We start from the raw sequence: 279,690 nt of genomic DNA on the forward strand, positions 1-279,690 counted from the left end.
GGAAAGCTGAGGCCTGTTATAGACTTCCTGCATATTCATGCCTGGATGACCCACACTAGAATTAGTTCAAAATCTTTTCAAAACTATGTTTTACATTTGTGATTTGGGAACGGGAGTTAGGACTGCTGGGGAAGGAGCCGTTGGGAAGGCAGCTTGGGAAGCCAAGCAAAACATCTGTCTTGCAGGAAAGTCATTGATGTGGCAAAGTAAAGGAAACTTTGATCTATGCTTGGACCAGTTCTTGTACCCTTTTACTTGTTGTGAGTCGATCAGATGATGCCAATTATATTCACTGCTGCTCATGGTAAACCTCAATAAAATCATAGCATTTTAACACCCTTTTGATAGCACCTTAGGAGAAGCAATTCCTTTTGGATTCATCCAGGGGTGAAATAGGACTCAGTCAACTTACATAGGCTCTGACATTTCTTTGGAACAGCATATATTTACGGCTGAAGACTGACTAGAAAACTGTCAGTGTGTATTTCAGGTTCTTGTCTCTTGCTGGCTTATTCACTGAATGCTCCCAAAGCATGAATTCTGCAAAACTCGAATTAAAAAGGACAGAGAAGAGGTTCCAACAGTAAACTATGAAAAGATCAAAGATTTTTTTTTTTAATTTTAGTAACCTCTGCATTTCATCACATTTTAGTGACCTGAATGGGAGTGGGAAGCAGAGTTGTTAGGGAAGAGTGGACAGCTTTATCACTGTCCCAGGTGACCCATTGTAAGTAGCCATAGTGGGATGCATTAAAAAGAGCGTGGCCAGCAGGTCAAGGGAGGTGATCTTCCCCCTCTACTCTGCCCTGGTGAGGCCTCATCTGGAGTACTGTGTTCAGTTCTGGGCTCCCCAGTATAAAAAAGACAGGAATCTCTTGGAAAGAGTCCAGCAGAGGGCCACAAAGATGGTGAAAGGCCTGGAGGATCTCCCCTATGAAGAAAGGCTAAGTGAACTGGGTCTGTTCAGCCTTGAGAAAAGATGACTGAGAGGGGACCTGATCCAGGTTTATAAATATCTGAGGTGTGGGGGACAATGTGGCAAGGCCAGACTCTTTTCATCAGTGTGTGGAGACAGGACAAGGGGGAATGGCCAGAAACTGCAGCACAGGAGGTTCTGCACGAATGTGCACAAGAACTTCTTTATGGTGAGGGTGACGGAGCACTGGCACAGGCTGCACAGGGGTGTTGTGGATCTCCTTCTCAGGAGACATTCAAGACCCGCTTGGACACCTACCTCCGCGACCTGGTGTAGGGAACCTGCTTTGGCAGGGGGGTTGGACTCGATCTCTTGAGGTCCATTCCAACCCCTTTGATTCTGTGATTCTATGATAGTAAGCTTACTGATGCAAAGAGAATGGAGATAGCTTAAACTGCAGGTCCAGTCTTCACACTTGAACTGAGAACCTGACTGCAGTGGAAGGTTTCTAACTCCTTAACCTATTTGGTCTTCATCCTGAAAACAAATCTGACTACAACACTAGTTATCAATTCTTGACGAGTTGGAAAAGCAGTATTACTTGTTCTCCTCACTCACTAATTCTCACTTTACACATCCTACCGCCACTTGAGTATGAACGTACCCTATCCTTGTCTCTGCTGTGCCTGTAAGAACACACAGCAGTGACAGTGACCCTTCTCTGAAAAGAAGTAACCAGTTCTGTGTGCAGACACTATTGATTTCCAAGAAGGGGACTATTTTGAAACCATCATCCTTTGTTTAAAATAGTCATAATCATAAAGATGAGAAATATATCTTTTTACTACCTTGCTTATTAACTGCAGGGTAGTATTCAAACACCAAAATATCAATATGAACACTCTGCAATTTACAAATATTAGCACATCAACAGGGTATACTTTGAAATCAAGAACTGTAAGGTCACCCTGTAAATCTCATCAAAAGCATTTTAATACAAAAGTTGTAATCACAGAATTACTGCCTTTAAATTACTGAATTCCCTGGAGGAAGTTCCGTAGTGCAAAGCAGTGTAATCACATTTGATTTCCTTTATTGCTAACTCTGCACGGAGATATGAAAAAAAAAAATCACTATTAATCTAAGCCAGATAACATAGGCCTTAAATGAAAATGTAAAACAATGGACTTAAAATGATGTTCATGATTATTGCAGCTTCTGATTCACAGGAAAATAAAACAAAACAAACAAACAAAAATAACCCCACCCTCTGATAGAGTGTCCTTTTTCCTTACTGTGTTTTCTGCATATGCTATACACTGTTTACATGCTAAAAATAGAACACCTTTTTAAGATTAGAATTTGGTTTATCTCAAGCAAAACCTGGTGATCTTTTAGTAGAGCAGATAAAAAGGGGAAGTGGGATTTGTTTCTGGTCTTCAAAGATTTACAAATTTTGACTGCTGGTAGCTGATAAATCTATTCCACTAGAGTAAATACTGAATTATCATGAAAAAACTCAATCTTCAGAGAGCTTCACTGATAAGTATGATGTTCTGATTTCAGACTTATTTCTTATTTACAAATGCAATTGGAAAAATACGAGTGATTGTTCCTGAAGAATCATAGCTAAATTTGGAGCAAACAGTGGTATTCAGGTTCTTTTCAGTAGCATTAAAAAAAAAGATACTGAACTTGTGTCCATTTCTGGAGTTCTGGACCATGTGAATGAGCTGATTATATACTCAGAGTTTGATATTACTCATACTGGAAGCACTGGAAAATTGCAATTGATCTCCTTGAGTCTTTTCTGAATACACAACTGGCCTTGATACCCTCTGTTCCACTGAACACCATTAAGAAATCAGCATCTGATTCAACTGCAGAAATGCTGATGAAACTGGGAAGCTTTTTATTTTTTATTTATTTTTTAATAGAAAATGATAGTATAGTTTATAGAAAAGGATAATATCTGTCACTAGTCATAAGCAAGAGTTACAGCGGAACATAAAGTTATATCATTTAATAAGTCATGAACGACTCATCAATACTTTATTAATTTATGTTAATTTTTCACATTTCACATTAACACAGAATACTGTTTGTCTTAAGCTCCTAGCTATGCTGATGCTAAAACATAAGTCAGAGTTTCCACAAAACAAGGACAAATGTATTGAAAAGCTGCAATAATCCAAACAAAAAAGACACATAATTCTAGTAGGAATGACTATTAAATGGATAGAGACAACTTGGTTCTCTGTAAGTTGTTGTACTATTTTGGTCCATGATGGGCCTTTCCATATGAAATCATGAAAGACATCTCTGTAGACTCACTAGACTCTTTTGATAAGGAAGAAGTCAGATATAAAAAGAAACAGTAACTCTTGGCTGTTGGAAGAAAATTTTTGATTCATATTTTCATCATGCAAAGCAATCTCAGGCTGCTCCTGCTCATCCCATGTCTGTATTTAACAAATGTACTTCTTATACATAAAATAATCACACACAAGATTAGGAATTTACTGGTAGATGAGATCTTTCCATTACTTGGAAGGTCACTTTAAAGTTCTCTCACAAGAATCAGAGCAATTACATTAATGTGATAGAAGACCTTAGCTCAGGTAGAAGGTAACTCATCAGCTGAAATGCATTAAAATTTAAATGCAACCCTCCCCTGCTAATTTAAAAGGAAAGGGGTTAACTTAGAGCATCTTGCTTGCTGGTTAACTTGGAAGATAACTGCTAGTAGAAAGGTAATGATTTCTGTATGTTACTGCTACCTTCTTCTTAAATGAACATAACTTCAATAACAATACTGTCTCTGTTTTGTTGACTGAATGACTTAGGCTTTGAATAGGTGAGTAATAAACAAAAGAATAACAAAGAGAAAGTGATGCTTTCCACACAATAATTTAGTTGAATAATCTGTGTTTTGAAACCTTCCCTATTTTGCTTACCTTTTTTGCATGGTAATAGGGACAATCCAGGTGATTAAGTATGGGATCTCAGCTAGTGAAATAATCTGTGTCTATTTAGTGAAAAATGTCACCGTGCCTGAATTTATCAGTTATCTGGGCTTGTAGATGCTACAAGCTCTGAGCTCTCAGCCACACAACACAGGGTCTTACCCACTGTTTTCAATTGTTATCAACCTTTCCTTGAAAGGTTATGGCAGGATTATATTGAGTTCAAAGACATCCAATGTGAGTAACTAAGGCAACTGAAAAGGGTAAGTAAAGAGTCTGAAAGTTCCCTTACTGTATGTACTTTTTTTTTTAAGAGCTTTTCCAAAGTCAGCTGTTTTAAAGAAAAGGTAGTAGATACTATGGAAGAATGATAGAATCTCTTTGCCTATATATGAGTACATATACTGCCTGGGTCCTCTTCCTTCTGTCTTGTCTCCCATCTTAACAGCAGAGTAACCAAAAAATGCAATTTTCATTTGATCTTTAGTCTATGGATTTTGCCTACAGGACCTGCGCAGATTATAGCTTAATAATGCACTTTTTTTTTACCTGCTTCCCCTTGGCACAAGCTTCAAGAGAAATTATTTTTATTTCACTTCAAAAGCTGTGGATGGCAGCAGCATTCTCAGAAGAGGAGGAGGGACCCACTGCATTGTGTTAATAGCAATTCTAGAAACACCTCAGTACTTGCAATATAAGGTGTATCATTTTTACCATAATGTTTCTGGTAGTTTTCCATAACGCACTTTTGTAACGGAGTTATTTCGAGATAAATATACTGATATGTATATTGATGTACTTTTTGCTCCCGTTCTTTCTCCCACGAGGTCCTACCGGAGCCGTCCTGTCGGGGACGCGCAGGAGGCGGCTGCCGGTCGCCAGGTGGCGCTGCGGGGCCGGGCCGGGCGCCGTGGCTGTCCCCAGAGGCGCCCCCTCTCGGCCGCTCCCGGAGCGTTCTCCGCGGCGCTCCTGTCCCTGCTCCACCACTTCTGAGAGCGCACCGCTGCAGCCGCCACACCCCTGCTGCGGAGGGCTGCCCCGACGGGACCTCTCCCCAGCTCTCCGGTCCCGGAATAATGAAAAGGAAGAGGGATATTTTCTCTTTATTTTTTATTTTTTTGTCCTTTTGATGAACTCAGTGAAGTTCGGACAACTGACCATGGTCCTTCCCGCTGCTGGGGCGGGATTAGAGAGGAAGAAAAAAACCTCAGAAAACCTCAACCTAACGATGCGCTTACACCCCACAGCCCCTCAACCGCTTTGGATGTCGGTAGCCCTCAGCTGCGGGTGCCAGTCAGCTCCTCCGAGTGGCAGGGGAAGATCCGTGCCCTCGTTAGGCGTTGCCTCCGGGTCATCAGCAGGGACTCCGCGCTCCTCGGAGGAGGCAAAGCGGAGGGAGGATCCGCTAGGATCCAGGTGGATCCAGCTTTTACCGCTTACCAGAAGCCACCACCAGCAGGACCTCCGTCTCCTCCCTCCCTCCTCCCCTAACTCCCTCCCTCCCCTGCCCCTCCGCGATGAGAAACGGGCCAAGTCCGTGCGCGCCAGCAGCGCTCGGTGCCAGGGGCGGACGGATCGCTTTCATGTCACAGGGTGACTGCTAGCCCTGCGGAGGCTCCGCCGACCGGGCCGGGCTGGGCTGGGGCGGCGGGCGGGCAGCTGCCCCGAAGCCGGGGTGACTGCCGGCCTCGCGGAATGCTGGCGGCGGGGGATGCGGAGCCGGCTGTGGACTAACATGGGGGGCAGCCACTCCCACAGGGCGCCCGTGTTCGACGAGAACGAGGACGGTGAGTGTGGAGCTGTCCAAGGTACCCGCCGCGCCCGCGCGCCCCGTAATTCCCGTCGTTGGCTCAGCCCCGGGGCCGGAGGCAGCAGCTCGACCTCAGCCTGGTGTTGGCAGCTCCCTCAGTCCCGCCGGGGAGGTATTTTGGATAGATCCTCTAGCAGGCTGTGTTCTGTGGGTGTAGGATCCCTGGGAAAGGAAGAGGGCAAGCTCATCTTTGTCTAGCTGTTCACACTAATTACGTAGTTCTTTGCTTTTATCCAAGCTAAGCTGAAGTCTAGGACGCTGCCACTTGGGTTTTAAACACATGGCTGGGTAACTTCATGTGTATGTACATGAACTGGCATTATTCTGGAAATAAATGCTGCCTTTTCTCTTTTCATTTATAGCTGGCTCTTTGCCCACCAGCCCATTTTTTATGGCAGTACATCTTTCAGTCAGTGTACTTCTTTCTCCACCTTTACTTCCTGAAACTTTTTCTTAAGTTGTTCCATTAGTTTGAGATTTGTTTTTCCCCTGCCTACGTAGTATTCAGAAGAAAGCGTCTCCAGGAAAGTTTTTGGAATACAAACAGAAGTTTACATAAAAAAGTGGAAAAAAAACCCACCACATTTTTATGTATTTCCATGTATCTTTCATATAGAGATCATGTTTAACTGGAATTATATGGCACCCAATTTCAGTCATTTTGGCTTTTAAAGCAAAGCCTACATCCTACTTTTAGGAAGTAGATACTTGTATATCAGAAAATAAGTGTTGTTATTTATGGGATATATGTTGCTGCATAACTGAATAATTGATACCTCATTTTTAATATATTGCTTTCAGCATAGTTCCCAAAACATGTTGAGAAATGCTTGTAATTCAAAGACTTTGCTTTGAAATTCTGAGGTACATAACAAATCAGAAACATTTATGTTCCCTCCTGTTCATTCAGTGCACATGGAGAAATATATTAAATGCTTGTAAAGTTTTTACAGGGGTGAATATATATGTATATGCTTACACTTAAAGTGCAGTTACCATTCCATATTTCTTGAATTCCATATTTCTTGACAAAGCTTGAAGAAGTATTTGGTGTTGTCTGGTTTACAGAAGTTTATTGTTTGTGTAGAGTAAGGGACTAGAGTACTTACTATAGGTGTTCTATGATGCAATAGCTGTGATTTTTCCTGTATCTATATAAAAACACAGTCATTTGCCACAGGTAATGCTACCTAAACAAATGAGAAAGAAACGGTTCCCCATTATAGAATTATAATGGTGATCATTTACAATTAGTCATGTGAACCACAATGTAGTTCTCCAAGAGTGAAAGTATTGTGTTAATCTTGTATAGGCATGGTAAGGTAAAAAATAGCCCTGTCTTTGCCTTTCTGAGTGTTCTGACTGAGCTCTCTTGAGTTAATGCGTTATATGAATTGTTACCGTTGTTTTTTCCAGTGAGAAAAGGCTGTGGACAGTTATGAATAAAATGAACCAAGTTCAGTAACGAATTAGAACAGAGAAGACTTCATGCCATTTTACTCTTTTGCTCAGGAAAGCATTAATTAAAAAAATACAAACTATGTATTTCTACTAAGACAGTTTATTTTCTGCCTGTTTTTTTTTTAATTTTTCTTTTTTTCCCCATTCTGAATAGGAATTATTTTTTCGCTTAAGGCATTATGCTTAGCATAACTGTCTAGATCAGGAAAGCCCATTGCTTTTGAAATAGATAACCTATTTTCTATATTACAAGTTATAATTTGGGATGGATTTTTTCCCAATATAGAAAAAGATTTCCAAAGAAGCTATATCTTGGAAAATTTAATCCAAAATCAATCAATCAATTTCATTTTGCCCCTAATGTCTGCAATACTAGCTACAATACTATAGCCTGACAAACCTGTGGAGTATCTTCTCTAGGGCTACCTGTCATGGTTTCTCTCTAATGAAGATGAGTTTCCATTCACTGAGTAGACTTCATACTTAGAAAACATATGTAGACTTAAGACTCCTTACCACTGTAAGGATGGATATCACTGGCAGGATAATCAAAAATTATCCAGCCAGAAGACAAGCTGGAAACAGCGTTGTTCAATCTCCAGTAGTCACAGACACCATCACCCATCATTATAAAATGTTGATCGTTTCAAATGTTGTAATATAACTAGTTTAAAATGGCATATATTTACTTACTGTGTCCTATATTTGTTGGAAAGATCTTACAAATCCTTATTCTTTGAATGGGTAGAAGCATCTGCCTTCCTGATTAAAAGCATGCTTGACCTATATGTAAAATTTATCTTAATTTCAACATTTTTGCTAACTTAAATAGCTCTTCATCCTCCATTATAATTTCTTCAGTGCACTGATGAATACTACCAAAAATGTTCCCTCTCACTCTTCATTCTGTAAGAAAATTCCTACTTTTCTTATTTTTCCTGTTTTTTCATTCCCAGTGTGCCTTATCTGTATGTATTTGAACTCATCTTGATTATGTACGTATAATTCAAACCCATATAATTACAGGTAACTTTTCACTAGAACCTTCTACAGGAAACAATGTTTCCTGATCACTACTGGAACTAACTTGCCCAGTATGGTCTGTAACTACCTATGCCATTTTCATGTGCGTATCATACAGACAGTACACAGACATCTTGCGATGAATTGGTTCACCAATACCCTTTTCAGGAATTTCCACCGATGATTTTCAATCTACAGCAGGAATTATAAGTGCTTCCAAATGTGTGACTTCATTTTGCACTGAAAAAATTGAATTTCAAGTGATTCCTCATATTCAGACTTCTCACTGAGTCTAATCCTAATTTCTTTCCTTGTGATTCTCTTATCCTCCATTATTTTAACAATGTTGTGTATTATCACTACCCTCACTAGCTCAATGGCAGTTTTCAAGTCCACTGAATATATTGTGAATGTGTTAAATTGTTTCATTTCTGTACCTCATTCTCTTTGCTGTTATCTCTATTCAGCCTGATAATTTCCATTTTGAAATAATGTCTTGTTTAGTACTTCCTTTCATTTTGCCAGGTAATTCTCAACTTTCTCAGCTTTATATATTTTTTCTTATATATCACCCTACTGAAATTCTGAAAAACAGAATCATGGCAAGTGCATCATATACAAAATAGTTTTATAATCAAGGAAGTGTATCTAGTAATCTCTCATGCATCAGAGTTTGATGAACTCATGTGGATTTCATCTCAGTTTTTCTTTTTTAGCCTAGACTAAATCACAACAAGAGCTATGAAAATACAATGAATTGAATCCTTTGTCTACAGCTTACACTCTTCCTAAGAAAGATCGATGGGAAATATATTTCATGATTTTTATTGTTGATTTTTTTGGATAGAGGACAAGGTGTGGTGTAGCAATGCTGCTACCTCTACTTGAAGCTAAATGCTTTAATGGATTGGAATTATAAGATTTTTAAGAAAGGTTGCATTGTGATTAATGCTGCCGAAGCAAGGGAACTTTGACTTCCTCTAATAGTTTATTGTGAAGAAGACAACACAGCTATCCTCTCCCAAATATATATTTTCAGTAATAATATAGGAAAGTGAAAGGAATATATCTTTCCTGATTTTTACCTCTTGGAAAATAATTGTATGTTCACAGTAATGGCTATAGAACAGTGAGAGGAATATTAACCATCTGTAAATGTTACTTTCAAATTCCCAGTAGATATCATAAGTAATGAATACATTATAAATAGCCTGGCAATCTTAAGGAATATCTTTCATGATAAATCTATTTAACTGGGCTCTGTAAAAACAGATATTTAATTACATTGTTAAGAAAATGATATTCAACATGTGAAAAGCAAATGGTAGAAAAGAACCATTTACTACTACCAAATACTAATAACAACTATTGCCTATATGGTGTTGGAGGATACACAGGAAAGGATAAAAAACAAAAGTCTTGGTGGCTAGGAAGTACTTTTAACTGATATTTCAGTTGTATTTGGTTATTGGGGCCTAAAAAATCGCTTGTATTATGGTGGCTTGTAGAAACAAGTGCACTGAACTTCTTAAATGTTTGCTTTTATGTGTATAAAATGGCTTTACTTTTCAAACAAATACTTTCAAACAGCTTTTAGAAGTTATTTTTGAGCTTGTAGTACAGCATAGTATGAGAAAACAGGGGAATATGGTCAGAAAGAAGGGAACAGTAAGATAATGTGATCATACCAGGCAGTACTTAAGTACTAACTGTCAAATCGTTGTCAAGAGTTTGACTGTGGCAAAAAAGACAAAGAAGGGATATCATGGCATGGCAACAATCCTCAGTCATTATCTTCCTGACCTGGTCTTCTAAAATCCAACACAGGATTAGAACCATGACAATTTCAAGGAGCAGTTAAGCATTTACCCATCTTATTTAATTTTACCATCATCCAGGATTCAGCTCTGCCAGCAATGGCTTAGAGGTGAAATTGGTGAATTTTCAAGATCCTTCCTAAACATATGTCCTATGATTTTATGATCTGATTTGATGGAAATATCCATGTCAGGGTGTAAGTCTCTGTTACTGCTTTTGTAACCTTCTGGAATTTACGCAGGTTGTTGATGTGGCCCCCCATCTCTGAGAACGTTACATACAGAATTTCTCTGTGGCTTGTTATCGAAGAAGCGTGAGTGTTTTATCCATGTTGATGTGTGTGTTCTGGAACTCAGGACAGGTTTTTTGGGTAACTGCATACAAATAAGTCAAGGTTAAGCAAGCACCAAATGAGATAAGCTTAAAGAATACAAACCGAAATCAGCAAAAACTCTGAATAAAAAGAAACTGTGATAAAACAAGATTGTTATCTAAATCAACATCAGTGCTTTTACAATCATCCCTTACAAGTTCATAAATTGTCTCCCATCTCTGCTTGTAGATGGTTCTTACAAGTTCTACTCTTACACCTGAGCTGCTGTGTTGTTCTGCGCAAAAAGAATAGGAATTCAGATTGCTGGATTCTGCAGGACTGGAAAAGCTGAAAAGTGAAGGAATAAGTGCACTGAAACATTTTATGTAACTGGCTTTTAGTCTGCAGGAGACTGAGGGTTGTTACAGAGGAGAAAATCGCAGCATAAGAGACTTTGGCAGGTGTAATGTCACTGTTTTTTCTACCCTAGGTAATGTTACAGGCTTGGGGCAGAGTGGCTGGAAGACTGTGTGGAAGAAAGGGACCTTGCGGTCTTGGTTAACACTCAGTTAAACATGATCCAGCAATATGCTCAGGTAGCCAAGAGGGCTAATGGCAACTTAGCTTGTATCAGACATAGTGTAGCCAGCAGGAGCAGAGAGACGATTGTCCTCTCAAACTCTGCTCCAGTAAGGCTGTACTTCAAGTATTGTGCTCACTTTTGGGCCCTTCTATGTAAGAAAGACATTAAGGCTTCAGAGTGTGTTCAGAGAGGGTCAACAAAGCTGTGAAAGGTCTGGAGCACAAGTCTCTTATTAGTAGCTGCTGAGGAAACTGCGATTTTAAGTCTGGAAAAGGGGAAGTTCAGGGGAGACTTTGTTGCTGTCTATAACTACCCGAAAGGAGGTTGTGGTGAGGTGTTGGCCCCTTCTGTCACATGACTAGCGATAGGACTAGAAGAATGGCTTCAAGTTGCACTGGGGAGGTTCAGGTTGAATATTAGGAAAAATTCCTTTTCCAAAACAATGGTCAGGCACTAGAGTGGACTGCCCAGGGAGGTGGTTGAGTCACAGCATTCACAGGTGTTCAAGAAATGTTTAGATGTTGTATTAAGGGGTGTGGTAGTATGTGGGTGGTTGAACTAGATGATCTTGGAGGTCTTTTCTAGCTTTGGTAATTCTATGATTGTAAAAGCTTGAAGAATATCGTGAGCTGGAACTAGAAAAAATAAATCGATCTGAAATTAATATTGCAGATCAATATCTGACTATCTTTGCCAACTTCTTATGGGGAAGTTTAAGTTAGATATCAGGAAAAATTTATTTACAGAAAGGGTTGTTAAGCACTGGAATAGGCACCCCAGGGAGGTGGTTGAGTCACCATCTCTGAATGTGCTTAAAAACTTTCTGGATGTTATGCTTAGGGACATGATTTAGTGGTGGGTTAGAATTAAGGTAGTATGGTGGGTTGCAGTTGGACTAAATGATCTTGAAGATCTTCTCCAACCTGAGCAATTCTATATTCTATTCCTATAACAAATGTCTTAGATTCTCATCATGTGACGACACCTGTAGGAAAGTATTTGAAAAAACTTTATTTCCACACAGGCATGATTTTCAAGTGTACAGATGCATTGAATTGTCTCTACTCCACAGTTTTGTCTTCATGGCTAGCTGCATTCAAAAGAAGAGTCTTTCACTTCTGCCAGGGAGACCATGAGTCTAGCTGCACTCATTCCTCCTTGTCACCTTCTCATACAGGAAAGAGAAAGAGGTGCACCTCCTCCTATTAGTACCTACTGATGCTGGGCTTGACTGTGGTATTGAATGCATGATTGGGTGCAATTGACATGAAAGAGTTCCTTGATGTGAATATGTGGACATGGGTTACAAAGTCAGCAGTACTGTGATAATGCAGTCTTTTTATGAATTTTAGGAACATTCTGTCCTGTGAATGGGGGAAGTTCAGCCAGGAATAAAATGCTACACCTATATGAATTAGAAAATGACCAAAATGATCTTAGGAGAAAAACTGATGAGGAATTATGATTTTGCTCATTAATACTCAACTATACTATGTCCTGTCCAACCAGGATTATTTCAATGTTTTCTCTTCTGAATGTTAGCATGAGAATCAAGAAGGCTAGGATTTTATTGTCAGTGTACAAGACTCTTCTAGATTACTCCTGAAACAGAAAGGCTGGGAAAGCAGATGTGGAAACCTTCCTGGTGCTAAACCTCCTAGAGAGTGATATATATGGGATCAAGTACTGCAAGGCAGAAAAGAGGAAAATATTGGCAAAATTGTTTTTGAATATTTTGGTGTAGCAAGAGTGAGCTAATGCTGAGATGAAAGGAGAGAGAAAAAAGGAGAAATAATTGCTACTGAGATCAATCTATATGAAACAAAAATTTCTGAAGGGATATGCAAAAGAGAAGAAGTATCAAGATCAGCCTGGTAGTAGAACTCAACTCTATTTTATTGTGGTAAGAAAGGAGAGAGAACAAAAAGCAGGGAATTAATTACACAGAATTCAGCAGGGAAAGCTGGGATGTCTGGAGAGATAGAGCAGCAGCAGTAAGTTGACCCAGTCCCTCTTGAGCATACTTCTGCTTAATTTCATGAACTATTTGTGTTGATTACCTTAAACTGCATTCATTACTTACTGCTTAATGTAAACATAGGTTGAGCTGTTAATTTGTTGATGTATTTGTGAATACTGTACACATGAGTATGCATAAGCTTCCCTACAAAAGGAAAAAGTGGACGGAAAACATTATTTTGCAAAAAACAAAAAAAAAACAAAAACAAAAAAAACCCAAAAAACAACCAACCAATAACTTGTGCTGGAAATAAGCAGTTTATCAATTTTGTATATTCATCAGATAAGGAGTGTTTCCAAAACAGTATAGGCTAGCATCTGTGAATTTCCTTCTTTTGCTGAGAACAAAGTTACTGTCTGGCACTCAGGCTTTAATACAATAATTAATAATAATGTTCTGAAGAATTATACTGGCTTTATTTCTCTGCATCTGATGGCAATAAACTGACTGCTTTATGAGAAATACTTACTCATATCATACAGTACTTGTTGATAGGGTCCAAGGTACCTACGCTATAGAATCATTTGAAATGGAAGGGGCCTTGAAGGTTATCTAGTTCAACTCCTCTGCAATGAACAGGAACACCTACAGGTTGCTCAGAGCCCCATCCAGCCTGAACTTGAATGTCTCCAAGGATGTGCCATCCACTACATCTCTGGGCAACCTGTTCCAGTGCCTCACCATTATGACTGTAAAAAAACCTTTTTCCTTATCTCCCCTCTTTTAGTTTGAAATAATTTCTCCTTGTCCTATCACAACAGACCCTGCTGAAGAGTCTGTCCCTTTCTTTCTTACAGCCTTCATTTAGACACTAAAAGGCCACTATCAGATTTTCCCAGTGCCTTCTCTTCTCCAGGCTGAGCTGCTCTAGGTCTCCCAGCCTGTACTTATAGGAGAGGTGTACAATCCTTTGGAACACTTTCGTGGCCCTCCTCTGGATGTACTCCAACAGATCCATGTTTTTCCTGGTAACTCCATGTCTGGACACAGTACTCCAGGTGAAGTCTCACCAGTGCAGAGTACAGGGGTAGGATCACCTCCCTCACCCACTGGCCAGGCTTCTGTTGATACAGCCCAGAATACAATTGATTTTCTGGGTTGTGAGGGCACACTGCTGGTTCATGTCCATCTACTAATACTCCCAAGACCATTTCAGCAGGTCTGTTCTCTATCCTTACATCCCACAGTTTGCTCTGATAGTGGGGTTGCCATGACCCAGGTGCAAGACATTGCACTTGAATTTGTTGAACTTCGTGAGGTTCACCTGGGCCCACTGCTTGAGTGAGCCACTATCTCAGTACATAAAGAGGTTGAGTATTTATAATACAGGTATTGGGATCTAGAACTGATTATCTTAATGTAGTGTCCCATAGAAAATTCTTTAATTTCATTTTAATTTCTCAGAATTGAACATTATACTTAATGTTTATACATTCTAAAATTTTACTTCAAAATTATTTATTTTTAATATATTTTGGAGACTGTAGCAGGTGGGCTGTAATTTTACATCCTCTATGCAAAGAGTTTTTACATAGATACAAATAATTTAGCTTTATAAAACACAAATTCACAGAGAAAATAAGAAAGAGTGAAGGCACCATTTGCTTCACAGGTAAATGTTACCAGTCTTTCCCTTTCACATTGTTTGCTTCACTGACTCTTACAAATATAAGGAATGCGAAGCGTGTGGTGAGTTTTCAGGAAAATCTCAGTCAGTCATCACTCTACTGAAGTGTTAGGCAACAAGGAACTCCAAGAATATGAGTGTTAATGAGGACTCTATTTTTTCTTTCTTCTTTTTTTAATAGTATCATATTATAGAATGGTTTGGGTTGGAAGGGACCTTAAAAGTCATCTAGTTCTGGCCCCCACTACTATAGGCAAGGACACCTCTCACTAGACCAGATTGCTCAAAGCCCCATCCAGCCTGGCCTGGAACACCTCCCGGGTGCCCCCACAAGGATTCACAACCTCACTGGGTAACCTGTTCCAGTGTCTCACCACCATCACGGTAAAGAATTTCTTCCTAATATCTAGCCTAAATCTACTCTCTTTCAAATTAAAGCAGTTTCCTCTTATCCTGTCATTATGTGCTCCTACAAAAAGCCCTTCCACAGTATAAAAATTCCCTCCCCAGGGGCAAAATACATTATTGTGTACCACGGAGAAGTATTTACACTGTAATCATCTTACCCAATCATTTTGTCTTAATCTCCCATATTTCCACATTGGCTACTACAAACTGTGTCTTTGGTTAAGTAAATCAAACAATCTAGATAAACTGGCTATGATTTGTAAGGTGATTTGTCAATTTTGTTTTTAAGCTCTAGAAATTTGAACTCTGTACAAAACTTTCATGAGAATGTGATGTCTCTGCTTAAATCACCACATCTAGTGGCTGTCAACTTTAGATATTTTCCAATCTGGCTTTCTTTATCTATTGGGAAATCTAGCAGTATGCACCAAGGAAAGCTTTCTGGAGATTTCAGTTTATTGTACTTGTATGCAGCCTATCAGGGTTTCTTTTTTTTTTTTTCCTTCATTTTTGTGCTTAGCTTCCCCTCAAAGTAACAAAGATTTCTTCTATCTATAATATCTTTTTCTTCTACATCCCTTTTCTGCAATCTCTGTCACAAGCCTTGACACATAAGCATTAAATTCTATAATCTTTTTATTCTTAGAAGTCTTTTGCCCTATATTCTGACAAGCCTATTAACATCAGTATAAAAACATAAGTTACTTTCATTTATTCCATAATCATAGCAAAGGTGTTCTCTATTAAATTAAAGGAACCCTTTTTAGAATGTAATAATGAAACATTACTGGAGTTGCTACAACCTGTTGTGCTGGTTTGTAAGGCTTTAACGACAATTATATGTAGTTGATAACATTATAATTTTTTCCCAAATTTTATTGCAAATATTCTATTCACAACACCAAATCATAGAATTAAAGTCTGTATTTAATATTCCTTTAATTCTTTTCTACACTTTTCTATTTTGAAAATATTTATTTTGTATATGTTTCATTGGATCACCCATACAGTTTTGTCATCTGAATCAAACTGAAAAATATATTAGTAATGTGCTTTAGCATCCTATTTTCTTGCTTTTCACTTTATTTCCACTTTCTCATTTCCTTCTCTCTCAATTTTTTTTTTTTTTTTTTTTTTTTTTTGCAGTTCGAAAACTTTTGGATGATGCTAAAGCTGGTGTTAATTGCTTCCCTGTTGCTTTTGGCCTGGTTTGATGCCAAAGAAAACAGAGTACTAGCTGTGTCACTGAATTATTAACGTTATCCTGTGCAAGATTATTGTATTAAGTAAAAGAGATATACCTATGCAGCAATATACACCAATGGATCATATAACAAAATAATTTCCTTTTATTTACATTTAGAATGATAATGTCATTTCTTATTTAGCATTGAACAATGTGAACTGAGTTAATCCCTTCAGTGATTGTAATTTCCTTACGATATTGTTTTGCCTCTCTCACTGAGCACTGAAATCTGTTCTTAGCTTTCATTTGCTGTTCTGTGATTAGCTGTTACTCTGATAAAACAAAGAAGTAATATGTGAAATCACTATTAACCTCCTGAGTGTCCTCCACACCTCTCTCAAATCATCCTCTGCTTCCCCCTGGATTGTTTTTACACGTTACAGTGGTTGTATTTATGCCTTGTGGGGTTGTGTTCAGATAAACCTTTTATTCAAGCAGTAAAGCCTGCAAACTCTTCTGGGAAAATGCACATCTTAAGCACTGTGATTTGCTACACAGAACTTGAAGTCAAAGAACAAAAGAAAATCAAAAGATCCTTTCTGAGAAGCAGGAAAAATATATTATTTTACATCCATCTTTATATTTGACAGTTCTAGCCTATGAAAAGTACAGTGGTAGCTACACAGTCTTATGCCCAGGGCATTGTTATGAAAGTAATCAAGTTAGCCTTTTCTGAGGTTCGTCTGGATAAAACAGGAGGAAAAGTCACTAACTGCTATAAGATTTTGCTGACAAAGAGTCATAGAATAGAGAACTTTTTTTTTTCTGATAATTCTAACCTTCAGCAAGGATGTCCATATTCTGTTAGAGCTAGAGATCTCTACTGATGAACAGAAGAGAGCAGCTAAAACATAGCAGCCTTGATAGACATAGTAGACATAGTATGCTGTGGGAGGCAAGATCTGCAAAGAGCTGGTCCTGTGGACAGGCAGTCTTCCCTATAAATGGCTTTTCACAAGGCTTTTCTGGGATTTGAGAGCGGTTATGTACACTGTTCAGAAAAGATTAAGTAATACATGTCAGTGAAGAAATGAGGTTTTCAGTGCTTTTGAGCACTTACACTAGGTGCTGCCCTGATTTCAGACTTCTGCTTCTCCTAAGCTGGGAGCTATCAATCTATGTTATGGGTGCTGGAGGAAGAACAGGCACAGGAGAATTTTGAATTATTCCCTGGGAGGCTCTCATCCTCCCAAGCTTCCTCTGCTGGGTAGAACATGTACATATACACCTACAGACGTTTGTCAATCAGTGGCATCTTGATGCTTCAAGTGGCCAGATACCCTAGTTGTAGAAAAGAATCTCCTGCACTGCTATGTTCTTTGAGGGCTGCTCCAAAAGTGAAGCCTCTTATTTTACTATGTTGGCCCACAACATCGGAGGCAGATGTTAGTGGTATGACAGTAGAGGTTGAACCTTCCTGCTGATATTTTCTTACATTTTGTTGCTGTGTGACAGATGGCAGCAGAGGGTGAGTCTGACAAAATGGTGTCTGACATGGAAGTGCATATGAAGCAAGCATATGTTACTGAATTCTTCCATGTGGATAAAATGGCACTCTGACATTCATTGGTGCTTGCTGAATGTTTGTGGAGAGCAAACAGTGGAAGTGAGCACAGTGAGGTGGTGGGTGCATTTCAGCAGAGAAAACAGTGATGGGAAATACAAGCCACGTTCTGGATGGCCGTGAACAGCTGTCACAGAATGAGGTGAAGAGTGTCTCGATCAGCTCACCAGCAGGAATAGGTAAATTAAAATCAGGGAACTGGGTTCAGTGAGTTGGAAATAATGGTGGCATCATTGGAATGTCACTAAGTTTGCACCAGGTAGATCCCATGAACTTTCACATAGGAACAAAAAGAACGCTGCATTCAGTGTCAGGCCAGAGAAGAAGTCAACCTTTATCTTGCAACACAACAACTTCAGGCCTCGTAGCAGTTTGAAGATTGTGGAGTACACTGCCAATCTTGGCTGGGCTGTCCTACTACACCCACCTTATAGTCTGGATTTGGTGTCTTATGACTTCCATCTTTGGGCTGATGAAAGATGGACTGAACAGCCAACATCTTCTAAGCAGCAATGCCATTGTAGCAGCTGTGAAACAGTGAGTCCTTTCTGCTGGTGCAGATTTTTAGAAGGGTGGTATGCAGGCTCTTGTTCATTGCTCACGAAAATACATAACTAATGGTGGTTACTATGTTGAACAAGAGTTTCATAGTTGAGAATTTGCGCTATCAAATAGTGTTTTTCTGTTCTCTGTATCTGTTGCAGTTTCCATCAAAATAAGTAGGAGACATTACTTTCGAAGAGACCTATGCAATTCAGAAAAAGAAAATACAGCCCAGCAGACCACTCAGGGAAAAATGCTGGTTACTATCACGCACAACAAATTTCTTCAAGTCTCTAGTGACTTTAAGCTAATTTCCTGACTTCTAATCCATCTGTGTTTGTTGATTAACCTAGAGAAAAAACAAACCAATGAACTAAACAGAACTGTATATGCCTGGTGCTTTATTTATTTATTTATTACTATTCTGAAGGTTTTTCACTTTGAACTGTGAAGAATCAAGACTGTTCAATGTTTTTTTCATAAACAGACAGAGGAAGTTTTGATCTACTAATTCACAGTATTATTTTGGTTAAGAAAATATAGGTACATTTGTATTAATCATCTCTCTTCCTCTCCATAGAATTTTTGTATGTACCTTAGTCTAATAAAAACAGACCTGGTGTATGTGGTAGAGAACTCTAAAACAGATGACCAGTATTCACTATTTTCATGTAACATCTATAAATAAAAAGACTTGAGATTCTATTTCTGTGATTATACGGAATCGGTATGAGTGCAATTAATAGTGCCAAATATTTCAGGCATTGCAAGGGACAAAACTTCTGCTGCACTGAACAGTTTTATCCTCTGCTGTTCACTGTTTGTTTGTGCTCTGCAGCTAATAATTTCTGCTGTTAAAATTAGAAGTTATGTTATTTTGATTAATACCAGTTAGCCAAACACCCCCTAGATGAAATGAATCTTTTTATTCCTTCCTGTTGTGTGGTGATATAACATAAGTCTTTACAAATTAAGTTGTGGCTGAGAGAGTCTAGTGACCTGCTGTTAATGCCTGCCCCCAGCCAAAAATCTGGGAACTATGTTTGGTCTGAAGTTGTCTTGTCCTCGGTCACCCCAGCGCCAGCTGACATGGAGCCACAGAGTGGGGATGAGGTGGATTTGTTTTGTTTTGTGACTGTACCTAAGCTTACTTTAAATTTTTCACATTTCAGACAAAGACCCCAGTTTTCTTATTTATATTTACTGTTTTCAGCAATGCTTGGGCCTATCAGGTCTGAAGTAATTGCTTGTTGTGTGTGAATAAGCATACTTACATCAGACTGGACATATCTAAACATTATCACTGGAAGGACTCCCCAGAGGTAAGTGGTACACTGATAACAGAACAAGTAATGAGCTCCAGACCAAAAACTGCCATAGTTAGTTGGCCATTTTATGTACAGCAGCCAACCATCTCTTTCAGTTTCAGTATCAAAACTACCAATTTCATCGCAAAATATTTATCTGTAGAGTGCACTGAAATTCTGAAGGTTCTTTATGAGTTAACTATAGCTGCTAATATGACTTTTTTCTACCTATTCCATCCACCTAGAAAAAAACAGAAATACACACACACGCACACACACACACAAAGAAATGTTATATTATATATTAACTTTAACTACTATTTTAAGTTATTGCTTCAACAGTAGTTGGGAACAATTGATCATGTTGGAGCACATTCAGATTTAACAAATGTTCCACCTTGAATATGTAAGTAAAAAGCCTTTGGGAGTCCCACAAGAGCTTTTACTTCAAAATGGCTGATGAAGTGAAGTGATTTATGAAATCAAATGATTCATACAGTGAAATAGTAAGAATTCTAGCTATAATAAAATGCCAGTCTTTTCAGCTCCAAATCACATGAAATTTAAATCTGTAAAGACAAATGCATGTTACTTCTGGAATCTCAGATTTGGACTTAAGTTTCCTTTGCTAAAATTGACTTTATTTTTGTTTAGAAATATGATTTAGTTTTCAAGAACTATGACACCTATGAGTGAGATGCAACTCAGTTGCTGACTTACATAGTGAGATTCATTTCATTGCAGATGATGGGTGACTATGGGTGGTCTAAAGGATGGAGTTAATGGAGGAGATCAGCATCTTAAAAGATGATGGAAATCTGGCCGGTATGACAGGTTTCTATCTTCTTCAGGACTCCAGGCTCTTTATGCTCATTCAGTATGCACTACTTGACATTTTCTTAAACTTTGCCATATGGGAGCACTGCCACTTAATTGCACTCACTATATGTTCTAACAGTTTAAATTCTTCCCTTTTCCCTAATCAGAGGCAACTTTTCCTCTTTCCAGTCCTCATACTATCTTCAGTTACTGCTGTGCAACTTTGATATCTGCAGTCCAATCCCCTTACTGTAAAACACTTGTCCAGAGAGAACATGATGCTGTGCAGGAGCAGAGAAGGGTGATAGCCTCATCAATGCAGGTGCAGCCTACTGTTTTCTGTCCCTAAGCTAGATGAGCAGTGCAGGTCAGTGGTGGAAAGCGGGGTCCAAGAGACCAAATGGTAGTTAAGTAGCATAACCAGGCATTAACATAACTTCAGCCCAGCTAAGGTGAAGTACAGCTCAGCAAAGCCAGGACAGGTCTCAGTCAGTCTCCTCACAATTATGTTTCACGTAGTTGATTTTGCAGTGGCTGGATCCAGACTCCAGCTGCAATGGATCTCCTGGGTGATGTGGTAATGAGAGAGAGGCAGGTGAAAAGGTTATGGCCCAGTAATCTTAAATGGTGTCCTCAGAGCTCTGAGTTGTGTAAGAAATTTTTAAAGTTGATTCTTGCAAGAGCCATAAGATAACAAGTTCCTGGACATCTTCAGTAATTATCCTGAATGTTCTGTAAATTCTTGTTCTTATGACACTATTTTAAAATCCTAAAAGATATCTCATACCTGGACAGCCAAATTTACATCTGGAAGGTTTTACCACTTCTTTTGACAGGTTTTTTTTTTTTTTTTTTTTTTCCCAGAGGGAAAATCTCTGCTATGAAACTGATGAGCAGTAATCTTTCAATGGCAAGCAAATATCAAGTCTACTGCTCTATCTACACTTCAGGCTTCTGCTATGAACTAGGGCTGGCATTATTCTTTTGAAACCTGTGGGTTTGGTTTGGGCTTAAAAACACTAAATGGGAGAAAATTCCAACTGAAACTTGGACTTTCTCAACCTTTAGTGTCCTTAATTAATGCCAGGGTTCCATTTTTAATTGTAGTTTAGAAAAAATAAAAAATATAATTTTTGCAGATCCAATTTTGGAGACAGAAAGGGACCTGAATTTAGAAAAAAAAAAAAAAACATAAAAAAAAACGGACAGCAATTTCTACTTTGTCTAGATGTTTGGATAAAATCTTACTCTCATGATTTCCTAACCTCTCATTAATGTAGAACCAAAACTCATTTTCTGAAATCTTATCAGAAAGAGGAGTAGTCTTAGAGCCACCAGACAAAGAAGCCTAAAGCAAAGGATTTCTTACCCAGAGTGTTTGGCATTATAGATGCCTCCATGTGGGTAAAATGTACAGATGCCTCATTGAGGAATTTGTTCATAATTTTGTTTAAATAGCTGTCCTTCACCTGAGGATGGCTGGTGAATTTTATTGTAGGAGAAAACTGTTTGGCCCACTGAAATTTGACATTTTATTCCCATAGCAACTTCCCTTGGCCTTCCAGTTCAGTTATTAATGAGGTTGTCCTCATAGTAACTCTGTGGGAGGAGAATATTCTCATTTTCTAGTTGAAATAAGATGCTTCATACTCTGTTATGTGTTTCCTGATCTCCTGGGGAAATTTATTATTGTTAAAATGGAACTTAGACTTTCTGTATTATAGCAATGTATTTTGTTAAGAAGTACATTTACTGTTGGACATATTTGTCAACTGATTTCTTCTAGCAATGGATTACAGAGATTCTTTTGTCATCATAGCTGTAAGTCAGAAACCCACTTTTCTCATAAGAAGGGAGTTATGTATCGTTACTTTTGAAAATTCTTGAAGATATTTTGTATTTAAGCAGTTTATTAAACTTAAGACAGTTCCGACTGTTTCAGACACTGCTATTTTAAATCATAGGTACTTCTCATGGGAGGTTAACTTTGGTTGTTGGCTGAACCACTAATAGTCATAGGGATTTCTAAAGACCTTGCCTGATTTCCCCCTCAAAAAAACAAGTAAAATATATAATATTCTGTGCTAATTTTTGCTGCTCAGATCATCAATGGTGAAGTTAAACAGATGGTCTTTCTTTTCTATTTTATACTGCACTGCCTGTGAGGACAAGCTCTCAGCTTGGGCTAGAGGGTATAGCCGACTTTTTGCAAAAACAGCACACATTTGATGTCCTCTTTTTTGACTAGCTATCAGCTCTATTCAGTATTTTGTTTGTTTTGTTAATAAGAAATAATTTCAAATTCATTAGATTGAATTAGTAATTCTGTCTTCAAATAATACCAGTCATACTTTAGACTATGTGAATTCAAATCTTTCTGGTATAGTATGTTATGTTATTATTTCTATTTATTTTCAGAAGGAAGATTGGTTGTCTGCCTGAGAATGCGAACTGAGGCAGAACACCTGCTTAGCAGAATGATTTAAGTCTGTCTTCACCTCTATTGCTTTTGATTGCTTATGTCTGAGAAGAAAATAGAATGACAACCAGCATATTTTAATGGGACAGGGGTGAGAGTTCAAGCTCTTCTTCTGTATTAAAAACAAACAAACAAAAAACTGTAGAAATATAACATACAAAAAGTGAGTTTTACAGACTGGAAGTGATGATTATATGGTATGTATAAGTTGACAGAAATGATCAAGTTAGACCATCTCAGTTTTACTTTCTCTATAAAAAAAAAAATTCTTGCTGGCTCTTTTACAGTGTCTTCTATAGGTTACTGCCTCTCTGCTGAATGACACTGCCCCCACACTGGATCAGAGGTTCCTTGGCTTGCGCAGTAGCATTTGTGCTACAGTAAATTGGTTAGCTGATTTAATTTCTTTTTTTTTCCAATGAATAAATTGTTTTCCACAGAACAGAGTGAGCAGGATTCTGGTTGCATTCAAACTGCTCAGATTCAGCATTTTACTCAGTCACCTAAACAGTGATGGTGCTTGCAGCTTTTCCCTGTACCCTGTTGGGAGAGATTATCTGCTTTCATAAGGTTTCCTGCAGTAGTAAGTGCTGTGAAGTTCCCTATGAAGGAAACTATTTCAATCTACTGCCTTTGGAACTACTCTTTAAAGGGAAATTTGCTTTAATGCAATACCAAAATGCTGTTAATTTTCTCTACAAAAAATGAGACTTGTATTGAGAAAACAAAGCTGTTATTATCATCTGGAATGAAATTCAGGTTTACCTTTTCAGTATGATTTCATTTTGTGTCAGTTCAAAGTTATACTTTATTTCTGTGATAATTCATTTCTACAAAGATGCAGTGTTCACCATGAAAGTGGTAAGAGTTTACCTAACAGATGGAAGATGTAGTCCAGTAAAAGATCTATCATAGATGATAGGACATGGTCATCAACACAATTGAGTACCTCTTAGTGCTGGTCTACCATTAAAGAAACCACTGTGGGTCTATTACAAAGTCTAAATTTAAGTTTTTTCAATATCACAGAAATATTTCATTTAGATAGAGGGAAGTGAAATGCACGTTTCCTTTCGTGAGATGGACATTATTCTGAATTTCTCTGACTGGAGTTGCAGGAGGGTGGAAGTTAACTATTGTGAACTGCTTCTGATGTTTTAGAATGCAAAAATGGTTATCACTTTAAAATGAAAATTTTCTTTCAGTTGACAACAAATTTAATTTTAATGACACTTCTGCTCCATTAAAGGTAGTATTTTTTTTTCCCTGAGAGTAGACTAATGTTCATGTATCAGAATTTCCTCAGAGGCAGGAATTACTTTTTCCATATGTTTATTTTGCAGAACATGATCAGACTGAAATGTGCCTTTAAATTCAAAGCAAAATTAACTGGATTATGAATTACATTTTTCTGAAATGCAGGTAGACTCTAATTGCAAATAAATTCTGGCTAACTATAAAGAATGATTAATGTAATAATTAGTAGCAGCTTATATCGAGACTAAAACACTAAGTCTGAAGTACTGAGCCATTGTAATGCAATTTAAATGCAAAGCCCCTAAACACAATGGTAGAAAATGTGGTGCTTCATCATTAATAAGATAAAATCAGCTCTGAAACTACTTTTCTCTTGTCCTTCAGTTATGTAACTCTTTCTAATTAGTGATCCATTTTTTCGTTTAGTGAATGAAATTTCCTTCATTTTTTCATTTAGTAAAAAAATGAAAAGTCAATTAAAGCATAGGGTTGGCTCATTCCACCCATAAGCGTAATGAATCTATACAGATTTTCGATTCTTAGCTCACCTCAAGGATAGTGCTGTTTTTTCCTGTTCTGTCAACAAAAAATCATTTCTTATTTAAGCCAATACATAATTTGAATAGTATCTTTCATCATTAGTATATTTGTCATCGATAAATCATGATGAAATGCATCTCTACCCTCTACACTGACCGTCTCATGTTCCTTAATCTAATTTTCAAGCACTCTTCATGTTTCTTCTGTCTATACCCATTCAAGCTGGTGACTTCACCATGAGTACTGAATATATACAACAGCATCTGCTTGGTAATTAATCTTGTATATTTCTGTGTGGAAATACTAGAGTAATCTTAGCAAGGTTTGAAGGCTGCTGAGACCTACTGAGGTCTTGTCAACGCAGAATTGAGTCTCACTCGGGGAAAGGCTGGAGAATCTTTTTCAGATTCAGGAGGCACATGTAAAGAGGACTGCAGAACATGTTTGGAATCCTAAAAGTACTGCTGACCAGTGAGTCTATAGCAATCAAACCATACAGGCCAAATCTAGAGAGAAAATATGATTTAGTTGTTACTCTGTTTTTCTGATTCACCCAGAAGCAGGAAGCATTAAAAGTCTCTGAAACAGAACCACAACATCAAAGACTTAAAAATCAATTTCCTTGGGCTGATGGCTGTATCACATTTCCATGGTTTTATTTTCTGTTGAGATCAGTCGAGGGTAAATCCTGAAATGCAATTTGTGTTACAAATACATATTTACTCTTCACTTGCTAATGTCTTAGAAGTCATGTTTGGGTTTTGGCTTCTGCCACATAGACCAAGTAAATCAGTGAGCATCATCTAGAGAAGAAAGGCTAGATTTAGCTCTTGAGGTTTATTGAATTCTTATTTCTTTTTTATTATTATTTGTTTGTTTGTTTCCTTTCTACGATGCAAAGAATATGTATATCTGTACTCTGACCAATTAGGATTGGATATTTTTTTCCTGTAGATGCACAGTTATTCCAGGTACCGGTTATTGTCTTCGGACTAATCACATATACATGCTATAAATTTTCCTCAGTTGCAGGAAGAATAACAGATGTCAGCTCTATGTAGATTCAACCTGATATACATATTGCCTTTTAAGTAAGTCTTAATTTACACTTGAACAAATGCTGGGTAACACTAGAATGTTTTAAGTTTGTAAAACTTCAATTCAAAAGGTAAAAATATTATGCTTTTATATGGTATCATTACCATCATTCAAAATTTGTTTAGTTCAGTATTAAGCTACTGGAAAATGCTCTACAGTGAGCTAATTTGTGGTTAAAGTTTTTAACTTAAAGCTGTGTAGTGGAATTAAGTGTGACTTAAGTGAATAAAACTAAACACTTTTTAATTTATACGTATATATATCATTATATATCTTTACTGAAATTAACGAGCAGTAGTCACTCTAATATAATGAAAAAGGCACTGTAAACACCAATCTATTTTTTCATTTAGTTAACCAAATACTTCTGTTTTATTCCATAGTCCTTCTCAGTTTTTAATTTATGCTGACTTTCTCTTTTTGCTGGGACATGGAGGAGTGAGCATGTAATACCTCTTATATTTCCAAACTGATGCAAACCAATGGAACTGAAATGAAACTTTCTTACTCTGTTTTTAATATGAACTCATTCTGTGAATTTGCCTGTGTGAACTATTAGTTGAAGACAATGTAAATTAATTTTGGTTTCTGAAAAATGTCCACAATCTAAAAAGTCAAGTTCAGAGCTGATATATAAGATCCTGTAAGTATGGTATGATAGTGAAATTCAAGAAGTTCTCACTAAGTTAGAAAATAGTTTCTTCCTTTTTCAATAAAGGATGCCTAACTATTTTTAAAAGAATAATAGTCATATTACTGTTACCGAAGAAAACATCCTTGTGCAACCACAGCATTATCTCAGCTGGGTTTTATGCTAGAAAAATATCATTAGCTCCTACACCAGGCTCCACAAGGCAGTTAGACATGTCATGTTTTAGAGGACAGCAATACCATATTTGTGATATCTTTGCACAGAGGAAAACACAGTGTCTGATCTTGACAATTTTTGAATGCTGGAAATGCTAAAGGTCATAGTGAGCTGTAATTCTTCTCAGAATAAGTGGTGAAGCTATGGTGCTGAATTTTCATTGGAAGGGAAAAAAAGTACATACTCAAAAAAAAAATTATGATGAACAAAATAAGCCAGAAATTCTGACAGCTTGAGACTAAAAGCACCTGAAGAGAATGATTGGTCTAGCAATAATGTGGTAATGAATTTAGCTTGATGATTCACCTGTGTACTTGTGGTGTTAACAGGACTTCTACATGGCTGATCTGCTGTTTTGGGACTGAGACATAATACGTTTCATCTTTTCCTCAGTTGAACGTGACATTGGTCTCAATTGTAAACTTTTTTTATTATCCTTTCATAACATCCCAAGAGAAGAACTTAACCAGTTTTTGAATATATATTATGCATATGTTTGAATGATCAGAAGTGATCTAGTTGTCTCAGCTTAGAGAATTAACACTTCTCAGCAAATTGCAGTGTCTACAACTGTGGCTCACTTCAAACGCAGACTTTTTACATGCTTCCACAGTTTTTAGCATGTTCTTTCTTTTATCTTGTACAAAACAAATTGAAATCTCTTTACCTTGATTTCAGATTATGCTGATGGGACAGTGAACTACAGATAGAAAATACTCTTTTTTTCTTAATGAACAATTGAAAATCTAACATCCAACTTTCTCATAGTGCTAAACAGAAAAATTAAGAAAATTTTATCAGTCACTGTTGTTATGTTTCTTAACCACTTATTTGATTTACCAATAATCCATGTTAAATCTCATGGCTTATCTCATCATTTAATCATTTCTGTCTTTGAGAAATTCAATTTACTACTAACTCCAATAAGAAAGTAATTTGTCCTAATTTCTCAGAGCAATAAACACTGCTGCAGAACAAAGTATAGATAAATAGAATAGAGATTATATGGACAATAAAAATAGCTAAAAATAAATTCTTGATTTTAGTATTATAAAAATGAGTTTCAAAATGAAAATGGAAAAATGAAATAATTCATCAAACTGACAGATTTCAAAACCAGCCAGGTTTCAGCACAATTACATAGTCGAGTCCCAGTTAAATGTGACTTGATTTAAATTCAGACAATTATAGATTGCATGAACAGTTTTCTGGTTGAGCTTGGGAGCTGACCTCATCTGAATACCTCCAAGGTAAAGAATAAAGTCAAACTAAGCTTTCATTAATTAAAATGTTTGTTAAAAGTGGTTAAAGCAAACAGAAAATAACAGAACGTTTTAAAACAAGGGAGTAAAAGAGAACACCAGCATGCTGGAGGAAAAAGTTGCTGAATTTTACTTATCAAAGAAACAAATTGAAATGAACACATTGATTTGAATATTCTTAATGCTGTGTTGATTTCCTACTGAAACTTACTGATCAACTTACAGATCCCAGTCATTAAGCTCTCAACTCCTTCATTCTGGGGCATGTGCCTGAGAGAGATGACTTATGGGAAAAAAGATTTATGTTGATTTCTCCTTGTGTAAAGCATTTTCTTAAACTGACCATCTTGCCTATCACACTAATATTGACCAACAGAAACTACAAGGCAGCCTTCCACTGGTAAAAACAAGTGGGCATAGAACCAAAACAGCAGTCTTTGATAGAGAACCTTGCTTCCTCCAGATGCTTATGTGATTCAGTGCAAAATTTGTTTTCCACCAATAGCAGCAACATGTTAATCTATGCAAAGTTATGCATTTTCATTTTAGCATCAAAATCCTTAAATGACTATACTCACAATTAACATCTTTGTTTGCTCATGATAAGAGTCTGCTGCTTTCAGATCTGCTAGATCTGGATTTGATTTGGTCTCCAGTAATTACCAAGAAGATGTTGCTATAGCTGCACTAATGAAAGGGGCAATCATCTTTCCTTGAAGACAGTGTAAGCAAGTATAAATAATTAAAAAAAAAATCACACAGAATCACAGAATTGCAAGGGTTGCAGGGGAGCTCAAGGGATTGACATTAGTAGTTTAAATGAGATATCACCTGAACAGTGAAAAGAAGATTTTATCCCCTTTAAGTCAATTGATAAACATCAACCTGGCAACACTCTACTCACCTTTTAGCTTGAGCTGATATAAGTTTTTGAAAGATATTTAAAGTATTGTTTATTTTATAGAATTACCTTCTTCATCATAATTTGAGCCGAATTGTTTCTTATTTGTTCCTGTTGCTATACTTAACAGTGACATTCTATTTCCATAGTTATTCTGACTACTGTTATGGCAGTAACAGACACATAGTTGAAGGTGTTGAAGCCAAGAACACAGGGAAGTTTTTATTTAAATTAAATAAAAAAAATCGTATTAAGTTTCAGTTAACTTTTTCAACTCCAGTTCATTGAATTTAGATTTAAATGCAACTCTCTTATGACAAAAGACTGTAAAAATAATTAGCACATTGCTGTGTTTATGTTTAAATGACTCTGTATCAATTCTGTTAAGGATGCTACTGGATTTTTTTTAATCACCAAACTTACCAATGAATCAGAGATTTGAAGGTCGTGCTGTGTTCAGTCTCATACAACACCAACAATAATGACATTTCTGAGAAATCTTTCGCTCACCTTCACAGTGAATCCCTTCACACTGAATTGCTTCAATGGTTAAGGCAAACTCTGTTGTCCAACTTTTATAAAGTGAGAGTAAATCTATTCTACTGCCATGATAGAAAGACAATTTCCCCAACAAACTTATACTACATCTGTAAAATAGCCTGATTACATTAGCATTACGTAACAGATGTATACCAGTATTAGTATTAAGGTGGAAAAGTTATAGGGGCTGATCCTCCTAAGGTCACCATGGGATAAGCTTTCTTCACCATAGAAGAATATGGGAATCATCTCACACACAATGATTACTAGAACAATATTATCCATATATCACTACATATTCTTTTAGTAGAATTGCTTACCTGAATAATTCAATACCCTTTTAATAGATCTTAAACTTTCTTGAAAATTCTGAGCAGTTTTTGCTGATGGCTGTGTAATGCTAACATCCTGATACTACGTTAGACAGAGATATGTTTCTTTTTGGAGTCACCAAACATTGGAACGACACTGATTGATGAATAAAATTAACAAGCTTATTTTAACGCAAATCTTTTGCAAGCTATTAAATATAATTGATATTTTAAGAGAAGAAGGCAACTGCCACAAGGCCAAATTACAGTAGTTGGAAGCACTGCTGTCACTTTTGTGATCTGATTTCTGAGTCTGTCTTAGCACTTTGCAAACTGTATTCTTTCTCTTCTCTCCTTATTTTCCAGTTAACTTTGACCATTTTCAAATATTGCGGGCTATTGGGAAAGGGAGTTTTGGAAAGGTAAGAATCAATTTATTTTTAGCAATTAAAAATTTAATACAGAATTAATTTGTGTTTTTCTCTCTTTAACCAGGGAAAAGGAATGTAAGTTTGGTAGTGTTTTTCTTTTCAAGGTCATCTGACCATGATAATGAATTTCATGATAAGCCCTTCTATTACAATATATTCACTAAAGCAAAATGAGTAAAAAGGATTTAGTAATTAAGGATTTTCAGTGGGGATTAGCAAAATTTAGAAATCAGTCCCCTAATCAAGAACATGAAAAAAAGTAGAAGCAGTGTGTGTTTCTAGACTACCTACATGAGCAATCTTGTTCTGAAATCACTAGATTCATTCAAGTACTTAAAATTATTGTAATATTTTAAAGGCACTTTATATAGATTTAGTTCACTTTGGACTTTATAAAATGTATGTAATCATGATCACTGAGCAAATGTTTGTTCAATTCAATGGCTTTTGCTGAAATAGAGAAGATTCATGTTTTATTTACACATGAGTAGATGAACTTTTTTATTATAATAATACTATAACAAGATTTTAAATTTTAATGCAGGTAAAAACAAGGCCATTCAGAAAAGTATAGTATAAAAATATTAGAAGCCATTACTCGAAGGAATATATTTTGAGGTGAAATAAGACTTCAGTTACTGATCAAGCAATAATGATCTAGATCCTGATTGAAATTATTCTTGAGTATATGCCAGCTGAGTGTCACTTCTGTATTTGAACATGAAACACATAGGATTTTGTGGCTCTTAGCCTTCCATGTGGAAAAACAACTTCCAATTTACAGTAGTCTGAAATATTTTTGAGCAAAACCACATGGTCCTTATTCACCTCAACTGTTTCTAAGAGAAGTCCTCTCTGAGGTACAAAGAAGAATATGTTTATCAAGTGCAAAATGGTGACCAAGAATCCCTTAAAAGTCAGAGCAGCTGCCGATTTGTGATCACTTATTGTCACGTTACACCACTGGAATATCAAATCAAGCCAAACAGAGGTCCATTCATGGAGTGAAGTTAGGTCCAGGATGTTTATCTAAATCACGCTGTTCATTACAAAGACCACCTGCACACCTTCTTCTCTAAAGTTTCTCCATTCACACTTTTGTTGATTCTCCTTTCTTAAAGGGGCTCTCATGCTTCCATGGCATGCAGAAATAGTAATACAAGCCTACATGCTTTCTGAAGACTTGTTTGTTGATCTATTCTTCTCTATGGTATTTAGGAAACAGTTGTGAATGTTTCTATTATATTTCTGGAAACATCAAATTTTCTAACAGGTTCATATGGCTGCAGTGTTCTTGTGAACCTCCTTTGGGAATATGTATGTTTGGGAATAGTTTCACAATGCTTAGAGAATGTTATTTTGCATATGGTCCCCTTTAAACTAAAATCCTTATTTTATAGTTGTCAATGCAACAGAACAGACTTTGGCATAACAAGCTTGTTTTTCCCAAATGAATGCAAGCTTCCAGCCAATCACCTGATTTTTCTTTCCACAGACAGGGTAAGAAATAACCCATTTAAAAATGACCTATTATACCACAGCCAAAAGCACAACATAGTAAATCAGTCACCACTTGAAGTGTCTGTGAGTCAGTCTTGCCTTTGCCATTCATTTAGAAGCCTCGTTGCTGGCAGCTATTCCAATTACTGTCTTTGTGGAAGCACCTGGCAGCAGAAAATGTCAACAAATGATGCAAGAGCTCTAATCTGTATTGAATTACTGTTTGCTGTTTGATGTCTATTGTGCTTTAGCATCATGCAACATGTAAAGCCGTTTGGTATTACACTTTTCTCAAATTGCCTTTTGCGTTTATGACTGCTCTGTAGCCTCTTTTGCCTTATGAGAACAGTAGGATTTGTAAGGCATGCTCTACTTTTTTTTTTTTTTTTTTTTTTGGTAAATTGCTATTGGTACAATTGTCTTTCAATATTTCTTAAATTACTGTGGTTGCTACAGCAACATTAGGCCTCCACAGGACATCACTGCAGGAAGCATTTGCTATTGGCAGAGTCCTCTCACAGCTCAGCTGGCTTCTGTGTACTGAGCTCCAGGTAATTCTCAGCACCTTCTCTCCTCCACTGGGAATGAATGCTTTAGCATCTACACTCTGCCTCTCCCAGCTGGCTTCAGAAAGCAGTTTCCTGTCTTCTACTTTGGAATTTTCGTATAGCAGTATTAACATCTGCTGTTACCAGAATTTGCCTCATCCATTTGGTATTAAAAGCTTTGTATCTCAATAGCTTTACTTTTATGAGAAGTGGCCACCTGTTTTAAACAACTGCACCAGAACATATCCTTCTGCTAAGGACATTTAAGTCTGTAGAGTCTTCCAACCCCATATGAGGACTGCTGAGTCACCTGAAGAAAAGACCTAGTTAGCCCTGAGAGTGCAGGTGAAGGCAATTCACCAGTGCAACCAGAAGAGGTGCAGCCTGGCTCCATCCCTCTTAGACCTCATTTAAGGGCTGACTGCCACTGAGGAAGGTTCTCTTGTTGGAGATCTTTTCTTTGGATTTCTCTTCCTGTGTGTCTAGCTCCTTGGACATGGGTGAGCATTCATTTTTTTCTTCCTTTTGTTTGCACTGGACTGTTTGTCTTTACGACTCCCTATAGCAAATTTGTAGGGAAGGTAAAGATGCATCAGTTGTGTGGAGTTGAGGATAAAAGACTCTACAGAGCTTTTATTCATACATTAGATATTGTTCAGAAGTGAATAACATAAAATCCACAAAATAAAAATTTTGAACTCTGGTCTAAATGGTAGTTTCTTTATGTCATGTCATGCCTTAGCGTATTATCTCATATTTAATCTGGCTAAATTTATCTTTTTTTGCTGTTGCCATCATTATAACCAAAATATCACAAAAACTATATACTTGAAGATCGTCCACTAGCTGCAAAATTGACTAGGAGTGAAATAAAAGAATAATAGTTTTACTTCAATAGTAGCCATACAATTGCAGGCTTACTGTCACAAAATAATTTGTATTCAGGTGCTGGTGGTTTCCAGGGATATGATGATAATATTTTTCTTTGAGTTCTTTGTTCACATGAGTGGGTATACTGAACAACCTGACCTACTTAAATTAAATTCAAGTTATGATAAGAATATACAGACTCTTTCTCCTATTTCTCTAAGATGCTTAGGCATAGGTCTTAGTTCTGATTAATCTGGTTGTACAAAACAGTGATTTTCTGTGCTGGAGTAATTGAAGTTGCTGTGGTCTTAAACAAATGGCAGTCCAGAATCACATCTGCAGTGATCAAGGATACTTTAATAAATAGTATGTAAAGAATTCAGGAATAAATTTCCTGTTATTAAAGCAATATAACACACAACTGCAGAATATTAGTGTTGCTTGGCAGCATAACCACCTACTTATTCAGATTGTGTTAATGTGGAAGGAAACTGTGCAGATGCTTGGTGCCTTCTCCAGCTGTCATACTTTGCTCAGGGAATTCTAGGAATTAATCCTTCTATTTCATGGGAATTCCCTAACAGTGTGAACTTGAACTTAGGTCATCAATTCTCCAGCCTCTTAGTGTAAATCTTTCTAGGTCTGTTTGTGGGTTGAAACAATGATCATTATTTTTTAAGAGTATGCATGTAAAACAGATGTTATTTTTCTGCTTCATAGCAGATTTGCCAGTGCACTGACATTGTGTTAGTGGGATAGTCTTAACATTTTATCTACCTTCACCTTTTGGGAAAAGCTTCTTTGAATCTACCTGTAGCTGCTCCTTCACAGCAGTGTGCACCTTCAACTGTGTTCAGTAGGAAATTCCATACAGTTTCATTCTATATAACTTCTGGTGTCCTTTCTGTGGCTTTCTCCACGGGGAATTCAGTCATCCATAACAATCTTGAGGTAAGCTATTAATTTGTAGATGAGACTGGATCTGTAGGTGATCTACTTTTTTACGTGGGGGAAGTTGAGGTGGTAGTTTAGAAGTGGACTTTCTGAAGTGTAGTTTAGCCCTACAGTAATAATCTATGGGTTTTATTCTTTTGTGTAAAGAGTTAAGAGTAAACATCTCCAAGTCACAATCCTGGCTAATTGCTTTTAATCTTGTATATTTGAAAGCAATTCAGTGTTACATTCTCCTAACATAAACAGCAAAAACACAGAATATCTGCACGCAAGACTTCTAAAGTTAAGCACAATTTAACTCCAAAGAAGATTACTGAGGATTTGTACTGCCTAGCTTTTAACTTGTCTACATCCAGCTAAGCAAGTGGAGTCACTTCAGAGAGACTTCAGAAGAAGTGATATACTAGAGGTGGTTCCTTGAATGTATTTAGCCCCGTAACTTGGGCAGAGATTGATGTTCCTGTTTTCCCCCTCTTGATTCTGAAGGTATGTGGGGCTTGAAGTATTGCCACAGGGACTGCTGAAGTAGTGATATCAATTTGAGCAGGGCACGGTCTGGTCTCCAGCAAGTGATATTCACAGGAAAATAGAAAGAGAATGTTTTATTAATGTGTGACAGGCTTCCATGCTGATATGTGTAAATAAGGCAATTCTGCTCAGGCTTCCACAATAATGAGTCATCACAGAACTTGTTTGTTGAGATGGCAGAGCACCTGTTTGTCCCCACTTTAAAATTTCTCCTTAAGAAGAAAAATAACCATGAACAAAAACATCTCCCATTAGGACTGTACATATCCAGGAGAACTGGAGGGTGTTTTCATTCTTGCAGTAGAGGAGCATTTTTTGCCCATTAACAGCAGGCTCAGAACAGCACATTAGCAGTGCTCAGAAGAACTGCTGACAGCTGTCAGTTAAAAATGACATGAAGGATCTCCACTGCTGTCACAGAAATGTCAGGCATTTTTCAAAGTAACACTGATATAGTTACAGCTTGGATTTCCTGATATTTAGCAAGAGTAGTGTTTGTGAAGTAATGGAAATACCACTGGTTTTGAAAACATATTAAAAGTCATGTATAGATACAATACTGTTAACAAATGCTTGGCTATGTGTTGAACAAGCTTCTACTATCAACATGTGTGCTATCGCTTTGAATATTTCCGGCTGTGCTGTATGCTCCTGTCTCTACTGCAAGGTGAGAGAACCAGAAACCTTCTGGAGTCACATCAGTGTTTTAAATTTGGTTCTGTTTATATTACCTATTCAGATGCTGTATGTGATCCTTGTTTGGCTCATTTGTCAGACCTGTCAGTTCTCGGCTGAGTAAAGCACCGTTCTCTCAGCAGTCTTACTGATCAAGTATTTATAACGCAGAGCTTTTTCATGTGATGGAGAAGGAAAGTTCTACAAACATCACTGTCTCAGCCAAGTTTCATATGAAAATTGTGCTGCAAATTCATGCAAGAGCATGAACTTCTTCACTTTGAGAGTCCACATAATCTTAGACTAAGTTTCAGGGATTGCCACTGCAAACTCTGCTTCCACTTTTGAAGGAACCTGTGGAAGCCTCAATAACTGCTTTCTATCCCTCCATTTCAATTCAGCTCCACCTGCTGTCTCTTCTCTAAAAAGACCAACATAATTTCCTCACTGTTCCATAGCTTGGGTTCTTCCTATATCAGTTTGATCCTTTAATTATCTTCAGGACATCACAGGTGTTCTGTCTTTCCATAACATTACAAGAAACAAAAATAACTCAAAACTCTAATATTTACCATTGTACAACATTGATGCACTTGAGATGAAACACTGCATCCATGTTTTGCCCAAGTAACAGAACATTTGATATTAAGAAAGGAAATTGGAAATTGCTTAACCTATAATTACAAAGTGTGCTTAAAAGTTTTCTATTAACTCCTATGTTTAGAATAAATTTGAGCTCACAGACACAGTTCATGGAAAAGGTATTGTAGAGAAATAAATGAAGTTCAATTTCACTGTGGCAGTTCCTTGTGGAACCACTGGAAAAAGATAGGGAAAATTAAAATATACTGATTTTTTTTTTACACTCTTGATGCCTTTCCTCTGAGATTAAAACAAGAGTGAATATGTAGTACCACTCTCTACAACCCTCATCCTAGTTCTAGTGGTTCATTATCATATTGTGCGCCTACATGACGTTTTTTTAAAACACCTCAGTCCTTCCAAATCACTTATGTGTTTGGTGTATGCGAGTTCATTAAAATGCAACTTTTTTTTGCAGTGTTCTGTAATATGATCTTTGACCGCTGATTTTAGATGCATATATGTATGCATATATTATAATATGGGAGAGTGTATTTATCTGTATGTATATAAATATACAAATAAAATAACACTGCCCACACCAAATTAATCCTTCATAATTCTTGAATAATTCTTGAACTTGAGTACAACAGAAGCAGTGATATCTAAACAAGATGTTTCCAGCATATACTATTTATATTGCTGATGGTGTAAAATTCTGACTGGGGCTGATGGCTTCATCAGTAATATGGGTGTTGCATCAAAGTAAAATCTTCAGCTGATATTCTCTTGGCTGTCAAGATACACTAGTAGTGTCATTTAAAAAAGCCCTCATTAATTACTGGGAAAAACCCTTCAGAGGAAAAGTCTGCTGAAGATGTAATTTTGCTCCATGGGTGCGTGTACGGAAGTTTTAAAGATGAGATTTATACCACGTTTGGGGATGAGATGTAGATCAAGCTACTATTTTACTATTTTTGTGTTGTCAAAAGTTGTATTTAAAATAATGGCCCTTAAGCGAGCTACTGGTGACACTCTCTAGCTTCATTCACAAGGGAGACACCATGATGACAAATGAAATGAAAAAATTCTGTGTCTTAGATAGGAGATCATTAGAACAAGATTTTCATCTCACATTTATGAAAATACTTGACTGTAGTAAAAATAAATAATAATAAGGCAAAGAAATTTACTGCTGGAGTTTAAATCAGTGTAATTGTGACTTCAAAAGTAGTATTGTATAGCTCTGAAGATAAAAATATATAATTGTACAAAAATAGTTAAAGGAGAATAATTCTGATATGATGATGAAATATTAGCTTTGTGAATGGAGGCCAGGTTTATGATGCAGTAATCACAAAATGTGTATTGACTTACGTGAATGAGGACAGTGACTGCATTTTACTGGGCAGGAGGCAGTGATTTCTGTGACTAATGAAATGGCTATGATTTAATATAATTGAGTATTTTCCCTTAGATGTACTGCATAAATACTGGAAGTTCTACTGCTTTTCTGTGTTTCTCAATATGTTAGTTTACAACGTGATTACAAAGAATCCTGTTTAGCTGCAATGTGGAATTTAGGAAAGTGATTGGTTGTGTTACCCAAATTTCCTTAGATTCTTGGAGTATTGTAAAACTTTTTTCCAAGGTTGAAATTGAATTTTGTTTTGTGTTAAACTTTATCTTTTACTTTGCTGTCAATTAGGTGTGCATTGTACAGAAGAGAGACACGAAGAAAATGTACGCCATGAAATACATGAATAAGCAGAAATGTATTGAGAGAGATGAAGTTCGAAATGTTTTCCGGGAGCTACAGATAATGCAAGGCCTGGAGCACCCCTTCCTAGTAAACCTGTGGTAAGAAACCCTTTAAAATTCTGTCAAGGATGTCTTGCTTTCTCCATACTGCTGAATTGGTTGAAGCTGGAAAATATAAAAAAATAAAAAGCTGACCTTTTACATGTATTTCTGTTTTGAGGAGACTTTTATTTTTCATGAATGTTTTAAAAATACTCTTTAATATTTAAACACATTCACCTTTTCACTTCTGGTGTAGCTTCTTTCCAGACTGTGTGCTCTTGTGTTGTTCTGTCCATCTTCACTGTTTCTTTTTGATAGTACTTGGATTAGACAGCTGTTGTAAGGTTGCAAAATATCAAAAATAAGCATTTAATAAAAAATATTTAGTCGATTCAAAAACAATTAAAGATTTGACTACTATTAAAAAATGGGTGACGGACCAAGAGAAAAGAATTTTTTTATCACCTGGATTTTCTCCTTTCTTCTCTATGATAGCTAATGAATGCCTCATTCAAAGACTAGAAAATGTTTTGAGAAAATTCTGGTCAAGTAATGACTAGTTTCAGCTACACCATCAACTTAGAATTTGATGGCTTTTATTTAGTGATATTCATAATGAGATACAGACTTTTCTTCCCTTATCTAAAATTGATCTATGTAATAAGAATAAAAAGAAGGATGTATGAATCATCATTATGTGGTTTCTCTTTTTAGTTACTGAATAGCTTGATTGTCTGGTGATGGTCACAGCACAAACTGATCTTCTGTTTTGAGGTGGTTTTTTTTCTCTTTTACTGGAGACCAATGCCTACCCTACAATATTTTACTTCTCTTTTACTACACCTTTCTCCTGGATATGTGGGAGGGAAATCTTCTGTTGTCATCCTAAAAGCTTTTGTGAATTAAAAGCTAAATTATTTTCCAGCTTGAGTAAGCATAGCTTTAGTATAATCACACCCACATGTAACAGCAAAGGATTTGATCCCAAAATTCATTTGGAAAAGGTCTAATCATTATACATATGCCTCAAGTGCTCTTCTCTTGACATGGATGAGGGTATTTGAGATAACCTGAAAATGTGCCAGAAGCTTAAAGGAAAATTGCAAACATCACAACTTGTGATTTATATTCTCCAAGGTTCCAGCAAGATTTCCTACAGGGATTTCATCACCAGAGATGTGATATCTCTGATCTTAAGAGCATGTGGAATTTTCTGTTGTGTGTTTTGTATAATCTCTTTTGAACCTATGCAGGCTTTTTTTCTTTAACAAGAAGGGACAGATTTCTACTATGTAACTAGATATTGTGCAGGAACAATCATTTAATATGGTAACAAAGGTTAATATGACTGACAAGATACTTCAGTAAACATAACAATGAAGAATATTAAATATTCATTGTGAAACAGAAAGTATGCTACATTTCATTTACCCAATTATAATCAGCTAAGGAATATTCTTTGTCTTTTTCTTTTAAGCCAGTTATTGACCCTAATCCTAGGTAATACCTTAAAAAGTGATGGGTGTAAAGATTTTCTTTTGCAAATAATTTTTCTCATCTTTCTGAGACATTGTCAGATCTCAAGACTCAAATGTTATAAAACATGTATGTATGAGAAAAGTAGAAAATGAAAGACAGCTGTAATACACAAGAATTAGAAAAATGTTTCAGGCAAAAGTAGCACTGTTCAGGCTTCACCAGTGCATGTGGAACAATATTCCTCATTTAATATCTCTAGCAATGCTTAAAGCTGATTGCTCTATCTACGAGGATGGCATGAATTTTCTTTGAGTAGGTCAGGCCTGACCATCAGATCATGTAAATAAACATGGACAGAACATTTGTCAGAGATGGGGCCTGAAATTTATCACTTGCATGACAGCATGTGGCTCACCTCAACAACAAAAGTTCCTGCCTTCTTATCTCCAACTTTATTTATCTTTTCTCATACCACAAGCTTGATAATATGCAATAACTTGAAGACTTATATCCAGATTTAAAAGTAGGGGCCACATTTGGGGGTAGTCATGTCAAGCCATACAATCCATTTGTGCAATCATAGCTTCTGTTTCTGTAGCATACACAGTTCTGAGTAGCCTGAAATGCCTATGCAGGCATCCTTTGATTTTTTTGATGTGATTTCACAAAGGTGCATCTAAGCTAGAAGGGGAAACAACATCTGGGAACATTCTCAGGCACTGCTTGATACAGCTGGACCAGCCCTGGGCATAAGCCTGTCCCATGTGAGCCAGCTGCACCCAAACAGCTTCCATTATAGCTCTAGAGCCCCTGTGTCTAAGTGATGACCCTGGTGTGGCCTGTAGAGGACTTCCAAGCAGAGGTACAAACAGTTCCCTGCCAGCCTGTCTCAGTGTTCAGAAATAATTTTCAGCGTCTTTAGTCTGCTGGTATAATCAGAGAATAGCTAAGCTGTGGAATATCCTACCCTAGTGACTTCTCTACGTTCTTCCTATAAAATGGGCAACTACATGGTCAAACCCTTTATATATGCGATATTTCTGAGACTAAGGGGCTAAGACATGTACAGCTGAGCTGTAGAAAGTTAACCAAAACCAATTTCATTGGCAATACTTAGTGTTTTCAGCCTAGAGTGTTTACATCAAACATAGAATATTCCAATTTCCAGTGATTCCAAGTCCTGACTCCAACAAAAGCTACCAAACTATGATTCACCCTCAGATATCACACCAAAGGAACATCTTGAATCCAGGCCTCCCTCAAATACCTTGTTCTTTATACCAGGCCCATAAGATGTTTCTATAATTAGCCTTTCACAATCACAAATGTGTTTAAAATAGCTTCTGATATATTTCTGCGATGTCTAAACTTGCAGACACATGTGCATATTCCCAGTTTTAAATGCTTAAGGTGTCTGAATCTTGTCTTCAAATTATGGTTTCTGTTGATGAACTTCAACTGAAGCAAAACACAAAAATCACAAATGACATATTGGTCACATCAATTTTATCAACACAAAGCTGTGTGAAGCTACTAAATATAATAAAATTATTGCATTTATTTAGTTACTGAAACTACCTTTTTTAATTTGAGTGAAAAATGATACACTATTCCAGTATTCCATAAATATACTTTGTGTTCCCAGCAGTCTCTTAGAACAACAGCATTTTTCATTGATTGTTTATGAATTAGCAGCTTGTTTAATGTATTTTCACTTGCTGTCAAGATGCAATAATAATTTGAATCAAATATGGTTACGTATTAGATGATTATCAGGAATCTATAAGATTTTCTCTTAGGAGTCAATTCCCAGCATTCTAATGGAAGAAAACAATTGAAACTTCATTTCATCTGTAATAACAGCAGTTACATTTGTCATTTTCTTTTTTCTAAGTCAGCTTATTTTCCCTGGTCATCTTATTGGTTGCACTGTAAATGTACAAAGGGGGCTGTGACAGGAGCGATGCTTGTGTAACAAACTGTAATATCAATGTAAAAAGAGACAGTCATGTCACAGTGTATGAACGTGAACAGACCTGCATCTTGTGTAAATGTTGACCATGCCATTTTTGTCTACCTTGTCTTTCTGGATTCTATCACACTCGCTAAGGGTCAGTGTTTTCATATCAGTTTTCAGGAATCCTATGTAAGATGGAGTTTTGGTGAATAACTGAGAAATCCCAACAACCTCGTAAATTTAAGTGGCATCTTCCTTCATTCATAGGGCTTCTAACTTTGATTTCTAACAGTTACTCAGAAGTAGCTATTCTGAGAAGGTAAGTACCAATCTACCACCTAAAGCTTTGTTGGAAGCTCTATTTAAGTAGATAGGCAATTACACTGTTCACCTAAATAAGGAACAACTAACATTCCTATAGAAAGTCAGAAATTCAGTTGTCAGATTTCCCATTAAGATGAGTAGTGATGCACAGCTCATTTATACTGGTGGCATATGGTTACATCAGATTTTCATTGGATATAATTCTGATTTTGGTATCTCACAAATACTTTGTGGGTTTCTGGTTAAACAGCCTTGCAGTCTATGAAAAACAAGGAATTTCGCTACCCAGGCTGAGGAGAAAATATAGCCCATGCCTCCTGCTTTCCAGATGAGCTGTCTACTCATCAATTACAAAAGTGTTAATAGCTTTTTAGATATAAATCTATCTTATTCACTCACTGTAATCTCAGCAAAAAGTAACCACCTTTCTGGACCACGCTATAAAACATTATCCCTTCTCCTTGACTCAGCTCTCCATAAATCCTCACTTAAATGAAGCAATACTTAAGCCTGGATCTAGTCTGCTATTCTTTTATCTGGAAATGATGAAAAACAAACAAACAAAGAAAAAAAAAACCCAACACATGGATTTTATCATCACAGTGCTTGCTTTTTTAAAAATCATCATTTTCTGTAAGAATCATCAGGTTTTTGGGGGGTTAAAATGGCTCTTAGTTGACTAATAAAAAATCTTTTTTTCTTTTAATTTAAAATATCAAATCCCAAATCCATATTGAAAAACATATTTGGAGGAAATTTCACTTTTGGCAACTTTTCTTGAGTTTGTAGATCTGCCACTAACAAGGATTGCTGGCTTTCTAATGGTAATATCTAGCCCTTGTAGGTATACATACTAAAATTAATATAGCATTAAATCTTCCAACAGTTCCTTGAATCAAAGAGAATACTAACCAAGCACACATCTTTCTTGGAGGAGGTGCATCATCAAAGAGAAAAGTTGACAACTAGGAAACAAATATGAAAACAAGAAAGCCCTTTAGTTATATATTAACAATGCACAAAGAAGTAATGAGATAGAAGAGGAAGAAAAGAAAAAGAGGTAATCGGTTAAATCCTTCTGTGGAGAAAGAAAAGAGGAATGAAAGTTAACCTTCTGTAGTGGGAAACTCTGTTAGCATCCATCTGAAATCCCAGCATGTAAAAGAATACAGAACAGCTAATATAAAACATGGGTAGCATTTTGAGATATCAAAAGTTCTATTTAAAAAACTTTTTGAGACTCATGGATCTTCTCTGAGCTTTATGAAATTTAACTTCACCATCTGAACTTAAAAATTTTATTATTTGGAGTATGAACTGTCTTTTATAACATCTGACATGGAAAAGAATCATTCTTCGGTAAATGCCCATAATAGCTTGGAGGATAACTGTTTTTCAGGAAGGGCTTGGGAGTGATTTATAACCTTCCATTTTAGAAATAAAGTTAAATAAATGCCTAAAGATATGTGAGACTTGTAACTAGTTTTATCACTGTTAGAGTCATTTCTGGTAATAGAGATTTCCCCTTTAAATGGAGAGCAGATCTGTTTTTTATCAGACCCTTTGTGTTTCATGAGTGTTTGAAGCATGGATGAAAGAGCTGTAAGGAATGTCAGCTTCTCACACAGTCCCACCTGGGGACTACAGAGTGCTCCTCTTTATCTGTCTTTATCTTCCCCAAATAATCTGAATATCCCTGGAGTGAGAAAAGTAACGTTCTTGAAAGAATCCATAATTTAAATATCTAACACCGTGCTTTAGGAGTGAGCCAAGATCCAAGCCATTGGGTCACATCAACCAAAGTGGTTAAGTTTCTCATTACTTTCAAATGTGAGTAGATACACTGGCTGCTCTGAGAATAATAAAACTTACCACATAAGACAGAAACTTTTGCCAAAATAAAACTGGTACTAATAATTTATTTTTTCTGACAGTGTGGGTCAGAAAAACATTTTTTGGACCATTCTTCAAAACTTTTGAAGCACTGAAATGATGTCAGTTTTAATAGCATATCTTAAAGTACTTATATCCTTTTAAACTACCATAACATTTTCAAAGGCAGCAGAGGGAGATGAATGAAGATTTACTTTTGTCAGCTTACAGATTATCTTCCTAGTATAGCCAGAACAAAATATTTGATATATTTAATTACCCAGGGAGAAGCCTTAGCTAAATTCTCAGAGTGGCTCTATATTTTGATGTATTTTTATTTCTACTCATAAGTTTATGGAAAATGCATAGATTTTGTAAGACAGAATTATAGGAGTACATTACTCCTACCAGCTAAACCAGGTTTCAAGTACTGCGAATACTGGAAAAAGGACAGGTACTATAGCAGAACATATGTGGATATCTGAATTAACTTAATATCCCAATCAATCTTCAAAACAAAGTGAGAGAAACAAAACAAAAAAAAAGGAAGTGCGTGTTAGGAGGCTGGAGGGGGGTAAGAACGCTGGAAAGAAGAAATGATCTGTTCAGTCTTAAGCGCTGGATGGCTTGTTTAATAAATAAACATACACAAAGATAACTGAAAGATAACTTCTCCTTGTGAAAATTCTCTCTCTAGAATAGGTTGAGGAGAAACAGCATCCTGGAATATACCATGAAAAAGCTTTACTCCTCCAGATAGTATCAGAATTGTACTCAAACCTACAAATTCAGGGAAGTAAGAACACCTGGTGAAACACTTTGCTATTGGGTGGAGCTGGGTTTAACCAATCACAGTGCCTGAGGTACCTACCAGAGACCTGAAGTAGCAGCTGGCTCAGTTCAGTCTTTGGTGTGTTTGCTTGGTGAATGTAGTAGATCTAATCTGGAGAGAAACTGTCTTATTATGCTCGAGAAATTTCTTTTCTGAACTCTGTTGTGACCAGCTTTCTGAACTTCAAGAGTTTTGTTACCAAGAGCTGTAAGGTAAAAATAAAAAAAAAAAAAAGTAGGGATTCCTTTTAGGGTATAATTCTTTGTTGGATGTGCTGGCTTAGCTTGATAGCCTCTGCAAGGTCCTGCTGAAACTGAAAGTCAGCATGATGATGTCTGTCTTTTAAAACTATGTTGCGTGTCTTCAAATGGTTGTGAAGAAACAGATCCTGAGAACGTTCAGCCTTCCAGTAATGAAGGTGTCTGATGTTCTTAGCTTTCTTTTGGTTATACACAACTGTCCTTTGGGGGGGGGGGGCGGGGAAGAGAGAGAAATTTCAGCTTACTACTACTTTAGCATGGATTAGGGCGTGAGCCTTTTCAGAGAAACCCCAGGTGCAGGCAGCTACCAGTAGGCAGCCTGGTGATTGTCAACCTGTGCTTGAAGCTGACTTTCTAATGGTGCTGGTACGAGGGTTTCTGTGCTGTTTGGTCACAGAGATGGAGAGCAGTCACTGAGGTGTTTATTGATGTAATGTGTTTTTCTTGCTTTCGTTGTGAATTTAGCTGAGGTCCTGAATCACTGGTTGTGTAATTCTGGGTTGTTCTAGATACCTAATGGCCTCTAAGATTCAGGTCTAGGCAAAGACAGTCAAAATCAAAGGGAAAAGGTATAATTTGAGTATGTCTTTCACTGTGCTTGTATGGGTGAACTTCCCTTGTTGTGGAGGGATCAAAGTGTGAGTGCTTTCCTCCAACAGCTAGATCAGAGTGCAGCACTGAGTGAATGTATATCTAAAATAGATAGTGATTTAGAAGTCTTAGATATCAAATAGGAAAAAAAATTATTTGCTCTTTTGAGCCTTAGAAAAGGTAACAGTTGTGTAAGAAATGCAGTTGAAGGCAATGAGGCAGCAGGAAGGCTAAGTTAATTGGAAGAAGAGGATACAGGAAAGATTTGTTATGAGTTGTAAATATTCAGGATATTATTTCTGGTTCTGGAAAGTAGATTGATTCATCATTGCCAATAGTTAACATTTGAATTCTTGTTCTGAGAGTAATAGCTGTAACGTCTTTACTGAGTGATGAATGCATGACCCAAATGTTCTTTATTTCTATGCTTATTTTAATACTCTGAGATGCTAACTGCCACTATTGGAACACTGTTTTTAGTCTGCCTATTATTAGTTTTGTTCTGGTGATGAATTTTTTCCCGTGAGAAACTGCACCCCCCTTGAAATTTCTCTTTGAAATTGTTATAATTCTTTCCTTCTAAAAGAGCTAACCTTTGACATAGTTTAATTTTTTGATTTTTTTTCCACTGGAAGTGCTGAAATAGGTATATCATCTCATATATGAATCACTACACCCTGGACATTCTAAGGAGCTTGTCCTCTGCATCAGTCTTGCTGTGACAAAGACTTCACTTACTGACCCATAATGTACTTTTCTCATGCAAAGCTTTCACTGCAGGAGGATTTCATTATAAACATTTCATGTTGCTCGGGAAAATAAGCTCTTTTAAAGATATTCTATTTTTGTCAAGTTTCTCTTATGAATTTGGCATTATTGCTTTTTCAGCCTTTGTGAAGGGAGAGCTGCTAATCTAAAGCAGACCCTCATGAACTTGGTGTTAACCTTGGCTATACCCTGTGTTTTTGGTGTTAATAGTCATAATAATCAAGACCCACCTGGACACATTCCTGTGTGACACTGCAGTGGTTTGGACTTGATCTCCAGAGGTTCTTTCCAAGACTTACGATTCTGTCTGAAGCAGAGCTCCAGTGCTGTTGGGTGGATGTTCTTGGGTGACCTTGCTGCAAAGCAGGATTCCAACATTCTCAGCATAATGAAATGGGAACACAAGCCCTGAAGACATTGCTTCAGACTCCTCAACTGCCTATTTGGGAAAGCAGTGCTTTGTTTTAATTTTCTCTGCTTATGAGGTCCTTTGCTTTGGTTCATCAAAAATTTTCCAAGTTTATTTTAGAAGCTGACTCCAGATTTTTACAAAATGAGTGGTTTTAGTTCTGTTTTATTGAACAAAAATATTTATAATATTCATAGAGCACAGAGAGAAGCTGTTGCCAAGACTTCAAAAAGTGATTAATGGTTTTCTGTTTCTAAATTAATGACATCTTTGCAATGTAAAGGTCTCATTAGAGTGACTAACTCTCATGTTTCCAGGACATACCATATAAAGGAGGATTTAGGGTTCCTGATCTCCTGATGCTGTCATCTTTTACTTTTTCACCAGGAAAGTACCATGGGCTCTGAAGAAGGTCTATTTATATTCTTCCACAAAATGGTTGTGGATATGATTAAAATGACTTCTTGTCATGTTCTCTCTAACTACCTAAGCTGGAATTTATTTAAGACACAAACAGTAAATTCTTTCTTGCAAATAGTAAGGGTAGTGAGACTGAAATCTTGATGCCTAACTGAGCAAATTGCTATTAAGGGAAGTAATTCTTTTTGACTGTAATGTATACTGCCTCTTCAACACATGAGCTGGGAGAATGTTGAAAGAATCTAAGTGTACTACATGATGTTATGATGTGGATTACCTATAACAAAAATCATAAAACCATGACAATAAGGGTTAGTGCCACAAAAATGATTAAGGGCATGGAACACCTCCCTTATGAAAGGTTGAGAGACCCAGGTCTGTTCAGCATAGAGAAAAGACTCAGAGGAGATCTGATACACATCTATAAATATCTAAGGATTGGGAGGCAAAGGGATGAGGATGCAGTGTGTGGTGATAGAACGAGGGGAAATGGCCACAAACTGAAGCACAGGAAGTTCTGCACAAAAGTGCATGGGAACTTCTCCACAGTGAGGGTGATGGAGCACTGGCACAGCTGCACAGAGTGGTGGTGGAGTCTCCTTCTCTAAAGACATTCAAGACATGCTTGGATGCCTACCTGTGCAACATGGGCTAGGTAGCTGCTTTAGCAGGGGGGGTTGGACTTGATCTCTAGAAGTCCCTTCCAACCCCTACAATTCTGTGATAAGAAAGCAAACAGATGAGATTGTTTGCATCCTTCACCATGCTCACTTAGTATGAAAGTATTTTTTTCTTTTCAATCTGTACAAAATCTGGAACTTAATCACAGAATGTAGACAGTATGGATACATAAATTGTATTCTTAATGGCCTGACTTTTCTTTGCCAACATTTGAAAATAAATCTGAAATTGGTATATTTGGTGGTAAATAATTTTAGTGAGAATTAATGTCAACATAGAACTATTAAAAAAAGAAACAACAAAACTTGGTGTGTGAAAATACCATGTAAGTCATGAAAATCAATAGTTTCCATAATGATGTCATAAAAATCCTACAAACGTTTTAACAAAATGAATGTTAACCAGACACTTAATTGTAATTTGGTGTTGCCTTTTCTGATGAGGTCAATTTTCCCAGTATATGTAGATATTATTTTTTCTGAGTATACAAAGAATACCTTCTGGTTATATTCAATAGAAAAAATATTTCCTAGCTCTAAAACACGCCGAATACTAGCTACTCCATACTAGAAAACCTCTCAGGTGCTGAGTGGGTGTGCCAGTGCCTTTATGCAACTCTGCATCTTGTGTCAGCATAAAAATCTGTCGTTAGTGGATTTCAAGTGGAGAATATACATTTTCCGTTATCCTAGTGTATGGAAACTGTTGAATCATGGCCTGAACCACTGATTAGTCACCTGAGGTGAGCACTGAGTCAGCCACAGGGGCACAGGTGAAGGTGATATACCTGTGTGATTGGAAGGGATGGAGCCTGGCTCCACCTCTCCCAAACCCCATTTAAGGGCTGACCACCACCAGGGAAGGATCCCTCCTCAGAGATCTGGCCTGCATGGAGTCAACAGCAAGCCTCTATCATCATAAAGGTGAGCCACTCTTTTGCCAGTTATCTATGTAACATCTGTATAGGCCTATTAAAATGTACCATCTTCCATACTATTTTCATTGAGTACCGTTCTTGGGGGTTATTTACCCTACACCTAGCAGGCAGTAGAGTGAGCTGGGTTTTGCATCTCAGGTATCTACAGATAGACAGACCATTTATAGACCTCCGTATTCACTGTTCTGTCTGTGGAAGCCGAAAACTCTGAGAATCAAAGAATATTCAGTGTTGGAAGGGACCCTTAATGATCACTGAGTGCAATTCTACAGCAATATTTTGGTCATTTCTGAAAAATGGTTATGTATCTTGAGCTAAACATTGAAATACTACTCTGAGCAAAATCTACTTCATTTGTAGATAAAATATTTTAGAGTACGATCATAGAAAATAATTTGAAAATTATAAATGATTAAATGATTTGATTAAAAATTGAACAGCATATTCTAAAGTATATGTCTTTAAAAGGAATGTAAGGAATTCATAAGATAGTAGAAAAATATAAGTGATATAATTTACCATTTTATTCCTCTTGAATGTTAATAGTGTTTATGCTAGTCTCAAATACTGTCTCTAATACTATACCAAATACACATACCAAATAGTACTGTACTATCAGAACTACAGATGTGACTATGAGAACTATAAGCCTTGCTTCTTTACTGTCAGTAGAATTGGCTTTGTATGAATGTTAAGTAGTAGAGTTTTCACTTCTTGAAACAGCATTGTTGACTAATCTGGATTTCTTTGTGAACACCTACATATTTTTACTAGACCTTGGAAACAATATCATCTTTCCATCATGTTCCTGCATTTAAGCCACCATTGGTAGAATATAGGCTTAGAATTACTACCTACATTTGTACAATCAGTAATCTGAAAGCCTGATGGCATCAGAAGTCTAACAAGGTTCTCAAAAAAGAAGAGTGAAAATATGACTCATATCTAGGACCACAAAGTTAGAAAATGACACCAGGCTTTATTGGTATAATCCTATAAGATGTTTTTCATTAAAATAAGGTTTGTTTTTTTTTTTTCCACTTTAAAATAAAGCTGGTCTTGTAGATATAAAGATACGGAAAGATGAAAAAAGTTTTTTTTTTTAAATAAAGGTAGATGTTGAAAATGACATTGTAAGTATCTAGTACCACATATAGCAGCATATCTTTAGGAATTCTAGGATATGATGTCCTCATGGCTATGTGCTATTGAAAAATGAGCAGATCTTCTGTATCTGTAATAAAAAAAAACAAACTGACATGCTGCACCACAGTGGTGTCAGACAGCTGAGTAGTACATCATGATTCGTTCAGTAGGAGGGGAAAATACTGCATTTATAACTCTTGGACCTAACTCAATCCTGAGAAAGAAATTGAACTTTTCTGTCATTACTGTTAATTTAAGTGAGCTTGTATTTCATTTTTGTTTGGGCACCTAAACAACTCCGTACTGCTTCTGTTTCTGCTCCTGATCAATCACGTCAGGCTTTATTCTGCTCAGCTATGTACAGCAGTCACTTGTGACATGCAGAGAAACGTCTGCAGTCTCCTGGATATTTTCTTCAATTTCTCTCAGTAGTAGTAGTCTCTCTGGGAGTATGCTTCATTGTGCAGGTGCTGGTGACATCCAGTGAACTCGTTGCATTTATTTACTAAAATGCAGCTGAATAGCCTGAGTATTGTTGTTTTTTAATTTGTTTTTATGTAATTGATTCAAGAACAACTCAGAACATTTTCAGTAGTGTTTTGATTTGCCTGCTTTGGGATGCCCTGCCAACAAATAATGAGTTGCTTGTAGTTCAGCATCACGTGCTGTCAGACTTACAGACCCTCCTTCTAAGTATCAGACTAGAAGAGTAGTTCCCACCTCTTCAAACACTGAGTTTGTAGGAGAAAAATCAGATCTGCAAGTGAGATATATGGGTATAATTGCAGATGAATGAAAGAAGGTACCTGAAAAATTGTTTAGTTAGGAGAGATCCCTCTTTCTCAATTGTTTCCTTAGCATCTTCTCATCACCACCTTGATGTCTCTTTCCTCTACCAGTGCCAATACTATGATAGGTCCTCTTAAGGCAAGCTGTCAGGCTGTTGCTTCTAACCCACGTTTTTTTGTGCTCTTATGGATCAACTGCCAATCTTCAGACAATAAAGGAAAGGGCAGGTCAGGTTGCCCTTTTCTCATTTAATTCTACCCTTCCAACAAATCATGTTAGTGGGAGGGAAGGATGGAGTCTCTTATCCATCTTGTTCTTATGTCATCTTGTATAATGTATATGCATGCAATGTTTTTTCTTTGTTTTTTGTTTTTTTTTTTTTGTGAAGCAGAAGTGTTTTTAGCAAATTTGAAATGCGTGTTGTGGATGCAACCACATTATAAATACCTGCCCAGTACTTCCAAGCAAAATGTGCATGGGACATTAATTAGCTTCCTTGTTTCTTTGTCTTTCATTTAATGTGGGTTTGTGTGATAACACAGAGACAAATCAATCAAACACTAGTGGTTAGAACTGACAATTCACATTCTAGTTACTAGGCTTAAAAAATGTGGTTTACATAAAAATAATCACATGGTCTGCATGTTTAGTTATGATATACTGCTGTCTCTTCATGTACAACACACATCTGTAAAAATGTAAACTACTATGGGTTGTTTACCTGCAAATCCATATCTTTGTTGTTCTTTGAGTACATCCTGTTACAGCAATAGTAGTAATAAAGGAGATGAAGACTGTCATGCTGAAGCCCAACTATAAACTTATATGGAAGCTGTATACTAGAGTAGTCTGAAAGTGAGTTTAATAGACATTCAGTGGAAAATATCATATTGATTAAAATCTATACATTTTTTCCTAAATATCTTTCTTCTACTGCAAAAGTTTAGAATGACTGAAGGTATCTTGAGTAGGCTAATTCTGCTGCAAATTGCAGTCTGGTGCATTTCTTGCCTCTTTCAGCTAGAAAGCAAAGAAGAGGGGATTTCAGGCACATTGAACAATCTAGTTAGCATGCGTACCTGTTTCTTACTGTGTTTAGAAAAAATATCATTAATCATATCATTTCTATTGCTTTTATTAGTCACTAGTATTTCACTGTAGCATAGATATTTAAGAATGTTATAGGCTTCCCCATGTAGAACAGTAAGTAGGAGAGATCAAAGGTCAGTGTAAATTTTGTAAATGCTCTCAGAGGAAAAATTTGGGGCACTTAGAAATTTCACTGCTCTCTGCACACTGATTCAGGACTCTAAAGTATGGAAGCCTTTTCCAAAATGCTCAGTTGACTCTGTACAAGCAGTGCTTTCCAGTGCTCTTTCCATTTTGTGTGGTGGAGAGCACTGATGTATTTTGTCAAAACATGCATGTGCAAAATATCTCTTCCTATTTTCATCTCAATTTTTGTTTTTGACTATTTCTCTGTAATAACTAAAAAGGAATATCACATCAATTTCTCTGGCACTGACCAAAGAAGTTGCTGTGGTTGTTCTCTTACTCAAGAAATCTGAAGCAGTAGAATCTTCAAAGTAAATGTCCGTGATTTGAAAATCGTGGGAAATATGAGATAACAAACACCAATGATACAAGGACAGAAAAATGGGAGCTCCTAATATTTAAGTTGGTTGATAGCACCTGGACAAAAAAACAGGTATTTAGCACTGGGGAGCCCATTCAGGATGAGTGTTCAGAATTTCAGGGCTTGTTTTTTGGCTGAATTTAGAGTCAAAATTGACATTTTTGCAAGTTAATTCAAGAGCAGTTAACTGCAAACTGTTGTGGCACAAGCATATGTAAGCTGTAATTCATTTACTTAGAATAGTAAATACAATACACAAGGAACTAATTATGCCAGGAAAGCTGAGAAGCAGGAGGTGCTTATGTACTTGATGGAAGAATGAGTTTGCCCTGAAATTGCTGAAGTTTTCTGTAATTTAAGAATGGGAACAGTCCAACTTCTAATAAGGGGCACCTTCCCTGACAATAATGCTCTTTTGGCCTCTAACATAAAAGAATGTAAAAGTGTTCTAAGGATTATTTTGTCACAACTCCCTGTTTTGAAAAACCAAAACAAAAATTCTATAATGTGAAACTCTATGTGAAAAGTATCCAATGTCTTTAACTTCAGTTGCTCCTAACACTTGCAGAGGCTGCTGGCAAGGAGGTCCAGCAGTAATTTTCCTGCTCCCTCAGTGGGAAGATGGCTCAGAGGAGAGAACTTCTGGAGGAAGGAATGTGTTTCTTAATTTTGGTGAGGGGAAGAAGCAACAGGATTGAGTGAACAGGGTATAGCTAAAGTGCTGCAAAAAGAAAGGATTCTGTGCCAAAAAATGGCTACATCATGAAATAGTATTTTATTTTTAAGGGGTTGTTATATACTTTTTGCCTTTGTTTTCCTAGATATCCTACCGTGTATTTCTCATGAGATCTACCCTTCAAAGCATTGCTCAAACTGGTGGAAAAAAAAACACATTAGGTGATGACACTTATGAGTAGAGTTCAGCTGGAGTCTAATAAAGGAAAGATTTCTATTTTAGGCGTGCTTTTGAGGAAGCTGAGGCTGTAACATTTTTATTTGCTTGTTTTACTCTTTAAGATATTGCTGCAAAATATTACCTGAAGTTGCCTTCTACACCTCCATTTTTAGGCTAATGAAAATATTATCTACTCTACTGGAAAGCAAAGATTTCAATCTTAGTAATTTTGGCAATATAACTATCTTTTGCTACTGATTTAGTCATAAACATTTTTTTCATGACCTTGAGAAAATTTAGCTAGGTAGTTCTTTCCTGTCTTTTGCAGTTGTCCTCATCTAAGTTGCAGAAGGTTGTTTATCGTGATGAACTTTTCTTAAATTTCAACTGTGAATCTGTATAAGTCTTGGCATCTCTTCCACAGGAGACTGTGAAAGGAAAAAAATTCCAGTATTTGAAACTGTTGGAGCAGTATGTTTTTAGTACAGAGGCGAAAGATTCAAGGCTGTGGCTGCCTTTAGCTGCCAACTGGTCTTCCAAAACCCACAGAATAGTTTGTTCAGTTCAACTTTGATTGAGAATGAGCTGGAACAGATTGGTCTTTATTACAATAAATGTAAAGAGAGAATGAATGGTGGGTGAACTGGTAAATGAATTTAACCATGGGAGAGAAGTGCCAGTCCTTTTTGGAAAAAGAGGAAAACTTCTGTGACCAACAGTCAATAGCAGACAGATAGCTGAAACGTAGGACTACATTTTATTTTATTCTCTAAGGCTGTGTTTGCATTTCACTACACTCTCTCTCTTTTATGAATCGATTTGTAGAGTGAAGCAATTGGTGCTGAGGATCTAAGAACTCTATTATATTAATTAAAAATATTAATAATAAACATAGAGGAAAAAACTCTGCTCAACTAAGTGACAGCCCCAGATAGACATCCGGTCCAGTGTTAAGGTGTCTCCAAAAAACTGTCTGTGGGAATTATACAGCTTTCATCAGGACTCTTTGTTTTTTTCTAGCATAAGAGGCGATTAGCACTCACGGGAGCACAATTTTTTACCTGTGTGTGCCTTATGCTGTCTAACTCTGTGCATGGGTACTGTTAGATAATATTTTGGGGTATGTAAATGATTATGTATGTTGCCTACTGTTAAAATTAGAAGCTGTAAGGGGCATGTGAGGAGTATGGATTTACAGACAAAAAGTGGTAAGGCCAACCTGCGAACACAGTGCTGCAGAATCTGTCAATTCAGTGTGCTTGGGATGTTTTCACTTAGGGTGAAGTCATTGAAATAGCTCTTTTGGGAGAGCAGGTGGAAGGATACAAGTGAAGGGCGGACAACATGATTGGAGATGAAAGTTCCTCAGTGTTAAAGAACAGTACTTAAAGCACCTAGGCAACAAATATCATCTTGGTACTGGTCTCCAAGGAACTGGTTTTGAGCAGCAAAAAGCTTTAACCTTCATTAAGTGGTGAGCACCCTGTAGTTCATACTGAAGATAAATATATCTTTGTCCTTTCAGGCATGTGTTAAGCAAAGTCTCCTGCTAATTGCTAGTCTTAAACGTCTGCATTTTGCTGCTTCCAGCAACTATGTGTAAAATTATTTAATATTTTATTATGGTGGGTTCTCTAGAGGCAAAAGCATTGATTCTAATATTTTAAATAAAATATAGAGGGCTGTCATTGTTCCACAGTGGTGATTACCTCATCATAATTAGAGTTAGGTACTTAGTAACAAGTATCAATGGTGGAACACAAAGCTGATAACTGGAGGCTTTTATAATTAAAATTACTAATAACGAGTCACAAACAGTAGCAGCTGAATGGAAGCAAATGATAAATGCATCGCTGTGGTGCTTCCAGCCACCAAATATCTCTTTAAACAAGATGCCTTCTGAGTATTTGAATAATTTTCAGAGAAATAAATAGCCAGCTATGGAAGTGTGGTACCTCTCCTTCCTCCAGTGAAGCAAGTATCTTTCTGACAAATTGATTGAAGACTGAATCTGTAATATAAAAAATAAAAAAATATTTACCTCACAGATGGATAAAAGATTGGGATTTGATTGCAGAGAAAATAATGATTACTTTTCATCTAGACTTCACCCTATCTTTGAATTTCCTGAGTTTCAGGAGTCCACAGATCAGTACTGTCACATGCATACTATAAGTGTGTCAATGGCATTTGTCTTCCCTGTAGGTGTGTACCCTTTTTGGTTGACATGCAATAACTTCAGAAGGTGAACAGAAAATGACAAGGAAAGAATACCCTGAGGGTAATTTAGCCTCAACTCACTTGACATCAGAAGTATATTCCTACATAAGGAAGGTGAACTTCTCTTCCACTTTACAAAGAGGGTTCTGAGATCCAGTGAATTTACTACCAAGTTCAGTCAGTCACTTGTGATTTTTGGCTTGCACTTAAAGTTGTGAACAACACATAATTAAACATGACAAGCTTCTTTCAGCTGAAGTCTTGTCTGTTTCAAATGGTATATAAACTTCCAGAGAGAATGGGTGTGAAATGCTTTCATTCTGCAGTGACAGCACTTTTACAGCAATTAGCACTGTTCGTGTCTTCTTCGTGCTAAGGGGAAGGATTACAGCACTTCGGGGAAAAAAAGGAGATGTTAGACCTAACTACTATTATACTTTAGTTTTCAGTTTGTGTTCTAGATGTATGGACAAGGTTTATATTAAGTCTGAGTAGGATCGCCAGATTTATACTGGTGTATTTTTCTGAGTTCATAAGGCTACTCTGAATTTGCTTTCAGCTCAGAATAATCTCTCTATTCTCTTTACTCAAGATCAAAGTTAGGAAAGTATAACCGTTCACAGAAAAAGGTTTTCTATATGCTTAGAAGTCTGTGTTCTGCTTTACACTTGTTTCCATTATGCTTTTCTTTTTGGTCTCCTGGGTGTTGACTGCGAAGCAGTTAAGACTTTTGCTGTAGAAACTGAGCTTTACCTCAGAATTACATTGGAAGCTGTTACAACCCAAGCCATTTCTGTCTTCAATATGTCCTGAGACTTTTTACCTGGAGATTTATAAGGTTGAAAGTTGTGAAAAGTACAAACTTCTCTCTTGTGTGCCGTTACCTGGAGGCGGTGTTCAGAGCAGCCTCAGGTCATCCAAGCATAACTGTCTTATGCTCTAGGACTGCCAAATTTCTGTGTTCTTATCATCCCTGTTCTGTCTTATCCATGCCAGATAATTTCTCCTCTCTGCTTTCTTTATCTTTACTTGTTGCTCTTTTAGGTGTTTTCACATATTACTCTCCCTTTTAGCAAGACTTCTCTTCTATTTACTGGCATCAAATGAGCAACTGACCTTTTGATGAAAATGAAAGCAACAGAAATAATATCTTCCATTCCCACATCAATTTGCAAATACAAATTTCATACTTTCTAGAATACAGGAATTATGATTCCCATTTACCAATGATGCAAATGTTTTTCTACCCGGTTATCAGCATGTAATTTGTACTTCCTAAATAAGGCTTTATGAGTAAAATCATGCTCTATCACTACAAAGCCAGTTATTGCACATAGGTACAAGGAAAGTCATCCAGATACCTGACTGTTCATTATATCTGTTTCTAAGAATGCATCACTATTTTTTTTTCCTACAAGTTGTTTCAGCCTAGAGTAACTATGATTGGCTTCAAGGCACTGTGTATGTATGTAGGACCGTTGTGTCTGACAGTCCTTGCCTTGCAGTCACTAGATCATCTGTAATAGCTGCATTGCTCTGTGGGGTTTTTGTACATTTGCAGCAGATTTACAACCTCATAGCCTTTATCCATAGATGCACTTGGTACTAAAGTGAAGCTTAGCACTGTAACTAGAGTTTCACAGAAATCAATTTGTTTAATACATATAGGTTTTATTATAGCTAAAACTTTCTTTTTTTTTGTATAAGCCAGGACTGTGACTGCCTCAAGAATCACTGTTTATATTAGGTATATTCATGACCGAATGATAGTTTATAAGAGAAATAGTGACCAATAAGAGGAAAATCTGAAGATTCTTTCCTACATAAAAAGGATGTAAGAAAGACCTGTTTGAAAAAAGAAACAAAAAAAAAAACTGATACACTGACAAATTTAATTTCCTTTGATTTGAGATTTACTGGTATTATGATGTGTAGATGAAAGCTTTAAAGTTGTGCACTTGTTTCTGAGAGTAGAATTTTGTCCTTTGTGTGATGCTATCAGTAACACAGCTTGTGATATATATATACAGATTATCCAAATGTCCAAATGATTTGTTTCCAGCACACTACATACAGATTCAGATTTTAGAACAGATGCATCTCTGTCATTATGTATATTTCATTCTACAGTAGGATTAAAATATCTTCTAATACCTTTGTGATTAGTTGACTGTGAAGCTTTAGGTAATCTTCTCATGAGAAGAATTCATTGACAAATATTAAAATAATACACTGTTAGGTCAAAGTTAATTTGAATGTTGTGCACTGAGATGTCATTCCTTCCTTTCATAAACACTGCACAGAGGATAGAACACTGTATTAAAGCAGTATAATGATGCTGAGTTGCATCCAAAGCGTTAAAAGTGCTCTCCCATGATTCATTACATTTTTGTTTCCTGAGAGATGTTGGGAGATGAGTCTTCATCTTCCTCTACTAAGACAGTGCAGATGTTCAGTCATTTATTTCTTCTCAAACATTACAGTCCACGACTCTAAAGACATCCTTGATATACTACTATTTTTATTTTTATTTGCTTTTTTATCTTTAATGTTGAATTTACTGAAATGTTAAAAATAAATTTCCTTAATAATAATATATAATAATTAATAATTATTTCTATGTGTCTCTTGAAATCCAGTGAATTTAAAAAATATTATTGTTCTATACTGGAACGTATAATAATACAGTTTATAGCATTCCACGTATAATCTTACATAATGGAATATACAGTATTCTAAAATAATTGTATATGCGTTCAGAGAAGAAAATATTTATATTCTGAAAAATTGATTCATGTATAATAAGAGTAAATACCTGAGTTGAACAGGTTGTCAAGCTATTTTCTGAATGTGTAAGTATAAGAGAAATAGAGTTATACTGCTGTCATCACACTGTCTGGATATGGTGCTTGTTTCAAGTTTCCCACAAGAAAGCTTTGATTATCATTCTTTGTGAAATCAATCATGCAGACTGATAAATATAACACTGTCAAAGTTACAGTAGTCTAATATGCTTATCCTTTCTGCTTATTTGAGCATTTTGACACAACTTCTCCAGTAGGGACTGAATGATAAATGGACAAAGTATGCGATCTATCTCTGAGTTAAGAGTTAGCCGCATAGTGTGTGGGTCATTGACCTCAGAAAGGAAGAGACTTAATCTTAAGGTTGGCTCATTTTCAGGAAAACGTTATTGTTGTGTAGAAATCTCTTAAAAATCTCTTAACTTTAGGAACCTATAAGTCAAATGCACTTTTTTTTTTGGTACAACAGATCTTTTTTTAGTAATGTTAAAAGAATAGAACTTAAGTCTCTCCGTGAAATAAATTACTAATGCATTTGAGTATAAAATGTACTCAGAACAACATCAACAGAAAAGCAGCATACTCTGCTGGGAAAAGAAAATGCCATGTGGATGAAAAAATGTGTCAGAAGAGAAAGTAATCCATTAGCAGTGTTCATAGTTCCAATTTTATATAAAAATGTAATTTCTTTTTACCAGAGTTGAGTCAGTTTTGACACCTTCAATTTTTTTCTTACTGGAAAATTTATGCATATTCCTTACAGTATGAAATATTTCATTGTCTCTCTCAAAAAATCAAAAAATAATAAAAATACAAATATAGGTCCTTCATCAGACCCACCACAGTTCACAATATGTACAGGCTATGAAGGATGTTAATATTTTTTAAAATACTACCTGTTAAAATGATTTACTTTAGTTGATTCTTAAAGCATTTCACATAATTCAGAAATGCCAGCTTTTTCAAATTCTCTTACAAGAAAAGACTTCAAAACCTTAAGACTGCATATTAAGTGGAAAGCCTATTTTGCTCAGTTGTTCATCAGAGCACATTTATTTTTTTTATTTATTTAAAACTGTATCCCAATTGCACTGAGTTAAAACTTTATCAACATTTTTTAACTTAAAAAAATAACATTGTCACCAATCTCTCAAAATCCATTAACCTCCACATAGATATACATATTTTTCATAATGATTAAAATAAAGTTTGAAGTTGGTTATATTTGTTTAAATCTATCTTTACCTGAGCATTTTAATTCTGGTTGTCTGTGTATGTATGTCTGAGTCACACAGCTGGCCTTTTGTTTTTCTGTAGTGTTTCTTTCTTTTTAAATGCCAAGCTATTTAATTTCAAATCAAAGCAAATGGGAATGAATAGGAATCCAGGGTTATTTTGTCAATTAAATTATACCATTGAAACAAGTATCTGGGTTTAAAAGTATTGGTCATTGTATATGAGGCAAAACCCGTAAATACTCCATCACGTGTGGAGCTCTGCTATCCTGTTTCTGAGGACAAGTGCTGCACAATCTTCCCCCTGCTTGAAATACATGTAAGGGCAGTTGGAACTAGATGATCTTTGAGATGCCTTACAACTTAAACCATTTTCTGATTCGAATGGAGGCACTGTCGTAGCTGAATTTGCTTCCTGAAAGCTGCCAATACAGGGCTATCTGTGGAAAACATGGTAAATCTATAATTTCTCACTCATGAGACAGAACATTCATCCAGAAGGTGTATATAAGTTGTGTCAATGGTATTTATATTTATAGAGCAATGTGTTTGTTAGATGCTATGATAGCTTTTAACACAGTGAAGTTTGCAAGAAAAGCACTTTTGTACGCATTGTGATTTGTACTCATACTTGTCTGGTTCTGTTAACTGTGTAATTTTGTGACTAGAGAACATAACAAGCAATACTAGACTTTAAACATGTACTTTCATCCAAAAGGACTCAACCTGTGTCCTGTCAAGCTGGTCTGATGTAAGGCATGGTCACAAACCTAGTGAAGGGTAATGTAACCAGACCCTCTGCTGGAAATTTGCTATTTGTTCATTCAAATACAGAAGTAAAGACATGGGAGTGGAAGTCTCTTGTATATTAATTCTAGCTGAATGCTGAGACAGGTTTCCTTTGTAGAAATGAAAAACTAATGACCTGTGTAATAAATTATTTTATTCACTTTGCATATGATTTCTTAAAAAATGAATAATAAACAGAGAAGCTGGTTTAATCACCATCCTCTTGAAGTGGATATTTATCAGTCTCCCACATGGAATGTTTGCTGTTAAGGCTTCTACGCAAGATGTTTGTGATTTTGGCTTTTAATGGAAAGAGTTGTAACCAAATAGCCCCTTAGTGTTTTGTCACATCTCTCCTCAGGCAGTGATTGTTTGGGACTGCATAATCACTCTGCATGGTATGAGGGTGCTGCAATCATTATTATTATTATTATTTTTTTTTTTAAGGAAAATGGAGAATTTCATATTCTCACTGTGGAACTCTGTGCCCCACAGACACCACTGTCCCTTAGGGATCAACAATGATTTGAAAGATACAACTGTCTCTTTTTGTTTAATAGATACTTTGGTAAGAATAGAGAATTTTTCTTCTGATATTGTGCCTAAAATCTAGGTTGATAGTATTACTAACTCTTACTATTAGCGCCATGTCATTTTGTCAGTTTTGTAAAGATTTGTGTCCTTTGGAATTGCAATGTGAGGACTGGGATAAAGTGAAATGTATCAGACAACTCCACCAATAATGGTTTAGTCTCCAAAACTGCAGGTTGAGCATGAGCTATTACCTTGGACCTTAACACAGGAAAACAATATAACTATACTCTGTGATGTAATGCAGTCTGTTATATTCATTGTTTTTTCTGTGGGATTTTTTTTAACTAAAATATGGAAATCATCTGAATGCTCCTTGTTAGTTAATCAGTTATAGATTTAGGCAACTTGATTTCAGAGCTCAGCTTTGATCTATACCTCCTAGTGCAAACTGGTCTGATAGTAGATTTGGAGAGGGAATTTAACTTGAGCCAGATAATCTTTCTTTTGATGTCTGCTGTACGTGCTTAACACCAAGACAGACCAATGTAGTTGATATGATCTTTGCTTTTTATTTCCTTTATAAAATATATACTGACCTCAGAGTATTCTGTAATATAAACTATGGTTGCATTCTGTACTGAGTAGGAGTTTGTTTTACAGCCTTAACATCTACAAACGAAGGTTGGATAGAAAAATAATGTGTTAAAAATATCTGTTACTTTTTTCTTTATTGCAGCTATAACCCAAGAATAATCAATCACCTTCTCCATTAAAGTTTTTCTGGATGAGATTTTTTTTTATGGAAGTTCTGCGCATGAACAGGGCAGAATGAAATCCAGTTTTCACATCCATAGAAAAATTCTGATATCAGTGGTGTTATTTATTATTACTTTAAAAAAAATTAGCAATGCTTTCAATAATTAAGGACATTCCAGAAGCTTCTTACAGGAACTTCTATTTCAGTATATTAAGTTTGCTTATACATTTCTGAGAATTTTGTACACTCTTCCATGAAAACCATTTTAAGAGTGAGTTTGATTCACTAAATGCCTGAAATCTAGTTTATGCAGTCAAATGCAGATTACTCTGACATGGGTTGTGTAGTGCACTAGTGGAGATAACTCACTAGTTATTTCTAAATATAATATACATACAATCAAAAAATAGAAAATACAATGTATATGATAATTTGTCAGCAACACTAGAGAAAGTATATAGCTGGGCAGCCAGGATGTTCTGTTTTCCTCCTGTACCTCTCCTTAAATTGAAGTGAATCTTGGAAATGATTGCATGTGATCAGAATTGATTAAATTTTGAGATTTAGTTCTAAAAATGTTGTGACAATGCATCAGTTTAAGAAGACTGGTCATTTTTATTGACTGAATATTTCAGGATGTAAAGAAGCATGAATGATAGTATTGCAGATAAAATGAGATATTTTAAGGTCTCTCTCATAAAATTAAAATACTCTCATAAATGTTGTGATACACAACCCATTGCGTTTTCCTGACCAAATCTGGCCCACAAATATGAAATATTGGTCCTCTTTTAAATGCAGATCACAGCATAGCAGTATAAAGTAATCCGTACTGATTTTTGTCTTGACTGGTGCACGTATGTTTTACAGAAAGGAACAACAAATTAGTAACTTTGTGCCCTGAACAGATGTACCTATAAGAGACATACTGCACTTGTGGCCGATGTTGACTGTATCTTCTATTGATGATAGTCGAAGCTAGGAAACCCTTGATTTTCCTTGGTGTTACAATATGTAAGGATCTATCCTAAATTACTGGTAAATTTCCAGAATGTCTGGTTATACTTCAGTTTATGTCTTTGATTATTTACAAACAAACTGAGACCCTTAGAACAAGGACCAATTAATCGGTGACTGAATGGATGGCATCAGGTTGTACCAGTGTTTCCTTTTCTGCTGGAGAGCCCGGGCTGCTCCTGAAACTGATGGTTGCTTTGGCCAGTCAACTACTTGAGACAGCCACGGTATATGGGTAGAATATGGATGAAGTTTATGACCAGAATAGTGAAAGTCTTTTGATGTCTCCTACTGAATGAAATAGAACCTTGCAGCTCATCCTTTTATTTTTTTTTTTTCCTTTATCTGTAATTATGGGAAGGACAAATATCAGTAATGTCAGGAGCAGAGAGAGAGAAATTGTTGAGATTTTCTTTTCTACTCTTTTTGCCTTCACCTATGGCTCCATGCACGCTGACTAAGATGTCCTGGATCTGCTTAAAAAAAAAATACAACCAGAAAATTCAGAGCAAGTTTTGAGTAAACCTTGAAAAACCTGATGGGTGTCTTTTTCCATTCCTGTGTGTCAAGTGTAGTAGGAGGAGAGTCTTCACGAAGAGAATCTTCATCTCTCCTCTTAAGTGAATGTATAAGAGTTTTGCTATATTGAGCATTTCTTAAAACAGTAAAGAACAGTAGCAATTTCTCTGAGCTGAGGAGGAAGTACTAGTGCACACTTGCAGTATGTGATCCACAGCCTCATTGCTTGAGATGTGGTACGTAAATGCTATTTGCTGAAGATAAACTGAAATGTGTAGCGCATCTTCAAGAGACTTCTCAAGCTGTTTTTTGTCTTATTTATAACCTAAGATACTTGAAGTTCATTCAAACAGATGGAATAAGCTGCTGTTTCAACAGCCATATTGTGTTCTCCCCAAAACATTCTTGTTGTGCTTTGTTTTTTGTTTGGGAACATCATTCAATTGTTAGGAAGTAGTTGACTTGCTCTGTGTGCTGCTACCTGATTAGTTTTGACAAATAACTGAAGAATTCCCTGCTGAGATACTGTTTGTCCTCATTGCTCTCTCTCTTTATGTATTTTCATGTGTTATTTTTCTCCTTCGATGTTCTCTTCTATGTAGAAATTGAAGCAATCTTGCTTGTTGGGATTTGTTTTCCAATCTTCTATAAAAAATGAAAAGCTTGTAAATTAACTTTCCTTGAGTAGCTCAATTCTGTTGGAGAATATTAGCTTTTATCTTTATACAAATAGAAAGGCAAAATAACACAGCCATCCATAATTCAAATCCCAGAGTTGAACTTAAATTTAATTCCACCTTCTTTCTTTCCATTACGTAGAAAAATTCAGAAATAATAACACAACCACAACTCTGTTATTCTGAAATTAACTATGAAACTTTGGAGTATATCCTTTCTTTTATTCATGTGTATGCATCCTCCAAATCAAGGGCCTAAATGCTCATATCAAAGGCAGAATAGGAAGTACTTCATTATGCATTCCCTATGCTTTCATTTCAGCAAACAGTAACTAGTAAATTCGATACATTGACTGCAGAACTTATATTTCATCTTAAAATCAGCAAGTGTTTCAATCAAAAATAGTTCAGAAACAATTATGTTCTTTAAGTAATCCGTTGTGCCATGTACTCCAATGGCTTAAAATATTCTTTCTGGACAGAACATTTTTAAATAGAAGGGAATAAGTAGTAGTGAGTAGTATGAGCCCTTCAGAAGCAATTCTGAAATAAGAGTGTTCATAAAATGGGTAATTAAATACTGGAATAAAGACATATAGATCTGTGGAATTATCACAGAAATCTGAAAGGCTGCTCTTGTTTGGTTAGTTGGTTGATTTGATATGATTTCTCCACATATTTTCATTTATCAGTTCTTGGAAATGAGGAACTGTTGAAAACAAATTCACTTCTGAAGAACATCACTTTAGCACATCACTGTCATGTAGCTGTGAAGAACTTGAATACAATAATTAAAATTCTCAAAAAACAGAAGAAAAATGAAAGCCTTAAATCGCTATTTTTATTCAGTAATGGTTTGGGCAATACACGAGTGTATGTGGTTTATCAATTTTTGTATTCTCTACTGCCCAAATGCAACTGTCTCTCTGAAGACCTTATTGAGAAAAATGCTTCTGATTAATTAATAAAATGAACCTTGAAATCTTTTTATACTGAACTGTATTCCAAAAGTTAAATTCACTGACAATTTTGAAATAACGGTACTTCTGTGAGAGAAAGTGGGGAATTAATTTGTCAGTATCAACTGTCATTTCATTAATGTGAAAATGGGATCTTGCAGTCAGTACTACCACTGGAAAGTTGAGCTAATTGATTGCTCACAAACTCCTCCTCAGCGTTCTTTTGCAAGTGTACAGAACATCCACTTTTCACTTTAGCAAACTGAAGGAATTGTATGTGTGAGTATGAAATGGGTATTTTAGATCAGATGAAATATTTTTTCATCCAATTAATAGCCAACATTTGATCTGATAGTTTATTACTTTGAAAAACACACAGATTGTCCCTTGCATCCATCCCAAAAGCTTGAAATTTCCCAGAATTTTCAAATTCCATTCTGGTAGAACATCACTTTCATTCCCTAAGACTAGTAGTTAGTGGTTTCAACATCTTGTAATTCAGCTACAAAAGCAGCACACTCTTTATTTAGTAACAAATTTTCTTTATCTTTCATTGTTTAACAAGTCAATTTTTTTCCTGGGTTTCAGGTTTCCTGATTCTTGCACATCATATTTATTTTCAACAATTTGCCATAATATGCAAAATTAAAGATAATGGCACTACATTGGAAATTCAGGTAAAGTTTCTGTAATAGGTTTTCAAATTCTGCTTTTGATCATGAACTTTTCCTTTTTTTTTTTTTAATTTTGCATCACTTGAATTATTAACACCCCTCTTTTCTACCGAAGTATTTTAAGGAAAAGCTGCACCTATGACATACTAACAAAAACTTGTCTGTAATAAAAATCTGCCATTAGATAGAAATACAATTACATTCACTATTTCACATAATTAACTAGTACACACCACACCACTGAACTGCAATTTATTACATTTGGTGTTAGAGATGGGCTGAACTCTTATGCTGGAGTGTATCTACTGATAGGAATTGGGAAATCCCAACTTTTTAATATCAGGTTCCAGTATCAATGAGATGAACACTTCTCAGCAACTTCAGGTTAGTTGAGTGTTTTAAATACTTATTAGTAGAATGGGGGTGAGAATGTTGCCCATATAATGTTCAGGAATGCAATTAATAATCAATTATCAGCACTGAGGTCTATTAATTCATATGAACATGATATTCTTTTTCTTCAGTGGCATTAAAAATTTCTCCCACGATGTGAATAGGTGGAAGGAGAGGGTGGAGCGGGCAGGTTGCAAATGCACATTTTCTTGATGACTTGGTAAACTGAACTTCAACAGTCAGAGGCTTACAGAATAATCAGGATGTGGCTTGAGATAATGGATTAGTTTCTGGAATGAGAGGAAGTAAAGAGCAATAGCTTTCGTGAAAAGAAACATTTCCCCGTGCTCTTTGAGAGATGATAGCAATGATGATTTAATAAACAGAATGTTAATGAGCTGTGAGCAGTTTTATTTTTTAACCAATGGATTGGTTCTCTAAGTTGGTAGTATCCCTGACACTGATTGTACTCTATGAAAATGGAAGTTGATGGCAAAATGAGGAGTACTGCATTTTGAAATTGCTTCAGTTTTACAAAATTTGGAACTGAGAGTGAGCAGTATGCTGATTTTAAAAATGTGATTTATTAGAAATTTAATCTAGCATTTTTAAAATGGCATTTATCACTTCATGAAGTAAAGATTCAGCCAATATTATTTGTTTGTACTTCTTGCTCTTCTTCATTTTTGTGCTGATAGAAATAGTAGTTGCTGTGACCATGGAAAATGAGAAAAATAGTGGCTATTATAAAGTCTTATCATCCAGAGTTCCTTTTAGTTATAAAATTCAGATTTTGAGCAAGTGATAAAAGACAAAGGGAAAAAAATAAATAAGGGGGAGATCTCTGCTGAAAATCAAATAAACAGAGTATGATGTTAGAGGTATACATAGACAAAGTCAGAAAATAACCTGAATGGGATACTTTTTTTTTTGGTCTTAAATGTGCTGTAGTAACTTTCTTGTTTTATAATTGGAAATGCCAGAAAAGAAGTCTGAGCTACTAGTAAAGGTGAAGTTTCTAACTTGCTAAACCAGCATTTTAGCTTTCCTCCTCCAATCCCCTCCATATCCATAGACTAGAGAGGTAGAGAAGTAGAAGACTTTCTCTAGCTGAGAGGAAAATGTATACCTCAAAATATTTGAAAAATTCAAATGCACACAACAGTTAGTCTGAGAAATGTGTAAACACATCATCAATGCAAAGAAATCAGTTGTGCTGCTGATCTGAAAAAAAAATTTAGGGACTCATAGAAAGTGCAGAAGATGTAACTATCCCAGTTGTTATACTGTCAGTCTGAAAATATTCATATTTAGGTATGAACATCCAGTGTCCTTTTTCTGTGCACTCTTAAGAAACCCTGATGATTCAAAGGGCTTCCTCCCTACCTCTGAAATATTCAGTTCATACACAATTTATGCCAATGGCACATAAACCAAAATTCAGCTCTGCTGGTGCCTTGAGGGCTTCATGCTGCCATCAGCTGATGTTGCAGTTTTTACCCTTTTAACATTTCACTAATTGCTGATGTCCTTTGTTTCCCTTTCCATTCACACTGGATCATCTTTTTGAGAACTGGTGCATCAGCTGCACCAATAATGAAGCAAGCAGGTCATAACAGTGGCAAAGGAAGAAACAAATGATGCCTAACTCTTTATGGATGTTTTAAATCCGTCCTTTAAAGATATATATTTTTTTACTGCTATAGTAATTACTTTGCCTGTTTTTATAGGGTTCTGTGAAGTTTTGTGCAGTGAATGCAATGGATGATTTTACAATTTATTTTTCTCTTCTGAATTATGACAGAAGCCTTGAAGCTGTGAGATAAGGTAATTTACAGTCTAACAATTGGGAGAATGATTGTATTAGCACATGTTTAAGCTTAACGTTATTCCCTTGATGATTCATTTGAGAATTTTCTTCTCATGCTTTACCCTTATCTTTCTGAGCACAGACCTTCATTACGTATACCACATCACAAATTCAACATTACAGATGAGATCCACTTGTGTGTTCTTCTGACTGAATTCTGACTTTCTTTCATTATTTCATAAGTAACAAAACTACCAGTCCACTATGATCCAAAAATCCTGAGTTTGCATTTGAAAAATCTGTCACCCAGCAGGAGAGATGACTTGTTCTTCCAAACTGGATCAACTTTTCTAGGAAGTAATGTAAATGGTCAAGTTCTTGCTCACTGATTAAGGGAGGTTTCATGGAAAAGCAATTCTCAATAGAACAAACGGTAATGGAATTAAGTTGTGCCAGAGGAGTTTCAGGTTCTATATTAGAAACAAATTCTTAGAAAGAGTGGTGAGGCCTTGAAAAGAGGCTGTTCAGGAAGTTAGTGGAGTCACTGTGCCTGGAAGTGTTCAGGATTTGAGAGGTGTGTCACTGAGGGACATAGTGAGTGATCGGTTGATGGTTAAACTAGATGATCTTAGTGGTCTTTTTCTACCTTAATGAGTCTGTGATTCTAACTTCAGCAGACAGAATTTGATTGCAGAGCCAAAGTAGAAAGGGCATGCTTTAGCATCAAGCAGTACAGTATATATCCCCTACCTGGTGTAGGGAACATGCTTTGGCAGGGGGGTTGGACTCGATAATCTCTTGAGGTCCCTTCCAACCCCCTATGATTCTATGATAAAGCTCTGCGAGCAGAGTCCGGTGTGGGATTGTGAGACCTGTATTAGCACCTGTTGGACAAGGAAGGGAGGAGAGGATTTTGATTCTGCTGACTGTGTGTCAAAAACCCAGCTTGACAGTGGGAGCCACTACAAAAAGACTTCTATACTTCTTTGGAGTTTCTGTCTCTCTCCTAGCCAGGGCTTGAGATGTGCATTCATCCACATAGGCATCAGAGTACCTTCCTGCGTGCTGGCCATTGTACTCTTTCAGGAGCTAAATAGGTCTTCTGGTGACAGGAGAACAAGTGGCACTTGCTCCCCTCATTTTATGTGATAATCTGATGAATAAAGAAAATGAAATTTCAGATGGGTTCCCTCATAATTATCCATTTTAAACAGTTTGTTCTATCCTAAACTTGTGTTGACTGATTGCTCCATTGTTGGGAACCTGGACTGCAAGAATCTCTACATGGCTGAGGAACTGTGCTAATGTTACAGTGGGATGCTGTTGACAAAAAGCAAAGCAGTAACAGAAGACCAGTTCTCTTTGACCATGATTACAAAGATGTCTTCCTTTTCATTTCAGTTTTTCACACCAGCCACATCTGCAGTGAGCAGTAAAATTTATTTTCCAGTGGTAGAATCAGAAAACAGCACAGTAGACCAACAGTCTGCTCTGCACCCATCGTTTCCTCCTCCCTGCAAGCCTGAGAGGCTGCTGAATTTTGTGATCATTACAAAAGGGGGAAAAGACGACAGAGATTTATCCTGCTAGCCTAATACTCAGGGCTCTACTTAGGTGGCTCCATATTTACACACAGCTCAACATATAAATACAAAAACAATATGACTATGTAAATACTAAAATATTTTTATCACATAAGAACTGTAAAAGAATATGAAGAAAAAAATGTTTTGTTCTTGTTAGTCTTGAATTTAGGCTGTTATCCAGCTTCATTCTCAGAATTTCAGTTTTCTTGCGTTGCTTTCTCTATTTCATCAGTAATCAAGACCGTTTTCAGCCCATTTGTTTACAAAGGATGATTTCTTCAGATTTTTTGACTGTCAGAAGATAAATTTACTGCTTTAGCCTGTGTATCTGTGCATTAAAGTGTCTTTATCCTTTAAATTACAATAGTGTGTATACTGCCATCAGGCAATGTTAGAGGCTTTAGTTAATGTCTCATCAGATACATTGCAATTATTACTTAAATTAAGATAAATACAACTTGAAGGAAAATCTTATAACGGTTTTTTCTCAGCATTCAAGGAGATAAATTTGCTGTCACTGGGACTGGATGTGTTTTTCCAGAGGGAACTCTTTTCTATGGAAAAACTCAAAGTGAATCAAATGTTCTGACTGTATGTGCCAAATAAGAAAATGTTTTGTTGGAAACTGTCCCTCTCTTTTCTTGCCTGAACCAGTGTTTGGCCAGGCTCTAGGCTCCTCTGATAGTGGGCTGTGAAGAAGAAAAGCATCCCACTCAGGTTTTCTTTCTCATTTTCCCATATGCAGCCACCTTGGTGTCTGAACTACCCATTTCCAAAGTTGCTATATCTGCAGCCACTGGTACCTCTACAATCTCTGTAGCTGTGTCTAGGCTCAGAAGATTCTGATGCAAACTCTCTTCAGGGAAATACTTCAAAGGAGATGCTCAGGATGACTGCATCCAACTTACTCCCTATCTTATCATCCTGGCCAATAATGCAAGCTGTATCTGTCAGGCTATGCTGCCAGGGAAGTTTTCCTGAAAGACAACAGTAAATCCATTGATAGCTACTACACAGATTTAATATCCATGGTATTCTTTATAAAAAAAAATACTCAAGAAATTCTATATGTGGAAGCTGGGAAACAGCACATGCAAGGAAGAATGTGTGCATTCGGTATTACTCCTTCATATCTACTCCTTTTTGCTTCTGGGAACAGCATACTTGATAGCATAGGCTCACAGTGAAGCTCCAGAGTTAATGACCATCTTTGATAGCAATGCTGAATTAAGATGGGATCTTCTTTGCTGGCACTGGGGCCTCTCCTTCATTCCTGATAGTTTGACATTCTCCTTCTCACTGTACCTCAGTTACACCAAGCGATGTTACCACAGATAACATCACTGTTTCATGTTAAAATTAAACAAAGAACAAACAAAAAGAATTGAGTAAACCTTGAAGTTTTGGCAGACAGTCTGGCAGAATATATTCAAATCTCTAGGATGAGATAGAACAATTGTCATTGACAACTGGAATTTCTTCTTTGTGATGTCCCTGAATCAACCTGATAAACTCAACTGTAAGTTAAGATGGCAAGAGGTATCTGAGTTTTATAACAAATCTTGCTGTTTATTGTGATTATAACTGGAATTGGGTAAAAGAGATGCTGAATCTAAGAATGGCAATGAAATCTGATTATTTATCTTCTTCAATAGCACACTGACAGACCACGAATATCATTCTTGGTAAACATTACAATGAGTAAAGATCAGTGAGTCATTGTCAGCAACTCCTAGAAAAATTAAAGAAAGAGAAAACAGGCGTGATTGAAGTTCATTATTATTTTAATGTAATAAAATCATAAAATCTCATTCTTGGACAAATGTATCCAACACATGTTCTATATATACTTGTGCCAGGTGTTCTGCTTGGAGGATAGAGTAAGGCTACTGTTCCCCTGATTGTTCTAGGATCTAGGTAGCTATAGAGTGCACTGGTTTACTTGGAGCTCTGGCTGATTTATGACACTGAAGTTGGATAATGTAATGCATTAGAATTATTTTTCTTTATTTTTTCAGTGGAGGCATAGCCTTCCTGGGATCTGAGAGCCATATCAAACCTCTTGTCCTTTTGCTGGGAGGAAGAAAGTGATTTTTGATGTGGAAAGAGCTTTTTTTAACAAAGTTTTCACAACCCTGTGCAATTGTGAAGAATATAAACAAAGAAAACAAACGAACAAAAATGACACACCAAAAGCTCTGTCAAGGGACAACACTTGTAAGATCAGCATAAATCAGGAAGGCCATATTATTTTTGCTTTAACTAATCAAAAAAAGAAAGAAAAGTTTACCATCATAGAGTGGTTAAGGCTGGAAAAGACCTCTGAGATCAAGTCCAGACATCAAACTACCGACACAATTCCTACTAACCATGTGTCACATCTAATGTGTTTCTTGAACACTCTTTAGCAGGCAAAATGTAGAGTTTAATGTAATGTACTGACCCTATTAAAGACTTCCCAAAACAGAAGAGACTAGCTCTAGAGGACTTAAATTCTTTCTGGCTGACTTCAGTTATCAGATCCATCTCCTTTGACTATCTCTGAAAATAATGGAAAAAAGAAGGGCTCTGTAAAGAGCAGTTTAGTACAGTTTATACTCAGAACTGTTTCCTTACTACTTAGCGATCTTGTCATCCACTAGGGCATTCAGGTCCCTCTCCTCAAAGTTCCTCTCTGCAAGTCACCCCACAACCTGTACTGGTGCTTGTGGTTGTTCCTCCTTAGGTGTAAGACTCTACACTTGCTCTTGTTAAACCTCATCTGGTTCCTTTCTGCCCAACTCTCAGCCTGTCCAGGACTCACTGAATGGCAGCACAGCCTTCTGGCTTGTCAGCCATTCCTCCCAGTTTTGTATCATCAGCAAACTTGCTGAGGGTGGACTCTATCTCCTCATCAAGGTCATTGATGAAGTTGTTGAACAGGACCGGACCAGCACCAATCTCTGAGGAGCACGACTATGTACAGGCCTCCAAGTGGACTCTGTGCCATCAATCACAACCCTCTGATCTCTGTCATCTGGTCACATCTGATCTGAATAGAATTTGATAAGATATTTCAAATAAAAATAAACAACATATTTTTATAGAAGAATTTTTCTGTTCTCAGAAGATTTTAACATAATCTTGGAAGGTATGCTTTACATATTTATAAAGGAAGTAATCTTCTGTTGTTCTCAGCAGCATTTGGAGAGATGACTTTTGTTTTTCTGAGCTTGAAAGAAAAGTAGTTTCGTTTCTTTGCAACAGTAGGCTTCTATTAAGTATTTTGCAGGCACAAATTGCAAATTCTAATAAGCAGTGCTTACCTGTTTTCTGAAAGGACAAAAGAAATCTGCAGAAATGTAAGCAAAACAGGTGTTTTGAAGGAACATTTCAAACATTCCTTCATAATACTTGCATACTTGTGTTTATAGCATTCATAAATTTTGTGTTATTTTTCTCTTGATATTTGTCTTTGTCATGGTAGTGAACGTAAACTTGACACTTCTTTGTTTAGTTTGAATGTTTCTTTTCTTATAAAATAAGGATAAATATTTGCTTTTCCCACTCACAGTGAATATAATAGTTTTCATTTTACCTTTTCAGCACAGTCAAGTTTGTAATGATTTGAAGAATGAAGACTTTATTTTTGGCTCTCACCTTATACCCATACATATACACATCTACATTTATAGCAGTCTATACTATGCTTATATTGTACTGTTCCACACATAACAGGGTATTTTGCACCTTTGCTTTTATTCTCTCTTCAATGTAAAGTTCTTCGTCAAATGCCAAATTATTCAAGTCTTAAAGAACTCAGGTGTTCTTGACTTCAGTGTTCATTTTCAGTACAGAAAGTCTCGGGGGGGCCATATTACTGCTAAACAGTTGGTAAGGACAATTCTACAACTTGGTTACACAAGCTAGACTAGTAAAAAACAAAGCAAGGCAAATATATGAAGAAATAATGATAATATTGACAGTAATTGTCTTCTTCTCACATAGGATCTTTGCAGCAGAATCTTTTTAATCACAGAACAATACATTACTTGTACACGATGGAGATGTAATTTGCCTGTAACTTCACAAAATCATTGGCGTTATCTTTGACTTTTAAGAAGTGCTGTATACCAGTCTATACTCAAATGTCATAGAAGTTGCTTTTAGCAATCAAACCTAATATAAGGATTAATATTGTTAGCTTTTAATGTACTATCTTACTAATTATAACAAAAAGAATTACCTTAGATTTAAAGGAAAAAACAGTAAAACATTACTAATTTTGTAATTGTTCTTTATAATATGCTCAGATAAAATCTGTTATGTTTCTCTGTTAACTGAAATGTACACCTCATCTTATGTCATGCATAGACTACCAGTTGACTTTTTCTTTTGTTCAACTGTTTGACCCTTTTCAGGAATAGTAAGACTCTGTGTTTTACTTTGTAAAGGAAAGATAAAATGTTGATTTTCTATGCTTAAAATCACACACAGGACAGCATGAAGGTGCTACACTAACACTGTTTTTAGACACATCTCAGAAATTTCTACAAGATTCTACTAGGCAGACTAGATGCAGCAACATGATTTCACAGGAGACCAGCCTGACTAGTTAACAAGTTTAAACCATTGCCTGCCTTCTCTTGGACAAGTTGAACTGGCTTACACAAACTAAAGATGAGTTTTCCTTGTTGGAATTTGTGTTTGAAATGTTCCTCGAGGCTTTGCTAACCTAGGCTGATAATGAGCAGCCCTACTTCAAATACTGAGAACTCTCAGAGATTACCTCACAAGGCACTGAGACCAGTGCACTGTTGCAGTTCTCTGTTTTGCACTATTGCACTGCTCTGGGATGAAAAGAGAACTTCAGGATGTGTTATATTCTGTCTGCTTTTTCCAGCACACAAGAAAATCTGCAATCATTAAAGGCTTCATGTTGTTAAAAAAAATTACCTCCTCCTCTTAAGGCTGCCAAGGGAAAACTAGAGAATGATTCTTTCTAATTAGGAGCTGCCAACACTTAATCATTTGTCATACCCAGTAACGAGTAGAGATCTTATCTGAATACCTGAAATGTTCATGTCTTGCATTAACTGATTACCTTGGATTTATGAAGTTTGGTTTTGGCTCAATGATGCAAATTTTATAATGTGTATATTACTCTTAACTTAAAGTTGTACTCAAAATATCAATCATGATGTCCTTTCTTCTGGAAAAACTTTGGATAGTGGGTGTCTCATCTAAAAGAATTTCTACAAGAAATTACCCTGGCTAAATATGATGATGGGAATTATAAAGGGAAAAAATGATCTTAATAATACATCTGTAATTGCCTTGTGGAGAGATAGAGATACAAACAACAAATATAAATATGATATAAATTCAATAATAGATATTATTAAAACAAATATACAGATACAAATATGAAAACTGATACAACTTATTCAGAAAGTGCTCTGTTTAAATTTGTTTCCTTGGAGGATTTTGTTCAATTGTAATTTATCTTCCAGACTGAAGATAATAAAAAATCCAACTCACTGTTGCTAGGGGCATTATTATTTTATCTTAATTTGAAGAAACCTTATTCTAATGCATTAAAACTTTTCTCAAGCAAAGGGACATAGAGGCAAGCTCTGTAATTAGAATAGCTTTCCTGCAACAGGCTCATGACACTAATCTGAGAAAAAAAAACAAGGAAAATAAAAAATGAAATTACTCTAAGCCACTTACTCTTTCATTTCAGAGAGTTTTAAAATCTTGGCTTTACAGCAGAATGGTAATATATTTTACATTAACATAGTATTCAGTATCAGTCACAGAGCTGTAATTCATTCAGTATTCAGTATTTATCAGCTACCCAGTTAACATAAAAATCCTGAAAAATCTCTGATTTTACTCAAAAATCTTTTTGAATGTCATTTGTCTTTGATCAGATAAGCTTGCAGAACTAAAATTACTGTGCTTGCTCAAAAAGCTGATCTGAAGGGGGCTGATTTGCCACCAGCCCCTCTGCTGCCTGCAGCAATGGTTTCAGAGTTTCATTTTTTCAGGTGGCTAATATTTCACTTGCTATCAATTTCATTTCAATTTTCAATTCTTAGACTAATAAATCAAAACCACTTATATATTGAAATATTGAAAGGGAAGAAGCTAAAAGGGTATGATTTATTTCTTGTGTAGAGATTGGATAATACTGGATTTCTATAAGGGAGATAGACACAGGATAAAACTGCTTGTGATCCTAACAAACAATCTGACAGGTACCAAGGCAAAAGCCATCTCTTTTCATCCCAACCTGGATGCCCACATGTCAAAGTAAGATCCAGAAAGTCCTGTAGGATGTGAATGTTGTCTGAGTCCTGGAGGTAAGTGTTATGTATCTCCATTCTGTTCTTTGCTCTTTTCTGTGCACTCTCATGACTCCCAGGCTAGATGTATGTTTGCTCTGACAGAGCATCGTTTCTCTTCAGTTGTTGTGGAATGTGAGTAGAAATAACATGCACACTCCTGAACATAACTGCAAAGAGATAATAAATAGCTTTTCCTGCCAGTAATGGAATAGAATAGGGTAACAGTTCTTTCCAGTTCTATCTTTTTTTTTTTTTAACTATCTTTTAAATCCTTGATGGTTGACAGTAGCACCAAAAGTTTGCATGAGGAGATAGCACAGGGCCACTATTTCCCCACTCTCAATCACAAGAAACTTGGGATTTCTTGGATCACTCTAGTAGTGCTTTTGTCTGGACTAAACGTTTATGAATACACTTTCAAACACAGTAATTATTTTCCCAGAAGTGGCAACAGTTCTTGAATTTAAAACACCAGTACATCCTTACCCAGTCTTCATCCTCAGCCTCACAATCATTAAAGAAAATATTCAGGACATTTTAATTCTTCTGATCAGAGTAGCATCATATGTGCATTATTGGCATGTAATCATGTTATTCTAGACACCATGAGAAGTCTTTAATTTTGAAATAAATGTGGTATTTTATTTATAAATATAAATAGAATTTTCAATCACTGCCTTTTTATTTCCGTTATTTTCCTTTTTTAAAATAACTTAAGAAGGAACCAGACAAAACCTACTCTTTACTTAAGTAGTAGCTGAAAAAAATAGCATTTCTCATTACATCTGCTCAAAGTTAGAACTACTTCATTTAAAAAATAAAGCAGTAAGCAGTGTAAAAAAAAAAAGAGAGAGAGAGAGAAGAAAAAGACCATTAAACATAACAGTGTATTTAATCTTTCTTTTTGCAAATGCTCCAGGCTCAGAAATGCACAACATTCTGACTAATTTGAATATAATTGAAGCCTTTTCTTTTCAGCATTTGTGTGCTGAAATTCGGAGTCTCTAGAGGTTAGCAGATACCTTGTGCCATGTTGTTCCAACATGATTTTGACATACTGAGAAGTAAGCTTAATGCTTACTTCTTGAAATGGCTTTCACCTCCCAGCATTTGGCAGCCATACAGGAATGAAACTGGAGAGCAGAGCATCTAGAGATGCTTCTAAGATCTGTGTTCAGAAAGAATAGAATACATTTAAATTCAAAACAAACCATTTGTGACAATCCTAAACAGTTCCTCATTTTAGAAAGTGCAGGCCTATGAGGGCAAGGGAATCTGTAACTGTCAATTAAAATAATCTAATATAGACTTTTCAGGATTTTTTTTGTTGTTTGTTTTTGGTGTTTTTTTTTTTTTCCTCTGGAAAGCTACTCTTTTTTTCATTTCTTTATGTATTTTACAGTTCAGAATGACTGAATCTGTAGCAAACATATTTACTGAATATAACTTCACAACAAAATGAATACTCAAACCACTGTAAAGTTACTTCATATTACAAATAAGTTATACACTGTTCCCCATCTGGGAACTCTGAAACACTGTGTCTTAGTTGCATTCAGAAATGAAAACCAGTGAGTTCCTATCAGTTTACTTAGATTGGAAGAAAATAGAGTGATGGCAGATTATCCAAGGTAGGCAGAAACACGTGGAAAATCCTGCTTGCCTGAGCACTATGTACACTACACCTTGGCTGGCTACACTCTTGGGTTTACAGGATTTAAATCAGACCAAAATTTGGCCCTTGTAGCATTCAGTGTGCTGTTCTGGGAAAATATCCAAAAGAATTCAGTTGGTAATCGTCAAGGCTCTGCAATTTTGTAAGATATAAGTTGAAGGCTGAAAAAAATATAAACGGTTAAGCAGGAAGATTGCAGTGTTGTTTCTTGTTGAATTTGGAGTTATGTTAGAAGATGTAGAAAATATTCAGCTATGGCACTGTGTATATTTACTGAACATGGAATATACTGCTGGGACAGCAGCTCTTGATCCTGCAAAGTCATCTTCTGTAGATACTAAGCTACAGTCACATGCGCCTAATACCAAATATGTTTCAAGGCTTCCTATTTTATTGCTGCTACATAGTAAGCTATTTTGCAAACTGAGTGTCTATATGGTTATTTTGAAGTATGGAAGAATATTTTAAACATTAAGGTGTTAAGTTATGGTTAAAACACTTGAGATACTTGCGCTACAGCAACCCAAGTCCTCCTTGGACACAGAGTCTTACAACAATCAAAGAAAGCAGTCTGTGCCTTTTGAGTAAATCATGAACTTCCCATGAACACATCTTCTTCTGAGAGCTACCCTGGGGCATGCTGCACCTGCTTCTTTGACCTGAAGTCTCAACTGTGTTTCCTTCTTCCAGGTATTCCTTTCAAGATGAAGAAGACATGTTCATGGTGGTTGATCTCTTGCTTGGAGGAGACCTGCGGTACCATTTGCAGCAAAACGTCCATTTTAATGAAGGAACTGTCAAACTGTACATCTGTGAGCTGGCACTTTCCCTGGATTATTTGCAGAGATACCACATCATTCACAGGTGACAGAATTTCATTTCAGGGATGGGCTGTTTTCTATTTGCAAACCAAAGGAATTTTATCATGTATCAGATTACATCTAAATACAGCATGTAACATCCTTCTGGCTGCTTTTAATTTAATTTCAGTTCTCCAGATCCTCAGTCCTCCTGAACACAAAACAAGCCCTGAAATTGTAATTCGGGGTAACAACTTCACACAACAATGTGAGAGAAAGGTCAGAACATCAAAGGCTGGGAATTAGTAACTTTTTAGCATGTAGAATCTGCACTAAGGTCACAAGAAGGAGGAAGGGGGGAAAAATAAGAACAAGTAGAAATGGAACAGGAATAGATGTTGTGTCTTTTTTGCACTTCTTAGATTACAACAGCCTGATATTTTTAATGCTTAACTGCTGACAATCATAGTATTTATGTCAAAAATTGTGTCATGCATTGCATTGAGGCCTGTTTGTTTTCCTCCTGTTTAAATGAAACAGTTGGGTAAATTCTTATCTATGTTAGCACAGCTACTGTGAAATTATAAAATGAAGGCCTTGACCCTCTATTTTATTGTTGTAAAGGATATTTCTCCTTAACTTACACTGGCTTCAATAGAAAAATTATTAATTTTTGCATTGCCAAACCTGGATGTGAGATTTGGAGAGCAAGCTGAACTAAACTGTGCCATAGATCTTTCAGTGACAAGTACAAACATATTTTTCAAATGCTTTAATAGATATTCTTCATCCTATCTGCCTGCCAGTGCTGCCTCATGATTTTATAATAAAGAGCTAATAAAAAGCGTGATCTGACTTTTGAAGAGAGAATATCAGTATAAAATTTCTCCAGTCTGAGGTACAGTAGTTAATGTGTCATTTATAAAAAAAACTATACAAAAAAAAATCCAAGACAATATTGCATCTATTATTTTGCTTGAAATTAAAAGCCTATAAATGTTGCAAGCATTTTTTGTGCATTTCTATGCATTCTGCACACAATTTCCTTTACCAGTGAATAATTTAAAAGTTGGGCTCAGAATTTCAGTTGACCTTTGTTTCTATGACTTGAAGAATGTTCTCCGCGAAGAACAAATTGATGAGCATTTTTCTCACATTCATTTTAATGAGACATTTTATGTAGGTAGGTTGTCAAAACATTAATGAAATAATCTAGTTTGTAATTAAAACTTGTATTTTATTACATGCCTGTGACCTAAAAGTGTGTCACAGGAAAGTCCCTGAAAGTTTGTGGATGTCTTGAGAGAACGAGGGGCTGAATTTAAGTTAGTGTGTCTGTTGGTAGTTTTTTCTGACAGGACATGCATTGCTGTGGTCCAACTGTGGAACTGGGCAAGACAGTTCTGTTCTTTTCTGCGTTAATTTATCGTAGTAAACAATTCTACTGAATTTTCTGTTTTGCACTTGTTGTAGTACAGTGTAACATCATTGACTTTAAAACTAGTTGATTTGTACCCAGGCAGGTGGGAGGGTTGAGGATCCCAGCTGGAACTGGTTGTGGGCTCCATTTGGTGGCAAATTCCAGAGCTGAGTTCTTGCTTTCACTCTACACTGGCAGTTTTTCCAAAACGAGACAGAATAGAAAACCTGTTTCATAGCCTGTGGGTTTTTTTTTTTTTGCAGGCTATTTTGTTAGGTTTGGTGTGTAGGATCTGGTTATCCCATCCCCCTGTGCTACTGGGGAGAAACTGACAGACCTGAGAACCTGAGAATGTGGCTCTTGCACTTCACTGCTTGCTTCCCAAACAACCCAACTATGGCACAAGGACCATTTTGGCTTTCACTGTCCAACCAAGTCCCAGAACATCCCAGATGTTTCACTTATCATAGAAGGAATTATTTCCTCAGAAATATCCATCATGTCCTGCTTTCTCCCTGGCCTCAACTGTGGCAGGCCTTCAGCTGCTACAAACCACTCCAATAGGACAGGCACTTCTAGTTTCAGTTGTCTAAGGAGCTGAGCAAGCAGTTTTGCAGTATAAAAACATGTTGCTGTTGCTTTACTGCTGCAAATACCCCATCTCTGTCAGAGATTACACCAGTGAGCTGGCTGGTATTTATCCATAGTCTAAGAAGAAGTCAGCACTGTTATTATGACAAAGTCCTTCTAGCCAGCATTCACATGTTAACCTACAAAACTGTATTACATCTTTCACTTTTAAAGAGCATGTTGGTAGCAATAGAAAAAAAAAGTGAGTCACAGAGTCATTGAGAGAGCCTACTACTAAATTTTGTCTGTGCTATGAAGAGTGGTTGAATGATTCATCAGACTGGGTAGGTGGGTTTTCAAATCATGGCATTACAGAGAGCTGAATATATGATGTGTGAGTCAGGAACTGAATTTCTCAATATTTACAGATGTGTGTGAAATGTGTACAGGTTTCCATTATTGTTGCATCTGGAAAAGTGACAGAAGTTTTTTTAAGGATTAGCCTGCAGCCCCAGGAATTTACCTGGAAAAGAGGTAGAAGCAAGGGAAGCAGGAGCTATAAAGGCATGTTTGAATGAACGTATGAGTGCCTAAGTTGGTGCTATGCCAATTCTCATCAGAGCTAACATGCAATGCCTCTACATTTGCTGAGGCAGTTAGTTTCATATATTTTAAATGGGGCAATCATTTCAGGAATACAAATATTGTTTCTGCAGAGATAACTTTGAACATTAATTGTGCAAAAACTATTACTATTGGTTTTTTTTGTTTGTTTGTTTTTAATGAAAATAGCCTTATAATTAATTGCATATTTGTATATAAATCCATATTTGCATCCTGCAAATATGGTTTTACTTGTTATGTCACAATAGAGAATGCTGCACTGTGTGTCTCTCACTTGCAGCTTGGTAGTAAATATTTGCAGTTTCATAGATGTTCAGCCAGAATTATAAGCACTTTTAAAGAAAGAATGTGACAAGTTTCAAGTTATGATCTGAAGATTATTCTGGGTACATTTTTCACTTAAACAGCAGCTAAATTAATACTAAGATAGCTCCTTTAGTCACTGGCAAAAGCTAAATCACAAACTTTTATTTCTCTACAATCTTGCTAGAATGATGTTTTTTTCCAAACTTCTAAAATTTAAAACCAGTTATTTAAAATCTGAACAAGCTGTGTTTCTCATGGACCCTTGGATCCAGTGCACACAGAATAGCTTCTGACAGTTCATGTAGTCTCACATGCTCTCAAATGTTGGTTTGAATCTGGCACACTGCATGAGCTGACAGGTTTCAGGACTGTATGTCTGAATGCATTCTTTCCCATGCTGTCTGTATAATGTCAGTGAATAATATATTTGACAGAAGTTTTCCCATCAAAGGCTCAGTGAACTTATTTCATACTTGAGTAACTCAACCTCCTCCTTTCACAAATGTTTCTGTTTATATATTTCAATAAAACCACCTACTTCCTCACTGAAGTTGGATACACATTTTCATTCAGTTATTTCTTCCACCAGCAGCAGTTGTGTCTCCCAGGATGCTCTTGCAGCCAGAGCTTTGGCTCAGAGCAGCACAGTGCCTGCTGCCCAAGTAATGTACTCATACTGATCACATCAGGTTTTCTCTTTCCAAGTGGGCAAGTGTTAACTCTGTTGCCCTTTCAACTTTCCATCACTGTTTGGTTCCCTTAGTTTCATCTGGTCAGAAAGGAGGCTGGCTGTGGCAAATGTCTGGAAAGGAAATTGTAGTAACTTTCCAGCACAAGTTTTAACGTACTGGAGTCTATGTTTGATCTGCATATCCAGTTATTATTATTTATTTATTTATTTATTTTTAAATGTATAATAATTTGTGTGCGTGTACTTATGTAACTGTCTAAATAAATCTTCGGTTGAAGCACAGAATTAGTTCAGGATGTGGTATGTGCTCTGCAGTTCCTGTGGTTACCTCTGCATCTCCACAAGTTCTACCCTCAGAAGCCATTAGCAGCAGCTAAGTGAGGGCAGAAAATAATGGAGCATTATGTGCCACTCTACCAAGTATCCCACTGCAGAGTTAGGGGATTTTGCTGCTAAAGGCTAGGTCAGACGTGCTGCCTGTGCAACACTACTAGGCTGTGTTATAGCACAGGAGACTGACATTCATCACCAATGAGTCCTTCAAGGTGCCCAGCGATATGGTGAAATAAGGTAATACATCCAAGTGATGAAAGTCTCTCTCTTTAATAGTATAATCTTTCACTTAGAAGACTACTCTTCGAAAGAACGAAGTCTTATTTTAAATGTTCCTTTCATAACACTGTCCATTTGGCATGTAAGTAGTAAATAAGCTTTGGAAATTATTTGAAAACAGAGACTCACTTAGGTGGTTTCTGCAGACATCATCAGAACGGTGCCAATCTGGGGTTTACTAGGACAAGTAAAGTGGTCTCAGTTTCTTACAAATTTCATCTCATATTTGTACTCATACTTGCTTGTTTGTTTGTTTTTGCTGTTAAGAATGTGCAGATTAAGAGGAATAGGCAATAAATTCTGAAGCAGACAAATTGGAGAAAAAAAAAAGCAATCATACAGTGGCTACTATTCATACATACTCCCAAGGATCATGACTAGCGGACTGTTCATTGAATTTTCTTAATGTGTTTCCCCAAGTCTCTTCGATTTCCTTGTATTATGTTCTTTAAATAAGTGCAATCCCACATTTTTTTCAAGGACAAATTGCAAAATAAGTTATATAAGAGAAGCAAATTAGAAGATATATCAAAAACAGCTTAAAAAGTGCCATGTGAATACGAAGTGCAGAAAATCTGCTGAATGCTTACAAACTAGCACTGATCGAAAAGAATGATATTTACCAGTTCTGTGCACAAAAGATTTTTGAATTTTAGTTGAGTCATTAAAAAAAGAATTACATATCACCAGATATGAATAAGCAAAGTACAAGCCTTTCAACTTTAGAATGGAGTTCTTTACCTATGAGAACAAATTACTGTTACTTGTTTGGCAAGAGTAAAAGAAAAAAAAGAAAAACTATTGGATAGATGAGGCAGTATAATGCAAACAAATGAAGCTGATTTGAAAACACACAGAGATCCCAATATTCTAGAGACGAGATGAGTAATGAAGTAAAAGCACTTGTGTACAACTGCCACTGGGACTGATATCATGGACCTTGTGTACTCTACATTTATCACTCAGGGAAAACACCGAAGGGTGCCCCCTATGTCTTCTCTCTTTTAACAACCCATATCTAGGACATCCACCCTGCAGTCAACAGAAGGCTGTTCAGTTCCTTGCAGACTTGAAATGATTAAACGAAGCTGATTCTTGGTCCTTTCTATCATCCTTCTTATAACGAGAAGCTGTAACAATGTGCTAACATGAAATACTTCGTTTAGTCAAGGAAAACTTCCCACCAGTCTCACATCATTTAAAATTTAGGTGTCTGATCAAAGTTAGGAGAGAGTATATCTGAATCACAGACTAAACCTGGCCAGTTTTCATTAGGTAAGAAATTTCCAGCAGGAAAAACAATCTATACTAACCTCATCCTCCTTTTTTGTGCTGTAGAGAGCTTGACAGAATAAGTGTTCTTCATTAAAAAAACTGATATTTTGTCACTACTATTGTTTTTTACTTGTTTATCTTTTTAGACAAAAACAAAAATAAGCATAGATATGATTTAGAACTTGATCTGGAGGAAGAAGTTATGTAACAGGGCTGATATGAAAGTAATGCCTGTTATTTTATTATATTGGCACACAATGTCAGAAGCAGATGTTGGAGTTATGGCAGTAGAATTTGAATTTTCCCACTAACATTCTTTTATATTTTGTTGCTGCATGACAGATGGCAGCAGAGGGACAATCTGACAAAATGGTGTCTAACATGGTAATACAAATGAAAAAAGGTGTGTCATTAATTCTTTGTGTGAGTAAAATGGGACTCCTTGACATTCGTCAGTGCTTGCTGAATGTCTATGGAGATCTAACAGTGAATTTGAGTACAGTGAGATGGTGGGTACTGTTCATAGATTCATAGATTCATAGATTCGTAGATACATTAAGTTGGAAAGGACCTACAAGATCATCTAGTCCAACCATCTTCCTATCACCATCCCTACTCACTAAGCTACTAAACCAAATCCCTTAACACCTCACCTAAACGCTTCTTGAACAGCGCTAGGGATGGTGCCTCAACCACCTCCCTAGGCAGGCCATTCCCGTGCCTGACCACTCTTTCAGAGAAAATTTTTTTCCTCAAATCTAATCTAAATCTTCCCCAGCACAACTTGTAGCCATTCCCTCTTGTCCTGTCATTAGTTATCTGAAACACAGTAAACTGTGTTTTAGCAGGGGTGATAGCAACAGAGGTTTACCTCCAATGGTGCAGATTTTTATGAGCACAGCTTGCAGGCTCTTGTCCATTGCTGTCTAAAATACACAGCTAACAAGGGTGACTATGCTGAAAAATAGTGTTTTGTAGCCATGAATTTGCTCTATCAAATAGTGTTGTTGTGCTCTTTACATCTGTTGATGTTTCCATGGAAATAAATTGGAGGCATTATTTTCAGATAAATCTACATGTTAATGCTCAGTATCATTCTTACTAATTCTTCTTACTAATTCTTAATAATTTCCTCGAGTACTGTGTTCAGTTTTGGGCCCCTCACTACAAGAAGGACATTGAGGCCCTGGAGCGTGTTCAGAGAAGGGCAACAAAACTGGTGAGGGGCCTGGAGCACAAGTCTTATGAGGAGCGGCTGAGGGAGCTGGGATTGTTTAGTCTGGAGAAGAGGAGGCTCAGAGGAGACCTTATAGCACTCTACCACTTCCTGAAGGGGGGTTGTGGTGAGGAGGGGGTAGGCCTCTTCTCCCTGATAAGTAATGACAGGACGAGAGGGAATGGCCACAAGTTGCGCCAGGGAAGATTTAGATTAGACCTCAGGAAGCATTTCTTTTCTGAAAGAGTGGTCAGGCACTGGAATGGCCTGCCTAGGGAGGTGGTTGAGGCACCATCCCTAGCGCTGTTCAAGAAGCGTTTAGATGAGGTGCTTAAGGACTTAATTTAGTAGTTGGGTAGAGATAGTGATAGGAGGATGGTTGGACTAGATGATCTTATAGGTCCTTTCCAACCTTATGAACTTATGAACTTATGAACTTCTATAAATTAGTTAAAATAATTTCAAATATTCAAATCTAAAGTCCCAATAGTGTCACACAAATATTGTGAACTCCTGCATGTCTGATTTGCTCCAATTAGTTATAACTTCATTCTCACTGAGGTAATCAGCCCTTTATGTTGCTCATAGCTAAGTATGATGGAAAACTGTTAGGTTCACAGGACAGCAATAAGTGAATGAAAGAGAACCACTAAATGGTTTTTGGGGTGACTCAAAAGAGTAAAAGATCATTTACAATTCTGAAGCAACTTGGGAACCAGAAACCACTGGAAAGAAGTAGAACCATAAGTAGTAACAAGTGATGATCAGGCAGTTACAGACAGCAATGAAAAGCTTTTAAACCAGCAGAATTCAGTGCCACTAATTTTTTCATTCTCAAGTAGTTTCGCTTCTAAGGGAGTAGAGAAACAGAGGGCCAGGCAAATTCAGATTCTCTGTCATGTCAGCAGGTACAAATACAAATGGATAATAAAAAGCTGACGGGGAGTTTCCTTGCCATAAATCTTTCTGCTGTAGTTAAGTGTGATAGACAGCATCCTGGAGATGTCAGCAGGTTCACTTCTGCCCTGGGCCCAGCACAAACTTTTCTGTAGAGTGTATTTGAAGGGAATCTGTAAAGTCCATGTAGACGTCAACCAGAAGTTAGGCAATTCCATGCTCTGCATTTCCCATTTGTCAGTCACTGTGCCAGTGAGCATATTGTGTTGGCTTTTTCATATATGTCTGTCTGCTAGAGACTTTCACAAAACCTACCTGCATGTCAGCTCTGGGTATATGACTTTCATATGAGTTGTTCCTAGTTCTGAAGAGACCACACTCTTATAAACAAGCTGCCATCCCCTGCTTGTGTTACTGTTTTTCCTTTCCTTCTGGGTTTCTTTAACAGTTGTTTCATATTAAACTAACTTTAAGTAAGAGAAGTTTTTTACTAAGTATTCAGCAGGACACATGGTACGTATTAAAATACTGTACATGTTCTCCAAATCCACAGTTTATCACCCCATTCATGGCTAATTAAGTTAAATGGTTTCCTTCCTTCTTTCCCTCCCCCTCTCCCTCGCCTCCCTCTTCAGTATTACAATTTTGAGCATGACTTAATTTCATAGATCCAAATTCTGAAGTAAGAGACGCTGACAGAATTGAAGCAGAGCTCTATATTCAAGATTATCTCAGATTTCCATCCACAAATATTACTAGGCTTATGCTAGTTTTCCACTTTAAGAAATCACTATTTTCTGAAGTGATTTTAGCACAGGCATCTACTTGCTACCCCTGTGTGCTAGCAAGGGTCACTGTGTTGATAGCATATCAGTGTTTGCTAATAGTGTCTTGTAAATTCCATTACATCACTGCTGTACACAGTTATGTTCTGTCCACAAAAACAGCAAATTTGTATGCACTGTGCTCAAGGTTTTTTTTATCTGTAACTAGTGAACAAATATAAAATCTCTGATGAAAGTATTTAGATGGAAAGTAAGAATATGGAGAAAGAAGATTTCAGGGTGAGCAAAGTACAAACCAACAGAAACAGGTGGATGATTGCTTCTTTCTGCTATTCTGACTTTAATGGCTGCATCATTTCTTCAGCTTGGATGAGCAATATATACACAGAGTGCTCTTGCATTCCCTTGGAGATTTCTTTACAGTGTAATCTACATTTTAATGTATTGCAAAATGATAAAAGATGCAAATGACATAAAATGCAGATTTACATTAATTCTTCATGACAGCAGTATTCTGATGTCTCAGAAACTGAGAAGATTGTTTGTGATGCAACAGGAGACATTTCCTTAGAAGATATTGCCAATTTAGGCTTCCTTATTCCCTTAGAAATTCATTCAGCATCTTTCAGCACACCTCTGATATTCCAGCTGAATTGTACATTTTTTACTTCACAGCTACACAGAAGAATATGAAATATAATTTATAACACTACTCACTAATATAGTCACATTATGAAACAACTAGTGGGAACAGCCTGTAATTAATCTACAGATTGCCAAGTGTTTAGTTCTGTTTCCCTTCTTTACTTTTTTGCTTTGCATTTTAACATACTTTATGGGTGCTCCTCAAGACAACACTCTAGAAGCTATTTTCAAATTTCTCTGTATCCCCTTTGTTCACTCATTAATTTCTTCATCTTGGTATGCACATGAAACGTTGGCACAGTTCTGGATGCAGGATAAGGACTTGCTCTCTAGTCTAATGATAAAAATAACAGAAACTATCAGCTTCTCCTTTTCTCTGTTCACAGTGACTATTTTATATTTCATCACATTACACTCTCTAAGCTTATTTCAGTTATTCTGTGTATTTCATTTTTTTAATATTATTTATTTATTTATTTATTTATTTTGTCTTGGAGGCATAAATCTGAATGCAGGCACTTTAGAAGGTAAGTATTTGTTTCTTATAATAGAACTATGTCTTTTCTTCCTATACATAGATACTGTCTCTATTCCAATCCCAGGTTTAGCTCATATTATAAGTATTTTGTGATTTAAAGAAAAATTTTCTCTGGTTTTATTCAGATCTCTAACCCTGTTAATTTTTAGTAAAAACCAGCAGTGCTCAAAATCTCATATCTTTATGTAGTTGTTATCATTCAATGTCAAATGATATGCCATGCAATTGGAATGATAAAAGGCCTCATAAATGATAAAAAATAATCCACTACAAGAAAAATAACAGAGCAGGGCATATCAATTTTTAAACAGTGTAAGAAAAGGAAACTGATGAGACAGTCTTGTTTTAAGCTCTGGATGTATGGCTCCTGAGTTCACAGAAAAATGGATGAGGTTTCAACTAGCTACACCACAGGAGACAGTAGCAAGCTAAAACAAAATTGAAGGTAATAGATAGACCTGTGTGTACCAAGAAGAAAAAAGATATAATGTCCCTGTTCAAGAACTTGGAGAAGTTGCTGGGGAATGTCCAGGGAAGGGATAAGAGGAGCAGGTTTCTCTGCAGATTTGCAGGAGGAAAAAAAGCAATCTGGGACTGTTTCCAGGGAGTAGATAAAAGAAGGATATATTGATAGCAATTCCTTCATTAAATGTGGAAATGGACAGAAAGGGTCTGAGAGGGCTGAAGAAGGCACTGGGGAATGCAGAACATGGAGTAGTGTGTGGGAAGGGTAAACATGACAGGAAGAGTGATTGTCCCTTGATGTCCGGCTAAGGAGTGAGAGGAGAAAGTAGAGAATTTGAGAGAGGCACTATGAAATGTGGGGGAATGGTTAACAGGTAAAATAAGGAATACACATTGCTCTCTCAAGTTGCTATAAGAATTAAAAGATGGTCTTTAAAGCATTAAGACCATTATGTCTACTCCATTTGTTTTAGAGTTTCACTTTGAATTCATATTGATAGACAGCAATTTACTTACTGTTAATAATCAATAACAATTAGTAATATAGTCTCTTAGTAAGACATGCTGAGTTGAAAATCTATTGCCTGAAAGCTGTGTTTCTCAGCTTTCATGCTAATTAAATTTATTAATTATCTAGAGTTCTGCCTTTAAACTTTACAGGGACTTAAGATTTGGCAGAATTTTCCCTTGGTGGTGATTCTTCAACTCTCATCTGCAAACCAACACAGCCACAGAAATTCTCTACAGTCAGACACTCATGCATACACATGCGCTTACACATGTATATAGAGCTGAACACTAATTAAAGTACCTGCTTATTTCCCTGATTCCCAGAGTACCTCCACTGCTGAAATTACAAACTATGAGCACGTAGGCAAGGACGTCGATTTCCAGTCAATAGTCCTTCATCCAATCTTTATTATTTAACATTTGCTTTTAAAAGAAACTGTCAAAAAGATATAGCATAGGAGATCTAAAACTGGGAGATTGCCTTAGTTGCCTAGATTTTTGAACACCTGCATCAAGCTGTTGTAACTCTGAAGTTATTAAGAAGAATGGTAGTGTTCAGTCATTGCCTGCTCTTCCCTCCAAAGGAATTCTGTATTATCAGTTTCTTTCTATCAACAAGATTTTATCTCCTGGAGATAGAATATGTCTCCAGCTGTTTAAAAGCAGTTCTGTGTGGCAGTGCCAGGTCCCCCAGATGCCACACATAGCTGGGCTTGTGATGGACACTGATCTGGAAGGGAGCAAGGATCCAGCAGGCTCTTTCCTCAGAATTCCCTCTATTACCACATCTTAAGAGGAGACCGTGCAGAGCCTCAGACGCTTTCATCCTGAAAATGGTGAGGATGTTTTATTAGATGGCCTTGGGTAAGAAAAATTCTTAATGATACATACTATTTTAACTATGGCTCAATTCATCATGCGTGAAGGATTGCACTCTTCATGGTGTGCGATGACGTCAAATGAGACAATGAGTGCAAGAAGCGTGACTCCTGCAAGAGGCTTAAGTACCTGCCTGTGCTTCTGTGATAACATGTTACAGTAATTTGACTCGAGAACATCCCTAGTTGTTTCCATAATCCTGTGCTGCATGCTAGATGTTTCTAAAAACTTATTCCACAGTTCATCAAGATCTGAACGCAGGAATCTATATTTAAATTAGTTGTCTGAGCAAGTGGATACCTATTCAACACAGCCAAGAGAACCTAAAAAAAATATTCAGCTCATCCAAAAATAGTTATTTAGTCTTCTGAATCTTTATACTCACTTCAGTGATTGTACTGTTCATTCACTAAACATGGAAATGTAGCCACCTAATTCATAATAGTAGTTAATGCAAATATCTTGAGTTGCACCCAGTTTTAGTTTTCTGTTGAATAAGTGGCAATAATAACCCCTATAATAATTTCACTACCAAGCATTACTGTAACAGCAGTTTATCTGTGGAGTCCTGTATAAAACCAGCTTCACATCAGTGTTCTCACACAGTGGTCTTAACTATTTCCTCTGAATTCAAGTAATATTGCAGATCTTTTGTTCCTTATCCAGATCAATCATGAAGTCTTGGAATAATCAGCTGTTGGATTCCAAGCAACACGTAGTTGACTTCTTTTAGAACAGAAAGGCTTTTTAAAACGGTGGTGTGTTTTGTCATCTCTATCCTGCCTAGTTCCATCTACTCTCAACAGTCTTCAAGAATATGAATATTTATTGTTGTCAGAGTTTCTTTATAAGTTTTCATTCTTAGAAGCATCAAAAGCCATTCTCAGAAGTAATTTATTATATAAACACCTTAGATAGGTTATGTTAGAGGTAGAAAAGTGTCATGAAACTTGTGTTTGAAATGTTAGATTTGTTGGAGGAAGAAAATGCAGCAAAAATTCAGGTATTTATCTTTTTGCTTCATAGAATTAATATATTCATTGGTGTATTTCACAAAATGACCTGCAAGTCCAGGTAGCAGATGCTCAGGTATTTTAATCTTTTACTGAATAAGATTTTCTTTTCAGGAACTTTTCAGCCTGTGCTATTGCAGCTCACTTTTATGTACATTAAATCTGTAAAACCACTTTGGGAATACAAAGGATGTCAAAGCTCACTTGAGTGTGGAATGTATTCAGAATCTTCTCTGTGTATCTCCTTGTTGCATGTATCACAGAGTCTGAGATGGTCAATTTGATAAATAAAGGATGAAATATTTAAGTCACTGGCACAGCCCAGCTGGAAATGATTATAACAGTGAGGGTGATGGGGAACCTGACATTCAGCATTAGGTGTTTCAGGTTAGAAAGAACAAAACAGAAGCACTTGCATATATATGGTTGGTTTTTGCTTGCCATTTTACATCCCTTCTCTTTTCCCTGCTATGCTGTACTGCTGAAACTCAGCAGCAGAAAATGTGCTTGATAGGATGTTCCACTGCTGCATTAAAGAGACGACTGCCCAGGCACTCACTGGCAACCTGAAGCCTTAGGATTTTCCTTGTCCCACACATGAAGTCCACTGTGATATGCCTTAATTTCCAGCCATGATGTCTGTAATCTGTGTAGTCCGCATTGCACTTTTGTATGCATGAAGGAAACAGTTAAACAATGTGGTATTATTTTTGTGCCTAATGTTGTTCCAAGAAGTTTCTGATGAACTTTTACATATTCTTATGTATTTTTGTAATGTTTATTGAGGTTTTCTGCTTGTGTAAATTTGAAGAGGGCTTGGGCTTTTTTACTGCAAGGAGGCTGATATTTGTGCTACTGTTGGCAGAGTGCAAGCTGAGCACATTCTCCTCCCTACTTCTGGTCAAAAGCTCTTGTACAAAATCTCTGAAGAAAGAAGAATGCCCATTGCAATCTACATATTTTTCTGCTGGACCAGATAATTCTTTCCGAGCACTACTCTCCGTTAGTATCTAATGAGTCATACACTTTCCTTAGTTATGAGAGATGTCACCTGCTCTTGAAAGCTGATTCACATTTAGATGTATAAGCCTTGTACACTTATGCACGGGATGCCTCTATGATACTTGAAGCTATAATACAGAAAATAGCCATTTTTGGTGAACATATAAACTTACTGCTATACAGTTATCTGTCACAACTTCTCCATGTTCACTGGAGAAGCATTTGACTGAAAAGGTTTTTTATTTGAACCATGGTGATGTTTTGGCATCATTACAGTGTTGAATATTGTTCATGGTTCCTCTCAGAGACACCCAAAAGTACAAGTGCTCTAGACACAAGGTACATCCAGCGTTAGCTCTAGAATGTGTCTGTAGTAAAGGAAGGGGCACATTTGTCATTGCTTTGAGTCCTTCAGGGAAAATGAAAGCTAAACACAGAACTGCCTGCAAGTCATTTGGGCTGAGTAATGCTCGCTTAGAAAAGAACCTCTGTATCCACAAGAGAAATCCTGGGTATCACAGTGTATGTTGTATAATGCAAAAGCTCAGTTTATACAGCCACTGTGGTCAGTTCTAAAATATTATACAATGAAACATATACCACTGTAAGTTCAGGTTCATATATTTCTTTGGTCAAGTCTTTATAATGTTTATAGAATATAAGAACCTTCATCTATTATTCTTGTAACTGCAGATAAAATCATGTTGGATATTCAGGAAGTATAGAATAACAAAATGTTCTATATTAAATATTTCTATTTTAATTTGGTGTCTATGTAAGTTCAAGAGCCACATCTGACCAAAGATGACTTATGTACCTGTATGTACTCAGAAATATGAAAGGCTCAGTATACAATTTCTGTTCATTGGCCTGTTATCTTCAACCATGATAACAATATGCATCGCAAGTATTTCTCTGCTCCATACTTGAAACTGTTACCAAAGACCACTGGCTACACAGACAGATGGAGATTTCATTACTGCCACCTATTGTTACAAGTAGAGAATTGAACATATTTTCATAATTGTATTTTCCAAATGGAAATGTAATTGGAAAATAATGAGATAGTTCCAGTTGAAGCATTTGTAAAATAGCATGTTTGGGTTGCTTCCTTACTAGCTTCATTTTCAGAGCTACAAAAAAAAAAAAAAAGAAGACTATTATGAGTGATAAGAAAATTTAAGTTCTTCATGGACATCTGCTAAAATGGACCATTAAGCCAAAAAGGAATTATTGGTACCAGAACACTTGGCATCAGAGTAACTTGTTTTCATAGATACAACAAGCCAAAATCTGGAGCTGGGTGTCCATGCTCTCTTTAGAGGTACATTGAGAAAGGTAAAGCCCTTGGAGACCTTCACTAGAAAGTTTTTACTGTTATCATATGATTACAGCAGCAATTATACCTCATATATGCAACAGAAAATGATCTTGTTTCCAAATAGAAGGAAAAAGCTCTAGAGTGTGATAATAGGAAATGGTGACTGAATTCTGATTAGTATCATATGAATGGATGCTATCAGATAAATAGTTGGAAGCAGGTATGGATTTTTATTTATTTATTTATTTGTTCATTTATTTTCTCCATTAAAGTCTTGGGAACTTGAATTGCAGAGAAAATGAAAGATTTAAAATAACACAGGAATTTAAATAGTAAAGTCCAACTAAAAAAATGGTTTATTTTTTCATGTCCTATCAAATTTGAGGCACTTAAATCACACCAGTCATGTGTTACAGTGTGTATGATAGCAAACTTACATACTTCTGCTTAGTGTTAAATATATATTATTTGAGGCTGAAAGTATAGAATCTTGGCAATTTTTTTTTCAGTTTTATTGAATGCTTTTCAAGCCTTGAAATTTTTACTGATTTTTTACGCAGATTTCTGTATGGTTGCATGGATTTTTAAATCTAGAAGTTGCCTTACTGAGTACCACGGACATGCACGAAAATGTCTTAGAGGAATTAAAATACACTGATAATGTAATAGTTTCTTTCAAGTTGTAATGTTTGTTAGTCTTTCAGCAGGGAAAAGAGTTAATATTTTTAAGACATCTGATATCTATCTGTGCATAGTATTCATATTTTTAAAAAAGGCAGTCAGTAGGAACTTCTGATATATGTTGATTCTGAACTTATTTCTAGTAAATCACTGCAGAGCTAAACATTTATCTCCATCTCTTACTTGGAGTCTGAAATGCAAATTTCTTAGATTTTTCATTTCCTAGATGGATATAAGACTGTAAAAGTAAGTTCCAATGGATAGAGTATAAATCAATTAATACTTAAAGTTTTTTTGACATTTTGGACTAGAACAGCACACTGTGAGCAATATCCTTTGACACTGCAGCTTCTCTGTGTGCAACGATCTTCAGAAATCTTCATATGAAATGGCAGAGTTGACTGAGTGAATTATGTCACCCTTTGCATCTCATAAGATAAATTAATGTACCCACATCCTGGCGCTAAATAGCAATTTATTTTGCTTTCAAGGAGAAATAGCGAATCTCAACTATGCAAGAGTTTTCTCCCTATCCAAGAGAGAAACAGCTAAAAATGGTGCATTCTTCCTTACAAATAGCTCAGCTCAGAAGAAGTCATGCAACATGAAATAATGTGTTTCTGTAACTTGCCTTTAGCTGTCAGTGAATTAGTCCAGCTCCAAATAGTTAAAGTTCAAGACTTTGAGATCTCAGCATCTCAGTTGCTTGTTTCTGGATTTCCTTTCTGCACCTATAAGGAGTGGAATTTTTTAAATAGGAAGTTCTTCTTTGTTCCTGCATCATGGCTTCTAGATATCAAGACCCGTGAGAGTCTACTTCTGAACCAAATATTCTGGTAGCATTGGTGCCATTTGTGGCACCTTGTGGAAACACATCCAGATTCACACAGCTACATCCAGATTCAAACAAACACCTACAGGATGCTTTTTTCTTCCCTGATCTATCATGATCTAATACCACATGTTCTCAGCTAATTTCTGATTCTACTGAAATCTCCAAATTTCAAAATTACAGTGATTCACGGAGTTGTGTCATGGCATGGCATTCATTAGAGCAGGAACAGATGGTTCTGAAGGTCTTTTAGCAGATAAAATTCTTTAACTCCCATCCCACTGATAAGAAGTAATAGCATTGTTTTAAAACCAGTATTTTAATACCATTGAGCATTTCTCGAAACAATGAAAGATTTTTGTCAGAAGCAAAAAACAGTAAATTCAAATGCATACTTCTGCATAAAGAGAAAAAAATATTAATATAAGAAATAAGCTATTTAATTAAGAGAATAAAAGAACTCACCTAAACATTTATATTTATTTTTTTTTTACAAGATTTATCCTATAAAACAGACTGTTAGATTGTCAGCACTAAGGAGAAATAGAGCACAAGAAAAACTGTTAGGGATTAAACAGCATCTACTGAAGACAGTGTTGTCCTTCCATTGACTTCAGGGGCCATTGGATCTTGCAGGAATTAACATTTTAAACGACAGAAATAAAGCCAGTATTTATTGTTTGCTGGCTGCATCTTCAAAGGCAGAATAAAATAGATGGGCAATATTAGTTTTTCAATCTCACAGGTTTAAGAACAAGCATAGACCTTGCATTTGGCATAATTATTGATGTATTTCAAAAAGATGAAGAGAAGCTTGCATCTGCATTTGCTGTAGAAGGGCTTTCCTGAATCAATTAGATAAATCTTAGCTGGAGGACCTCAAGCTGGTGGTTCTGTTACTGACATCGATGGCATTTTTATGCAAATATGTCTTGCATAAAATGTCAACTTGAGTTTAATCTCGGTTGTACAAATGAAACTTTGTTTACTTAGTTCATTTCATTTATACAAAATTCTAACATTTCTTTCACATTCCAGAAGCAAATAGAAAGGCTCAATTGACCATCTACATACTATTTCTATTTGATATGCCTGTTGTGTCACATCTAACAGGTCTCTTTTGTTAACTGAACAACTCTGATCTATTTCTTGTTTCCTCTCAGCCATTCTATTTCAATTTGTTTTTTGCTGTTGTTCAGCCTTCAAGAACTTTTCTTTTTTGTCTATTTTCTTTCAAACATTATGAAATCGGGTAACTTGAAGAACCTAACATTGTTTTATGTCACAATATATTTTTCAATATTTCCTTAGGTAAACTGGGTAAAGCATGGTTGATTTTATCAGCCACAAGCCTTTCCTCCTAGATTAGTATTTGAAGTCCAAGAGATTTAAAGGGATCAAAAGAGGCAATGTCCTGGTTGCTACTTTGTAGCCGTATACATGGAACTTTTTTTGGAGATGGCTCTGGTTTTCAAGTGTTAAAGTAAATAGTATCACCATATGCTGCCCAGCATTCTTTTATAATCTATTATTATAGATTAATCTATTATTAACTATTATTAATAACTATTTGAACTATATAAGGAACACAAAAGTGTAGCTTCTGGTTTTTAGGGCAACTAAGATCATTCCCTCACAGTGTGTCTACTCTTCATTTTATCTAGCACTAGCAGTGTAAGCACCTAATTTTCTCACTCTTATTGAGATTTCTCACATTCATTTTCAGCTGAAATATTTTTTTTTCTTTTTTCCCTATGTCATATAGATAATATTATGTTACAACTGGAATGAACTGCAGAGAATTTGAAACTTAACCTCCTTTCATGCTGGAGATAGGCTATTTATTCCTACTATTCTGTTAACACTTCATTCTACTCTTTATTCCATTCATGGCCAAACTAGGCAAAATCTGTTAGTGAAGTCTAAATGTGTGTAAGTACATATTTCAGTTAGGACAAGATTTATAGAAAAATGTTTAAATCAGAATTATCAAGCCATTCTTTGGCTGAATTAAAATACACAGATCTTCAGAATATATTTTGCAATGCCTTCTCTTTTGAGAACTCTGAAGAGTTTAGCTCAAGGGGTAAATATTTTGCTCAAGGTAGATCAATGCATCTCCTCAGTTAATGCAATAGTGCTTCAAAATTGCATAAGGTGCAAGCTGCCAGTGCTAAGGCAGTGTCCAGGAGTGGTGAGGAAAAGTTGTCTCCATGTTCTTGACAGCAAAGTAAAGGTCAACTTAAAAGGCTAAGCATGTCTCTCTAAGGAGTGCCTTTTCCTTGTGCCAAGAACATCAGAGTTGAGCTGATGTTCGGGTACATTACAATCCCCACCTATCCTTGGCACACCCCCATTCCCCAGCCTGCTACCTACCATAATAAGTAGCCAAGGGTAGTAGATTCAAGGCCTGAAAGTGGAGCTGCTAGACCTAGCTGGGTAGTTAAATATCTAGTAGGACTCTACAATATATGAGCGATTGTGCACATGGGCATGGCAGATTAGTGGGTCTGACAGAAAGAGTAGATCAGTGATTTTTCTAATTAACTGATTTCTTGTGTTTGACAAATGTAGACTCCCTTAGGCAATCAGGTACCTCCAAGATGCAAATCTTCCATTTTTTTGTTCCCACTGCTTTAAAGAATAAAATACATCTTTAAAACTCAATATCTGTCAATGCTAACCATATGAAAACAAAAACATATGAGATAGAAATCTAGAAAACCTATTTAGTATGCTTGTTTTCAAGGCAGTAAATAGATGTAGATAAAAATCATTTACTTTTGTATATTGTATGGTTTTCATAGTGTTTATTTAAGTGGCCCCTGTAACCAAGTGGAAAAAAATTAAATACAGATCTTCTTTTGCTATTAATTATAATGTATGCATTTACTTATTTTACAGGGATATCAAACCTGACAACATATTACTGGATGAGCATGGTGAGTAAATACTGACTGCTTCTCCCAGATATCTCTAATTTTTGAGCTGTCTGTGACATGGTGGTTCGTGGTTTTTGAGTCAGCCTGAGCTTCTGGATTCCAATCTATATCTGGACATTCTGCACATTCCTCTGCCCATTTGGAGATTTTGTAGTATTCATTCCTATTGAAAAGAAAAAATGTTGATCTGACACTTGAAAGAGTTGAACATAAAGGATTTTAATAAGTATGGAGATCACTAGGGACACTAGTCAAAAATAAGTTATTATTTTAATAACATGATTAATGTAAGACACTATAATTGTTATTTAGGGATCTTCCAATAGAACAGTACCAAACATCTATTTTCTGCTCTGAAATCCTGAAGGACTAGGAAGTTCCAAATAGCAAACTATTTCTCATGTAGGTATCTGAAATTATTTTCCTACATTTTGATAAGAAATTTAAATAAGAAACTGAAATTCACCTCTAAAATGCCTGTAAAATTTTCATGATTCTATATTAAAGTGCTGGTTCAAAGGGCAGTTAAAATAATAATCAGATATGAATTTTATATGATATGATAATCGGATATGAATTTTCAAGACTACTTCCATGATCTCAAGCAAAAACGGTCTGTAGTGAATAAAAATTCTGATTTTTTTTAAAAAGAAAACCATACAGATGCAGAGAATATATGAAGTATTTTACTAAAATTAAATGGATCTTTTTGCAACTACTTACAGCAAGGATATGAGAAAATACAATGAACGAAAGTTTTGACCTTTTATTAACTAGAACAATAGTATGAGATAAAGGCAAAATGGAAAATAATATGTATTTGCTGCTGTAGGAAAGACCTATTTTGCTTTATACTTTTCAGAAATTGATTAAGAGTGGTTAATCTCTGAAAAACAATACAGACTTGAAATGATGCCAAAGATATAATTATTTTTCAAAATCTATTGCAGAGTTGCTGGATCAGCAAGTTAAAGTTGATTAAAGTAGTAACATTTAGAACAGCTGGAATTTGCCCCTGGGAATACCAAAGCCAATAAAGCTTATTAATATTTGAGTCTTAAACCATCTAGGACTTCAGGAATTTAGTGTTTCAGACTCTTATGTGTTAATTTTCCCTAGACATTAATATCAGCAAATATGCATGAAATAGAAAAATAGAAATATCTTGTCTTTACGTCCTGTGTGAATTAAAGATGGGCGGTAGACCCATTTGGAGCATCTGATTCAATTTGGATTTCTGCACTTAACCATTAATATCTATCTCTTTTCACTGAATGACACTGAGGAGATTTCGTTTAAAGATATAAAAATCCAGCTCATAGATTTTGCATTTAGCCACAGGAATCCTATCAAAAAGCCCAAAAAAGCTTCAATAAGGCTGCAACGCTTCACAGTAACATCATTTTTTAGGGAACTATCAACATTCATTTAAGAACAACAAAATCTACTCAGTGTATTATGTGTAGCAGAAATGTTAAAAGTCATTGAGCCAGTGATTGAGCACCTGGTGGGGGGGGGGGGGGGGGGCAGGACCAACCCAGGAGAGCTCAGGTGTATGCAGTGTATCTGAGTAACTGGAAGGGGTGGAGCCAGGATCCACTCTTTCCCAGACCTCATTTAAGGGTTGGCTGTGAAGGCAAGGGTGTTTCTCTGAAGACTTCTTTGTACCCAAGGCCTTCTAAAGGTAAACAGATTCTTTCCTTTGTTTCTCTGCTTATGGCTATTGTGTTTGAGAAAGTCTTTGTTGCAGCGTAGGACCTTGCTGCTCTGCTGTTATTGCTGCACTTTCCATGGTGTTACACCATGATATATGGCAGGCTGTAGCAGGAGCATTGTGAATTCATCTTATATGAGTCTAACTGAAGCGTGCAGGAGGTTTGTTCTAGCTGATGATCTCTAAGATGTTGCAACAACTTCTTATATGCTCTTAGCTCTCTCTTACCGTGTATTAAAATACAAACACAAAAAAAAACCTTATTCTTATATAAAGCATGAAAAACATAAAGTGGGGCTAAAGCTGTCCCAGTAAGTCAAATTTCTTTGACCTTGCTGAGGAAACCTATTTTGACTGAAGTTGAAGAGTTACCTCTTCATGCTGCCTTACTCTTTGTATATGTAATAGTTTATATATGCAGTTCATATATTAGGATGTTAGTATGGCTTGGTATATTTCCATTAAAGTCTGGATGGGCCTTTAAGATTTAATCTACTACCTCTTTGAAGCTGCTGCTGAAACTGGCTTCTACAACCACATGAAGAAACAAGTTCTACAAGTTCAGTATCTTCTGTAAAAGTGTTTTCTTTCGTCAAGTTTGAAATCTGCTGCTTTCAAAAATAAAAAATAAAGAATAAAAATTCCTCAGTCTAAAATAACAGAAGTTGGTGAATAACGGCTTATATTCACTTTATTCTTCATCTTTGCTAGTCAAAAACTTCTTTGTTTTTTTAATTGACTGGATTATTACTTCTATATCAATGATAATTTTACTCTGTAATCATCCCTCTTATGAGGGAGAAAGGCAGATTCAAGTTGGTGTATTTATGTGCATTTTTATTTATGACTATATTATTTTATGATCATCAAATCATTCCTTAAAACTTTATTTCCTTGTTTATATGAGAATCTCAAATCTCATTTGAAAATAAACAGCAAATTTGAAAAAAAGCAGACTATGAGCAATCTTGGCCTTAAAACTAAAAATAGTATGAATAGAAATCACTGCCTGTAAATTTAATAGTTTGAGCCCTGATGGCTGACTCCTGAACACACCCTCAGAACTACCATGAAGGCCCTTGCAATCTCCTGATGATGAGTGTCTGTATACAAGATGACACCCTTGTACTTAATATAGATGAATGGCAGAGAGCTGTTGTTTTTTTTAAATAGTTAGTGGACTTTGACCTTCTGGGCAAACCAAATCTGTATTTGTTCCAAAATATTACTGTGCTGAGATTTCTTATCAGCTCTGATGCATGCTGAGCTGAACCTCTGCACTTCACTTTCATACCCTATGATATGAGAGCTCATTGAATTTCTTTAATGTTTAGCAGAGTAAAAAATGTCAACCTGCTTCTTCAGTCACCTAACAAATTTGTTTTTAATTATAATTATGATCTAGTCTCATTTACAAATTCAGTAATAGTCAAACAAAGGGAATCTGTTTTATGCCTCAGATATTGGGTTTATGAGTCATGTGGTAAAGTGATGTATACAAGTCCCGTATTTGTATCCCTGATACATCACTTCCTAGATGCACACGTAAAGCTTTGGCTGATCATACACTGCCTGTAGAAACTAACTTAGAGGCTTTCCTTCTTAAGTGACAGCAGACTAGAGGATTGCGGTTCTTGAAGCAATTGTCACTGAGACCCTTTCTGCTTAAAATAAAGGGTAGATGTAGCACTGAAGGATATGGTCTAGTGGGTATGGTAGTGATGGATTGATGGTTGAACCAGCTTATCTAGGGGTCTTTTTCCAACCCTTATGATGCTATGAAATATGTAGATGTAGTTGAAACCTGTTCAATCAGACTTGAAAAAGCCATTTTGCAGAGAGCCAGACAAATCAATTTATCAAATCTATCATTTACCTTCTCTTCTTCACTATACACCATCATCTTATTATCAGATGTAGTCACGAAGCCAGGGCATTAAGCAATGAGCCTCTTCCCTTGTGATACTTGAATTTATTTAGTTTCTGCTGAACCTATTAGTCATTTCCCTTAACACCCAAACCCTGGGGGTGATGACATAGTTCAATCCAGTATTGTACCTGAGAAGGAAGCCAGGATGCTAGGCTTGGGCTTGATGATCAGTTGTTTAAGATAAAATCTGGAAAGGGAGATCAAGTACAAGGTGTGAAGCTCAGATCAAAAATGTTCTCATGAACTGAAACTTTTTTAGTTTAAAATAGCCAGAATTGTATTATTTTTACTGCAGAAATAATTCTTTAATCTTTCTACATGCAAGGGATGCCATAAAAGTTTCATATAGATTGATTAGAAAAATTCTTATAGGGATTTGGTTTATTTGCAGTTGCTGAAGCAGCACAGTCACTCACCTGCCCAGAGGACACCTTTCTTGTCCTCCTTAGCAAGCTACCAACCCTCTAAACATCAAAAAAAAGCTGTCTTCAGGCAGCCCGGAGGCTGTGGAAAAACAAAGGTTGTGGTGTGTTGTTTCTTTTTTCCCTAGAGATACAGATGTAGTTACAGCAGCACACAACAAACCCACAGGAGTAAAGCATTACTGCTTTAGCAGAAACAGAACGTGTAGAAGCTCTCAGAACCTGTCTTCTCCTTCTACAGAAAGCCATTTTTAACAGAACACATCAACCAACATATGTAACCCTTCGCATGTGCTGTTCTCATTTTCTTAAATGAAATCTAATAAAAGGGAGACAAAGCAGTGTGCTGCAGGAGAGGCAATTTTCATTGCAAATCAACTGTTTGGATCAGTCTGAATGGATATTATGGGATAGGTGTTTTGCAACAGACTATCATGCTGGCACTCTAATAGGGAGAATCATTTACAGTAGTGCCATTTAAATGACACAACTTTATATTTATCTGTCAAAAAAGAGAAGGCATTAGTCTCCAAGATCCTTGCAGCTTTTCATTCTACCGAGCACATAGAATTAAGGAATCATTGCCATTAACTGGCTGTGTGTGGTTCAATTATCTTTCTCAAAAAGCATTCTGCCGTCATGTTCTATTGCAGAAATGAACTGCAGAAGTGCTCCTTGCCAGCCATGATCTGCAACCAGCAGGAAGGAGGAATGCTGTCTTGGAACCTGATGACAAACCAGGCTGGGATCTGATTGCTTTTATGGGAAGCAACACTCTTCAAGAAAAAATTACTTGCCTCTGCTTACTGTTTTTGTTTACTTTTTGCCCATTTTTTTAGGTAGGGCATCTTAGAAGGAAAGCATCACCAAAAAAGAAGAAATTTTTGAGAAACCTGAAAAATGTGTAAAGCACTTCATTAAAAACTTCTGCTGTATATCCCATTTGAAAAAAAATATGCTTAAGTTTGGAAATGAGATGTCTTTTTCCCTTTTACATTCAAAAACAGCTTAGGTCTGGCCAAATGAGGGGGACTCTGAGAATTTCAGTGCACATAGTGGTGCAGACAGCTTGGAGGCTGGCAGGTATGTTTACTGGAGACTTTGAGTAGGATCTAGGTCAGATTGTAAAACAGTTGTAACTGCTGAGAATGCCATTCCTCAGTTTGGCAGTGGGGAAATGTTCAGTGTCAGGACCACAGGCAAGCCAATGGGTATGCTCTTTTCATCTTTGGCAGCTAACATGGTAACAGTTTCCTTCACTCAGTAACTGCTTCATGCCCAAAGCCTGCTCGACACTGTGAACTGAATGAGTCTGAGATTCTGAGTTTAAAAAAAAAAAGGGGGGGGGGAGTTTCAGAGGAACTCAACATTCAGGACTTCATCTGAAGGCAAGATGTCTTAATGATGATTTAGGAGTGTGGCTAAGTTGGGGAAGGGAGCACCTTTCCATGTTCTCCACAATGGCATTGCCAGGTGGAATCATGGTGGAGCAGTATCTGCGTTGCTCCACAGCAGGGGCTAGTCCTCAGGTAGAATGTGCAAAACATACCAGCAGATTTATCTGGCTAAAATTGTGCAGATAAATACATTTTCATTCTGGATTTGCATTCAGTTTACTTGCCAAAGGCAAATGAGGATTAGCAACTCTTGCCTTGCAATGCTGGAGCAATTTACCCTATGCTTGTCATAAATCACCCTAGGGAAAAAGTGGTGATGGCAGGTTTGGACCATCCAACCTGATTAGCTGAGTTTAAATCAGCTGTCTTGGTCAGTCAGCAAGTCCATGGGCTGTCTTGTGTCACATATATTTCATCTTGTAATCTGCTGTCAAATGAGAATCATCTGGGACCTGCTGCTGTTACACAAATGCTCCTCTGCTACCATGAATCTAATTTTGCACTTATTGTACTTTTAAAATACTTTTTCTTCTCAGCTCCCTTTTTGCCCCAAGGACACTGTGAAAAAGCCAGGCTGATTGCAACATGAAGTGGATGTGATGGCAGACAGGTGACATGAGTGTAGGAGATTGTGACGGATGGCTCTAGTTAGAGAAAAGGTGAGGTAGAGTTCACACATCGCTCCAAGAAATTCAGCACTGTTCCTATGTGTTACTGCTCTGCAAAGAGAATTTCTATCCTTGGTTCTCACAAAGGTAGAAGGTTCAGTGGTGGTCAGAAGTGGGGTTCAGTGTGCAAGCAAATAATAGATATAAATGTATTGAGAGATAAAGCATGATAACATTTTGCTGTCATTGTTTTTGGCTTTCACTATGAGCATGCTTAATAGTAAATCGTAAGGCGTTAAGTTTCTAAGGTTGGTCTGTTAAACATTGAATAAAGAGAGGAATATTTGTAGTATGTACTATTTTGATTTCTGTTTCTCCTTTGTGTATTTGCAGGACATGTTCATATCACTGACTTTAACATTGCAACCATAGTGAAAGGCTCAGAAAAGGCTTCTTCTATGGCTGGCACAAAGCCTTATATGGGTAAGTTTGCAAGACTGTGAATTTTCTTGTTTTTTAACTCATTAATGTTGACTAATACATTAAAAGGATTAATTGTAAATTATTATTTACATTATATACATTTAAATTGTAAAAGGATATGGCAAATGCGACTGGCTTTTTTTTGTGTGTTTTCAGTAGAAAATATCAGATTAAGGACTGGGCAGGAACTTGGTCTTTGCGCTTTTGATCAGGGCCTACTTTTTTTGTGTGAAGCAAATTCAGGCAAGGCTCAGCTATAATTTCCCCACAGCTGGAGATGAGAGTAAATGATTGCTTGCACTGCTGTGGTTATGATCTAGCAGAGAACATGTCAGTTAAAAAGTATCCAGGCACAATCTTAATTGCTCTGCTGTGTTGAATATGTCAAAAACTTGTCTGTTGAACTAACAACTTAAGTACTTGCCCTATGGTGCTAAAGGGTGTTTTATACCTTTTAATCATGTATTTAAAATGCATATCATGAAGGCTGGGAGAGTAAAATGTGATTTTATTTTACTGTCTTCATGTGTCTAGAAGTTAAGCATCTTGGATATGATAATTCAAATTTCCCCTGTAGCTGAAGGACAAGAAGGCATCTACTGGAGAATATTTGTCCCATGAAATTGTCCACTTGCATCTCCTCTTAGTTGAGGAAGCAATTTGTTCCACCTGTGGCTTTCTACTCATCTGTTATTTTAATTGTCTGTACGCAGAACTATAGTAGCATGAGCAGATGACTAGCTAAAGGCAAAATATATCCAGGGTCTGGAAAGCTAAAGAGATGTGTCTACAAGAGGGTCTAGCAGGCACACTCAAAGTACATGCAGAGGCCATTGTTTCTCTCACTTCTGCAAAATGGCATGGAATAAGAGTGTTTGCCCAAGGACTGGGAATTACCACATTTTTCTTAGCACGAAGAGCACTGTGCCAATCTGCTATTAATGGACCAGGCAAACATCTTCATGACATCTCTGTACCAGCAGTGAACCTGTCAGAACAGTAATAGGCACATAAGCAGAGTTGTGTTTTTCAGAAACAGCTCTCCTACTTTGGGTGCAAATAGGATAGTTGAGTTCATACCAACCTGATGCTCTGTAGTTGACTTCTCTATATGTACTCCAAAGAGACCAAGAATCATTTTACACAGATCTGACTCAAGCATTTAAGCCACACAGAGGAATGAGGCTTTGGAATTATTTTTTTTCACAGTATTTTGCACTGGTGAGCTTTTGTCAAGTGTCTGATTCCATGCCTGTACCTGGACAAGATGTCCAATGCAACACAGGCATAGAGCACTAAGAGAGCAAGCCTGAGTATTGAGCTTCCCCTTGGAGCCAGGATCCAAGCAGTTGCCGTTGCATCACAGGTTTCTTACTGGGAAAGGGAAGAGGGGAAGAAATACTGCCACCACACATGCATCAAAAGCTTTAGTTTTAAAAGATCATTTAGCCAGTGTGTTTTAGTTTTGTTTATGAAAACAGGACAAAGTCAGAAAAATTTCTCCAGAAGTAATTTAACCTCATCCCAGGTAAACAACTGTACAATTCACTTTTTAAATAGATTAAACTGCTGAAATGTACTTAACAACAGGAATATTAAAAAATGCCAAAGCTTTCAGGACAGCAGTCTTGCATTTCAGGGATCACAGGTTCTGCTTAAACAGCTGCCTGCAATCTTCTAGGAGCCATAAGCCATTAGATGTGCAAAATCTGTTATATAGATTTTTTCAGAAGTACCCTTGGAGAGTAGATATTTTGCAGAGATTCAAATTCAGAATAGACCTTTTCCATATTTAAGTATGATGACAACAGGCATACAGTTGAGTATTTTCTGATATTTAATTTAGCAGTGGATTAAATGACCATTTTGATGGCATTACGTTTTTAACCTCGAAGTACCTGCACAGTTTTATATTAGAAAGCATAATTATTATGAAAGCAGAAGAAAGCCGTGTACTTACTTAGGGATCAGTTAACATTTTAGCATCTGTCTATCATCTGAACATGTGTAATGAAAGGATCATCTGGCTGCTAATGATCAGGAAGCAGATTAAAGTATCTATACAAAAAAAAAAATTGAGTATTATTCAAATATTCTACTGAAAATTAACATGAAATTACATCTTTTGGAAATTTCTGCCCAATTGCATATATGTGGACACTTATTTCATTAGTAGTCTATGTTTGCAGACTTTTCTCATGAGGAAAAAAAGGCTAACATCTGAAAGCTCAAAAATCTGTAGAATTGCTAAGCAGTAGTCTGTTATTTTAAGGATGCAATTAGAGAGGAAAAAAGCCACTATCCTTCTGGAATTCCTTGATTCCACCCTCACCCCAAGGAGGAGTTGCTTGTTCTCTGTTCACCTAGCACTTGCCAAGAGTTGATACATTTAATGCAGAGATCCTTGAGTTCATCCTGCCTAGACTCCACTTACATCCCACTCCATGGTATTGTCCACTTACTAGAAAACTGGGACTTCTTATACCCAGGTATGTCCTCATAGGTTTGTTTTGTAATCACCTCCTCAGCATAAGAATTAGTTTATTTGACCTATGCCTGGATTGCCATAGACAGCTGAGCCGAGGTTACTGCTCTCTCCTGCAACCTCTCATTCACCCTTACTCAACTCTCTTTTCCTCACTGCCTTGTCTTCTATCCCTTTCTTGACAGAGTATATTAAATCCTTTACTGAGTCAGTGCAAATCCCAGTTATGACAGAGAACACCCTCTTTTTTTTTTTCTAGCACTACTAGTGGTAGTCTTCTGCCTTTCTTGGGAGCTAAATGAACTACAGGAGGGTTTCTATGAGAGCCCAGGCTTCCTTCAGAAAGCAGGTGCAATAGAAAGCTGGAGAGAGTGGAAGATGATCTATGGAAGCACCTGGTTTCACCTCAGCTTACAAAACCATTATGTCCTTGAACCCACCTTTCTCCAGACAACAGCCTCGCAACAGGAAAACAAAAAACACCACAAAACAATAAAAGATAAAGTCAATGAAAGAAAAATGCTGTTTTTCCCTTTACGAAGAGCATCATCCACTGGCTTATTTTCTTTCCAGTGAGCCTTCCTCAACTCTTGGAAATGCAAAAATACTGCAGGAGTCACAAGCGTGGCCTTTTTTACTCTGAAAGATTCAGCAGAGTAATCTCTGCATTTATTTGGTGTTGTGAGAAGGCAGGAAGTCTTTTAGAGCTGTTAAAATTCTGTTTCATGTGAAAAATAAATTGGTGAGGATTTTCTGTTGAACTTATTAGTTATTAAAGCTTCAGCAAAACTCAGGCATGAAGAGTTTAATAGAGGCCAGACACTCATTGGTGCTGCTTTTTCCTCTAAATGTATTCTTTTCCTCCTTCAATTTTGTGACTAATTGTCAAATGTTAGGAGTACTTTTCAGCTGCAGCACTCAGAAAAGTGTGTTTTTCTTTTTTTTTTAACTACTGATGGTTAAGTCCATATGGTTTCTGGCTTTAAGGTTCTACTCCACTTTCAATGGGGAGCTATGTGAGCTATCTAGACAATGGCTGAAACAGTGAAAAAATAAGTGGGGAATACGGCACCATGCTCAGTGATGAGTTTTCATTATAGAGCCATAAAATTATAGAGTTTGGAAAAGACTTTCAGGATGTTCATATTAAGCCTGATTATTAAAATATTAAGTCTGACCTACCACGTTCATGGAACTATATCCATATATCTCCCAGATACCTCTAGCAATGGGGGAACTCTACTATTCCATGGGCAGCCCATCCCAATGCTTGACCACTCTATCCATGAAGAAATCTTTCCTAATGTTCCGTCTAAACCTTCCCTGATGTAACTTGAAGCTTTATCCTCTCATGTTACAACTTGACACTTGGGAAAAGATCACCAGGAGTTTAAATCACAATTTAACCTCTGTATAACAAGACCTTCAGTTACTGGCTGAACACTGAAATTATGGAGACTTAGTGGCTGCTGTAAGATGTGTTATGCTGTCCTGGTTTTCATGATGGTGAAGGTATGAGTTGTGATGAAAGCTGCTTCCCCCTCTGGGTTATATAGAAAGGCTCACTACCGTGTGTATGTTGTTACATTTAATCAGATATAAGGGCACACAGTCCTCTCTTTAGGAGTGGTGCTTAGATTTCTTACTTCTTATGGTCAATTAAGGAAATGTATCTTTTAAAAAAGTTATCTTTAATGCTTCTTTTGAAGTCTCATTGGAACAGGTGGAGATATTCCTAGGAGCAATTATCTTGCATGTAGCATGGCTGCATAAAACGGATATTCAGAAAAAAAAAATGCAGTGAATCAATATCGTAAAACTATACTGCCTGTTCTGATTAAGATACAGATCTTGCAATTCTATGCATGGCTTTCCCACTCCTGCCTATTCCCTACTTACTGAATGGTTACACTAAACATTATATATCTTAACCTGAATGTTTCTTCAGAAACCTCTGTGGTTTCTCTACCTTCCCCCTTCCTGACTGATTCATTTAGAGATATGAAGCACTTGCTGTACATAGACAACAAAAACTTGGAAAATGTTGAATATTCAAGGAGAAAGACCAATGGCCTGGTGAGATATTTCTGTTTCTGCAGTTTTCCTTCTCAAAGCTGCTTTCTTGAAATGCTGAAGTGCATTAAGCATCTTAACTTCTAAGGATCTTTATGATGTCTGATGAGATGACTGCAGTTATGAAATATAATGTGAACTTTAATCTGATTTAGAAAACTTTAGTGCATCACTCATGCCTTATATTATCATTATAAACTATAAACTTGCTGCTCAGATCTACCAGTGACTGTGAGGGTTGCCAAAGGTTTTGTTGTGTCACAGAGCACTGAGTGCTGGTTTGAGTACTGTCCCTCCAGCAGGCTGCTTGACTACAAAGCAAAATATTAAGCATTAAAATACATCTTAAAAACATTATAGATAATTCCTTTTGTTTATGTCCCATTCTTGGCTTATTTATGAAGTATTTGAGTCCTACAGCACATGATTTTTCCTCACTGAAATGTTTCCTTTTGAATGATGGAATTTCCATACATCTGGATGTTATTCATGAGTGTTGCAGCAGTTTTCCACGTACAATATTTTTCTGCTCTTTATTGTTTCTGCTGGTAGGGGCATTAGGTAGAGGCACTGGGGCTTTCTTCACCAGAGATAGAAGTTATACAAATAACACCCTATGCCTTAACTTTAAATCAATCAAATAAAAAAATATTTGGTGATATAAATATGCCTGAAAAAGAAATTCAGAGCCAAAATAATAGCAGTAAATTGCTTGAAAAAATACACCTACCCTTTCCTGCCTTGTGCGCTTGTTTTTGATTTTCATGGCTGCTGTCATGGTGAACAATAGCTGTGTGTCTGAGATTACCAGAGAAGTGTGGATTTATGGAGAGACCCACCAAACTTTTAAAACGTTTGAGTCACCCTTCTATTATTTAATAATGTGTGGAAGTACTATTTTAGTCACAGGAGAGCTGGTGAATGTGCTGATATCGACCTTATGGGTAAAGTTGAAATTTTCTCCAGGGCTACGTTTGTTCCTGAGGCAGTTACTATGTATCAGGCACAAATTTGGAGTTACTTTTTTGTAAGCACTTAAACATGGCTTTATTCGTGTTTGCAGTAAGCAGTGCTCTAAAATGAAACAGCTCTTTGCAGGTAGTTGCTATTTGAGTGCATTTAAGGCAGTGTTTTCTGAAACTCCTACTCTTCCTACAGTGTTTGACTGCCTATTCATAGAGTTCTGCTGGTGCTGTCTCTACTGTCCTTTTGATCTCAAGTAAATATTGTGAGTTCTGCTTCTTCTGATAAGCAAGAATTGAGAGGAGATGTGGAGCTGGGAGGTACTCAGATAAATGATCCCCTGTGTTGGTGAGATTCCAGCTTGTTCTGGGAGCACCATGGATGAGGGGATTAACCACTGAGCCTCAAGTAAGGTATTCAGGTTCAGACTCTGCTCTGATATTGAAGAGTAGAAGTACAAATAGCTGAAAACGCTCAGCAGATCAGGAAATACTTTTTTTCCCCCCTTTTTTTCTTTTTTTAAACCTGCCTGAAAAAGACCTTATGCAATATGGAGCTTTGAAGGCAGCTGTGACAAGAAAGACAAATCCAGCAGAGGTAGGAGAAGGGACAATGTGCAGGGACTTTTTGCAACACAATTGGGAATTTCTGCCCTCTGAGTAACTTCTGTCCTTGGGTCAAAAACGTGACTTGTACAGGTTTTTGCATGCATAAACTAGTGGCAGGAATACATGATACCAATTGCTGAATATACACAGGGCTAATATTCCAAATAGTAAGAGAATGTTTTTGGGCACAATCTTTAAAGCAGCTTGTTGTAGAAACAGTGACACTGCAGCCACTGTGAGCATTTTGATGGAGTAAGTAAGGTGTTTTAAAAGAGGGGAAATTTAGGTTAGATATTGGGAAAATATTCTTTCTTCAGAGGAGGGTGAGGCACTGGTGCAGGATGCTCAGAGATGCTGTGGGTGCCCCATCCTTGGAGGTGTTCAAGGCCAGGTTGAATGGACCCCTGGGCAGCCTGAGCTGGTGCGCAGCAGCCCATGGCAGGGTGGTTGGAGCTCAGTGATCTTTAAGATCCCTTCCAACCTGTCATTCTATGATTCTGTATGATTTCATATTCAGGAAGAGACCATGACACATTCATTACTGTTGAACTTCCTTTCAATAGAACTAGCAATGTTAGGCTGCGTGCCCATAGTTCAGCTGGACTTTCAATGGGAAAGAGTTTCTTTATGCAAACAGACAAGACCTGAGTTCTTCTTCTCAGAAGGTTTTATGAGGGCAGGCAGGGTTGCTTGGCCTTAGGACAAACTAATAAGGCATTCTAAATGCAGTGTCTGTATTCAGGGAATGGTATATGAAGTATTGGCTTTGATTTAATAATGGCATTAAATATGAGTATTAAAACTATTGAGGTGTATTATGTGAATAAAGGTACAAAATCAGCTATGCTGCTGTAACACATCTAGATCTCGCACTATAAAAGTGCCAGCCCAGCATGGTCAGGCTTTAAGCAGTATTCTGCACTAAACAATAGAAGCTACCACTTTGTTAGACTGAAGTTCTAAGTCAGAAAGCTATCCATTTTAATTTAGACATTAACAGCACATGAAAAAGTAAACTCTAGGAGGAAAATTGATAGTTTGTTAAAGTCCTTGTTTATATTCAGTGTGAAATATGCTGTTTTCTTAAAAAAAATAATTCTATAAATAGAATATCACTTGTCATCACTATGGCCTGACTTCTGTTTTCTGTTTAAATCATGACCCAGAAGAATTACTGTACCTCTCCATCTTTGTTTTTAGGAGAAAACTGAAAATTATTCTTTTCTCATCACAATGCTGAGAAAGTAGTTAATATTTCACCAGACACTGTCAGTCCAGGGCTTTCAGAATACTATTTTAAAAGTCAAATTAACTTTTTACTCCTCTGCCTGTCATACATTATATCTTAGTGAGCAAAGTGCATGCATGTGACAAAATTATAAACATACTATATACACCTAGTCATCCACACATTTTAAAACTAGAAAATTTTGGGTTTGCAACATTTTTATACTGCTGAATACATTGTATGTATGTGTATGTATGTTACATACATTCCCAGGGACTAATGTGTGGAAACAGAATGTTACTCAACTGTGGTATCACTCTGAAAGTCAGTTAATAACTCTGAAATTTCAGTTTATAAAACCTTGGAAACTTCAATAAAACCCATCCTTGAGGTATGATTTGTTACATGATTAGCAAAGTGAATTGCTTTGCAACCTCTGAAGTATACCACAGACCTCCACTTCCCCTTACTGACATAGAGGGTCTCTGCTAAGATGCAAATTGACTGCAGAGAGCTCTAACCAGCCAACTGGATGGCTAATGCCTGGGTCTTCATTCCTAATAAATGATTTGGACACGTCCATCCTGGTCATCACCAAGCACTGAGGCCTAAGCACTATGGCTTTATTTTAAATTTTACTTTCATTTTGTTATGTTAATAACAGTGGTGTTTTGTAGGCATTATTGCCCAGTTCTCATTGGCAGTGTTTACCTATGCGTGGACAATTATCTACAGATAATCAGTCTTCAGGACTCACCAGTAAGTTATTGTTTAAATACACTGTGAACGTGGAGATTTGTTAGTGAGTGGGACGTGCCTCTTGGAGGCAGGTCTAGTGCATTCATTTCCCTGCACTTTTCCTCTCTCTATTTTAACAAAGTTTCAAGACAGACCATGGAAGTTGCTGATGGGTTGGAGTAAGTAGCTGCTCTGTAAGCTCCTTAATCAACACTCTACGGCCTCCTGCTTAGTGCCAGGCAAGTACACTAGGCACTTTTTGATTAGGTTCAAGCTAAAGAAGTGAGCCTTAAATCAGCTCATCAGACAAGAAACTTCACTTTTTGCTATTTGGGATTTGTATTATATCCATTAAAAGCCTTTCATTTTAAGATTTAGTCTGATGAATTTTTGTTATGATTAAGCCAGAAAGCTGTGCTTTAAAAAAGAAGTTATTATTTGATGCAACCATTGTGATTGACCTCTAATTGACTATTTTTTTACCATGATAGCCTTTTCATACTTGCTATTGGGCACCAAATTAAAATGGCCTGAATTTCAGACACACGGAGAACTTACAGTTCAGCCATGGAATTAAATGGCAACTATGAATGTTCTGCTGACTTTTAGAAATTCTAATTAAAAGCTTTTTTATTCTATGTACAAAATGCTCTTTCGAAGCAAGAAAAAATAGCGAAGAGCAGGGTTTTTGGGTTTTTTTGGGGGGGGGGGTTCTTTTTTTTTTTTTTTTTTTTTTTTTTTTTTTTTTGCAATTGCACTGATATTCTCTTTTATTTCAAATTTATGAATTGTATCAGTACTAATAATCTTCCACAAATAGGGTACAGCATTACCAGCCAGTCCTCAGCATCATTTACAATGAAAATAATCTGACAATTACAGTGAAGAGTTGTATCTATGAATTGATTTCTCAGAAATTGTTCTCTATTTCACAAAACTATTTGAATCTACAAGTAGAGCAAAGCAGACAGATCAATAGTATGGATATTACAGGAAGTCACTGGTTCCAAGATTGATATAGGTCCACTAGGTTTTCTCTTTGCTGTTTACCAGTACTGTTTTATTTTAAACTGTAATAACTATTTGTTTTCTTCCTTGGGATCTCTCTTGGTACAGAGAGAGTCTACAGTGATGTGGTTAAGAAGATACAGTGCAAAAACATCAAATGACAGTTCTGGAAAGGATTTTGTTTTATTATTTGAAAAAATATGTATTAGGGACAGCCATGGAATGCATTGGGATACATTTAATGGGGGAAAAAATGAGCTCATTTCACGACATATTTTCAAGAAAGCAAAGCAGATAAACAGTGAAAATAAAGAAGTATACTAATAAGATAAAAAAACTGAGGGAGTGGAGATCTAAAGGGAAAAATGAATCTGGATTTTTAGCTGAGTTGCTGAAGTTAAATGCGTGCCTTTGTTCATTTTCATACAAGCCAAAGACACATTTCTGATTTTGTTACACAGATGTCCACACTAGTTCTGAAGTGCTTTCTGTCTGTACTTACTGAAGCCTGGTTTGGAAGGTGCTTGGTCATACTCTTCTGCCTTACATGAAGAGTGGTTTTCTGCTTTAAAAAGCAGGAGCCCAACTGTTCATTTTCCAATCTTGAGGTTCCTGTCATCAGCTCAAGGTAGGAAAATGGCTTCAAAACACCAGCGCCGGTGAGCGTAAGAAAGCATTCTCTTCTCATCTGCTTAATGTGGAATCAGTTGATGCTGAAGCTTTTGGAGTAAGCACATAAAATGGAGGTAGATAACTTGATAGGCTGAGTGAGCAAAATAGCCACTTTGGTGCATCCTTATTCATTCTAAAAATTCATATATTAATTATACATAGGATAACACTAACACAATGTTTTTTGTTTGATTTTCTTTTTAATTTTAGCTCCAGAAGTGTTCCAGGCATTTATGGATGGAGGCCCAGGATACTCATACCCTGTTGACTGGTGGTCTCTAGGAATTACAGCATATGAATTGCTGAGGGGTTGGGTAAGAATAATACATTTAGTTGTTATTTAATATATTGCCTGAAAGAAGTCCAAACGTTTGCAGTGCCCCTTAATCAAAACATTTGAGTGACCAAGGCTGAGGCTATGGTCAGGAATGCAGTTCTGGGCCCTCCCCAGCTGACGTCATTCTTGGTAAATTTCACCTCATTTATATCATAAATTTTGCATAAAATGTACATAAGCTTTTCGTATGTTCTAAGGTTAAAGCCTAATACTTTAATGGCTGCTCAAAAAACTGGAAACAGTGGATTTTTTTCCAAATAGAAGTTAAATTACCTCAGGCTTTATTATATTTTTGATTCTCTTATATAGATTCTCTTACATAATGCCTTAAAGGAGCAAATGTAATATCCTTAGATTAGTTGCCCAAGTACAGACAATGTTTATCTACCAGTTCACTCATTAGTTATCTAATCAATTTTGGGAATAGATATAAAGAAAAATCTTCCTGAGCATGATCAAATATCACAGAACATAACAAAAAATTCATTTCCATTTTGGTTCAAAGACTTGTAGTTAATTGTTCAAATATTTACTATTCCCCATGGGAAACAGTAATATACATAGAATCTCAGGATAATGGCATGTAGTTAACAGCAGTTTGGTGGTTTCATTTTAAGTCTTAATTTCTACTTTGAAAAGAGGATTGCATTGCAATGCATTACATTGTATGCTGTCCTTAAGAGAGGACTATTAACTAGTATGGCACTAGCATAGTACTGTTATCTGTTCTGTGAAGCACTTTGCAATGTAAGACAGTCTTTACCAAACTATTTCACAAGGAATGGCAGAAGTCACACTTCTGATAACAAAGATCTCTCTCCTGTTCCAATCGTCAGTACGTGCTCTCAAAGCAATGGTGTTTTAAAAACATATATATATTTAAAAAAAATAAAGTACTTGCAATTTTTCTCTGTCATGATTCTTAAAAATCACTCATGTCCTTCTTAGGATGGAATTTTTTTATCTGAATAGTGGAATGGGTGAAATTCCCATGACGTATCACAGAAGTTACTCAGTCACTTTAAGAAATGAAACATGATATAGATGGGTATCTATTTGCCCAGATCAGTACAGTTGTCTCTGAATAAGTCTGTCTGGCTAGACACAAGGCAAAGCTGAGCCTGAATCAAAATGTTTTTTTCTAGATGCAAACATTGCCATCTGTCCATGCTCCAGTCAACCAAGCCAGCTGCTTGTTTTCTCCCAAAGAGCAGCCCTTTCCTGTGGAGCAAGGCAGAGGGTGCCTTTGAGCCCACACTTCTGCATGTATTTTTTCCCAAATTGTATTTCTAAGTGTTTTTTGTCTTGTTAAGGCCTAAACTGACAGGAGTAGAGACAAGGGAAGTATTGGTAGCCTGAGGCATAGTGCTTCACTCAAGGCGTGTCTGCAACAGCCTCAAGCTCCAAAGCTCCATCTGCTGCAGCAGCTCTGTGCAGATGGCTGCCGAGGGGCAGTTGATGAATACAGGGCTGCATAGTAAAGCAGAGGGTAAGCAGCCCCTTCTCTACTGTGCAGCCCACCCAGCCTCAGAGGAGGTTGAAGGAACTACAACATTTCTCGTGCCTTGTGTTCCACCACAAGGCATCCAGGACAGCATGCTGCTGGTGACAGTGCTGGATTTTCCAGCTACTGGAGTAACAGATTTGCACATTGCTGCTCTGATAGCATTTGGCTCTGGATCTCATATCATCTATCGCACATTCGTTACCCTCAAGGTAGAGCCTAATTCACAACAAGCCATGCTTTATTCCAGTTTCAATATATACCTCAACATAGAGCAATATTCTGACAATTTCCTTCAGAAATACACACCTTTAAAAATGCTTTTTTAATAAGTAAGAAAAATAGATTTATGGATAGTACTTTTATTTCCAAAGTTGGCATTTGACAAAAGATAAATCATAACAAACTTCAAGAACAAAGCACTGTGAAGCTTAGGCACTGCAAGTCCATATAATACATACATCCACACAGTGAGTTAATTTTAGATTTCAAAAAAAAAGGAATGAAGGAGGATTGGATTTTAGAAAGTCTGAATTCTTACTGTGACTCTCACAGATTTTTGTGTACTTGATGTCTTTTTCTGCTACTCAGTAATGTCAGGATAACAAAGCTTCCTTTAGACAGTAATATTGCATTTGGTTACTTTATTTCTTTTAGTGCTACAAGATAAAAAAATTAAATCAGTAAATTCTATTCTATATAGATTGCCACAGGAACAAAATTATTCACCAGCTAATTTGAATGGACTCATAGCATGAGGGAAAAATTACAGATGAATGCATCTATGAGTAATTATATTCATTATAATCAAAGAAAAGTGTGTGCAATGAACAACTAGCTTAAAATTGTTACAAGATATTTTGACATTTCATTATTTCCAGTACAAACAATACTTCAGGTCAGGGAAACATGAATTGTGTACATTTTTTATCCATTTTTGCTGAATTGATATTGGTTTAATTAAATTCCAGAGGCCATATGAAATTCATTCAGCCACCCCCATTGATGAGATACTCAACATGTTCAAGATAGAAAGAGTTCACTACTCATCTACTTGGTGCAAGGGCATGATAGCATTACTAAAAAAGGTAAGAATGCACCAACATCTTCCATCCTCTCTGCTCTCCTTGCACAGAAACCCCTCCAACAATTCAGAGTATCAAGACACACTTTAGTTAACCAGCATTTCAAGGATGAGGAAGTAGTGCTTATTCCTGGCATTTTCCAAATGTTGCTGATGCTGTATTTTCTCTTGAGTAATTTGATTATTCTCATTCCTAAACAATTTTAATAGCCTGAAAGAAATAGAAACCTGATATTTTTATTTTAAAAATGACTCACTAATGATTGCAAACCTTTAGGAAAGAGTAATACCCAATACGTTCCCTGAATTTCTGCTGCTGTTTGTAGCCAGGGAGCTTAGAAATGAAAAGCATTCTATTTCTTGTTGTCCCATGTTGCTAGAGATGCAACAATAGAAGTCAAGCCATTTTACTGGAAATGTCACTAAACTACAAGGTGAGGTTCTTTCTCAGTGTGGTATGACCCTGCTAAGCATGTTCTTCTCAAAACCTCAGTTTATTTTAATTTTTGTTTGTGCTGTAAGATTCAACTGCTTTTTTTTAGGTATTTCATATCATCAGTACTGATAATTCTATGAATATGTGAATAGAGAAACAGAAGAAGCTTGCCTTATGCAGCAATGAGAAATCTATTTTTGATAAATGGAGCAATGAAGTGGTCAATTTTAATTGCTGCCAAGATGCTCAGTGTAACTGCACCTTCCAATAAATATAAAATAAATACAATTTGTTGGGTGACACTGAACTTTTATCTGTTTGTTAACAGACTTTTGTTACTAATTCATTTATGTATCTCATGTTCACAGCAGCCATCTGGTAACAATTAAACTATATATAAATATATACTATGAGTTGTTACATCTGTTTTTCTGTTTTGTACCTTCTAGAAGCTCTTAAGAGAATTCCCAAGCCATACTCTCACCCTATACTGTGTAGCATTACAAGTAATATCTGATAAATTTACTCTTTTATATTACATACAGTCCCTTAGAAAATGTTTTGTGCTTGATCACAGCTCCTCACCAAGGACCCAGAGTGCCGTCTTTCAAGTCTTGCAGACATCCAAAGCTCTCCATACCTAGCTGATGTCAATTGGGATGCAGTTCTGGAGAAAGCAGTGACCCCAGGCTTTGTTCCTAATGTAAGTTGGTGTGCCAGATGAACAGTGTTTGCAAATTCCAACCTTTTAGCTTGTTTACACTTGCATTTACCACTCTTTGGTGATTCATCTATCTCATAACCTTTATTTTGGATTCTGTTTTAATGTACTCAGTTACAGCTCAGAACATTTGGCCCACTTCGTTAGACCGTGAGAAAAAACTAATTAACCTTTCTTCACTTTTAGTCCTTTTCTATATGAAAAAAAAACCAAAACAAAACATTTTTCTGACTGCCTTTTAGCTGTTAGAGAAAATGATTGTCAGTGTCAACTGTGAGCCAAAAACCACGGAGAATATTGTCTCTGTTCTGAAATTTAGGCATCCGACATAGCATTTACAAAGCTTTTAGTATCCCGGTATGCCAATCCTTTTTCACCCAAAAGAACAGTTCCAAAAGACTGACCTATTTCCTTTTTGGCAGTTTTCTTTCTTAAAACATTCAGATTTTGTGAGGGAATTCGGTGGGAATACCATTTTGTTTTTATGTTATTTTGGTTTGGTCATTTGCAAGTCGAATGAATTCAAATATTGTGAATAAAAAGAAGTAACTGCAGTGTTACCATGTTTCTTAATATTCTTCAGTCACTGAAGCTATATTACACCATAACTCTTCTCCAAATAGTGTGTACGTAGCATGATAAGGATGACTTATTTTATTTTTAACTGAAACTGTGCTGCTAAGAAATGGATACAAGCCAGCTTTTGTCTGGAAGTGTGCAGCCAAGTAATGTGTGTCACTCTACTATCCCTAACTGCTGAGTAGGGAGATATGGTAGCTTGGCTGTACTAATGGAAACTAATAATGGGACTACAGCTTCTCCACATTCAGCTGTCTTATGTCCAACCATTTCAGAGTCTGGGCATAACAAATATGGTGTGGTCTCCAACTGGCCACAGATAAGTATCTTTAACTTCTTACCTCATAGTTCTCATGTGGACGTTTGGTTCTTTTCACTTGGATTCGGATATTTTTGAAGGTACCCGAGAGAATGTAGGTAAGTATCCTGAGGAGAGTGAAAAAAAATTATCTTTGACATAATTTCAAAAGAAATCATGAAACGTATGTGTTGGCTCTCTTGGCCAAGTGGCTTTCCTCTGAGACTGATGCCAACAATGGTCAACATAATGGAGACTGAAACAATGCAATACTTTTAACTGTTACCTTTAAATATATTTCCAAAGACACATATTTTTGTCACTTTGTCAGTCACCACAGTTGTTTTTGGAGGGAGTCAAACTTTAGGAGACATTATAATAGTAGTAAGAGTTGAGAAAGATATTTTGCTTAAAAAATTACTATGGTGTTAAAGAAAAATAGAAAAGGATTCCAATCCTATGATTTCTTCACTTCCTCACTTTCATTTCCCACATTTTAAAACTGAGGAATTGCAAGAGGGAAACCCATAATAAGGGTAAAAATGAATAGCCAGAATAGTTCAGAAACATGAATATTAAGTTTGAATTGCAAGACTCTGGTCCTTACTCGATGCTGGGAAAATAACATTCTATCATTAAAAGTAGCAAAATACTGTTTTTTGCCTACAGATATTAATTTGAAATTACTATTAAAAGCTCTACTGGACACTTCAGGATTTATATTGTACCTGGTCAATTAAATATACTAGGAAAAACAGTGAGAGTCAAAGTGACACATCTTTATGCAGTCCGCTTTGCTATTTCAGAAGACCAGGTTTGGACAGCCATTTCCCAAGAACATTACTTTCTGTAGACCAAGGAAAAGCTTCCCTGAATAACTGGGACCAGAGAACAAAATATTTCTTGGCTCTCAGGTTTTAAGTGAGAGCTGAAGTCACTGGGTGCTGTTATCTGGGTGGAGATTTATTATTTTAGCAGTTTGGTGTTTCATTCAGAAGCTTGTCTTTCCTTCCCAAGGTATGTAGGAGACATGCAATAAAAAATTTCCAGTTTTTTTCTCCTTCTGTAGCCTGATCCACAGATATATTTTATACTTCTCATCTGTGTTTCTGTATAATTTACCTAATTTCTTTATATTCAGTTTAATCATAAGCAATGTATAGCTTTTTGAAATATTAAATATTTAATAGAGGAAGCAAGATATTATTTAAATGTAATTTGCTTTCATTTATTAAACTTAATACTATTATCACTGACCAAGTAAACTGAAAAATGCAATGACACTTCAAAGAGTAACTTTGAATCCTTTTGTACCAGAAAGGAAGACTGAACTGTGATCCAACATTTGAACTTGAAGAAATGATATTAGAGTCCAAGCCCCTCCACAAGAAGAAAAAGCGACTTGCCAAAAACAAATCCAAGGATGGAGCTAAGGAAAGCTGCCCCCTGGTAAGCTGAAGACCATAATTTCAGCCAGTGGCATATAACATATATTCTTTAATGAGTGTAGTAACTGAAGTTCAGTTTTCCCATCAGTGAAAAAAGACTTGGCCTCTATGTTTCTCATATCTACTCATAGTTGCAAAATCCATGTCCAAAGATGAAAATCAACTATTTATCTCGGTGAAATAGTAAAAGTGTGTTTTAGCTATAATCATTTTTAAGTTTATCACAAATTCCAATTTAAAGTATAAAAAAAATGTTGCTAGTTGCAAATACACTTCCCACACATGGCCAGATATTTAGGAGTATTTATTCACTGCTAGAACCAAAAATGAAATGTGTGCAGTGGAAAGTTTATTATTTATAAATGTTTAAAAGCTGTTTCTCGTGGCCTTGATTAATGTGTTCCACATAGAAAGACATACTGAATAAACTGTCTAAACATTTGAGGAGATAAAAACATAATGATTTTTCTGATTTGATTTTTCATTTCGATGCAGTCTTTTTAATGAGTTCTGTTGCTGCTCCTAATAATTTTGAATGCTTGCAAAAACCATTCTTCTTAGAATCTTCAGACTTAAAAATCCCCAGGAATTCTTTGTGAGAAACGTCTCCCAAAAGAGTGAAGGAATGATTGTGCTTTCAGGGCCCCTTTATGAAGAATCTTCAAAATACCTTTTGGCAGTATTCACTCATAAGCTGTTTTGTTTGGTATCGTTTCTGTTGTTGTGATCTTGTCTATGATTTTCTGTCACTTTTAATCAACGTATTCGTGCTGTTTTTTAAAGAACGTACACCTGCAGCAGTGCTTGGAAACCGTTAGGAAAGAATTCATCATATTCAACAGAGAGAAGTAAGTGCATTTCTTAATGCCTCTTTAGCATTTGCTACTGAAATTAATTTGAGAGTGACATTTTTCACCCAGTCTAAAGAAGAGTGATTAATGATCACAGCAGCAGAGCTAAAAGGCTGGGTTTCCACTCATTTTATCCTTTTAGACTCCGATGTGACAGTTTTGGAGTTCTATTTCTGAAAGCAAGTACAGGAGCCTATGGCAAAAATGGGTTAGAGATAAGGTCAGTGTCCCTAACACTTCTCCAGAGAAGCCATTAACAGTTAAGGAAAGGGAATACAATGCAAGGGGATGTTTTTTCTCAACTCAGGCAAAAATGAGGATATTGATACCCCATGTAATTTTAATGATATAAGTGGCAGGGTTCTGACTTGGAAATCCTGTTCATACTTTACCCCCATAAAACAGGTTGTTTAATCACAGTCTTTTTCAGCAGAACTAGATATTTAAGGTATATCATAAATAGAGAGATTGCTTCACATGTACACAACAGATAGAATCAGTAAAAATGCAAGTACGAATATCAGTAATGTTCCTGGCCCTTTCAATATACTGCATTTCAGATACCTTACTGTGTTAGAGTCTGTGCCACTGTGGAAGTTTGTATTGTGGATATAACTCATAATAGGAGAGTTGTTCATGTTTTTAGTCAATTTTTCAATTTCATTCAAGTATGTTCAGAAGTTTCATTTCATCTGACCATGTTTTTACCTGGATTTCTAAAGTCACATGACTGATAGGGCTCTTAGGAACGGCTGCACAAGTTGAAAGATATGAGCTGTTCCCACAAAGACAATATCCAATAAATAATCAAATCAATCTTATGGGTGTTAATACCAAGCACAGTTTTATATTAGTTTCAAATTAACACAGCCAGATGCTTTGATATTCCTCCATGGTCCTCTACACAGAGCAGAATCAATTTTATAGTCTAGCTGTTTAATAATATCCTAAGTAATCATAAAAAATATAGCCACTCTTTCAAGGGATAAAAATGTGAATCCCCAAACTAGAAATATTCTAGGAAAAAATACAGGTTGAGCTTGTAGAGTCATGTAGTAATGCTCTGCTACAGTGCAGAATTAACCATTCCAGTTCTAAGTCTTGCAATTCATTACCTGTAAAATATTTGCTAGGAAAAGCAGACAATTTTTATAGAATATCTTGCTAATACTGTAAGGCTGTGTATCTTTTTCAATATATATCTTTAATCTTGCAACAGATGTTGTAAATCTTGAAATAGGTCATATTTATTTTCATTCAGAGAAGCTCAGGAGATTAGCAGGAACTTGTGGAGTGCAATTAGAGGGGGATAAATTGAACGTTTGGATTAAAGATAACGCTCACTATCCTGAAAAAATGCGGTAAAATTTAAGAGTGACTGAACTAAGCAGTTTAAGTGGGCATGGTGATGATGGGTCAATGGTTGGCTAGATGATCTTAGAGGTCTTTTCCAACATGAATGATTCTATGGTTCTCAATTATTGCTGGCAAGTACAGAAAGTGAAAGTCAATGCTGGCAAATACAGAGTGTACAAATTTTTGTTTTCCTATTGCATTCTGAAGTTCAGTATATAGTCATGGTTGTTCACAGGTATCATTTAAGGAAGATGAGCAGAAGCAAGGCAAAGTATATACCTTTAATACATGATTGCGTGCTGTCCCAGTACAATGTAAAATAGCATAAGAACAGCTTTTTGCAAGCCAAGTTTGAAAGTGGTTGAGCAAGTGTTTTGTATTCTTCTGTAAGAGTGGCAGTAAAGTCTCTTTCTTAGCTTTGAATTCATAAACTAAATTGACTATGGTCTAGAATGCCCTGGATCTCGGTTGGAGATAATGATCTAAAGTTGATTTCAGGGTCTTGTTTGTCTCTTTCTTCTGACAAATGGCGTTTTTCCATTTTAAAATTTATTTCTACAGATAGATGCTTTATTATATCTAGAAATACAGTACCAAATATTCTGCAGTATCTGAAGGCATCTTGCAAGCAATTTTTCAAGAAGCTGATCTTATTTAGAAGCTGTAGGCTATATTTTCTTCCGGGAATAAAAAAAAAAGAAAAATACTGTACAGATAAAGTCATGATGTTTCGTCCTAGCTTCATTAAAAAACAGAGCATGGATTATCTTGCTATTTTAGTGCTGTAATCACTAAATTAATCTTCATGTACGTCTATGTTTGCTTATGAATGTTCAAAACCTGAAATAGCACAAAATGAAGAAGCAGAAGCAGAACTTTCTTGTAGAGGAATCTCATTTCTTATCCTTTTTGGTTCCTGAGTCTTTTCCTCTCCCTGAAAGATGTCTTTAAGATTAAAGAGGTGAGCAAATAGAGAACAACAGAGAAAACACTGGAAATATCTGCACCTCAGGCAGAATAATCCTTCAGCTGAATGCTTCACAAACTTGTCATCAAAATTATCAGTCTAGTAATAAAATTAAAATCATATAGCCACATATTACTAAATAGAACATGTATTATATATACATGCAATGTGTGTATATATATATATATATAAATGGATTCACATTCTGAATGCCTACTGGAAAATTTCCATCATTTAAGCAATCCAAATGTATTGTTTCAAAAATTTACTAATGATTTTAAATTCTGAGTTTTCTTCACTTTGATGCTAGTATCCATAGCATTGCTGTGATCTTCAGCTGTCTTGTCTCGATTGATTGAACCGGTTTGACTCTTTCCTAAGCCACTGGTACCCTGTTGGTTGTTCAAAAGAACTACATGAAAAATTTAGACCACAAATTGAAAAAGTTGGATGTCAGCTGTGTACAACCCCTCTCTTTTCTTGCTATACTACTTAATGTTTGTCCATACCTAGTGCTTTCCTAATAGGTACTGAGCAGTTCTAGTCATAGAGGGCAATCCACTTCCAGAATAAAGAGTAAAAGCTGAGTGACCATGATTTAGATATATTAAGATGCTTAAAATCATATTTTCTGATTTTGTCCATGTCATATGCAAAAAACTTAATATTCTCTGCATTAAATTAATGTGGTTTTTTTTTTTAGTTCCTCTTCTTTCCTTTCAGATTAGAATTCTGAGTCCCCAAATGCTCCCTTTCCTTGCAGTTTGATTGCAATTGAATATTCATAATGATTTGCAATATATCTCATTGAATGTACTTTTCTTAACAGGTATTTTGTCATTCAGTTTCTTTGGATATATTTATAGTTTTATAATCCCCATAATATCTGAAAGATTTTTGGCTGAGGCTATAGCACAACTTCTCTTCCCACTTCTAACCTTGATTCAACTAAAATCTTTCCCTGTATGAGCACTTCAAGTGTTTGTGCTGCTCTTCAGTGATCTCCTATCCGTTTTTGATAGGATATGTCTGCTTTTGGAGATTGCTCCTGGAATCTCATATAATTGAAAACATGCCTTTCAGCATGATTGAACCTAGCTTATCTTTTTGTGCTAATAATCACTGTGTGGTCATGGACTCTTTCACTTCTTCCTTTGTTTACCACTCATTATTTCTAGCTTAGAATTACCAGTCCAAATGTTCCTACTTTCTTGGGAAACCAAGCTGCCTGAAGATTTAAGCACTACCAAGCTTTAGCTGGTCATTTTTCTACAGACATACCTTCAAATTCAGTTTTGAGGAAAAAGAGTTCAAACTAAATCTTTCAATAATGTGTACTCTTCACAGTTTCATGGAAGAAAAAAAAATAAAAAAGAGTATTTGAAATCTCATTTTCAAAGCCTTCCAGGAAAAAATGGCTGAAGTTTTCCCAAACAAGTAGACACGTGACTGTGGTTGCTACACTTCACCAAATGAACATCCATCTTCTAAAATAAACATCTGTGGGGTAATGATGCCTGTATCAGAGCATTCTCCTTGTCAAAGCAGTGGAGAGGACCAGAGGTTCAGGATAATCAATGTAGAGCCTCAGCAATGCAGACAAACACAAATAAACCTCATGAAACAAATCAAAAATCAATTCACAGGCAGAGGAAAGGCAAAACCATCTACATTTATACACACCAGAATTCAAAAATGAAACTGAATTTTATGATTCTAAGCAAAATATATTACATTTTTTTCCTAAGTTCTATTGAAAAAAAAATCATATATATGATAAATGATGGCCTCACAACACATCACAATTATTCAGTGACTGTAAGGGACAAGTTTCATGATTTCTCTTTGTCTGACTTCATGTCCATAAATGTCCATGAAACTTCAGACCCTCAATATGCTCATTGGTTTGGGAAGTCTGGAAATGTCAGCAGAGAGTAAGATATGCCACTGCAGACTTTTATCTCCATTTGCCTTGTTTTTTGGTGTCTACTCTCATTTGAAATGGTCCACTCTGAGATGGGATTCTGCGTTAGATGGTCTGTTTGTGTGTGCTTTTATGTTCTCTCACTGTTTATAAAGTGTCCATCTTCATATAGAGTTTGTACTGTAAAATTTACATATGTATGCATATATTTTTAGAAATAGGGGAATTAAAGCAAATTTAGGACAGTAAGAGACTTAGGTGAGACTCAATTTGCCTCTTGCTTTTTGCAGATATGTCAGGCACCCAGTTTCTGGGAAGAGCTCCAGGTTGTGAAATCCACCTGGAGATCATTTTCCTATGTTTTGTCTGTAGTGGTTGCACCTCAGTGACTAAACCAGACAGCTCTGTTTCAATTCAGTGACTTCCATAGATCCCTGTGTTAGGCAACAACCTTCCCCAGACATTTTGTAGGGAGATTAAGTGATTGATTAATTGATGGCTGAAATGATGCTATGTTATCAGAAGTGAGCTACCAGCTAGGTCTCATTTAGGTGATAGTATTTCTTCTTCAGGTAATAAAAAGGCTGCAGAAGAGCTAGACTTTTTGTGACTCTAAGTTTTGGACTTTGGCAGAGAAATCTTTGTGAAGAAAAAGTGAAGAGAGATGAGACAGCAGGGAGGTCACTGTGGGCTGTGTTTGCTCCCTGGAAACTCATAGACTGATTCCTGGAAACCTGTTTTCACAAGAGCGGGAGAAAGGTACAGCTGAATTAGCCACCTCCAAGGCACTTATTCTAGTCTGAGAGCTTTTACTGAGCCAGAGTAGCTTCCCACCTTATAAACTGTCATTAATTAATCCTTAAATTATTGACTGTGTGGCTATCACAGACCTGCAGATGGTTAGAAAATTGGTGCTGCTGGGCAACTAAGTAATCACGATTATGATGTTCCCCCCTCATCTCTGTTCCAGGATCCTTTCCTCAGCAGTAGGGATAGGGATGAAAGAGAAGTCAGATGTGATTGAATGGTAACATCTTAGTGATGGATGGCTGCCCTTCTGTCCAGTCCTGCTTAGTGGTGACAATCTGCCATGCAGTCACTGACAGAGCTGCAGGTGTGCATGATCATCACAGCAAAGGAACAGGCATTTTACAGGCACCATGCTATTATTTGCTTTTAAGTTCTCAGTTTTTTAGAATTGCTCTCAATGGTGTTATCTGCTATTTCATTTTCTTAAATGGCTGTCCATTGCTTGCTTTTTTCACACATTTACTTAATATTTTATTTTACTTTATTAAATACCAGGATAAACCTGAGATCTCAAGACATCATAGGTGAACATGATTCAGCACCCGTTATGATTTGTCACTTGACTTCCACACACCAGTATTTCACGTCACTCACTTTGTATGTGCACCCGAACCCGTTATACTTAATAAAAAACTGCTGATTGGTAAAAAAAATTATATTCACAAGCATCTACTGAGAATAATTAGTCAACAGGAGCCATTAGTTACCCACAGTATAAGCATATTTCCTTAAGGATTCTGGGAGAAGGTGGAAGTAAATGCCAGGAGTGTCAATGGTACCAGAACATATCTGTGCTACATGGGAACACTTTCTCCAAAACTCTATTTTTCACATTCATCTATAATGAACCACAACTTCTTGTCTTTGCCTCAGTCATTTAAATTTAAACAGAATTAAAACAGTTATTTTAATGTTTACATGGTAACTGACTGTGCTGTCAAAGCACATATATCACAGAGTATGTAAAAACCATCTGAGATTGTGGTTGTTTCTACTGAGGCAGTCAGTGCCAAGAGGACACGTTTAGAGACAAAGCCAGACAGAGTTAAATACTGGTTAGATGCAGATCTCCTACTCCAAAGGGTGTGTGCAAGATTTTCAAAATAATCTGAAATAAATTGGAATTTGATGGCACATCTGCATGGATGAACAGGTAATTGCACCCCTGTCCTTATGGGTGACTTCCTCACAAGCTCTTGTCGGTATTTATCGGCTTGTGGACTATTCAGTTTCTGCATGTCTGAATAGTGTGGGTGTAAATTAGTTCCTATCCAGAAGCAAATTGGCTCAGCTAAATAGTGCAGTGTGTGCTGAGTTTATGCAGCTGGGAAACCAGAAGAGCCCTGAGTTTGTGTATCTTTGTTTTTCTGGAGATGCAGCGAGACAGTATTCCCCTTTACTAATCAATTTTAAACCATTTATTTAGTTCTAGCTCCGTTAGTAGTCACTGCGGAGAAATGTATCTCTCGAGGTTCATCTGTGACAGACACATCAGATAACTTATACTGGAACTCATTATTCCATGTCAGTTCCTCTATCTTGTTTTGAGAGCCTGAGCTAATCTTTTGGCTGTCTACAGTTAGCTGGCATGAAATCCATTCCACAGTTCTGGGCTCGCTTCATTTGGGTGAAAATAAATGCCTAGCTGCCAGTCCAAGAGGCACAGACTTTCTGTGGTAATCGAGTCATCTCGTATGTCACTGAGCACTGCTATGGTAGCAATGACGTTTGAGCCTTACGTATGTAGTTCTGAAGGCAGAAGGTGAAAAACAAGCAACACTGACATTGCTGCATGATGAATATCAAGTCTTGCTCCTGTCTATCCTGAAGTCAGCCACGCTCTGTTCCAGGCTGCCTCTGGTACTGGAAGAGGCCTTCAGTTTTATTGGAAAATCCTTCTAAATTCAAGAGCTTTTCTGAGATTTCTGTTTTCATGAGAACATTACCGAGATCATTCTGTACACACAACGAAGACAAGCCCAATATTAAATCTGTTATGATATACTGCTCCTCTGCAACATGTAAAAACTTTTTAAATAAAAATGCACATTAACTATATACAACCTTCTCATGGAACAGTTTCAATTAGCTGTATAATTATTTAATTAATTACATCTCCAAATTTGATGTCATTTAAAATAGTTTCTCATTTTTTTTCAGATGTGTATTTCTCCTTCCACTTCTACTGTCCTTTTTTTTCCTTATTCTTAATTTCTACCCTTCATTACTGTTTTTTTTGTTGAATTGCACTTCTTTCTTTTATGTTTCTATTTTTTCCCCTTTGTTTTTATGTATTTCATGTCTACACATCTCCTCCAAATGAGTAGCACGATTATTGAGTTTAAAATTCCAGCAGTCTTCCATACTGCCTAGTTGTCAGCATGATCCCTGGCATACGTTTTTCCTAGGGTGCAATCATTCTCTAAAGAAATGTCCTTCATATTTCAGAGGTTAGCATAGGCCAAAGACTGTCCAAGCAGTAGTTGAAGCACAACAGACTTCTTTGGAGGATTAGCGAGTTTATCCATAAGGGTGCTACCTAGCCTGCATTGCTTAGATTCTGGGTGCCTATTCCTCCGCTATTTTGTCTTCTGGTATGAGTGCAGCCAATGCCTAAACATGGAGAATTCTAATTGTTTTCTCTAATGAAAACCTTCTTAGATACCTCTAGCTCTAGTGGAATGGAGCATAAATGTTTGGCAGATACTTTGTTTACCAGGTAAATCAATCCTATGAAGAATTATCAGTTGTTTCTGATACATATTGGTATGGAATCAAAAGTCTTCTTTTCAGAATGGGAAATTGCTAAAAATTTCATAAGACCAGGACTTACCTCTATTTGCCCATCCAAGTCATATGCCAGCTCCTCCCCCTACAAACCTGGGCATTATACATGAGCATTAACGGTCAAAATTGGATCTGTGACTTGGACAAATAAGATCTCCTGTGAGGATAATCCAGAAGTGTCATATTTTCTCTTTTTGTTTGCCAGCTTCTGTAATATTTACATAGAACAAAATTAATTCTTTCCTCTTTATGGATGTAAGTGTAAAATAAGCAAAATTCCTGAGTTTCTAGTCAACTCACAAGCTTGTTTTAATTAGCATTTTAAAAAAGAAAACAAATACGTGAATTTCCACTTCCTTCTGATATAGTTAGTGGTTATTTTGTTTAGGAAAGTAAAAATACTCCTCCCCAATATATTCATTCAGTTGAAAAAAATCATTAACTGAGCTTTGCTTGCTTATTTCTTGTTCTTTATTTTACTTTTTCAATTAAAAAACAAACAAACAAACAAACACCAGAAAACAAAGTAGTTGAATGGAAAGCCTGGCAGATAAGAACTAGTAAGCAAAATAATGGAAATACAAGAGAAAGAGTAACACTCATTTATAATTGCAAAATACTGTCAGCTTCTTCAACTTCATGAAAAATAGAATGTGACAAGAGAGAATTCATTAAAAAAAAAAAAGCATTCAAAAATGCAGGCAGAAAATTAAGAGTTCATGTATCAAACTCAGTTCTTATTCTCCACAGTGGCAACCAGATGAGACGTCGAGCTGCTCAGTTATCGATAGTTCTATGATCACTGCCTGCAATTGATGTTAAAACGATGGCACAAAAATATTGGGAAAAGCTCTCAAAGAGAAGTATAAGATGCACATGTGCAAAACTCATTATTTTTGAAATGATGTGTGGGCACTGCAGGGCCTACATATTACTCTCAAATAAGCTCCCTGATTCTGTAGTGTAGGCACTTTTACTTCAGGGCATGACCCCCTATAAAACTTAAGAGATTAAATAAGAGATTTTTACAAATAAAAAAGCTTTGCATGTATTTTGGGAAGTCAATCTGTTCTGGTTAGAGCATGAGGAATTGTGGGTGCCATGAACAATTCCAGCCAGCATCAAAACAATGCAACAGAGCCTTCTGGGGACTGCTGGGAGAGATGTCACTGAAAATGAGCTACAGTTACAAATACTGTTAGTTTTCACCTGTCTACCTCCCATTTGTCACTGAAAATCCATTATCTAGACTGAAAATATAAACTAAAATATATCCCTTCTCTTAATATTCACACCGAAGTATAATGTTCAAGTAACCCAACAGCTTTCCATTTATACTTTCTATCACACTCCAAGTTAGCAATACCAGGGGTGATGTTAGACTTTAGGTGATAATATGAGTTTATTATCTGGGACTATTTCATAGTCCCAATCCTTCTGATGTTTCTCAGAGCAGGTTTTCGTTTCATAAAACAGCTTCAAAATTTAAGGAACACAGGTTATACTCTGAACTTTTTTCACAGGGAAGGAATACACAAGTTTTAGTGCCAATTTTATAATGCTTCTTTTTTGACACCTTTTGACTGGGAACAGTATCAAGAAGTCCCAGTTCAGCTTTGGCTATCCACAGCTAGCTTATATCATGGTTAGAGACACTGTATTCCCAAATCTGTTAGTGTCCCTGTGAGATACTGGTGCAGTAGGGTTCCTCATGCTTCATGGACTCCACCTTCATAGTGTTATTCCACACTGTAAAAATGAATATCTATTTGGCTAGGATTTTTGCAATATTGCTGGATATTTTCCAGAATGCCCAGCAGTTTTGCTGTGTAGCATAACCTCCAAATTTCTGTTTCTGTGATCATGATATAGCAAAACAATACCTATGTATGTAACTGGCATCTTCAAACTGCATTATGAAGTTTCATTGATAGATTTTTTATGTCAAGAATAGAAATACTTAGTGTAATATTTTGGAAGGATGCTACTACAAAAAATCTATATTTGCTAACTGATATTCTAAAAATATTGAATGTGAACGAAGTGTCTTTATCATTGCACTAACTTCACCCTTACAATTTCTGTACCTGTGGTCTAGTAGACACATCAACGATATGCACAATGATACACTGTTGAAACAGTGTCTTAGCACTGGGTGGGTTTTTTTGTTGGCCTTTTTCCCCCTCTTGATTTCATGATTAGTCTCCCAGCAAGAAAATCTGCAGAAAAGTGCAATAGTACTGAAGTGGATCTGATAAATCATAGAACTGAGGAGTGTTTCTAACTATTAAGCAATCTGTCCCCCAGGATACATTAATCTAAAGACTGTATAGAATCTAAAGTTGTATAGAAACACTTGCTCATTTTAGACCACAAACCTCTCTGTGAAGAATAACTGGGATAAAATTTTCTACAGGTTTATCTACTTTCAGGGGTTTATTTCAAGACATGTAAAAGCTTCCCTTAGTTGAACACTTTATCCTGCAATAAAGCTACAGTTTCTAAAATTTGGTTCATAATGCCCACCTTGTCCCCAGACCAAAACCAAATCCACTTGTTTTCATTGGAAAGGGGGTTGAAATATTAATAGGCTAAGATAAGATACTAAATCTAGAAATGATATAGCAAATTCCACAATCTACTCTCAGTGTTTTCTTTCTTGCAAATTCAGGATAGTAGTTAGAATAGTCACTTGCAAATTAAATATAGTGAAAAGAATGTTCTGTAGAACCTGGTACACATGTAGTGGTACTTCTGTCTTCCTTGAAATCTCTCTGCTGGCAGAATTTGTAACCTTGATGGCTGCTGAGTTTACTCCCACTGTTTCAAACATTTCTGAGGCTTCTTTTCTTCTACTGGAGAATATGTTGCTCAGTTTTCAGTGCCGCACAGTATTGAAAATGCATGGATCAATGGTGAAGGCAAGGATATCTGTGCTTAACTATTCTTTGGCTCAGCAGGACCACTCTTAATTCCCAGCATAAATATATTTGAGCCTACTTATTTATCTGTACAGAATTGCTGCCAAAAAAAAAAGATAGACATTTTGCAAACTCATTTTCAGCCTCTTTTACCTGCAGGTTTTTTTTCAGGTATGACTATCCACTATGTACTATCCATTTGTTCACTCTTTTCATCCACAGCTGGCCATTTCACTATTTACCCTCTGTTCATGGCATTCAGCAAAGTAATAACTGTATGGTTCAAAACCACAACAACTATGTTCCCTATAAGCCATTCATTCTTCCTGGGTCTTTATCAAGTTATCACAGTCTGTGGCTGTGTCAGCTAGAGGGCGAGATAAGGCATTCACTGGAAAGCAGTTTCAGATAAATGATTTATTGCACTAGTGCTTTTTTTAAACAGAATGGTCCAGAGTGCATTTGTTTAGCCAGAATCACAGGGATTGTGTTGACCTACACATGTTTTTGTAAAGCTAAGAGTGTATGATGGAAAAGTGCCCCAGCTCTGGCATCAAGTGATCAAGAATGCATGAACAAAGGGTGAATTTCACTTCCAAAATTGCCCAACATTTAATTGCAGAGACTACTTTTTCACACACTGCTGCCTTGGTGAGATTTGTTTAGGTCCTGACCTGAAGCTCTATGCATTCTGGAGTTATACTGAAATGCAGACCTTATTGTATTTGTTTCTCAAATTGCAGAGATTTAGAGGAAGAGAAAATACTGCTAGTAATTACTCCAAGACCAGCTATATGATTATGTTTGGGTTTTCCTGTTCCTTAGTCTCTTACAAATCTGAAATCATGACAGTTGAATCTGTAACTTCTCTTTCTTTTACACTGAGCATATTGTATTAGACAGTCCAAAGACAAAATTTCAAATATTTCCTTCAGCTGGTGAATAGAGCTGAGCCTTAAAGTGTTACCTGGTGGTTCTCAAGTTTGCTACCAGGTTTCATTAGGTACTTGCTGTAGTTTTAGAAGTCTCCATTTCCTTTTTCATATCTTCTATACCGGTACTTCACCACTATCTCCAAACTTTGCCTTTGTATTTTTAGAAATGTTCTTTTTGCTGCTAGTTCTTAGCCACCACTTATCCAACCCTAATTATGACTAACTCCAATCCACATGAGATTTCTGGACAAACACTATTCCATCACAGTTTCAACCCCTTACACTTTTTCCACTTCTTGGGGGAGAGGTTGAGAAACAGAAAAAGGCTGTAATTTTCCCAGAGGGTGAGAGGGTTATAACAGAATCAACATCTCCTGATTCTTAATATATTTTCACATCCCCAGGACATACTGGCAGGTAGTTGTTAGAATACCCATAATAACTCCTTACAATGAAGTCTTTAACATAATATTCAACACTCAGTATAGTGATTTATAAATTATTAAATAGGTAAATAAGAGTTAAATTGTTTGCATCATTAGAATAATAATCTGTTGCTTACTTTGATATTTTTTACATACGAGTAGTGCATCTAGATATAGACCTAGACAATTTCCATTCAGAGAACTCAATGAAAAACTGCTAAAACAACGTACTTTTTCCACTTCCAAAACCCCATAATTTAAATATGCTTTAATAACAGCCCTTGTGAATAAAAGAAAATAAATTTAAACAAATTGGAAACAGAAATCAGTTCTATGGAGTGTGAAGTTTCAGGCTAGCCAGTTGTGTCTTTTGAACCCTTACCTGCTACCTTTATGCTCATCTTAGCAGTTTGCATTAAAAAAAAAGATGTTTTTCTACTTTCTGCTGTTACTGAAAGGCTTACTTTTTCCATTAATTTTGAGGGCATGGTGAATGCTCTCCTTTTCAGAATTTTATGGACAAAATAAATATTAAAGGAATTCAGAGAAAAACAATTGTGTTTTAGAAAACAATGCAATGATTCCTCAGGTCTCCAAAAATTGCCTTATCCCACTATTTAGGAGTCTGCACAGATCTGTAACCTATAATTTTCAACAAGAGTTTCCAAGCACTGTGGCCTTTTGTTCTGATGTGTACAAGTACCTTATTCTTGCAAGAACCAGTAGCTCAAACCCTGAAGTGGTTCAAGGCTTTGTCTGATTCAATTACTTCCTTGGTAGTTCTCCAGATCTCCTTTAAAGCCATTGTAGAACAAAATAAAAATCATTCCATCACATTAGTTATGTTCCAGCCTTTGCTGCCAAGACAGTTTCAACTGTAAGTTTTGTCAGGAGTTATATATTTCTATTTTCTTAGAACCCTTGGATGAAAATCCTGTCTCAGTGATTTGTCAAAGTTTATTTGAAAGTCCAGTTTTATTTAATCTGACATATATGTATACATATATACATATTTATTTTATTTAAATGTGACAGTGTTTGTACTCTTGTAAACCATCTCTATTTGAAAAGTGTTTTGATTAACATTAAACTTTCTTCCTCATACCTGTTTAGATAAAACAGAATTTCATGCCTTTTTACATTGTCTTCTGAGCTGTCAGTTGATGTCTTTATAGCTTTTATTTCATCCTTTTTAAACTCACCCTTTATATTTTGTTTTTACATGTTTTGTCATTATTGAATAATTGTTATGTATTCAGTGTTACTTGCAAAGGTATTTTTGGAGTATATCATACTACTTATGGCTGCTGTTACAAATTGCTTCTTCCATGTTTTCTGTAGTGCCAGCTCTTAGTGCCTTTTCTGGGGGAATACATCACCAGCTGGATATGTAAAAAATAAACAGAAAAGATTCCTCAAAAAACCCAGTAGTTTACCTTTTCAAAAGAAAAATAAAAATTGATCTCTACCATAGCTTCCCCATGAATTTTCCACCCCCTTATGGATGTGCTTATATCTTTGTATTCAGAAAACTACATGAAGTATCAAAAGAATCCCTGCAAAATCACAGAAGTTGATACCAGCACTGAACATAAATGCTGAGCAGTTTGATGACAAAATAATTGGTGAGGATTGGTGGTGTCACCAGGTCTACAGCTGTTTTCTAGAAAATAGTGCATAGAGAAGATGACTTTAAACAATGCAGGATTTTTGTAGTCCCTTAAAACCACCAATGAGGCCACATATAAATATATATTCACCTCATGTGTTTTCTTGCGCTGGCAGAGGCTTTGTCATGCCACATTTAGGAAGAGGTGACAAAGCCAGAGAAGGCATAATCCTCTGCTAGATATTTGCATTAATAGGAGCATTATTAAACCAAGAGCCAATTGCACATATTTAGGAGAAAGAATTCACAGGCATTTAAGACAAGAAAAGCTAGGGAAATAAATAGAGATTGAATAGTGAAGAAGTCTATTATATACACAGGTGATCCATAAGACTGTCAACAATGGTTATGCTGATTCAGTTACCTGCAGATCAGAGCTATAAACTTGTCGATGTTTTTAACCTTTGGCAGACTAAGAAGGCAGCAGGATCAAAGTGGACAGACTTCCAGCACAGAAAGCAGAGCATCCTTGCAGAGCCATGGGAAGATTCAAGATGGACGTAACAACAACTTGCTTGGACATGGCTGCACAAGAGGCTGCAGCAGCTAGTGAGCTACAGCTCCACACAGGCTTTCATCTGAGGATAAGGAGGGGTCCTGTCTCACATGCCTCCACCCGTGCCCCTTGGATCCCAGGCAATCAATCCTTCTGCAGGATCCCCAGCTGAGGGCAAGCCCACTGAGAAACCGGCTGAGAACTTCCATCTAAAACTATGTTCATCTGACTCTCACACTGGAAAAAAGTGACCATCACCGCAAAATACAGTTTTATAACTTTGACTATCCTTTTCAAAATCCTGGAAGAAAACTTGAAACAATTCACTAGGCAGCCTCACAAATATTGCCATGTTTCTGGCTACTTGCAAGAGACAAGTTGCACTGGGGCCAGGTTTATCTTGAAGTCTTTATGCTATCCTCTCTGCCTCCATTAATTAAAATGATCCAATATTGAATTACATGAAAATGCTAGACACAGCTGTTTCCAAACATCTGCTGTTGAGTTTATAACAGATGTACATGATGTAAATACATGATTGTAGTGTCAAAGAGGATAAACACTGAATAATTTCATTTAACTACCTGAAGGCCATTGGCAATGTAGCACCGTGACCGTCTTCATTCTGTTCTTCAACTTCATGCATTCTGCTTTGTAGTAAGAGATGTGACCCAGGCCAAGTCGAAGTATTGCTAGTGACTTTTGTGGATGCAGCATCAGACACATCAGCAGTGTATAAATATGACAAAGAGAGACCCTTATAGGCTGAGCCAGAGCAGAAAAGCAGCCTAGAAAAGACAGCTAAAAACATGAACTTGCTCAGATCCATAGTTAGGTGTTATAAAATGTGAAGAAATCTGTTTCCCTGGATCTATTCTGGATAAGAACTGTCTTGAATAGAAAGAAGCATACTTTATCCTTTGGTATTGATTACACGAAATCTCTTTTTTTTTATTTAAAAACAAAACAAAAAAAAAAGCATCCAGAATTCTGAACATTCAATACATTTATGGTATTTTACAACTTGTACATCCACATTTTGATAATAAATGCATGCTCATTCTTGCACAATCCAATTGTGTTCTTTTTTTGGACATTATGTAAGCAAACTTTGTGTCAAATTTTTAAAACAAATCAGTTAAACATTTGCAAGTGATAGGCGTTTTATTTGTAATAACCTATTTTTACTCTATTGCTTCAATTTTATCTTTTACAAAACAAAATTCTTCATAATTGAATAGATTTTAAAATTTGGTTTCAGATTATATGTAATTTTTGTCAAAATTTTTTCATAAAATACAGATTTTTTATTGCGCCATAAAATGATGCTATCAACAACAGAGCAGTTTTCTAAAGCAGTAAGGTAAAGATTTTTCATATGTTATACGCCTAGTGTGGATTTACTTGCTTAATTTTGGCACAGACTGAAATCATAGGATCAAGCAAAGGGGTAGAGATTCTTTGGTCTTGAGAGGACAGTTTTCATTGCCTGGAATAAACTGCTTCATGCTCTTCACCTCTTTTAATGATTTTATTATTATTATTACTATTATTTATTTCACTTCAGAAGTTCCAAAGTGGGTAACATTTTATGTAACAACTGGAAAAACCTATTTCTCTCTTTCAATTAAAATGTATTACGATCTTTGATCTCAATCCTAGAAAGAAATGAAAGATTTTATGTGAGTAATCCTGAACAAATTCATGGCACTTCTCATATGTAGGATCCATGCTGTAACAGATATTATAGATTAAAGGCAAGAAGCTTTTGGAAGTGAGGTCAGTAATACATGAAGCATGAAATGTTCCTGAGATGTCACTCATGAGGATGTCAGTCTGCATCTGCACTGTGGAACTCTTGTTGGACTGCAGTGCCTGCGAACAGACACCCAGCCACCAAGCAGCCTGGTTATAGAACAATTCCTGATCCACAGCCGTTATAATACAAGAATTTCATCAATGACACATTAAAATCTGAGGGCTTTTCCTGCAGGTAGAACTCAAATAGCAACAGGAGTCTTTTGAACATTTGCAGTTTGATCTGACTGGCTGCAGGAGACCTGTGCCAATGCTTCACTAAGCTGTTTTTGAGATGAGCCTGGTTATTTGATAGATGACATCTCCTTGAATGTGTTTGTAGAGTATTATGCATGAATGCAAGCCCTCTCAAACACTCTAATTTCATGGCTGTCATCACATAGTCATTTCTCAAACAACTTATTAGAAAAAAGTTATGGCACTGGTGCTCAGGTGCATCCAGAGTCCATGGCACTTCCATTGACTGCAAGCTGAACCTCACACTGCATATAATTGCCTTCATCTACTTTCTGAACAGATCAGCAAATGCTCTTGGCTACACTGGGGATCCAATGCACTTTTCATCTTTCCATTCCAACACAGCTATAAGAAATTGGCCTATCATGAGAACCACTGATAAAGATGCAGAAGAAGAAAAAGAGCTTATTCTTTACAGCACAAGCCTTGTGGGAATCAAACAACAACTAGAAGGAAAGTCACACAACCTGGGAATAATCCTGGGAAGTTCTGGGATGGGATGTGTCTCCTCTAACTTTAGACTTGAACAAAATGCACACGCTTGCAGCTCAGTTAGCCAGACATAGGCTCAAAGAAATAAAGAATAATAAAATAAGATTCTTGTAGGGTGCCTGGACTGTCTCCTTCAGCAGTTGGATCTCCCTGTAGCTCTGTCTCCATGGAGCCTAAAGTCAATGTACACAGGCTGTTCATATACAGATAGATACATATGCACTGACAGATTGATCGTGTTTGTTATGGCATAGGCATTCTGTGGAGATGCAGACTAATCCTTATGAGAGAATACAAATGACTGTGGTCATTTCAGCAGCAGGAAGAATGAGGCATTTAAACAGTTTCCATCCCTACATGGAAAAGTAATTTTTATTTTATACCAAAACAGACACATGCAATGGAGTGCTGCCTTGCTTTTCCATCAGAAATGTAAGCAGAGAAGGCAACCCAAATAAATGAAGGTTTTTAACAAAATACTTTGTGAGATAGAAGGGAAAAATGAAGTGTGGAAACCAAAAGGAACTCCTTGGGACTCATTTATTCTCTATGGCTTTATTGCTTTGCAAAAAGAGACAGTGATCTTTACTCCCAAAGTCTCTTTTTGTTTTCTTCCTTCATTTTAAGGGTAAAATATTTTTTTCTCATTTCACTTCCAAGGAAGAGAGAGGGAAGTCTAACACAACTGGAAAAGTGACTTGCTGCTATATTTTATTGCCATGCTGCTTGGTCTGCAGCGTCACAGTTCTGCTCACACACACACACATTCCCACAGCAACACTTTACCTCACACTCTGCCAGATTTACCTTCTGTTCAGTTTGCTCCTTCTACACTGCGAATTAAATATTGGCATAACACTGTAAATGTTTAATTACCAACCTCCATAAATAGAAATAGCTCTTTTTTATCTGTAGTCTTGACAAAATGATTAATGAAATATATACAAAAAAATCTTAATGTAGGCTTTTGGAGGTGGCAGGGATGGTGATAGATCTTGGTACACTATTAAAAATTACATGAAAATAACGGAGGAAATACTAGACTGCCATCCACCCATTCCATCAATTTAGATGTTTTCTGCTTGCAGGAATAGATGAGCACAATTCATAACTAATTTCTGACAGCTTCAGCTAAACCTAAATACTAGTGTACTGCTGAACGAGACCCAAGAGTTGTTCTGCTTTCCAGTTGGGTAGTTATGCCAACACTTGCATATGAAAAAGTATTGAACAGCACAGGAAAAGCTTGAAGGCTTTGGAGAGGTTCATTTACAGCTGTGATGGGTGCTAGAAAGCAAGCGGATATTCCTAGTGCTTTCATGTAGAAAGCAGACAAACAAAAACAGCAGCAACAACAACAAAAAGCAGGTATACACTTGAGCATCTTGTGTTAATATCTGCCTTGAGAGCAGACCTGGAACAAATCACTGCCCTGCACATAATCACCATGATTTGTGTATCTGGCTCAGACTTCACCCATAGCTCAGCAGGCTCCAGACTACAAGAAAGAGAGGCAAGGCTCCACCTGCTTGCAGAGCTGGGCTGCCCAGACTCTGGCTTCTAATGTAGAAAGAGGAAAAACAACTTGTAGCAGCTGCTGGAGCCAAAAGCACCACCCTTGCTTGAGAAAACAGACATCATTATTTCCTATGCAGCCACTGTAGCTCAGTCCCTCGGCACATGCTGCCAACAGGCTCTGAAGTAAATTCAGAATGAGGAATAGTGTAAAGCTTGTTTAAATCCTTCTGGTAGCACACAAAAGCCTCCATGCTAGATTGGTGTGATATTTGAAAGTTTTGCAGTTCTTCCGAAGAGCAAATTCTTAGATAAATAACTATTTTCTTATGCAGATTGTGCTTAATCATCTTAGCATCCATCAGAGTAGTCCTGTTTATTTATTTTAATGACTGGATCAACTACCCTCTAGCCAGCAGGGAGAAATGTTTTGATACTTTTAGCATTCATTTAGCAATGTAAATTAGCTTGCTATAATCAAGTTTGCAAGAAAACACACAGTATCATCAGGACCATAATGTGGCTGATATTAGCTGTGCTCGGTACATCAATGAACTTGGCTCAGACACACAAACCCTAATTTTTTTAAATATTTTTTAATTGGGGAGGATGAATCTATCTAATAAATTAGAATAGCTTTTAACAAAAGAGCCAAATGGTTCTCTCAGACAATCAGAATCATAATGTAGGACAGAAAATTTTGTTGTTCAGTCTCGGGGACTTTTTTTTTTTTTTTTAAGTCAGTTATAAACAATAAATTGAGGATATCAAAACCTTTGCAGCATTCAATACCCATTAAGAGAAGCAAGACTAAAACGAATCCTAAAATAAAAGTCCTCCTAAAATGTATGCCCGTTATTATAGAACTAGGTAAAAATCAGTGTTATCTGAAACTAATTACCTGAATAGATTTATTCATAGCCACTTCCATAGGCAAAAATATTTTGGAACTTGAGCTCTAAGAGAATGTCTTGCATCTTACTTTTTCCATGATTCAGTATGTGCTATATTGCTTTCTGAAAAATTTCCCACAGTGATTATTCTGTACTTGAAAAATCCCTTTTGGAAGAGCACTATATAAATTAATTAGTAGTTATAACTTTGCTATGCAATTCTGTAGCAAGGATAGTATTGTGTAGTCAAAGAGCTAAGATACTGAAACAATTTCTGATGATTAATTACTAATGTGGGAACAATTTAAGTCCTGTGTCCTATCACGATGAATGCTATCTCCATACATTAAGGTGGGTCAGACAGTACTGCAAGGAATTTAGATTTGGAGCTGGATTTATAAGATATAACTTGAAGACAGAGACAAAGTGGAGAATTCATTGCTCAGGGAAGGAGGTAACAGTAAAATCAGCCTATTAAATATAATGAGCAGCCCTGTAATGTAGATTTATGGGTTTTTTCTTCCATTAAATTATATGCACAATCTCCTTTAAGGCCGTAAGTTTCCCATTTAATTTGAAAACTGAACTATAACATCTTGCACAGAAGGGAAAGGGCTGGGGGAGCAGAGAGACAGTCAGTGCCAGTGACACTGGCAGAGCTGCCATTTGCCCAGCTTAGGTCAACAGGAGAACAAAACATTGGTTTCAGCATGCAGAAAATCTCTGCAACTGCAGAATCAAACTAAAGAGACCTGTGAAAATGTGAACTGATGAACTACATGAAGAGGGTGTGATCCACCCTCAGAGATGGAGCACATTAGCTATATGGATGCATAGAACAGCTACTGACTGTCAGCAGGCACATACTCCTTAGGAGAGGTCATTCACTGCCTTTTAAATTTCCTTCCCACCACAGAGATGCTCCCTCACAGAAACTCAGCAGCAGATGTGGTACATATAAGGAGGGAAGCAAGTCTGTCTGCAGGATGCCAGATGCTACTGGCATCAGGACTAAGCAAGCCCTGCAATTCTGTACTGTCTTACCTCGCTTCTCTCACTTGTCCTCTTCCTCTACCTTTTCCTCACTCAGTGCAACTCACTTGGTTCCTTCCTCTCCTCAGAATCACCCATCAATGTCCAAACTTCCCCAGTACTCTATCCTTCCCAGCAGGCTGGCTTTAACAAACTTCCCCCGCTATATACTTGGATGAGACTTCTGAAAGAGCATTCATAGGCAGGAGCATAGTTACCTAAATTCATTCTCCATATCAGTTGAGGCATTGATGCTGATGTGCTCTCATTCTGCTCCTCACATGCTCACCCTTTCCTCTCACAAGCATTTTTTGTTGGAAGAACTTAAAAGTTTACAAGCCCTGCCTTTCCTAGGGTCTGCCAGGGGTATTCACTCCACAGATGTTCCTTTGGTGACATCCACATGCAAACACTGCAGCACAAAAGTCAGTCACTGCTGAGCACGGTTCTGACTGGCACAGATCAGGCCTGATCCTCCTGCAGTCCTGCCAAACTCTGCTCCAAGACATACATCCCACCTCCTGCTCCCAGCCAGGGGCCAGTCAGACAAAAGACCCAGATTGTAACAGAGCTACGCTGTTACTGTTTAGATGAGTCACATACTCCTGGAATTAAAGTTCCTGGAAATACTGACCAGAGTACACTGGTCAGAATGTTTCAGACACTTCTCTCAACCTTCTGACTTCAGTACAGGGTTTTATTTCCTATTTTTCAGAGATGCACACATTGAAATCAAACACCTAATAAAACAAACAAAAAACTGAGTAGACTGAGACAACCTGCAAAGCAACATTTATTTTGAAGAGATTACTAAAATATGTTTTGGACATTTCGTCAACACAGCAACCATTTGAATAACCAAAGTAATTTTCTTGCAAATAAGAAATACATAGTTACTCAATCTGGACAGAAAAAGGTACATAACTGATAGTGTGCTCTCTTTACTACATTACTAACTTACTTCCATAAAATGGCTTAGATTAGAAGGGACCTTAAAGCCCATCCAGTTCCATTCTACTGCTGTAGGCAGGGTTGCCCCTCCACCACATCAAGCTGGCCAGGGCCCCATCCAATTCAGGATTGAATGCCTCTAGGGACAGAGCATCCACAACCTCTCTGGGCAACCTGTGCCAAGGCCTCACTACACTCTGAGTAAAGAATTTCTTTCTAACATCAAACCTTAATCTCCTCCTTTCATAGTTTTAAGCCATCCCCCCTTGTCCTATTATTTCCCATGTAAAAAGTTGATTTCCCTTACAAACTGTCCTTAGTGAGGGGCAAGCATCATTCTGAAGGCAATAGCATCTGTTGCCCTCAGCCAGAAAGGGAGTTGGGTTCAGACCCTTGGAACCAGAGTGGAGAAGGCGGGCACTATGAGGTGCCCCAGTATGGTAACATGAAGAGTTCTAGAGACACTGGCACCTTATATTATTTTCCTCAAGGTCAAGTACCTGTTAAAGCCTGTATCAGGGACACTGAATCCTATGTGAACTATATTGAAAAACAAAAATACCACTTTTTTTTTTTATTTATTTTATTTTTTGAAACTAGATAGGAGCACACAACCAGCCTTCTCTGGATCCTTCATTGCTTCACATTATCTTCACTTATATTTACTTCCTAGTAAATATACTTCCTAGGTTTTTTCAAGGAGTTAAGAATGTAATTACTTGTTCATTAGCACTGATATGCATTGAGGGACTATTTGCATAGCTAAGCCATGAGATATTCTGTTGCGTGGTTTTAGCTCATTTATCCTGCAGTGATACATATTATTCCCCCATCTCGCTTCTTTCAATGTATCAGTACTTACTTTCCCCTTCTACTTTAGCATACAATCATCTTTCATTAGCAGGACCAAAATCACTGGTTTATTGAGCCTTGGTATCTGTACCAAGCGTACATCTGTACTTTTCTTAAAGAGCATACATACATATGAACATATTAATTGACTGTATTTTTCACCTTGAAGAAAAAGGAGAATTTATGGTGCTAAGAATAATAGAATAAACTTTTCCAATTAGCATACTTCATACAAAACTTTTCACATTTCTCATCAACTGCTCATCAGTTCATTGAAGACGTTATGAGATTTAAAATATTTTATCTGATGAAAATGTTTCTATATTTGCTGAAGATATTTTCTAAAACCCCTCCTCTAGAAACAGTGCACCAATCCCCAGAATCATTTACGAAGTAAGATACTCATTTGTGCTGCACATACATAATAATGCATAGTGAAAAGGGTCGACAGCGAGAGATGCATCTTACTTAATCTGCCTCATGCTCACTAACAGGTCTAGAGAGTCTATCCCTTTGCAAGTGACAAGTCAGAATTCATAGGTTTCTAGAAAACGTTTGCAGCATAAAGGACAGATTTTTCCTGTCAATGGGTGTCAGGAAACTCCATCTCCCAAGCTAAATAGTACACCTAAATATGATGAGACATAATGTAAACATCTGTAAGTGTGTTAGGAAAAAAAACAAAAAAACACCTTCCTCACTCTCTCCAGGGATTTGAGATTTGTGCATTTTCTGCTGGAAAAGATAGAAAATGTATTTGGAGTGGGTTGGAGAAGAAGGAGTGATTCTAGGAGACAGAAAGTACACACTGACCCAGCATTTGGAATGTATTCCTCCTTAAAAGTTAAGTCCTCTATCTTCTTGAAAAACAGTGCTTTCCTTGATGTAACAAGGCAAGAACAGGTATAGCAAACATTTAAATGTATTTATGTTGCTCCAGCCCTAACTTAATTTTACTGGACATTTTGTAACAAGAGGGAAAGATTTTTTTTTTTTTTTGGCAACAAACTTCTGCACGATGTGTATTTTCTCATGATATCAGGAGCAACTGCAGGCAGATACATTTCTGTGCATATTAGAATTTGCTGAAGCTTTTAGGACTTCTCTTCAGCATTGCTCCATTGCTGGCTAACTTCCACATTGATGTGACCAGCTCCTTTTTCTCTCAATAACTTCAACTCAACTCTGAACTTCATACCATATATTACCTTCAAGTAGAATGATCTTTAAATTATATTTCCTTCAAATAAAGGTTTTATTTAACAATAATGGACTTAGGAAATCTCCATTTCTTTAACAATCCTTCCTAGACCCATGTTTAGCCACATCTTCTGTATCTTATGATCTAGAAAGAATTACATAGCAGCTCCAAATAGTACTTTGGGGGGTAACATAGAAAAGTGCAGTAAATTTAAATGCCTGATCCTCAAAACTCAGAGAAATTTGCACTTAGAGTCTACTTTTTTCTTCTGTTTCATAGAGTGACTAAGGCATCTCAAGGCCCCAGAGCACATGAAATATCATAAGTACTGAGTGTCATGGTTTTATGATTTTTGGTACTGGTATTCCACATCATACCAGTACCAAAAATCATAAAACCATGACACTGAGGTATGTCCTCCCTTTCTTGAGCCTCCATTTAACTTGGATCTAACAGCTGTCCTAAAGATATTTTACTCCCAGACCAGCAGTATCTATGGCAGCTAAACAGCAAGAAAATTCACCCAGAAAAATGAAACCTTAAATTTCAAACTTACCACAGCCTAAGGAGCTTAAAATAGTTCCTTCCAGGAGGCTCTTTTTTCCCCCCCATTCTCTGAAACAAAAATAGAATGCAAAATTAACAGAAAAGTCTGACAGCCTTCAACTGGGGGGAGGAAGGGGAGGAAAGCTATTAAAAATAGGAAACTGTTACACAGAAGGTTGTAGAGAGGTCAATTCAAACAAGACTAAATATATGCTATACAAATTTTGCATTTATGTTACTTGCCCTCAAGCTACAGAACCAAAAGTAATTGCTATTTAATCTACAGTCATATGAAAGTGTTCATACTCCAACCCCTGAGAGACTGGAAACCTTCTCAATCCACCTTTAATGAAATAAGAATTAATTACATTTCAAACATTAGCTTCATTGTATTCCAGATACTTTTCTTTCTCATTGTCTAAAAGAAATTTATTTTCCTCAACTAATCTTAGTGTCTGTATGTTTTGATTTTTCTATTTCACTAGAAAATTCAGAAACATTTTTTAGGAAATTAAGACCATATTTTTTTTTCCTAAGTAAATTTAAAAACATCTATATCCTTCTTTTAATAATACTAGAAATTAGGCTTTTTAACATATGCAGAATGCAACTTCTTTGAATAACCTGTTGTTGCATGAAAAAATGTCTTATAGTTGAGAGGGAATTATTTTAAACAGAAAATACAAAGAGTTGTTCACTAACACTCATATATAACTTTATTTTGCCAAAAGGACAGATGTTCATAGCACAAGGGAAGACAAGGGACGGGGTTAAGAAAATTCATTCAATTTGCTGTGAAGACAAATTAGTAAGCCTGTAAAAGCAAAGTTATGAACATGCGGTGGGTCTACAGTAAGGAGCACTACATCTCTTGGACTTTTATCAAGAAAACATGTTTCCTGAAAAGGTGCCTCAGTGTATGTAAGGGAAGATCCTAGCATCGTTACATCCATCCCCATAGGATGATAAAAGCAGCAATGCAAAAATCAGCTGAAGAATTTTCTTTTAGTTTCATAGTGAAAGGTAAAAGCAGCCAAATGTAAACCTATCAAAACATTTTCTTCTGATGTGTTCTTTGTAACATTCATGACTGATATCCACCCCATTAAATAGCCATCAGTCTGCTAGGAAAGAGGTAAATAGAGTCCCTTCTCAGAATCATTGTAAATATAAACATCTGTAAGAAAGATTAAAGGTAACAAAAAACTCCTTTCCTTACTAAACACACACAAGTGGAGAGACAAACTTCATTCATACTATAAGTTTTGCTTACCTCTTCAAACTTTCATTCTCTTCTTTCTTTCTCCAAATGTAATCTTGTAGTGATTGCCTAGAGTAGAGTATATCAGTTTTACCAGATTTTTCTGTTCCGTCCTTGCTTAGAATTCTTTTCTTAGAATAAAAACCAAACTTCATGGTGCTTTACTTACCTTTAAAATAGCTGTCTTCATCTCTAACATTGCTCTCACCTGCTGCCCTCACTGCACAGCTGCAAGCAGTCAGAAATATTCACATAGCCCAAAGATCAGACTTCTCAGTAAAGATATGCTCCAAACACACGTATAGCCTAATTCCAAATATATGCTGCCTATAGAACTGGGTGAAAACAAGGCTACGTGTTTGACAGCAGCAGCAGCAGCTGCTATAAGCAGTTCTTTGGATGTTGCCTTACCCTACATCTTATAATAGCTCTTTTGTACTCAATAAAAGCCAAGTTACTGCTAACAACCTGGGTGGAAGCTGGAGGTCACAGAATGTCTCAGTGATGACATGATTCACTGTTGTGTAGCGCTTGATTTAGTAAAATACCATCAAGCCTGAAAACGAAATGGTGTATGATATCAAAGCACTCTTTGCTATGAGGTTCACTAAATATGAATATTGTGTTGGTGAACAGAGAGATGTGCTGGTACCCGTGGAGGACAAGGAACAACACTGGGGAGTGGTTTGAAGCTGAAGAAGAGCTGAAGATATCCCAGAAAAAAGATAAATCTTGGAACAAAGGAAGGGAAAACCATTGAAAGAGATTATAAGGTGAGTCTACACAAGGAGACTGGGATTGAAATCAGGGTTGGGCCACAGTCAGCTAAAAGACATGCAAAACTTGGGACAGCTGACAGAGCTCAGGAAGGGAGAGGCAGCGTGAATGCAGTAACTCGGGGTGAGTAAGTGAGAAGGAGAGGAGGAGCATGAGGAACAAATGCAGGGAGAGACGTGGGATGAAGATGAATTTGACAGGATGGAACAAAGTAGGCTTCTGAGGAGTGGATGGAAGAGCTGGAGCCCAGTGTGTTGTACTCCCTTCCAGAGATGGGAAATAAGGGAAAACACAGCTACTGGGGCCAGAGGACTAAGTAAAAAAGCCAACAGCCACAGCCTTGCTGAGGAAACATGAGTGCAAATATGATAATTTATGATTAGAGCTCCTATGTTGTTTAAAAAACAACGTTGATTTCTTTTCTGGGACCAGTAGGTGTATTTGTTCAATTCAAAACAACCAAAGCTTTCTCACAGCAGGAACTTCTTGGTTCCTCCAAAACTGCAGAGCTGGAAATCTGATACCCCACAGGCTGCCAGGAAGCAGGGAGGCAGGGAAGGGGCTGTCTGGAAGGATCCTTTGGACCTTTTGTGGAATCAAAGCTATTCCTTGAAACTACTGGATTTCTGCAAATATTTTCTTGTAACACAAAACTGTCTTGAAAATTTCCTACCAGTTCAAAACAAGAAGGAAATCCTGTTTTTTCTGGCTTTTTTTTTTTTTTTTTTTTGAACAGAACTTGTGATTTACACACAGAATTAATATTACAAGATGGGTATGGTAAAAAAAGCCAGAAGTTACAGAATACCAGAAGATGTGCTGGCACAAAATCTTGCAAAAAACAGATGGAAAACCCAACGGCAATTTAGCAGAGTCAGTGTAAAAGTTCTGAATTTCTTTATTTTTTAAACAGCGACAATTATTTTCAGATTGATTTTGTGTCTTCTACAGGGGATTGCTTAATGGCCAGCAATTACTTAAGTATGTTATGCAAGCAATTGCTTATATTACCCAAATAATGAGAAAAGCAGCATTTCAGACTTACAGTAACAAAGGTTTTCCATTCCTCAGAAGGATTTAAAGGAAAGCAGGGTGTAGTAATGTTCCTTTCCACTTTCAGCATCCCTCTCTCTTCTCATGTGCTTGTCAGTGGTGGGGCTTCAAGTAACAGACATGGCAATTGCACCCATAGAGAAAACCTTCCTCTGCATGTGGTTAATGACCTTCCCTAAAACATGGATAAGAACTGCCCACAGGCAGAGGAGAGAAGTGAATGAGTATTTCTCCCTGACTGCTTGAAAAAGAACCACTTTCACACTGGAAGTGAGATTTTAAAAGGCAATATCTCATGTGAGGTGTAGAAGGAAGTAGTCTCACTGCCCTGCAGGTCTGTGCTACAGCATCTGACTGAGAAATGCATTTTCTTTGAATACCGAGGTTCTGGGAGCCTTCCAGAAGTCTGACAAAGGTTCTCAGCCCAGGTTGAGCACTGTGAATGGTTTGCATTTGAAATCTCCTGGGTACACATTACATCTAAGTACAAAAAGCAGAAAAGTAATTGAATTTGCTTGCCATTGTGGAAACTAGATGTTCCCAGTTTTTCTTTTACATATTTATTTGTATGCATTACTTCAGCAATCAGTATCTGGTCACAAAAAGCCCAGCAGAAGTCACTCAGGAGAGCCAGCAATTCCCAGACAGCAAATGCCATGGGACATGAACATTGGTGCTCTGTAGCAGACAAACATTCCACTTTGTTAAACTGCGTCCATGGGAAAGGGAAACCAAAGCAAGAGCAGAGACCTGGGTCCCTCTTAGGACAGCAAGTGCAAAAAAAAACAAAACTACAACTGCAAATTCCCACAAACATAATGTACAATAAAGTACAAAATTTCTGTAGAAAAGAATGGTTAATTGAGAGCAATTTGAAATTATTTTCCTCTGAGCAATCAGCAGCCACCAAACAATACAGATGGGCTGTTCAGTGCCTCCTGCTCTGTGTTCCGTGGCCTCACCTCAGCAGCTGTGTGGATGGTGCCCCATTTTAGCCCTTCCAGCAGTATGGTGGTTAGACCTGGCTCTCCTCAGACAAAAAACATGGGTTTGTATCTGCCTGAACCTAGGGGAGATGTTGAGCTCTCTGAGTGACTTGTGTAACAAAAGATGAACTGTCTTCAGAACTACGCTTTGAAAGGAAAATATAAATAAATAGAGCTGATGCTTCGTAAGGAATTACAGTGCAGGGACAGCAGTCCAGGAGGGCTAGGGAGGCAGAGCTCAGGAGCTAGGCAATGTGTCCGTGCCCCTCCTCTCCCATGCAGGATGATGATGGTTCTGTCTACATGAGCTGGGCTCGGCTGGGGGAGCCCGCTTTCCTATCCTTGCTCCCCGTTCTGTGCAGAGATGCAAGGACAAATGCATCTCTTTGCTGAATCCAGATATGCTAGACCTGACCACGTAATCCTGATAACCTGATAATGTATCGCTCTGATTTCCAAAGATGCTGAGCATTCACTGTTATCTTCTGTTCAGGTACATTAAGTGACACATTGATATGCAGCCACAAAGGATCATTGTAGCTCTTAGGAAGAGGCCACTGAGTGTGCTGTGGGGTGTTATTCCTGATATTTTGCTAGGATTGGCTTCTAAAGTAGCATGGATTTCTAACACATTAATTCTTGAGTTATAGCAGATAAAGAGGATAAATTTATTCCTTGACTCCTTCCAAATAATGCAGCCATGATGCTGTCGATTTCTCCTAGCATTTCAGAGTCAATGGAAATTTCAAATATTATCTAACATATTCGACTGATTATGTCCTCTTTCAATTAAAATTCAGTGATCACTGAAAATCTTTTGATATTCACAGCAAAATAATGTATCATAAAGCTATAAGAAGACCAGAATTTCACCCTCTTTATTCTATTAAAATATTGCCTAGGAGATTATGATCCAGCGTCTAATGACTAGTTGGAAATAGGTAAGGAGAGAATACTTCTTGAAACAGTAGGTGTCAAGTTACCACACTTCTTGAAATTTAAAATAAATGTGCCACATTCTAATAATATTCATACTTATAGAGGTCTCACTGGAATTAATTATGTATTAACTTTTTATTTAATAGAAAATAAATTCACAATCTCTATCTTTTTTTTTTTTCTATTAAAAAAATTTGTTTCAGTGGAAATTCTAAGAAACTTCTAGTGACTATAAACACAGCTCTCTCAGGAAGTAAGTTAGTTAATACTTATTTAAAAAAAATACTGATTCATATCTCGTTGGTTAAAGAAAAACTGTTTTTTGTCTTTTTCAACAAGGAAAATAAAACTGAGGCAAAGTTCAATGTTGTTTGCAGGGCATTTCAAAATACAAGACAAAAAATAATTGAAATAGAAAAATATCTCATAGACTGCAAATAATGGCTAAATAATTTTATAGGTAGTTCCAGTACATAGTATCTATAGTTCCTAAGCTTCATTTCTTTTAAAAGTATTTTACATATTTAGCCTGCTGAGCTTCATCAACCTGTTTTATTTTTAGAAATAGCAGCAATGGTTGAGAGGTTCCCCAAGCATCTATGTATTTGAAAAAATAGGCTCAGTTTCTGCAACCCTCTCCTTCAAGTTCTTTCTGAACTAGCTCATTACTGTAACAGCTTGGCCTTGTGTTACGACAAATTTGCCCTCAGGTCAGCACTATTAAATTATGATTTCAGAAGCTGTGTTACACAAAAGTTTACAACAAACATGAGGAAAGGTCTAGTATTAGATTGAGTCATCAACCAAACAATTTATTTGAAATGTGCACAGGAGAAGCCCTTTATGGCCTTTGGGATTTTATTTTATTTTATTTTTAATCTAATCTGCCAAACACCATTAGAACGTAATAAAGGAATGTCAGAAATAGTATTCTTATCCCCCCAAACCTTTTCTGCTCTGTATGTATCAACAGCTGGTATTTTTGTGGTTTGTAACATTTTGTTAAGGTATCTGCTAGAGGAGCTACCCAAATCTGCAGCACTGTTTTGCCCTGACCTGTGGAGTCAGATAATAGAACCTTAGCCCAAGATGACTGACAGTGAGAGGAACTGCTTTTTTCTACATCTTAATTGGTAATACATATTTATGCCTATGCCAGCATTTGCATTTTGCAATTTATTGTTATTCACATGTGATCTTTCAAGAATGGCTTGCTTGCTGTTATATGCCACACCATTTCATCCATAACTTATTTTTTGAGGACTTTAGAACATGAGAACAAATTAGTTTTCAGTTGTATTGTCAATCAAAAAACCTCTTTCTTGTTCATCTCAAGAATATATATATGGAGAGAATAGAAAAATAATGTGCTATGCAAATGGTATTTGAAGACCTGGAAGAAAGAAAGAATGGCACAAATAAAAACAAGGACCTGCATATTCAGTCTTCATCTGATCCCACAGTAACCATTAACAGCAAGAACTGCTCCACTGGGAGTTATCATCTCTCCTTCCATGAGTGATATTGCTCCTAGCAATTTCTGAGTATATCTTGTGACTGTTTTAGGAATATTTATCAAGCAACACCTCATGTTTTCCCATATCGTACATTGTTTGCCTCCCTCTGGAACCCTAACCAGTTTTTGAAAGATGGAACTCAGAAGAACATTTGTATTAGTAAAAACTTTTTTTATGAGTACAGTAATGCAGTCATTCAGTTGAACTAGGAAAAAATAAATAAATTCACAGTAATGTTATGGGTTATTTCCTGGGAATGTTATGATGCTTTATAAGTGACATCTCATTCAATATCCTAGGGGAAAAAAAAGATAGTTCAATGCTCTGCAAACAAAATAAACAAAAAGAAAAATGTTGAGAATTTACCTTTCTCTGTGACCTGTAAAAACAAATAGTTAAAATAAGAATGAGGGCACAGCTACTATATGACATTTCTTATTCACATACAAAACTCAATTTACATGGTGTGTTGCCCCAGAAAATGAATTATTAGAGAATTATTTGTCATGGGAGGAAATCTTAACAACATTAGGATGCATAAGCAATAGCAAAATACAGTAGCCTGCCCACTTCAAGAAAGGAATATTAACGGTCTGACATTGCCAATACTTTTAGAACCCTGGAGAAAATAAAATTATATTAATGCTCCTTCACCCACTGCTCTATCATTTTGTAAGCTAAGCGGCACTTTCTAATTAATTGCAAACATTAAGCAGAATAGACATGACAGATGTCAAAATATTTTCATATTTTATGTATTAGAGGTGAAGATGAATGGATGAATTCTGACAAGTAAAAACACCCCAGATTCTGGAAAGATACATGTATATGCATATATATGCATTTAAAATAAATAAAAAAGAGGGAAAAGTGGTCAACGCCTTAAAGCACTGGGCTGTTACTTTGTCCTCAACTCTACCAGGAGATCCTTGTTTGACCTTTAGTAAAACCTTTAGTTTACTGGGTGCTAGACCAGACCTTTAACGCCTCAGCTCTCCCTCCATAGAAGAAGAATACTTCCCTGGAGAGCAATTGTGAGGATGAATGGAGAGAGGCTTAAACATTGTGGTGCTTAGTGCCTTACAAAAATAAACTACTGCAAGATAAAACTTGTGCTCACTCAGCAAAATGTTGGGAGGTATTTTTCAAAGTGGTATTTTCATTATTTATTAGAAAGAAGAGAAAATTTTGCTTCTGCTTTCAATTAGCAATAGAGAAGCTTACTGTGAGTGGTGCCATGCCATACCAGGACTTGTTCACACCTCTCCCTTTGGCAGCCCATGTACAGTTCCAAGAACACAAAGCAGGAGTTGTTGATGGATGGACTGCAGAAAAGATTTTCTTTGAAGGGACTTGGCAGGATATTATTCATGTCCTAAGACAACTCTTTATTCTACAAAATAAATGAAATGATGTGCTTCTTAACAACCAGATCTGTGGAACTCATTGTCAAACCATGCTGCAAATGCTTAAAGTAAACTGGTCTAAGAGTGGGAAAATAGATGGAAAGGAAAAGTGGTCAAAATATAAAAAAATCTATATGTCATAGGGAGAAAAATTTGCAAGTTGGGAAAGGATGAAACCTTTTTGCCCAGCTGCTGTTTTTCACTTAGCACTAACTTATGGTACTGCTGAGGACAGGACCCTTGGAGGAACCAGCTCGAGTCGTAAGGCATTTCAGAATAAACATGCCAGTATACACACTTCCTTGTTGCCAAGAATTAAACCACATCTGGCTGTAAGGAGAGCACTTGAAGTGACACGGTTCTATGCTCCATATGCTGAGGCTATGTTAGGAGCAGCACTGCCAGGCCAGGAACTTCACCAGAGACCTTCCTCCCCCAATCGGTGCTCTTCTCTCTCCTCTAAAGCAAGCAGTCCACAGTTCTGAAGTTGTCCTTTCCCTGGAAATAAGGGTCTAGAGAGTCTTTTTTTTTTTTTTAACATCAGTGGGAAACTGTATTTTTATTTTGGAACAAATATGATTATCAGCAGAGGAACATTTCCTTTTCATGGAGGAAAATGCTGCCACGGTAAATCAGAACTCCACATCTCATGCTGTGCCTCTTGACTTGTATTTCTCCAGGGTATCAGATTTACCTCAGGAGCGAGGATAACAAATGTGTGACCTAAAACCACTCTTGGTACTTACTAACCAAATTGACTGATGCTGCTGTCAGCTCACAAACAGAGGATTAGTAGAAAACTAGGAAAAAGATTGATAACTATCAGAAACTCAGGCTCTTGTAGCTCCCCGTGTGTGTTCACTCATCCCTTAGCAGTGTTCAGAGTGTCCTTTATATGAGACTCCACTCACAGAAAAAGCAGTGCCTTTGGATTGAAACGTGCTTCAGCTCCAAGCCAAACACTTTATTGGAAGGTTTTTGCTACAGGTGAAAGAGACAGACAGTAGTTTAATTACACACATTTCAAAGTGTATTTTCCTCTTTTAATTCTGTTAAGAGTACAATAATTCCATTCACTCTCTGACCTGATGATGTCTTCAGAAAGGCTTTTGGTCTTATGCCATGTGCTAGGGAGGATCTGAGAGCCATGGTGCGTGCACAGGCACTGGTGTGTGCAGGACAGTTTGGACAGGGCAGAGCTTCCACAGGGCAGGGCCATCTGTGTCAGTCACTGTGTAGCAGCTCCTTCCAGAAAGGCTGCAATGGAGTGCAGTCTCCCACCCCTGGCCAGGGCTTAGATGTACGATGTGCAGGGCTGAGAATCTCCTGTAAAAGCTGTAGAAAAAACCTAAATAATTTGTCCCCTGACTTGCAAATGTTGCCAAACACAGAAGCTCTCATAACTGCCTCTGAACGTGCACAGCCTGAGTGTACTAAAGCACATGAGAAGTGTTAAAAAAAAAAAAAGCCCTAGACCTTTCTTTCACATTACATTTATTCTGCATTTTCTCAGGGCAAAAAGAAGCACACTTTCTCTACCAGCTGGGGCATGCTGTGTTAATTTTGGTAAAGGAGAGAGATCCAGACATACAGAGCTCTAAATATGTACAGACACTATCCAAGGTTCAGGAATATGAATGCAGACACCTTGGTATGAGCACCATAGCAACAACCTGCATTATGTCTTCTTAAATATAAAAAGAAGGAGAGGAAAACAGTTAAATTTTTTGAAATGTGAAAGTCAAAGTGAAAGTCAATTAGACAATACTGGTTACCTCTTTACCTTCAGCTATAGAGAAGTACTCTTTTAAATGTGAAGTACATTTATGTGTCAGTTTTTATAACATTATTGAAGTATTCAGTTGTCTCTTTAGGGAAAGGGGAAGAACTAGATTTGCTGCTGCTCCTTGAGGCTGATTCTGCTTCCTCCAAGGCAAAACAAGAGGACAGAATAGCAGAGTGGCTCGGACCATGTCCAGATCTTCCTTCTTCTCTCCCTTCCTCCTGAACTTCTTACCTTTCATTTTGCCTCCCTTTACCTTTCTTCCTTTTTCTTTTTCCTACTCTTTCTATTTTTCCTCTTCCATTATTTTCTTATCTCTGTTTCCTGGGCAGAATCCCAAAGGAGGTAGATGCTACACTCCATGTCCATGCAAGGAAGGAACAAGATGTGAAGCAAGGACCACAGAGGTGACCAGAGAGACCCACGAGGCACAGGATGAAATCTTAAGGTCCAGCCTCAAATGTCTACAGTTTGTTTCAGTCCTTGTGGAGGATCAGAGCAATGATAATCTGTGGTAGCAGTGAGAAACCCCACATAGTCCCAGAGACAAGCTCACTCCTGCTGGTCACCTGTCTTCTTCCTCCTTGGGGTAACATGTAGCCTAGCAGCCCCAGCTGCCAGGTGATGGGAATGGTTCAAGTCATAGAACTGGTAGGACTAAGAACATCTAGTCCAACTGTTGACTTATCCCTACCATGCCCACTAAACCGTGTCCCTCAGTGCTACATCTTGAACACCTCCAGGGATGGTGACTCCACCTCAGAATTGCAGAGTCACAGAATTGTAGGGGTTGGAAGGGACCTCCAGAGATCAGAGTCTGACCCCCTTGTAAAAATAACCCCCAAAACTTCCCTAGGCAGCCTTTTCCATTGTCTCACCATTCTTTCTGAAAAGAAATTTTTCCTGTAATTCAATCTGAACCTCCCCTGGTACAATTTAAGGCCTTGACCTCTCATACTATCACCAGGTAAAGTCCCACAGCAGGGGCAGCAAGAAGACTCATTTCTAACCCCGGCACCTGAGCTTCAAAATAAATGCTCCCTCTGGGATCTTTGTGGAAAAAAATCTAAATTGTCTTCAAGGAGAAGCAACAAGAATAGCTATTTTCCAATCAGCTACAATCAACAGTTGGGATTATAGTAATTTAAATATCATTATTTCACGTTATTAATAGCATCAGTATTTCAGACAAAACATGAAGTGAATAATCTGAGACAATGTAAGTGATAACCATGAACTCAAGTCCTCCAAATGCAGTGCTTCCACTGCCACACCAGGACATGCATTTGTACTTGAGAACTGCCACCCAAAACTGAGCCCCATGATATAGCTTCCTTCACTTTTTGTGCTCCCTGCATGCTGGCTGCAGCATCCAGATGGCTCCATCCACGCTTGGGAATTTTAGATCTGACTCGATCCCCATTCAATCCCTTGGCAGCCTGAGCAGATTTCTATCCAAGATAGGAAAGAAAGGAACTCACTCCCTGTGTATACCTTTCAGCATACAAATTTCAAGGGAATAGTACTGGCAGAATAGGCTTGGTAGTCCTCAGTGCCACGCTAACTTCTTTGCAAACATCTACTTGATTTTTATTGTTGTTGTTCATTTTTAGCTTTAGCTTCATGATGGCATAGGAAAGTGCTTCTGAGATTCTTTCTTTTTTTTTTCTTTCTTTTTTTTTTTGAAGCGTAATTGAAATGTTATCAGTAATAGAATGGGATTTTCTAATGACCACTCTGCATCACCTGAAAATAAATTGAGTTCCAGTTCCCCATTTAAAGTGCTTTCCTGTCTCATTAAAAGAAAGCAGCGGCATGCTCAGGAGCAGCATGTTTCTCACCACCATCTTCCCCTCAACTGTTCTCGCTGGCCTTTGTGCTCAGGGAGGAAATGTTAGCAAGGTCTTTACCTCCTTGGGGAAGGGTGGCATCACCTCCTCATGGCTGAAGCACATGGAATAAGCACCATGTGCTGAAAGGACTGCCTTGGGTCTGTCTATTCTGTGCTTCATTTTCCTCTTCGTTAAATGGCAGTAGAAATATTTATTTGCCAGGCTTATTCAAGACAAATACAGGAGGAATGGAAGTAATGTGAAGTTCATATTACTGAAACAGAAATAACTACTTTTTAAAAGAATGAAGATCACTCGAGGTGAGTGAAAATGATACAACTTATGCTTTGATGTATGGGCCCAAAATATATATCAGACACAGTGACTGTCAATAAAGCTGCAATTCCCTGTTCACTGCTTGGTATTACCAGACAATCCATGCACAAAATACTTAGCGTTACTCACTTTATCTGTGGTGGGAATCAAACATCAATGGAAAGACAAAGAAGGATTAATAGAGAAAAAATGGATTTCAGGCCTAAGACTTTTTTTTCCAGTTACAACACAGAAGTCATTCACTGATGTATTTACTTACTCTGTTTATATGTTTATGCTACAGCAAAAAGAGAAAGTTAAAGGGAAAAAAAAGGACAGAAACAGAAACACACGAATCATCCAAAGAGCTTCAAGGGGTACCAATTAAGACAAATCTTGTAACATCAGTGGATCAAGATCTGGTTCTAAGTGCAGTTTGCACAGATGTGTAATAAAACCTCACTGTTTCATAATAGACACACACGTACTTGGCACATTGGCTATTTAATTCAAGCCTCAGGAAGAAATAGGGGAAAAAAAAAGAACACCATAAAGTTTCCTCTTGGGACTGATGGAAAGACAGCCACAGATATGACTGACACTTTTAATTTCAGTAACACAATTGCATGGCACATGAGTAACAACTCACATTTCAGAAAGTGCAGCAGCAGTTCCTGGACACAATAATATCATCTTTTACAGAAGGACCCTGCGGATGTCTTATGTCAGCAATACAGCAGCCAATACTCCAGCCAAATCCATCTCCAAAGCAGCCTTTTATGCTCTGCAGATATTAACTGTTGTGAAAGCAGCTTAATGATTTGTTGGTGTTCATCTTGATAAAGGCAATCTACAGCAATGAAACCAATACTCACAGCCATAGCACACCTGAGTGCATCTGAGCCCTGCAGCGTCCCGAGCCTTTGCCCTTGATGTCTTTCGGTCCTTGTGCAGGTGTTAAACTGAGACTCAGCTCTCACTCCCAGTGGTGATGGAGGAAAAGCTGCAATCCCACAGACTGCCAATAGTATGTTTTCACTCTTACCTTGTAAGCCATGCTGGCTCATCAGGAAGGCATTAGAAAGGAAAATAAATAAAACAAAAGCATTTTCCGCTATGTATGCCAAGCACAGATTACTTGATTGCTCTAGCAAGTGACACCACCAATATTTAGGTATGGAAAATTAAGTTTCAGGACTTACAAAGTTTTGGTGTCTCTAAAATTAGATTGCAGTGCAGAATTCAATGAAAATCATATTTTGGATGTTGGATGCTTAACCTATAACTAGTGCTAGTCCAAGGTGTCCAAATTGTGGATGTAGACTGAAATTATTGGTTTAAAATGAGCGCTGTATTCATCCAAACATTTAGTAGCATGTTTTGCCTCTACTGAAAAAGCCTTCCTTTCATAAATTCAAGGAACAGGGAAAATAAGATTTTCAGCCTGTTAAAAGGAGTAAGCAAAAGAAAAAAAAAATAATAAAAAAAAGGAAACAGAAACAAACCAGACTAGATGTTTTGGTTTCCAATTTTGTTTAATACATGCTATGCAAGTTTGTTTTGGAAATGAAAGCCATTCTTTCATTAAAAATATTGACCAGCTCTAATCATATATTTGTTTGCAACTGTTCCCATGGCAACTGTAGTCAGAAGCTGAAAAGATCTTCTGTTCTTGACTAAAGAAAGACTTAAACCCCGAAAAACTCCTCTGCTTTGTCCAATTATTAGTCTGATAAAATACGAGCCTCCCTTCTAACCACAATGTCATGCACTCAGTATCCTTTCTACACAGAGGTTCTGAGACCCACAGTGAAAAAGTACCAAGAGAGAGAGAGTCCAAGAGAAGTTTAAAAGTATTTTTATCAGAATATTTTTTCTTCCTCAGTGGTTCTGAATCATATTTTCCCAGTTCCTCTTCTATATTCTCATACAGTAACAAAGCAGTAAGAGAGACTTATAAGCCTGCTGTAGGTGTTACATGAAGCATCCTGGGGTAATGCCTGTACCTGCCTCTCAGCTACTGAGAAAATCGTGACATTTAGCTTTGATTAGACACCGTGACATTTAGATGGTCAAAATAAAGCAAAGTAAATCATGGTGCATACCCTGTTTACTCTGACAGCCACAACTTACCAGCTGAGTTTGTGCCACAACGAATTACCCTCCAGTCTGGTATGACACCGAATCACAGTGAACAGAGGGTTGTATTAACCAAATCCTGACAACTATGTTCACGTAAAATACTGTTGCATTTGGGAACTATTCACATGCATAGGTACTAAGAGGAGCCAGGAAGCTGCATGGTCACCCCTGCAGGGTTTTTTCTCCAAAAAATTGACAGAGCTCTTATCAACTTCTTATCATACATCCTTTGCAAATACTGTTTCCAAGTTCCAGAGGCCAAGTGTTCTCTTTCTCCATATACTTAAATTATGAAGAACATCTCTCAAAAACACACCCCATGACAGCAATACAACTACCTCCAGAATAAAGTCATTTAATGGTCACATTTTATTCATTCCACAGTAGAGGTTTGGCATCAAAAATTCACTTCGCTCTCAACAGCAACATGCACAATGGCTTTGAAGATCTTTGTCAGCACACGCTGTGTTATTTCAGCTGATGGTTTGCTTCAAGAGCCGGTCATCAATTTTCTAAGCTCATGGCTTTGCTGTACCAAGCTTGGCAGAGACAGACAGCTCCTGAAATCACTCTCCTGTTTTAGTGCTGTTGGGAATTCTCCTGAGAGACCGTGTTGCATATTCAGCAGTAGGGTGAGAACTTTCTTATCCTGAGTGATTTTTCACTCATTGTTTTATTCACAAGAGAAATAGAGAACACTGGGGCCTTGTTCCCAAAGTCACTGATATACTTCTTTATTAAATTCCTCATGACAGAAAGGAAAATGCAGATGAAAGAAGCTGACAAGAAAGCCTGGAGCTTTCCACAGGTGGTGTGCTCCCAGCTCATCTGACAAGTTCTCCCAAATCAGTGCAACAAGGCTGAGCCTGGCGGTAAGGCAGAAGCGGACCTGTAAGGACTCACTTTATCCTGAGTGCTTTCTAAGGGTGTTAAGCAGTGTTACGAGAAAAGCAATCAGATAACTGATACCATCACAGGAATCACAATGGTTATCTGGGCTTGGACGTTGAAGATAAAGACCCCATGTTGGAATTGGCTTCTTAGTAATGGTGTCATTAGGCCAATGTGCAAAAGACCAAGACTACAAAGCTTATCATCTTGTATTTAAATTTCATAGCAGATCTCTTAAAAACATAAAATCACTGCAACCAGTGACCTCATTTACTCAGATACCAGCACAACCAGGAACATATTCCTCAAACAAATACTATTCAAAAGACAATTACGTTAACAGCACGCTGTTTTGTTATACAAATAGGTCAAAAGTTGATAAACAGAGTTGCAAATTAAACATTTTTGTTAATGGAATTGGCTAGATGTAGCTTATCCTTTGTACAGAAGTGTTGCATTCTTCTCAGACTTGTTCTAAGGCTCGTATCAGCATACAAGGCTGCACAAATTGTATTGATGGAGACCGTGGTAAACATAGTACTCTTTCTGTGTTATTTTGTCTTAGTTTTTGTCTAAGAGTGGGTGTATTTAAGGCAAAACACTTCTCACCCCTCTCACCTGAAGAATGTTCTATGTAGTAGCATCCTTGCCAGAAAAAAGAGCATCACATACTCTTCAGAACAAATGTGTGACAGCCTCTGTCTAGAAGTTACCTGCAGGTACGAACTGACAACGTGATGTCATGTGTTGGTTACCTCCAATTTCCTTTCTGTTCCACTGTGACAGCTGACAGCCATGCCTTATTTTAATGACATTCCATTTCGCTTTAACTATCATCCACAAGATGAAATAAAGTGTATTCTCATTAAATTATTGAACAATATCAAACTGGTAAGAGTAGCAAAAACAGCAAAGACTAGATTAAAAATATAAGAGAGCCTTAAACAGACAGACAAATGGTCTAAAAGGAACAGGCTGTAATGCCATTAAGGATATGCAGAGAGCATTATGTAGGGAATGGCACAGTGACAAACTGGAGACGTGGTTAGCAGAGAATTGTAAAGAAGCTATAAAGAAAATACTGTGAATCATTTACACAAAGTTGATGAACTGTGTAATTATGGAAAAGACTCTTCTGAACACCACAAATTTCCTGCACTTTTATACAACAGGCAGAGCGTAAGGTGTCTTGGATAGTACTTTTCTCAAAGACATAGACAGTGAAAAGAACCATGCACCAGAACAGATATGGCCACTATGGGCCCACCAGCTAACCCTGAAGCTGGTTCATGACATCTCTTTTAAAGCATTCAACATTAAATTAAAATACATATATATGGGTTTCAGCTAGTCAGAATCACAATTTATAATGTATTTATTCTTAGGAAAAAAAAAAAAAAGAGGTTTATGAAGGAGAAAGCAAGGACTTGATCTCCCAGCTCTCCTGACGCAAATACAGCATTTTCTGTATTTCTCTGTGAATAGCAGACATCAAAGAAGCAAATCTTTTCTTAAGGAAACAAATTTTTGTGAGAAAAAAACTAACTGTTCAAAGTGTCACTGAATTACTCTTCCTTCTCATTTGATAAATTTGATAAAAAATTGATAAATGAGCAGGTAAAATCTAATCATTGCTTACAGAAAACTTGTTAACAATATTGCAAGAAAGAATAAGAGACATTTTAGAAAGTTTGAAGATCTGAAAATCTTCAAGAATTCAAAAATCTTCAAAAATTTTCAAGACAGATTTGAATTCTTCATATGCACTTTATATTTTCCAGAACAGGATGTGAAAGTACAGACAGCTCTGAATGAGTCTTTCAGAATACAACCCTGAATTACCATATATTGCAAAAGCACGAGGGGAATGACAAACATACTCCTCAGTATGTAATACGTATAAACACCAACTTGTGAATACAGCCACCATGGTAATTTTTAAACACTGATTACCAGTGATCAACAGCAAATTAATAGAAAGCAGTCAGCATACGTTAGTAGATTAAATGACTAGTGATGGTCAAGCTGTAAGCAAAGCAAAAATATACCAGAAAAATGGACAGTTACACATTTATTCCAATTAGCACAGACAATGAACATTTATCCATTCAAAATACCTTCTAAAGTGGCCTTTCAATGTGTATATTTCTTCTGAAGCAGTATTTTTGCTTCCCTGAAACACTCTCCACATCATTTGAGCAACGTGAAAAGGGTATATATTTTCTTAATGAAACTCCATTCTCACATGCACAAAATCAAGGACTAGAGCCTAATACAAATGCTCACAGTTATCCAAATTCTGATCTCAGATTCTGAGATATCAGAATAATATTTTGCCTAGGAATGACAGCTGCCAGTTTCAGAATTTATTTTCTTGTTGTCTTCCTTCAAATGGAAGTGGTTAAAAGTACAAAACCTCTTATCTGAAGGTAGCTTCTCTGGCCTAATTGAAGAACATGCTCCACAGAAGCTGGCTTTCTCCAAATACAATTCTTTCCAGCACATACAGCCAACCAAATCACTGTTTCCTAATCTCCAGATGAATTTCTGAGCCATAAGGAAAGCAAATTGCTTTCAGCTGGTTTGGCTTTCAAGCTTATTGATACAGCTAGGTAGAAAAAATAACTAGTGGTTATATACACAAGCTAGCACACCATCCACACAGAGATGGACATTATCAGTTTGCACTGAATGGCCCGTTTTTATTACAGCTTGTCTGCCAACACAAACAGTGAAAGGACTGCAAAGTCATTCACAAGTGTTGAGTCACAAGTTCTTTATCTTGCTTCCTGTAAATGACAAGAAAATGAACAAAAAGGGCACTGGAGACCTGAGCTGCTGGCCTTTGCCAGCCATTTTGCAGAAGAGGAATTCAGGGGACAAGCAGCAAAAGCCAGATCCCACCTGGAATGCTCTGCCAGACGGATCGTGCTTATCCTTTTCACAGTACTGCCTGCCTGGTACATCTATTCTCTTTCAGCATCTAACGACCTGTGACAAAACAGCCTCTCCTAACACAGTTTTCACAGTTTGGTAGGCAAAATCAGCTTGATTATGCTCGCACACCTATGTCTGCACCAGTTCTATCAGCGCAGTAGAAAACATTTTGGCACAGGGCAGAGGAGGAATTCAGCCATCTGAATTAGTGGACATGGTGCTTGGTGCTTTAAAATCTTGCTGTCAAACTCTGAGGAAGCAAGAGCTGTTGACGAAAGGCAATATAATTACTGGCACTGGACTGCATAAAGATAGCAGCATAAAAACTTTACATTCCCCAGAAGAAATAAAGGTGTTAAAATAGAAACTACATAAATACAAGATAATGTAAGAAAGCGGCATGATTTCCCCAGGTTCAGATAAAGCAGATGAGCATTTTGCAGAACTGACCTCATTAAAGAGATGTCACTTTAAAAGTTAATCTGTCAACAAAATTGTGATAGCAAAAAATGAAGATAAAGTTACATAAGAAGTACAAAGATTATTTCCACAAAAATGTTCATCTTTTTACTTCCTTGTTTACATTTTTCTCTGCCCCAAAATATCAAGCTTTTATATTCATTTTCACTTTTATTATTATTATTTTTAATAATTGATTGACTTTCTGATAAAATGTTGGTAGTTTCTACTAGAATATCATTCTTGGTATTAATTATTCTTTGTTAGGCTTAGCATGTATACTGTATTTCATAGCAAATTAATACGTAATAGTGAAAACGAAAGGAAAGGAAATGGAAACATAGGAAATCTGAACATCCTCATTCAATAGAAACACTGTCAGTTCAATCAGCATACAGAGACCCCTATGGTGGTATTTGTTTTTTTTTCAATATAGAAAATTCCTTGTTAAAGAAGTCTTTAAAATAAAATCTTTCAAATAAAAGCTTGATTTTCTGAGTGAAATTAAACAACTGAGTAAGCATTGCGTGCTACTGCATCCTAATCCAACTCTTACATTCTGATAAGCCAACCCAAGAGAAAAGAGAATAAACACACCATTAAAATCTGAACCTTTCTGAAGTGGACTATGCAGGCTGCACAGCACAGCAGTTTTCTTTCAGTCTTAATTATGACATATAGAAAAAACTTAATACTCTAACTAATTAGGCTTCAGTAAAAACACACATGAAGAAATTACAGCATACAGCATGGACACCAGTATCATAACAACACAGCGTAAGATCTGTTACCTCACTGCAAATAGTTGCACAGGTCCAAAAGCCTCCACATACCAATTCTGTTTAAATCTATGGTCACTGAGAGCTTTGTCAATTCCAGACATGCCCGTAAGTAATCATTTCCATCTTAAAAGGACCGGAGTTGAAATCTTTTTCCTTTGGCCTTCATGAGGTGCTAGCACTGTTTGTATGACGATGTAGAATAGTAAATCTCTCTCAGCAAGAGCTCCTCTTAACAGCTTTTCTGGGACATTTTGTTTCCTACCAATGTGAACCTCTAATTTACAAGCACCACATGTTTTTTCAGGAGGGATCACACTATTAATAGAAAACTGGGATAATGATGATTCTAAGAGGGGCAGTGCCCCTGTGTCTGCCACACCTGATGTCTGACTGTTCTGCACAGCCAATAAGCCAATAAAGCCAGGCAGTGCCCCTGAGCACAAGGGATGTGCTGTGCAGAGGGTGCAAAATGCATGCTAACGATAGATAAGGGCCTGGTGAAGGACGACAAAGCTACAGTTTTTGTACAACATGGAGAATTAATTTCTTCAATAAATTATGTCAGTGACAGTAAATCTGTTTTTACTGTGTGGATTGATGTGTCACTGCCCAAGGACAGTAATTTTTATTCCTGTTCCTTCCACATTTTGGCTTCTTGGTCAATTGCTTCAGGAGAAAGGAGACAACATCCACAATAAGAATATACCATGGACAAAACAAAAGCAATGAACTTCCAGGGAGAAACAATTAGGTGTGGGATTAATGAGAGAATCCCTAACTTTCAACACTTTCAATCTGAGTTAAATACATTATGCAATCTGATAGAAACCAGCAGAGAGCTGCTAAACAATGATGTCACAGTCCTACAATGAGCACAATATTAAGCACCAATATCAATTACTTTTCTCTTTTTAATTTTACCTAATCATTTTAAAATAAGAGGTTAAACCAGACAATATGGTGTCCTTTCCTGATGTTAATTTATTGAGAATGAAGAACAATTTACCTTACATGGATAATGTTCAAAAACATGAAAAATTTGTATTTTTATTATTTATAGGCAATGATTATGAACATAAATAGACTTAATCTGACTGCATTGTCCAGCATGTATTTCTTGCAAGGTGTCTACTATGGAATAAGGATTCTAATACTTATGGTATACACACAGTAATGACACACACACCCTACTGGCCCTCTTCTTTCCTCTCAATGACCCAAAGCTGAACACAATCCAATCTTTATAGAATTTGGCTGTTTGCTATGTAGTACCCATTTTACAGAATGAGATTTTAAGGTTTTCACATTCCTTTGAATACCTACAGCATGATATGGAACTGATTCAGATCATTTCTTCACTGCTTCAAATTTGCAACGAGTGAGAGTTGCAAGTTATCCTTCTATTATGGGAAACACAGATTAGTTGTTAAGAATAATACATCAATATAGCAATCAATAGATTTTGCATTGTAACAACATTTTATCTGTGAGCAGCTTTCTTGTTTCTCTCTTCATATAATAATAGCCTAGAATCCAGGATTGGGAAGAAATCTGGGGAGAAATTTTCATTTCAGAGAGTATACTTCAGCTTTCAAATGCTCCTTGCAGCCCCGAGAACAGCTCAGCTTTTCCTATTGCTTTTTCCTGCACAGAGGCTGCATGAGACATGGCTCTTCCAAATTCCTTTTTGAAACACCCAAGCCTCCTCCAGAAGCAGCTCTGACCTGTCTCAAGTTTGGACAAACACTACCTTAACCTACTGTAAGACTAACCAGATACATTAAAACACAGCAGCTCTGATACTCCTCTTTTTGTTCAAGGAACAACTTCTATGAAGAGACTGAAGAATGCAATCAGAAAATAATCAGGATTATCGAGATAATTACTGCACAGAACATTTTCTAATGTTAGTAGCAATAAGAGACACTAATTGTTGTTTACCATGGGATGAATATTCAAACATGTTAAGTGAAGTGGAAAAAAAAATGCTTTTTTTTCCAATGGAAATACATGCCAACTGCAGACATGCATACAAAGTAACATTTTTATTCTTAAAATTAAATTGGCATCCTATTAATACAATGGCACAGAAACTCCACACTTGAAAAACTGCAAACTACACAATCACAGTACCATCAGAGCATTACATCTGAACATAGTTTAAAAAAAAAAAGCACAGAACAGGCCAGAATACAATGAAATATTAACACGTGTATGCATATATTTTGAGTCACCTTTTCTCATTACTGTTTTAGGGTTTGTATTTACAGACTTTCTGTCAACTAGAAAAGTTCAAACATTAAATGTACACTGAAATATAAAATGATATTCCCATAAATTTAGAGAAATTTGGGAATAGGAACTTCAAAAATAGCCACCTAAAATTGTGAGAGCTGGCAGAACTGTAATAGAAAAAGCTTTTGAAGCTAATACAGCTACATTTACCATTTTCCCATTTCTACCGACATATGTGGTATTACTTCACCAAGAAAATGACTGCAACAGGTTGCAAATATCTAAGATTTATACCTTATGTTTCAAACAGAAGCAGCATTCTTTGCTGCACTAAATTAAGTTTATAAACAATAGTGAAATGTCAAACTACTTCTAGGTATAAAACGAAGTGTGAATGCAAATGATCTAAACCACCAGCTATCACCAGAGAACAGAGACAGGAGAAGGAACACTCAAAGATCATAAACAGGACAAGTTTATAGAGTAGATTATCTAGACTAACAGAAAAACAGAGCAGAAGACCCATGAGCTTTACCTCCTTCATGTCATCTACTAAACCACAGCTTGTTACAAGAACATACAAATACAAGAATCAGTACCTGCTTTATATCATATATTTTTGATATAAATTATGAAGATAGAGCTACAGTAAAATCAGTGCAAGAATGACCACAATGTACTGAAGAAACAGAGTCCTGTCTGCTAAAATGTATATCACAAAACACACAATACAATTCACCTGTTGCATCCTACACTGTCAAGAAGTACAAAATGCATAATAATCACTATGAAGAGTGCCAGTATAAAACTATAGCCATTTACAATGTCAGATAAATGCTACTAAAACAATCCAAGTGCTATCCAAACTCCATACTTCATTATTTCTCATCATTTTTCTGCTTTTTACATAACTTCCTCTTTGCCAGTTGATTCTTCAACTGGAAGCCTCCCTCATCAGTTTATATTTGCACGAGCAGCCTTTTTGGAATTAAGAAAGTTCTTTTTCTTTTTTCTTGGAGAATTATGAAAAGAAAGTGATGGATCACACTGGTCACGAAACAAAAAGATCTTCTCTCCTGTGTCTAATACTTCTATGGCTTCCGCTGTCACAATGTTCAAAGAAACATGGGGACCAGACTGCTCCACAGCAGGACGTGTAGACAAACATTCCAGGTGAATGAATGATGGTCTTTCCAGGAGAGCAAAGTGCTTCTTCTTTATCAAGCTACATTGATGAAATAAAGAAATAAATAAAAACCTGGCACTTTGTCTATCACACCATGACACAGAAGCAATGACTCTCCTCTGAAAGTGAAATATAATTGTATTTCAGACAGATGAAAGTGTAATTTCCATTCCATATACTCTAGGAAACAAGCACCAAACAATTGAACAATATCAGAAGATCCATACTTAGGAACTTGTCTTCTGAAATAAAAGTATGCACCTTTAGATATGAAATAAATAATCATATATTTCCTCCTATTTTTTCCTTACCTGTCTTTTCTCCTGTTTAGGGAAAGGATCCTTTCCAAACTTTTGTTTATCAGATCTTCCCTTACTTTGTTCTCTAATGTTTGCCAACTCTCTTGGTTTCTCCTGAAAGGCAATGAAAAAGAAATTCCCAGCAGCAAATCTCTAAACACACACGATTTCTTCCCTCTTCTTACTTTTAACTGCAAAAAGCCATGACGTCAATACCATGCATACAATTATATTTTCACAAAAGTTATTTAAATCACTAATCACACATCACAGCACTGTCTCAAGGACCCTTAGCTGTTCCTTGACAACATACATCTAAGAACTTAAGAGGGGGCCAGTAACACAACATCTCTCTTTGTCAAGGTAGAGAGCTGGGAGATATGACTTTATTATTTTAGTAAACTCAATAGAAAGAAAACGATCAGAGCAAGGTTTAGAAATCTATAAAACTGCTCTATTTATAAATTATAACATGTATGAACTCCTCATCAATCAATTTACTTAGTTTCATGAAATAAGGAAGCAGTTTCAAAACAATTTTTCCCCATAAAATAATTTCACAAGATAAACTTATGCACCTGCTATTTTTCTATTGTTGTCAACTTGCTTGTACAGCAGAAAGTGATAATCTTCTGCAATGGTCTACCAAAAAAAATCCCACTTACCTTTTTTTACAGCTTTCAGACTCATCTTCATTACCATCACTTTCAGCAGCACCATCTGAATATATACCAATGGAATCAAGGACAGAAAGAACCTCACTTTGTGAACTGGAGGGCAGCAACAAGTTCAGAATCCTGTGTAACTTCCCCATTGGTACCCTTGCCAGCCTGGCTAAATACCCTGCCAGTCGGAGCTCCTGGAAGATTAATGGTTGAAGGAGAGAGAAATATAATATTGAAATTAAAAAAAGAAAAGAAGCATTAGTGATTTTTAACTGCTAACATTAAATTGTTCATCACCAACACTAAAAATATTACTGAAAAATGTTTCAGTGTTGACAGCTTTGGTTTCAAGGGGTCACAATCTCATGTTCATTAATTTAATCCACATTGGCTCCAGATATATTGAAGTAGCCCATCTCACTCCAGACACAGACACTTGAAATTTCAAAAAACAGCTCCTCTCAGGGTATGTGCTTAAAGTGGATGTGTGAGAGAAAGAAAGAGCATAGTAAATTGAAACAAGTTAAATGGCTCAAAGGATGTCAGAACAATGCTGTTCAGAGCATACATGTACCCCAGGCAGCTGAAGTCATGCAGAATATGTCAAGCATAAAAGATGACTCTCGTATGATTCCCTCTGTCCCTCAAGATGGCCGAGTTACCTTCATTCAGCAAAACATCCTGTTACCACAGAAGAGGGAGAGGACTACAAAGCTCATGTTATGTAAGAAACCCACAAGGTCCTACCATGCAGGAAGACAGAGAGCTTTTTTATCCACAGTGGAACCCAAATCCCTCAGCAAATGTTTGAACTCTGCACTTTTCTCACATGAGCAATTCTCAGAGCATTAGGTCAATCTTTTCTGAAATAAATTATTTTACCAAAAGAACTCTGTAAAAGACAATTCGTTCTGCTAAATCCATGCAAAAACAAAATCTCCAAGCATCCCTAATCCAAATTTTAAAGGGTCATTTACAGTAACAAAAATCAATCAATCTCCTTTTCCCATAGCCAAGCGGAGAATTCGTCTCCAAAATACAGGACAGCTAGTCATTCCCCAAAGTGTCCCAGACTCTCCAGTATTGCTTTATATTTTCCATGAAAAGCACTGACATACTAGAATGAAGGACACAATATGCTAAGACTGATGATAGATTAGTAAAACTGATGGACTATTTGAAATATCCAGTATTTTCATCTTAAAACAAAACAGAAACAGTAGTTAGGTAAAAGAAACATCAGTTCAGGCTTCTTAAAGTAAGAAGTGATTTGATGCTTCTATGGTGAAAATACAAAGAGCTTAGATCTTAATACATACATCTACGATCAATTTCTGTAGTTAAATTATACAGATCTTTTGTGTCTTCAAAAACTGCTCTTCTTACAAAAAAGAAAAAAAAACATAAAAATAACACATTTCTATGAACCACCCTTCCCTTTGGTTGAATAGACTCAGGACTTTTAACTGAGTAATCTATATGCAGATGATCAAACCATCATGATTCAGTACTGCTCTACCCTGTAACTCAGTTATCTTCTAACACTGCAGAATTTGTGATTAATTCATCCTTCCTCCAAGGTGCCACAATGCTGTCAACAATACTGCAAGTAGCATCAGCCAGGTGCACCAAGCACATCTGGCAAAAGGAGTACTGATTTGTGAGCACACACCAGCAAGAGAAACCCACACCTACCCTGAACAGCCTGCCTAAGTGGGAAGGAGATGTGAACGTGTATTCAAATACAGGAAAGGTCACACTCATGTGGGATGAGTTTCAATCTTCAGGCATATTATCTGGAAGGACAGTGTCAAAACTAGGCTTTTGCATGTTTTGTAATAATACTGGCTACTTGTGCCACCAATAACATCATCTGTATTCTCTGAATTTGGCCAAAGTGAAAACAGGGATGTAAGAACTGTGATTTACAAACAGCAGAATTAAGTATTTGGTCTGAACAATGTGTATGTAAACATCTACATGCAAGAATCAACGAAGGTGACTCATGCTGTATTGCAAGCTTACTGTGTTGTTTCTGCCTCCATCATCTGTTGTCTCTAAAAATCAACTATTGCACCTGGGGCTACAGCTACACGCTTATTTAAAAGTGACTTCTCAGCTAGAGGCTTACAATCCTGAACTCACTATCATTCAAGCAAATCTCCTATTGACCCAAATCCACCTCCACTGGCAGATAAGCTGGAGGACAAAAGGTAGAAAAATAAAATATCTGGTTTTGCAGAGGGATACATCCACAGATGAAAACTGGTCTAAATCCTCTATAAGGAAATGAATGAATGTAAGATACAGAGGTACAACAGCTATACCTTCTTTTTGTTCGCCAATATAATGCATCTATAAATTGTAAGATGACAAAGAAAAAGATTTAAAATCAATTCCTCTCATCAATGAAATTAATAAATTAATAAATTGCTACCCTACTAAGCATGTATTCCTTCACAATTGAATTAAGAGTACTCAGGTTTGAAATTATAGTTGGAGTTGTTACACTATGGCAATTGCTGAAAATAGAATTTTGCTTGTGTATCCGAAGGATGTCTCCACATGACAGAGTGACAGAGTCTGTGAACTTCAATGCTAAGAAAAGAGCCAAGGTCTGCAGTGAAAGGATTCCTCTTGAAATGATTCACTGTCAGGAGCAATAGCACTCAGCCACTGGGTTTCTCTCTTTCTCCTTTCACCACATCCTACACAGCTGCTTCAGCATTCAGCTGATCTTAACATCCTGAATTAACAACTTCATTAGAGAAGTAGCACAGCTATACTCAAGAGCAGTAGATAAACACTGCACAACATCCTTTGCAAGAACTCATCTGCTAAGCAGATGGCTTGCTGTATACAACTTCTTCCTACTCTTCCATACCTGCAAGTATGGCAAACTAATGACAAGAGCATGAGAAAAATGCAGTATTCACACTGTCTTTTTAAGAGTTTGCACTTAGTGTTGATAAATGTTTTCACCAGACTATGAAAGAGATAAACACTGTACAAGGTCCCAGCCACTCCTTCAATTAGTCCAAAAATGTAAGGCAAAAGCAGATTAAAAATAATTGAAATTATGCTGTGATAATGGTCTCAGAAGTGTTAATCTGGGAAAGTTGGTCTGCACTGTTTGAAACCTCTACACTGCTCAGTATTGCTGAATGCAGAATGTTGTCAGATAAACATACAATGAGCTAGCAAAGAAGGATAAATCTAATTCACATGACTTGTCCACCAAGACCAGTGACTTAAACCACAGTACTGCAGGGAATCAGCAGCAAAACATTTTCAGTTTTTGTCTGTGTTCTCATGTCTATTTTTCAATAGCTCTGAAAAAAGTCACATTTATTTTATCTAGAACTTATTCAACAAGTATTTAATGCATCGTATGTTTCAGCAAAATATCCACATGAACCTGTTAACTCCTTTCCTACTTTCCAAAAAAAAAAAAAAAGAGAAAGGTTGAACACAAAAGTTTTATCCCTCTTTATCTAGAAAAGTATTCTGAGATTTTGTTAGACTGCTAACAAAACCTCAACTTAGCATTACCTCTAGAAAGCATTACAGCTGTCACTGCCCGTGTCAGTTTCGTACTCTAATGAGCAACAGAAAAAAAGAAAAATAGAGGATACCTTAGACATCATACAACCAGGTGAGTCAAATTTCTGCCAGCAAAGCTAGTGCACTGATTCTCCTTTGAACAGGGCCCAAGTGTCCCCATGAGAGGCAGAACTAAGTGCTTATCACACTCCTATTAGTTTCAGGAGACCTTGACGCAAGTTTCAAACCAGTTTCAAAATCAGAGTAAAGATCAGAAAACAGGCACTACCTTCCCATGAATCTCAACTGTAATATACAGCAGCCTTACTTTAAGCTGATCTCAAATAGCCATCAAACTCAATAAAAGATAAAGACTTCATAATCCTGAATAGAAACAAACCTGAGATGCTCTAAAACCTGACACTCCTGTAAACTAAGTGACCTGTTTCTCCTTAGTTTGCTGACATCTGAGATTCTCATTTTCTTATACGTGTGGCTGCAGGTGTCCTTGAGTGGTAAGACACCTGGATGCTAAAAGCTGTACCACCTGCTATTCTGCTGCTAGTGATTTATTTCAAACAAGACCTGCAGATAAAACTAGGGGTAACTGATTCATTTTTAATGCCTTTTGTGGAACTGTCAGGCAGACAACAGATAATAAATTATATAAAATGAAAATGTGATATTCTTTATGAAAACAATACTAGAAAACTTAACTAGCAGAGCCTCTGTAATTCAGTTCTGAAACACAACCAGTGCAAATCATTTCTCACGGATTAAGAACAAAACAAAACCCTTGTCTTAGCATATGAAAATCAGACTGTAGGCCTCTCTGTAAAACTAACTGAAGCAATTCAGTTCTCCCCATGGAATAAAATGCAACAGGACAACTGCTGGAAAGGATTTGTAAGTGAACAAAAAGTATTACAACTTAGTAAAATTAAAAAGGCTGAAAGTAGGTCAGAATGAACCAAACAGCAATGTAACCTGCAAACACCAGACCTGGCAGTGACTATTAGCATAACTGGGTCCAAGTATATCTGCAATGGCTCCCAAAACAGAAAAGTTTCCAAATACAGCTGTTATTTAAACCTGGAACCTTCGTTCAATTTCATGCTTACCTGACTATAAAGTGCTGAAAATGAATCCATTTCTGTATTTTCCAAGAGATTTTCAAGCACCACGCAATTCCATTGCTCATCTCTCAAGCTGAAGTAAAAGATAGAATTAACATAGAAATCTTCCCAGGAACAATGAATGTATTACAGGAAACAATATCTGAAAGTCATCCATTCAGGAAGTGTAACTCTCATCAGCTATACTGGTTGAACAGCACAACATCTAAAATAAGCGAGATTTTCTCCTTCCCTTCTCCCCTGAATCACAATGCAAAATTGGAGCAGAGTCTGAGGCTATAGTCTTGCAGAAAATACAAATCCGAAATTGCTCCAAAAGACTGTGATTCAGTCTGTCCTCCTATTATCTCAAATTTCATCATCACACTTTTCAGTACATTATGGTTCTTTTTGTTGGTGAAATAACAATAAACTCTTAGCTTTCTCATTACCAATGATTTTTTTTTTTCATTCTAGACCAAATTATGAAGCAATCATAATGCAATTTGAGAAAAATACAACATTCACTTTTTCCATTATATTTACAGGTACACAGACTAGTTACTGTTTCATAAAGGCATGTCTAATATACCTGTAAGCTGTAGTATTCCCAAGCCAGTAACCCATTTTCTCTTCTAATAACTCTACAATAGGAAAGTCATTAATCTACATCAAGTATCCTTTCAGAGTTAAAGCAGAGTGCAACAGCCCCACTAAAAGTCTATCAAAAACCTTTTAAAAAATCAAGTGGTAGAAGGGAAATCCCCTTTGTAATGTAAAATAGGTGGTAGGCTTTTAATACTGTGCAATATACATAGAAATGCTATTTCTAACCTCCATAACTCTAATAAAGGTAATACAGTATTTCATAATTTTGCATTTTATCACCTCTTTTTTGCTTGGTGACCTCCATGACAAGACAGATATTTCTGCATATCTCCCAGGAGACATGACTGTTTGGGGATTTTCTTCCCCACTGATATTTTAACTTAAAAACTGGTCAGGGAAAAGTGACTATCCTATCTTGGAAGAAGACTTTATATTTGACATCAAAGATGATTATATGAGAGAGAACTCAGTCTACAGTGTGACAATGGAGATGGAAACTTAATTCTATTGTCTCGGCTACTTCCTCTGATTCCAACAGAGCAGGTTTCATTGAAGTCCCTACCTATTCTCCTGGAAAATGAAGAAACAGGATTAGATTTCTTTCCCCCCTTGCTGCTATTGCTAGGTTTTCATTGGCCCCATCAAGAAATAGTCCTATAGCACATCACACTCCAAATGCAACTAAATTATTATTCCACATTTCTTATTTCAGTGTTCCTGAGACGACTTTGTCACATCACAAAAAAGGCCCTGTTCAAACACAGATGTACAGCCCCTCCCCAACAATGCAGAAAACTGCTGTTTCTCTGTGGCATCTTGAGGTCTACAATGACTGCAGTGAGTTAGCAATACCTGAGAACCCAGCACTCACCTTTGCTGGTGCAGGCTTATAAACTGCATACATTTATTCATAGCCTGTCTTAGCAGAAATGTCACCTGTCTGTCTACATTTGTTTCTACAGCTTCACTTGAAGGTCTTAATCCATCTAGTGTCCACCTCTGCTTATTCATTAGATGCTGCTGCTGCTGCGCTGACTCCTTATGCAACATTTCATACTCCAGCTTCCTGTCAAGTTCTTCAATCTCCTAGAGGTTGAACACACACAGAGATGAAAAGTTGCGATTTGTCTTGGAGAACAAATTCCATTTGGAGTGGAGAAAAAAGATGACATCAGTCTGTGTTATTTGTTTATTCATTTTGTCATTCTACCCAACCAAATGCAACCATTACACTTTTCAGTGCATTGAATGTCTACAGTAAATTTGACTTATACACTATGAATACCAGAACAACACCTAGAGAAACAAGTCAATTTCCACTGCTCATGCTCTCTGAAACCTTCCACTATAGAGTCTATGTAGAAAGTACACTTCAGAAGCCTGAAATATAGCAAAATAATAGCACTGTTAGAATCAATGTATGAGCTGCAAAAATATACTGAAATAGTGTGAGAAACTGATCAAGACTAGTTTCAGTTATATTGCATTAACTGCTATTATAGAACAGATAAAAAGGTCAAAGATAGTAACATATTTAATGTAATAAAATTAGACTTAAAATACAATGCTCTAAACATTGAAGGATTAAAACCCTTTGTTAAAACAAAAGTTTTAAGCGGACTGAATCTCTCAGCCAAACTATCTCTCCTTGGTAAAATAATCAAACTTGACTCTAAAAGGAAGGGTTCATATTCCAGTCTTCAAGGGTCATTTTTGTCTGACCTCAAACAAGCTGCTTAATAAATATCTCAGTACCCTAATTCCCAACCTGTAGCTTAGATAAAAATTCAGTACTTTTTCCATTTGTTCTCCTACCTCACCAGCTGTCTTTGTATTACAAATTCACTGGACGATAGCATCTCTAAGTAACTGTCTGCCCCTCAGTCTGCAAGATTTGACACTGGAACTCAGATTTACCCTCCGAATACCTAAAATGAATATAAGGTTCTCTCTCTGATGGGATGAAGTATATTCAAAAATAGCCACTGATTGGCAAAGCTATCACTAATGCAGTATTTGGGAATCCTGTGTAATCTGATACACTTGTTTTAAAATGACAGGTGTTAATATTTGCCAGGTAATGGGATAAAGGAGCAGAAATAAAACAAAGGAAGATACAAAGGTTTGATCACCAGGAGATTATTTTTGTGAACTATCAATGTCCAAAGTATTTTTTTTTCCCAGCTAAAATATTTTTTAGCTCAGTTCTTCCATGTTGGATAAAGAATCCATTGCTGTTCTACATCTCTTTTCTGTCTCCCCTTCATCATTTTTTCTACATCTGTTCAAGGACAGAGAAGCTAAAGGTAATCTCTTTGCAGAGGACAGTACAAACTCCAATCTCTTCTCTGGGACCTCTTACACTTCTTGCATAAAAGGTAATAATCCCAGATTAAATTTCTTTAATACTTTGTCTACTTAGATCCTTTTCTATTTCCTACAGATTTAATACAAATTAAAAAAAAAAAGTATAGAATTATATAAACATACTAACTGCTGTTTTAAGAGAAGCTCTACAGAGATGAGAATATTAAAATTTAAGCAGGAGTTTTCACAGCAATAGCTTTCTAATGATGCCCTGTAGCAAAAAGGTTTTGTTCTTAAAAAAACCTTTTTTTCTTTGTTCTGCTCCAGTGCTCTCCCAAGCCTCACTTGGATGATTGCAAATAGCAGACATAAAAAAATATTTCCTTAAGAATACTGAGCACTGAAGTATTAAAAAAGGATTAAAAAAATTGTCACATATCAACTATGTAGCAAATATGATGAAGGGAAGAAGTCTTTCGGAAGTTTCTACCACACGTAGGTAAGGCATGTAAGCATGCTCAGAGTAAGACAAAGAGGTAGATACGTCTTTACAAGTTCCACGATTTAAATATAACATGTAGTTATGGGTTTTACTTTATGGTTAGAATTACAATGTGAAAAAATTTGTAACACATTTCTGATAAATTATACACTAATTATACATGAGTGAGTCATGACTCACTATCACTTCCCAATTGTCTTTCTTGTAAACAACAGAATTTTAACATTAAGATATCAAAATACTGCTCTTTCTGACTTTAGATCTTGGTACATCACTATAGTAAAAATAAATAATCATTATATATAATATTCTCTAGCTCTTATACTTTTATTTATTTATTTTACTTAGACCACTAGAGTGCAAATAGACATGGAAACTCAAGAGCAGACCATCAAAAGATGCAAACCAGCACACCTAAACTAAGGTTCAATAGGCCACTATCACAGCTGCTGTCTCCTAGTAGGAACTTTTCCTTTTCACAACTTCATTACTTACCGGATTATGAGCTTCTAAAATCTGAATACATTCTGATTTTGACAGGATTCTTGACATGCTCAGGTTTTCCAAGAGCAAAGCTTGCACACTTACAATTGCACAATAGAGCTCCAACATTTTGCATTTTTTAGTACTCTTCTGAAACTCTAAAGAAGCAATATATTCTCCAATTTTATATTCCAGATCATGTATCTGACAGTCTTTCTCAAGAAGCAACTCATTATTGACCTAAAAACGACAGTCAAAAGATAACAAGATTAACCTAAAACCTTACATGCACACATCATTTTACTACTCTGAAATTAATAATGTGGATTAAAACAGAAAAGTGCTAAATCAAAGGTGCTATCACAAAATATATTGCTTAAAAAAGTGTTTATAGCATCACGTTTCAGGCTTTTGAAGTATTCAGAATGATAAAAAGAAATGCTGCAGTTAGGTGAGATATTTCAATGAGTTGAGGCTTTATTTTAGGTAAAGATAACTTCAATATTAAATACTAACCTGGAATGCAGGGTCTACAATAATTTTTAATGTAACTAAAGTAAAAGTTAGAATACAAATAAATCTCTGCAAAACTGTGTCACTGACTAAATAGCAATACAAAATATTTCCTTCTACTTAGCAAAAATAATATAAGATCTATGTAAAGACTACATTCCGTTTCAAATTGGCTTGTGTCAGTTGATATTGGCCAGTAAAATTCAGCCTACTATTCTTTAAGCAAATAACCAAAAATCCTTGTTTGTAAACAACCTTAAACTATAAATCAAGAACCTGTTGGTAATGGATTTCAAACAGGATTAAAACTAGACTAAGTAAACATCAAAGAGGACCAAACTAAAATGTTCTGACTCAGTAATTATGTTGTTGCCACACATCTAATGGGACCAACATAGAATAAATCCAGGTGTGAAAGGCAAACTCTGCATTTACAAGCACATAATCAAATGCAACATGTCTGACAAGCCCTCCATTCTCTACCCACTGACATTCATGGCCAGTGAAATTACTACTGCATGTTTTTCTGCATCTCAAGTTATTAAAACCGTATTAGCTTTCCATTCATGTTAGCTTCTACTCCATCTGTGTTTGCTTTTATTCCATTCACGTTTATCAGAATTACATGTATTTTTATTTTATTCATGGTTTGCCTTAAAGGAGAATGACACCCATGAATTTTCTCTGGAAATTTTATTGGTAAGAAATTTCCCAGGAGTGACTACGCACCATCCAAATTCTATTATCCACAGATACAGCTAAATTCAAAATGTGATTTCCAATAAATAATGCTTATGGTATGTTCATGCTCATATGATTTTCTCCAAAATCTCCATTACGTCATCTGGAGCATTCTTGAACACAAAGGAAAGACTTTACCATCAGGAAATATCTCCTACTAAGGAGAGTTAAACAATTACCACAAAAAAGTAAAGAAATCCTCTTATAAACACAATGTACAAACAAGTCTCCCCTCTTAAAGACAGACACCACCTTTCAACATTTCTGTCAATCTAAAGAGTCAATCTTGAAAAATATACATTAAATAATAAGCAAGCAAATGGCTAACAAACACTGAATATTTGACTTCAGAATAAAACTGAACTCAGAGATCATACTGGAAATAAGGTAAACCCAAATGCTAAAAACAAAGACGTTATTTTGAACAGTGGAGTCAGAACTCTCCTGTGAAAAGCAAAGAAGTAAACAAAAGTACATGATTTGTACCTTCATCTAAATCCGAAAATATCTATCTCATGTTTCTATGTTCCAGTTTTCAGCAGGCAATATTAAATCCTAATATTATTTTTGTGTGTATATCTTTTACATTACTTGCAAGTAGGTGAGAAGCATAAAATGAATTTGAGGTATTTTCAATGCCATACTTCTACTGAAAAGATGATAACTTCAGCATTTCCCATCTAACCTCTCAATCCAGCAGTTCACAAGCATTCAGAACTCTACATTATACCATAGCAACACCAAACAAAAATCACATAAAACCATAAACATCTGTAAAGCATTCTACACATCATAGCTTTGGTTTGGATTGCATCAGACAGCCAATCCCAATCAGCTCAACGTTTGTTTGTTGGTTTTTTTTTTCTACCTTGTCACAGAAAACTTATTTGCAAAATCCAAAACATTACTTCAAGATACTCTTATGAGCTAATGATACAAGATCACAGGCTGGAAAATAGATTGTTCCACACTCCAGTGCCAAGGCTAAATTGCTGGTAGTGTTATTTATCTCTATTCATCTGAGTTTCTTTCTGACAGTTGTTAGTTCTGGAATCACAGCTCTCCAAACAGAAATGAATTTGGGAAAATCAAAGTTTGCAAGTAGATCTGATTTCAGCACGATATACGTGGTGACTTCAGTCGAAGTCGAATTAAATACTTGATTCAAACTTAATCATAAACTTGTAAACCAGTATTTCCTCACCACTTATGAAAGATAAAATCCGCTTTCAGTGTTTTTCACAGCACAGTGGATGATATTGTCACATAAAGACCAGGCTTCAAACTTAGAATCGTAGAATCATACAATGGCTTGGATTGGAAAGGACCTTTAAGATAGTTCAATTCCAACCCTGCCCATGGGAAAATTAAAGCAACAAAAGACATGCCAGATGGTGAACGCAGAACTAAAACAAACATTAAGGATGAGGCAAGCTAAATTTCCAGTTCTAAAACAAAATTCTAACAAAATTTTACGTCAATATTTGCACCAAAGTTGTTATAAAAATGAATGCTTATGAGCTGGGCCCATACTAAGTTGTACTTTCCAATATTAAAAATTAGGTAAGCACTACCTATGTCTAACAGTTGTTATTGTAATATTCCTCTGCTACAGAAAATGTTACTCATATCATATAAATGAGAAAACAAAGCAGAGAAAGATTAAAGAGCACAAACAACGTCTTGCGGATCTCATGAAAAGTCTGGGGGCAGAGAAAGACTAAGACTCCAAAATCCTGTATTGGTACAAGCCCTACCCTATCCTTCAAGATTAACACTAGATTGGGACTGGGACCCTTTTAAAAGATACCTATTATATGCAAGGCTCTCTTAATGAGATGGGCATAAACAAACTCAGCACCTAGCTAAAACATCCTCTAAGAACCCACTTCTGGGTTCTGAGCAGCATTTGAAGAGGTCCAAGAACTAAATCTTGCTCAGCAGTGAAGCACATTCCACCATTTGAAAGACTCCTTAAGAAAGCCAAAGGACCTAGAGGCATCTTGCAGTCAGTGTACATACACTAAGCCCTAGAACCATCTGATGAAACAGTTAACAGAATGCTTTCAGGTCTAAGTTCAAAAAATTAAAGCAAACTGTTAATTGTAACAAATGTAGTCAAGAGTAGAAAGATCACTCACGCCATTTCAGCTAGTACGTTCTTTATCTTGTGTAATTACTTAAAATATGGGCTCTGACCCCAGTACAGAACATGCTTCCATTTACCTTATTCAAATTTTCATCTTTCACTGAGTCTTCATAAATGAAAATTCTGTCCTGTAAAGATTTCTTCAAAATATCAATCTTATTTCTATTCCTGGATCCTGTTTTTTTCATTTTAGTATGCTGCTGTAAGAAGATGAGCAGAAAGTGCTTTATTTGTAAGAAACAGATGGGTATGTTAACACTAAGATTACTACTTACTATATTTGGCAGATTCAACAATTAACGAAACATACAGCAAGGACAACTTTCACTAAGAAAATATTTCAAAAAGGCATGTGCTGGCTATTCACTCAGGAGATTCCTTTCAGACATTCAGACAATTATGAAAATTTCTTTATAAATTTCTTTCAAGTAGAATTATATAATCATCCTTCCCATGAAAACCATTATAAATTTTACTTTAAACAACCTTTAGCAGTGACAGCACAACAAGATTTTAACAGATACATTATCTCCCCAGCACGGTTCAAAATGAACAAAGAATATTAATTTAAGAGCTACATTGTTTTCAAGACACATTATATGAATCCCAAATGAACCATGATAGTATTAAGGGGCACCGTTCCATGTAATCAAATTATTCTTGACCTTTAAATTTCTTTACAAGAATATCAACTAAGTATAATGTACTCTCAGGGAAATGATAACATCTGTTCAACTATGAGGCTTTGCAAAGTCATTTTCTTTTTTAAGTACTTCAGAAATTATTAAGGTTTTGATCTAGCCTACTTTCTAGTGCAATTATACCAAGTTCATTTACACATTTAGAAAACAACTGAAATAAAACAAAGCAAAGCCCTTCCTTTACAATGCCATCAAACAAATCATACAGGAAACAATTTTCTTTCTTCTGCTTAAAGACAGAAAGCAATTTGACTCCACAGCTTTTACATTTTCCTGAAAGTATTAAACACAATCATTTAAAAATGAAAATAGGATAGCTAGATTTGAGAGATGGGAAATTTGTTGGTAAAGTCTCTCCAACTTTAAATCTACTTATGCAGATTTAAAACAAGTAAACAGAAGAAAAAAAACCTCTGTACCTGCACAATTATTTTGCAAAGATGACCAGATATCATGCTATACTGTTGCCAAGAAAGATCAGCAAACTCCGGAATTCTACTTTCTTAAGCGAACAAAGCAACGTAGGACGTTTATCAAAAAATACTCCCTAATCTGCCCTTGATTCCTCCTTACTGCCAAATTTAATAAAGCATGGACGTTACAAGAGAAATCTCAGTTTGGGTTGCGCCTGATTTTCACTGAAGCTTAGCTCTGCACCAGGTTTAGACATTTCTGTGGCTCTTTTCAGAAACGTGGTTCCTTTTGGCCACTCAGCTGCTTCCTTATACTTTTACACCTTCATCTTGGCAAGGCTGAAGGACATGCAAACAGCAGCTATATGCAGATGTGTGCGAAGTAAGCATATTTCCCTATGCTCAGTTATCTTTAAAGTTCACCATCTGCACACAGAGAAGCATACTTTACTGTCTGTCATCCCTATGGAGAAGCTATGGATCTGTATCTGCAGATGAGGCAGGCGAGCTGTGGATAACCTACATGAACACCCCACCCATTCCCAAACTGATCCCAAACATTCCCACCTGCTTATTGGTCATTGCTAGATTCTGACTGACTTTCAGCAGCTGTGCGTCCCTCCACTCCAGCTCAAAAGCCTGAAGTAAAGTTCTTGCTCTTATCTTGGGCAAAGCCAAGCTGCTGTCCAGCTGAGAAAAGCAGCAGTGGAACTCTTGCCTCATTTTGAACAATTCCTCTTCAGACAGTGAAAGAGGCAGAGTTAGAAGCTGCCTGTTTGAGGGAAAATAAAATAAAAAGTAAAGCCATTTGCTGCTAGCAATAAACAACATTGCACAAAATTTAAAGGCATGCACAAGAATACATGACCTTGGTAATTCTTTTTTGTCTTATGCATACATGAGTTATTCATTTCACATGGGACTTAGACACTCAATATGTTCAAAATTTCCTTGGGGATACTTTAATTTCTGCACAGAGAACTTCCTGGACTGTAAAAAATCATTTGCAAAATGAAACAGATTGAGAATTTTAAAAAGTAAAATAAATACAATTTTAGGCACTTCTCTTATGCATAGAATCCTTTCACCACCACTTCAGATAATACAAACGCTGAATTTAGGGCTGTAATTATGGTAAAGACTTCCTGTAAAGCTTCTCTGTGCTTCTTCCTAGCATTTAGATGTCGCAGCCACCAAGAGTGGAAAAAAAAGTCTCTCTTTATTATAAACTCATACACGTCATCTGTCCCATCACTAAGTGGTTTGACTTGTTCTTTGTAGAAAAGCTTTCAGCAGTCTGAAAAACACGGATTACACTTTAATAATATGAATCACTCAAAATTCATCTTTTGTAGAAGAAAGGTTTCTAACACAGAAGTCTGGGGACCTGCTCCTCAGGTCAAGGTGAAGTTGACTTATAAAAAAAGAAAAAAGATGCCAGAACTTAAATTCATGTTCCAGATCTGAGTAACTTTCAATTACATTCATATTTTTATCATGCAACTAAAATATTATTTGAATATTTCATAAAAGGAGATTAACTTTTCTTTTGAATTTTTTCTACTTCGCAAAAGTGCACTTGCATTTTAAGACTGAAGAGCACATGCATTTAAAAAAAATCATTTTTCTTTTTAAAATGTTACTATCCTATCAGTTCCATTAATCCTGATCCTTTCAATGAACGTAACATAGTCCTGCATAGTTCTACTGAAATATTCCTGGGTTTAGAAACGTTGATTCTATTCCTGTTTGCTGATACAGCAAAGTACACTTAAACTCTATATTAAAACATCTTCAATATGTGTAGTATGCACTTAATTATTTAAGGCAATATTACACCAAATAAGCATTTACAGTATACTTCCCATTCCTCATGCTTTCTTAGACCTTCAACAGGAAAATCTATAGCAGGTAAAGACTGCAAATCACAATTTTCTAAAGCCCATATTTAAAACAAACTGTCAGCATTAATGATCCTCACAAACTTTGGACTGACTCATTGTCTCTTCAATAAGCAATAAAAAAGAAAATAATTCTTTGTGAAAACTATATGGCAGATGAAAACACAAACCTAAGAGCTGGCATCTATGATTGAAATATTAACATCAACAGCCAGTGGATTAAACAAAAAGAGTGACAGATTGTAAGGGCCTTTGGATAGAACAGTTGCATAAATGCTGAAGTTTTTGTATGTATTTGCCAGTATTTTACAGGAAAAAGCAAGCAGCTTACTATTGCTGTAAGTAAAGATAGCAACTAACAAATGTAACAGGCAATGCTGTAGACTGGAATACAATTACCATGGAATTGAAAATTAGGAAATGAAAGACCTGCTGGGTCATTCAGTCTCCTTTCCTGCTCACACACATCTCTTCTCAGCAATATATTCTGAGATAATAAGACAAGCTAGAAGATACATGGAAATGGCTTACAAAAAAATATTTAAAATGCTGAAAAAAATGTAAGGGCCTTGAAAACAGAACCAAACCAAGATGCAAATGCATTTTATACTTTAACAAAGCGAATATGCAGTGGTCAAAGTTTCTTTTCTTGTCTTGCCTGTACAAGCAGGCAAACTGAAGAGACATGCTGCCTGGACAAAAGCACCCAAGCAAATTTGTAAAGAGGATGTACAAATCAGAAAGTTTAACTGATGCATTTTTTTCTGTTTGATTTCTCTCATTTGGTGTGCTTGCTCCACGTGGCTCCACACTTTGCCTGTTCCAGTGGTTTCCCCTAAAGCTATAATTCTGTTACTGTGTCTCTAACCAAGTTTGTAATTAAACACATTGTAAAGGAAACGTAGTACTGTAAACATTCAGGTAATTAAACTACAGTAAAAAATGTACTTGAAAGACAAATTCTTAAGAACGGTGAAAGCTTCTCAAGGACCTTGCTGTGCAGCACCATGCACGCTTTCTCTCAGCTACAGTTAATGTCCTTCCTAAGGTCTGCCAATGGTGGTGTCATGGCCTCTCACCTTCCCACCTCCCCAAGGTCACATCACAGCTTAAAGCAATGGCCAGAGGATATGCCTGAAATCAGCAAACCTCTGAAGCATCTCTGAAGTGTTGTATGCCATGATGCCTCTCTGCCTTAGGGTCTCAGTACCAGCAGCATTTTGTCAGCAGGACAAGCTGGCCAAGTCTGATGCGTGGAGATCAAGAACTGGAGGGGTATACTGCTGTGCTGGGCATTTATGTAATAAACAGAAATACTGTTGTAGAGCATAAATGAGCACATGATGGATAAAGCATGACTTGTGGCTGGAAGGAATATATAAAAATTAAATGCAGGGCTAATCAGGCCTGACACATTAAATTACATCTGCAAAGTATTGGATCTCTGAGAACAGGCTGAGAACAGTAACAGAAGATGCACAAGTGATACCTGAGACAGAGTGAACTGAAGTACAAAAAGCACTCCACCTTTTCGGTTTTGAAAACACCGTTTCCTGGAAATTCCACTGAAGAGTTAGACTGTAGAGTTAGACTGTCAGCTCATGCTGTTGGCTCTGCAGGGGCTGAGCATTCATGAGAAATCAGTTCCCAGGTGCACAAGACAGAACTGATTGTTAACAATTACAACCAGACAGGTACGTTGGCTACTAGTTTATTACTATTTAGAAAAAAAGAAGAAAATAGAGAGATACTTGCATGAATACTGACTGTTCCCAGCTCCTTAATTTTTTTTGTTGAGAAAGACTATTTTCCAGCTCTTGGCTTAGTTTTTGCCTGGTGAGCTGAAGCAACTCCTCAGCAGCCGCACTATTTTCACGTTCTTCCCTTTCAAGCTGTTCATGTTTAACAATGATCTCTTTTTTATGCTCCTCCACAACTTCTAAAAGGAACATCTTTGGCACACTGAGCTTTATCAGATCTTGAACAAATATTCCACATTGAACAAGCTTAAGTTCTTCAACAGTTTTCTCTGTTAGACTGAATATAAGGTCTCTCAGCTCTTCACTGGCTTCAGTATCCAGCTTTTCAGTAAGTTCTTCAAATTCAATGGCATGATCACACAGAAGAGTTTTCCAGTGGCTCAGGTAGTCAGTGATCTCCTTTGAGGTTCTGAAGGGATTCCCTACCGACAACTGTTCCTTCCGATGCTCTTTCTGCCAATTCATTTGCCAAAAAGAAGAACAAGGTTAAGAGAAGAAACAGCTCTCAAATTTAAGCTCGTTAAACATGCATATTATAGCAAAGCAAAATTTCTACTTTTCAGTGTTCTCAAAACTGCTTTTCAGTGTCCAGAGATTTTCTAGGTATGCAACACAATGGCTTTATGTGTATCTATCAGGCCTGAGATTATTCAGGCTAGGACCTACAAAAATGTATGACCATGTGGTTCACCACGATCCCAAAAAGATAAAACTGTAACAGTGTGCAGGTAGACTAAGCAGATGGGCTTCATGGGTTTCTTTCTTCATGGGTTTTGATCTCCACGCACTTATTTCTTGCAAGCTTTTTTACTTATTTATTTATGAACAGCTTTAATTACTGAATAATAAACACAATACAATACATGACAGTACACAGCAAATAACAATGGTTATTTATTTTCATCTCTGTTTTGATGACCTCCATCTTAAGAACTATGACTTTACTTTCAACTCATTGAATTTTTACTTCACGTTAAGCCCTGTGAAAATAAATTTACTGAAAATAATTACCTTTTGCAACATTTTCCACTTTCGCTTGGTAATGAGTTTCTGATGAAGCTTTTGCTTCTCTTGTTTTAAATCCTGATCGAATTTTCGTTTAACAGAATTAATTTCAGCCTCAGCTCGGTCCAGCAGCACTCCCAAATGACTTTCAGGTAGATGACCTGCTCTGTAATAATAGTGTTTGAAACCTCTTGTCCCAAATTCTTATGAACAAAAGCACATTTGAAGCAATTAGTACCATAAGAAGGCTCAACAAAGTAGCCATAAAAAAAGATTTTTTTTTTAATCAATAACATTATTCTTAAACAAACAAGCAGATAACAGAGAGATAACCCTAATCTCAAAGATAAGTGCAGAATCAAGGCAGTTTGTGAGGGCAGACTATAAAGAAGGAATGGGAAGAAGGAAGGCAAATGAAAAATCAATTACGTATCTGCTAGTAATATAAGTAATGTTCAAATGAAATATTTTAAACCTTATATATTATTCATAATATTTACATTTTTCATTTAACACCACTGGAACACAACTCTACATGTCTTTTATGTTTCCTTCCCATTAGAAGCAATTTTCTCTTTTCAGGATGTAATTTAACCAAATAAAAACACTGAGATTCAGCTTTCTTATTGCATTTAAATGAAAAGATTTCAAACAGTGAAATACTATACAGTGACAGAGCAAATCCTCAGTCTTAGGCATACAGTTCTTTCAAACTGAAGTTTAGGTCTATGTTCTACCTCCATTTGCTATCTTACTTAACATTAAAGAGAAAGCAGAATACCAATAATAGTTTATTCAGCAGTTTCAGAATTAAAAAAACTCCCTTCCTATACACTCAAAATTTATCCTATTTATACTATTTACAACAGAAATTTCCCAATTTTTTCTCAAGCAACAGAAGAATGAAAGAGCATCTTAATGCAGACCATCTTAAGTCAGACCAGTCTGATTGGCAGCTATAGTTTATAATTTCTAAGATTAAGCACAGTGGAGTTTCAATGTGGTGTTGAAAAGGTCAACATGAAATTCTGAGCAGAAAGCACCACTTCCTAAGCTGAATCTGGATGTTGTCCAAACATTTCCTGGTTTAATTTTCAAATCCCCACTTCTCAGAAAACGTCAATATTAAACACAAAGCCTGGATTCAATAGAACTTTGCAAAGTTTTGTATGTTGGTCTTTATATATTGGTATTCCAGGTCCCTGGTCCAGCACGATACCTAACAGAATTAATAAGCTACAATAGTGGCTAAACACAAAAGTCTACTACCATGACCTTCTCCAACAAGTATGGGGTCTTATTCTGTTTTATTAGGACTTGTTCATACTGTTGCAGCCTTATTCTACGTAAAATCCTCAAAATACAGGCTAAAATAAGTGAATCAGATTATAAAGTTTTAGCTTGGTCGCAGTCACCGCATTATAAATGTGGTATCCACACTCAAAAACTCACACTCCTCCACCTACAGTACATTCATCTACACAGGTATCTGAGCAAGCCACAAAATAACCCCCATGCTGGAAAGAAACTCAGATCTGCTTTCTCAGTTTTGCCAGCCAAAGAGGGTCTCCTTTTACAGAGTCTTCTTCCGATATCTACTGTATTTTTCTAATCTTCTGTAAGGAGGATTAAAATACCTCTCAGCGACTTGAGAGCAATTCACCAAGCAATACTCTCAGATCTTTCAGCAAAGTCATTTTTGCCTTGAAAGCAAATAAATTTCAGTGTTACATCCAAGCAAACAATTATAGATAGGAAACTTGGTGCTGTTGGGTCCATATTTGATAGTTCTAATGATTCCTTTTTGATCAAGCCCAAGGCAAAAGATCAGTGCATCAAAGGTAGATTTATTATGGTAAGATAATAACCAAGACATTATTTTTAACAGCTTCAGTCTGTCTCGTATTGAAGAAATAAACCCCAGTCTTACTGCTTCCAATTAAAACCCCTGTCCAGAGCAGTGAAAAGGGCTGCAATACAAAAAGATGGATGTGCTGGAATCATCCTGCAAATGAAAAATTTCAAAATAGACATACAACATAGAATGACTGGAAGATGATTTATATATCCACCTGTCCTTAGGATAAAAACAAAACAACAAAAACATCCACATTATTTAAGTTGGGGTTCTTGATTATTTAGAGATCCGTATGTCCATATCTCAAACTGCATCTGATACTTTATTCTAAGATCCATCTATTTATTTGGAATCTACTTAATTAGAAATCCCAAATCATACAATAGTGGGCAAAACTCCTACCACTACAGAGGTCTATGGGAGTTCAAACAGTACCTTCTATTACTCAGTACTCTGGCAATTCCTAGGAGGCTGTCATTCCAAGAAAACTTCATTTCTAGCTTCACAAATACAGTGTAAAAACAATTGTTGTATTAGAACTGAAAGATACCCTGTTCCTGAAGGACTGTGAACTGAAATAAAAATAAAAGGAGAGGTGAGAGACAGTGTAACAGTATAAGACTGTACTATAAACTACTTGGTCTCAACATACCAGACAGCTAATCACTGACAAGATATAAAAGTACATGTTTAATGGAGAATGTTAATGAAGGAGAATACTGGAGAAATGACAAAGAGGTTTACAGGGAGATCTGTGCAAATACAGCGAGCATCTTGGAAGGTACAGAGATGCAATATGGGACAAGGGGAAGCATAAGTCATAGGTCAAATAAAGGCAAACCTTGATTTCTCTGTACTGAAGGAAAGCCTAAAGGTTTAGAGGAAAATGTGACGTGAGAGCACTAAAAGTAGAAAGTAGTAGTTTGTGTTAGATGTAGTGGATAACTGTCTAATGAAAGCTGTACCCCAGCAATGGAAGACTGCTTATTGAAGCTAGAGAAGAGAATCATTGAAGCAGAAGAGATGAATCAGAAAGGCTGTATATGGAGGCTGTCTCAAAACAGACTGTGAAGAGAACCTGCATGATGATGTCCAGGTTACTGCACTTCAGCTATATCAGGATTTCACCTGCCAAGGTGGCATACTACTGATAATAACTGAGGTAGATAATTCAAGGCTGTAAAAGCATAATACAGAAAAGAGCTACATGCAGAAAAGGTTGTAAGAGATCATGAGAAGGCTTTGTGCTGTTGCATTACTACTGGAGACATTCTCTTTCCAACACCTTCCTGAAAAGTTCAGCCAGACGCTGTGTGGAAAACTGCTTTGGTTATTACAAGGTCCACATAAACGAATATTCAGAAGAATAGCACAAGAAGCTTTGCTTTGATCTCTTCTGCCGAAGATAATCAATAGCCTACTTTAAAAACACAGTTCACAATGAATGCTTGTAGATATTAAAATGTGAGGACTTTTGAGAAGGAAGAAAACTTCTTTGAAAGTGCAGATCCTTGCACAAGCACAATGCAACATGTTACAGATGTTGTAGTTCAAAAACATCAAGCACTCTGCACCTCTGCGTGTAACTCAGAACAACACGGGGCTAAGTATGTTCTCAAGTTGCCTTTTGATTCACTCACACTTTAACAGAAAACATAAAAAGCCCAACTAGACTCCTCTACAAATGTACCATGAGAGCTGGAATTTTAAAATTTAAAATTTGTTTAAAATATAAAGTCGTTTTCCTGCATTCCAACACTGCAACTCACAGGCTTGATTTCCAAACAGCACCAAGTACAGACATACAAGACAGCCCGTCCTAATGAAAGGGATATTTTATTTAACCACTATCTTTGGAAAGTTCGGTCTGGCAAACCTGTCCGCTTTATTTCATTTGAAATGTTCACAAACCTTCCTAGAAATCATTTTGTTTTGTTTTGTTTTTTATAACCTTTATTTCAGGCTACATATAATCATTTTCATATTCACTTTGAATTGCCTTACTATCAGATAAATTTTAAGTACTCTATTATGGTCTCTGCCCATATTATTTATTTGCTGTTTTATTTATTCCTGAATCTGTTAATCAGTGCTATATTGGTTTCTTAACTCAATATAAACAGTTCTACATTTTAGAATTCCATTTATAACTGTAAGTTTCAGGCTCATTATCAAAGCTAGACATGTATTTACATTTAGACAAGCAGCTGAAACTGTAATATGAAAAATAAAAGGATATTATGGACATAAATTTAAAGTAGCAGCTCATAAAACGAAACTACTCTTGCTCAAACTTTAGCTCCCCAATTTGTAAAAACACCCCAAATCAGTTCAGAGGTAAAAACTTAAATTCAAGCCTGCTTAACACAGATTGTGACTTCTCCTGGGTTTATACTAGAATATTTCAGTTTGCTTGTAGGAAAAAAATAAGTAGCAAAAAATCTGTTATTCATTCTTTAGAATTGAATTTGAACAAGAGTAAGAATTTGGACAATATCTGTTTGAATGCAATTCGTGACCCAGCAGGTATGGCAAGTTACAGGAAAACAACTAGTTCTACTCAGAAAGTAAGACAATATTTATTCTCTACAAATGACATCTACAGATACATTTCCTTTGTCTGTCTGAAAAGTTGGAAAGGGGAGTGCTACAGAATTTATTTTTCATCTTGGAAATTATGCCTTAAGAGGGAACAGATTACTGGCTTTTGGAGGGAACAGCATTATTTTTGTGTGTGTGTGTACAAGCATCCCTCCTATTATAATTTTGGGGATGTAATCCTCTTGGTGTTATTAACACTACACATCTCCTCTTCATTCCGTTGTTGATCTGTTTTCTGACTATTAACTGCAGTACAAACATTAAAGGCTAAGTGGAACATAGTTCTCCAACTTGAGAAGTCCCAGTTGTTATTGCAATAATTTGATCCAAGGATGCAGTGGTTATGGAGATGAGAGTTTCTCGTTAAGGCTTTTCACATAATGACATCTCAGAACATTTCTTGCATAATACATTTCTGAAAAGAGGCATGAACTGATGGAAAGGAACTTTCTGTGGAAGATGAGCCTGAATTCTGTTTGCTATGCCAAGAGATTTATTTTTGTCTTTGGGACACACAGCTGCAGATTTTCACAAAATAGGCAAAGCAGTATAAGCACACTGGAAGAACTGCTCTCTGATCAACAAATCTCGAGGCTAAACTCACAGCGTGGCAGTAAACAGGATGAGTATGCAAAGGTTACATGAATTAAATGTTAATTTATCATCTCAACAGAAGCAATCTTTTGGTTTTAGACAGACTTCCAGCTTTCTAATATTAAATTACTTTAATCTAAGTCAGCATTATGAAGGAAAATACACAAGGTAAAGACTGGTATATCCCTTCAGTGCTGCCTCTTGCCACCAAGGCTGAAAGGTTGGTGTTGTATTACCTATTTTAAAATTTTTCTCTTACAGCATGCCCCACAGGCTGACAGTGACTGATACCAGATCGTTAAAACATATATAAAGATGCATACACAGGACCTGTAGCAGCAGTACTAGACTGTTTTTTAGTCAACTGACACTGGTATCAACTGCAAATTACTAGAATAAACTCCCGCAAATATTTTTATGCACCTTTCTTGTCAGGCAACATAAACGCAAAGACTTTTTAAAACTGTTCTGCTGTCACTGAGATACACTAGCCAAACAACTACCCAAAAAACAGTTAAGACATTTACCTCTCCATCTTATTAATGAGACTCAGAATCTGAGTTGCTGCTGCATTTATAAGAGCAGAGGCCTGAGAATCCCTTAACTGTATCCTTCTTATAAGATATTCTCTGTAAGCAAATCTTCTCTTCAGATGGTATTTCTTGCTGGCTTGCAAAAAATCCATTAGGTCTTCAATGTCTCCCTGAAGGAAAGAATGTGAACAAATATATCTAATTAGATGTAATGTTAATTTCAACTAAGGGTGTCAGGTCAGACTTGTTCATAAACAGTGAAAAGCTAAAAAGCTTTTACAAGTAAAAAAAACAGTGAGCTCATACAAACTTAAATCTGGAGATCATGTTGAATTATTATCATTACTTCATCAAAAGAAAATAATGCGCTGAACTTTCTGTCTGAATACCTCTGTTTTGTGTTCACTCTCCTAAACTGACTTCAAAGACAAGGATACATCTCCCACATGTGTCCAGCACAGCATGGGAAAAGTTACACCAGCTGTACACAGGCAAGCTCAGAAGCTCCCGCTCCCAACAGCTGGGAATAGGAAAAGTTTAAGTGTAGAAGTGGCTATGGTAACCACCAAAGGTGAGTACAGGATGGTCTGTACTTAGATCACCCATGTTCAAGTAGCAAAACCAATAGTAACTTACTGTTGTAGAAAAAGTCTGTGCAAATGCATTAATATACAGCTGTATAGATGTCTAAATGTAAGTAATAATGGTAATATACTTTTAAATGTTATTCCTAAGAAAATTAGCAATAAAAGTGGTAATATATCAAAGATACATTTTAGGCACAAGTGCATATGCTTCCTGAAACATTTCACCAAAGTTACTATGGGTTTGTTTTCTGTCATTAGCTTAAGAAGGAAACAGTTGTCCTATTACCTGTATTTTAGAGTAATCTTCCACTAATGATTTTGCTATTTCCAGTTTCAGTTCTCCCTTGAAAGTAACATTTGTTATCTGTGTAAAGAAGATGTTATGGATCTCCTTTCTCTGGGAAACAGCCAGCTGTCTATAAGCCTTTGCAAAATACTCCTCCTGCTTTATGAGAAGGAACCTCTTCAGGTGGTCCTGCTCCAGTCTGTGAAGTTTATCCAGAAGACCTTTGTATTCTACAGCAGGCTGCAGAGAAGAGAATAATAAATAAATCTGAATAAATTCAGCATTCGATGTATTTTTAAAGCATCAGAGTTATTAGCTCATATATACTTTATGCACACTCTGGTTACTGTCCTTTCAGGTTTGAATGAAGTCAAATACTAAATCCATGTACAGCTTCCATGTTTATCTGCTGGAATGATGGACTGTACAGTAGTCAGTTAATAACCCAAATGATGCTTTCAAGGCATTATTAGAACTGAGAAGCATTCTTGAAGGTAAATTATACACAACTGCATGAGATTCAACATTATATATATGAAATTAATTTCTTAAGGTCAGCAATCTAGAAATCATATTAAAATCAAATAGACTTACATAAGTCAGAAAAACCCTCATATATATTAAAAAAACCACAACAATTAGAAAAAAACATTATATTGCAAATCTTTGGTAGTCTTTGTTATCAGTGACCTACTTTATCTATCAGTTTCTACAAATTAATCCAATAGTACTACTTTAGAGTAGGAAGAATGGAGGAGAATTAAGTGGCAATTAATTCAAAAGCTTCTTTGCAAGAAAAACTTTCTCGTAGCTCTCCAGTAAGATTTATGTATTCAGTTTTAATCTCAGATAGCATAAACTCATTTCAGAATCAAAACATGCATGTCCCAAAGAGCAAAGGAGACTTCTTATGTCAGCAGAGTTATCAAAATGTTATGTAAGTCTTGTTCTGAATTTCATACTATTTATATGGAGAGAACTGACCTCTGCACTGAGCCTCCCTAAGCACACCCCTCATTCCCAAGTGACGTGCTGTAGGCAGCAAACAATTAATCAAAAAAGCAAGGAATATGCATTCTGTGTTTTGACCAAAAAGGATGAAGAAGCTTTTGCTGCAGTTGCTTCTCACTCCTGTCTCTCTGATGTCACCCACTGGCAGGAGTTCAAGTGTGAGACAGCCCTAATTCTCTGGCATGTCCTCTTGGGTCAAGTTCCATGGGAAATAAAAAAAAACCCACATTCTTTCATAGAGTCTGCTGGGTTTTACTGAACTGCTTCTAAAGTATAACTACTGTCAGAATCTTATGGGACAGAAAGTTGAATAACAGAACAGAAGTAGATCATAAATGCATCAGGACAATAATTGTATTGGTCTTAATTCTTTTACTGACTGGTCCTGTGTGGGATTTCTAATACAAACAAGACTGGAATAGCAGCAATGTATTTTGTGCGAATAAAATCTGTGAACTGAATGCATATTTTGTGAAAATTCAAATACTGAACTCTGAATATACTGAAATCAAAGTTCACCCAGAGCCTCACCATGCTGAGGATATCTTTGCTAGGCACTCCTCAACAAAACAATTTTCTTTAAGTTGCTGTCTTGAATTGCTATGGAAGTCCTCCACAATTATAGGTACATGGTACACAAACAGAAAAAAAGATCATTTTTATGAAACGTCAAAAACTTAGGTAATGTCTATTATGACAGCAGACACAGGCATGTATAAAGGTATGAGATAATCTATTACTAAAAACAACTTATCCAAAGACAGCTAGAAAGCGTTACATCTAATACCCATGCACCCACGTATGCTTCAGAACTAAAGCACCACTGGTATATCATGAACTGAGCTACTTCTTCCCACCAATTCATCCTCTCCAATTTGAGTTATAAACTTGGACAATCATGAAAAATTAACTTGAATAGTTTAGCATTTTAAGGTTACAGAGGAGAAATACTCAAAAATTACCTGAATTCTCTCCAGACATGAATTAAGAAGAAAAAAAAAAATCAGTCAGTTTTATTGTAAAATTCACTATACTTGAAAGAAGATGTAGAAGAACTGAGTATGATTTTGTACCTTGGACACTGATCTGGAAGACAGATGACTTCAGCTCTACTTCCAGAAGTGATACCTATGAAATTCTAGGCAATAATATCCATTCAGACAGAAGTCTCTGAAGGAAAGCGACAGGAATAAGCACTAAGCTTTTACTTATAGAGAGACTCTACATTTGTAAAGAATCATATTCAGTCCTAGCAGGATTTATCTCATTGTTAGTGAGAGGCTATTTTCAAGAAAACTTCACTCTCTGCTCTGCTTTAAATATAGGCTGTTCTTATTGCCTTCATTTGGTTTGGAAGAAAACAGTCCTTGGTGGATATGCCTAAAATATTTTCACATTCTTCAAAATAAAAATACTGGAGAATTTTTATCTGTGTTGCAGGTTTTATGATACAGATAAGGTTTATGATTCTACCCTGAATGTGTAAAATATTTTCTTTACTGGAATTCTTAGAACTACTGCAGTACAAAATAATAAATAACAATGAAACATTTCACAAGGGTGACTATAAGCAGCTATGCAAGAAAACAAAATAAACAAGATAGTGGGGGCCTTTTGTTTTCAGGTGGCGCAGATTCTCAAGATAATTTCATTTTCCTGGTAAAGTGTAACAGTTCTTCACTAGTACCCACTATCGTTAAATGTGATCTTTTAAAAACATCTAATTTGCACAGCTTTTGTCTTCTATAAGTACAACTCAGCTATCCTAGTGCAAAAGAGAAATAATCTGCATGAAACTACATCATGCAAAGTATCTCCCCATTCTATACAAGACTTACTATTTCATTCACTTTCTTCATTAACTCTTCAGCCTCTTCATTTGCAGCTCTCTCTTTTTGGCGTTGAGCCTCCATCTTCTTCCTTGTTTCCAGATTACATTCAGCTGTTAAAGCCACAACCTTCCTTTCGTACTCTTCCTGAAACTCTCTCTCCATTGTAAGAAACTGCTTTTTGAAAATCGAACTCATCTTCTTCTCCACATGAGGAATGAGGCTGTGACTTAAAACCATGTTCTTCATCATCATAGCAATCACTTCTTTACAGATCTGCATTCGATATGCCTCCAAATCAGCATCTGCTCGGGTCAGGCTGGCAACCTCCAAGCTGCAGAGAGACCATCAAGACTGATTAACATCTCAGACTACAGGAAATTGATATCATAAAACCAGGATACCTTGACTCACTGAATGGTGTGTAACTGAGAATGGTAGGGAGAGAAGTGCAGGAATACCTCAGCATATGAGTTCACTGATCATGATAGTAATAATTTATCTAAAAGCAGAGTGAACTGATTTCTACTACATTAACTTCAGTGAAAGATGGATATTCGTACACTTCTGTTTTAGAGCAAAAAAAGGCAATGGTTTTCTTTGGAATGCAAATAAAAACCTCCTGCTAAAACAAAACTAACAACAATAACAAAACTATGCTGGTAAGCACACAATGCAGATGAAGTGAGCATCTGAATGGACTATAAATTCCCATCCGTACTAACGCATTACTCTTTTCTATTCTCTAGTATATTCTCTTCTCTGCAGGGAACAGGTGATAAGTTTGATTACCTGCTGATGTAAAAAAAAAAAAAATTATAAATCAGAAAAAACTGATATATCTCTCTCAATAAAAGTAATAAAGTTCTAAAAAAGACAGTTGAAATTTTGTTAAACAAAATGCTGTAAATGCCATGTTACATAAGAATACAGTCTCAATTATCTTCAGAGCTAATTAAATTTGAATGACAATCACTCTCATTTCATACAGGACTTATCTATAGTAATTGCTGCAGCTTTACCAATTCAGATTAAGTAGGTATTTTTTGCCCTCACATGTCAATTTAAATGAAAATACAGCTCTGTATACTTCTATATAGTCTAAGAACCTTTTCAAAAATCTAAAGAATCTACAAAATACACTTTTAAAAGCCAAAAGCCATTCTTTTTTGCAGTTAAGCAAAATTATTGTTTTGATTTGTTCTGCAGCAAATCTTAGAATAAATTTCAAATACACAGTAGAGGTCCTGAGATTTGTAAAACATTAAGAAGATACTACATTCAGAATGCTATGTATCAAAGCATAGAAATCTATATCCACCAAACCTTTTTTCTATCTTATTTTCCTTTCCTTACCCAAGCAAATGAAGACTAACTAAAAGAAAATCATTATATATGTATTATCACTTAGCCTGTATAAACCTGTATAAATATACAAGATGTATAGTTCCCATTCAGAAATTGAAATGATGTAACTGTTATCTTCCTGAAATGACTGTAATTCTCTCCAAGTATTTAAGAGCTAATAGCTTAAGTTAGGTTTAATTATCATAAAGAAGTAGAGAAATTTCTGCTGCCCTCATCCTGAATTTGACTAGTTTCAAATTCCAACTCCCTTTTGGTTCAATCTTAACCTTAACCAAAATTTCTCTGCTCCTCATGCATGCAGTGATAGATGGTGCTCAAAGCATATCACAACCCTTTCCCACTGAAGAGTGAAAGACTGCAGTTCCTTAACTAAAAGGCAACATTTCACAGTCTACCACTTTGATAGACAGCTTGTAGCACAACATTAACTTCCTAACAACAAATGCAGACTTCCACCAGTACTAGGAAAAAAAGGTTAAACATTCCTAATCCACCTCCTTTCTAGTTTTACAGTCTTCTACAGCAGCAATCCAAAAACAACACCAAAACCACATACCACCACAAAACTTCCTGTGGTTATCTTTCCCTTAATCTTCCCACGGTATTTATTCCTTTTTACTGCAAGTCTCTCCAGGCTATACCTGACTGCATTCTGAGCATGACTTCCATAATGCCCTATAGGAAGAACTATGGTACCCGATTAACTCCATTCCACAATACTGTAATGCCAAAAGCAGGAGGTATATATATACCTCATCACTCATGTGATGGTGAGTGAGTGTCAGGCTTTTAAGATCATGGCTGTATATCACCTGCAAGTCTCACCTTCTGCTTTCCTATCTATGAAGAAGACAATGGAGCAGAGGAAGCACATCAGTTTTCTGCTAATGTAGGGGTAATAACAAGAAGAAAAAGTAATTGCAAGCCAGGTCACATCCTGGCATACAGCAGTCTCTTTTCATTGGCAGCTCTTTTCATTGGCAGTTGGACACAACCAGAAGAAAGGTTGTGTCTATAAAAATTTGAAAATCTACATGTGATGTAGTCTGCTTCTGATCAGCCTCCTCCACAGCAGGCTGCAGGAGGGAATCAAGCCCACCACTTTACCTCAAGTTCTCACACCAATGGGAGGTGTGCCTAGTTTTGGGGGCACCTTGATCCTTAGCAAGCTGCATCTTAGACAACAATAGGCTGTTCTTGGCATTAACCTGCTTCTTTAAGTCTCTGAAACCAGCAGTCAGTGGAAAACAGGAATCTTCTATATAGAATACAACAAATGCTTTCAGACAGAAGTCCCCAAGGAGAACAATGCTTACAATCAACCAGATTAAATGAGCAACGCTTTGTGTTACCCAGGAGAAAAAAATCATACCTGACAGCCTGCATTCTTAAACCAAAGTAGATTTAATAAGTTGCTTTAAAAGCTCTGTACTCTTCAAACAATTCACACTTAAAAGGTTTTGCATCTCTTCCTGAGCATATTCAAAACAATAGAAACATGAAAGCCAATGAAGTAGATGGCAACCTATTAATGAAAAAGATCAAAGCTTCTTTTGGGCAAAGCACGCAGAGAAAGGGTAAGGATGGGACAGAAGGTAGATGGTACAGAAGGGAAATGAAAGGGAAAAGTGTACAAACACAGAAAATAAAGCTGCAAACAGAACCTGTAACTCACTTGAAGAGGAAGAAGGTTTAAAGATCTGTCAGAAAAATCTGGAAGGTAAGAATCCCAGACACCAAACACAGAGAAGTAGAGAGAGTCCGATGTCTTCCACACACCTAATAGTACAATACAGGAAAGCAACTAGCGTCAGGGAAGAAACAAGCATAGTTAATTAAAACAAACACAAAGCCTCTAATTAACTACGAATTAATTGTGTCTTTAAGATTTATTCTTCAAATTAGAGGTTCACAGAGGGAATTTTAAAACAGGAGAATTAATAGCTCCTGAGTGTAACAGTCCTAAAATGAACTAATGGCTTTTTGATACATTTTTAAAATGAACACAGAGTTCATAAAGAAACTACGGTTTCTCTACGGTTAGAAACTACAGTTTTCTAATTCTAAAGTGGGGAGAAACATCAAATTGAACTCCCTTTTGGTGATACTTCATCATAACCAAAAAAAAAACAAACCCTCATCTATCATCTGCAAATGGTACCCAATTTGTAGCACACACATTACGACATCCAGAGGAGACTATGGCCCCATGGTAGTGGGATGTGACAAGCTGTAGCAAGGAAAGGGAAAGGAGGACAAGAAGAATTATTATTGTCCATGGTGTCTTGTTATGCTTCAGAGAAGCGGACAGAGGGAAAATCCTGTGTTTCAGACGCAGGGAATCATACAACTGTGACTCATAACACTACCTCCCTGTGCTGGTAAGTAAAGAAAACTAACACAAGTATAATGGGCATCAAAGATAGCAAGCTACAAATGTGGTTTGTTTCCTAGATTATCTATTTATTGAGCGATTAAATAATACAAAATTAATAAGGTTAGGTGTGATTTTTTTCTTCTTCATTTTTTCCTGTCTATCTTGTGGATTTTTTTTGTGTTTTTTTTTTTCTTTTTAGAAATTGAACAGGAGAATGCTTTTATTAAAAAAAATAATTCTTGACAGTACTGGAGATTTCTATCCCCCAGAGCAAGACTATGAAACACAGCAGTGCTAGTATTTCATAGAATCCTGGCTTTAGAACTAGGAAGTAAGGAAAAGAAAAGAAAAATTAATCTCTTTATGACCCTCTTGTATTTTAAAAGGTACAGGAAATTGCATAAAAACAATACCTCACCTACTGACATTATTATTTCATTCATTTGGGGTCCAAGTGGACTCCATCTGTGGTGACATTATTTGCTCCCTTCAGCCTCTCCCTCTGCATCTCACACTCTCCAGCTGTGTTGAGTTACAAAAAAGCCTCTAAACAGGCATTTTATTTAGTAGGCATTTACCCAGGCTGCACCATAACGCTGTGTAAACACAATGTCAAGAGGCCTGAATGGCAACCAACAGCTACAGAGCACCCCAAGCATCAACTCTCACTCTAAAATTTCTATCACACATTTTAAAAGTTAGGAAGAGATAAAGCTCCTTCATTTTGTTGTACTAACAATCTAATTGTCACAACTTTCTATGTAGGGATATTCAGGTCTAGCTACTACAACAACAGTGTGAATCTTGCTTTTTATTTAAGTTTTAATGAAATTACATTTAGAAAGAAAAGTTGAACTTCTAATACGATACTAAATTGCTTTTGGCTTTTCTGTCAAGACTCTCTGGAAACATTTTGGTTCTGTTCTCCAGTACATTGGCCTCCATGCCCTCTATCATCAGAAAAAGAATAAGCTTCAATGCATACACATTATTTAGTGATCTGCCAAAATAATTGGCAATATACACTGTGTATCAGCAGTCAGGTTCAAGTTCAGCTAGATATTCAGCTAGAGTGCTGCCAAACTCAAGTAGGCATAGCATAGTATGAAATGAAGATGAAAAAAAAAAGCTGCAGTAATTGAAAGTGATTTCAAAGAAATAAATAAAGTTGCCTTTAAAATAGCTAAGACTATAAGCATGGTCAGACTTCATCTTGTTGGACACAAAACCAAACTGTTCAGCTATTTTTATGTTCTTTTCCAGAAGTACAATAGAGGTGACCTACAAAATTTTGGAACATAATTTTCTAGTGCTTATGTCAAATACTCTAATCATATAGCTCCCTCTCATTAGCACTCATTGCCAGTGGGCCGATATTAAGAAATACACACAGCAAGGAACCTACTGAGAATAAAAAACAATTTTGCTGCATAATGTGCAGCAAGCATATGACTTACTAAGACTAAACTCACAAAAGAAATAAGAATCTTCATTATGAAATTCTGAAAGCATGTTTTGCTCTCCAGCCAATCCTCCTGGCATCATGAACTGTCTGCACTCCAAAGATGTCCCTGTCCATAAATATTGAACACACTCTTCTAACGTATTTGGTAAACAATTTGGCACTCTTACTTTGTAAAACACATTAACTATTAACATAGCTGCATGCCGCAAAGAGGACAAGAAAATGGCTCATACTTTTCTAAGTAATTTTCTCATTTGTGTCTGGACAACAAAGCAAAACACCAGAATGATTCCAACCATATTTACTACCACAGTGCAATTAAAACAGAATATATCTACCATGTTGGCAAATTTATACATAAACCATGTAGAGAAAATGACACATAACTTTACCAATACACAAATGATCAAACTAGCATACGCTTGTGAATAAAAATATATGCAACATTTTATTGCTTGGCTGAAAACATCGATTGTATGAACATTTCTCCAACAAAGGCCTATATCCTTTTCCTTCCCTAAATGAGGAGGATTATGCTGAAATTCATATTCAGTATGCACATAACACAAAAATAATGTTTGAAATACATGCCCCGTTTTTCTCCTCAGAATACTACCACTCCTTTGAGAAAATTCAAATCTGATCTTTTATGTCCTTTCAGAAACTCTAACTATTCTACTTCTTGACTCTACATATAGTAATACAAAACTCAGTTGCTGAAAACCTGATTCAGTGGCTGCAATTAGTAAAATTACATTTAATTCAAGCACAGAGTCCACCTAAATTGACTGTAATTATCCCTTAATAAATTACAAATGCACAACATTTCTTTTTTTCTTATAAAGTTGAGACAAATCCCTTTATTTTCTTGAACATGAAAAAAGACGTGACAATCTCTGCACTTCTACTCTCAGTTGAATTGCTACCTCAAGCAGTTTTGAGGCCAGTTTTGAGATGATGTTTTTAAATTTCTTTAAGTGATTGATTAATGTAAATCCTACTGGAGACCTTTGCTGCCTTCACTGAGGCATGCTTCAAACATGTATCTGAGGCCACCAGCGACTCCAGAGAGTCGCGCAGACTTCCTACAAGAAAACCAATCATATAACAAGTGCTGGCTGTACACTAGTTCCACTCCTAGTCTATTATGATTTCCTTTATTGAAATGGAAAATCATTTGAACGGATTATAAAAAATAAAACTGTTACCCAAAGGAAAGTGCTGGAATAGGAAATAGAGAAATGAAATTTCTTGACTGAAAATTAAAAAAAAAAAGAAGAAAAAAAGGGGTATGTAAGGAAGAAAAAAATAATTGTGAGAAAAGCATAAACAAGTGAGATATCTGCACTAGCTACATGAGAATATTAGAAAAATACAGCCCCAGGATACATATTCAAACAGAACGGAAGTCTTCTTTTATGGGATTAGCTGTATGAATAGATCAGTTATTCAAATAATCCTATTCAAAGGTTTGCAAGAATATTTACCTTTCCAAACAACAATGTACCTGAAAACAGTCCAGTATTTTTGCTCACGTGAGCAAGATATTCACTATATTCAATTAAAAAATAATACTAAAGTGAATTAAAAAAAATATTTGACCTTTTTCAACATTCACTTAGCAATTGTCAGTTTAAATCCTCTCAAAACCTGCAATGTTTTATAGTTATAAAAGAAAAGACCAACATGCAATTTACAAAGATGATGATAAATGTGATAAAAATGGAAGAAATTCTTACTCTTCTAAAGCTTGAAGCATATTCCTCGATTCTTCGAAGGTCAGTATATCAATGATTTGGTCATTCATATTTACATCTTCATTGAAGAGTTCACCTGCATTGAACTGAGAATGCTCTAGTTTGTGATTTTGACTGAATTCATGTTCTATTTCCTAAAAAAAAAAAAAAAAAAGTAAATTTAAGATTATTAAAAATGTTGCAGTGAGAACCTCAGGTAACCCTGAGCTACTGGAAAGACTCCAACTTAACATCACATTGTACAGCTGGCAATGGCGTAAAAAGTTCTGTAGTTCAATACACATCTAGGATCAAATATATCACTTTTATTTCAGGCTGAACATTTCATATGTTAGATATAAAACATATATATTTATATATCAGGAATACAAATGAAGACATCAATGCAAAAAGGACAGAAGACTTTAGTAGGCTTACAGTAACCCTATAGATTATCTTCTACTATAAACTTTCTATGAAAATTTTTAACAAACTGCCACAGTATGGCAAGATTACACTACTATAAGGTGAGCAAAATGAAATATTAATCCTATGAATGATGGAAGTGAGTCAGATAGTTCACAGGTCAGCGAGACATCCTTGAGACTGAGGGCTAACAATATGCAGCAAAATTTAAATATCTGTTGCTAGGAACAAATTCCTCCTTTTTGTATAAAAATGTTATGAGAGGTTTTTCTCTAAAAATGAAACTAAACAAGCCCTTTCCATTTAAAGGGATTATTTCTTCAGGCCTAAGAAAAAATAAAAAACATCAATGTATTAACAGTAATCTTCAACCACACAGAGGCTGGAAGTGATTTTTGAGATCACGTGGTTCATCCACTGGCCTGAGACAAGATCCCTTCCGCATAATGAGATAAAATTACTCATCATCAGACAGAACTATTACTGCAAATCTATAAGAAATATAATTCACCTTATTTTGCCACTTGTTGAAAATAATAAAAATGACAAAATACACTCCACAGAATTTAAACCACAAAGAAAATACATGTGGGGAGACCTCACTGTAGCTTTCCAGTACTTAAAGAGAGCTTATAAGCAGGAGGGGGAACAGCTTTCTCCACAGTCTGATAAAGTGACAGGAGAAAGGATAATGGCTTTTAGCTAAAAGTGGAACTTTCAGTTAGACAATAGGAAAAAAATCTTTACTCAAGAGGATGGCGAAACACTGGAAAAGGCTGTGCACAGAAGCTGTGGAAGCCCAGCCCTGGACGTGTTCAAGGCCAGGTTGGATGGGTTCTGGGCAGCCACATCTAGTGGATGGAAGCCCTGCCCACAGCAAGGGGTTGAAACTAAATGATCTTTGAGGTCCCTTCCTACATAAGCCACTCTATGATTTTTTGAATCTGAAACTTATAGTTGAATAAAGCAAACTGCATGTATCTAGTCCTAACATAAATTATTTCCAGAAAGACTACTCCAGGCACTGGAACACACCCTAAAATGCCCAACTGCAATGCTTCCCCCACTGCCCTCCATGGACTGCCTCCACACGTGCCACATCTCAGCAGTATACCCCCAAAAATGCATATAAAGGGTTTCTGAGGTTCAAAGTCAGTTGTCATAGGAAGAATAAAAACATAAACTGTTCTCCAGACAGCCCACATAAATGTGCTCACAGCAGTATTTCAACCAAATAATTACATTTATCATGGATTTTTTTTAAACCTTTAAACAGACAATTTCATTACAGATTACAAATTAAAGCTTTCTGGGAGCTTGAAAAATGAGATTACCAAAGGAAAAAAAAACAAACTGAAATCCCAACGTAGAGTTAACAACATAGCTAACAGTTAGAATTTTCCCTGTCTTTATTATCTGAATTTGACAGAATCAGCCAGCACGCTTTATACCACCCCATAGCACCAGGGGGGTTCTCAACTGATATTTTCTCACTTGTACCATGAATCCCATCCTAACCCAACATATTTAGACCATGCAAAGCTGACATTGCAAAGGACAGAGGGATGCCTGCCCACTTGACCCAGTAGCCCAGGTAGGAGATCCACCACCAAACTAATAGAGAATGGGTTCAAATCAATAAGCACTCCCTCTCTCAGAGGATTGTCCTCATCACTGCTATAGTGACTGAGTTCTCTCCCTCCCTCCCACTGAAGTTGTTCCACTTCACATAAACATCTAAATAATATATAAAATCAGTGAATGGAACTTGGGCCAATCTGATGAATATTCATCAGACTCTGCATTTTCTCTATCTGGCCCAGTATGTACTGAAGTACTTTCTACAAACTGGCATGGCCTGACTAAAGAACACTGTAAATGCTCTATTCCCAAACCCAACCACTCAAGAGACTAATGCAAATCCAAAGAACTTAGAGATCTAGATAAAAAAGCCCTATCTGTTTCAGATAATCATAAATACAATAGGGTGAAAGGTCTATGCCAGCGACATTCTGCCCCTCATTTTGGGAGAAAAAGGAACGATGAAAATAAGGAGGAAGATGAAAACAAATGCAAAGCTAGTAACACTTCATTCTGAACCTTAACATCCAGGTATTGCCAGCAATTCTTTTGATCAGATCATTACTATATCCCCTCAAAATCTGACTGTGCTAAAGACTAGGGGCTGTACAGATTATACTAGCTTGTTAGTCCAGCACTTGGTGCCTTTTTATTTATCTTCAAAAACTCTTATGGCAACCTGTATTACATGTTATATAACAAGATTTGATCAATAACAAAATTAGACACTGTTAAAGAACATATGACTCACCTGGTTTTTACTATGGAAATTCCATCTTAATTGGGTTCGGTGAAGAATGAAGAAAACAGTACATGTCAATATCAGGGAAACAAAAAAAGCAATGAAGAACCCTGAAGCATGGATAGCATGGCTGTAAGAGATCTGAAATGACAATACCATTTTACATATATGAAAAGATAATACTCGAAGATTACAGCCATATGTAACATAGCAAATTACTTTTAGATAGTGTCATACAACATCGGGGTTACTCAGCACTACAAGTACTAATTTTTATTAATATAAATTTTATTAATATTAGCAATGCCTACTTGCCATAGATTTTGAAGCCTATATGCCTTTAAGGCCAACTAGTTCAAATGCCTCTGTAATTCCAAGTAAAAATTTTCCCAGATTGAATTATAAGTGCTCTTTTGGGCAGACTGTACTTAAAGCCTGTTTACTAGCATTGCCAGTATCTCCAAAGTCTCAGTGAAATTCGTGGCATTTGATGATGCTCAAAACCTTAGAAAAATCAGCCTAATGTTAGCTACCTAAAAATAACAGTCATTTCTTGGTTTAATAAAAGTCAGTAAAAAATGATGGGATAAAACACTAGTATGAATTCAGAATTAACACATAAATGACAACTGACAAAACCACCTGATACACGTACATACAGTTTCTGCATAAGCCAGAGTTAGAAATAATAGCAGGAGAACTGGAACTATAAGTCACCTAGCATCTTTGTAGGCCTTTCACTTAGGCCTTAATTTGATCTTTAAATGGAAGCACATTAAAAATTAAATTGTACTTCATGCTTCATGTAGCAAAACCTAATTCAATGTTTGTTTAGTTCTTTGAAACGTTTGGATGAAAAACAGCATAGCTACTAGTATAATATTTTGCCACAAAATAATCACTTTGCTGAGGGTATAAAGTGTAAATAATTAAAATGCCTCTTACAAGCAGCTCTTGGTCATCTTTTAAGGTAAAAAGCTGAGAGCATTCCATGCAATCAACCGAATTCCACACAGGAAACAACAATGAAATGTGGTCTATAGTTTAAAAAGAATGTATTCCAATTTAACAACAGAATTTTGTCCTTTTATTGCCTGCTTATTACAACTCTGATACATGTTTTCGTATACTGAAATAAATTAAAGGAACTCCCTTATGTCTGACTCTGGCTAAGCTCCACAAAGGTTCTGGAGACACTCAACACTCACTCATTGTTGGTTTGTTCTCCATTTATTTATTTTGAAAAATAAAACTTAGTATAAAATAAATGAGTCCCCTGAAGCACTCCAAGGTGCAATAAAATGTTTTGGCACAAAGCATTTATCTCAGTAAATAAGCCACGTACTGAATTCTTCTTGATACTCATCAGTACGTGTAAATTTCAAATAGAAACAATGAAGAAATTGCTTTCTTCATTCAACTGTTTCAGTTAAGTTCTCCTGTATCTCTAAGGACGATCACGAAGGACATCCAGCACATCCACAACAGTGTTATTAACAGCTCAATCCTCCTCTAACTCCATGCTGCCTCTCAGTCCCTTGCCAGAAGTTCAGTTAGAACTTTTCTTCACAAAAACTGAAAAGCGAGAAGTTAAAGAAGGGGTGTCAGTGTCATGCCAAATCACTTCGCAACAGAATATCTTCATCTTTACATTTATTTGCAAGATTTAAGTCCTTTCTCTAACCTGTAGTTTATTCCCTCTGTAGATTTAAATGGTTTCGCCTCTCTAGCCCATTCCTCTAGAACACAGATAACTAACATCCGTGTGACCTGAGAAAAGCACAGTTCTTCTTAACTGTCCCCCTGGCTTCTACAGTTGTGCTGGAGGCCAAAGAGGACATTTCACAATGGTTCATATTGAGCTATGCAACACCAAGGCTCTGCTTTCAAGGATGCTATACATAGTAGCTAGGAAAGATAAAATGCTGCTTAGGAACCACTCTCACTTTGTCTGAAACCATTTGTGTTTGTCTAATTTCTAAGTACTCTGAAATTTAGAGATCTATCCAGGCTTTTATGGAAAGCAAGAATCTGGTGAAGGTATAGGTTCAGTGAAGCTGAAAAGAAGCTTGCTTAAGATTTGGTAGTGAAACATACCGGCTAAGGAATTACCCTCTGCTTTCTAAGTAAAAGCTGAGACCCTCAGTGGGACAATCTGTATCAGGGCAGACTGTTCTGTAAGAGGTTAAGCTCTTGTGGAAAAGTCCTTGGATAGGGAATTACCTGTGCTTTTACACTTGAGTAAAAGGAGTATTAGATGGACAGTCCACTTCCTTGGATATGGTAGGGACATAACGAGCTATAATGCCTGAAAGAACTGCAGCAGATGCTGCAGCATGAGAAGCCAGAGACAACATAGAAGCCACAGAACAGGATCGGTGTCAGTGTCAGGCTGACTTTCAAACCCATATGCAAAGCTAATTTCTTAAGTGAAGTGAACAGGCATTAGAGACCTGATTTTCTTTGAAGAGGTGCTGTACTCTCATTGATATGAGAGGAAAAAAGCCTGACAAAAATCAGGTCAAAGTAATCATTATCCCATTCCATGCAGTGTAGTCGGATAGAAATGCTTGCTGCCCTTTTCATTACAGCTTCCTATTCAGAGCCAAAAACACTCAGGTAAGGGTGGAGCCATGCAGGATTCACAGCCCCTGAAGCAATGTGGGAAGGCATCTGGCATGGACACACAGATAAGAAATGCTCATGTGTTTTCCTAACCCATGTCACCTTGTCATAGGCAACCAAGCACTTTCATTCAGCAATGCAGAAAAGAGAATTCACAAGGTTTGTAAAGTTTTCAAGAATAGCACAAGTGTGCAATTAAACCACATGAAAGCTGACAGCCCAACTTAGCATAGCACTGCCATGACTGTGCAAGTAGTTCATTATTCTAGACCCGAAGTAAACCTTCAGAATTTACTTGGTCACATTACACATATTGGTTTCACCACACAATTTTAAATAAATAAATCTGAACCCAATTTATGACATTTGAAGCTGTGGGCTAATTGCAATACATCTCACCTTTTTCAGCATGATACATAAACATTTTGTCAACAGGTGGAAGACAGCTCTGGAAAAGGCAAAAGCTTTCTCATACTGTCTAAGCCCAAGAGCAGGTGAACAAATTCCTCGTTAGACTTCTCTGTGGTGGGACAATGCTTCCAATGAAAAAAAAACCAGCTAGGAATAAAAAAAACTTTGTAGACTTTCCATACTAAACATTGACACTTTATGACAACAAAGCTCCACTGTTTTCTTCCTCTTAAAACTGGAGAAGGCAGAATGTCTGTGATTAGTAACAAGCAGCTAAGAGTAACAAGACTTAAGTGTATAAGGATATCCTTAGTCCCCCATGATATAGTTTAGATTATCCAAGTTTAAGAAGGGAGTCAGTGCAATGTAAAATCATAGCATTTACCTCAGTTTCTTCTTCTTCAGTTATTGTGAAAGATGTGGTCAATGATACGAGATCTGTTTGATTCTGAGAGAAATATTACAAGTATTAAAAACGAGATGAATCCAGTTTATCACACTGCCAAACAGAATAGAGTCTCTACAAAAGCTTCTCCATAGGAAAAAAAAGCTATACTTCTCATTAAACATAAAGCTGAAATAAATCTGACAAGCGAGTGTAACAGTAACACTGCTCTGTGGGATCCACTCCCCTTCTAACCATGCATAGGCTTAACTCCAGCACTTACAGAATAATATTTTTCTGTACATATAAAATCTGGTCTGACAGAAAGTGCACAGAACAGGATTCAAAGACACTGTGTATGTATTGTGGGGATCGAGGTTTGCTCACATCTATTAACTCTGCTGAATATCCACCAGTTCTGCTACATGTCCCTTACTATTATGCCTCCCTTATTCCTGAGTCTTGCTCTCTGCATCTCTAGTACTCTCATGTGCACCCATTATTTTTACCCTAAAACAAGTGAGATACAGCAGCTTCAAATGAAAATATATCCAGAGGTTCTGACTATATGCATTTATATAAACCACAGGGAACAAAACAAACCATATTTCAAAATGAATACAGGTGACTTTGGAAGAAACTATTCCTCTTGAGTCATTAGTCCTGTTTCTTACTCAGGCTAATTCCTGAGTTAGGTCACTCATTTTAAAGCCTGGTGCACCTGAGTTCCCAGTGGACACCAAGGCTGGAGAGTCCCTAGCTCCTCTCAAATCTCTCATACTGAAACACTTGTTTTGGTTAAAAGAAATTATTTTCTGATAAAAACATGGGAAAACTTTCAATCTCTCAGAGTGCAGGAAAAAGCCCATAAGGAAGTGCAACACTTTTTCAGGATACATAGACCAACTGGAAAGAAATACAAAACGTAGACAGAAGTGCTACAGGACAACACATGACAAGAGTTCTTTACATGTTCAAGGATGCCTAAAACTTCCTATGCTATGACCAATAATTCATGTATTTAAAAATTCATGGTACACAACTAGGGAGCCTCAGAACCTCGTTTCCATACACGTAGGCCTCACCACAGGTCTCACTGCTCATGCAGACAAGTATTGCTTTCCAAATTTTTCTTCAAAGAAACTAAGAGGAGCAAAATAAAATTGTACAGCAAATACCTGTGATGAACTTCTGAAAGTCAGCTGTGCAGGAAGTGTCAAGACTCTACCGTTCCACGTTTTCTTTTCATCAAGAAGTGCAGTATAGTTGATTGCAAAATATTCCCCAACTGTTAACAGAGAGAGAAAAATAAAAGTGTGTAGATTAAGTAGAAGAGATACATCTAACAGTAAACTACTGGCCTCTAAGTGGTACTGTCTGAATTTTCTTAAATAAAACAGTAGCCATGTTGACTTGAAAATAACCCGGCAGAGTTGCATATCGTTTTTTTTTTTTTTTATATACACAATACTGGGCATGATTCTCTGAAGAGCTGAGCACCCTGCTGAGCTCAGCTGCAGTTATAGATGCTTGCAAAATATGAAAAGCAAGTTTAATATGAATAAAACATTTTAGGAGTTTTTTAGGTTCCCCCTGTAGACTGTGCTTCCTAACCAACAAAGGTACTCTCCTAGGAGCCTAGCTGCAGTAAGCTCACAACACTCCTCAGCAGGGGGACGCAGCCTGAGCCTATCAGCATACTCTAGAGAAGAGGAATATGGATAAATTTACTCTTTTTAAGGAAGATTTCTTGAAGATCCCTGGAGAAGACCTGGGAAAGCATGGGAGCTTTTCCTTTCCAACACAGCTTCCAAGTCCACAATAGCCAGTTCTTAGAAAACAGGGGCCAGGCAACATCCTTCCTACCTGCTGCCTCTACTAATGCAAGCAAATTCTGCAGTATCTGAAATTTCATTAAATGATGCTTCAAGCTAATAAAAAGCATCATGTTTGTACTACTAAAATTCAACATGAGATTTTTTTATATTTATTTTTTAAATCAAATGAGTACACTATAACCACTAACTGGTTGGTTCTATTCCCACTGAAACAGAACAATCTGACTGAGATTTCAGCTTAATTTTTATTCACAATGCAGCAGGCCACAGGAAAATCAGTCTAGTTAACATAGAGCATGACAGAATCTACTTTCAGTTCTTTGAAAGGGTAGATAACAGCAGGAAAAGAGGAAATGGTTTTAAGTTGAGGGAGGGAAAATTTAGGTTCAATCTCAGGGGGACGTTCTTTACTATGAAAGTGGTGAGGTGCTGGAACAGGCTGCCCTGTCCTTGGAGGTGTTCAAGGCCAGATTGGATGGGACCCTGGGCAACCTGGTCTAATATTAAATGGGAGGTGGGTGGCCCTGCCTGTGGCAGGGGGGTTGGAGATTCATGATCCTTGAGGTCCCCTTCCAACCCAGGCCATTCTGTGATTCTGTGTGATTCTGTGAATGTAGTCTAATATAGCACAACCTTTACGTTCTAGTTCCATGTTGCAGTTACGATTCATTTCCTGATTCAGTAACTTCAATAACTGCTGCAACATGATTTACTGCATCAGCTCTGCAAATCCATTTTCTCTTCTTTTCTCAGGAATCACTCTTTTTTAGGGACACCTGTTCTTAAGAATGACAAACCAGAAACTCCTTGGCATTGTTTGCAAAAAAAACAACACAGCCCCATAACTAGTACAACTTCTGAAACCATTATTTTTAGAAATGGAGTCTAGCAATCCACGTACAATCAGACAACAACCTTGGCCTACTAATTTTGCTTTCCTATTTGGAAATCTTTCACCCATACAACACAATAAAAAAAAAAACCTAGATAAAACTTCAACCAGAAACAGGTATTATTCAAAACTTCTGAAGCTCCAGGAGGAATACCATAACCCTAAAAATCAAGCAGTTAATTTTCTATGCACACCTTCCACCTCTTGCACATGTGCTTAGGAAAAGGAAAGGCATATTTTTATCAATGTGCAATGATCCAGCTGCTACTGAGGGAACATGCTAACTCCAAAACTAGAATGGCTTTTTTGGTCTATTTCTTGCTTCAATTTTACAATTTGCTCCAGTCTGGGGACAGCAGAGCTGCCTTATTTCTGATTAATCACCTTGCTGACTTGCATGGTCTTTTGTAATTCCAACATATCTCTACCTTAGCAATGCAATATGCTATGGTTTCAAAGTCATTACTCGGTAATATGTTCACTTCCCAACTTTTTTGCTTGGATAAATAAGAAAGACTTGTCAGATATGACTAAAATTCCTTGCGTAGTAGCTTTCAAAAATATCCAAAATTAACAAATACTATAATGAAAGATTCTATTTCATTTTGATGCAAGTGACTTTTACAGATTTCAGGAGCTCGCTGTGTGCCCTGGAGATCAGAGGAAATTCAAAGTTAGGAGCCAAAATGAGAGTTAAAAGAATTTTAAACTGCAGCAAAAAACGTAATAGAGAGTATTTCACCTGTAAAAATTGATAATTGGAGAGTTTATACCATCAAAATAAATAAATTCAACACGTGTAATCACGGCTACATCTTTGTACAATCTGTTACCTTGCAAGAATCTTTTCCTGTAAATCTGTATCCCATCTCTTGTCATATTACCACTATCTTTTAGAACATGTAGACCGGTGATATTGTCCAGAAGGATAAGATCAGTAATGTTTCTTGAGAGCAATGTATTGGTGTTATTAATCAAAAGTCTAATGTATGCAGTTTGAGGGTCATGTTCAGCATCCACCTGAAAACAGAAATGTTAACAGTTCAAAATATCTACATATGCATCTAATAAAAAAAACCTGTCATCTTGATTACTATACATTATATGTATATATAATCATTAATTGATTATTATACAAGTAATTCCATTTCTGAAGGCGTTCTGAGTGACCTGCAAACAGCATCATACTTGATTTGATCTCAAAATCTCAAGATTTTAATTTTTAGAATCTTATGATGTTGCTTGGAGGCAAAGAGACAGAAAAGCAGTAGTTGGAAGCCCAGCCCCTGCTAAGCCAAATGTAACATAAGGCTATGTCTTTGATAAGCAAAATTGTATCATAACTTTAAAACCAGATTCTGGAAAATTCTTAATTTTTGTATCATAAGGATATTTCTTTTGCAAGCTGTTCTCATTGTCAGTTCATTCTCTTCACTCTTTTCCATTTCCATTCTCTTTTTTCAACACCAAAAAGTGCCAGTTGCCATCTATTTGCCCTTCTGACTTAAGGGCTGATAGAGTCACCACTCAGGGTTCAAAGCTCTGCTTCTAGACAGTGGCAAAGTTCATGAATTAATAAGCAATCTCTAGTAAAGCAGTTAAGTGACTTTTTCTATTTATTCCATTAAGCATTTGTTAACTCTCATTTAGTAATTACACCCACTAAATGAAATTATTTTGAGTGGACTTTTCATATCTCAAATTCCTTTCCCTTATAAATTTATATTAAACCTTGACCCAATCAATGAATCAAGAAAATAGACCCTGAAATACTTCAGGTGGAAGCCACACAAGCTTTAAATACCATGTTACACATGTTGTACATACTATGTTATGTTCCATAGTAAGCATGGGTGGAAATACGCACACAAAAAAACTACAAAGGAGATGGGAAAACTGAAAGTCTTTGTCTTTCTTTGTTTACCTATACCTCTCTTGCTATTCTGTAAGATGAAGGCAAAAGTTTGGATACTGTGGTCTTTTCCCATGCTTTTAGCCAGACAGTAACTGAGAGAAATTCCTAGGATAGACAGGAAAAAGTAGGATGTGCATATTCATAAGCTGGCAAGGGAATGTGGAAGCATTAGTCCCTTACTTCCACTAGTCAAGAGATTTAATGCACACTCATACATATTTTGTGCATTACCTTTGTCCCAACTAAAACTGCATTTACTCTTCTATTAATTTAAAAACATTCTTAATTCAGTAATTAAACAAAGCAATGCAACAGAGAGATCACAAACCTGTCGTCTATTTTCTACTGCAATTTCTCTCGGGCAGCCAGAAGGTCATACTGCACTTGTCACTAACTTTAAATACTTGTTTTACTTGTTTTTCTGATCAGCAACAAGTTTGAAGCTAAGTGGCAGTGGGGAAAATTGGTTTTGTTATTTTGGATAGGAGTAGAAAAAATATCAGATGAGAACCAAGAAGTGGGGAAACTGCTGCATTTGATAAGAATGCAGAAAGAATGTTCCCCATATGCTGCTGCCACTGAGACCACTGGCCACTAGTATCTCCTTTAGGCTGTTACTCTAATTTGCCTCAAGATGTTTTTTTCTCACTTTTGGAACACATTATTATGTTGCCAAACAGAACAGAACTCAATGGCAGCCACTGATGATGGTGATAAGTGCTTATTTCATTTTCCCCCTGACACTCAAGAGCTTTACCATTCCCCACAACAGATCTCACTTCAAGTACATGGGTGAGTGGAATGAAAAGAACCACAGCAAATGAAATAACATTTTAAAAGAAAGAGCCATGGAAGTGAAAGGAACAGAGGATATCTGATGTCAACTTTGAACAAAGATGATCTGAGACACAAGAACACTTTGGAGGCCAAAATGAGACAGGTTAAGTTTTTAAAATCTGAACAGACAAATTGAAAGAATTTTTTCAGCTCTGCTAAAGATAATTGTCATTATGAAGTACTACTAAACGTTCATGTGATACTGCACAACGAAGGTCCTAAAGGAGCACATTTCTGGTAAGAAAGAAGAACAGAATACTCGAAGTGCAAGTGAATCTAAACACCCCAATTACAGTCAGTGCACTTCTGTGATGAGGTGTAGGAAAAACACTGTCTTCAAGAACTAAACATATGTCATCTCCATGCTCTTGTGCAGCCATTCATGGATAGTGGTTGGGAAATGTGCAGGATTCACCTTTTTTTCCCCATTTATAACAGCTAAAGACAACCATATGGCCAGTCTGCCTCTTAGCAGGAATGCATCTGTTCAAATGAATTAAGATTGAAGTAGATGACAATGTAAGCAAAGAGAAACAAAACACAAAATGCATTTGAAGATGGAAGACAATTCACACACAACTGCAGTTTCAGTAATTTACGACAGGTAGCATTGCAGAATTATTTTTATATAATCCTAGCATCTACAGCAGTCTAACCTGAATATTGTACAGCAGAATTTCTCAACTTCTAATTAATAAATACAAGGCTGTGCTATGAATAGCAAAAAAAACCTGCATGTGACAGTCTCAAACTCTCATTTCGAGAAGTTTTAATGTGAAAACTGGGAATCTACAGTCCAAAAATATTCAGAATATTCTGTGTTACTGTTGCTTATTCCTGAAATGCCCAGTATTCAGCCTCATTAATTATGACATGTAGCCATTTCAATAATGACATTATAGTTAATGAGTGCCATGAGTGCAATGAATATTCATTCTTTCAGTGCAAATGATTTGGTACAGGTCATAATGTCACCTCTTCTGTACTGGGTACTAAATTCTCTATCCTCAAATGTAGCATGGCAATGTTTCAGATTTGCCTTAAAGTTGGATGCATTTTCTTCCAAGGGACAAGTGCTGTCAATGGCTTCTAACGATAGAAATTCAGACTTGATTCATCCAGTATGAAGGGAAAAAACAAAAAACAAAACAAAACCAAAACCAAAACAAACAAAAAAAATCACGAGAAAAAGAAAGAAAAAGTAACAGACTAAGTAGATCTACCATCTATGACATCTGAAAACATAAAATGAATGTAAAATGAAAAACTTTAAAATTCTTTCTATCACTGAGGTCTTTGCTTCTCATAAGAGTTTTATCTAAGTTTTTTCCATTAAAAACTCTGCTCTTAGCTGGGTTCTAGTCAGTATGCTGACTGTGACTCCTGGGGTCCTCCATGGCTTTGTGACAGGATGTTCAAGGACAGAGTTGGCATCGCAGAGCTCTGGCCCCCATGTTTCAAAAGGAGTCCATACTTGACACAGGCAAGGCATATACAGTTAAGCCATTGTATCTCAGAAGGTTTATCACATTCTCTAAAGAAGTTTCTATCATTACCCTGTCTTGTTCACATTTTTACAGATTCACACAGAGGTATTTTACAATGGCCATAATCAAAATCCTCTGAAGTCTGGGAAAAGATTTCACTGACTTGATTCAGTTATGAATCACCAATGCAAAATTACTCATCTTGCAGAGAGAACAACCGTCTCAACATAAAAATGTACCCATACTCAGTATGAGTACAATTCTGTCAATAGTTTTTAAAGGATATTTGAGTATAAATTTCCTATCAAATTAACAAGATAAATGTAAACAAAACTTACCACAGCACATTTCTGAAGAGTTATTCCAAATCCAGAAGATGTCGACATTTTTGACACATCTTCAGGCTGTGGTGGAAGGGGAAAAGACTACACAGTGTAAGAAACAATCTTAGCTCACGAACTCAGCACAAGTTAAATTATGTAAATGAGGAAATGAGAAAAAATATTAGAGGTTTTAAACATACTCAAATTTTGTTATCCCAACAATAAATATCTTGTTAGCCTAAATTTATATAGACTACTTATTCCCACTCTTAACTACTAGCATATTAATTGATATAGTCATCTTTCAGCCATCAACCTTCCCTAACAAAATTTACTGTGCACAAAGTTCAGCAGATTATATAGATTCATATAGTAATTCATTACTGTGTAATTTAAAAAGAATTTATAAAGCAAATACAAATGTATCTGCTGTAATAATTATTTAGAAGTCTCCAAACCACTTGGTAGGGCTGAAGCCATCTAAATTGAACATAATCACCTGAGACAGAATTAGGTATGTACTAACTGAGTAGCAATTTCCCACCAACATACACTTTTGATGTAACTGCTATAATGCTTATGAACACTGGAAGTGGCAAAACATCTTTTACTGACCAGCTGGTGATTAACAGAAGACTCTCGTTTGAACAAAGCCTTCTTTCTCCATGAGGGTAGCAGAGTAAATACTGAATGGCTCCACTGATCATCTGAGGCTGCAGAAGTCAAGAGCAGGTCAGGGACTTCACTTGCTTGAATCATCAGAGGCAACTGCAGTGCTGAAAACCAGGGCAAGACTCTGCATTAGAGCTAAAGGTGGTTCCTGTGCTGCAGCTGCTTGGTGTCAACCCAATGATGGGGATCATGGTACCCAGGGCTCTGCGCACACACAAGGACCAGCACACTTTCTCCTAGAGCACTTGAAATCTAAATAGGTAATGGAGACATGACGGCTAAGTAGGAAGCAGAGATGGGGCTTGCCCGAGAAAAGCCAGAAGGAATTAAAACAGAACTGCATCCTATCAAGGAAGCTCACATGTACTCCACATCATATCACCTAATCCATGAATTAAAAAGTTTCAGCAATATATCAACTGTTAATATTTTCAACACAAAGAAACTTTTCAGGAAAGCATAAACAATTGAAGCACTCTACAATGTGAGAGGCCTCACTGCTAAGAGTGCTGTGCTTCTCTAAGTCTGCCAATTAACCATTACTTACTTCAGCACATATTCAGAACAAAAATACTTACTGGTTAACTACAGGTGCCAATTACTGTTCAGTTGATTTGGAGTGTCATCAAATCAAACATTTCAATTTAGTCATCAGAAATAGCCCAGACACCAACTCACATTTTTATTAAAGATTATGCCATGATATCACATGAAATTGCAAGACCAGCTTTGAAATTACACGACAATTACTTTCATCTAAGAAAAGCAGATATGACATTACTAATAGGAGCTTATACTAAAAATCAGTAACATCCCCAACTGTAAAAATAAAGCTGTTGAATAGAGAAAAAATGTAATGAAAATTTCAAAATGATAGCTGGCTTTCTATGTTTAAAGATACATTTTGTCATTCTCTGCATAACAGTTTTCACTTGTTACCTATTTTTAGGCTCCATATTTTAATCATTAGCAATATATATTCATATGAACAAAAGGTCTCACTGAGGAGCAAAGATTTTTTGGCAAATGACTTTCTGTAAGTTTTCATTTTTTTCAACTAGTAAATGTTAACGAAATATGAAAAGCTGAATGTACTGACAACCTCACAAATATGAGAAGCTTCCTGTTTTGGAAAAGACAGTGCTGTGCTGGAAGAACAATTTGGAGAAATAATGTTAACTGTAAACAGAAAAGATATTCACATTTAGAACGCCATGTTCAGATGAAGGTCCTAGGATGTGTGTATGAATGCATATGGATCACTGAAAATGCTTCTGCTAACATAATGAATGAGATGCATGCCTGCCGCTTACAGAACCCAGATGGACAACTGCACCTCAGGGAGCTTCACATGCAGAGAATCATGCTTTTTATTTGTGAGAGAGTGGTTTATACTAGATAAAACTGTGGCAACGCTGGCCAGGAAAGATTACTTGTTTAGATTTTACAGCTAGCTTTAATTCATTTCCCTAAATTTCACTTGTATACTAAAACTATTCACAGTGCAACATGCACAGACCAATTTAGGGACCATAAAAATAGTAAGGAAATCTTGGTGAGAACAGTTAATATTTAATTACAATACCAAATATCTGCATACTTTCTGGGCTGGTATTTTTTTCAGGGCATTCAGGCATGCAGGACTTCAGTTTCAAGATGAAGCAACAGCCCAAATCACTTGGAATGCCGCCAGTGCTGAACTGATACGCTGGCTGACAGCCTGGGCCCACCTGGCTGTGGCATTACCCAACAGATCAAGCAGGATATTTTACCCCACCTACAATGGCTCCAAAGCTATGTTCTGACAAGTGAATCATGCTCCTTCTTATATATATATATCCAAACACTGAAAGATTTGTTTCATACTTGCTGTGCCTCTCGGTGATGCAACAGCCACCCCACACCAATGGAGGTGGAGCACCAACTTTCCTGTTCTTGACAGACTACAGAAGAAGCATTTTCCCTTATTGAAACAGAAGCCCTAAGTGAAGACATGGATCTTCTTAGAGCATTACAAGAATCAGGATTCAACATGGAAATACGTAAGGACTTTGCTGAGCAACTACTGCCCTAAAAGTGCTTCTTTTCTAGCAGATCACTTCCTTCTGCATCTTGGATGAAGGCAGTCAGACAAGAGAAGCAGTAACTGATTCATTAAATACTTCTTGTTCTTGTGCCCTACAGCACGAGAGCTCTCCATCAGCATATCCAACTGCAACTGCCCTTTTCATGTGACAGCAAACCCTGATACTTCCCTCTGGACAGCACCAAGTCCATAGTAACCGATTTAATTAACGGATTGTTTTCTTTGCCTCTGAAGAGAGCTCTGGTTTATTAATTACACAGATGACTGCTTTCAAGTTGTGCTTTGTCATCACTTACAATCTTCAATAATCTGGACAGCCCAGCATAAGGCTCCAGGCACATTATTTGGCTTCTCCATCATAGGTAATGAGAGGCTAGGGATTTGGCAGGTTCTTGACATTACGTCAAGCAGCCTTGATGTTGATGACAATTATAAGGATACTTCTGCAAATTCACTTGCATCTTCCCAGTTCTTAGGGGAAGGCTTTGCTCAAATAGGTAAAAACAGTGTGACACCTGTCCATTTTTTTTCTCATCTTTTATGTTTAACAGAACAGGCTATTAGCTAATAACTTGGTTTCTCTTGCAAGTAAAGCAGCACTTTTATATCTCATTATTTTCTGTAGTTTTAAATGTCAGTTAAACAAAATACGCTTATTCTTGATCCACGGATATTTAACTGTCACTCAGTTCAGCTGACCTGCAGGAATACAACTGCTTTTTGGCAGAATTGGTTGAATACTTTAACCTCAAGACAACATATTTGTATTTATCAATTCATATACTGCTTCTTCTCAGATAAGGTCCTAGATGGATTGTAGGTAGCTGAACACTGTTTGAAAAGCCAAATACTGAACACCTCAGAAAGGATGTTACATGTATAAAATGCTCTGATGTTTCCAAGTCTGCCTTAGATTTCTGTTCTGAAATTGCATTTTTACAAGTAGATTCATCTGAGGTTAAAAAATGCTATTGCTTGACTTTAAGCCCTTTCACTAACGAGCATCGAGACTTCTTTCTGAGGTCCGGCAGATCAGAACTGAGAGCACACCATTTTCAGTGCTTCTTCAGAGATGCATCTCAATTGTTACACTGACTCTGTACTCTTTATTCCTTCCACTCTCTTACAGTTCTCAGCTTTGTCATTTTTCTGTCTGTTTTCAAAAAAGCCATTATTTGAGCTGCACAGCGTTCACTTCCATTGCTTCTAAACTGAAGCTACTGCCAGACCTTTTCGAAACAGAAACTTTGCTAGCAGAAGAGCAGCTCCAGCCACACAATGCCAAGCTGCTCAGACAGAGCACCTCCCAGCCAGGAGCTCCCCACGTGCTGAGCCTGGGGCCAAAACATCCCCCAGCGAAAAGTGCCACAGAGCAGGAGGCTTCATCTGGGGCTTTGCAAACATCCCAAAGATGCCAAATGAAACATTCATCAAAGAAAGGCAGCAGTTTTACTTTCTTCTCAGATCGGAGAAAATAAAATCATCTCTAAAACAAACCTTTCTTTTTCTTAATGATACAAGCTAAACATTCCACACATTTACAGTCTATAATTAAGTCAATAAATATTTTAACTTACTTCATCAGCATGTTATTTAAACCTTTAATATTATTTAATCCTACATAACCAAATACAGAGGGACCAGAGCCCTGCCTAAAATTGCATATTCCTAGTTAATTACTAGGAATTACTAGTGCTGGCAGTTTGACTTTGTATTGAATTGACAAATGAACACATGAAAACAAATACTAATGTAGCTGAAACTACTGAAAGACTGGCATACTATTTTAACACACATTCCTATAGCATCCTCTCAGTCCCACATATGCACAGTGCTTCAATAATAAAAACTGACAAATGCACAATTGATTGTAACAGTCTCAAATGCACAATCAGATCAGAACAGCAACTGAGCACTGTTCAGTGTTCTTTGCTATTCTCCCCACACAGTAATTTGTCAACTCATTTGCTTTGTGCACTACTGCTTTGGGTGGTGATCTTCTGCTCTTTTGGAATTTTAGCAGCCACAGTCAAGCCACATACAATCCACTTAGAGGTCTCCCACCGTCACCTCTCATTACAATTGTTTTCTGTCAAATACAGAGAGGACTCAGTGTGGTACAAAATGCACTTACCCTACCATGTGAAGTCTGTGGTGATGGTGGGTTTGTGTTTACACGAGCTGGAGATGGAAGAATGGCTATCTAAAAAAAGAAACTGTCCTCTGTTTATGATCAGCCTATTGTCCTTTGCTAAGAGTAGTTTGGGGACCTCTGTTGTTAAAGCACAAGCCTGAGCCATTGGACTAAAATGGCCACATCTTAAACATGTCAAGGGTATACATTGGTATCCACAGTAGGTATAACTTCCACATCCACCAGTGCCTTATTTGTACTTGACAGCAGTTAAGATAAAGGCACAGCAATTAAATAGGATGACATGAAATTAAACAGCCTTGTAATAGGTTTCCAGCAAAGATTCCGGTATGTCCTTAAGGCTTCCATACCTTTACAACAAATCCTGAACTGCTAATCTGCAGTAGGAATGGGAAGGCCTTGACAGGTTGTGAAATGTCAAATTCACTTCTAAAAATTAACTGATTTAAAAACAGTGATTATAATTCTTAGCTCTCATAGGCTGCATATTTTAAGTCCCAAATCTGCAGTCTGATTTACTTCTCCTCTGAATTTACCAGTAAAGCTTTGAATTACTTTTCTTTACTTCGGTGGGGAAAAAGTTAAATATACCTGTTAGCTATATTTTTTTTGTTGCTGTTCTCAATTATTCCTTGTCCTGAAAACTATCCAGGATACCAGATCCAATTTAAAGTCTTTTCAATTACACACAACAATGAACAAGCAAAGGTAGTAATTTACTGTATTGCAGTTTTGAATGCTGCCATTAGCTTTCCTTGTTACAAAGTCAAAGAAATTACAGGCACCAACTGAGACAAAACAAATCTATTTTCATGCTTGTTTTGCTAAATTAAGCCAGGCTCTAACATAACTCTACAAATCCATTGTGTTCCCCAATCACAGAGCTATTTTGGGTCTGCTCTTTCTCAGCTTACAACCCAGAAAAAAAACTTGTAAAGAACTTCAAACTATGAAATCTGCGTGCTATCACAGTTTCAATTCAATATGCTGCCATTTTCAGTGGCAAATGTTTTATGCAGAAGTTCCAATCTCACTACTTTCACTGATAACTTCTTCAGCAAGAAGTAAACATTCTAGTATCTTGATTAAGCAAACCACTTAGAACTTTAAATATGTTAAAAATGTTTCCTTACTAGCATGGGACAATATTCAGCCACAAAATCAGGCATATGATCCAGAGCTTGTAGCAGCTTTTCCATTAAGATGTATATTTACCTACTAGTGAAATGGAAGACAATCAGCAAATAACACACACAAAAAAATCATTAAAATCCTCCAATTACTCCACTTGTCTAGCACCAGAAGGTTCTTCTGAAGTACAAAGCCACATGCAATTCCGTTTTCAGAGGATCATACATTATTAATTTGTAACTCATAGGAAGATGTGAGCAGCAAAGCATACATCATATAAATAGAGCAGGGAAGAAAAACGAACAAGGAACCTGAGAAAATCTGAATTGTTTGTTTTCCTATTTAAATTAATAAACTCATTTCTGAATTAGCCACAGCATAGAGCAAAGAAATTAGAGACATCTCACTACATGACTGCTTCAGTGTGTGTAATTTCTTGACAAATGGAATCATCCCTTGGGAACGGCATCCTCTGCCATGGAGGCGGGGTATGTTACAGATATTACCTTGTCCATAATAATGCAGTATATGAAGATGTCATAACTTATTTCCACTATATTTCTGTGAAGTGGCATGCTATTTACTATCTCTGAGGAAGAAAATGAAGACCAGAGACCCAGAGAAACAATTCGTTCAAATCTACTCAAAGTGTCTGTGGCAGCCAACCCACAGATACAGCTCCTTTAAGCTGCAAGTGGCTCCTTTAGTTATAAAGTCAGCTCAAAAATAGCTTCAAGAAAAGCTATTGCAAGTCTTAGCAAATGTGCAGTGGTAGTGGTAGCTTCTGAAAAGCAACTAACTGTTGACCAGCTTTAAGTAACATTTTTCCAAAATTCAGGGTATCAGAGCATGTTTCCCATACATACATACTTATGACTAAAAGGGAAAGAGGACTCCTCCTGAAAATGATCCAGGGCAAGGTATGAAATAAGGTCATCTCATAGAGGCTCCTTTCTATAGGAACTGCATGGGGAGCCTAACTTCAAAAGAACTTTCCTCCGTGGTCCAGGATGAAGATGTCCCCCTGACAGGTATGGAGATAGGACACCATGAGTGCTTCCACCTCTGCAGGGCTGTACACCAGGACAGAGATGCTGACAGCATACACCCACAGCCAAGTACAGATGGTCAAGCTTCTCCAGCAAACTGGATTATGGAGCAAAGCTCAGTGCTACTCTGGAAAGCAATCAGATTTAGTTTGCTGGGCCAGCATCTCAGGTGAAAACCCTAATGGGGGTGCCTGTAGAACTAGACTGCATTGCTTCTTCTATCTTCTCTTCTTCCCAACTCAGGATGCAAGTAAAAAACTGGGCACTGCTTCAGACCCCCTGCCCAACTGCACACACATCTCCTTGGAGTGCTTAGATTTCCACAGGCTGACAAGAGAGAAAACTTATACATACCTGTCACACCCAGACACTTTGTCTCTTTTTGAAGCCATGGATCATCTGTAATAACCTAAAGTTAACACAGAAGAGAGCAATTATATAAAAAAACAATTGTCTTCTTAAATGTATAATATTGCTTAATTAAATTCTAAGATGAATTTATGCTTTGCAGTTAGAATCCCATTCCACAGAGCCTTGAGTTTTCAAAATTAACTAGTACAAAACACTGGTTTGTACAAGCAGAATGAGTGCACCATCATAAGGTGATGCACACTAGGGACACCAGCTGTATTTATACTCAGTATTACGAGGCTGAGGCTGCACAATAGTAGAGCAGAAGTGTCTGAAATTAAATATGAGTTTGTTCTTAATAATTCTTGTTATTTTCAAATGCAGAACCAAGGACACAGGCAAATCCCATAGCTAGGAGCAGAAGGAATCAGTTCATATTGAATAAATAAGCCTACACAGATCCAAAGAGACCACAGGCTAAAAACTGTAGACTCCTGCCTGTGCCCAGACCATGAAATCACAGCTCTAAAACTTCAATAAAAGAAACTAGTGCTTTATAATGTCCAGTGTTCTGATCAAGATGGAGCAGTCACACAAACAAGCCCTCATTCAATAAAAGTGGCTCCCTAGGAGAGAAAATACAGTTTTGAGAGCTATATGATTAACAGCTACCTTTCAAGTTTGCTGAACAGTGTGACCTGTACTTGCTGTTTCTGTATGCTCCAAAGCACGGCATGTAAGCAGTGCTAGTCCTGACATACAACACCATCATTATTATAGCAAAGCAAGTAAAGGGCAATTTTATTGTTTACCTGCTTGAGAAATTAATCATCTTGATTATTGCTTGAGCTGTAGTGTCTGTTATCCTTGTGTGAAAACAGTTCTCACTTCAGATAGGGCACCTTCCCTCCACATTACAGAAAATGCAAGACATCTCAGCATTTTTAAGCAGAAAATAAGCACATAATGCTCTCTGAGCCCTGGGATGCAGCTCTGCTACACACCAGGCACCGAGCTATTCGTTGGGCACCATTTGCATATTTCTAACCTCCCAGTTGTACAGGTCCTCTTGTATAACTAAATTATTCCATCTCTCACACCAGCACTCATTTCTTCTTATTTATTAGTTAAACAGTCTAGATGACCCTGAATTTTGACTACCCAAGAGCACCAAAACTACACCAAACTCCATCAGGAATCTTAAACAAAATTTTTTTCTGGTGATGATTTATATGCATATATACACATATGAATTTGTTATATATTCATACAGATATACAGCGATAGAAATAACATTAAAAGAGTATTAACCTTCGCTAGATATTTCTAGAACATTCTGTTTGCATTGACAAAATATGTACCAGTGCACTAAATGGCTGTAATGATGGTGTTTTCATCACTGATGAAAATACCAGAACACAGGAGGATGATGATCTGTTAAGTGTTAAAATAAATCCTGTTCATAAATACAAATCCTAAATATGACTCTTCTGCAATATATGGGGTGAACATTAAATGTCAACAGTTTCTTTGTAAACACGCCTGTAACAAAAGCAGACTAACAGCAGTCTATGCATGCATAAATAAGCGTAGCAAAGGCGGCTCATTAGCTAAGCCTGCCTAGGCAATTAGTGTATAAATGACTCAGGATTTCCAGAGGCTCCAGGCGTTCATTCATCTGTGGTTTTACAACAGTTCACGCACAAAATCTATGGCATTTTTGTACCCATTTTCATCAGCTATGAATGACACCACAACACTCCCTGCTCCTTATTTTTCTTTCTGCCTTATCTTGCTCTTCTCAAAACTCTGCTCTGGAAAGCTGAATCTGAATATTCATCTCTTTTCTTCCAGTCAATTGCAGAGAACTTCCACGATACCAGAGGGCACCATGAGAAGCTTCACATCAGCAAGCAGAGCCCAGTGCCAAGCCTATGGGACAGCGCTGCCATCACGCTTCACAAGTAGTTAACTGAATGCACTCTATTTGCCAGCATGCATTTCACTACATTTTACATTGTTTTTCTGGTTTTTCTGAAAAATAAGATTGGGGCTTGTTTTCCTCATTTTCAAGCGCTACTGTTTCCTGCCTGTGAAGTTTTTGTAACCAAAACACATGACAGAATCAGATAGCCGTAATAGTCCAGCCATTGCCTCGTGCTTGTGACCTCCCTAGCTCATGTCACTCAGTGAGACATCTACCCTTTTCCTCCAGGATCAATACTCCATCACCTCCGAGGGCAGCCTCTGTGACTCCCTCCATCCCCCACCACACGGAACTACGCCGGTGCAGTTTCAGACAGCTAAAGTACCATCTAGAGAGAAAAATAAAAGCCATCTCTTAAGCCCCTAACAGCGTCCCTAACAGCAGGCTGACACCAGTGGCCCGGGAGCGGGCACACCGCCTTACCCCTGCCGCCGTCCTCCCGCAGTTCCCGCGGGGCGGGCCCGGCACCCCGTATCCCTGCGGTGGGCGCGGGGCGGCCGCCCCGAGGGACTGTGCGGGCGCAGAGGGCAGAAGTACCACGAGCAGCCCGGCCAGCAGCCGCCCAGCCCCGCACGGCACCGGGCCGGCCCGCGGAGCGCCGCTCAGACCTTCCGAGCGTTGCCCCGATCCAGGCCGGGCCGCAGCCTTCGCATCCATCCGCCATCGGTCTCCTCCCACCGCGGAGAGGGGCGGGGACCTCGCCCGAGTCGGATCGGGCCGGACCCGATGGCGGCGGCCCCGGAGTGCCTGCGGGCGGTGGGGCTGCAGTTCTGGGCTCGCTCGCTGCGAGTGCTGCCCGCCTTGCTGGCCCCCGCCGTGTTGCTGGGGCTGCTGCTGGGGGCCGCCGCCGCCGCCTTGCTCTGCCGCTGCGCGCTGCTGGGGCCGCGCCGGCGGAGAGAGGTACGGGGCCGTCGGGAGGGGGGCGGGCTCGAGCCGGTGTACGCGGAGAAGAGTGAAAGCGACTCTGTGAGCGACCCCGGGGTGATGCTGGGCCGGGCCCTGCGCTGGGCAGCGTGAGAAAGGCAGCTCTTCGCTGCGCTGGGGTTGCCCAGGCCCGGAGTGACTCCGGATTGACCTTGTGAACTCGGTGGTGGTTGGGGAGCCGTGTGATTCGTGACTCCCCTTTGTTTAAGGTGTTTTCAGTGCTGTACTAATCTAAAAATCCAGATAAACGGCTCCAAAAAGACACTGCTTTACGTGAAGACGTGTTCCAAATCCCTGTCTGTATCCTTGCGCTTGTTTGTAGCTGCCCGCAGCTTGTCTGTCGCGGGGAGATGAGCTGTGTTTGTGAGACTCTTGGGAACAAATGCTCCTTTCCACCCTATGACAGAAGGAAAGCTCCAAAGAAAGGAAACGGTAGAACACAGAAGTGTTAATGCTCACTCACAGCAGTAAATCTGCACTGAGGTACACGTGTGTGGACGTGGGAAATACCCAGAGGGTCTATTTGGCCTTGTTTCCTAACTGCACATTTTCCAGCCATACCTGCCCTGCTGTGTGTATCTGTCTATCTGTCGCTGAATCCTCATGCTTCCAACCGCTTTTAAGTGGCAGATTTGAAGCTCTGTTTGAAGCCATCCTTTAGCCTAACAATGGGTTCACTTCAAATAGTGGATCAATGCATCCTGTGTGAGTGCAAGACTCTCTGATTCAGTTTCTCATTTTTCCTGCCTTAATAGATGGTATCTTTATTGTACCGCTACCAACTCAAATATAGCCTTGTACAATTTTATCCTTTTTGTCACTTACATCAATAGGAAATGGAAGCTGTCAGTTCTATCTGGCCCAGATCTTTAAATGCATCGAGGTACTTCAATGCCATTAAAATCAGTGCTGCTACTATAGAAAAGTTGTATATTTCTAAAGACTGCCGCATACAGAACACGCTGCAGGGTGGTCAGATTGTTCCCTAGGCTCTGATTTTCCAAACACAAACAGGGCAACCTTAGGCTGTACCTTTTCACACAGTCTGCCTCAGCTATGCTGTGGTGCGACCTCCTGGATGCAGTATTCTTACTATACAGTTGCTTTGATATAGTAGTATTCTTCCTGTTATAGCTACTATACAGTTATTACTATAATATAGGAACTACTATTCTGGAGCTACTGTATAATTATAATTTTACAACCTTCTGTATCCAAAATGAAAGCAGGGGTAGCATGTCCCAAACATGTGAGTTAGGCTTACAGAGGGAGCAGTGCCTGGAGAACCACAGTAAGGGTTTGCCACACGACCCCAGATAATCACTTCTGTACATTCAGCCCAAGTCTGTGGGGCTTGGAAGCATGCGGTGTCTTATTGGTTTGAAGAGCTGTGCATGCAGGGAAAGTTTATCGAACCTTTATAGCTTAAGACACTGTAGTGTACAGTAATGCATTTCTATTGCTGAAACTCTTATTACACTTTGCAGCATTGCTAGAGGCTCTTTAGGTTCTAATTCGTCTCATTATGACATTAGATTAGTTTGAAGTATTACAGTAATTATAGTTAGACTTAGTTTTATTCAGCTTAATGACACAAAAGGGAAGCTCAGTATCACTTCAGTTGTTTTTGCAGATAGTCTTTGGGATGAGTTGCAAATGTTAAAAAGGACAGAAACAGAGAGCAAGGAGATGAGATTAGAAATGTTAGCAGAAAAGAAACGAACCCTGGAAAATAGCAAATAGTGTTAAAGCTATATGATGGACATATAAAGGAGTGGAAATGAATAGTGGGTGAGAATGAGCAGTTAAAGAAATAAGTTGAGGAAATCAAATTCTTGTTTTGGAATGGCTATGGTTTGATATAGAGCTGTGAATCCAGCTTGGCTAATTCTAGAGCTCCCAGTCACTCAGCCGAAATTTTATGAACTGGTTTGGGACAAATAGTGCTAAGATTGCTAAAGTAGACTTGTAGCTGTTCTTTTTTGATATAGTAGACTGTTAGGAAACAATGTCTTAGTTCACTAGGTCTTGGAGACTAACCAAAGAATACAATCTGTATTTTTGAGCATCTATGTTCCAGAAAGGTGATACAGGCAAGACGTAAGGAATGAAATCTGTTCAAACCCTAGGTAGTTCTCTATATACTGAGAAAACTGACTACTTTATACACCAAGTGACCAAATAATTCAAGGAGAAATTTTCTGTTAGAGTTACATGCATACTGTCTGAAGCCGTATCATTAGACCACATGAAAAAGCAGTTGGTGGAATGAACAGCTGAAAAGTAAAAGAAAAGTTGTCAGTGCAGGGTAGGTACTACTCATTGCAAACAATTGCAGACAATTTTAGTTAATTTTTTTTAGCTAAGAATTTAAACAAAGACTGTGTGCTTGACACCATAATCATTAGTAAGACATTTTGAGCGCAGATGGGTTGGTTTGACATGTTTAGATTCTCTTTTTGGGTTAAAGTTTTACTTGTGGACTGACAGATCGTATTCATAATGTTTAGTAGTTTAAAAGCACGCATCCTGCATACATGAAGTTATTGTTCATTTGCAGTTTGTATTTTTCCAGAGTTATCATTTGCAGCTGGTACTGAAATCATTTTCAGAATGGAGATATGAAAGGTCTTTGACTGTAGCCTGGATAGCCTCAGATGATTCTGCATGATCTCAAGAGTTGTATTTTGCCTTTTTTCTGTCGGAATTTCAGAAAGATGATTCCCAGAGACTTCTGGAAAGTTTCACCTGCAACGAAAAAGAGCATCCTATCCCAGAAAGTGAAGCAGAACCCTATACCTCGAAAGAGGAGATGGTGTTGGAGGTAAAGTTGGGTTCTTTGTCTATTTTGCTGAACGTATTAATCATCACGTTAAGGGCCATATTCAAACTGTCTTGATTGTAGTGGGCTTGGAATTGAGCTCTTACAAAGCATTCAAGTGTAGGAAAGAGAATGAGTGGTGATAGCTTCTTAGAAATGCAATCATTTCAGGCATTATGAATTACATTTAATTTGGGCAACTGTCCTTGTGCATTTCTGTCAAGATACTGAGATCTCTTTGGTCATTGGCTTCTTCAGTTTTGCCTGGTGGAAAATGTTCATACTATTGACAAAGGAAGAAGTACTTAAGTACTGAAATCAGTCCAGATAGTTCATGATTGATTCTTTCCTTGGGAAGTCTTATAGAGAAAATTTGAGAGTGATAAAGTTCCCTCATCAGGTCTTATCTGGAACACATACTTTTTTCTAGTGTCTCTAATGTATGGATATAGATCTGAGCTGGGTTGAGTAGATCAGTGGAAGGAGATAGAATAAGCCAAACTGAATACATTAGAGAACAGTGTCTTCACTGTCTTTCTGACTCTCCCATCAGTTATCAGCTGAACACACAGTACAGAGGTCAAATGACCACGAGTAGTGGAACACCAGTGTGGTGCCTTGGGATTCACTACAAACAGGAAAGTAATTTGGAAAGAGAGTGGGAAAGAGTATAAATTTAATGAATCCTCAATAACAGTCTTTCTTTGTGTGTGTGTACGGTAGTCTCAAAATAATCATGAGTCCTATGGTGTAGCTGTTTGCCTATCACCCAGTGATTTGACTGCTCTTGTTATGTAAAAAGTTGTGGGTAGAAATATTTAAGTAATCTGCAGTACAGATAATACCATTATCTTTCATTAAATACATGCAGAAAGTATCAGTTACAGCCAGCCAGGCTGGTGCTTAGCTTTCAATGAGGATTGGTTCCATGACAAAGAGAAAATAGACATTATTGTAAATATTTTAGGCTTGGTTTAGATCCTGGCTGACAATTGCTCTTCATTTCACTTTTGTGATCAAGAATGGTTACAAACCATTGTTGGTCATTTTTTAGTTAAAGTACAGGTAACAACAGAGGATTGATTAGATTCCCTTTTGGAGTCCAAATCCTGTGAGAGAACTTGTCAGTGGTATGAATTTATGAATATTATCATTATTTTTTGAAAATGCATCACAGCCTTTAAAAAGTGATCCTTCATAACTATGTGTACATCCCAGGCAAGGTTGGTCATTTGTGACACGTTAAGAAGTGGCCTCGTTATTTGAAAGGGCTTTCTGCAATTTATTTGCTAAACTCCTGAAGTTATATATGCTTTTTTTCTGTTCATTTATTCCAATTCCCTGAAGCTTTGGCTTTTACTACTATCAAACTGACAGCTCAGGGAGAGGCGTAGATGGAGAAATGTTTTTAGTGAGGTAAAAGCTTTCAGAAAAACAGATTTTCATTCTGAGCCCTTCCACGCTTCAGTAATACCATAATTACCGTATTAATAATAATTCTATATTACTCGTGCCTGCTGAGAAGCAGAATGTATTAGCACACTGTGATACGGCTTTATGGCTGTGGACTGAAGCTGCTTTGCCTCCAGCCGTTTCAGAGCAATGAACCTGTCAACTTCTATTCCTGAATGTATGCTATAGCAGTAGGGCTACCCAGTATGATAAAATGTTTTACATACTGACCTCTTGGCTTTTTACTTTATCAGTAAATCCAAAAATGGCTTCTGCAAATTAATGAAACTAAGATGAAAAGGTGCAATGATAAGAATCTAACAAATGACATAGTTTACTCCTCTCTTCTTATCTCTATTTTTAGATTTTATTAGTGCATTGGTATGTTCTAGAAAAATCTATGTAAAGAAAATTGATTTAACAAATCAGATTCTTTAATTTTGTATTACAAAAAAAAAAAGCAGCAAACAAAAATCAACACTAAAAAGGATAGACCAGGAAATCTCCTAAAGCTCTAACTATTCTGTCTGATGCATACAAAAAACCTTTTAATTGGATATGCATAATCTCACAAAACAAAGCTGATTATCCCATTGTTCCTGGCAGTGGATAGGGAAGGGGAGGAGCAGAAAGTCAGTCAGGCAACATGAAATAACAGGTAGTATGAAAAGAATATATTTAAAGTAAGAAGTTCTTTGGAAGAACATTAGTGTTTTCTCTAGATTATAGGTAAGGATTGTGCTATATAAGTTCTTCCTGAAAAAAAAAATAAATAAAAAATTAAATAAAACTAGTTTGGGTTGGGTTTTTTTTAATCAATCGTTTCTTTATCTAAATTGAAAGATGGAATTTACAGCCATGATATGTGTAGAGCTTATCCCTCAGAATTTTCTATTATTAAGATTATTTCAGTCTGATACGCAAAATCTATAGTTACTGCTAAAGGAGAAAAGAAGGGAAGTGAAAATAGCTTGTGAATACCAACTATTGCCCATTTTTCCTTGCAGGCATAAAAATATTTTGGAGCAGTGATGATGACAGAGTTTTCTTTTCTGGATTTCATATCCTGACAGGAATGAGTCCTAGTAGACTTTTCACACTAAAGTTGAAAAAGTCAATAAACTAGAATTTCTTAGTTATATAACCAAAAAGGGGCATGCAATACTTAGAGTGATCAACTGTCAGGTCCACTGCCATTCTCAAACCTTAACTGTTTTTTCTTCCTTTCCATACAGGAAAATGAGTCTCCTCTGAACAGTAACATTACAGCATTTGCACTGAAGGCAAAAGTCATCTATCCTATCAATCAGAAATTCAGGGTAAGGCTTTAGGCTCCACTTGTAAATTAGTGGCAGTCGCTGTGAGTCAAAGTAAATCGCAGTCAAGTACCAGAAGAAAATTTAATGCCAATCTGTTTCAGGGGGATCTTTGTTTATAGTCCATTGACTCAGGAATTGTTTTGTGAGGCATCAGCTGCTTTCATCATCCCCTGAAACTTGCAGTGCTTTACACTGTGTCCAGTCAATTTTCACTGCAATCAAGGAACATTTTCTGCCCATTAACATTAATGGAAGTTATATCTGTCCAAAGAAAAGTAGGAAAAAAAGCACACAAAGATCTGCCCTTTAATAAGGAAAAATGATTCAAAGCAGATAACCTCATCAGATGAGTACTTTTCTAGGCAGTGCAGAAACCTGTCAGGATGATAAACATTAATTTTCATGGAAACACTTGCTGTGTACGTTGTTTAGTTTTTTGCTCGAAAGCCAACAGTGTAAATTGATGAGATGTTTATCTCCAGATTTTTTTGTATTAATTAACTTTGTAATTTTTTTTATGGTAGCCTTTGGCAGATGGCTCATCCAATCCATCTTTGCATGAGAATCCAAAGCAGGGAGTTCTACCTAATCAGGTAACTGAGGCATCTACTTCAGGCAGCCTGGAATCCCTTAGCCAGGGAGACAAGGAGGATTGTAGTTCCTCCACAACAATACATTCAACAACAAGTGATGACAGATTTCAGGATCGAGCCTTCTTCAAGGTAACCTGCTTCCCTGAAGTGCTCACATGTGAGAGGTAAGCAGTAAACCAGCCCTTGTGTCTGACTGTTTCTTGGTATGCTGTAGTGGTTTTCAGAACAACCAGTAAAGGTCTGGCATAAATGGAAGACTGGGCTTGAATTCATACATTCACCACTGGACAGAGTTATAGGCTTATAACCCTATAAACAGTGATTGGAGAGACTGGAGAAATGCATCATAATGTACACTGAAAGTCAGTTTATTGTTTTCGAAATTCTGGGAATCAGAGCTGCAGAAATCCAGTCTCATGAAAGGTGTTATTACTGTTAATATGAGATGACCCCTTTGGCTCTATACTGCATTCACTCATGCAGTGGATTGTTGCTGAGCTGAGGAAGAGAGCCTGCTGCACATCTGACACAGCTGGTGTCTTGCAAGTAGACAAATGACAGTGGTCCATTCTCCCTGATTTAATAGCAACTGTTCACATTATGTTGAAGGAAGGCTCTACACTTGTTAGATGCACAAGTAATGAGCTAATCGAAGTAGACTATCAACTCTATTTTTCTTTTAGCAATACAATGCGAGTTATTCCTAGATGAATAAATACATGTCTGTATTCTCATTTGCAAAAATAAATAGAATTGTATGTATGTCACTGTGAGGTTTGAGGAAGATGATAACAATGAAAAATATTCTCTAAATGTCCACTCATTTCAGCAGTTTAATTTAAAGCTTTGTTTTTCCTTTCCTGTAGCCATTCATCCTTATATTTACCATGCCTTTTTCTAAAGGGAACTGTACAACTTTGACAATGCACTATTTTGATTAGCTTACTTCTGTATGGGGATATTTTATCTGAATTAAGAGTCACTGTAGAAATGAAATGATCCTACTCCTTTTCTAGGGGCAGTGGAGAATTTAGTGATTAAATGAAACTATTGATGCTGCTTTTTTATGTGACATTTGTTTAGATTGTTTTTAACACCTCTTTTATTCTTTTAGTTTTGATGTTAAGCTCTGCCTTTGCAGTCTTGTTTTAAAAGATCTCATGCTTCTTGATACTGAGCTTAGAAAAGAAGAATGTGTGGTAGGTATTCATGTCTCATTTAGAGTTACTTGATTTGAAACTATTAAATGAATATCGGTATAGGAACTAATCAATATGAACCACAGGCTACATGGGAAGTAGCATAGCAGAGTCATACCTTTGCAGTGTTGTTTTTATTTTTTTCCTCTTTGTTCTGCATGTATATGATCTTCACAAAGGAAGAAAATATAATGAAATCTATTGGGCTGTGAAATACAGGAAGTCAGACAATAACATAATTTTAAATTTTACTCCAGAGAATAAGACATAGCAGTTGGGGTTCATAAAAAGAGAAAAGGTATGTTTAATAGATAAAATTGTGTTTTAAAGACAATCTTGTGTATTGCAGCTCCAGGGACTCAAAAGCTATTTAAATAAAATTTAGCCTGAGTCAGTACTTTTGTGATAAGTAGAATACCCTGATCACGTAGAACAGAGAAATTAAGACACACATTTAAACCACAGGTGACTGCCTACATCAAAGCATAGCATTCAAAGCTGACAAGAAAAAAAGTACTTACACAAAGCCACCAAATACTTGGTTCAGATAATTGTTTATGGTGCATGGTTGTGATCTAGTACAGAATCGTTTCCATTACTGTTTTAGGAGAGGAATGTGAATCTGGACATAACGTGTATAGCTTTCTCCTCACCTTCCTTCCCAGTCTTAAGTTTGAACAGACTTGTCATTTGTGATACAATTTGATAAACGCACTAGGAATATTTCAAGGAATGATATTTTCACAGCAAGTTTCTCCCTAACCCAAAAGAGGATGTGTGAAAGGAAACCTGGAAAGCAATTTCTCTTCTGATGAATATGATTCCCCTGCAAGTAGATGAGAAAGGGAACTTGAGATTAGCTTCCAGAACAAAGTTTTGTTTTTTTAAAATTCCCTGGTCAAACTAAACAACCAATTCATAGAAGAAACACTGAGAAAATTTTTCTCACTTTGTGGCCTACCAGAGATGACTTCAAGAGAATGGTGACTTTGACCTTTAGCTGGAGCTTTCAATAGCTTTGTATTTTTGCTAGCAAGGAGCCAGGTTTAAGAAAACAAAACAAAACTGTGATTGTGGGGAAAAGTATGGGGAATAGTTTCTTCATTTTCTGCTAGTTTTCTCTGACTTCCAAGTCTGTCTGTCTTAGATTCAGTCTAGGAAAACAAGTCCTCTTGAAGTGCTTCCCTGAATTCTTTTCTTTCCCTTTTTTTTCCTTAAACAGTATGAGATATACATTCATGTCTTTTGTTCAAAGCTTCACAAAATTCTGCCCAGAAAATTGGCAGGTGAGATCCAAAACTTGACCATTTATTTCCTCTTCTTCTGGGCAATGATGATAACACTGTGTTTTGTTTTTAAATTAAATATGTTTAAAACAGGCAACTTCATTTGTTTTTATGCACTTACATAACATCTTTCAAGATAAAGACAAAGATTGAATTATCTCTAAAGTAATGTTTTGAAAGAGACAAGGCATTCAATAACTCAAGTTACCACAGGGTTCAAAAATGACCATTTGAAGCAAGTAGTATCTCAAATTTAAACAGAACTGGAATATAATCGTATTTTTTGTTAGAGAAGGTAGTTAGAACTTGAGATGGAGTACCAAACATTTTCACATAAAGCATGTAACTCGAAAAAACTATCTGGCATAATACAATTGAAATAATTGTAATGAATATGCTTGTATCTTTCAGCTTAGGGCTTTTTTTATTTTTTCATTTTTTAAGCGGTCTTGATACTCTCCAATAAAGGACAGTTTCAAGTGTATGACATTACATCCTTGTCTTCATCTGAAGAAGAAGCTATCACCCAATACACTGGAGATGAAGAATGCAATTGGAGCTGCTACTGATGTTTCTGCTATTTTGCTTATGCCTCACTGTAGTTTTTACCAAATAATTTTAATACAAATTGTGATAAATCTGTTGATTTTATTCAATACTATCATTTCTTTCCTTTTAAATAGATACTCATTCAGATTCTCAAAATATACCTCACAGACTTCAATCATAAGAAGAAGATTACTGATGATCTGTTCAAGAAGATTTTTTTAATTCTGAAAAATGTAAGTTTCTGTTGATTGATATTTCAGAAAACAGAGAGTAGGAGTTAATTCCACCAATTAGCAGGGGCTTCCACAGCAGGCTGTCTCCCCTGTATATATACATAGCAATGTCATGTGTAATCCATTTAATAAGAAGTGTGAAAAACTGTCCTGTTACTTAATTCTGTCCATTCATTGTCCTCATTTTCTCTTGGTTGTTATCCGAGGAGATCAGGACAATGTTGTTTTTAATCTGTTAAGAATGAGAGTATTTTGTAGTTGAATCCACTCAAACAGAACATTCTGAACCTTATTCTCACAAATTTACTTATTTCTAATTATCAAGTCTTTGTCAGGTCCCATGTATCATTACAAGTCTTATGAGGAGCGGCTGAGGGAGCTGGGATTGTTTAGTCTGGAAAAGAGGAGGCTCAGAGGAGACCTTATTGCACTCTATCACTTCCTGAAGGGGGGTTGTGGTGAGGAGGGGGTGGGCCTCTTCTCCCTGATAAATAACGACAGGACGTGAGGGAATGGCCACAAGTTGTGCCGGGGAAGATTTAGATTAGACCTGAGGAAACATTTTTTCTCTGAAAGAGTGGTCAGGCACTGGAATGGCCTGCCTAGGGAGGTGGTTGAGGCACCATCCCTAGCGCTGTTCAAGAAGCGTTTAGATGAGGTGCTAAGGGATTTGATTTAGTAGTTGGGTAGGGATAGTGATAGGAAGATGGTTGGACTAGATGATCTTGTAGGTCCTTTCCAACCTTATGAACCTATGAAAGAACAGTAGGGAATAGAGTATTAGAAGAAAACTCAAGGTTCCTATCGAGGGGAAATACAATTACTTTCTTCTCTGTCCTCCATCAGAATCCATTTTTCACTTAAACTGGAAGACATGCTTTTGCAGTCAATGTGCATTTCAGTTGGATTCACTATTTTTACTACTGCCAGAAAGAAAAAACAAGGCTTCACAAAATTAAGCTGGAGAAAATTAATAGGAGAGACTACTGCTTTCTCACCATTTTCCACATTAGCATCATAGGAAAGACTATGTTGGAAGGCATCTGTGAAGATCACCTGGCCCAATCTTCTGTAGGAAGCAGAGCCTCCAATGTCAAGACAAGTCTTCAATATTTGCCATGGACGGGCACCATTTCTCTAGGCAGCCTAGTCCAGTATTCAGTTCTACTCTCACAGTAATTGTTACACCTTTTTTTCCCCTTATGTACTCATGAAGCTTCACATTTAGGCATTAAAGTCAAGTCTGTCAGTCTGCTAGCTGACAACTAGTTAATATTGATTTTGTTTCTGCAGTCCCATGATTTGTTAATCAGTGACAGGAATCTGTATAGTTTTAACAAATGAACAAAACGTTGATGTCAATTACAGCAGAATGTCTCCTGCCTTAAAAATCACTCATCTTTCTTAGATCCTTAGGTTTAATATTATTAGTTAATTGTAGTTACTAAAAAGGTGAGATTCTATGTGTAAATCCCTCTTTCTGATGGACTTCAATTAATGACTTCAAATTGTAAGCAAGTATAAGATAGTGTTTCACTCTGTACCCTCACCTTGGATGGTGCTTGACAGCACAGGTGTTTCCATGCATACTACAGAGCTGCAACAAGACAGTAAGTTTTGTTTATTAGATGCAGTAATCACTGGAGTAGTCCAGTTATTTAAGTGTCAGTATGGGATTTCTGTGTCCCTGTATTCTGGTCATGGAAGCGTGACAGCCTTGAGGTTGAGATAACAAAAGGGAAAGGCTGGATATTGAAAGATTAGTCAGTACAAAGCAAATCATCAGCATTGGAAAAGGTGTAGTACTGAACTGGTGAGATTGAGGGTGATTAATTTTATACAGGATTTTCCTCTTTCATTTCTGCATCATAAGAAAAATTCACGAGTTTTTGATGAATTGTGAACCTTGTCAAAATCTGGTTACATTTCTTTAAAGCATGAGGTGTTGAGTTAATACATTGACACCCAAAATTGTGAGATATGAAAAAAATAAATGGTTATTTACATAAGGCATATTTTAGCAACTGAAGAATCATTCACTGAATTATCAAGCTACTATGTAAGGGCAGAAGTACTTGTAAATATTACTGCTGTTAGAAAAAAAATAATCCTGGTTTCAATAGAGTGAAGAATTTGAAAATCCAGCTAATTGCATGGGCTGTAATTTGTTCCTTATGAACATTACAGGTGTGTTCATCCCTGAGTGTTAGCACTCCACAGGAAGCACTGTATCTGGATACAGTATCTGTACACAAACACAGCATGTATGCTCACAGCTGCCATTTAAGCTGGGCACTTGTGTTAAAATGAGACCATTCATGCTTCAATGCAGAATACAAGAGTTCATGGGCCAGCATCTGCCATAGCTTCAGTTTGGTAGAGATGGACCAACTGTACTCACTAATAGAGATGTAAGTATTTGTTCTAAACATAACGCAGAACTGACAAATACTTTTTTCTTTTTGTCACAGAAAGCACATGACCAAGAAGCAGCTTTTCAGACACTTTCTCAGTTTCCTTTGTCACGTGCGAGAACTACACCAATTCATGCTTGATATTAGAAATGTACGTTTCTTCTGATTAATAAAATCACTTTCTTTCCAGGATTTTGAAGAATTACAGAAGCAACTTGATTCCAGACTCCAGAATACTGAGATGTCGGGAGCCCATAATTCAGATTACCAGACTGTAGAAGACTTAGAAAGAAAAGAAAGGGAATATTCTGAGCACATAATAGATAATGTAACTTTTTGATTTTTGTCTCCTAAAATGTTATTCTTATACTTTTAAGAGGAAAGCTTCTTTTAATTAACTGTTGTGTTGACTGGTTGTATTTAGTACTTAGAAGGTTCATGAAAACATTTTCAAATTGCTCCAGCAGAGTATTTCTGACTCCCTTTAATGCCATTGTTTTTAAACACAACTTTATCACACTTAGATATGAGAAATACCTGCTGCTTGTCAGACATTAAGATGTATTTCAAGCCTAGGTATAGCCTGACTTATAGGAATTTCATCATAGTACCTTGTTCTCTTCAATGTCACATAACTAAAATACTAATAAGAACATTTTATTCGGCATAAATAATCACTGAGAAAATAATTGCAGTACAGTCTTCCAGTATGCTTTGCATATTTGCTTTAGCAGAGCATTTTACTTTAGCAGTTTTGCACATTATGATAAACCTACATGTTTTATGTTAAAATGTCTGATTATAGGTATTTGATTCTTAGATTATTTTTTTCCCCTCTTCAGCAGTGCTTGCTTTTTAAAACACTGGAGGTTAAAAATGTTCAGCATATTAATCTCCAGTAAACTGGATAATCTGGAAGATAGTCTTCTTCCTGATCCTGTTCCTGAGGTTTAACAAAACTACTGTTGATAAAAATTTGAGAACGACAAATCAGACTGATGACTCTGTGGGCTGCCTGCACTGATTGACCATGGCACATAAGCCGTTAACTAAACAGTCCATTATCTCAGTCTTGGGCCCTTATTGTAGGAGTTTACATTTTTTAGTGCTTACGATTAAGTGCTTCACTAGTAATGTTATCAGTTTTCTTTTGATTTACAGTGGAAGCCCTCGTAACAAGAGTAGACCTGTTTCTTTTACAATTTGTTTCTTGAGAAGTTGATTGTTCAGAATTGAGAGTTAGTCACATAAAAACTCCACAGCAGCCTTGCCAAGCAAAATGAGGCAGTTATTCACTGATGGCAGCCATCCTTCAACGATTCTGTCACTCTCATGCAGAAGCTTTTCATCTATTTTAAGATGATTTTCTCTATGCAGATCAGAACTCTAAACTAATCCATTCTTTACCCAGTAATAGGAAGGTTTTCTTGGCCATAACTGCCAAACTCACACCTTTAACAAATCTTGGTGATTAATACTTTTCCTTATCTTTAATGCATACTAGTAGTCCCATTGGAGCTCATAGAATATTCACAGTTGAGCATTCAGAAGTGACTGTGGAATCAGAGCCTAAAGCTAGAAATTACCCTTAGGATAATAAATTAAAATGGGCACATGCACTGTGCCAATACTGCATGAAGTGCTTAATTCCAGTACAGTTACAGTGTCATGTGGTATGTGGCTATAAAAGGTTTTGTGGATGAAAAATGAGTATTTTTAGCTTTTCTTTTCCAGCAAAAGTGATATTTGGCTGAAACGCCTACTGCTATAGATAAAGAAACTTCCCAGAAGAAAATAGTTACCCTTTCTACTTTTACCATTAGCACTAACAACACTGGGTTTTAGTAGATGGAGTAGGTGTGGAACTAAACTCCCTGTGTACTGCGCAGAGAGTTATCCTAACTCTATTCCAAAGAGTTAGGATTGTCCAGACATACCAGATATTATGTGCCATCAACACAAATCACAATGCAGTAAAGTCTCAGACTATAGCTTTATTCTATGATGAGTACAGAAAGCTGTCTGTAGTCTCAGTGACTTCTATCTCATAGTAGACTCATGTGTCTCTCAGTGTAATGTAATACTAGATTAACAAGGAAAAATTGATTGTTATTTGATTCATATTCAACAGATAGAAGCTTTCTGGAAGCAGACTGACAAAGCCCAGCAGGCTTTTTTGGACCAATCAAAGTGTTCAACTACCGAAGCAGCAAAGATAATGATGGAGCTGACTGAGAGGATGATTGCAGTAGAAGGCTTATTAAATGAATCTCAAGATTTGCAGGCAATGGTAAAGTACAAAAAAAGTAAAAGCCGAGAGGTATTTAGTCAGTCTGAACACAAAGCACAACGCAAGTGTACAAGTCTGTCAGTCCTATCTTAAGAGCACTGAAGATCACTTACTCCAAATGTTTGTCTTTCAGCTTCATTGTTAAGAGCTTAGTTCCTGTTGCACAGCACATTAGAGGATGAACCTCAATTCACTTTCATTCTAGTTCTCAAAATACAGTTTAGATAATGTTAAAAGAAGTGATGTACATGATAAGAATGCAGCCAATGAGCAAGGAACATGAACTCTGATGTGGGAGAATCATTACCCTGGACATTAAGGCTTTCTTACAAAATATCTATTCCACTTTGAGAAATCCTAATTTAGGATTAAATTGTCATTTAGGAGTGATTCCGCATATCTAGTGACATTAACTATACTTGAGAATCCCTTTCATAGGGATATGGTAATAAGAATAAGCTTAGGAGTGAATCAGTGCTGTACTTTTAAGATATAACAGATGCTTGCTTTACTTCACACAGGAGATACTAAAATAGTTGCTTGGAATTTCTAGACTGACAGTATAATCAGAATCTATCCTACTGTACTTTATAGTAATTTGGAGGATAAATGGATAGCTTTACTTTGCTTACTAATAATATATATATATAGAAGTTAACTTGTTCCACTGCAAAACTGCAAAATAAACAGCTAAGTAAACAAACCTGACCATGTTTGAAAACTATTTCATTAGCTGATCACATTTGACTCACACTGTACTACCGTACAGTAAAGCAGTTGCTTTGAATGGACAGTCTTCAAATGAGATGTTTGGATACACACTAGAGAAAATATTCATACCTGAAGTTACTACCATTATGCTTGCATCTATTTGCAAAAGTCACAATCTGTGTAGCTCCACTATCTAGAGCAGTTGATAAATTTTCTTCAGCCTTTCATCACTGCCTAAAGCAGTCCCAACTTCTCTCAGGAAATCTTGCTCCCTACTGTAATCCTGATGCCTCCTTTAACAGTGCAGTGGAAACTATTGGGCAATTCTATTTTTTTAATGTGTTTACTGAACTCTGGCTTACCACACACTTGATGAAATCCTAGCAGTGTCAAAATCAGATGTATCCTCCATTTAAACTGAAGGCACATAGTGGTGTGCCATACAGTATCTTGAAGATGTGTCACAGAATCATAGGGGTTGGAAGGGACCCTTAGAGATCGAGTCCAACCCCCCTGCCAATGCAGGCTCCCTACACCAGGTGTCCAGGACTCCCATGTTGCCCTTATGCCTATCTTTATTATTTATCCTTGAGCATTACAGTTTGTTCTGCAAGCTTATTTTTTTTCCTCTATTAACATCATCTTGACAGTTAGTCAGAACACTAATAATTTTATATTTGCTCTTTCAAGTGAGCATGAAGTAAAATCTGATATCCTAAATAGGTCAGGATTTTTGGAACTACTTAAGTACCTCAGAGTTACTATCCACATCATCTTGAGAAGCCTCCTGAGTTTTCTGTGTTAGCTAGAACTGAATAATTGAATTGAAGGTCAGGCATGACCAGAGATTCTTAGTCTCTAAGAAGGATTTTTTGTTTGTTTTAGGACATTCAGGAAAGGTTATTTAACTGGGAGCTTATAGTGAAAATGCTTGATTCACTCAAGTCCTGTATACCAGAAGAGTGCAGGTGTAGATTGAATGTTCTGTCAAATATTCTGGACAACTTAACTGTAAAGAACAAACTCTCAGTTCGACAAAAAGAAGAACTTTTAACAGACCTTCACAAGGCCTTCTGGGAACAACTGGCACATTTCACTAATGGTGAGTAGTTAGACAAGAAGTTGTGGTTTAATTTAAGTATGATTCCTCTCCATTGTATTAATTAGTACAAAAAATATGGCTTTAGTCCTACAAGCCTATGTTTTAAAACTGTGTTGATGAATTGGCCAAAAACATTATCTTCATGAAGACTGGATACTTAGAACAGGAACTTTGGCTTCAAGCCTTCCAGATCCTGTTCCTAGCACTACAATTTTATTCTACAGGTCATATAGTTATACCTTATTTCATTGATCTGAAATAAGAAGTAGAGCTCCATATGCTGCAAGTAGCTTTAAGATGTCTCCAATTACTCTTTACGTACTTGATGTTCTTGGTGATGTTAGCTAACATCAAGGCTAGTACCAGCTGTATATGTGAAAAAGTGTTGTGTTATCAGCAGCTACTAGCACACGGAAATAGTGCCCAGAAATATAGTTGTGTTGTCACTCTTGGGAAAAGTTAACATGAACAGTTATGATGTTCAGAAATACTTCTCCTTTAACATCTAAAAAACCCACCTTTTCAGACTGCCTAGTTGTAAGTTATACAATATTATTGAAATCTAAGCTAACAGACTTAAGGTTTTCCCCTGTGTCACTGCAGGTGTTATCTTATGTATCAGGCAAAGCATGAAAAAGCCTCCAACCAGTTCTAGAATGACCTGTGAAAATCATAACCATAAGCCAGTGATAAGAAAAGAATAGCTTACCTTGTTCTGAAGGCAAAGGCTTGCTGAAAACTCCTGCAGGGAGCAATCTCCTAGTAGAAATCTTTATCTTCTGGCTGCCAGACCTTAAATGAGGTTAGGGAGGGGTGGACCCTTGGTTCACCCTTTCTGGTTGAGCAGGTGAATTGCTTGCAGCTGTGTTCTCAGGGCTAGCCACGCCTCTTCACCAGATGCTCAGTCACTGGTTCAGGCCGTGACCTAGCAGTTCCCATACACCTAACATCTACTTTCTTTAGAAATCTACCCCTAGCTTCTCTAATAGGTGCTGAATGAAGGGTTTACAATTTCCCATCAGTAGTCATGGAAAATTTTAGTATGTATTCAGTTAAAAAAAGTATAGTCAGAAATACTTTACTCTCAAGATTTTTTTCATAACCATTTCTTCTGCTCATGAGTGTACTTAAAACTTTCCTACTCAAGCAGCTTTAGGTTTAGAGGTTGGTGAGAATATGTTCTTGTTGCACTACATTCTTGCTGCAGTGCTGCTGATAATTGTTATTAAGCCTGTATGTGAAATTCTGCTCTGCAATGAACAAGGACATCTACAGGTAGATCAGGTTTTTCAGAACCTGGTACAGCCTGACCTTGAATGTCTACAAGGATGGGGCATCTACCACCTTTCTTGACAACCTGTTTCAGTGCCTCATCACCCTTATAGTGAAAAAATTTCATCATAGAATCATGGAATGGCTTAGGTAGAAAGAGACTTCAAGGATCATCAAGTTGTAATCCCCCTGCCACAGATCAGGTCAGATTTCCTAGGACCCCATCCAACCTGGCATTAAAAACAGCTCCAGGGATGAGGCATCCACAGCCTCTCCGGGCAACCTGTTCAAGCACCTCACCACTCTCTCAGCAAAAAAAAAAAACCTAGCTCCTAAGTCTCCCTTCTTTCTGTCTGAAACCATTTTCCCTTGTCCTATCACAACCCTGCTAAAGGGTCTGTCCTGTTCTTAGTTCATAGTCTTTGCATATCTTCAGGCACTAAATTCCCTTAAAAATCAGGTAATATTTGTGCCTATTTTTATTGGAGGCTTTCCTATATTTTCAATGCACTTTCAAATGTTTAATCAGTCTGTTGTCACGTATGATAAATGAATATTGAGAAAGTAGTGTGCACAGTGAGGAGCAGGTGAGGGAACTATATATTCAGTCTTTAGAAAAGGAGACTGAGGGGAGACTTAATTGCTCTTTACAACTACCTGAAATGAGGTTCTAGTGAACCTCTTTTCTCAGGTCAAAGGATTGGATTAAATGTCAAGAAGAATTTAGTCACAGAAAGGGTAGTTAGGCACTGAAACAGGCTGCCCAAGGAAGGTGGTGGAGTTGCCATCCCGGGAGGTATTTATGAGACATGTGGATAGGTCATGATTTAGAGGTGGGCTTGGTAATCTTAATCTTAATTCAACCTCAGTGTTCCTATGAATCTGTGGTTCTCCAGAAAATAATTTCTCGCAGTTAAATCAGCCACATCTGTCTCTTCTGTTGCATTCCCATTTATCTGCACATGTCCAGAGTAAATCACTGATCTGGGACAAAGTGTGTAGGGGAAATGAAGATTCTTATGTGGACAGGCAGTGTGACTTGAAATACTGAGAAAACATCATAAGCATCAATTCTACTCCGTAAGATAGAGTTCAGGTAGACTTACTTATGAATTTGTAAATCACATAGAGCAAGAGGAGGGATGAAAGGAAGAGCTGTGTCCCGGATATTTCACAGGGTTCATGCAAAACTGGAGGAATCTTGACAACTTATTCAAGGTTCCTGAAAATGTAACTTTGGAAACCTGATATACCAGGCATCCCAGTTCAAAATAACAGGAACTTAAGCTCCTCTGGACCTGTTTTCCCCACCATATGTTGCTGCCCTTGTCCTTGAAGTAGCATTTGCTTGTCTGTAATTAGGTAATGAGCTACTTCTGGACCTTCCTAAAGCAAGAAGGGGAGGTTTGTTTGGGGTGCTGCAAGTAGGAATCTGTTTTGCCACCACCTACACAAAAGCACTACCAGTGAAGGTGAGATTGCTGGACAGTAATGATCAAAAAAAATGACAGATTTAAGTGCCCAAAAGTTTGCTTTGGAAAAGATTTTCCTAGTAAGAAACAGCTTTGAAATTCTGTGTGGTAATTCCTTGCCTATTTTGTTCACTAACAGATTTCTGTGAGCTTATGTTATGTGACAGTAGCAGATGCTACTTTCTCCCTGTGGAGTTAGAGCATCTAATCATTTGTATTTCATATTCCAGAATGCATCCAGCAAAGTAAAGACCTCATCCTGAAACGACTGGAGTGCCGTGCAAAGAAGAAAGAAGACTTAAAACACAGACAGAAAGCTGAACAAGGGAATCTCCTTAGTAAAGTTTTTCGTATTGGAGATCTAAATGATTTTCTCAAGGTGTGCACATAGAAACATTCCTTTAGCTTTTACAGTGAGGGTGCCAAGGCACTAGAACAGATTGCCTAGTAATGTGGTTGATGCCCCGGCCATGAAGACTTTCAAGGCAGTGCTGGATAAGGCCCCGGGCAACCTGATCTATCTGTGGTGTCCCAGTTCATTGCAGTGAAGTTGGACTAGATAGCCTTCAGAGGTCCCTTCCAACTCCAAGGAATCTGAGATTCTATGATTTTTCAAGGCAAAACATGCTTCATATTTCTCTCAATTCCATAAAATCAGAATTTTTAGGTTCCCCTATGAATCATAAGCACAGGTAGGAAAGAGTCAGACATCCTTATGTCTAGGTTCGCCTTGGGTTTTCTTCCAATGTTGGAATTTTCACATTGGAACCAGGTGCTAAAGAGGGCTAGTGCTAAATTGCATGTTTCATAACATCCTTTACTTAGATACTTTCTGTTTGGTTCGATATACGAAATCTCTGGATGAAAGTATCTGGCCTACGCTATAGAATAAAGCAGGGTGGTCTGATTTAATTGAACCTTTCTGTGATTGAAATTACAGAGACTCTGAAGACTGTTAAATTTCACTTAAGCAGAGGGAAAACAAATTATGAACGCTTGAGTATACCTTATAAGGGGATTGCAGTAGATAATTCAGTGTGGTATATGGTGACTAACGTAATGTTTTCTTGGCTGTATTTTCTACAGACCTCTATTGTTATTGCTCAGAATGTATACAAAATCAGAATTCTCAGCTGTAAAATGCTGACAGCTGCAGAATTTCTACAACTGCTGAAAACCACAGGGCCAAGTTATTAAGAAAAAAAAATCAATCGTTTCTTGAAGAAAAATTATTTAAGGTTAAAGTGGTTATTTCCAGCAGCATTAAACTTTTGATGAAGCCTAATAACTTAGATAAATTGCTATAGGAGAAGACTCAGATTTCAACTGTAGCAAACTGTCAAACTGTGTTAATCTCAACAATGCAAGCTTGTACTGTTAGCCAAGTTCTTTAATTATATTGTGTGAATTAGATAATTCTGGTACTGTTCTTGTATGCCACACCTGTCTGGGATAGTTCTCTTCAAAACTCCTTTTACTATCTCATCTGAAGAAACAAAAGGTTTGAGTCACTTTAAAATACTAAAGCACATTTTACTTCATTGTCTTTCATAACTTGGGACTAATAACTCTACCACACTTTTTTGTAGCTATTGAGCAATTATGAATGTATTTTCTATGCATACATAATTCCCCAACACTTCCCAACTTTATTAAACAAAGCTTATCAATTGTGTCATGATCTCTCCCCTAGAAAGTTACAGCCATGCTGCTTTATGCAGGAAATACTCTATTTTGTATGCCTTAAAAAACTTAACAATTAATCTTGCATAAGATATAGAGTAATGAGCTGCTTATGACAGGCTGGGAAGTGTAAGAGACTATTATTTTATACCATTGCCTCGAAGTTTGCTGATGAACATGTCCAAACATGTCCAAGCTAGTCCTGGGCAAGGGTTGCAAAATCCTTTGTCTAAGGGACAAGAAGATGGGCATGTCCTTGCCTCCCTCCTTTATATTGGAGCATGACAGGAAGAAATGGGCAAAGGTGACAATTTGCTCTTTATGCTGCAGAACGGAACATAGTTCTTAATATTAGGTAATACCTCTGTGAAAATTATAAAGGACAGAAATGTAAACCTTTCTGCTGCTACAGTTGAGAGACCCTTTTGCCTTGAGTCCATACACTCTTTGGACAGTAAGAAAAATATTATTACAGAATCATAGAATGGTTTGGGTTGAAAGTGACCTTTAGGATCATCTAGTTCCAACCCCCTTGCTATAGGCAGGGACACCTGTCTGTAGACCAGGTTGCTCAAAGCCATATCCAGCCTGGCCTTAAATGTTTCCAGGGAGGGGACATTCACAACCTGACTGGGCAGCCTGTTCCTGGTTCAGCCTGATCTCACCACCCTCACAATAAAGAATTTTTTTCTAATATTTAGTCTTAATCTACCCTCATCCAGTTTAAAACCATTTCCCCTTGTCCTGTTGCTAGATGTCCTAACAAAAAATATCTCCCAAGGTTTCTAGTAGGCCTCCTTCAGATACTGGAAGGTTGCTATAAGGTCTCCTCAGAACCTTCTCCAGGCTGAAGTGCCCCAGCTCTCTCAGCCTGACCCTGTAGGGGAGGTGCTTCAACCCTCTGATCATCTTTGTGGCCCTCCTCTGGACCTGCTCCAACAACTCCATGTTATTCTTGTGTTGGAGGCCAGAAGTGGATGAAGCACTCCAGGTGGGGTCTCACAAGAGCAGAGTAGAGGGGCAGAATCACCTCCCTTGACCTGCTGGTCACACTTCTCTTGATGCAACCCAGGATACAGTTGGCAGAAAGGCTGCAAGTGCACGTTGCCAGCTCATGCTGAGTATTTAATGAGTTGATACTCCCAAATTCTTTTTCTCAGGGCTGCTCTCAAGCCATTATTTGCCCAATCTGTATCAGTGTTTGAGATTGCTCCAACCCAAATGCAGGATGGACTTTCTTCTCTGCCTTTCCCACTCCTCCCCACCAAGGGGCTCATACTGTCATGATTTCAGCCTGCACAATAACTGACCTTTCTGCTGTATTTTAAGTGATTGCCAATTAGGGAGGTGAATTTTACAATGAACTTCCTTCACATTGGTTTCTTCTGAACACAAATTGCATGATAATGATTTTTTTCCCACAACTCTGATTTCTTTTTTATATAACAGCATGATGTAGATTATAAAGGTTAGAGTTCTTACGTTCTTCTGTCACCTTCAACTGTGTTTCCACTGGAAAAAGTACTTTTTTTTTTTTTTTTTGGCAGAGAGTACAAGATGATCTGCTGAAGCACACAATGCAAACAGTGCCAGTTACAGTAACCCAATCTTGCTCAGCCGACAGTAGACATACAACTCCTGGTTATGAATGACAATCCAGTTAGATGGAGATCTCCTTTGTCATTTTACCAGGTTTTTGACATGAACTCTGTTCAGCTGCATTTTTCAGTTTGAATGTCTAGTACAGAGGTCTTGCAATCAAAAATAGTGAATTCTAACACAAAAGTTACAGGGCTAGGGCATAGGTGTTCTTTTTAAATTTTATTCTTATTTTTTAATTAGTCTGATAGAACGATATAAATTGACTCTGTCCTGACTTAGGACAGAGTCAATTTACTTAGACTATGACTGTCTTAGACTACTAGACTAGACTAGACTCTACTTAGACTACTAGACTACTAGACTAGACTCTACTTAGACTAGACTCAGACTTAGACTGACTTAGCCTGTCAGGCTTAGTGGAATAAATTAACTTGTATATGCGAGCCATTATTATCATATACTGCAGAAGCTGTCTGAAGAAATAAGAGTTAAGAAATATGAGGCCAAAGGGGGAACGGCCTCAACGATTTTTTAAAAAATTAAAAAAGCACAGAAAGACACAACGCACAAACAGGAGAAAAAGCAGCAAGGATGTTGCCCTATATATGGATCACAGTTTCTCTGCAGCTCCATTGTCCACATATCTCTAGTAATGTCTCAGCCCTTTAGTACTGCAATCTGCTTGATGTCTGTATGGGTTATTCTGCTCCTCAGACCTGTCTATGATGGAAGTGCTAACTTGTACAGAGGCAAGGAGTATGAGAATCAGATCATTTCACATATTTTCCAGTATTAGGTATCCCAAACTTCTGAGGCTGTAGAGTTTCATACTCAAGACTGAATATGCCCAAATTAAGGCAGGAAGGCAAGTTCTATGTCCCTCTGAGGCATAATTCTTCATGAACACTTATTATTGTGAAGGTACACATGAAGGGTTTGGGGAAGGGTACGGAGAGGGTCACAAGAAGCTATGTAAACAGCATTTCCAGCTGTTTAAATATATCTGCTGTGTTTCTTTCAGGCTTACCATGATCTGTTAGAGAAGCACTGGCAGGCACAGTGGCAGCTGGAAGAAGAAGATGACTGTGAAAGCACAGAGGCTGTTGTGGAGCTCTACAAGGTACCACCTCTAGTGATATATGCTATTAATTAAAGTCATTCTCAACAACCTCTCACCCCATGACACAGTGTGAGGCCTAAGTGAAATACAGAAAATATCTACGTGATCTTCCAAGATGTGCTGTCTGAGTGGCTGACGAGGTTGTAATAATGTTTAGAGTATACAGTATCTGGCATTACTGCTAGGAGAGAGACTTCATTTATATACCATAACTATCTCCTGCACACCATGGTACAATAATACTATTCTTAGTTAACTTTTCTATGTATCCTAAAATAGTTTTCTCTTTTCCTCTGAAAGAAATTTTTTTGACACTAGTTAGTTCCCTGAAACATGTTCAGGTCTGTGGTGTAAGTAATATTTTTACACTTCTTAATCTTACTGATTTGGAAGAAACTGTGGATGCATCATGCCTCTATGTCATCTTTAATTATTTTCTGCCTGCACTGAAAAATAAGATAACTTCATCTATCCGATGAAGACCAAAAGTGTAGATGGCAGTGACCTTTAATTAGGCTGAAACTAATCACTTTGAGCTCTGCAGGATCCTTGTCATGATTAATTATAAGCAGATCAGGGTGTTATGGAAACTTGTTCTCTCCAGCACATCAAGATAAGATACCCCCGCAATCTTAATTAGTGCTGGTCCACATGCACTTTTTAAAATTCAGCTGACAAAAAAAGTCATTGTATTAGGAACAAATAAACAGTTTTTACCACAGTTTTATGTAGTAATGCAAGCAAGCAACAGTATGCTTAAGAAAGACTACTGCTTTGGAGAAGGATAACATTTGCTTGGAGGGCTATGGCCACAAATCAGAATAAATTAACTGTACAATACTACTTAAGGAAGTTCTTCAGTGTGTCTGCTGCCTGCTGAAGTTACTGCTGGAGTTGCTGAAGTAACTCTTAGTGACTTCTTCTCAAGCCCCTTCTTCATTTCACATGAAGTCTCTGGAGACCTTACATTTTTTTCCCTTGCATAGTTTCATTTCATTTGTGAAATTATATTGTTTTCTTTTGTTGTGTATTCTGCTTTAGTGACACTGAAATCAGACTGAAAACTCTACTTTCAGCAGCATGCTACATAAACTTTCTTTTCCATTAAAGAAAAATTGATCTGGGTGAATTAAGTGTTTCTAAAATTGCCAAGTTGCCAGGAGAGCTGCACAAACTTGAATTCTGCTAATTCACTGAGCTCAAAGCCATTATATTCCATATTGTGGCTGCTCTCATTCTTAGACCCAGACAAATACTACCTGACATGAAAAACTACAATAAATATAGTAATCCATCTGGCATCCATTGGATGAGAGTCCACAAATCATAATTTGCAATAAAATATTTGTAATGAAACTTCTTTATTGTCACATTTTACATAACAAAGAACTGCACTTATTACCCCTAAATACAGATAGTGCAGACTTCATCAAGTACACCTTATAGACAGCAAGAGCTAGAAAGAAGAGGAAGTATAAATGGGGATAATAGTACTGTATATAAATGGAATTGTTCTGACTTCTGCTGCTGAGGGAAGTGCAGTAGTTCAACATTTTTTCAGGGCAAAAAACCATAGATTTGATATTGAGGGAAGGAATCTCACAACCACAATGCTTTTTATTCTTCATCTGTTTCAGCACATTTTCAGAGCAGAACTGCACTTTGGACGAGCCTTCCCCTGGACAGCGGGGCTTCACATCTTTCCATAGTTTCTCCAGCTTTCTGGAGGGAAAAGTTACTGCTTCCAGTGGGGAAGGCAGAAGAGAAATTTAAGGTGCAGTGGTGTCAAATAAAGTCAAGCAGAGATGAGCAAGCAATTATTAGACTAAGCAGCTGGCTACCAGCAACTCCTCCAAGGTGATATTCAGCCCTGTGCTGCAAGCCCTGTATCCCAGTTGGGTTTGAATCAGCTAGCTTGTAGTGCCTGCTGATTTGAGCACACCTACAAACACCATAGATCTTATTGTAGTTCCAGAAGACTTGTAGTTTAACTGATAGCCATTTGCTTAGCAGAAAGTTCTATTTAGCTGCTTTTTATCACTCCAGTAGAAGCCGAAGCCTAGTAATATTACTGAAAAATAGTGATACTTTCTATATCTAGACATGCTTATCTTACAAGACATCCAAAGAGTGCAAGACAATTTCAAAAAGATACGTTCATACGTTTGTAAACACAGTCAGAATGGAAAGAAGTAGTTAAATATTTAGTTATTCCTAATTTTTATTTTGTTGCTCATAAAAAATAGCCTTGCAAAGCTGCACAAGGTTGTTATGCTTCCCACCTACACAAGTTAAACAGCCCTTGGCTTAGGTTCTTTCTTTCTTCAGTTGTGTATTAGTATGATTTGATTTATTTCAGCAGAGTCACCTTGATTTGTCCTAGTGTAAACAAGCAGGGAAGCAAACGTGACAGACTTAGTTACTTGAATAAGTAGAAAAATAACCTGCATGCAAGAGGTGATATTAGAATGTAGGGAAAAGGTCAGCATTTAAAAAGTAGGAAAGCAGTAAATATCCTAGGGACAGAAGAAAATATGTCACTTCACTGTATTTGCCATTCCTTTGTGGGAGAATATCCTTTCTTTGTTCTCACAGTGTTCTTCTAAGCCCTGCTCAAAACTCTCTGCCATTTTGTTTTGCTTTTTTGACTTTTAAATATGAGTTCACCAAGATATATGTAGCCTTCTAATACTAATGTAACCTGTAGTGCTACAGTACATCAAGGAGTTATTCAAATCAGTGAATAAATATAGAAAAATGCAGTGATCTGGAAGCTATGTTTGCAAAGAATAATTGAGTAGGTTTGTTTTCTTAACACATGAATAAATCAATTAAAATGATTTAACCAAGGTCAGTGAAATCCATTGATGCCTGAAGTGAATGAAGGTGTTATATTTAGAAGATTGCATAGAACTTTTCAGCCATACTAATGAATTAAAATAATGCACTGTAGGTGATTAGTCTTGTAGTGAGTAGGCAGAGGCTCTGTAACAATTTTTACAGTCCAAGTTGAGCACTGGTGGTGATTTTAATTCATACAGTGTGTCATAATTGAAGAAGGAATTGCATCAAGGCTAACTGAAAGGCTCAGCCTAATATTTACAGTAAATGTTATCCCATACACAGGGGATACTCTGTTGCAGTAACTGTTTTGTACTGGCTTGGGTAGCTATTGAATTGCAAGGTTTAAGCTGAAATTTTCTTTCATGTTGCATTGAAAGCCTCCCCATCCCCTGACCCCATTTATGTGTTATTCTGTTTTTCCTGATCTCTTGGGAAGATTAGTGGCTAGCTCCTTGCAAGTCTGTCTCAGATGTAACCTTCAGTCAGATCAGATATTAACCAACTTCTGATCTTTTCTTTCTCTGGGTTATTGTTTTGGGTTTGTTTGTTTGTTTGTTTTGTTGTTTTTTGTGTGTATGTGTGAACTACCTGCTTATTTCAACAGGGAAAGGAGAAGTGAAAAGAGGTTAATGGTTAACAGCTCATTATTAAGAAAACAGACATGCAGATTACACAATATGAAATCAATTAACATAGTCCCTGATAAGATAATTATTTTTCCTCAGCGTTAACATCAAAACCATAAAAAACACAATTTACTGTAATTTGTAATTCCTTTGTGCTGATAGCAGTTCATTAAAATGTTATTTCATTTTACTTGACCAAACATAGAAAAATATAAGAATTTAGATTAAAATCTAGTAAGTATTGAGCATTATCAACAGGCAAAGCAATAAACATTTTATGAATGGGTAAACATGAATTGAAGCAAAGTATTTGTTTTTTTTCCTCAGTTAATAAAAAGGAGAAAATTATCTTCGTCAAAATTGTAAGTTCAGTTTCTTAGACACTTAACTCTTTTGTCACTTTTCTTATATTAATTTCATTAGCATGAGATATGGTTAGGGATGCTTTTCACAGAGTGGATGGCATGTCTGGCTATCCAGAGCTAGCTGCTTTTCAAGGTGAGTCACCCACATCTTGTCTCAGATGGAGATCGTGATCAAGAGACCTCCAACTCAGATGCTTTCTTCTGAAAATTTTGCCCTATAATTTAACCCAGAAAGTTTGAAAGACATTGTGATCTAGGAGATTAAATATGAAACTCCTGCCACATGAGCTCAGTCTAATTCTGCATTTGAGGTCTCATTAAGTCATTTCAATAAAGCTTTGTGATCTTTATTGCTATGTTTGCACATTCAGTTACAGTTCTGGGAAGCATTTGTTGTATTTCTAGAATCACATCCAAATGTTTCATGATTAGCCACTATTAAAAATTATTTGAAGTTTATGGTTTTGTAGTTGTCTAATACGTATAACCTTGACAGAAGTATCCTTCTTGGCCCTTCCTATCTCATCACCAAGTGACCTGAATCACTGTGCCCAAAGTGATTGACTGGCCTCAATCAAATGTAAGTAGAAGAAATGCATCCTGTTTCTAGATATTCACATGCATTCACTGTGAATGTATGTACTGTTGTGAAATACAAGATGCATGATGTGAATAAGCTTCACTATGAAGTTTACTTCTTGCCTTACTGCATAAGAAAATGCATTTCGTCTCTGTGTGGATTCACTGTTTTCTAACAGCTATGTCTTTTAAAGGGTATCCCCTTATCTGAGAAGGACATTCCTAAAAAGGGAGGGCAGTACAAAAGGTGAAGGTTGTAACAAGAACCAAAGAGGGGGAAAAGCTAGTTTCAATGCACCCCTATTTTTAATGCATAGAAATAAACATTTTTCTTTGTTTTATTAGTTTGCACTAAGGATGACTTCAATGCCATTATGTTCTAGTGGCATCAGGGTGCTTAAAAGCAGGTTACTGTATTCAGTTTGCAGTTATCATTCTGGAATTCTTATGAAGTAGAGAAAGAAACACATACAGTCAACTTTTCCCCATCTGTCTTGTACTTATGACATGAAGTATCTTCTAGTGACCAATAGTATCCAGGAACATGGAATTTATTGTAGGGTGTATGATCTACCTATTTTTTTTCCTTATTAATACACGGAGTGCTCCCTTAAGAATCATAGCCTTAGGACTTCTGATGATGCAGAAGTGCTGTACAGTTAGACTAGAAATTTTAATTCTTTGAATGAAATGCTACTGTATCCAAAGTTAACAAGTAGCTGTTACAAGTTAACAAATAACTATGCCATTGCCTCTTGGAGATAATACGTAATAGAGTGGCTGGCATTTAAAATACAGTACAGCGAGCCTTTCTAAATATATTTTCCTGCTTCACAATGTCATTATTCACTTTATTCTCATCTGCATGTAAGAACCATTCAATCATTTGAGTTCAAGGGAAAGCATTAATATTGTTCTTTGGATCTACAGTGAAATCTGATAAATTGTGTATTTCCCTTGGTTTTTTACAAAATTCTATATTTATTGCCTTGTTTGATATTCAGATGCATTCTGCATTTTAATCTGAGACCATTTTATTTCTCCATGTACCCTGTGGTATTTCTTTATGCTTGATGAATTTCTCTGGAGAGTTTTTGAAAAGCTATCAGATTGACTGCCAGGTACTACAAACAGGTTCATTCACTGTTGCAATCAGCTATTCTATTAATGGAATCAATTTGAATAAATTTCATTAAGTAAAAGTTCTACAAGCAAGAGATGACATATCAGTAAATTCGTAGAAACTATTCTGTAGGTATCCAAAAATAAGTTATTGGAAGCAATAGGATTTCTTAATGGTTTAATTGTTTCCCAGTAGATAATAGGTTTTATAATATGTATTGCACTATCCTTGTTTATGGACAGACTTACTGCTGTTTCATATTGAGTACTTTCCTCAGAGTACAAATAATTTTGAATTATTTCTTTATCTTGAATTATTTCTTTTCCTGGGCAGCTTGACCTAGTGGGTGCCAAGCCTGTCCACAACAAGGGACTGGAACTGGATGGGCCTTAAAGTATCTCCCAGCTCAAGCTGTTCTGTAATTCTATGTTTCTTGAGTCACACTGGTAGAATTCAGTTACACTTGCATTGTTTTCTAAATGGAGGCTCACTATTTTCCCTAACAAACCCTTTAAGGCTATTCCACCATGTTTCTGCAAGTGCAGTATTAAACAGTGTAGCCATCACATTGTACATGTATGTTCTTCATGCAGAGCACACTGTACTGTTAGTGTTGTACTGACTTCATGGTCTGCAGTATTCTTAGTATTATGTGTTCAGGTTAAAGATCCCAGTGACGAGCTGAGAAGTTAGCATTATGAGAGTCAGCACTGATGGTGGTTTATATTGCAATCCTGAGCTGCAGCTGAGACTGGTAAGTGCAGTATTTGTGGCCTACACAAAGCAGAATTTATAAGAGTAGTTAAAGTGTTCTCTGCTGTTGAAAATCACTCTTTAAGGGGTTTAACAACACTTGAGAACAGGATTCCTATTGCTTTGCCTGTTTGCAGCATCTAAGAGATGAAAAGCAGTACACTCAGTCCTGCTTGTCTTCCATATTTTTGCCCAGCATCATCACTTCTAAAGGGACTGATGATGTTCCTGGATTTTTAGTCCCACTTTCTTGGCCTTTCACATCAGTTTCAACAGAGGGCTGCAAAATTTGTATTTTGCAAATGATTAAGCACCTGTGATTGAAAGGTAGTCACATTTTTCCTGGCTAACTATGTACCCACTGTGGTAGTATCAATGGTAAATATGAAATATAGTTTGAATTTGTGGGAAGTGCAAGCAGAATGCTGTTCAATTAATTGTTAAACAAAATAGTATAACGAGTAACAAAATAACTTCTTTAGGTTCTGTGCAAAAGATTTCCTAGTAAATATTTATATAGGGTTGTCAGCATGCCAAGCAAATGCTATCAGTTCTGAAGCAAAGTATATTGTAAAGTGATTTAGGTGCCATAGGTGGAACTCTGTTTGCTTAAGAATAAAGTTCCTTAACACCTTGCCTCTGATCTTTTGAGACTGTAATAGAAATGCCACAGACTCCTCTAGACTCAGTTTTAGACCCAAGAGTTACTTATATCCAGGAGCATCCAGTAAAGGCAGAAGAATTAGCTTGTATGGAAAGGCTAGAAAAGCTCAGAGAAGAGACAGATCACAGTGACAGAATAATAATTATTTAAACATATAGGACACAGAGATTAGAAATGTGGAATAGTTGAGTTTATGTTAAATCCCAGGATTTAAAGGCTTGAATTCTAAAATAAAGAAATAGCAGCAGTGAGAATTCAAACCATTTAGCATTAGTGTTGACAAGATAAGCCAGGACCACAGCAAAACAGTTCATTAAGACAGTACAAATCATACTTATTATAACAGGAGCTGGTAACTGTAATTATTAAGGAAGAGAGATCCTCCCTATGAGACAGAATATACTTGTGCAGCAAATTGTCTCTGCAGTGATTTATACAGCCCTTCTCTATGCACTTCCCTTCTGATGGGGCACATTTCAACCAATAATTTAGAATGCATGGGGTAGTTTTGTTACATTTTTCAGTGTTTCCCAATGCCTTGTCTAGATATTTAATCTGGGAAATCTTAGCAGAGCAGACATAGCTATAGCCAGTACCTGCACAGTAGGAATTTGTTGGTGGTTGTCCAGAATTCTTTGGAATGCAATTTCTTGTAAAACCACTTCTAGTTTATTGCAGAATGGTCACTTAACATTGACTCTCCACTGCCTTGTTCCTCTGCTGCCCAGAACACCTTGAGAGCAAGTTTCCAATGCATACACACAGTCTTGGCCACACCATATAGCCCTGCCAACCGGACCCTTTCCTAGTAAGAAAAGGCTATGTGTGGAGAAATAAATCATTGTTCAGATGCTGCCCTAATGATACTGTGATGTCCAGGTTCTGAGCAGTAGCCATAAATGAGAGAAATGTTACCAGAAATGAGAAATCCAAGAGATGTCCAATTGATAGAAAAAATGAGATATCCAATTGGTGTGTCTCGGTCGGTTCTGGCCAGGACCCAGTTTCTGAAGTCAGCAGCCCAATATGAAAGGATTCTGGACACTCTGAGGTTAAACAAAATTAGTGGGAGCTGGATTCTGAAAACACTGCATGCTTTTAACAGGTAAGAGAATGGAAGAAATCAAGACATCTAATCTTGAAGGTGTAGTGAGCACTTTTGATAATGTTGCACCTTGATTTTATCCATAAGAAGAGTTTGCTGCAGAGATCTGTTGAGCAAAGCTATTTATTGTTTGTGAAACAGCTCATTAATATGGTGATTAGCATACTATATCTCAGGAGGAAAATATAATTTTATATTCAGTGCACGTCTTGCCTATTTTACATTAAATGAGAAATACAGAATGTTTTCTACTCAGAGTCTACCCTCTTGATGAGTATTGATGAACACTGAGTGGATAAAGATCCTGTGAAAATAGTATGTGAACCCAAAATTTATCAGTGTGGGGGCATATGCACAGAGCCAGATTTTACATGCAACCTAAATTGTGTTTGTTTTTTGTTTCTGAGTATTCAACTTTGCAATTTTATCATCCTTTTTTTTTTGTTTTAATTTCATTCTAATTTTGTTTTATGATACCACATCTAAGAGTTGGGAAGGTTCTTACAGAACAGTGAGTTATATCGGTGTGCCACCCAAAAACAGATAAGTTCACATGACATTTTTATGTGTATGAGCTGCAGACAAATGTTTTTGACATTTAGATAAAAACATCTGTGCTTCTATTGAGAGATTCTGGATTTTGATCACTTAAGAGATTGTGATTAAACCCATATTTAAAAGAAGACAACAGACAGGAGAGTTGAAGTACTTGTTTTTGCAACAGAAATGCTGGAAAGAGTTTTAAAAATATTAGCTGTGTTTTAAAAGAAAATGAATAAATCTTAGTGTTTTCAAGAGGGATGAGTGATTTACAATGAAAGCCAGAACACGCAGACAATTAAGCCTTTTTGATTGGTATGATGATGCTGAAGTCACACAAAACCAGCCCTTCATCCTGCTGGAGTGCTACAGTGTCTGTGTGACCTTTCCATGTCTTTGTTTTCTCTTTTCCCCTAAGGAAAGCTGTCTGCACTCAGTTATTCTCCTCAGGGATTACCTCAAATTTCTAGCAAGTTTGGAAACACAGCTCGTGTCATGTCACTGTGTATTTGACATTGAAATTGCAGGTTTTGAAAAGGTTTAGTAGCTTGGATACGGGCTGACTTAATCACCCAAACTCTTCTTGCCAATGACACAGCCGCAGCAGTTGAAAACCACTCACATGAGTCTAGTTTTAATAGATCCACCAGAAGATGTTTGTTTTCCTAGGCTTGAAGCTGTTTTGCATCAGGATGGATTTGAATAATTCTGCCCATCCAGAAGGCATTAAAGACAGTCATATTTTGGAGCAATAACTACTAACGTGATCAGTGTCAAGTCTGTCTATCTAAATGTTATGCTGTCCCTTTTAACTTGTCCTTCTTCCCTTCATTTGTGTCAGCACCGTTAAAAACATGCCTAAAATTTGTCATGTTGCACAAGGTTCTTTCCACTCAAACAGGAAAAATAAGTGAGTTTTACCACATATCACTACAGCCAGTCGAACACAGTATTATTTGCTTTGCAGTTGCAGGTGGACAATAGGATTCAGAATCTCATGCTAATGCCACTGTGGCACTTCAGATACTCTTGTGCACTTCAAACCAAAACAACTATGTTGTTACAGGCTCCATCTACAAAATCTGCTATAACTCAAGCAGTTGGATTTTATCTTTAGGTGTCACTGGTCCGATGCATTAACTAAAGCATGATTCCATCACTGGTACCACACATCATGCAGTGAGATAGATGCAAAGGGCCACGAGGTTTGCTTTCTCACCTGTGTTAATTTGTCCCTTTTTGTCCCCATGACAGGATCTGTATTCTAAAGCTTCCCATGCTTTAGCAGAGTTGGTGAATGAGCTGTTTCTTCAAACACTGCCTGTTGTGACCGGCCTCTCTGTAAGAGAATGTGAACTTCTGAAAGAGGACTGGCAGGAGAATGTGATCCCTCAGCTGGAGAAGTGGGACAGCCACCACCAGAAACGCTGGAAGCTTTTCCAGGAACAGCTATTGCAAGAAAAAAGGGTAGGAACCTGAGGTGTTAGGGTCTGAAAACAGGGATATGGAAAGAAATTATATAAATACACAGACCAGAACCAGACTCAGGATGGTCAGTTTAAGCTGCTGTATGGAGTGAATATATATCCTGTGTGTGTGGGCTCTAATAGAGGTGTCAGAGAATAGTTACTGAACATCTGTCTGCAGTGTATGAAAGCTTTGTCAGAACATAAACATTTTTTGGCAAGTTTTCTGTTTGATTTCACAGTGTCCTCAACTCTTGAACATCTACAGAAACAGTTAACAAAAAAGAAGAAACAACAAAACACCTTCACCAGTTTACAGGAAAGGAGGCATTATGTGCTTCTTATGTACATACTTCTTAATCATTTCTATGTATTAATACTGAAATCACTAGAAACATGTGATAAACATTCTATATAAAACATATTTTTTAAACTCTGATGAGGTGAAGAAACACATATCCATATTTTTTATATTGTTTGTGCCCAGCACATAGAAGGCACTGAGACCAGAGAAGAAAAGCAACAGAAATAAATCAGTATTAGGGCTCCACTGCTCTGGTCCTTCTGCAGACCCATTGAATATCAGACATTGCTCAGGACCAGAGAGGATGTAGTTTGTTAGGATAAAACCCCACAGAGGGGTAGATCTCAAGTCTAGAGCTTATTCTGAAGACTGTATTCATTCATCCAGCAGTACCATCGATCACAGTATGTACAAAGATTGAGTGGAGGAACTGACACCCTAGGATTGTTTCTCAAGAAATTAAAAGGATTAGTTCAGCTCCTGCAGCCAGGTGATGGAGAATAGTTCTTGGACAGCATTGTGTGATTAATTCATTATATCTGAATTCAGATGTTCCAGTAATGGCCAAGCATAGGATATTTAGATTTAAGAGTTGACTTTCTATATTTTTAGTGTTCCGTAGCATTCATAATATAAAGCAGATGGCTTCCTAGCTGGAAAAAAAAAAGTTTACTGACAACATTAACAGTAATTGCTGAGCTATAGAGGAGTTCACCTAAATAAGGACATAGCATTCACATTGGTCTCTGGATCACCAGCAATGTAGCTGAGCATTCTTCATAAACACTGTGTGTTTAACAGATAGGACTTTCCTAAGGATAAGTGATTCTGTGCAGTAAATTTCTAGAAGAGAGTTTGTCCTACTCCGAAAATGTATAACTCCTCGAGAAGAGTTAAAATGTTTAAATAACTCGGTTGTTCTTTTTTTTTTTTTTACTTACATGTGTTTTTTTTCAGAAGTAGTTTGAACTACACTGGAAGAAAGACTGCTGTATTATCTCTAAATAGAGTGTGTAGGGAAAGAGCTACTTCATCAAGGCTAGGCTGGCATATTTTCCTGTATAAACTAGTTTGTCATACAATTAACTATATTAGATTTAAATGCAAAATTTATTTCTTGACTCTTTCCTAGTGTGAACATATGCATTTAAACAGTGAGTTGACACTCACATCCTACTGAAAAAATCACTTGGTTTCCACCTTTATAAAAGGAGGAATCAGATGCTTGTGACAGGTGATTATGACATTTGGGAGATTCCATACATGTTGCACTGCTGATGACTGAAGGTCCATAAATCAACATTTATATTGACAGGCCTTTTAATTTATCAGGTATTTTCCAGCAAGAAATATGTCTATCAATATGCTACAGTAAAGAATTGCACAGTCTTTACAGACTTAGGAAGCCTAGCACCAGAAGGGTTTTCACCAGGTTATTCACCAAGCTTCACAAGGCAGGTCAAAAAGACATTTTTCCTGTTTACCTGAACTACATTTGTTTTGAGATTTTCTTTATACATTTATACATATCTGGAATATGATGACTTCTGGGGAAGCAGAATGTCTTTTATGCTTGAAAAGAAAAATCCAGTTTCATCCGTAACTTCTGCCTTATAAGCTTGAGAATATGATCAAGGCAAGTAGAAATAATTGACTAATGAAAATAAATCATGAACATCTTCCGATGTATCTCCTGCCTTGTGATTTCCCTGGAAGAGCACTGCCCTCTGTTACTCAGAGCAGGCTGCTGCAGTAGGGTAGGTACTTGCTTGGCATTCAGCATGCATCACGCACCATCTACAGGCTGTTAGAAAGAAATTGCTTTCCTTCGATTTCATGAAGAATCTGTGCTAAAAATGTCAGAGAGCTGCACAAGAAACTGAGCTTACTTGGATCTAATTTACTGTTGTATCTGAGATCTAACTCAAAGTATTTTATGGGTTTCATTACCTACCAAAGGCATATTCCATGTATTTATTGCCAAAGAATAATGCTTAATGTTAGCTCTGCTCCAGAAGGTCTTCTAATGGACTTGTTGCCAGGAGACAAAACACTGAGAAACTTACAGAGGCAAGCAGGGTGAGGAGTTTTCCATCATCCTTCCTACCATCATTGTTTGGCACCCACAGAGGCCAGTCAGCAGCTGCTTATCAGCTTTGAAATCGGGTGCTTTTTGTTGCTTTCTCTTTGTTTTTCAAATGCTAGTTTAATTCATAGTGATAGGATTGGCTTATCTTTTCAAATAGTCGAACATTCCACAGAGCTTTCCTTTTCCATTTAACACGATTTTGCCCTTGGTTTTACTGGTTAAATGCAGCTTAGGAGTCAGAGAGCCCAGCTGTTTTCCAGCTGCACTGACTGCAGCAGTCATGTTCTCCATTCTTTACTAATCTGTCATTCTTTAACAGTATTTTGGAATCACTGTAGTGGATGATTGGTGGGATGGGAAGGAAAGTGATGTGGAATGCCAGGTTAGGAGAGCTGAGAGCTGCTTTATGCCATAGTCAACCCTTACTTTCCATGGGCTATTTTGATTTTCCACTCAGCGCTGACAACACCAAGAAATACAGGTGTAGAGGAAAAACCATGGCACAGGTATAGGAATCCCGTCTAATGGTGTTGGGTCTCAAAGCAATGAAAAGATAAAGAAAGCTTTAAAAGGCTGCTGGCAACTTATTCTGGCACTGGAAGAGCAGTGCAGTGCATCAGGTGACCTTTTCTCTGTTAAGGTTTTCTGCATGGAGAGAGCTCAGCTGTATGTACTGCTGAGTATGGTGCATAGAATGCACTATCCAAGAAAGAATTATATTTTTCTTTTAAAGCCAGAGATTATGTGGTTTTTGATGCTCTGAAGTTCCCTGGGGAGTTAATTCTGTGTTCACAGATTACTGATTCCCAAGAAAAAGACTTATCTAATCCAATATGAAGGCCCAGGACCACTCCTAATTCCTTGCACTAAGAGGGGCTGCAATTACACACCTAGTTTTTTTGCTACAGATATTGATTTGGTGAAATCTTGCTGTCTGCAGTAATTTATAATTTATTCACTCATGTTGTGAGTGAGGCTGGAACATGAAGTGAAGCTGTCAGAGAGCTTGAGTATGATATTTAATTTAGGGCTCTGCATATGTCTGCAAGTAACCTGCTTACACTCCGCTGCCAGTGTAGCCTGAAATATACTCTTCGTCTCACAGTAATGGAGTTTGGGCCTTACAGTCATTTCATCTTGTTACCTATTATTCATTAAATTCTGGCAATACAGTAAACCAAATCTAAGTCTGTATCTCCTAAAGTTTAGTTGAATGAAAAGTCAGTCAAAACATTTCAAGATTCTTTGATCTAGATATTGCCTTGAAGGGGCTGTAAACTTACAGTTGGAAACCTAATCACAAAATCTCCATTTCTATTTTCACTGCGTACTATACTCAGAATTGTGGTGGAGGTTGATATCTTTGTTTTGTTAGGTTAAAGTAAAAACTACATCTTTACGAGTGAAAAAAATGAAACAGAAAGCCCACTGCAACCTGCTGCTGAAAGCTGATGCAAAATTTTGTGCCACATTGTTCTTTTGTCATTGTTCCTCTGTTGCTGAAAACAGAAAATCTGTAGGAGACAGAGGTCAATATAAAAATAAAATAAACCCCTGATTTGTCATATAGTGATCAAAATGACAGAAATGAGAGTATCTTAAGATTGTGATTTTGTTTTCCACTTCCAGCTATGGATAAATGAATATGCTCTCTCTTCTGTGATGCAAAAGCACCTGTCTGAGAAACAAGAGAAGATAATGCAAGGCGTCATGAGCAGACTAGGCTGCCTCAGTGATGAGTAAGTGTGATTTAATCAGTGAGCAGTGTGGTAAATCTGCAGTACTGCAAATGCATATTAACACCCATGTTGCAGAAAACAGTGTTGAGGGATTCTAAGCATCTTCAAACAGACAGCTACTGTAGGTTTTAATCCTAAATAGTAAAAAATTTCAAAACAGAGTTAAGACCACAGACATCACGACTCTTCATGAGTCTGAAGTCTTCTTTGATTTGTCAGTTGATATGCATTCGAAGTATCTCTTCTGACATTAGTGAGTAATTCCTAATCTTGAACTAGCTTCACTTTGCCCTCTGTATGTCACACTGGAATTGAGTATTGTTTAACATAAAATGTTCAGTCCAGCACCATTCAGCTCTGTCTTTGCTTTTGGCTATTAGAATACCATGGAAGTGACTCCTCTCTTTCTGTCTCTGACTCTCTCTTACTCTCTGTCTGTATTCACTAAGGAAACTTCCAGAAATTATGTGCTATCTGTCTTGTTTTGATTAAGATGTCAAATGACTTCATTCAACATGGCATCTACGTTATCATAGAACAATACATTTAAAAACTTGACTGTCTGGAATATTGGTATTATTGCCACCACATTCCTTTATTTTGGCGGTATTTTTCAATTCAGCTTTCTGATTTCTTGTTCTCTGACATTTCCCACAGTTTGTTATCTGGGCATCTCATGGTGCCTTACACATACACACGTTAGGTACAGATGCAAACCCACCCTGATGAATATCATCCCAAATGTGCTTAGAGCAGCTTTCACTCACTATGTTCAGAATCTTCGTGGAATTCTGTTCACTTGCTCCAGCCTTGTCTGTGCTGCCAGCTAACACTAGCTTCTTCAGCATCTCTTCAGAGTGTACCTCCTTGCTAATCCAAGGCATGTCCTCCTGCATTTTCTTCAGCTTGAAATAGCTTTCCTGCAGTTCTGATTACATTCTCTTTTCATCTTATTTCAAATCTCCTATGAAAAAAAAGAGTAATTATAGTTAATTTTTTATCTTTTTTCTTCCTATTTTTATTATTATTTAATTTCAACATGACAGAATTAGAAGTTCATCACATCAATATCCATTCTCTAGACCTGAGAAACATTCTAAAGCGTACTTTGTTGGAGTAAACAGTAGCTGTCATCTTTGAGCAATGACATTCCTGACCACTGGTGTGCAGAGTCAGCAAGCAGCTTAGCTGGGTGATTTTTAATGGTCCTTTATTACAGGTCTGTTAACTACATATTGCAAAAACAGCAGCTGTTGCTGTGTTCAGTATGGAGAAGGTTAACTCTTCGAAGCATCGGAACGGCAGCTTTGACTCGGATGAGGATGTCCAGAAAGAAGAGCTTGCTGCAGGAGCTAAGAGAGCAACATATCCTGCAGAAGAGCTCCTCAGCCTGTCAAGATGAAGATCAGTGGCAGCTACAGAAGGCAGTGGTAGGTACAGTATCCTGGAGGGTTTTGTCCAGAGTGATTAAATGTTATGATGTCTGGCATTAGAAGTAGCCACAGATCTCAAATTTCAATGTACTCTTCTAGAGATCATAATATACGCTTGAAAATTTCTTACTTGAATGTCAGAAGAAATTATTTATTTCCTCCCAACAGACCTAGCAAGTTTTTCTGTACCGTTGTCATTTGTCATCCTTCTGTTTTTCTTTCCCCTTTGTCCATAAGATACTTAATACACATTTCCCTGACATCCTTCCAGATAATCTGGTTCTTGGAGGTCGAGGTGATAGGAGAAAGTTTAAAGGACTGTTAAACTTTATGTTCCCACAGGTCACCTTCATGATGTTTGTAACTGTGTTTTGGGGATTAATCTTTCTGTTTAATACTAGATCTTATTGGTTATTCACTTACGTACCCTGGATACTTAACTAGAACAAAAGTGCACTGCTGATATCGACGTAGAGGTCCCTTCCCAGCAGGCATCATCAGTATTAGCTCCTGCTCAGCTCAGGGCTGCTGCAAGTCTGGTTTGAACCCATCCGGTATTTTGTATCAGTGCACCATGCCATTACTGTGCATAGAATATTATGCATGCCTCTAATTCTAATTGGCTTAACATGGACCCTAACTCTCCACTTGGGAGAGGGATAAGGAAATTCTGTCCCTGTTAAGTATGAAAATCTAAAAATATAATTAACTTTTAGAAAAAGTAAAATACAGTGAAATATAAATGCATATGACATCATTCCTCTTGTTTCTGTATTTACGTTCTTTCCACTCTTCCATCTCATTTGGCTCCCAGAGGGACAAGAATTGGAGCAATCACTGTGTTCCCTAACAAAAATGAAATGTCCTCAGGTACTACTGGTCTTTTGGACTGTATCTATCTTTCCAAGGCCAGCTAAAACCAGTCTCATGAGGAAATGCCTAAACGTGCATATTATATCCTTGCTGCCAAAGAAGTAGAGTCTATGTGAGGAACTGTGAAAACTCAGAGAGAAAATAAATGTTAGGAACACGCTTCAAAACTAGAACTGATAGAAAAGGAGTTGAGGAAGAGGTTAGTTTGCAGTCACTCAAGCAGAGTTTTAGACATACTGTGTTATTTTAACTAAATTTAATTTAATCTTGTGCTTAAATTAATATGAGAGTATTATGTCAGTCTATTTATTTCATAACATGACATTTGAGTCTTTTTCAAAAACAAAAACTGTTTAATGACTTTATGACTATCTCTAAAATGTCAAAAACATGTCTGAGCTCTAAATAAAGATGTCAGAATAACCAACATTAATAGGGACATCATTATTTTCTATAGATGAATGTGGGTAGAGCATATTATTTTCCTGCTTGCATTTTTTATTTACAAAAGGGAATCAAATAAGAGCTGTTGAATTCCTCAGAATAATTTAGACTTTAATGAGAATATTAATGAGACTGTAATATACTTGGAAAAGAAAGAGCAGGTTGTGCTGGTAAGTGTGTCCTCTTATGCGTTGGAGAGAGCTTAGAGTGAAAGTGGATTTGAAAAGTAGCATAGAAAACAGTGGCAAGGATGGTTGAAAGAGCTTAAGAGACTAGAACTCTTCAGCCTAAAAAAGATGTGAATGTCATTTCTTTTAAAACAGCATACACTATGTGAATAAAGAATAATTTTTGTCTTGTTTCTGATGTTTTTTTTTTCTAACAAAAGAACAAGAGAACAATAAACAAAGCTACTAGATTACTACTTGAAAGCCTCTTGATTTTTTTCTGAATAAGCTGCAGAACCAGCCACAAGAATATTGTAGATGCCAAGAGTGCCAATGGTCTCTACTTGCTATTGACTACAGAGCACAAATATACCTACTTTTTCATAAAATAGTGTGAGAAGAATAGCTATGTGCTTACTGCGTTCCTATGCTGTTTGTCAAGGTATCCACAAATATCCCTTCCTGCAGTCAGGGTATTTGAGCTTGGTTGATCATATTTTACATAGAAGACCAAATTCAATAGTGTGAGTATGAATGGGAGTACATCACTTGGATATGACTGCTGGGACAGTACGCTGCTGCTGTTGTACATATGGTGACAGAGGCAATAGCTTTGGTGCCAAGATAAGTATGTTAAGTGACTGTACATAAAATTATACTGGAAATTAGATTAAGGATGAAAACAGTAATATTCTGAGTGGCTGTAGGACTTTCTTTTACAGTGATGCTGGCTAAATTTTTGAGTACATTTAAATGGCAGTGCTTGCTATCATTTTTTCTAATTACCAGGAATCCCATATTCTGGAAGAGGAAGAGAAGCTTGAGGAAGAAACGCAGCAAACCCATTTAGAATTTCACCATCAGTTAGTAACAGAAATCCAAGAAGCTCTTCAGTTTCTTCAGCAACACATGGAGCAAGTGATCGGGCGGACATTGCTGCAGCATGCCAGACAAGAAGCTGCAAAAGAGAATTCAGATGATGAGCAGGAGTTCAAGGTATGGAATTGTTCAGTAGCAGCTTTCAAAACAAACTGTGTTCGTACATGCAAAAGAACTTCTGTGTGGTAAGGGTGATGGAGTTCTGGAACAGTTTGCCTGGAGAGGTTGTAGAGTTGTCTTCTGCGCAGATACTCAAGACCTGTCTGGATGACCTATTCTAGACCTGCCTGTGCAACCTATTGTAGGGAAACTGATTTAGAAGGGGGGTTGGACTTAATGGTCTCTTGAGGTCCCTTCAAACCCCTTCAATTCAGTGATTAGAAAGATTTTACTGTAATTTTTCATGTTTCAGCATGTCAGTTTGTCACATTTTTAAAGCGCAAAATCTACACTCCTGCATGCACATACAATGTTAATTTTGGTCTTCAGTTTTAGACAGATCAAAACACCTAGTTTTTTTTACTTAGAACATGAATTGTTCTTTGTGATATGTAATACAGGAGAAACTGGTAGAAGCTGCTGTAGAAAGCGTGTATGGGACCAGCAATAACATCAGCAGACTGGTAGAAAACTACTATCAGCAAGTAGGAAAAATCACAGAAGTCTACGAAGGTAAAAAACTTCAGCAATTGAAATCCTTCCGAGGTACGTATATTGTTGTAGGGTTTTTTTTTTTAATGTTATTTTAACAAATATTGATAGGGAGAATGAGAAGGCTGTGTGACTGGAGCCTGCAGAGTACCTCTTAGAAGGGATGAGATCTGTGTTTACAGTTCCTCTTCACATAAGCATCACTGGCAGACAGTCTGGTTTCTCCAAGATGATTGCCTTCAATTTTAAGGAGGTTCTTACATTCATTCCTGTTATGATTCAACAAAATGTTATTCTCTCTGACATAGAGAAGATTCATGAGAGGATACAGCCATTCCTGTCCTGAGTATGAGCTACTGCCTTGTTTCTTGACTGTCAGCTGTGATACTTCCAGAGTTTGTCTAACTGCTAGTGAGGTTTTTTGAACTCCTGGATCCCACAGATGATATAGAGACACTTCTTCCTGGAATTATTTCTAATTGTTCAGTTCAGACAGGAAAGAAAACAGGCTGTGATTACTGATTTCTTCTTCAAACTCTCCCCTCTCCTCTGGAAAAGGCTGTTGGCATTCTGTGAAGTTAGTGAGTTAGTAGAATGACAGAAGCTTCTGAGTATTTAATACACGTGGAGTGGATGAATGAAAGCAGTTTTATAAAACTGAAGCTAACAGTTTGAAGTAGGATTCAGTATTGAACCAAAGAAGACGATTTCTGAAGAGGAATAAGCCTATCCTCAAACATTGGTAGGAAGGATTTGTGAGCTCCTGTTAATAGCTAGCCACACTCCCTGGTTATATGAGAACGAATCTGATTTGCTGTGACCTATTATGGACCCTAAAATTGGAAGCTGAAGTAACAGAAGCAAAATACGTGCAGTGATTTTTGATGACCTGTGTTTTAGACATTGGCAGCCAACCAGACAGTCAGTTATTCAAGTTCTAACAAAGTCACTAAAGACATCTTTGACCTTGATTTTGCTGACTACAAACAGTCTAAAATTCCTTTGATTTGGGTTGGTTGCGCTTCTGTGATGAGGAAAAGTTGAGGGATTTGGGCTTGTTTAGCTTGGCTCTTCTCCCCAGAGAATGCTTTGGGGAGACCTCATTGTGGCTTTCCAGTACTTGAGGGAGCTTACAAGCAGGAGAGGGACCAACTTTTTACATGGTCTGATATCAGTAGGACAAAGGGAAATGGCTTTAAACTGATACAGGGTAGATTTAGGTTAGATGTTAGGAAGACATTTTTATTCAGAGGGTAATAAGTTTCTGGAACAGGTTGCCCAGAGAGGTTGTGGTTGCCACATCTCTGGAGGCATTCAGGGCCAGATTGGATGGGGTTCTGAACAGCCTGATCTAACATTTGGCAACTAACCCATGGCAGGGAGGTTGGAATTAGATGATCTCCTAGATCTCCTCCAACCTATGCCATTCATGATAAGCAGGAATTACAACTGAAGCCCACTGCTAAGCACTTCTCTGATGTGAATGAGCTGACCCAATGTCATTACATACTTGGATGTTTTGTTTCATTGGTGTTTTCATTCTGCTGTCAACTAGTCTCCCTAATAGTGTGAAATACCTGGAATACCAGTCACTAGAGCCACAGAGAGCCTTCTGGTAACTGCTTTTAACGTCAATTTTCCCCTAGTGCTTGTGTGGAGATATTGTTTCAGTGAATTGGCATTCCATGAACTATGAGAAAGAAAATGACGTGTGTAAGCAGCTACTGAAAGAGCACGTTTTCCTTTCAACTGAAGAAAAATAGATTTCTCTCTCTTGCAATGTAAGCCTTCAGGCATGAAGAAAGATGAGAGCATTTACGTTGGTAATAAACACAGGCGTGTTTGAGATTTGAGTGGCCTGAGAAAAACTGAGCTGAATCTGAAAGCTCAAAGGAACTAGTACAGTGAAAAATATTGCAAAGATACATATATGTGCTCTAACGTGGCCCAGTTTTTCTATAACAGCAAGTAAGTACTTCTACTTTGTTGGTACTTCACATATTAAGAGAGAGAAATAGGTCTAACAAGAGCTTTTGATGCTCTAGTACATACAAGTCCTTTTTTAACCTAAGTCCAGATTTGTGATGCAGGTCCCATGCCTTTTTCCTCTCATCTGTTGTATTGCCTCCAGAAGCAATGAAATTTTGCACTGTGATTCTTAAGAGCCAAAATCTCTACCCCTAGGCTAAGCCCTGTCAGCCAGCCAGGAGGCAGGACACACATGATTCTTTGCTTTTAGAAGGGGCTGATCTGTGAGGGGATTTCCTAGCATGATTACTACACAGGGGGAGAGTGGTTCCCCTCACCAAATACACTGTCAGCCTCAGAGGTGACTGCCATCCTCTCCCAGCATTCAGAAAAGGTTAGGTGCTCTCCACGAGTGTTAAATACCTTAATTTAGTATCTACACATCCGTTTCTCTCCTTATTTTAGAAAAACACAGTGGTCCACAATGGTGGGTATGAGGAAAGGGGTCCAATCCAGCAGATTGCTACCAGCCAGGACTTTGAAGGCAAGGCTCATACCCCACTCAGCAGATGAACAAGTTTGTGTTCACAGTGTAAGCGTCAGCAGAAGTACCAAAATTGCTTCAGCGAGATGTAATGTTCGGCACTGTCAGGCCTCAGAGTAATGGAGGGGTTTTTTAATCTGGCAGTTTTTTCATAATATTTCTCCTTTGAATTCTGTGGTAATCACTTAGCCTAGTGGGAGAAGTAGAGAAGAACAGGAATTCCCCAACATTACCATCTCAGCCAAAAAATGCACAACCTAGTGCCTGATGGTGCAACAAATCACAGTGGCAGAGCGACCGTGTGTGAGAAGTGCTTGAGATCTTCAAAGAGCTCTGACTTTGAAAAGACTGCCTAGAGCAGGGATTAATTTGTACTGATGCAAAATATAAATAGTCAGGTTGCTAGAACTCAAAGTAGAGTTTGTAATTTTTAGCAGATTTTTTTACAAAAACATTATTTCAGCAGAAAGAAGTGAAAGGTACAGACTTAGAAAGAAAGAAGTGAATGACCAAGCACTGAAAGAAAAACAGACCAAAGGCATCCTGAGTGTGTCATCCACAGTCCACCAAAGGTAAGAGCAAGCAGAAGCACTGCCAATAATTTAAATGTTTTGGCTTTTGCAGATTTACATCTGTCTAACTGAATAAACGCTTTAGGTTTACTTTTTGTATTTTGTCTTTGATGGAAAAGAAGTATCTGATGCCAAATCTATCTACCCTTTGATCTCAAAGAATTACTTTCTTATTAAAAAGAACTTTTGATGCTCGTTAATTGCAGACTGAAGAACTACATCTAGACAGTTCAGAAAGACAGAATGAAAAGCAATGCCAAATCATATGCAGTATTTTAAAAGAAATTCGATGTAAATGTGGGATGGGAATTGCTGCTGTCCAGTTCATTATATTCCATCTTCCCTGCTTCAGATATAAAAAGTACCTATTTTGCTGTTGAGTAAATTTACACCATAATGAAGATAACATTTTTGAAGGATGAATAATATTCAGAATGGCAAGAGGATTTTATCGAATGCCTTTGATGGTTGAGATTATTTGCACAAAATTTAGGCTGGAACGCCTCAGATGTTAATTAGATAAAAATCCCATTTAATATATTATTGATTTTATGGAATTTAGACTCTGGACAAATAACACTGTAAATGCAATGAGTTAATTATCATAAAAAGCTATATTGTAAGTTTGCAGGACTTGCAAAATGATATTCCCATAATATACATTTTGTAGGCGATTTATTTCTCTTCATTTATTATCCAAAATAACACTGCATGTGCAATTTTGATACTTTAAAGTGGTTAATTCATTTTTAGACATTCTGCTACTTCTAAATTGAAAGAGATCATTCCTCACTTTCTGTTTTTCGTCCTTGTTTGAATTAGTATAGAAATAAATTCATCTAGGGAAGGGCCTCAGAAAATATCTGTTAGATGTTCATAATCAAGCTCATCGTTTATTCTGACATGTAAATTTGCTTCTAGCTGTTTCAGTTTTTTCATCCATAACCTATTCTATTAGTTTAAAAGAAAATACAATTAAATTGGACTGCATGCAGTTAGAAAATAGGGTATTAGAAATGCAACTATTTTGTATCTAGGTTCGTCTCATAACTTTTAGTCAAAACTTGGTTTCACGTTACCATTTTGATTTCTTTTAGGGTCAAATCCCAAACTTTCAGGATGTTAAATCAATGACAGAATTTCCATTATCTAATTCCTTTTGTACTCAGTGAAAATTTTTATTTGCTTTTGCCCTTGGAAGGTTATGAGTGTGAGTTCAAAGAGCAAATTTTGAAAGCTAACCTTCTGTAAGCATTGACCATTACAACAGAAACTGCATTGTGTGTAGCTGTCAGAAACAATTTGTGTTATCTCCTTCCCCAAGGAATGTGATGAGTGATTGACAGTTTTGCTTCAAGGTAGGCCAGGCAAAAGAACAGAAGAATTACAGATTTAGCAAAGTTGCAGCCATTCAGATTCTACTATATTAATATTAACCCTTAACCAGCAAAATAAAACAAGGAAAGAATATAGTTATCAGTACTCCCATCACCAGGTTTCTAATTACCATGTTTCTGGCTCAGTGTCGACCTGATACTGAAGAGCTGTGAATGGAATGGCTAATTCTTAATCCCTTGTCCTCACACCTGATCCTCTAACAGCTTGTCTCTTTGGCATGCAGATAGCAAAACTGATTTGATTCGTTGCAGAAAACAGAATGATTCTGAAAAAAGACTTCAGAATTAGAGCTGAACTCCAGGCATGGACAACTCAAACTCCTGTTGCAATTCCAGCCTTAGAAAGGAGCTTGTGTACTGTGGTGACCCAAGGCAGGTTGTTAAAATAAGGAAAACAAAATAAAAATCTGCAGCAAAATTATTTTTCATAGCAGAAACTGGGTGGGCTGATACTGCTAATGAACCTTTCCACAAAATATTCTGAATGCACTTCAGCATTGTATTCCTCTCTTGACCTGTGGGAACCTGCTTTAGCAGGGGACAGGACTAGATGATCTCCTGAGGTCTTTTCCAATCCCTATGATTTTGTGATCCTGATCAACATAGGTACTTTCAACTTTCCCTCTACCAGGATGGTGCTGCAGCAAAAGAAGGTTCTGACTCAGTTTGAGATGCACCAACAAATTCGTCTGGAGTCTCTGAAACAGAAGCTGCTGGGATTGCATCACCTAGAAACTGAGATGGAGAATCAGCTGAAGGTAAATCAGGATAATATGACTCACCAACCTGAATCAATAGGTGACAAAGCATCTGTTGGTTTGCACTTGTTGGTTGACAGGTTGTAAGGGTCTTTTAGCTGTCCCAGTTGAAATTAGTACAGAGATTCACCATTGGAACTCCGGACCCAGTAACACATGCAGACAGTTAACAGCTTGAAACCATTTCCTACAAAGAGAACCTGGGAAAATAGGGAGGCATTATATTCTTTATCTTACTGACAGTTCTGCATCACGTCTGTTGCAAGCTCAGGCTTATTTTTTGGTTACTTGAACGTCTCTGTCTAACCAGATGGAGATTATTTAACCTCCTTACATCAGTGTGTTTGAGTTCACAGCCAAGATGAGGAGGGTCAGGCCCAAATGCCATGTATGTGTGAGTAGCCAGGCTGCACTGCACGTCTCCTGCTCTTCCTCAGATAACTGTCTGCGTGTTTGTGTCAAGTGCTGTTAAAGAGAAGCTGTACCTTATTGTTTCCCATGTTTCTGCAGTGACATGAATGTTTTTGTCACACGATGTGTAGGATAACATAACCCAGAATCAAACCATTCTGTGTTAACTGACTTCTGCTTTATCCTTGTGTGCAGGAAGCTGAGTGGGACTTTGTGACTGAGTTGGCTGCACTGGCTCGAGTTCCAGTCACTGTGAAGAAGCAGCTGTCCAAAAAGAGCAAGCCAGCAGGTCAGTACAATCCAGGAGTCTTAAAAAACACACAGTTCCACTTACTATGCTGTAATATATCACAACAGAGTTCTGAGGAAAGATTTTTTTCATCAGATGAGGTAATTGGGATATAGAAAAAAGTACAGTGAGCTTCCAGGCTCATCTAACTTGCTGCTAGCTGAACCACAAATAAATATGTTTGTTCCTACTCCAGAGCTGCCCTTTAACGAATAGGTGACATCATTAGGTAAGGCTTTACCTTGCACAAACTCAAGTTACTTTTCACATCTTTATCATGTACTTTAGAAAAGGACCCTTCACCTTGTTCACTACATTTCTGGGAGGAGAGCACGGCTGAATCACCTGGCTTTCTTTCTCTTGGTAGAATGGAAGAATCAGCTTTTCCACTCACATACTCAAAAGTAAAATCTAATCAGGAAATGTGAAATATTTGAATCTACTGCACTTTTAGCAGAGCAGACTAATCCATTATTCAAGAGACAGTGGTTGCACCTCATAGGAACTCATGTCAGTGTGCAGCAAATGTGAAAGCTGTGAGTATTTTCAGTCAAAAACCTATATTCTAGGCCCATATAAAGTGGGGTGATTGCCTTGCTGTATAATTTATGTGTTTAAAGTGTTACTATGCTAGAAGTTACTGTACAATTTTTTTGTGTTTTTTTTTCTTTTGTTTTGTTTTGCTTTAGTTTTTTGTGTTGATTTTTTTGTTTGCTTTTTGCTTGAGAATAACAAAAAAACAACCCTAATATCTGTGATTTAATTTTTTTTTTAATTCAAATGTTTTTGATAATTCAGGGGAAAAAACAAACTCAAAAAGAGGGACCTTACAGTCTCCAGAATCAGAAGACAAAGATGATTCTTGTGAAAATATTCAAGAGTCCCTCAAACTGAATTCCAGCTCGTGCAGGTACAGTAGAGGCTAAAAAAATGCGCTGTGAAAAAAACTATTTACACAAAATAGTACATCTACTTTGTAAGCAGGTATGCCAATCCAAACCAAAATGTAACACCTACACTAGCTAATCTTCTTTAACACTTACTTCTCACATGTACTTGACCGTTGTTTTTCCTATATCTTTTTCTAAATTAGGAAAATCATTGGCGTTTGCTTGTCTGTGCTGTTATGGATTTTGTCAATAACTTTGATTTTAAGCAGATAAATGAGAAATACTCTTTCCAAAATTCCTTTAATTAGGCTTTTAAAAACCTGAGTCACAGACAGCATAAATCAGCACAGACAATTGAACCCAATGGAACTAAGTTGACTTGTAGCAACCAAAATATGGTCTGTGGTATTTAGGCTTTCAACTACCACTTTATTTCTTGAACAAAGGCGAGCGCCGGTCTTTGGCTGATGGGTAGCAGTTCTAACAATGATTTTCTTGATAGATGTTTCAGTTGGCTTATGCTGGGGTGCTAACTAGAGAAGAAGAAATGGCTACAAACCTGAAAGATGCCAGCTGATTACTAGGGGCAGATCAAACCAGCCAGCTGGTCGCTGGGACTTGATATATTGAGCAGAGAAAATCCTGTTGACAGGCAAAGCAAACAGTTAGTTCTCAGGAGCCACAGGCCTTTGGAGGAAAGTATTTATCCCCTGAGTGACCTCAGCCTGGGACTGACTTCAGGAGATGGCTCCTTTCCCCGATGGCATCAACTCTTTTCACACACTCCTTTCCCACAGCCAACAAGGGATATGCGTGTAGGGAACAGGGACACAACAAAGGAACATTTATCTTTATGCAACTTTGTTTTGGCAGCCTCAACAGAGGCAGCTGAGACCAGTGAGTGCAGAAGTTATAGTCATATAGCAAGTGCTCTCTAAACGAATTTAGTTTAGGACAGAACAGTAGCCTTTGAAAAACCTGGTCTGCAATTCTGTTTTATTTCTCTCGTTTATTTCTTTCAGAGAGAGGTTAAAGAGGCCACACGAAGGGGAGACTGAACCAAGGAAAAACACAAAGATGCTGAAAAAAAGAGGCAACAGGTAGCCAGAGTATTTATATGAGCTGTCTGAACACGGAGTACCAAGGCATTCTTCTGGGAGATCTCAGCAGCTATAAATACTGAGCTGGGTTACTGAGGAACAATGAAGAACATCAATAATAACCGAGAAATCTTCTTTAGCTACAGACTGAGAATCAATCCCAACATTCTCACTTAGCCTTGGCAAAGGGAAACAAAGAATTCTTTAAGCTTTTCCAGACCGTGTGGGAAACATGAAGGGGAGATAGTTTTAAATGAGGAATATACCTGAGGAAAATGCAGAAGCAATCCAGCCTAGTCTGCTGAGGTCAGGACAGGGCAGTAAGGTTTCATTGCAATGTTGATGTATCATTTACTTTTGAGCCTGAAAGTGCTGGATCTGATCATGGTATTTGTGGTCGCCGCTTTGGACTAAGAGAAATAGATAGAAATTTAAACACTATGAAAAGAGGCTTCATGTGCTATTGGTCAATCAAAAGATTAAATTTGTCTTTCCCTTGTTATGTTTTAATGCTTCCAAGGTAAGGTATGCTTTTTAAAATTCCTACAAAGATTTCTGTAACTATTTCTCTTTGTCTCAGATTTCAGATCATTATTTTTTAGAAAGTCTGAAACAAAGCTGGTCTACTATTTCATTTTTTTATTTTTCTATTCTAATTCCTTAAGTAAACTCTTTCTTTTGTTTTCAGTGTACTTTGTTACTCCTATTACACCCCGTGTGGGAAGTTTTCTTGTTATGCAAAGCAGCAATTTCTCACTGGCTGCACAGAGCACCTGTATCTTGTAATAAATTGCCCTACTTAAGCAGTCTTACAGCTTTTGTGAAATAAAAGTTTCTGTCTTTTTAAATTAACATATATTTTCCTAACTAAAGAGCTGTCCTTTGGCACTTGATGTAAAATAGTCCATCAGCAAAGCAGTTTACCTCAGATAAAAGGGCCGCCACACAAATGACTTTTCTGGGCACGTTCTGCACAATTGTTAAATTGTTAATTTTCACTTCAGTCATTATCGAAATCTTTTCCTCTAAGCTGTACTACTTCAAGCATTAGATTCTGCTGTTTCAGCAATCACTCTCCATGGTCTCTCCACCTTACCGATGGGGACATTTTAATTGTCTGTTTGATGGGATTTATCTTCAAATGGATGCTGCCTATTTCCTTCTGTTTGAAAACCATAATTCTTCAGCACACTCCATACAGTTAGCGAGAAGGAAGCTTTTAATAATAGAGTTGATTGTGCTGTGAAGATACCGTTTTAACATGCAGTGCAGCAAAGGCTCCAGTCACGGGCAGAATGCAGCAGTCTCCCCAGCTGCACTGAGTGATTCATTTCACTAGGCAGGGCTTGCATGGCTTTTTCTCTGTCTTATCTCAAAAGCAGGGCAGCAGTGCCCTCTCCCGGGCAGCCAGTGGGGTTTCTTCCCCTTGCTGTTGGGCAGCAGTGGCTTGCCGAGCAGTCTCCACCCCAACTTCTTCTCTCAGCCCTTGCAGGTGAGACCCGGCCAGCCAGGGCTGTGTCTCTGCCAGCTCCCTGCCCTCCTCCCTCTGGGCTCAGCTTTCTGCAAACAGCCTTTTCTCCCATTCTCTCACCACGTCACCTTCGTTTCATGACAAAAAAATAAAAACAACAAAGTGCTACTCCTGTCCCTGTTAGCAACTTCAGTCATTTTGTGTTACACCACTGATTCATTAGGACCGCCCAGTCCAACCATCAACCCATCACTACTGTACCCACTAAACCATGTCCCTCAGTGCCATAGCTGTGTGCATTTTGGTCACTTCCAGGGACGGTGGCTCCTCCACCTCCTTGGGCAGCCTGTTCCAATGCCTCACTGCTCTTTCTGAGAATAAATTTTTCCTAATATCCAACCTGAACCCCTCCTGGTACAACTTAAAGCCATTACCTTGTCCTGTCACCTTGGAAAAGAGGCCAACCCTACTTCTCTGCAATCTCAGGCAGCTGTGCAGAACAGTGAAATCTTCCCTGAGCCTCTTCCAGACTAAACATCTGTCTTCCATCAGAAGGATTATTTTTAGCACTGCCACTCAGTTCAATTTAAATCCATCTGGCTCTTTCTTTATTTCCAAGACAACACAAAGTAATGCTGAGACAAAGATTTATCCTGATGCTATGAAGTACTTTATCAGCAGTCAAATGGACACAAATTACTGCTATAGTCAAATCTCAGCACAGAAGGTCCACTTACTGGTCAGGAGGAAAATATCTTTGCCATCAACAAGTTATTCAAGAGGATGCAGAAAAACACCTGCACTTTGAGGGTGACAGCACTGAAACAGGCTGCCCAGAGAGTTTGTGGGGTCTCCTTCTCTGGAGATAGTCAAAACCCACCTGGATTCTTTCCCTGCTTAGGGAACAGCTTTAACAAGGGGTTGGACCAGATGATCTCCAAAGGTCCCTCCAACCCCTTCACGTCTGTGATTCTGTTATATTCATCCTTGAAAAGTTTCAGCACTCAACTGGACCAGGTCCTAAGCAACCAATTTTAACTTGCAAGTTAGCCCTGCTTGGAATTGGCTGGACCAGCTGACCACCAGCTACACGAGTCTCACGTACTGGATTCTTCACCTGGTGTAGGGAGCTGCTTCGGCAGGGGGGTTGGACTCGATGATCTCTTGAGGTCCTTTCTAACCCCTATGATTCTATGATACTGATCTGTTAACTGAGGTTTTTAGTGCTTTTTCTCCACTTTGCATCTTTCCTGTGCTTAAGGGGCAGTAGAAATAGCTTGTGAGCAATAGGATTGTGCCTGGAGAGTGTGGGAGACGGCTGAGCAGTTCTGCCAGCTGAGAGCAGTCTCCAGCATAGTGGATGTCAGATGGGAAAACAGAGGCACAGCTCAAAACACCTCCCTTGTACTGTACAGCAACTTTAGTTTATACAGAAAAGGCTCAGAAGAAGCTTTGATCGTGCTTTATAGGTACAAAATACATACCAGTATAGGTTCCTGCTCTGCAGATGTAGTTAGGATCAGTAATAAAGCCGTTTCTATTTGTTAGTTTTCTTTTTTAACAAGGATAGGTCAGAGAAGTATGGATGGGACACTGCTGCAAAGTAGGCCTTGGGGTGGTAAAAGAAGCACCACTTACCTTGTTTAAAACCCCCAAGGGAATGCCACGTGTAGTTAGCTCTCTGGTGGTGTACTGCAGTAACTCAGTAAGGCATCCATCACTTCACCATGCCGGCGACCATGCATCAAGTTCTCTGTGCTCAGAAATAAAGATGTCTTTAAATTACATCCAGGAAGCAGTGCTTATCCAGGGGGAAGAGACACAGGCACTGCATGGGCTCAGTGCAGGCTGTCCCTACGCAGCAGCACAGGAGCATGGCCAGGCTGAGGGAGCCTCTGAATATGATTGACATGCTAGCACACTTCTCCCCAGAGAAATCCCAGAATTGCACTGGCCTAACAAGCACAGTGTTGTTCATATAGGACCACTGATGCATGAAGTGCCTCAAACACCCATAGGTATATTTATTCAGACACTTTTAACAAAAAGAAATAAATGCATGTAACAGTGGGGTTGGACTGTTAAACACAAAAAGTTCTTTGGTTTAGGACTGTGTTTTGCACATAGAAAAGTGAAATCTGTCAGTACTAGTTACACAGCAGCTCCTTCTATCACCTCTAAGAAAAGCCTTGTAGACTGAATACTTTTGTTGGAGCAACCGTTGCTACTGAAACAAACACAAAGAACAAAATCACTATGGAAATTGTAACCCGCGGTTCCAAACTGTAACACTGTCAGGCATAGTTTCATTAGAGCAAACTGGATGAAAGAAGCAGAGGAGGTGGAGACTTGAGTTTCAATATTGCTAGACAAGATGGCTCACCTGCTAGGCTGTAGGTTATTCCAGAGTGATTCATCCTTGGGCTTCTCTGCTGGTATCACTTTATAAAGCCACCAGGCATACAACACAAGCCTAGGGATAAGAGTATTCTCCAGGCAATAGGAAACATGAATCTGAATCCTTGGGGTGGAGAGTCAAGTATTTTTTTACAAGCACTCTTTGTATTTGCTGCTGATGAAAGGCTTTATTTTGAAACAGAATCGATTCGGATCACTCGAGGCTGAATTGTGGTTTCTTCATAGGTTCAGATTAAAGCCAAAGCAGAAGGAATAGCTGCCTATTCAGACCAGCCCTGACACCAAGCTTCAGACCCAGATGAGAAATAAAAGTTTTGTAGGGTAGTGATTTCTTCCCTGGTAGTGCTGAAGGCGATTGCATGCTAACTTCAGAATACAATGACAGGTTTCGGGTAGGCTATACTCCAAAACTTTCATGTCCCACATGCACCTGACGTGCAGCACACACCTTGTGCCAACAGCTTATTGCTGCATGGAAGGGATGGACAGGTGCTAAGTGGTCGAGTATCACAGCTAGATAAAATCATTCCAGTGGCACTGCACTGCTATAGTACTTTTCCTCTTGCAGTTTGGTAGTGTAGGAAAGGGCAAAGTGGCACAAGGCCAATGGGAGGTGCTTTGCCAACCTGCTCACTTTCAAAGCACCCACCCTGCACTGTAGCTCACACTTCCCACATCTGCAGCACAGTCAGACAACAAGAAAGTGATTAACAATGTTTCTTCTATAGAGTCTGTGAGAGAACCAGAAGAACAGGGAGAAAGCTTTTCCTTAACTCCCATAGAAAGAAGTAATACAAGCCCATTTTGCTCACCTTTTCTGTGTCATGTCTTGTTCATGGCCTAAGCCCTGTCCAA

At 37.2% G+C, this 279,690-nt stretch overlaps 3 protein-coding genes across 5 annotated transcripts; 2 read left to right on the forward strand and 1 right to left on the reverse strand.

Annotated features, from left to right (window-relative positions):
- The first annotated feature begins 5,593 nt into the window (after positions 1–5,593).
- STK32B (serine/threonine kinase 32B) lies at positions 5,594–135,306 on the forward strand. Its single transcript, XM_065735778.1, has 12 exons — positions 5,594–5,669; positions 30,047–30,102; positions 37,477–37,628; positions 77,239–77,412; positions 96,535–96,572; positions 103,037–103,126; positions 113,112–113,215; positions 115,714–115,830; positions 116,840–116,965; positions 119,178–119,309; positions 120,092–120,156; positions 134,365–135,306. The coding sequence occupies exons 1-12, from the start codon at positions 5,594–5,596 to the stop codon at positions 134,501–134,503; spliced, it is 1,269 nt and encodes a 422-aa protein (XP_065591850.1). The 3' UTR covers positions 134,504–135,306.
- A 29,926-nt stretch (positions 135,307–165,232) lies between these two features.
- On the reverse strand, positions 165,233–224,988 carry EVC2 (EvC ciliary complex subunit 2). Its single transcript, XM_065735795.1, has 22 exons — positions 224,755–224,988; positions 222,348–222,402; positions 215,516–215,676; positions 214,916–214,981; positions 211,172–211,358; positions 208,787–208,896; positions 207,609–207,671; positions 204,197–204,328; positions 201,442–201,593; positions 194,502–194,826; positions 191,653–191,892; positions 190,774–190,949; positions 185,200–185,359; positions 184,180–184,641; positions 181,095–181,295; positions 179,491–179,613; positions 176,023–176,250; positions 173,590–173,804; positions 172,116–172,203; positions 167,452–167,645; positions 166,799–166,900; positions 165,233–166,526 (listed from the first exon to the last, which is right to left on the reverse strand). Exons 1-22 carry the CDS (start codon positions 224,986–224,988, stop codon positions 166,256–166,258), a joined length of 3,945 nt encoding a protein of 1,314 aa, XP_065591867.1. The 3' UTR covers positions 165,233–166,255.
- Positions 224,989–225,025: 37 nt separating this feature from the next.
- EVC (EvC ciliary complex subunit 1) lies at positions 225,026–275,983 on the forward strand. 3 transcript variants are annotated; one of them, XM_065735797.1, is made up of 21 exons: positions 225,026–225,231; positions 227,969–228,079; positions 230,764–230,847; positions 231,372–231,604; positions 232,555–232,639; positions 234,609–234,707; positions 237,312–237,449; positions 239,253–239,411; positions 241,008–241,224; positions 244,199–244,347; positions 248,275–248,373; positions 258,227–258,439; positions 262,461–262,570; positions 263,790–264,000; positions 266,277–266,483; positions 266,927–267,071; positions 269,996–270,101; positions 272,130–272,256; positions 272,863–272,956; positions 273,755–273,866; positions 274,869–275,983. In XM_065735797.1, the coding sequence occupies exons 1-21, from the start codon at positions 225,058–225,060 to the stop codon at positions 274,948–274,950; spliced, it is 2,955 nt and encodes a 984-aa protein (XP_065591869.1). In that variant the 5' UTR covers positions 225,026–225,057; the 3' UTR covers positions 274,951–275,983. The 3 variants fall into 3 exon arrangements, with proteins under 3 accessions (XP_065591869.1, XP_065591871.1, XP_065591870.1); XM_065735799.1 differs by having other exon boundaries at positions 269,993–270,101; positions 274,869–275,896; XM_065735798.1 differs by lacking the exon at positions 239,253–239,411 and having other exon boundaries at positions 269,993–270,101.
- Positions 275,984–279,690: the final 3,707 nt, after the last annotated feature.

Source organism: Cyrtonyx montezumae, unplaced genomic scaffold, assembly GCF_038088225.1.
Source record: "Cyrtonyx montezumae isolate F1298 unplaced genomic scaffold, pur_monq_1.0 scaffold_2, whole genome shotgun sequence".
Taxonomy (NCBI): Eukaryota; Metazoa; Chordata; class Aves; order Galliformes; family Odontophoridae; genus Cyrtonyx; species Cyrtonyx montezumae.

Coding starts and splice junctions, on each gene's coding strand:
- EVC (XM_065735799.1), top strand. CDS start 225,058: ATGGCGGCGGCCCCGGAGTGCCTGCGGGCGGTGGGGCTGCAGTTCTGG. Junction 230,848..231,371: donor CTATCAATCAGAAATTCAGG/GTAAGGCTTTAG, acceptor TTTTTATGGTAG/CCTTTGGCAGATGGCTCATC. Junction 273,867..274,868: donor CTGAATTCCAGCTCGTGCAG/GTACAGTAGAGG, acceptor TATTTCTTTCAG/AGAGAGGTTAAAGAGGCCAC.
- STK32B (XM_065735778.1), top strand. CDS start 5,594: ATGCGGAGCCGGCTGTGGACTAACATGGGGGGCAGCCACTCCCACAGG. Junction 30,103..37,476: donor GGAAAGGGAGTTTTGGAAAG/GTAAGAATCAAT, acceptor GCTGTCAATTAG/GTGTGCATTGTACAGAAGAG. Junction 119,310..120,091: donor CTAAGGAAAGCTGCCCCCTG/GTAAGCTGAAGA, acceptor TGTTTTTTAAAG/AACGTACACCTGCAGCAGTG.
- EVC2 (XM_065735795.1), bottom strand. CDS start 224,988: ATGGATGCGAAGGCTGCGGCCCGGCCTGGATCGGGGCAACGCTCGGAA. Junction 222,403..224,754: donor GCGGGAGGACGGCGGCAGGG/GTAAGGCGGTGT, acceptor TGTTAACTTTAG/GTTATTACAGATGATCCATG. Junction 201,594..204,196: donor ATTTCCATAGTAAAAACCAG/GTGAGTCATATG, acceptor TTTTTTTTTTAG/GAAATAGAACATGAATTCAG.